The sequence below is a fragment of the Wyeomyia smithii genome, chromosome 2 (assembly GCF_029784165.1).
Source record: "Wyeomyia smithii strain HCP4-BCI-WySm-NY-G18 chromosome 2, ASM2978416v1, whole genome shotgun sequence".
NCBI classification, from domain to species: domain Eukaryota; kingdom Metazoa; phylum Arthropoda; class Insecta; order Diptera; family Culicidae; genus Wyeomyia; species Wyeomyia smithii.
In genome coordinates this window covers 55,150,999-55,406,370 of record NC_073695.1, presented here as the reverse complement: position 1 = coordinate 55,406,370, position 255,372 = coordinate 55,150,999, and the positions used below count along the sequence as shown (strand labels likewise).

The 255,372-nt window shown below is 39.2% G+C and overlaps 5 protein-coding genes across 9 annotated transcripts; 1 reads left to right on the top strand and 4 right to left on the bottom strand.

The window, feature by feature from the left end:
• Positions 1 to 8,927: 8,927 nt before the first annotated feature.
• LOC129722136 (protein odr-4 homolog) lies at positions 8,928 to 10,613 on the bottom strand. Its single transcript, XM_055675387.1, has 3 exons — positions 10,341 to 10,613; positions 9,617 to 10,282; positions 8,928 to 9,563 (listed from the first exon to the last, which is right to left on the bottom strand). The coding sequence occupies exons 1-3, from the start codon at positions 10,434 to 10,436 to the stop codon at positions 9,009 to 9,011; spliced, it is 1,317 nt and encodes a 438-aa protein (XP_055531362.1). The 5' UTR covers positions 10,437 to 10,613; the 3' UTR covers positions 8,928 to 9,008.
• A 3,232-nt stretch (positions 10,614 to 13,845) lies between these two features.
• Positions 13,846 to 167,194, bottom strand: LOC129724307 (uncharacterized). 2 transcript variants are annotated; one of them, XM_055679064.1, is made up of 7 exons: positions 167,092 to 167,194; positions 166,392 to 166,631; positions 103,813 to 104,041; positions 25,132 to 25,538; positions 15,319 to 16,302; positions 14,801 to 15,257; positions 13,846 to 14,737 (listed from the first exon to the last, which is right to left on the bottom strand). In XM_055679064.1, exons 3-7 carry the CDS (start codon positions 103,885 to 103,887, stop codon positions 14,081 to 14,083), a joined length of 2,580 nt encoding a protein of 859 aa, XP_055535039.1. In that variant the 5' UTR covers positions 103,888 to 104,041; positions 166,392 to 166,631; positions 167,092 to 167,194; the 3' UTR covers positions 13,846 to 14,080. The 2 variants fall into 2 exon arrangements, with proteins under 2 accessions (XP_055535039.1, XP_055535038.1); XM_055679063.1 differs by having other exon boundaries at positions 166,392 to 166,766; positions 167,092 to 167,110.
• Positions 167,195 to 182,860: 15,666 nt separating this feature from the next.
• LOC129723990 (uncharacterized) lies at positions 182,861 to 203,413 on the bottom strand. Of its 3 annotated transcripts, none has more exons than XM_055678535.1 (5): positions 203,141 to 203,413; positions 184,320 to 184,851; positions 184,140 to 184,263; positions 183,758 to 184,072; positions 182,861 to 183,701 (listed from the first exon to the last, which is right to left on the bottom strand). In XM_055678535.1, the coding sequence occupies exons 2-5, from the start codon at positions 184,733 to 184,735 to the stop codon at positions 182,997 to 182,999; spliced, it is 1,560 nt and encodes a 519-aa protein (XP_055534510.1). In that variant the 5' UTR covers positions 184,736 to 184,851; positions 203,141 to 203,413; the 3' UTR covers positions 182,861 to 182,996. The 3 variants fall into 3 exon arrangements, with proteins under 3 accessions (XP_055534510.1, XP_055534508.1, XP_055534511.1); XM_055678533.1 differs by lacking the exon at positions 203,141 to 203,413 and adding an exon at positions 190,950 to 191,106; XM_055678536.1 differs by lacking the exon at positions 203,141 to 203,413 and adding an exon at positions 190,014 to 190,547.
• Positions 203,414 to 214,173: 10,760 nt separating this feature from the next.
• On the top strand, positions 214,174 to 217,311 carry LOC129724008 (protocadherin Fat 1-like). Of its 2 annotated transcripts, XM_055678587.1 has the most exons (5): positions 214,174 to 214,335; positions 214,401 to 216,285; positions 216,341 to 216,654; positions 216,713 to 216,870; positions 216,939 to 217,311. In XM_055678587.1, exons 1-5 carry the CDS (start codon positions 214,260 to 214,262, stop codon positions 216,945 to 216,947), a joined length of 2,442 nt encoding a protein of 813 aa, XP_055534562.1. In that variant the 5' UTR covers positions 214,174 to 214,259; the 3' UTR covers positions 216,948 to 217,311. The 2 variants fall into 2 exon arrangements, with proteins under 2 accessions (XP_055534562.1, XP_055534561.1); XM_055678586.1 differs by having other exon boundaries at positions 216,713 to 217,311.
• LOC129724007 (uncharacterized) lies at positions 216,891 to 254,800 on the bottom strand. Its single transcript, XM_055678585.1, has 8 exons — positions 254,532 to 254,800; positions 231,678 to 232,087; positions 231,432 to 231,617; positions 227,533 to 231,373; positions 227,268 to 227,474; positions 226,085 to 227,213; positions 225,647 to 226,026; positions 216,891 to 217,177 (listed from the first exon to the last, which is right to left on the bottom strand). Exons 1-8 carry the CDS (start codon positions 254,644 to 254,646, stop codon positions 216,948 to 216,950), a joined length of 6,498 nt encoding a protein of 2,165 aa, XP_055534560.1. The 5' UTR covers positions 254,647 to 254,800; the 3' UTR covers positions 216,891 to 216,947.
• Between the last annotated feature and the right edge of the window lie 572 nt (positions 254,801 to 255,372).

Below are 255,372 nucleotides of genomic sequence, written 5' to 3'. Positions count from 1 at the left end.
GAATTGAAAAAAGTGCAAAAGAGCGAGTTTGTAGCTTAAAAAAGTAATTTTTTCATAAATCACGTTTGGGCAACCGGAATTCAATTTTTTAGAAAGTCGAAATGTTCTACAAAAATGTTATAAATAACATTATCTTTCAATTTAGGGCTGAGCACCTTGACTTTTTCAACATCGATTTTTTTGGGACACTCTAGTGACCAAGGGTCACTGGAAATGTTTCGGATTTCCGGAGTGTATGCCAAAGTGTACGTTTTTGCAACGCGTAGAACTTTTTATGACATCTTGTTTCACTTAGGTTCATATATTGTCAAAAAATCAGAATTTATTTCGAGTTCATTAGTAGCCAAAGATTGGAAATTCGCCAAGGAATCATCGAGGTATGAATTTATTAAGTATGGGTGTTGATTTTGGCTGTTTTTTCCCTGTGGGGTACTAATTTTCTTTGTGCTTGCAGCACTCTAGCAGAATTCAATCGAACATTGTGGGTGTGTAGGTCTTATTAAACCAAGCAACCTTGCGTTTGAAAATTTATCTGGATTAACATTTTTTTTTATTCTCGCTTATTTTCCGTCGGTCTAGCTCCGCCACTGTTGTGGCCAATCACCGACGCCCAAGGAAGCGACTCCACACCCAGGACCCTAACTCACGACACGTTTATTAACGGACCGGCGCCAACGGCTTTACTTCCTCATGCGATGGAGAGATTTTTCGCCTCAGAAAATCTCCCGGTGTCGGCTAGGATTGAATCTAGACCAGTTGGGTTGGTTGTGAGTGGATCACGCCACCTCACAACCATCGACACCTATGTCGGCGGTGGGATTTGAACCCAGGCGTCGAGCGTGGTTGGCGGAGACGTTACCAACCACACTAGGCTGGATTAACATTTGGAAAGGTCGGATTATTTTCACGCGAATTTTCTTTGAACCGTTATTTATGCAGATTTTCAAATGAACGTGGTTTTTTACGCGAATTTTTGAACTAAAGCGGTTTATTAAACGGATTTCTGTATTAACATAGTTTTTTTACGAGGCATGTATCCCCCACGTAAGAAAACCTAATTGTATTTGAACCTTTTTCTTATAAATCAATATATCTCAGTAAAAATTATCTGAACTTTCCTTCAAAAATATAGAAACATGAGCTTAAGATCCTACTCTGAAGAAAATATAATTTTAAAAACAAAAAATGCTTTTAGAAAATATCGGTGATCTCAGATTTTTTTAAATGAAGTATTTTAGATAGGCAATTTAGTTGCCTAAAACGTTCTATGCGTTGCAAAAATGTACACATTGACACATACTCTTGAAATCCGAAACATTTTCGGTGTAGGTTGGTCACGCCAAGTACTCAAGTAACACTAGGAAACCAGGATAGTTTTTCCAGTGAAATAAAACCGGTCATCAAAATTGATTCATTTTTCGTAAAGTTCTGGCCATTCAAAATTTGAGAGAATTTTATTTATCCCAATTATTTTGTCTACCCCCTGTATAAATCAGGACACTTTTTTTTGTTTGTTGGGTAACAGATATACTTTAAACTTAAACAGTTTCAAGTTAAACTAAACAATTACCAGAGAATTACCAATAGACTGCCGCTATGCATGTCCATCATATTATAAGAATTGGCAAGTCAAAGAAAACGCATTTTATTACAATTCCGTATCATTGCTTTTTATGAGATGGTGCAAAAAGTTTGGATATTTTTTTAAAGTTCTCCAGTACTAAGTTGCCGATTTCATCTGTTCTTAGGAAACTAAAAACTGTGAATACCTTATTAGCTACCATATTTTCTCAGAAACTCAGTGACATCCGGGGGGAACTTTTACACCAGCCCCAACAATGCTAAATCTTGTCGAATAGCAGCACCCAACAAACATCTAGCGGCAACAACAACTCCTGGGGTAGGGTAGGTGAGGTCCCCTTCTTTTGGGTCTCCTCCAGTAACCAGCCGCACTGACTTGTGCTCACCCTTATGATATCGATAATTATCGTTAACGTCAAAAAATTAGCGATAATATCGATGTTCCGCATTTATCGATTTTATCGATAAGTTTCCCATCACTAGTAACGAGGAGCTAGAGATATTATATCCCCTCCAAGTATGATGACAGTTCTACAAGGTATGCTACATTTTTGTCTATCCACGCACACAAACAAATCTCGTTATGAAAAATTTCGTATTCCCCACAAATAAAACATGTTTCAACATCATTTCTATAACTTTTCAGGAAAGTATGTTTTATATCCTGCACGGCTGCAGCTCCCACGGAACCGCTGGGTCAGCAGAGTAGCATGTTCAAGTCCACTTACTGCAAGCGAGAAGTAACACCTGTTAAAGGTAGCTCCGATTTGTTTGATTCATACAATTAGCTCACCACGCAAACGCAGCAGAATGACCCTACCTGCGTTTAAGTATTAAAATTGGTTTCACAAAGCACCCCGCACTAATAACTCTACTGATTGGGTGCCGCATCAGTTTTACGGATTTTGTTTATCCGAAACTGATAGCTTAAAAGGGGGCTTGAAATTAGCTTGTTAGATTGAATGTGATACTTGAATGGATACGCCATCATCATTTGGGCTACCGCCGGGTTTCGGTGATTATACAAATTGGTTTAGATCATACCATCTGCGAAGATATAGGGTAAGGGACCCATAATTCGCCCTGACCCCATAATTCGCCCACCCACTAATCAACGAATTGTTTACGGGGTTTGTCATTGAATTATGCCAAATAATAATTTATTTTCAATCTCAGCTGTTTCTTTTTTATGTTTAAACACGGTTCTAAGAGTTGACACTATATTGCGAACAATGAAAAAAAATAGGTGGGCGAATTTTGGGTACTCAAATAAAGTGGGCGAATTATGGGGTCGTTACCCTATAATTGAGTTATAGATGTCTGGCACTGTTTCAAAAGCGAACGGGTTTAATTCTTTTGATACATTTTCGTCGATACGTAAAAAGCACCCTATTTTTCAGCCTTTTGTTTTGCCGAAAATATTAAAGTCAATCAATCAAATATAAAATAAAGTTATAGTTGTCGTGAATCTTTGGTTTATTTATATAGCGACAGACAGACAGACAGACAGACAGACAGACAGACAGACAGACAGACAGACAGACAGACAGACAGACAGACAGACAGACAGACAGACAGACAGACAGACAGACAGACAGACAGACAGACAGACAGACAGACAGACAGACAGACAGACAGACAGACAGACAGACAGACAGACAGACAGACAGACAGACAGACAGACAGACAGACAGACAGACAGACAGACAGACAGACAGACAGACAGACAGACAGACAGACAGACAGACAGACAGACAGACAGACAGACAGACAGACAGACAGACAGACAGACAGACAGACAGACAGACAGACAGACAGACAGACAGACAGACAGACAGACAGACAGACAGACAGACAGACAGACAGACAGACAGACAGACAGACAGACAGACAGACAGACAGACAGACAGACAGACAGACAGACAGACAGACAGACAGACAGACAGACAGACAGACAGACAGACAGACAGACAGACAGACAGACAGACAGACAGACAGACAGACAGACAGACAGACAGACAGACAGACAGACAGACAGACAGACAGACAGACAGACAGACAGACAGACAGACAGACAGACAGACAGACAGACAGACAGACAGACAGACAGACAGACAGACAGACAGACAGACAGACAGACAGACAGACAGACAGACAGACAGACAGACAGACAGACAGACAGACAGACAGACAGACAGACAGACAGACAGACAGACAGACAGACAGACAGACAGACAGACAGACAGACAGACAGACAGACAGACAGACAGACAGACAGACAGACAGACAGACAGACAGACAGACAGACAGACAGACAGACAGACAGACAGACAGACAGACAGACAGACAGACAGACAGACAGACAGACAGACAGACAGACAGACAGACAGACAGACAGACAGACAGACAGACAGACAGACAGACAGACAGACAGACAGACAGACAGACAGACAGACAGACAGACAGACAGACAGACAGACAGACAGACAGACAGACAGACAGACAGACAGACAGACAGACAGACAGACAGACAGACAGACAGACAGACAGACAGACAGACAGACAGACAGACAGACAGACAGACAGACAGACAGACAGACAGACAGACAGACAGACAGACAGACAGACAGACAGACAGACAGACAGACAGACAGACAGACAGACAGACAGACAGACAGACAGACAGACAGACAGACAGACAGACAGACAGACAGACAGACAGACAGACAGACAGACAGACAGACAGACAGACAGACAGACAGACAGACAGACAGACAGACAGACAGACAGACAGACAGACAGACAGACAGACAGACAGACAGACAGACAGACAGACAGACAGACAGACAGACAGACAGACAGACAGACAGACAGACAGACAGACAGACAGACAGACAGACAGACAGACAGACAGACAGACAGACAGACAGACAGACAGACAGACAGACAGACAGACAGACAGACAGACAGACAGACAGACAGACAGACAGACAGACAGACAGACAGACAGACAGACAGACAGACAGACAGACAGACAGACAGACAGACAGACAGACAGACAGACAGACAGACAGACAGACAGACAGACAGACAGACAGACAGACAGACAGACAGACAGACAGACAGACAGACAGACAGACAGACAGACAGACAGACAGACAGACAGACAGACAGACAGACAGACAGACAGACAGACAGACAGACAGACAGACAGACAGACAGACAGACAGACAGACAGACAGACAGACAGACAGACAGACAGACAGACAGACAGACAGACAGACAGACAGACAGACAGACAGACAGACAGACAGACAGACAGACAGACAGACAGACAGACAGACAGACAGACAGACAGACAGACAGACAGACAGACAGACAGACAGACAGACAGACAGACAGACAGACAGACAGACAGACAGACAGACAGACAGACAGACAGACAGACAGACAGACAGACAGACAGACAGACAGACAGACAGACAGACAGACAGACAGACAGACAGACAGACAGACAGACAGACAGACAGACAGACAGACAGACAGACAGACAGACAGACAGACAGACAGACAGACAGACAGACAGACAGACAGACAGACAGACAGACAGACAGACAGACAGACAGACAGACAGACAGACAGACAGACAGACAGACAGACAGACAGACAGACAGACAGACAGACAGACAGACAGACAGACAGACAGACAGACAGACAGACAGACAGACAGACAGACAGACAGACAGACAGACAGACAGACAGACAGACAGACAGACAAGATGGCAAATTTGCGATGAAATACACTGGGGTCGCTTTTTACGCGGGTGGTTGAACCGCATTTACAAGATTAGATATATTTATACTAAAGTTATTTGATACCGGCTACACGTAATCTTACGAATCAAGTAAAAATAATCCGTTATTGTAAAAATATCCCGTTCAAAAAAACGAATAACTAACCCGCGTAAAAAGCGACCCCAGTGTACAATAGCCTCCACTTCCGCTGAGGGAGATAGCCTGAGAATAAAAATCCATGAGTTGAAGTCTGACGCCGAACGATCTGAGTCTACTAAAACCAAGGATGGTTGAAATCGTATCAGAGAATTATCATGAGAGAATCCTATTGGATTCTGATCACGCATAATACGCGATGTTTTGTATCGTCTCTCGAGAAGAGAACTTGTGTGACAAATAAACTGCCGAAAGAATACTCCGTGAACTGTATAGCCTGTTAACTGTATGCGAGTTTATCGTCGCTTGTTCATACGCTTTCTCGATTCTCTCATCGGTCATTATCAATCGGTAATTCATTATCGTCTCCCGATCCGATCGAGCCGTGGAACGAAAATCTTTGGTTTGAATCACCTTGTGAGTGAGAGTGTCCCGATAATCGTAAAATTGTATCGCAGACCAAAAACCCAGAGAGGGAAAAACTGGAAGCGTTAGACCAACTTAAAGGCAGCACAAAACAGGAATACCAGATTTACAGAATTGTCTGTGAAATGCAGATTTTCAGAGTCCGTGACCGATTTTGTTTTTTCAAATGGCAAATATTTTTGCATAGCTTGCAAACTTTTTTTGAATCTATTCATATTTGCAGATTTGTGCAGGTTTTTGCTCGTTTTAAAAAAAAAAATTCGATATCAGCCAACATACATGAGCGAACAAACCTTCGTACAAATAAAACCGACGAACAAAGGAACATTGAGTTGACAATGACAACAACAAGCAACATTTTGTTAAACGATGGAAAACCTATTTTACTGTCAACCAGAGTTACCGTTTTTACAGATTTCTCTGTATAATCACAGATTTTTTTCCTTTTTCAAATCACAGAAGACAGATATTCTTGAAAAATCACAGATTTTCACAGATTTTTCCCATAAATGCCGGAATTAACAAATAACCCATTTTTTCTACAGCTCAGACTCATTTACCCGAGGGTACGATTTTCCAGAGGCTCGATTAATTATCTGGAGAAAATGGTTTGACTATCCGGAGTAATTTTTTTCTTGAACTTCGAATTTGCCTTTTATTCGATTCTCACTGGGAATGCCAGTTTTTCGCGCTATATGCTCCTTAGATAACTCAGTGAAGTATGGAGAGAGGGGACCTGATTGTATCACCTCATTATGATTGAGTTTTCGATATTTAAAAGTTAACCGTGTCCAATTTATGGACGAGTTTCTTCTGACTAAATCATAACCATTTTCTTTGATCCACAGCTTATCTGGTTTGTTTCAGTGAGGTCGCAAACAAAGCAGATTGTATAATTACCTTTTAAGTTTCTTCGAAGATCATTCGTTTCTTACTTTTATGATAATCAGGGATGTTACGGATGTGATTTTTTAAATATCTGCAGATGCGGATGTCAATTTTCATGTTTCGCATTTACGTGTGCGGATGCGGATATCCGTAACATCTCGCTTATTTTGCTCATTTTGCATGACAAATCGCATTCCAGTGCGAAATCTATCGAAGCGAGCAGCAAATACGCTAAAGAAAATTTTTCTACAAAAATTTAGAAAGCGATATTTTTTTCAACATACGCATGATGTCAATTTTCATGCAGATGTTCTGCATTTATGGATGCAGATGCGGATTTCCGTAACTTCCCTAATTACAATGCCTCTTTCAACAGCAGTTGGAGAGAAAATTTTGTCCAATGCCAACCTGAGCAAAACTACGTTGAGGATGAAGTTGACTGTTTCAATGCAATTTTGAAAACTAAATAGTAATTCAACCGTTTGGAGGAAAATTTAATGTTTGTTTATTGTTTTATTTAATGTTTAGTCCAAGTTCAAATATTGATAGAGCGACTCATTAACAAACTATCAAACTATATTCAGCAATTCAATCAATGTCGTTTTCTGTTTAAACAAATATCCATGTCACAGATGTGATCACAGATTTTTTTCTCTGGTCACAGATTTTCACAGATTTTTATTGTCAAAACACAGATTTCGGAATGGCAACTCTGCTGTCAACACTTGCGACTCAGAAAGAAAGAGGGATAATTGTTCAAGCGATCGCAATCACTTCTCTTTTCCGATAATTATCGTCTCGCGATTCTTTTCTTTTGTTTTGACACTTGGATTCTATCAGCAAAGAGTGAATCATCGGTATGTAGAGCTATTGGAAATTACATTTCTGAGAGAGAATGAATTATCTCAGCGAATCTCCGAATTGGTTCACTCGGACTGGCATATCGTACGATAAATGTTAGAACCGACTGAGAGACGAAGTTGACTCAGACGCCGAAATAGATCGAATGTTTATCGCCGATCACCATCATTGCTAAAACCACTAAACCTAAATCATGACCAATCGCTGTCAAAGCGGACTCTGTAAACTTGAGGCTGCGAGCTGCCGTTGTTTACAAAACCACAAAAAGTCGCGTAAAAAATGACTTAAGTGTACCCTACTGCGTCAAATTACGAACACTGTGATGTAACTTCTTGCACTAAAAAATCAACGAAACATGAACTTTCTCATCGACCTTAATGGTTTACCATATTGTTTATTTTATTGTTGTTGCAATTAAGTTTTATTTATATAGGTTTGAACAGTCACTTTTTTCAACACCTGCTCATTCCCCGGAAGTGATCCTACAGTAAAGAACTATACATCACTGGGTGAAGGACATTCTAAGGAACGAAATGGTATATAATAATCAGTCTTTTTATTACACCAGCTATGATAATTCGATTTTCATTGTAAAGTGTTCGGAGTTTGAGACTGTTCGAAGTTTGAATCAAAACGGTATATCTCTCATCATTTCACACTAATTCGTCTCAGCGACTTGAATATTTCTTTGGGTAAACAGAAAGTAACCAGAAAACTAGTGTTATCTAAAATGAAAAAGGAGTGTTTTATTCAACATTTTCGAATTCTTCGAAATATTGTGATCGATAATAAATTGAACATGTTTCCATGTGATTAACTATAGTATTTTGGTATAAATTTTAAATATGCTTTAACAAAAATCACATAACTTGCAGGGTATTTTTAAACCAGCGGAAGGTTATGTGCGTTAAGAATTTGTTGAACAAACAATGATTTTAACTAAATAATTGTTGAAATCTTCCTGCGCCAATAGGACAGGCCTTAGACACGCATTGCACTGGCTTTGTATGTGACTTTTTTCGTGGTCCCATGTCACGTTATTTTTGAGTCTTTTCATTGGGCTGCTATTGAGATATATAATATTATTATAAAAAATATGTACACTGCATAAGTATGCGGCATATATTCTTTGCTCGTTTCATTACCATAGTTTCCAGCGCTGTCACCACTCCAAGCGTACGTAAAGGATATTCGAATATAGTTTGAGTAAAACGAGAAAATAATATCAAAATATTGTATAACATCGATCTTATCCCATAAGTTGCATTTAAGGAGAACCCATGAAACCTCGTCACAACATTTCACTTTGTCAAATAGAACACAATAATAGCAATTACAAGCACTGTGATGGTCGCCAAGGTACCGATCAAAGACATGTTGAGCTTTCCTTCGACCCTGTCCGCGCTACCCGTGTCGCATTCCTTCGCATCGTGCGGTTCTTCCTCCTTCACTTCCGGGACAATTTCAACCGTGGCACACAGCTCCTTGGGCGTTAGATGCAAATCCAGCGTTTCCTGAGTATGTGGAATAGCAATTTCCTTCGTTTCTTCGCTTAAAAGATACTCGCTAAACAGAATCTGGTTCGATTTAGCTCGTATCGGGTAGTAAATTCGGCGGGGCAGCTCATTCAGCACGATGGTGTCTTGCGTCAGAGATTCCTCCGACTGGACCAAGGAATCACAGTGGATCTGTACACGTGACATGAGCGAACGAATCACGTCCGCTTTAATGAAAGCGGTCGCTTCGGCAATGGTGTTTTTGGGATGCACAAACACCTTGGAACTGACGATACCGTCAAATTTTAAAATACCGGGGAGGGATTCGAGTTTGCGCAAGCTTATATCCTTTGTCGATAGCTGAAATGAGGTGAGTTAAAGTTTTTCTTATTTTACCAAAAAATCACGCTTACCGATGGCGAATAAATGTGCACTAGGAGCGGATCATCTTTTTTATCTCTGATCACATCCTCAACCAGCTGCTTCCCATCAACTGGTGCTCCGTCAAAAAATACTATACTTTTCTCTAACTGTTGCTTTATCTTCTCAACGCAATCAGTTAAATTTCCTTCTGTGTCGTACTGATCCTCATTTTTATTTTTCTTCAGAACAAATACTTCATCGGTTTCAAAGAACGTGCTTAGAATGTGCCATTTGGCAGGTTGCTCCTGAAATTTCCAATCGCAGGGCCTAACTGAAAGGTTGTCCGACTTCAAGGCAACGGATTTGCAGCCGAAAACGTTACTGCTTGAAGAGTAATAAAAAACAAGTTTTTCCCCGCCGTCCAACTCGTCACAGTTCCCCTTGATAAGTGGGTTGGAATTGAAAGTGTGCCGCATATCGACTAGCATTGTTTTCACTTTTTTAAGTAAAGTTGCATCTTCGAACACGTTCTTGGGGTAGATTACGAAGATACCCATAATGTAGAAACCACCCGGCAGGATACGCGTCTCAACGAGAGCATGTTGGGAAATCTGCTGATTATCGAACTCCAACAATCCTTTGTTCTCTTGGTCTGCAACGCCATCGTCTTTGATTTTGTTTAAATAAATTATATGGTCTTTACTCTGACTGGATGGCTGCAAACATTGTGATAAAAATAATCAAGGCGTTAAAAAGATAGATAGGAAAAAATACCTGTCCAACGAGTAATCCAATGCTGGAGCCTTGCTTTTGGGAGAGCGCCTTGAGGTACTCTTCCAAGTACGTTTCACAAACCACTGACCTCACCATTCTAAGAGCTTACTTATGTGCGCAGTGAAGAATATACACACCCGGTAATCAATACGGAAAATGTAGTAATCGTCAAACATTCGGAAAGGGCAAACCGGTGATGTCGTCAAGCTGCATTTCACTTCTTACACGATTATTATCTGGTTATATTTACGTGTCAATTTATCCGCTTTGACAGATGCTGTACGCTGTTTATGTTTTTAAGTTCTGTACAAGTGTATGTGTTGCATGCTAGATTGTCGGGTCTGCCCTGGCGGCGAGTGGCACAACCATAAAACTTTTTATTCGCCACAGACAAAGAGACAACTTTTTTGCGGTTTAATGGTTTACTTGGAGTTTTCGGTCTCACCCTTTGCAAATTACTTAAGCCTGTAGTACACTCTTTGTCTAATGGTCAAATATTTGACCTTCTGACACATTGGTCAAATTTATTTGACATCATGGTTGTTGTTTGCCCGTGTTTGCCCCATGTTAAAATTGGAGAGTGACAAACAATTATCTTTGACCAAATTTTTATCTGTCAAAAAGTGCCAAATATTTGACGCTTGATCAAAGAGTGTAATACAGGCTTTAGAGGTTGCGTTAGTTTTCAGTTAGCGAGCTATATTTTTCGTAAAATTATAAGTTTTTTTTTAATAAAAAATCGTCTTATAAAACGTTAATCAAATTGGTAAATTTACTGAGGAGCAAAGAAAATTTATTTACAAAACTGTGTGCGTGATTTTACTGTAGAATTGACAGCAACGTTGCCAATATGCCAGATAAATGCCAGATTTTGTCAGATTTCTGTTTGCACGCCAGACAAACAGATGACCCCAGGCCTATGAAAAGACGCCATCTTTTTATGACCGAAAAAATGGAGCCAAAAAAGTCACATACAACTAGCGAACCTATACATTAGAGAAATGACAAGACACTCACCGTTAAGGCAACTGTCAACATCAAAACGGATAACGGCAATGCAAAATTATACAGATCGCCCGTTTTGATGTTGACAGCTGCCTTAACGGTGAGTGTCTCGGCGTCTCTCTGGTGTATAGGCTGACTACATACAACCCAGTGCAAAAACATAGGCGTGTCTAAGGCCTGGATAAACCTCAGAATCTGGCAAATATTTGAAAATGAGCCAAATATATGTCAAATTTTATCCGCCTCGAAGTTGGAGTTCAAATAAATTATTATGGTTGTATTTATTTGAACTCCAACTATTAGTTTATTGCAACATTTTGTTTTCTCTGAGCTATCTCATATTGACCTTTTTACGTACGAATGTGTTAGTGCCACTAGTTGGGGAAAATATTTATAAATAGCTGTTTTGTTTACAATGCTATGTTTTTAGCAGCTGGACAAAAATTTAGTTGAACACTCATTATATGTTTCAAACTTGTTTCTGAATAAATTTTCTCATTCGTGATCAGAATTCGGAAGAAGGCGCTAAATATAATCGACCAAAAATGGTGGAAAGTGATAAAAGTCGAAGCAACGAGATGCGATGATTTACAGGTTGGAAGAAACAAAAGCAACTTTACACGGGCTTACACGTTTACTAGTGTGCGTAGGTGAAAAGTCACTTATCTCTATAGGTCATTATTGAAAATGGGCCGGGGCTGGCCTTCACCTACCTACACCCGGCGAGAGCATAAAAAAGGTCATCACTTTAAATTCTGTCAGGAATGAGTGCCAGATTTTTGGCAGACTTTTTATTTTTGTTTTATTTAAAACATAGTGGCAACCCTGGTTGTGAGCAGAGTTTTAGACGATAACCTCGACATTAACAATCTAAAATTTAAAATTTAAAATTTAACTAGGTCAAATATTTTTCCAAGGCGCGAAGCGTAGTTAAGTATGGTAACTTTGGTTCAATTCTTTAGATATTATTGATTAAATTTTTTAAAAACTTTTTGATAATATGTATTACGGTGCGGCAAAGTGATCGATTTTCCAGAACCATGTTTTTTTTGGTTCTATTTGGGGCCCCAAACAACCCTAAACTTACCGGAAGTCGATTGGTTTTGTCTCCGCTTGGTGCATTGCATTTCAAATTTGTATGAAAATTTATATGGGAAAACCTACTTTTTGCATTTCTCTTTCTAGAGAGCTCAATAATACACTAATAATGCAGTACATTATGTTAAAGTATAGTATTTCAGATGCCTAACAACTTTGCAGAAGACACTGAAGAGCTGGAATGTCCCTTCAAAGAGCTTTAGCTGTTCAAAGTTGAGTATGTCGATTTAAATGCAGAAAATCTCGTTTTCTGCCAACATTACCAATGTACCAGCGTCAGTAGGATTCCCATCAAAAGTAACCTGTCGTAACGAGTTTATATACTCAGCTGGATCAAGCAAACAAATTTAGGTCAATATTCTAGGTGTAGGTAGAACCTACAACGTGTTTCAGAGGTTACTTCTGATGGAAAGCAGACTGACGGCGGTACACTGGCAGTGTTGGCAGAAAACATGATTTGCAACATAAATTTCGACATAATCAACTTTGAACAGCTCTAGTATTTTTTTGGGACACCTTAGCTCTTTAGTGTGTTTGGTCAAGTTGTTAGGCATCAAAAAAGCTACCATTTGAAATCATGAAACCTATGGCTTGAGCCATTTTGAGCTCTTTAGGATGTAAAATGCAAAAAAGTTAGTTTTTCCATACAAATCGCCATATAAATTTGAAATGTAATGCGCCAAGCAGAGACAAAATTAATCGACTTCTGATGAATTTAGGATTGTTTAGGGCCCCAAATTGAACAAAAAAAAAACTTGGTTCTGGCTCTCTGCTATCACGTTTCGTTTTTTTCATATAACGATTCCCCACCCTAATATGCATAGACTAGGGAAAAATGTAAACTGGAAAAATATGTTTTTTTCCCCAATAGTGATTACATATTTTAAACTAAATTTGCAAAAACAAGTTCTTTTGATTTTTTTTTAAATTCCCACTATAGAAAATAGATGTCGTTAAAAAGCTTTTAACACTTCTCGTAAAAGGAGGTAAAATTTATGAAAAATTATATAAATTTCAACTACAAACAACGATTTTTTATGTTATTTAAATTAGAAATGCTCTTAGAAGATATATTTCTAAGTGTGATAATTTTTGAGGTTTCAAGAAAACATTTCATTTACTTAATTTTTGTTGTTGGAAATTGAATTCTCTTTTCAACAGTTTCAAGATCTTTGTGGTTCGATACCAAAAACATATACAAGAAACTCAAAACAATCTTGATCGTCAAATTACCTGGCGAAACCCGAATATCCAAAACGATACGCTCGATAGATTCATACTTTGTTTCTTACACGTACTTCATTAGTTCTAGTTTTAGTCGTAAGTCCGATTGAAATTGAGAAGACACTTTCGGATTAGGTGTTCCAGAGATTGACAAACTCCTTTTTTATAATTATCACCTATATTTGTTCGTAAAAATACTATACACAGTAATTAGAATAAATACCTACATTCAAATTTAAGCTTTGTGCGTTTCTTCTCAACAAATCCGGAAGCTCAATAAATACGCGATTGGAAGATTGGTTTGCGGAAGCACCTTATTTATACAGATAATCGATTGAAATCGTTTCACCAGGCCCCACACGCGCCCTCAACAACGGGATCATTCGCTCCCCCATCAGCATTCGGCCTCGCGCTCATGTCCGACAGTTTCCGTCGCAATTTATCACTGACCAGACCCAGTCTACGTAGTTCGGCAGCTTGGTGTAGATACCGAACTTATTCTTTTTCCCACAACCATCGCCGAAACTGGTGATACCGAAGATCGTCCACGGACTGTTTACCTTTGTGGTGTCCCGGCAGAGCAACGGTCCACCGGAGTCACCGGCGCAGGTATCTACCCGACCCCGTTTGTGACCGGCACAGAACATGTTCTTCGTGATGGTGTAGTCGTGATACACTGCCCGGCACTTGTCGTTGGTGATTATCGGCACCTCCGCCTCGTGTAGGACGTCCGTCCCGGCATCGTCACTGTGGCGTTTCTTACCCCAACCGATAATGGTGCAGGTATGTCCAATCGGGAGCGACTGGTATCGTTCCGGTAAACAAGCGTACCCCACGAAGTTGGACCGTTCGACATCCCGTGGTAGCCGAAGAAGAGCTACATCGTTATCCACCGTTTTTTTGTCGTACCGCGGATGTTTAATGCTAGACTCAACACGAAACTCCATCTCGGTGCCGTCCGACTGTTGCAGATTGTGTTCCCCAAGGCGTACATAGAGGCGCTTTCGGACACAGTGAGCTGCCGTCAGAATCCAGCGAGGGGCAACCAATGTTCCACCGCAAAACGCTTCCTAAATAGAGAAGTTAAAGTGAATATCACGGATGATGGTTTGAATCGGACTCACGCAACTTACCTTGAATCTATTAAGAATGGCCACCTGCCAGGGCCACTGCCCCCGCCGTGACGCTTTTCCACCAATGATCCTCAGCATATTGTAGAGATACTTTTTCGGTTTGTTTCGAACCATCGGAAGTCCACAGGCCATTTCTTGGGGCATATATTCCGATTGCAAAACTCCCCTGCGACTGCCAAAAGATTGTTGGGCTATCGAGTTATCCTGAACATCGCTACGACTGCGAGCCGATTGATGATGCTGTGATAGTAGGTGATTCCGTGAAGGCTTAGTGGTTTTCGGTGTTGGGGTGGTGGTGGTGGTCGTTGTTGTTGTGATAGTTGTCGTTGAAGGTGGTCCCTTGTTGTTCTGGTACAGCTGATTGCCAATCCATTCTTCGCAGAAGCTACCCTCGGTGTAGCAGTAAGCCACTTCTCGGATGATGTCGTTGCCGCAAATCGCTGGTACCTTACATCGTCTGTAATTTAAAACTGCGTTGATCATTCCATTACATCAGTAAAACCAAATCGAATACTTACTTGAATCGTCGGGTTGTACACTTAGCGGTGCACTTAGACCATCGACTCCACTTGGAATAGGGATTGTCTACCTTTCGGGGCATTTCAAAGACAGCCTTTTCCCGAGCTTTTTTCTGGGTAGTCACTCCTAATTTCAATAAATTTCGTCCAGGGTACTTTTTACCATCAACATCCCTGTCGAGCAGTGTGTTATTAGCGGCTAAATCCTCTTCTGATGAGTCATCTAACTCATCATCGAAATCGTCTAAATCATTGCTTACTTCACGTTTTGCATGATGGATGGTATTACCCTCCTTCAGTGGATTCTCAGTTGGGAATGATTCCATCAATCGATCGAAATTAGCCGTCGAGGATTCATTGCTAGTGGAAGTGCTATTGTCACTGTTAGCTACCAATCCTTCACTAATGGGGTAGAACCCATTCGAATCGTACAGATTGTTCCTACGATTACCGAAACCCGTTCCATCTCGGTACAAACCGTCGTAGTAATCTTCGAAGTAATCCATCAACCTGGTGGGTTTTCGTTTGGCCACGGCCGTATATGGCTTTCGGTGGAAGTTCTGCACCGTATTGGGTGTATATTGATCATAGTGCGGACTTGGGCTGAAAATTTTCTTATCATCGAAGTCATCCAGAACTACCTTCAGTGGTTTTCGCTGGTTTTGCACTCTCTGCTCGGACAGATTCTCGAGCTTTTCCGGCTCTGGCTCGTACTGTGGACGATGGTTTTTCGGGAGGTTTTCCTCTCGGCGCTGGTAAATGATGCGGGTGCGTTTCCGTTTGTGTTTCGGTTTCTTCTTTATGATCACGTACTCGGTGTCATCGTCGTCCTCGTCCCAATAATCATCATCAAAATCGTCATCGGCCACAATTATTCCCTTTTTCTTCTTGGGCCAGAGGGAATCTACACCCACCACCGAGTATTTGTGCAGTGGGATATGCTGGTAGCTGGTGTAGGAAGCGGGGATCCTCAGCGGTGCGCACCTGTGAAAGTTGGTTGAGTTAGTTTTCAATAGTTTACAGTAGTTGTATTAGTTTTTTTCAGTTTTGAGATAAATACTTTTTGAAAAAATTAATTTTCCATGCTTCGGATTAAACAAAACATTGGTATCAATCATGGTATGATTTCAAAGATCGCCAAACATTCTCTGCATATGCAAAATATTAAACCGTCAAGACAAAAACCACATACGGATAGAACACAGTTGCGTGGTACATCTCTATTGAACCGTTGAACGGTTAAAAGATCGTTGGAATATTTTATCAATTTTTGTTATTTAGTATTCAAATTTCGTTTAATTGATTTTCAGTTTTATTTTGTCTATTGGTAATTTAATGCGCTTAGGCAGTTATTTGTCCTACAACCTTTTTCTTGGTCAGGAACATCATTTCTTATGTTTATTCTTTATTTTGCTGAATTTTTGCAAAGATGTTCTTATGGGTTAAGGACATCCATTTGTGCTTTTGTTTTTTGACGTTGGCTAACGTCTATATCGAAGTTAGGCGCCTGAAATTGAAAATCTAGTAATTCAACCAGGGAAAACCAGAGAAAAGTGGTCAGGTTTTGAGCGCTTATTTTTCAGTCATTTATAATCAGGTTTTCGAGGTTTTGGCGTCAATCGATCAGAAATTCTTTTACGGTTAAATTTATGTAACAAAAACAAACTATTGTTTGAAAGACACTATTGAAAAATTGGTAATTAATATCGATTGTCTAATACCGCGCAGCCAAGCACTGCCTCTCTTCCCAAGCACAGTCGACACTATCGGATACAATCGATCTGACTTTGTTGTTATTGTTGTTGTCACTTTCTTATTTACGTTCCTTGTCGTTCCATTTTTTACTTAGCCCCACCTTCTTTCTAACTAACTAACGAAGTCTTGGTATAAAAGGTACCGTTCGAACATTTCACCCCATCAGTTTCATTACTAAACCGTACCGGTTACATACGAACGCTAGGTGTTAGCAGCTGAAAGGAGGAAAGACAATATAGTACCGGTCATCTCGTGCCGGTTTCACCCGTAATGCTGGTGGCTGTTAGTAGTATATGGCTACTGCAAAATGTCTGGAATTCTGGACGGACTAACCAGTAAACAAGAATAATCGGCAACTGGCACCTTTTGGTGCCTCGAAGTTTTGTAAAAGAAGCGTTGCAATTCCCTCTACTATTTGTTTTAATGGAATATAAGAATACGGTAGTCAACGTCATGCGGTCGTGTCTTGAATACCACCTTCTTGTTGTTTAAATCCCGACAAGGTTTTGAAAAGGGTTTGCGTAAAAATGGTATTAATTATGCCCATGTTTTTAAAACCTAACTTGTTTTTTTTATACTTAAATGATAGAATAAACTGTAGTGTGTATTTTGACGTAGATGGCAAGCTGTAGAAAGTGTAACGAAAATGTGTCCTTTTAAAATATATTATCTTACTACCACTTAACGGTTTTTAAACGATCAGTCTATCGATCGAAAGGAGAAAATTGTCCCAAACTTGTGTTCTAAAAGTTGTTACATCTTTTCAAAAGTAAATTATTGCAAAGTTGAATTGAATTTATTTTTGGCTTAGTTTGGCAGCATTCAACCAATCACCAGCTCGCTTCTATAGCTTAGAACAGGACAGAATAGTAAAGAATCGCACGCAAACCCCACAAACAATTTTGTTGGATAACGGCTGGATAATAGCTTATTAGGCTGTAGATCAACAAAATTGTTTGTTGAGATATGCCGTTTTGAATGCATTTGTTACTTTCTCTAAACAGTGTGAATTATTACCGAAGTTTCCGGGGATACGGAAGCAATCATTTATGTTCCCTATTTACAAAATAAGGGACGAGTGTGATATTAACAACTACCGAGGGTTTACACATCATTAGATGTTCTATTTGCTGCACTCAGATTATACATTTCACCTTCACAGCATGGTTTCGTGAAAAACGGTCAGTTGACATTAACCTTCGAATTTTCTTCGCTTTGTATCATCAATGCAACGGAAATGGAACCGACACAATCTATAAAGGTCTAAAGTGTTTACCATAAATTATTGCTAGCTAAAGTTGTGCGTTTGTGTACCTCATTCGCTGAATGGCTCCTGTTTAGTTAACATAAATTTTGGGTCTACTCTCTTCTACAGCTTCACAAACAGCTCTGGAGTGCCCCAGGGAAGCAACCTGGGATTTTTACTGTACTAGATCTTCTTCAACGATGGTTATCTATTCCTACCTGCTGACTGTAAACTTGCGTATGCTAATGATCTTAAATCGTCGTCATCGTCGAATCAGTAGAAGACTGCATTGAACTCCAACGACTAATTAAAATATGCAATACATGGTGTGTGTGGAAACGACTAGACATTAGCGTACAGAAATGCTGAAATGCTGTTTCATATCCTTCTCAAGAAAGAAATCTGCCATTGTGGTTGAAATAAGGTTTAATGTTCGGTCGCCGCCGAACAGTCGAAGAGACCTTGAAATTTTATAAGACTCGCAACTTTCAAATATTATTGCTGAAGCAAACAGTAACTTAGGATTCATCATTAGAACTGCCAAAGGTTTCCTTGTTCTCTACTGCTTGCGATCGCTGTTTAACGTCATTGTTCGCTGCGTATTGGGGACCACTTCAGTCATTTGGAGCCCAACCTTCAAGAGCAAATCAATTTGAATGTATTGATAATATCCTTAAGATATGGAGGCTTTCTACGGTTCAACGTTAGACGAACTGATTATGGAAAAAAACGAACTTGTCTTTGCGATTTGCAAATAATTTAACCCATTATGGATTGGACCTTGATTCTTATTTTTCTCCTACGTGATTTTCATGACGCGAGATTGTGTTGTTCTAATCGAGAAAATGATTGAAAATTTTCTATTTGGTAAGCTGAAGCGTGAAAATGAACATGCTTGCAGAATATTAATAAAAGTTACAAAAACAATGTCATCTGTTAGCTTTCAGAATATATTATTGTCAATAGTTTCCATTATTGTGTTCAAGTTGTTGGAAAATTGTTATTTGAAACACATTTGTGCGAAACGTCCTCCTCTGTCCTTGATGCCACAACTCTCCTCCCGAATGATCTTACAACACACTGTTGATGTCACAAAACGTTTCTCAAGTCCATTGCTGGAGACACGAGCGACTTCCATGGGTATTTCGTTCCATACACGAGGGATTAAGGTGCCTCAAGCTCAAAACAGTTTAAGAGCTTGTTTATAAGACACGACCGCAAGGTTAAGTTTTGGGAGCGAAGCGGTAAATTTCAGTAATAATTCTCTTTGAATTTTTTTTGTTTAATTGGTAATCTTAAAGAGAAACGTTGTTTTTGGATTACAATTTACCGATGACACGGGGTGATCCTAACTCTCTTGTTATTCACCGCACCGCAATGAACCGCACTCACTGCAAGCAAGTCAACAAGATATAATGATCATACTCACCCACTACCGGCACACTCACAACTATTAGCAATGGCAAAATGACTGAAAGTAAACGCGACACAACATATCCGGATAAAATTACTAACGTTCGGACATGTTTAGTATGCAGTGCTGCAGTCCACTGGTTGGTCCGTCTAGAACGTAGCGATCGAATGAGTCGCCTACTCAGGTTTGCTGAGCAAAAATCAGCTGCCACATTGCCGGCTTCGGGTCGAGAAAGTTTCCGGTAAGAAGTTAGTTTTCGGTTCGTGTTGCAGTAATTGGTTATACAATGAAGACTAAATTTCTGCCTGTTAGCTTTTATACTTGACTATTGAGAGTTTAACTTTCGGTAGGCGTGTCTTTGTGGACTGGGACAAGTAAAACAACAACAAAAACAACAACAAATCAGTTATTAAGTTGAATACTTTAGCGTTGGCTGTGATGACCTTGTTTCAGTTCTGAGTAGTCGAAACATGTGTGTAACAAGGCTCTACATTGTTCAATAGTACAATAGTTGACATAATAAAATCACAATGTTCGGATTTTGGTGGACGCATAGCTAATTTTCCAATTCATTGCTGTAAGAATGGAAGAAATCAGTTGGAAACTGACGGAGTTTTAAGGATGTGGAAATAGACGATTTTTGTGACGTTCTCGTTTTTTTATTCAATTTGTTCCCTATATATGTTGCCATTACCTCCCAGATGGTCTAGAGGTGCGATACTGGTCTAACCAACCAGTCATCGCAGGTTCGAGTTTCGGCTCGGGAGAGACTGTTAGTGTCAGTAGGATCGCAGCGAGCTCCTGTATACTAAACAGTTGGCTGCGGAGTCTGTGTATAACAAACAGAAGGTCAAGTTCCAAATTGGAATGTAGCACCAAGGCTTTGCTTTTTGCTTTACTATATGTGGGTGTAAGACGTGATTTTACGTCAAAAGTTGTCCTAAAAGGATTATAGCTTTTTAACCATTCCTATGAATTATGATGCCTTCAGTAGGGGCAGAAGTGTGTCAAAGTAATTTCTCGCCTTCTGAAAAAGATATCTTCAATAGGGGCACCGAAATTCGCAGTAATAGATGAAAACCTCTTAACTTTCATTTTTCCCAGGTTGAGCTCTAGGACAAAACTTTCGTTTACCGGAGGCTCTGGTAGCACGGCTTTCGCGGGCACGTGTGAATTGTCTACTTAGTAAAAGTTTACATTTCAAGTGTTTTTTCATCAGTTTTTTTTTGCTGCCGTTTTCTTGGTTGCTGCAGGCTGCAGAGGCGCTCGAATATGCAACGATTTCAATGGATTAAGTAAGATAAGTACAAATTATATAAGATAAGATAAGTATAAGAAGTGATCAAAATATGGCCACGTGGTTTAGGAACGGCCCCTAATGTTGATGTTGCTTTTACGTGCGTTATGCCAGCGCTTCCATGTTTTCTGTTAAAATTTTATTAATGAATCTAGTTCTGAACCATCTCGTAAAATGGTCTATATTCGTGTAAGGTTGTTTTCGTTTCCCTCGACCTGTGAATCGTCGCATCTCAATGCTCCGAATTTTCCACTTTTTGCCTAGTTTGAAGTTTGTGGTTGTGGTACGTGTGGATGATCTATTTGGAGGACTTTATGCGGTGAATGGTTGTAGGAAAGAGCGACACGTTTGTGCAAGCGCTGCAATGTTGTTGTAATAACTTATTTCTATTCATGTTTACAGCCACACAAAGGAGCACAACAACTATTGATATGACATTAATAAGTTTCATAAAAGTTCATCACTTTTTTTTGGGAACACAATAAAACGGACACTTTTGGTTTTCGAATCCGTATTTTTATTATTTTTTTTAGCACAACATAACGGACACTTTTCAGATGTTTCACGAAGCTATTATTTTTTTTGCGTTTTCTGCGTTAAAAATTTTAAGATTTTAGCGATGGAAGGCAGTCCGAGATCTTCTTTACATGCTCTTACATTCTTATTGTATTTTATAATCCATTTTTATTAATCCCACATTATGTGTACGTGATCATATTTATGTTGTTACATCAATCCAATTACCAAAGTGAATTTTGATCAAAAACCCACTCACTCTTCTGTGGTCTTTGTAGGGATGCAGAGGTATACTCGGTATCTATCGAAGCAAAAACTACACTCTGGAAAAATTAGCGTTTAAAATTTCCTTTCATCAGAAGGACTGAATTCAGGGCTAAATTAAAAACTCCTGATCGTTGCCTCCTAGATGAATGATGTCTTATCGAATGTTGATCCTGAAACTATTGGCCATCTTTTGATAATGGCTATGTAGTTTAAAACTTCACCCCTAGGGCGGCGCTGTCGCTAATTTTTTTTTTTTTATTCTCGCTTATTTTCCGTCGCTAATTTCTCTAGGAAGCAAAACCGAAGGATAATGTCTGAAGGTAGTTGGTAGAGAATAGTATTTTAAGAAACTCTTTCTTGGATATGAAGTTAAGGAAATGAAGATAATTCAGTATTTAATCTTAAAAAACATGATATGCGGCTATCTATAGCATGTCGAAATAGAAAACCGCCACAATCTCGAATTTCACGAGCCAGATATATCAAACAAAGCTTAGGAATGCGTAACGGATATTAAGGTTTGGGTAGTTTGAATTTTAATTTCATGAGTGGCGCTCTAAGCTAACAATGCTTGCTAAAAAAATGGCCGCTTGCGCGTCGCACACTCGTTTCTGTTTTTGATATTGTAAATGTTAAGGCGAAAATTGTCCAGAAAATTTTTATGTTCCTGGTGCTGTGGACACGAGGGAACATTCTAGTCTTTGAATGAGCGCGGGTATCGGCTCTATATACGGTAAGAGTGCCATGGTATGATAAAATACCTATTTTGTGAAGGGCTTATTTCCATAAAACAATTCTAAATAGGATACCTGAAGATGCTAGGATGCTAGAATAAGGTCATATAATCGATTCGACATCATTGTAACATGCATTACTACTTCTGCATTCTGTAATAAATCACCTAGGATAACAACGTGAAAATAGAGAAGTTGTAAGTAAACAAGAAGGCTACTTTTTCAACTAAGATAGTTGTATGACAACATTGATAATCTGAACATTCTGATGCATTTTTACATAGTTTAAACTTTGCAGAAATGATGCTCGATGAGTTAAGTTGAAAAATTGACTTTTTCCGATTATTTGCAGTTCCAGACCACTGTGCGGAGTAGCAACCTTGATATGTGCAGTCAGAACTAAGCTAAGCTAAGCTAAGACAAAACTTTCGTTTACTAGTGTAATCCAAGAGATTTTGATCTGGTGAACCGGGAGATCATTTATCTTTGGCTAATAAGTCGGGTAAATTTAAATTAATTTCTACGGTGTACCGCGAAGAATCTTGAATCAACTGATACTTCGTAAACTTTACGTTTCTTGAAAGTAGATGGCAGGACCATACAAGGATATTGAAAAAAATGCTTCATCTTTCACCACCTTGCCGTCATCATCGAATTATCAGCATACAAGTTAAGCAGGTATTACACGAAGCAAATATTTGCTATTTTTGGTACGGATTTTATTTTGTGCAAATAAAAATCGTACCAAAAATAGCAAATATTCGCTTCGTCTAATACCTGCCTTAGTTCGACTTTCGTTTGGGCGCAGTGACAATCGTGTCTGCTGGATACTGCAAAAGTCAGGAATTTTGCTATGGTCATCTTTGTTTAGTCCGAACTTTATCCTACGAGGAAGTATCACGGTACTTTTCAATGATCCGATAGACATAATCGCGTTTCAATCCCAGATTATTCAACCACAGACTGATATAATAACTTTTTTACCATTCCTGTGAATTTTGGTGCACCTATAACGGAAAACTTTTTCAGAGACTTAAATGAGTTATCTCGTAAATATTATGCGACGAACCCGGCGAGTAATTAATCAGAAGTAACCAGATTAAAACAATATTGGGTTCGAACAAAGTCACTACTGACAAACTACATAAGCCAAAGGGTTATAAAATTGTATGCCCACATTGTGATAAATTTGCTTTTGGCCAAACAAAAAAAATAGAATCTCGTTTTAAGGAACATACTGCAGGACAGGCTTAAAAGTCTCGGAAAGGGCATAATTCACCGTTTCAGATCCAAAATAACCGAAGGTTCACGCTATGACTACCAACAATATATTGTTAAATGCATACCATTCCCTTAAAAATCAAATGTCGTAGAAGGCTTGAAAATTTTCAAACGAATAGATGGGTTTTGTTAATAGAGATCTAGATAATCATTACTCATGGTTTTTTGAATTTCTATCTAAATTTTTCCGACAAGGCATGGATACCTAGGCCGCAAGTTCGCCTACCCAAATCAATTTGTGTACGTTCATAGAGAAAACAAATGATTCAATTCGTATATATTTTATATTTAGATATAAATATGGAGAGGCCTCGCAATGTTCTAATATTTATTCTATTTTCGTACAAGTTTTTTCAAGTTTTGTCTGATTAATAGTTACTTGGTTCAATGCAAGCGTTCAAACCCAGTGATATTCGTACCAAACCCCATTACCATAACTTTATAGCTTGTTTAATGCACTTTCCCTCATCAAATGACATGCTTAGTATTTTGCAAACAAAACCTTAGTTTTGACATTTTTGTTTCTAACAAAAAGTTATTCTGTATTGCTTCAAATTATAATTATTTTAACACTTTGTTAGCATGTTATTTTGGTTGGCATAAGTGATTGATTGAATGTATTCAGAAGAGATCAAATCTTTTGATAAATTTCATGATGTCACAAAAATTCTACAAGGTGACGTAGGATATGTAGTAAAGTAGATATGAAGTATGAAAAATTGAAATTAATAAAAAATATTTAAAATAATAATAATAATTAAAATATTGGAAACCGATGGAAACAACTGATGAAAGTCACGGAATACAATAATTTTCTAATTCATTAAATTTATACGATGAATCCCGAAACTCTAGAGCAATTTGTTTCATCGAAAATAAATTCAATCAATGGTTTAACAATATACTCAAACTTTTTCAATAGTTTTGAAATGTCAACTCAGATTTTTATGTTTTAATGACTGCTCTTGCAGATTCTAAAACATGTACTTTAAGAAAACCTTAAATTGTTGAACACTAATTCAACAGAACTTAACCTGTATTGTGCCGTGTCGAATTAATGTTATGTGAACAAAAAAAAGAACTTAAACCAATTATTGTTTAAAAGCTTCCCCAATATAAACCGTATCCACAAACTTTAAAAAATGGCACATAGGTATTAAAAACTAAATTCTCGAAAAAAATTTGTTGTCAGTTTTTGTAAACTGTGAAAAAGTGGTTTTTATACTTTTCTACGAAAGTGATGAAACAAAACTGTGCTTAAACCACAGTTTACAAACGGAGCGTTCCCATGCGTTATACTTACAATTTGGGATGACAAGGCCGTTCCTCGGTGTGGACGTGCAGCCCACACTTGGAGTGCACTAGGCAGTACCGTTCCCGGCGTTGTTTGCAAAACGGATCACAGTGGGACCAGGCCGTGTACTCGCTGTATAGTTTGGGATATTTTGGATGACGCCTTCTGCTCGGATAGTGATACCGCACGGGATATTTGTGGATGACCTTGCGTGCTTTGTGATATCGGCGATCTATTCGATCCATGGCAGCGACGGTCGACGAGTTGATAGGACTGGGGGGAACGAGAAACTGGGCTGGAGGAGGTGCTGGTCGGACACCTACCGGTATTTGGTGACCTGAAGGCAGCGGAGGTACCGCCAGTAAGTTACTTAGTGTTTGAACCCCCGTAGTCGTCGTAACCGGAATGTGGAAGGCCTGTTGGGGAGATAACGAAAGCTTTGATCAGTTTTCAAATTAGCCAAACCTAACTTACGTTATTTGAGGTGGAAAAAATTTGTTATGCTCGACCAGTAGAAATATTTCATGCAGAAAGCCGTTCGTTGCATTACACCATATTTCATTGAGAAATACCCAACAGCAAACGATTGGGAACATGATTTCCACTTAATTGAAATGCCACAAACTTATCACCCCAGGTAGCATTCTTCAGTTCCCAGTGTATATATCAGAGCACTCCAACGGACGGCAAGGAACGGTTAACCTAATGCAGTCGCTTGAGAAGCGTTATTCAAATATCTCAACGCGGCAAATGGCATGTCTCACGACTTGGTTACGAACCTGTAGCCTGGAAACCACCAGTTTACCGTTCAGCTTCAAGATCCTCCGTCGATGTGTGCAGATTCGACGCGGTTCGGTTTGACCTTAGCGACCTATTTGGCGGTAAACACGCTGGTCCTCCGTCATTAGAATTCCGCTCGTGAAGAACCCATTAAGATATACAAACTTGCTACAGTCGCTGGGATAAAGCAGCTTGGACTTGAATTGGAGTAATTAGTCAAGGTTCCGCTGGTGGTTCGGTTTGTATCAGTGTAATTCCAAAAGTGATGGAATGCTTTTCTACCGTAAAAAAAAACAGTCCGATGTTCTGCATAAGAGGTTGCACCTCATGAATATGGAACTACCGCCTATGTTGAATGCGAGCCGGCTAGGAAAGCGACCAAAATGACAATGATTAGTGACTGAATTAATCAAACTTTTCTGAACAAACGATGGTGCTTCCCTATTTGGCAGTTTCATAGTCGTTTCACGAACTGTCGGCGCAGATTTGTGGAAATTGAGTTCGCCTTCCTTCCTGCTAAGATCGACGCGTGATGAGGCAGCCTTCAAAGGGCCCAACAGGCGTTTGTCGTTCGTTCGTTCGTTCGTGATACCATGATAGATTGCGAAAAGTGGACCACGCTAGCTGGGGGTTGCACCCACGAAAACGGTGTCCGACGATGCGAAATGAGCAGAAAAAAACAAGTCAACCAGTCAAGAGATATGCCTGGGGAATGTAATGGGCTGTTGAGATAGTGATCTTCTACACGTGCGAGATGCAAACGCAAAGTAATTTATATATCGGCTGGGACTGTTTGTTAAACGATCGGAAAAACAAGTCTCACGCTGGGTGAATATTTTTACCCGGTTGCTTTCTATCAGCGTTTGGTGTGCCATTCGGAATGAGTTTTTCACTGATGATCTGAGAAGCGACTGCACCTAGAGACGTTCGCAACCTTTTCTCCAGTTCCAACTGATACGATGGTAGTTTTGAGCAGAGTTCCGGACAGCGGTTGTGTCAGTGAATTTGCAATATGTGACATGTTTTATATGCAACTCTCCATTGCGCATTCGTAACTATCGATGAAAGTAGTTCTTTCATACTTCAATTTTTAAGAAACCATATTTTCAAGTATTTTCAGTTTCAGCTAACATTTTTAAGCTACTGATATAAAAATCTTGGAGCTATCATTTTGGTTTATTCACTCTAAAAAAGTAACAATAGTCGAAGTCAGAGTTCCCTGGAAAAATCAAGATTATTTCCAGGGTTAAGAACGAATCAGTAAAAACGTCATCCACAAAGTTCATTGCAAATAATATGAATTCTTTTAAATATTGAACAGAACGAATTTAGAGAAACTTTTCAAAAAGTCCTATCTGCGTTTTCTTGCTCGACTTTTTATTTTGGTAATGATTCCTTTATTGAATTGTATAAAGAATCGCTCGTGAAACATGTGTAACAAACAATTGTGGGGGCTAAAAAAGATCGATATAAGCAGATAGGACAAACAATGAATCTCGAACAAAAAACATAGAACTATGTTGCCTCGTTTCAAGCTAGAAAACGGCAGAAGGACATAGTCGTAGCCCTTATTGTTCGGGGAAAAAGTGGTTCAATTCTGTCTAGTCTTATGCAAACAGCTCTTAACATCACTCCCCTTCTCATGGTAAAGGCCCATGCGAAGCAATTGGTGGCATATTAAAACGAATGGCAGGAAATGCAAGTTTAGCTAAAGAACATGAACATCCCATTACAAGCGCAAAAGAATTGTATGATTGGTCTAATCAGAAAAGTAATAAAAATTTCATCAAAAATGTCATTTAGTTGGGTATCATATGAAGAATATGAACAAGGAGTAACAGAATGGCGCAATATTTTCAAAAAATCTATAATAATAGCTGCCACACAAAAGTATTACTCTTTTGTTCCGATTTCAGAAAATAAGATACAAACGAAGCTGTTTTCAAAAGATGACGAATCATTTACTTATGATGTATATAAAATATAAGGTGAAACTAGTTCTGCAAAGTATCTATGTCATAAAGAAATATGTTCCTAAGATAATAAAACTCGAAAATAAATATTTGATTTTTATATATATTTATATCACCTAGAATATTTAACTCTTTTCTTGAGAACCGTTCGCCCAACCGTTTTGTTGTCAAAGAATGAATTGTATATTTTTGATCAAGCATTCCAATGAACGTATGGTTTTTGCTGGAGAACCATGGACAAATTAAGAAAAACGTGTATTTTCCAAAATAGTTATAATTTTCCGAGCTTAAATTAGAAATAACTCGAAAACCAATGCCTTTAGAATGTTTACTACCAAGAAATTTTTGATTCAAAATGACTCTTTGCATCTTTTAAAATCATCAGAATACAAATATTTCGAAAAATGTTTGAATTAGAATTTTCATAAAAAAATTAATCTACCATAAAAAAATTATTTTTCATTTCTACATCCTGGACTTTTTTTTTAGAGTTACGTATCAACGTCAAGTTTCTTAAAAAAAAATAAAAAAAATTCAACTCTTTCTTTTTAAATTGAAATTTAATGTTTATTTTTAAATTTTTTTGGTCAAAAAAAATTTTTTGTACAGTGTATATTTTTTTTAAGGTGCATTTTTAATTCCCTACAACTCATTCTCAGACAGTTTTTCTATACAACCAACGGTTTCTGGGCTACAATGCTTCGAATAAAACCTATGCCAAAAGACATACGCCCTTTTAGAATGTAACTCATTGGTGTAAAAAATCTCTCCACCTGTGAAAAATGCTCAGTTTGCTAAGCCAAATACGTGTGCAAAGTTTCATTCAAATCAAAAATGGTCGATTAAATTTTCGCGTATTTCCAGGCGATTTGAAATGATTTTTCTCAACTGCATTTTGAAAACTCTCTTTGAAGATATTAAAACTGTATTAAAAATGAACACAAAAATGAAGATGAAAGTAGAAGTGAATGAAAAGAAGAATGCGATAAAGAGACGCATTGTAATATAGCCACTTTGAAAAAAAAAACAAGTCATAAGTAATTTTCAACACAAAGCATATTTTTTAATTGATTTTTTTTACTTTCTCAATAGCTGAATAATATTTTTATGTTTTTTATGACATGTAAAAGTCTTTCAAGCATCATGCATTTTGTTTTTCCAAAATATTGAAACCGACGTGAAGTTTTCCTTATATAATATATATAAAAAACATGAAAATTTCCCTGGCGTCAAAAATACGCATTTTCATGCAAAAATAACTTCAAATTCGGACTCAGCGTCCCAAAATTATATGAAAACCATGTATTTTATATAATTTTAAGACATTTTTTTGCTTGGCCAGCATTTGAATGGAGTCGCCCCACTGTGCAGTATGTTCACGGCCTAACATGTACCACATATTCGACGCTGTTGTTTCTTGACTGGAGATGAAAAGGGAGCATTTTTTGACAGAAACAATTTTGCATGGAGTTGAAACGTCCACTTTTAGATAGTCGTACTCCCGTAACATGTGCTAAATATGTGACAGTATGTGTTGTTCCTCGACTGGGTTGCTTATTGAATTTAAAGTAACATATTTGTTTCCTAAAGGGCCATTTCACGTTATTGCTGTTTAACCCTATTCCCGCGGACATAAATCAGTTTTTATATCGAAAAATGACATTCAAACTTTTATTACTTAGCAACTGCATGCATAATTGGAACAAACTATATTGCATGTTGAAGATCAATCTGTTCTCTAACTGCTCAGAATATTTTCATTGTTAGAAATTTCAAGTATAGTTGTGAAACTGTTATCAAAGTTTATATGTCAGGTGATGCCATATGGCATCACCCGCGGGAAATGGGTTAAGTAATGCGGAACAATTTTGCGTGCAGTAGTCTCAACCGTGAGCGTTGGTGAGACTCCTTGAACAATGCCTTAGGGTCGGTACGCTTAACCTTAATTTTAGCGGGTTACCTGGGAAATGCTTGAAATGCCGATGTAAAAACGTATTTCCTTTTCCTTCAGCTTTTGTTCATTTGTCGCTTTAAGACTGCTACTCTCGATGTTCTCCAGCTTTGCTATCACCAATCTCCATCTGTTTGTGACCTTTGACGAGGAGTCAGCACGGGTTATTCCGGAGTAATCACTGCGGGTTTTCCAAATCCAAACTTCAGGGTCCTGTTGTCCACCAATTTACTTTTGTTCATTGCTACTGCTCACAGTTTTATTTCGCTCGCCAAGTAAATAAGTGTCTCTCTCCTGCCAGATCCTATTCAATCATTTCACGCGGCTCCATTTCCCCCGTCTCCTGGTGGCAGGATACACCAACCTGATGGGTGGTTGGCTGCGTTCGTACGGTGAACCGCTGAATCACTGGGTGGCATGGGCGTCGGGAGGGTAACACCAACACAAAGAAGCACGAAACGAACTACATCTACACTAACAAACTCATAAACCTTTCAGGCTGAGGCCACCAACGCTTACAGGTTACTTGCTAAACCGTTTACATCTTCCGTGTACTTTACCAGTCGGTTGAGGATAATCTTCTCAATCAGCTTTATACCGGCGAAGGGTCCCCTGGCGATTTCCCAGCCTTCGGCAGTAGAACCAATCTATATGGTGCCCCCGTCTTGCACGGGGCTCGCATTGCGGAGGTCCTTTATCGTGTCAGTCAACCAATAAATCGGTGGCTTTCCATTCCTTGGTTGGCGAGTCCTAGGCAGGCATCCCAACAGTACATCCTTTTTTTACTGTCTTCTCAGTGCACTTTTTCTGTTGCCGTTTATTCGTGATACCTATCCGCACTAGCAGTCAGGTACCGTAAACTGGGGTGACTTTGATCACCGGGGTTGATCACTGTACCTCTTTTTTGAAAATGTGGTAAAAAAGCGCTCGTAGTGCTTGGGATTTGTCGTAATCTTCACTGATTGTGTGGATATATGTCTGCATTGCTATTATTCATGCATTTCCTGCTATTTAAAGAGTGTTTTTCATGCTAAAATATTATTCGAAAATAAAGTGTATTTTTGGCGATTTTTGTTGCATACAAACAATCGGTTCAAGCAGATTCAAAACAACAAGTTGCAATACGTAAAGTGTTTTTATTTTGTTCCCAGATTAGTTCCTTAAGATGAACAAATATTATAACAATACATTTTATTGTTATTTTTGCAAGTTTTTCCTCGAAGGCAATGTTGAGTCTTAATAATCTTCACAGTGTATTACATATTTCTTCTTAACAAAAACCCAAGACGTGAAGTAACATGCAAATTTGGACAATTGCATAAGTCACATTCCACGTGGACTAGTTTTTGATGATTTTAGACCACCTTCCCTCTCTGTGGACAATCATACATATATATTCTAAAAATTTTGTATGAATCTTGGACATTCTCTAACATAAACTGTTCACGTAGAATGTAAATGGCCCCAAATTACTTTCCAGATTTATAAACTCGTTTAAGTCGTTTTGGGCAGTTCAATCTAGTGAAAGTAACAAAGTGTTACTCCAAATTCATCAAAATAATGAAGTGATCAAAGTCACCCCGGAATGATGATTGGTGTAAAGTTTTTAGAGCATATTCAAAAACATCAAAACTGTTGCTAAACTTTTGAAGTAGTGACTGAATGTTTCTAAATGCATGCCAGTACTTATTCTAAAAATACCTCTATACTCTCTCGCATGAGTTCCTCTATACTCTCTCGGATGTCACCAAAAAACTATCATCGCTTGGTACATTATCCCCCTGGTCTTGATCCTAGTTGTGACGGCGTCGCACTCTCGCGACAGTGTGGCTGCTAATTGGTCAGCACTCGGACGGAGCCACTGCCCCCTTCGAGCTCTCTTTTTATTGCCTCCTCAAATACCACGGCATTGAAATGCGATGTCTTTCACCCGTGGAAGGTTGGGGGTTGGGGCCTTCGTGATCAGTCCTGGAATGGAGAACGTCACGTCGATGATCGACTCCTCACGATTTTTGCAGAATGTACTTTTGGTCCCATAGTTGGTCAGATCTTTGGCAAAGCTTGGTTTGTACAGCAACTTCTCCGTCTTAACAGCCTAAGCGTTGAAGTCAGCTGCCACCACTAACGGGGCAAGGATCGCCCGCTCCATAGTTACGAGGTCGACCATGTGAACGAACCTTTCGATAGACCAACGTAGAACACTCCATTCACCTTGACAAAAGCGTCTCTTTCGTTTTAGGTTGCCACAATCTTATGAACCGGAAACCTGGTAGTCGTACATATGGCTGCCTTACTGGACCTTTTCGCGATCCAGTTACCGTAGGGGTCCGATACGATTGCGATGTCCGACAACGATTCAGAGGTTGCTTGGTATAGCAGTTATAATTACCGGAAATGTTATGTGAATATTTTCCACTGTCATTTTCACGTAGATATAAAACGTATAATTTTCGATTGTGATTTCCCAAATTCTTAAGAGAGAGAGAAAATAGTTTTAAGATTTTATCGAAATTTGTTGCTTCACGCGGGCATCGCACGGGCACGAAAATCGCCAATTCGAAAATGGGTCGAACGACATAGAAACTGACAAATATTAAGACATTCGACGTTGATAATTACTGTTAGCTGCAACTGTTTATGTTCAGGTAACTCCTAGATCTTTGCATTAATCCGAGTAAAACCTGCAAGCTGAAGATTCGATGTCGAATTCTTATGGTTTTTCTTAATCTCACTCATTGGCAAGCCATAGAAAAATCCTTTCCATGTTCGCCATTTAGTAACCTGTATACAGCCATACCATGTCAAAAGGTCGTATGTGCTAACGAGAAACAAAACGAGAAATGCTTTTCACCGTTCCTTTGGTAAAGCGAAAATGAAAATCAAATAGCAAGCCCCATCGAAATTAAACGCCGAAATCGATCCAAGAGCTCACTTTTTGCTCGAGATTTGGTGAGATTTTCAGCAAATTTTATTTGTCACTGGTAACGTTGGGCGTGAAATATTTCATCAAAGTACGACAGCTCGTTAGAAAGATAAAAATAAATTGGAAGTGAAAATTGAAAAAGAATGGTTGTAATTTTCGAAGAATTGTACTAGTGACAATGATTTTTATCAGCACTGGACTGCGGAGATCTGCTTTGTCTTCAAATAATATTTTGTTCTGTTAGAATATTTATTTTCATAAGGAAATAGTTAGTGACAATTATCAGTATATGTGAGCAATTAAAACAATAGCACTCAATGAAAAAAGTACACTTAGGAAGGCTCAAAAATCAAATCGTCTGCGAACAAAATTGAAAATTGAATAACACCGCCACACTCATGCCATTTGATATGTTTTTTTTTATGTGCGCGAAAGTTATTCTACCATTCTTTCTACATTCACGATCAAAAGCCAACTGTCACGCATATTAACGCATCGAATCAAACGAAAAGTGATGACTATTTACAAGCCTGTAAATAGGTTCTGTGCTCTTCGCATGTTCAGAAAGTTTCTCATAAACCCGGAACAATTTTTATAGTTGAAACACTTTTTTTTCTTCGGTATAAAATGATGATGTTTACCAAAATGCTTCACTCCAGAGCTTTCATACGAGAAAAACAGCAGTTTGGCGATATCTTTAAACCAAATTTTCACTTAGTTGTTTTGGAAAAAGTTTACTCATTTTATACGCGGCGTTCTGATCTAGATAAGTCTGCGTAAGGCTATTAAATTATCAATACAAAACTCATGGAAAAATCATGTAGAAACATCACGGTTTAAAAGCAGTACTGTGCTGCCAGCTTTTCTAATTGTCTGAAAGTCTGTATTGAATAGATTACATAAGCGTAATCAGCATTTAAAATAGATTAGAAAACTGTCCAAAACTAAAAAACATTCAAAAAGCAAAATTAAAAGAAATTTTAGAAAAAAAACGAAATTTATTATTCATAATTTTTAATGAAACAGATGACTGTAAATTAGATAATATTTCAACAATATTAAAGATAGATAGGTTATTGAATCAAATTAAAATTTGATTGAACTAAGTTTCGTCAAATTAGCACTAAATTTCGCCAAATTTAGCTGAGTTTCGCTAAATACCTTCCAAAATTACGTGAAATTTCGAACCCAATTTCTGATCCATATTCAAAGGCACTCATGGCTACCAATAGATTTAAAAGAAAGCAAAAAATGTGAAATTTCGTGTAGAACTTCACGTGGATTTCTACTTTTTAGAATTTTTTTTGGAATCTCTAAACTTCGAAAAATTAGGTTATAGCAAATATCGATAAGATACTAATTTCCCGTTGGATTAGGGATAATGAAAGTTCTATGAAAGAATGATCATTATTTGCTACACCATATTCGTTTTAGTTTATTGTTTCAAGAATTATTAGATAAAAATATTGAATGAAAATGAATGGATAAGAATATAAGATGAAATATTATTATTGCAATGTTTTGGAAAAGTTTATTCTTTTTTATTCGAAATTCCGCAAATTTTCGAACAATTCCGATCGAAATTGGAGACTTCGAAATTCACCTTGATGCCGTTTCAACTAAACTGTGACCGAAAGAGCTGATTTTGTGACATCACACACCCCAAGTTTTTATAGAATATCAGAAAACCGATTCCACTCGAGGAAAGAGGCTCTTGATTAAAAATAATGCGTCGATTCAATATAATTTGGTTAACAATTTATTGTTATTTGGCTGCGCTACTTCGCGAATCGCTCCAGACCGGTCAATGCGTGTGGAATGAGAAAAGCTTGAAACAAATTTTTAACAGAAACTCTTATAAAACCACCATCGAATTTACAGTTAATTCTTTGCAAAACCAAGAGCTTGTGCAAAGTTCAATTCAGATCGAAGACGGTTGGCTCAATTCTGATGGCATTATTCTGCGAAAGCAATGCGTTGAATTTTTTTTCATCTCATCATCATTGAAATACAATAACTGATGTACCTTGAAAATACAGCGAAGTTCCCAATATTACGAGTGTTGTTTATCTGAATTTTAAATTTATTGAAACACGCTTGAAAATGACCAAATGGAGAGAAACCAGCAGAAATAAATCACTTTTCAGCATACAACTTATAGTTAAACTTTCCCGATCATCTCACTTCTACAGAGTGGAGAGAATCCTCTATTGCTTTGCTGCATTCGTGAATTCAGTAGATGCTACTGTATGTGTCGTGTCGGCAAAGGAATGAATCTGAGATCAGATCAGATTACCTGTACGATGTTGCAATTCAACCCTAACGGAGTCGTTGCTTATGATCGCGAACTGCGTTCCGTAGGACAATAAGGTCAGTGGGTAGCTTGTCTAGCGGCGTAGGTGGACGGCCCAATCCGTTATTTGTGTGCAGCCCTCCGGATTGTTGTGAGGGGTTCCGTCGGACGCATCTGCGTTTATGTGGACAGTTTGTTGACGGCCAATAAAGTCGTTAGACGACTGGCCGACTCTATAAAGCGAATAAACATATCTAGGGTTCGACGAATGAAGTGCTCAACGCTTTCTACGATCGTGAAGGCGGCTATAATCCGATCAAATTACCGTTCGGTTTGCTGCCGTTTAGCCACGGTTGGTAGTGGCTTTGTGCCGGTTGATTTGAAGGGATTAACTAATGAGCTGGGCATAATAAAACAAAGCGTTTGGTTTTGTTTTAGTAAATGCTGCGCTGTTATAAATTTTTGGCTCCACATGAACAACACACAAATATAACCAAAGCATTATGCGATATAAAAACTTGTTCATAGAAACCAGAAAGCAAACCGAAACATTCCTCAAGTACCGGAGAACTAATCGGGCACTGTTTGTCGGTGCTTCAAACCGACTGTTAAGTTAAAAAGGTATTGAGGGATTGCACGCAAAACCGTCTATGGAAGAGACATCGTCTCTGTGATCAGTAAAACATTTATTACTAATCAGCCAGCCGTTGACTTGGCAATCCCTCAATGTGAAATTAAGGTAAAGCACTGTAGTTACCATCTAAGACATCCATTAGAGCTGTTGGAACAAGAAGTCATAAATATTGATGACAAGCACCGTGTTGGTGTGATCGTATCGTACTCGTGCCCACCTACTGTCGGCTGGTAAAGATAGAACGGCCTTCCCACAAAAGTAAACGGGCCGATTTTAGGGCGACAGAAGCAGTTGAGCACAGAAACAACCGCTTTTTGAATAAAGATCAGTGACCGGCACATTTTACCAGCGGAACGATTTCAACACACCGCTATCAGATGGCTGCAATTAGAATATAGACTCGATGACACAATCTGAAAACTCCATAAAAGTCGTAGACTGTCCTGTAGGCGTGAGGTATTTCACGGCAACAAGTTGTTTTCCCACATCAGTTCTGTTCGTTCGTTGTTTCTGCCATCGTTTTGAGAGCCAAGGTGTGTTGGGAGCTTGAAACACATTCTCTGCTCACAGAAGTGTACACGACCGGTAGCAACAAGGCCAATTTAAATAAATTGAACGCACTATGAGAAAAGTCGTAACTAGCATCGAATTGCTGCGGAATCAACGCATTCCAAACATAACTAAAATCAATTATTACCTGCTGGAAAACGCACGTGACACCAGTATTCACCACCAGAATAACATCTGCCAACGTTGGAGATCCTACGAAAGCCATGAACCACGATTATGCCATCAAACCTGGACACGAATGAATCGAATTGTTCACCGGCAACGAAAATGCCGCGAAGCCACCGTTCGCTGTCCTTTTTTCGATTCGAGTCACTTTTGATTTAAGAACTGTATATGCTCGTAAATAAATCACGACTCCAACCGGTCTGCGAGAGCGTTGAGCACTTTCGAGAGACCTGGATTGTACGTGTACATTGCGCGTTCGGCTGAATGCCCGATCGGTACCTACTAGCTTTCTGCTGTCTGTAAGGACGTGTCATAAGAGGTGCATACTGTAAGAGTAAAATATTGAACAACTGAGTGCGGTTGACCATGTGCGTGGATTAAGCAAAATGGAAGTGATTGTAATGGCGTAAGTAATTTGTAAATACATCTTGCATGACACCCTTATCACCAATTAACTGTTCTTTCGTGTTGACAGGTTTGGAAGACCTGTTTTGTGTTTGTCCAACAACAGCATTGGCGATCGTAATGGGTAGTGTCATGTTTGTATGTGAAAAAAATATCAGTTGAATTTATTTCTCATTCAATTCAGTATTTTTCAAGATTGAATATGATTATCATGCCAAGAAAAGTTGCTCTTCACTATGCCTCTTTAATTAGGTCATTTTATGTTATGTTAAATAAAAATTCTCATGGGACAATTGATCACCTTAATAAAAAATTAAATGATCACTCTATTTTCGAGACTTGATTTTGTGTTGGTGTTATATATATATATATATATATTGCTTAGCTTAGCTTAGCTTAGCTTGACTGACTGCACATATCAATGGTTGCACTCCGTGATTGATCCGAATCAGTAAAATTGTACAGTGAATCAACTGAATGGGGTTGGAATTGACCGACCATTCTCATTGTACAAGTTTTAGTGACTCAATACTTTAAAGGATCAATAACGAGACCGTGTTTACCTCTGCATCTCCACAAAGGTCACAGGAAGGAGGTTTTTGTTAGTAGGGAAGGGCTCGTTGGATCAGGATTCACTTTGATAAGTGATGCGATCATACATATAACTCCTATCCGTCTATTAAGCTATTTTCGGTTTATTCTATAGTCAGCCGGCTGACTAGAGAAACACAATTAGCTTATTTATATCTGGTACCGGTTTAGACCAAGAGACATTACTACATTACCGCGCACAGGTGTGCATGGTTTATTTCAATAGAGCACAAAATTGACCGATTTTTACAATATAATGTTATTGGACCCACGCATATACGACTACACGATGTGAATCTGATTTAAACCAATAAACCACAAGAAGGCCAATCACGAGTATCAGAAACGCAGAAACGCACGTCGATAAACGCGGCCCTTTCAAAGGTATACTTTGCGTAGCCATTAGATTATTCAAGATATTCATAAACCGAACGAAACCTACTCCGATTGGCGACACGCTTATATCAAAGCAATTGGTGAGCAATCTCCGGCTAAACGGACAGCCCGAGACCGAGTTTATTTCTGAACCTCTACTACCGCGGCGGAAACAAAGGTTTGTGTTGTCATGTCTCCACGATATTTGACGGAATCGAACACCGCTGCGCGCGGTTCTCGCTCATTACGAGAATATCTTTCTTGTCAAACACCGCGACCCTATGTGAATGACGCGCGCGAAAATCATATACAACCCGAAGCATCTCAGTATTAATATAAGTGACTGATAATCCTGAATAGCTTCAAGAAAGCAAGCGCACTTCCGCAGAGGCGGTCCTTTATAAGATTTACATCGCGTAGCTATTGAATTAATCTCTATATTTATCGACCAGACGAAACCTATTCCGGTTTGCAACGTGATTAAATAAAACCGACGAACGAGCAGTCTCCGACTAAACGGTCAACGTGAGACATGAATAAATAAGACACATCGGGAAGTCACTACACTCTGAAAACCCTTAGATGTGCTTAGATGAACTAACCCGAACCGAAGACGCGTTATGCACGGCAGCACTATTCCCTTCTACCGACGGAGACGCACAGGGACACGATGTTTCGCACCGGTTCTCCCTTTTAATAAATAAACTAAGATACCTACTGAGTTTAGAAACTGGCAAAGTTTCATGCCTCCAAAGCCTAAAAACTAGGGAAAATGCAAATATGCATATCAAACAAAACAAAGTGCTAAGATTATTAACAAAATGCCAAAACAATCGCAATCAAAATCAAAAAATTAGTTGTCGTGGACTATCGTCAGCCCGACCAAAACGGTTACAGTATAATTAAATAAAAATTGTTTATGTGTATTACAATTCCCCAAAAGCTAGGAAAGTCATAAAATAAAAGCATAGAACTAAGTGAAATGTCTGTAAACGACCAGTTAGGGCATGGTAGGCGATAGGATCAAATATTTGTCGAACCCGATATTAAATTTTCAAACTATTTTTAAACTATATTGTAAAACTGCCTATTTTGTCTTGTGAGAGTGTCATGCATTTATAGCTCATTTTTCAAAAGCCAAACTAATCATAAAACGAGCCCAACAAAAATCATCAGATTGAATTCAAGATCGTAGTCTTTTTATTAATCAATTTGCATAGCTGGCAACCCCGGGTCACTGGTCTACACCAAATAAAAACAAAAAAAGATTTTTGTTGCTATGTTTCTAGCCCCCCGTGGTACTTAGAGGAAGAACTATTCATGTACTAGGTTCTCTGCCGACATGAATAAACCACGTACCAGAGACATGGAAACAAGCAGCCAACGTATTATATATGATATATCTTATTCACCGAAAAACACTCGAACAACGCCAACTATCGAACAATTGAACCAAGCAATCGAACGAAGAAAGGCTCTGGCAAACTGGCAGGAAAAGTGGGATTCTGGCGATTTGGGGCGATGGATGCACTCCATCTCGCCCAAGGTGTCTACGAAATCATGGTTTAAAGGGCACGATTTAACTCGGGATTTTATACGAGTTATTTCACGCCTAATGTCAAACCATTACATTGCAAATACCCACCTCTATCGAATAGGGATAGTCGATAGCAACCTTTGCGAATGTGGAGGGTACGAGGATATAGAACACGTAGTTTTCGTATGTCCTAAATACCACAGAGCAAGGAATAAACTTTTCGATTCCCTCCGGGAACGCAATGCACCATCTGCAATGCAAGTTCGGGATGCACTTGCCAGTCATGATATCAGTTTGCTCACCCATATTTACCAATTTATTAAAGATATAAATTATCGTATTTGAATCCTCTTCCCTTCTTCGCTTCTCTCTGCCCCCCCCCCCCCCTCTCTATGCAGATCTTTAAGGATAATACTAATCTTTATCTTTCTTTCTCCGTCTTTCATCTTAGGTTATGATTTCCAAGAGACAAGGACTCATCATCCCTCAATTTTATACTTATTCATATAGATAGATCGTTTTACATATAGATAGATATAGATAGATGTACATATTAGTTTTAGGTTGAATTAATTTTGTATTTTTAATTTGTATTTTAAAGAGAAAAGATGAGAGGGTTTTTATGCCTGTTTGAGGAGGAGCAGTCGGGATACAAGTTCTACTCAAGCTGGCTTTTCCCTACTCCAAAAAGACATTCGGCCCCATTATGCTTCGCGGTTGGGCCTAAATAAATATTAGAGTTACAAAAAAAAAAAAATCGAACGAAGAAAGAAAACAGCATCAATAACATCAGATTTGCACACATAAGCAAACGAAAGCTGCAGAGTGTTTAACTGATAGACTTCGGCTAAACTGCATGTATTAATTATAAGTCTTGTGCGAGTCAACATGTTCAATGATTTATGGCACAATTCGGCATCACTGATTATAGCAAAACAAATTCCAATAAGATTTCGTTCAGTTGGAATATTTTCACATTGTGATAGGAAATGACAAGACGAATATGAGTGTATGTAAACAACATTGAATGGATAAAAAGGAATACTTAGCTTTTGGGCTTTTCAGATGTTCAGCTGAGAATACTATTTCTCAAGATGAGAAACACTTGTGAAATATTTTTTCTTTGGTATAGAACGGTTTATTTTTTTTGCCAAATACGTCACTGTTAGTTTCTTACTCTCGCTCGCACACTAATACCTCACACCGTCACCGTCACTGAGGTAACGAAAAAAAGAGTAGAAAACAAGCCGAAAGAAACACATTTTCAAATTCAATTTTCGCTCGTTAGACAGCTTGTTTTGGACGAACTTTACACATTTCACACGCGGCGACCCGAACTAGAGAACCCTACATATATTTAACGATATATTAACACCAAAATCACTGAAAAATCACTAGTTATCGGAACGATTGAAAAGCACGTTGCAGCCGGCCAGTACTGTGCTGCCAGTCTCTTCTTTGTGTTGGTGTTATATATATTGAGCTTAAAACTCAGCAACTTTTTAAAAATAGTTTAAGGTATCACAAAATTTTATGGAAATATGCATTAAAGTTTAGTAGAACGAATGCAATGATAAACTCGGTATTACCGATGATCTAATCAGTTGGTTTAGGTCCTTTCTCACGGACAGACGGCTTAAGGCACATCTGTTCAACTGAAGAACCAAAAACGAGACAAAATCTCTTTATTTTAAGTATCGACATCTAGCGGTGGAGAGAACGCGTTTTACACTCGAAATTTCATTACGCTTATATTCCATTCATTAAACAAAAGGACTGTATGAGCTCTCGCCGCTTTTTCGTCGAGAGAATGCTTTGTTCTTCCCGGTACTGGTATAGCGAGGGTGCCTTTTCATGATAAACGTACAGTACCACCCGCAAACGTGCAACGGTTTTTATGTAGATATATTTTTAATGAATTTCATTGTTGCCCAAGTTGAAAACTGAATATCTTGACTAAAGACAATCATTTTTTTACATTGTACCTAATGTCGTAAGCAGTGCTGGTACAGCGCGTTTGATATGCATTTCTAGCAATGTTAGGTATAAAAAACGGTACGTGAAAAAAAATATTGTCATTGGTCGAGAAATTCCGTTTCCAAGTCAAAGAACATATTTAAGTAAATCAACTAATAGGTTAAAATAGTTTCAACAGTCGTGAGGTGTACGATCCAACAAAATTTATTAGGCAATGTTTGAATGGTTGAAAGATTTTTAGTTTAATTTGTTCTATTGACGTTGATTGTGAATTGTTACTGAATTTCCACTTTAAAGATCTCTTGAATGCGGTTCTGTCTTAAGGCGTCGTACACAAATTACGTAACGCTAAAAATCCAGATTTCAGCCCCCCCCCCCTATGTAACGATAAGTAACGTTCGACATGACTCCCTCCCCTAAAATTACGTAACGCTGATCAGCCTGACCACCCTCCAAAATTTTCAATTTTGAGCAAACATCACAGTTATGTAACTGCCTCTACTCTTGCATATCTGTTCTGTGCTTAAGGTCAAGATCGGATCCATATCATTTGAAAGCTTACCCAACATTTCAGGTGTACAACAAGGAAGCAGCCTCGGTCCACTTCTGTTTCCATATTTATCAACAAGCTGTCTATTCTACTAACGTCAGAATGTCTGTTCCTGACGCAGATGACGTTGAGGTGCTCCATGGATCAATGTTTTCGAAGAATAGTGTTCGAGAAATAAATAAGCTATACGCATCAATGAATGCAATACAATAACATTCCATCGGAAACTGAACACAATTACTTACAACTACGGCATTTCTAACCAGCCCTTAATAGAAGTTAATTACGTTCGAGACATAGGAGTCACACTTGATTCTCTACTCTCATTTCACCTGCACTACGACAAAATAATTAGTAAAGCTAATAGTCATCTTGAATTTATGTTTAAAGTATTCAACGTATTTTGAGATCCTTTGTTTTTCTGTGTGGACTCATCACTGCGACCAGACCTATCGTGGTGTTGCTCAGGTGTTTTCTGTACTCCGCACTTCATATAATTGGCAGTATCACTATTGAAGTAAGTGATACGCTTATCAATAATATCCGTGCTTTTGTGTAAGATTTACCTATCCGTTTCAAGCTTACTGCTCTACTACACCGAGCCTCTGTCCATCCTAACAACACGCCCAGTTACAATTTCTTGGATAAAACTTTCATACGTTACTCACATCAGTTTTATTAAAATAGGGACTTATTTTTGCTAAAAGGAGAGCCAACAGAGGTACTGAAGAATTCAGATTGAAGGAAGGGTACGTGGTGGGTAGCATGAGAATAAACCCATGCTAAAATCCTTCGACAACCAAATGGCCTGATTTTACTAAGTTTCGAACCCGCGACCACCCGCTTACCAAAGCGGACTCTGCAACCTTGCGGCTACGGAGCTTCCCTCCCTTGCGGTCATTATAGTGTGCCTTAGTGAGCTCGATTTTTAAAGTCCAATGTAGCTGTATGATACCAATATCAGCTCACTTGGAAAAACAGATTCGAACTCGTAAAGAAGTAGTTAGTAAAATATACTCTTTGACGTTTGCCATAGCGAAACGCAGTGAACTTGCCACCGTTCGAACACTGATGCAACCTAATAGGTTCCAATAGAATAAAGTATGGAAGATTCATTGCTTATGCTGTTTTCGCAGAAAACAAAAAAAAAAAAAAAACGGGGAGGAGACGATGATTCTGCAGAAATTCTGACAAAATTCAATCTTTACGCATAACTTCTTAAAAAGACTTAAGTAACAATAAGAGATTCTTTCTTCTCCGTTCTCTGACTCTGTTTCGTAAAATACAGCGTCAATATAAAATCTTTCAAAGATTGCTTTCTACAAGTCGAAAGATTATACACTGGGGTCTTTTTTTGCGGGGTTGGTTGTACCGCGTTGAAAAAATCCGCGTATAAAAAAACCGCGTAATTTTAAAAAAATCGCGTAAAAAAACTCCATTCAATAATAAGTTCTGATTAAAAATAATGGCACGTAAGTAAATATAAACTTGAAAAATGATATAAAAATGGTAATAAAACACAAAAAAATGAGTTTATAATGCTTCTAAAATGAAAATTCATTTAAGAATATGACAATAACTTTTTTATAATAATTTTGCCACATGTTTAAGTATTCGTTCCTTAAACGGAAGTAAATCGCAACGACCCTGACTCGTATCGTTGTTTAATTATTAGTGTATTTTTGTTCCTTCTTCCCGAATAAACATAAATTGCCTATTTTTTTGAAAATAACAGCAAATATATTAAAAATATACATTATCTAGATTAATAAAAAAGAATATCTTATTGTCATGAACCATAAGATTGATTTCTATTATATTGGATTTACTTATACTAAACTTTTTCAATACCGCGTAAAAATAATCTTCCAAATCGCGTAAAAATAATCCGCGTTATTTCAAAAAACCGCGTAAAAATAATCTGCGTTATTGTAAAAAATCGCGTAAAAATTAAAAAAAATAACCCGCCTAAAAAAAGACCCCAGTGTAATATTACCTAGCTTACTATTCAATGATTATCATGAAAAATGGAAAAATAACTCAAAAATTATTAATCGAAGAGAAACTAAACAAAGAGAGTAGGCCAATTAGTTTAACTTCAATCTTTTTGAAAATTATGGAAAAACTTATCGATCATCATATTAAAACAGTATACACTAAGATCGCTTTTTACGCGGCTTCTTTTTCGCGGATTCCGGAATTTACGCGTTTTTTTACGCGGATTCCAGAATTTACGCGGTTTTTTTCACGCGGCACGTATCCCCCGCGTAAAAAGCGACTTTAGTGTAAATGAAATCCCATCCATTAAGTAAACTTCAATTTAAAAAAAAATTCAATTTCAAAAATTACAAAAACATCGTATCAACTACTGACGCGGGGGAAAAAGCGAAAAATTCATCCATGCCAAGGAAATTTTCCTAGCAGCCTTTCTTGATATTGAGGGAGCATTTGATAATGCGTCTCACTACTCAATGCAAATAGCCATGGAAAGGCATGGCATAGACAGGGACACAATAAAATGGACTCATGCCATGCTAATAAGTCGCGAAAAAACTGCTAAACTCGGTAGCAAGTCCCTAACAAGAAAAACCACAAAAAAGCCCTCAAGATATGGTTATTAATCATAGACGATCTTTTTCTGAGCCTATCGGAAAAAACTTCGAAGTGATTGGTTTTGCAGACGACTAGGGGGAAGCACAACTGCGTTATTTCTAATAGAATGCAAACTGCACTTAATCTAACAGCTCAATGGTGTAGGTGAGAGGGGTTGAGTGTAAATCTCTCCAGAACAACTACTGTTTCTTTCACTCGGAAAAGGAAATACATTATTCCTGAACTGCAATTGGGAGGCACCGATATAAAACTTTCAACTGAAGTAAAATATTTGGGAATCATACTTGACCAGAAACTAAGCTGGAACACTCAAATCGAACAAACAGTTACCAAGGCCACAAACGCCTTATGGGTATGCAGCAAAGCCATTGGAAAAAGCTGAAGTCTCAAACCCAGCATGATACAATGGATATATAAAACAATGACATACACAGAATAACCTAGGCCTCGTTAGTTTGGTGGCCCGAAACCACTGAAACATCCACTCAAGCTAAGCTAGGCAAAATCCAAAGATTGGCCTGTGCATCGATTTGTGGAGCTGTGAGAAGCACTCCATCAAAAGCCCTAGGTGCAATACTTCACCTTCTTCCACAAAAAAGTGCTCTAAGGCTAAATCGACAGTACAACCTAAAAGAAGGAGATCTAACAGGACACCTGCGAATACTGAAAGATTTCCAAATAAATTATCTAATTATCTAATTATCTTACAGGGCATTATCTGAGTAAGTATCATTCAAGAAGATAGGCAAACTTGATGATGGTAATGTCGCCTTTGTGGCATCGGAAGCGCAACATCAGAACATCTACTCTGCGAATGCCGAGTATTTATACAACGCAAACTGCGAATCTTCGGTAAGGGACACATAGAACCTACCGAAATTTGAAGGGAAAGTCCCGGTGAGGTAAAACTTCATACGAAGTGCGTTGCCCAACTGGGATAAATGTGCAATGTAGCAAGGACATCAACTCGCCAAATAGTGATGAACCTGACCGTATCAGCTTAATCAGTTTGGAAACCATATTCAACTTGTGCCACAACTCGTTGCGTTTCACTGAACCGTACGTTGCCTTGAAGTTTATAAACAGACGATGTGTCTGCAAGTTGTGTTCTCGAAATCGTCCCGGTATTCATCAATAAAGGCTTGTTGTAATGGCCTCAGTCTATGAAATAGAATGCGGGAGAGAATTTGATATGCGCAAACTTTGACCGTTGAACCGTACTTCCCAATGGCTTTGGAGTTCTTTAGCTCTCTGTAACCTTTTTTCACCTCGTCCAAGGTTGACGGATCCACAGATTGTATATCCTCTCCAATTTCTCTCCTGTTCTCCTCGATGACTTTCTTACCTTCCTCACCGTTCAACTGTGACTCATCGGTAATCAGGTAATGACAGGAACGGGCAGGGTCCGGTTTCTGATTCCGTTGACCGTTCTGTGGAGGCTTCTATGTCGAACCTGGTGAACTAATTCTCAACGTTGTTTCCACTAATCGCGTCGTGGATGTGCAATAACTGTCGATCGTCGTCGTCGATCAGCATGTGGTCGATCTGGGAGCAGGCTTCTTCATTGGGGTGTATCCTGAAGTTCACTAGGCTCAAGCCGTTGTTGTTGGTGGAAGAGTCAAGGCTTCTTCTACCACGTGACGAAAGAATTCCTTCTGTCTCACTTGTGCGTTCATATCTCCGATAACGATCATTATGTCATGTAGTGGGCATATGTCCCCGAGCAGGAGAAAATATCATTAAAATATCACAACCAGATATTGGAAATACACCTCATTTGGATCTTAATATGGTTTACATAGATGGTAAAATAGCGAAAAGTAATACCAAAATATTGTTCCTCCAAGACTATAAGAAAAACAAAGCTTGATATTTCAACAACCTACCAATAATTTGCATTATCTGCATTATGCATATCTGAATTTATTATAAATAATCAACAACGAATAATTTTCACTTAAAAACTTATTTTTAATGAGATATTTCAAAATCAACTGAAATATTTTATTGAAGGCATAGCAAGATATGCTATTAGAATTTTATGATATTTTCATATGCATGTTTGAAACGTGAATATCTTTCGAATAACACGATAAGTCCTTATAGCTCCATAGCAAATGGAAAAATGAGAAAATCACTTTGTTCAGTTCAAATTGATGGATCCCTCGGGCACCAAGGGATCAAAAGGTTTTCAAAAATTGTATTGTATTGTATTTCGAGTAATTCTTGATCTTTTTATTGATCTATTTCTATCTCCAAGGTTTATCATTAAAAACCTCTAAAACGGTACGTCGTTTTAAGGAAGAATGATTTCATTTGATTCGCATTATTCCCTGGATTGGCCGTACAGTATTTTTTTAGCATGCTGCCTTACAAGGTCCGTGATGCCTAGTCTCGCGACGGAGCTTCTCACTGGTTCACCGATCTGCAATTGTTTGTTCGTGTCTCAGTCGGTACCGAGATAGGGACCTAGAAGTTGCTGGGCAGTTTGCTCTGGAACACATCATTTTTTTGATATTTTGTGACACACTTACTTACTTATGCGTTCCCGCAGTGGTTTTAGGGCCGACTTGTAAAATTTCCATCCTAGATAACAACAAACAATATCGCACGCTTAGCCTTGGGGCTAATAGCGGTCTCGATCAACTAGATTAGTTTAGAGAATTCGTTATCGATATTGTTTTTGGCACATTTTGTATGTGTAGGATAAGTACAACGATACACCGTGCCCCAGTGCTGAGTAGAGAAAATTTCCAGCTCGAAAAGATCCTCGACTCGATCGGGAATCGAACCCGATATCACAACCGTGTGGGAGAGCTAGCCGACCGACATCGCAAACCACAGAGCCACGGGAACCTAGATGGCTGCTCGATTTAGCCTTGATCTGGGCCCAGGTCAGATTCCTATCGACCTCTTTGATTTCCTTGTTGAGACTGCATTGTCACGAGCCACTTAGCCTGTTTTTGCTGTGATGTCCTGCTGAATGCCAGCCCAGTGCTTGCTAGCAGATTTCGTTTTCACTCTAAGGAAGTGTGTGACCGATCTACTCCAACGATAATAGATTGACAGGTTAGGAGAACGAAGGAGTTTGATTGTCTTGGTAACGAAAACATAGTAAACAAACCTGATGCTAGAAGCTTTTATGTCACAAAGTCTCAAGATTCATCACAACGCACTGCTAGATATTGATAAAACAGAACCATAAGCAACAAATACAACTTTAGAGAAAAGACTTTTCTTCGTGCTTTGGACATCAATCTATTAACATATGGTGAAGAGGAACTGTTATAAGTGAAAATAGTTCCGGTAAAACGGGTAAAACACGGGTTATTCACAACATCAAGAGACTTAATTTTAAATTTCCATCCGGCATTTAAAAAAATCAACTTTTTTAATTTATTAGTTAAATTCAATAAATCAAGAATCAAAATCAATTTTTATTCTACAGTGTCTAGTTTTTTTTGCTAATTTTTCCTGTAATAGTACAACGATTTCGAAAATTATCATTTTGTCTTATCTTAACTATCTCTTTCCGATAATTCAACTGCGGACGCCAGAACATCCAGGCCACATTTTCAATCGACTTGGCAATCGAGTTTTAATACAACATTAGTTTCTTCGATGAAATTTTTATCTTGATTCTTTTGAACACAGTTTGTTGCTTCCTCGGTTTCCTGATGTACTGTGCGTTGTTGTGGTGAAACGATGTCCAACACTTGACTCACTCGTTGGGCAAATAAACGATTTTATCCGTTGGTACTACAGCATCTTCTATAAAGTCAACTTCCAATGTTTTTGGTTTTTTCATCGTTACGGTTGTTATATTCAGTGTCCACTACTGGTGAATGTGAAGTCAGCGTATCGCCTCTTTTGTGTTTCGTGGTATAATAACGAAAAGTTGAAACAGCTGAAATTCTTTTTGACAGTAAGGCCAGAATAAGCACATATTTAAAATGATTATTGCCTTACCACTTTTGACGAGACACGGTCGATGGTCGACAAGACACCGGCAATCGAAGTCCTCCTATTTGAAGTACTGGAAACTGGAAACACACAAACTTTGCATCAGCTGACAACGGAGACCCACAAAATTGAGTCTACTTTTTTCGGGTTGGATTATGCCGCGGAAAACTCTGCATGCTAACTGGTTGTTTTTCTTTCTGTATCTGGTATGATGAAATTTCACATGGTTTTGCTGAGCAAAACGGCATTTCAAGACCTATGCACTCCATCAACTTCACAGAAATGAACGCACTCCAATTTTCAAAACAAACTTTGTGACGTAATATCCCCGAGTGCTTTGATCGGATTTACGGTTGGCGTGTACATATAGGAAGCATGCAACATTTTCACCAATACGGCTGTCGGTATCTGCCTAACCTCTGCTCTATTAATATTGCTACTCACCATGGTAAAATAACTAGGTACGTTGTTTCACGCAGAGAAAAAAAAGTGATTATAATCTTCAGACCTGTATGCAAAAAATAAAGTAACTTTTTTCTGCAATTTATGAATGAACAAATTAGTTGTCGCTTATGTCAAAGCGGATAACTCGAACCGCAAGCCGATTACCACGCAGGATAAGTCTTTAAACTAAAATCAAAATTTACAACACCCCTCAGGCTACATCGAGACAGTTCAACGAAAACAACAGCTCAAGTGGAAGCCATGCTGCTGCTAATCAAGCGCGATATGAGTCCATTCTGAAATTGAATGCGTTGATCAGGTGTGAAAAATCGATTACAACCGACCGCTTAAATAACGATCCTGTTCGTTAGTTTCGCTTCATCGGGCGATGGGCGGCTAAAAGAAGCTTGAAATTCGAGATATAGCAACACCTTCCCACACAGCTTTCAGCCGGCTTTCGCTTTAACTAACTGCAGAGCAATTTCAATGTGGAGAGCGTGGAACAAACTGTTCCTGATCAATATGTTGCAGTGGATGAGATTTTTTTCACCAAGATCATAAGATCATAAGTTTGTTAATATAATCATCGGTGTGTAAGCCAGCTATTTGATGTTGACACGAGCCGACTCGATTTGCCTGCCTACGCTTCAAAACCAAGCTTTGCTCATTCATGTCTTAACGTTTTCTTCCCTTCACTACGGCTCCATTCATGAAGGAGTTTGAGCTATTTGTTGCTATGAATGAATGTCACACTTTTTATGAATGAACTCGTAGTTAGTTCATTGAACTGATATTGCGTATGCACGTGAGCATGGGTGTACCGGCGCGGAGGAGTGTTGAGCGATACATTCTTTTTGCAATATGCAAAGTGAATTAGCTGTAGTTGAGGCGTAGTGTAGACTTTCATACATACGCATAATTTTCGGTTTGGTTTGACTCAACACATTGTGCACACTTCTGAACAGCTGATTTATTTTATTTTGCACCAGCTCTTGTTTACAACCAGTAATTTGCTATTTCTTATCAAACACGATTCGGTCAAGCCGCAACAATACCGCATTAATCTGGTTATGGAGAGTTCACCGTATCAACTGTTGACAATTTCAAATTGTCAACGATAGTATATAACGAAAAAAATAAATTTTGTATTAAGATTTTTAACAGAATATATTTGACCTTGTCATCCTACAGTCAACCTTTAAACAATAGTTCCATCGAACTCAATGCACCCAATCTGGACGTCATCGTCTGTCAAACCGACCCGGATCATGACGGTGATACCGCTGACATCCACATCGATACTGTCGTCCTGGAACGTGTAATCGAACGACTGACCGACTACGAGGGGACAAGAATCGATTCCGTTGGCGCATGCATCGACGATCTCCGGTGGAGTCGGAATTCCCAAATCCAGTCCACCGTAGAAGAAATCGATGTACGCTTTCACGGAGCTGGTGGATGCCGGACTGATAATGTTTCGTCCCACCGCACGCATCGGCTGTCCCCGCGTGATGGTACACGGAAGTGCGCTGCAACCGTCCACTTCGAAGGTCTCTGGGGTCGGTGCTCCGTTTGGACCTATTAAATTAAAGCGCGATTCATGATCAACATAAGCGCAATTATGGAACAGGGTTTTGTTCTTTACAGGAGCGGAATGGCGTTGGGCGATTTCGATTTGGATGACGACTTGGCACTTTAGGTGTACCATCAATTGCAGTGGTTTATATAGGAGACTAAACAGATGTTTGTGTAAAATCAGCTGATGCTGACGCATGTTTCAAGGTTGATTACTGATTACGGATCTCGTTCCGTTTTTATTAGCCACATATTATCGCAGTCTTCGACATAAACCGGGTTTTGGGTGAATTGCATTTGATAAAGTTATTCGCGTGTTCAATTTGACTGGTTAGCAACATGTGCAAATCGTAAAATACTTGATTTTCCCGAGCGGTAGAGCTGTTGAAGATTGCTGGTTGTCTTTCACTACCACCAGAATTTGGGTGGGTGGATGAAAGAATGAGATAAACGTGAGAATGATACAGCCACGAGCACATGCTTCATCATCGTTTAGCTTCGAGTTGAATTTTAATGCCTAGTTTATGATCACACTGGTCGTAAAGTGCAACGGCTGAGATTTATCAAGCCATCAATAAGAAAAGGCGTGTGTGGCCAAGTTTGTTTCTGGTAATTGATTTTCTATTTTCGCCTATTAGATAGGGTTAGAGAATAGTTAACAGCTGTTGAAATGTGGCGACAGCATGCGTTATTTATAATTCCTTAATCGTGTGTATTTTGTTAGTTTGTTGATGTGACACAAGGGCTTCCCCTATCCGCTCCGGAAATACAGAAAACGCTGCAGTAGAGCTTCAAATCGACATTATCATTCATCACCCGAAATTCAAAGTTCAGCAAACCGTACGCTTGTTTGACCAACCCGCGCATTCCCACCGAATGGAGCAAACACGTAGGTGTTGCGTTACGCAACATTGCGTGGTTCAAATTATTTACCTGTTCGTTACTGGTACTCTGATATCCGACCCAAGAGGCACCCCGCAGGTAACAGATTCCAACAGCAGCCGAAACACGCTAACCGATGTGATTGTTTAATTGATATAGTCAACTTCGTAGACCGTCCGCGTGTTTTTTATGCTGTACAAAACAAAATACCATCTTCGTTGTGACCATGAATATAACGGCAAAATTAATCAACCGTTTAGGGCCGAAAAGGTTTGTGTGGTGTAACGCACGATTTCCGATATCTGTGTCGGAGACTAATTGTAATTAGAATTTGGTCATGGTAGATTCGTATCACGCTGGTTTATCAGGCTTCACCTTCAAATATCATCGAAGGGTTGACAACATTCTACACAACGTTTTACAACAGTTGTTTTTCTTGTTAGTTTAACTACTAACTGGAAAAGTGAAGAATAGAATTAAAAGGTCGTTTTAAGCGAGAGAAGTAAACTATATTTTTTCGAAGTCGTTTGTTTATTTTTTAAGTCGCAAATTCCAAACTTGAAGAATACCGAACGACACATTAGGTGTTTAGAGTGTTTAGGGCTAGCAAACTAAGGGCTTGAAGCAAACAGACAAGCATGTAATATAACTACCGATGGAAAATATGACAATATAATTTTTAAATATCGGATACCACATAGTGGCTAGTTTACCAAAGTTATCACGCGCTATTATAGTTCTGTCCATTATAATTATTGAATATGTGCGAGTCTCGTCTGGATGAGATATATTTTTTCTAGACTTTCGGTTTCCGTTAGTTTTTCGTATTTTCGTAAAATAACATATATTATTTGCTTTGCAATAACCTAAAAAGCAATCGTAAAACACAATATGAAATTAGATTAGTAGAGTGAATTTCAGCATAATGGAGCTTCGTCAGACACATTGTAGGTGGGTTTTAAATGACTTTTAAAACTAATGTAATTGATATTTCGAACTGCGAAACTGTAAAATACGGTTATATATCAGATTGATCTTTAACATGCTATACAGTTTGGGCAAATTGCTCATCCATGTTTTGTAGTTTAGATTCACTTTATAGTTTCGAATCAGTTTCCCTGATGTTTCTCACAAACGTTATAAACAGTCGTTCGGTTTGCGAATTGTGGATTAATGAAATAGGCGTATTTTCGTCAATAATTCATTCATTCAAATTTAAATTATATTCAATCGCTAAGCTTCATGATTTAACATTACCACTAGAATCATATAGTTTTATCGGAATACATTTAATCTCAAAGGAGTTGATTTTTTTACGTAGGACTTTCTTCTCCATACTGGGGTACAAGTTAATTTCAGTTTTCACAGTATGTACGTTTTTGGTTGGCGAAATGGATGTTTTCAAATGCTTATAGCTCTTAAATAACAGTACCGATTTTAATAATCAATAATAAACAATTTACCGTTGGATCGCTAATATATGCAAGATTTCTGTAACATATTTATCCCCACCTTTTTCTTATTATACGGTGAAAAAACATACATACATTATGGAAAACAGCGATTGGCTTGTTTCCCTAACGCAGACATCAAAAAGTTATACGAATTTATTTCACGCATACAGTCATTGGCTAGAAATGCCAGCTAATAGGCATCGTGTTTATCACTCGACGTAAACGACGTGGAAAGGAAGCAAAGATGCTTCCACGTAGGTAGGTCTTTCCTCAGTCACTTATTTGCTCTACTCTGAGTGACGCTATATGAGGAAATTCAGCATATAGAGAACCTTGTCATTTTCTCTCAGAGTGTTAAGCATAAGGGTTAAAATATTAAACGCTCGGTTTGTTAAGTGGATGTTTATTTGTGCGATAGTTCGTCAAAAAAGTCGCCCACGTCGGTTAGTGATGTCGAAGAAGAAGAGGAAAACGAGCTCGAAACCAGAAACGGCTCTCCTGTTCAATTTCTCCCGCACCACGTTTCGAAGCATTGAAGTGACGAATATTTATAAGCCAGCAGCTGACCGGCGTAAATCATATCTTCTAGATGACTTACGGCTTGTGAGTGGGAGGAGATGAACAGGCCTTCCCAGAATTAGGAAACATTTCATTCCCATAAACTTTTTACATTCCGTTCCCATGGACATGAGTATCTTTTTCTTCGCACTTGGTGCACGAGCTTCTTTCTTCGAATTATAAGAAAATTCGCGACATTCCATTCTCACAGCCATATTCCGAAACAGTAGCTGCGTGCTTGCGTGCTTGATATAGTGCTTTTAACGCATTTAGCAAATTTAGTTTTCTATGAGAACATTAACGAAGTTTGACGCTCTATTTCTCATGGGAAAGAAACAGTGACGGCTACATGGTCTAATAAGTAAATAACTAACGTTTGGCCGCGATTATGTTGAATGAGTAAGAGAATGTCAAAGCACATATCTAAGTTATTGGGAGCATCAAGGACGGGAAGAAGAATCGGATAGGAGAATTGTCTCTCCCCGATTCTCTAGATAGGGTAGAATTAGGTTGGATTATTTTAATAAAATTAATCTTGTTTCATCAAGCGTTCCGCTTGGTCGAATGACCGTGCGTACAGGACTTCGGTGTTTTATCGAAAAAAAAAAACTATCAGAAGTCCTTGCGGAGTTTACACGGGTAGACAATGATATAAAGCCGATGCTATGCTGGAAACGATGCTGCGCGAACTGCGTTATTTCTCACGGTGAGGAATAATATCAACATTGATATCTGACGCACGTCAAAACAGATTTCGAACTGTTTGGACGTAGTTGGCACCGCATCGCTCCAGTATAACGTTGAAGAAGGCAATAAAAAAAGAAGGAGCAAGGCCCAACGGATGATGGAAGCGGTTACACTTCGAAAAGAGTTGCTGACTACGACACGGTTTCGAATGTACGCGAGGTTGGCGATTTTGGCGGGTCGACTGAAACCTTTTTTCCCTGTGTGGACTCATCACTGCGACAAGAGATTCGATCTATCGTGATATTGCCCAGATGTTTTTTGTACTCCGCACTTGATATTATTGGCAGTATCACTATTGAAATAAGTAATACGCTTATCATTCATATCCGTGCTTGTGTGTAAGTTTTACCTTTCCGTTTCAAGCTTACTACTCTACTATACCAAGCCTCTGTCCATCCTCACAACATCGCCTAGCTACAATTCCCTGGAGAGAACTTTCATACGTTACTCACACCAGTTATATCATAGCAGAAACTTATTTTTTGTTAGAAGGAGAGTCAACAGAGGTACTGTAGAATTCAGATTGAAGGAAGGGTACTTGGTGGGAAGCCTGAGAATAAACCCATGCTGAAGTTCTTTGGCAACCAAATGGCCTGGTTCTACTAAGATACGAACCCACGACTACCCGTTTACCAAGGCGGACTCTGTAACCTTGCGGCTACGGAGCTCCCCACTAAAACTTTGGATGTTGCCAGCCAGAATGTGGCGCAAGTGGTATTTCCTCCGCTGGTGGTTAAGAATGTACCACTTATTAAGCTCATCAGATATTTTGCATTGTCAACTGTGCGGCATCGGCACAAAGGTCATCCTTCCCACGAAGGGGGATTTCGACGTTCATTAATAATCCAAGGTTTGCCAGGTTTTGATCCCAAGCTGATCAACGCCGCAATCAAGGATCGGTACGAATTGGCCCCAATTACTGTCTACCAGATGAAACGCAAGAACGAATACGTAAGGCAATACCCAAATTTTCTATTTCTGGTCCATTTTCCAAAAGAGACAGTAATACTGAGCCCGTTGCTAGCTATCGGCTCTTTGTTTTCTATTATTATCCGTTGGGAGCCCTATTGAGGTGGCAATCGGGACGTAACAAGGTGTCAGAGGTGCCTCAATTTCGTTCATCAAACCCGCAATTGCAACATCAAACCGCTTTGCAACATCTGCGCCAAGGACCCCCCTACGTTGGATTGCCCCGTGGACGGTGCCGAAGTCCTTAGTGTGGAGGTCAAATCAACAACTGGGCTTATACGGTTCATCACCGTCTGCTGACCTCGGCAGTGCAAACTCAGTAACGTACCAGTAGGGTGGTCGGTATTACCGACTTTTCGAAAAACCGGTATTTCGGTATTCATAAAAATAAAAACTGGTAAAACCGGTATTTTTATTTTTTCGAATTTATACAAACCAGGGGCGACTCGTGTTCTTTTAACCTACTTGTTCAACTACAAAATTCTGAAAATCATTGTTTGGGGAAGTAATTCTCACTGTATTATTCAAAATAAAACTAAAAAATTTACATGATTTTGATTTTAAATTTATTTTTTGCTCAGCGTCTCCGGTTGCATCTATGGACGTGTCGCTGCACAATTATGGTTTTGCATTTATGAGTACCTATGCTTCATTACGATCCAGATTTTTTTTGTAAGATTTGGACCACTGCGACCATTGTTTTGATCTCATGTGGTATACGATCCAGATATAACACTGGATAAATTTAACAGAGTTTGGAAAACTTCAATGAATGAATCCTGTGATATGATTACGAAGAACATAATTTCGAAACTCATAGGAACAAAATAAACATGCAGATTTTTATTTCAATTTTCTTTCACATCGCCAAACTTAGTTTTGAATTTGTGAATGACTTCAAAATTCTTAGAGAAACAATATCTGAGACTGTTGAGAAGAGTAAATGAATAAAGAAGAAAATAAAATGATGATTAGACAAGAATCCGAAGGAACTGAAGGTAAATACTTCCCTATTCTGTTCTGTTCTTTGAACAGTTCGTCCAAAGTCAGTTGAACCTAAGAAAGCATTTTTCTCAGCTAGAAATATTGCTAATAAAATCCGCTGCGGTATGGGCGACGAAGCTTTGGCTATGCTGTAGCTATTTAAATGTAACTTTTTCAAGGGGCAGTAATTTTTAGGATGAAATTCTTAATTGATTGATTATTTCATTCTGTAAACACTTTGTATCAGGAGCATCTTGTCCATAACTAGCTTCAATCGAAAACGAATAATGACTTGTGTTTTCTCGCGACCATGATTGTGATTACTGCCTCAAACTATGATTTTCAGAATTTGTAGTTGAACTAGTAGGTTCGAAACTCACTAGTTGCCCCTGTAAGTATGAGTGTGTAAAGAGATTAGCTGTTTAATTTAGAAAATAAATTTATATTCAATGTTGCTTCTCTCTAAATGTATTTATTATATATACCGTCATGTAACGCCTACCTAAGTTGGTAGCATTCATTAGCTCTATAATGATTTATGAATATTGTGACAAGTTTTTTTTTTCAATTTTAAGAAAAATACCGATAATACCGGTTTTCGGTAAACCACCCTACGTACCAGCAACGCAGTTCAAGAACAACCTGACAACTCCCGTTTCGTTGTTGAAAAAGACCAGAATGACCTGAAGAATGCCTGCCACGAAGCCTAGGGAAACTACCAACAAAACCAAAAGGTCGCCTACTCTTCGACCACGCGCAGCATGGCTTGTACACGATGTAGTTTCCGGACGAGCTGACCCATATTTCCCCGGCCCCGAACCCATCTACTCTGGATTTCTTCCTGGCTAGCATTGAGCTGTGCAAACCAGTGGCGCACAACGATCTGAGTTCAGACCACCAACCTGCGGAAGCTGAGGTGGGGATCAGTGTAGCTCCTGCGGAAAGATTACCTCCATGTCGACTGGGAGAGCTTTGCTCGAATGGTGGACAACAACATAGACGAGGCGCCACCGCTTGACAACGTAGAAGACATAGACTAGGCGTGTTAGAGGGTCTCCAATGAGCCATAAACATGTCCGATGAAACGTCTATCCGACCTGTTCCTGTGAGGGGTAAGTTCCTTGCTATTGATTCCCATACCCGGTTGCTAAATCGATTGCGGAATGTGTGTAGATGCCAGTTCCAGAGGACCCGTGATCTGGACATAAAACTCGAGGTGGCCGATCTGAACAGGCAGATTGCTGCCAGGAAGGTCTCATTTCAGAATGCAAAGTTCCGACGTGTAGTTCACAGTTTGCATGGCCCTGTTAGGCCATTTGGACAGTAGCCAAGGTGCTGAAATCGCTCCTCAAACCAGTTCCTCCCCTCAGGGTTGGAGACAGTCTCCTTGTTTCGTCAGTCGAGAGAGCAAATACGGTAGGTGACCATATTGCATCATCGTCGGCTAGTCCAATGGAAGACCAGGTTGAGCATTGCATCAGCAACCTCGAAAACTCCTCTTGTACCGTTCCTCAAGAAGATGAAATCACAGCAAAACAGGTTTGCTCGTCGCTGAATCGCTGGGATCTTCAATATATTTAAGACCACCTGCTGTTGAGCTCTATCTTAACAGATGCTTGGAATTGTACTACTATTCAAGCATTCTTACAAAGCCAAGATCATCTCTATGCTCAAACCCGGGTTGGCATAAAGCTACCGATCGATCAGCCTACTCTCACCGTTGGGCAAACTGTTTGAAAAACTGATCCTCAAACTGATGATGGAGGTTGCTGAAGAAAACAACATCTTTCCTCGGAACAGTTTGGGGTTAGAAAGGGACATTCTACCACGCACCAGCTGGCGTGGGTGTTGAATAACATCAGAAGTGACAGGGCTGTATCCAAGTCCACAGCCATGGCATTGTTGAATGTCGAAAAATTGTTTAAAAAGGTCTGGCATGACGGGCTTGTATACAAGGTCTGTGTCTTCAATTTTCACCATATCATACAAAAATTATCGGCAATATAGTCGCTTAACTGTCGCAGACCCCACTCAATAATCACAGACCTCTACCAAGAGGCGACAGTTCCAAAAGTACACACAAAATTGCTCGACACTAAAACTAAATTTGCGCAAAAATACCAAATGTCAGATTACGCGGCTTGTATATACTAGATTATGTTATATAGTAGATTCAGTTAGATTCAAGTTGTACGTATATATTAGCATCTTTCAAATTTCTACAGTGACTATTGCAACAAGGGTGCTAAGTCTACAGCAATTACTCTATTAATCTGCAGTAAAAAAATTTGAAGAGCAACCCAAACGCAATTACCAAAGATAAAAACATTTATTTTATTCGCTTGAACCACCAAAAATTTGTAGAACAAAACACAACACAGCAAAGCTTTCGCTGAGAAGCTCTTTCCCTGGTACCATCAAGGCGATCAGTTCAACTTACCTTCGATCTGAGTTGGATCTCAACAGTATTCAGATATTGTTGTGATACAGACCGGAATTGAACAAGACCAGCAATTGTAAGACTTGGCAGGTGCGTGTGTGTGTTTATAGCGTGTGTGCAAAACCGGCGTCACACTATTTTCCCGAGTGGGTAGTGAGGAATAGGAAAGGTTCAAAAGTGGCCTTCCAGTAGTTCACCGGAACAATCACCATGGCGGACGAAAACATGCGTGTGGGCATGTTTCTGAGTTCTTTCTTCCTTGTATTTATCAATTTTCGCGTTAAAATTATTGGAGTAGATCTTACGCTTCAGTTTTGCCCAAAAACTCTCGATGGGGTCAGCTAGAGGACGCTCCATCTCCTCCAACGATTGCTTCCAGTAGTGGGCCAACGGTAAATCCAGCCAGTGTACGGCGTTTTCGCCCTTATGGTATTTCTTGATGACGCAACTTTCGTTAGGCACTTCTTATTATAAATTTCCCCTTTCACGGCCAGTCCGGAGCGAAAAAAGAGCGGCTTTGACATCTCCTTCTCGTCGATTGTCAGCAACAGCAGCACCATCTTGGGGAACTTGGTGTGTCAAATGAACTTCACCTCGGAGCTCATTTCCTCCGCGGAGGAAGTAAAATACGAAGGGCCCTGCCAGTCGTTGTCATCCATGTTCGCCAGATAATTTTCACAATTTGGCTGGTGGCACCAATCTCCAGACCAAGCACACGCAGCGATGTAGCCACTTTCCCCTCGGTCTTTCTCTTCAGCATCCTTTTAAGCTTCTTTTCGTTTAGGGTCATCGGGCGTTTGGAACCGGTTTTTTTTTCGATGCTTTGATTCTTGTCCAATAGTGCCAAGATATTGTAGATGCCGAAACGGGCGTATCCGGCGTCCACAAAGTGGCGTACGATATTCGTTGTTGACGCAACGGGGTACCGTTCTTTGAACGCATACACTTCTGAATGAAGTAGTTCCACTGTTTTCGCCATCACGGTTTGAGTTCGAATTAATTTTATCAGATGACTCATAGGTTACTATGATTGATGCTGCTTGGGATGTTTTGTTAGTGTGTGTGAAGGTAAACCCATGAAAAATAGACAATTTTTGTGCATTTTAAATGCAAACTCAAGGATCAATAATTTTGTCTTCTCGAAAAAAGTCTCCATCCAAAATTTAATCTTAAGCAGACTTCTGGTAAGGCCTCATGAACTCTCGCTCAACGATATCCATTAAAAAGCGGTCGCTCGTACATGTGCGCGGCAACTTTAAGTTTCGGACATAGAAATCATAACATTTTTTGGTTTTGTCCGATAATTCCGTCTGAGTAAGTACCCATAAGGATATTTTCCGAGTGGGTACTACTACCCATACTACCCACATCACCCGCCGGCCCTGCGTGTGTGTGTATAGCGTGTGTGTGTGAGTGTTTGTATACAAAGTGTGTGTGTGTGTGTGGTATGGGTATGGCAGAATCAAACTACACTCTAGATTTGTTACCAAAATGTTTGTTATACCTCCAAGCTTTCGTACAAAAAAACAATAGCAAGTTTCAACTTGCTTTTTGATGTTGGAAGTTGGGCGCCTAAATTTGGAGTTCTAGCAATTCAACCATGGAAAAAGTGGTTTGGGCTCGGGCGCTTATATATTAGAAATTCTTTTACGAACTTATTCGTTATTGTAACAAAAACAACAAATTGATCAAGAAATTTGAATCACTAACTTTTGGTTGACTCTTACTGGAAACTGGAGCAATCCGCAACCGGAAGAGCAGCAACTGATTCTAGCCCAGCAAGGCTGAGCAGGCAACTCATTCGATCAAAGCGTTCCACAGCAGATGGACCAACCGGTAGACTGCACAGCATTGCTGAACATGTCCGAACATGTTAGTAGTATTTTCAGGATTTATCGCGTTACGTTTGGTTTGTGTTCGTTATTGTTATTGTTCGCGGAGAATAACAAAAAGATTATGCCAAGCCAAACTTACTTGTCATTATTGTGAGAAAAACCAAAGCTTTTTGAAGTGCTCCAAATCATAATCTAAGAATTAAATATATTTTTCTGTCACTCGTCAAAACCTTTATGACAACGATGAATCACTCTGGTTTCCATTTTCAAATAGTTTCGTTTAATTTGCTGTTTGCTGAAAAAAGAAATTCGCTAAATTAAATGTTTGTCTAGACGATAAAGATACGAACAAAGGTTTTTTTCTGATTCGAATATGTATAAAGTGGAGGCACTAATATAGAAGAGTTCCATTCATTCATTTAGTATAGATTATTGTTTATTTCAGTTTACCGACTCAGCATTTAGAAATGCACTGTTCGAGCAAATTGCAGAAAATACTAGGGTAACAATTCCGTCCACTATTTATTTTGATGGAATATGAAAAAATACCGTAGTCCAACCTTATCATGCGGTCGTGTATTGGATACCACCCTCCTACTTATTTCTCAGTGAATATTTTTTGACGTAGAATTACATCGTAAGGCAACATTCTGGGCTAGGAGTGCAAATTGAAAAAACGAAAACATCGAGTGCGTCACGACAATTGTCCAATTTTAAATGCTAATAACTCAATTAGTTTTAAACAAATTTCCTTAATTCTTGCAGCAGTCTATTGAGAAATTAGATACACGGCCACTAAAACGTGAACAATGGTGATTTTATGATGCTTATAAAGATTTCGACTAATAAAAACAGAAAACAAGGCCAGACGCCATGCGGTATTTTCGGAATCAAAATAATATCTAGGAGGCCGGAAATAAACTCCTGACGGCATTTTGAAGTTCAAGCTGGTGTCTTCTGTTTTATGGAGAATAGCCAAAAATTATTCCGTAAATCGGGATAAATCTGCGTAATCAGGATAATACACAGGGGCATCATTGACCTAAGATGTTATCTTAAAATTCTAGATGGTGACTTATGGCTTTTAGAACACTACCAACAGTAAACAAATACAGCCAGAATCAGTATTTCCGGAACCGGGGTGATAACCAAACACTGTGAATCGACATCAGTTACAATTTTGAATCTTTTGAGTGCCGCCGCGTTTATTAGTGTTGAATAAAAATTATTTTTATTGCTACAAGAAAGTCTTTTGTAATCCCTATGTTGGAGGGATTTAAAAGAGAGTTATTACTGAAATTTACCGCATCAGACCATCAAATTAATTGACCTCAATCGATTATATTTCCTAATCTACTGTAACATTTAATCAGTTGTCGTAATTCTACGTTAACTTGCGGTCGTGTTTTATGCACAACATCTTGAACTTTTACAAATCATTCTTAGATCCCACCAACTTTTTGTATGATAGTCGAAGATTGTTGAGTTACAATGTTTGAAATTAAGTGTATGCTGAAATGCTTCCGCCACTTAAGAAATTGAAAACTTCACGCATAAAAAAGTTCAGTTTTCTATGCCGAAGAAGTATGCAAAATTTCATCCAAATCTAAAACTTTCGATTAAAGTTTTTGCCTATTTTCACGCTTTACTGCTTGTTATTCTGTTTGGAAACAATCAGTAACCTAATCCGAATGGTTTCTTTTAATATAATTTAATGTTGCTAAAGAAAAGTCCAATTTATCTAGCGAATTGTCATCGCTGAAATCCATCACCGTCCATGTTTTGAGAACAATTGAGAAAGAATAATAGACATGAATTTAAGAGAACTACAGAGAACTTTACGTACCCTCACAAATATCAAGTGAGAAGAAAAAAGTTTGTAAGAAAAAGGAGATTTAGCAAAGAGCTTCATTCACCGGCTTATTTATTCAGATCTTATTCTGTTGGCTGATGAATTGATATCCATATTTCTAATTTACTATTTTTCATGGCAGATCTCTTGAATTTTATGTGGATTCGCCCCTTTTACAGTACGATGATAGGAGTTAAAATCTTCAACAAGAATAGTTCATTACGAAAAGTTTTTTTGTCGATACACTCTGCAGCCTTTGTGTAGCTGACAGTTGCAGGGTCAGTGACTTTCTCCATGTTTCACAATTGAGACTCCAACCGTTGTATAACCGATCAAATGCATGAGAACACTGTAAAATGACTTATTGATCAAACGAATAATTTTATGAATGCCTGGATAACGATCAGCTACCAAATTCGCTCCCACCAATATTCGATGCAGTGTCATTCGCACGTTTCGAGATATTCTCGAATTAGCATAAACCATCAGTCAAAAAGAAGCTTAGCCACATAAGCTACACCTCAACACGTATTTGCTAATCCAATATTTTGTCATACCGCCGCGCGCACCGCCGGAATTGATAAGCACACACACACACACCCTGGGAGCCGTCGGACAAATAAAATATCGACGAAACACTGTCGGAATTAATTGAATGATCCGACGACGGTCTGCAGCTTGCGGACAATTTATTGCATGTGGCTCCAGGTTAGATTTCCCTCTCGCGTATTCCTGCGCACCCAACCAAACTGCTCGAAAACCCCGCCGAGTGATGTCGAAGTGTCCTCGGCTACAGCTGGTTGAGGATGAGTGTGTGGCCTCTTGAAATTTGATATAGATTTATTCGGTTATCTGCTGAGCATATTAATTCATTAACGTATCGTTCGAGCATTGCATCCCTCACGCCAAAATATCTACAAATATGGTCACTGAACGATTGGAGATCAGTTTTGTTTAAGGTTTTGTGCAAGGTGAGGTCTTATAAGGATTTATTTTACGGGGAAGCTATGGACAGTGATTTTACAAAGGCTATCAACCTCTACACAAATCATGTGTGATGTTATTCCGCCGTGCAACCACAAATTAGCATAACATTAGCTTGCTTCGCTACGGTACTTTGCAATAATGATCGTAATTTTAGCACCGTATTAAGCAAGTTTTCATGTACAAATAAGTCCACTGTTGTCACTTAAGAGCACACTATGACAAAAATGTTCACATTGTTCCATGAATGTATGCCACAAAAGAAGTAATAACTACACCAAGATCGTCGTCCTCATCGCCATTATGCTGTGTGGGTGTTACACATTTAGCAATGCAATAATTTATTCTAATGAACGACAACACCGAATACGCCGCTCGCGATTTTGCGGTTTGGGGTTTGAATGTGCTGTTGATGTGTTTTTTTTTTCTTCATTTCCAGACAGATCCGGAATATGCCAATTTGGAGAGTCCATAACATGTCTCCGTGGAATGGTTCATAGATCAGACTTTATTGTGTTTATGAATTAAATGAAGTGAGTAAACTCACATTAAATTATGATTATCAATAAGCTAACGATTCGTGCGACTTATTTGGTTTTTACTTTACTTATTGAATAAAGTTACTTTAACCACAATGAATGAAGATACAATACTATTGCTTGTTTACTTTGTGTATCTGAGGCGAGCTAAGGATGTGTTTTAAGAGATTAACCTTCTACCATCACGACCAAAAGATGACCGGTATGGCTATGTTTACCATAGGATTTTTTTTCGTTTGGAGGAGAGGAAAAGTAAAGTAGTGTTGCTACCGTCTCAGTTTTAGTTATATAATTGGTGACCATGTAATACCTAATTTCCAAATGCGTATCACCGAATGTATTTTCTGCCGCCTCTGGAATAGGGTGGGAATTTTGAACCCTCAAACTATTCCTCACGCACGACCATGTCGATAAGAAATACAGCCTCAATTCCAATGTTTTGAACTGGATCATTGAACTCATTCTACCGGTAGATTTACGATTTAACAAACCGCATAAGGCCGCTGGACGTGGCCCCACAAAAGCAAATAAATGGCAGCAGTTTTGTGCGGTTTGCGGTTTGCTGCACCAATCCTTCATAACGACCGAAATCATTGGCGATGCTTTGGATCACTTTCTTTACTATGAAATTCCAAATGGATTCCACCCCGAGGGAATCCAAAGTTGAAAAGTAGCACACCCCAGAAATTCAAAATGATAGATCGTTGATCTTGATTGCATCGACATACCGATGTGGTAAACTCCCAAATAGATTGCCGTGTGTGCTGCCGTTTCTGCTATTGCAAGTAGCCTGGTCAACTGGGTTTATGATGAGCATTAATCTTTATTTCAACCAACAAACTCACGCTTCAATGACGATTGGCTCATTGCAGCCACATGAGTACTATTAGTTATAAAATTAATGACCCCATCGTCACATATTTTATTAAATATACAATTCTGCAATATCACACCGTTAAAAAGAAGAACTTTGCTAATCAAGTAAACCGTAAAAATTGTGGTTAAAGCAGCGAAATACTGACTAGTTAGCGTTACGTTCAACGCAACTGGCCTGTTGATAAATTTCAATTTATTAAACTTCAATAAATTACTATCAGTCGTTTGCGATTTAACCAGATGCTTGATTCGGAACGTATTAGAAACCCGCCGCCAGGGTAGGACTGCACAATCCTTTGGGCCCAACGAGGAGAACCATGAGGGGCGTAATTTATGAGTGCTGGAATCAATCACCGCTTTACCGAAGCTGACGCGATAGGACGGCATTTGTCGTGGCTCGCCTTGAAATCCGCTGCAAGGAAAATGTGGTGCATAATAAGCCCCGTAACGTTTATTGACCGATTCGGGGGAAATGATAATTAAATGTTACGATTTTAGAACGGCGGACGCTGCGGGGCGTTAATTGGTAACGACAACAGCCGTGTGAAAAATTCAGGTTGTTGCTTCTTGTTGGTTCGGAACTGGTTTGGGTGAATTGCATAACATTCTGTCTGTTGACGATCGGTGGAATTTCGTTCTTCACGTGAGATGCCTAATTGGATCGTTCTAGCTGTTTGCTGTCCGTGATATGAAAATTTTTTATGGTAGCATTTTAGGAAATTAAGAGATATTGATAAAATCAAGATATTCAAGATGCATCATCAAGATTTTATTTTACATGAGATTCCGTATAACACCAAATATTTTTAAATAGAGTTAAAACATAAAAACTGCATAATAAGTTGAGTAGAACTAAACTTTTGAATATATAGCTATTAAAATGGTTTCGTGATCAGGGGAGGAGTTTTGGATTTGACATTATGCAATCCTACAATTTCGGAAAAAAAATCAGAGCTGGCGTGTTTCGGGCGAGACTTCTTTATCTGGCGGCAATAAATCATTGGCAGCATATCGCGATCCTAGGAAAACTAACTGGAATCGATATGCTTGTCACTTGAACTCTACTGCTCCCACAAATGAAAATAGAATCGGTTTGATAGAGCAGCTTGTAACCTTCTCTCAAACGCTAAACAAAATTATCTTAAATGCCTACAACAGTAGTTGCCCGGTCAAAGTCTCGTCTTCCAACAGGGATGTGCCGTGGTGAAACGCGAAGTTGGAGCGTCTGAGGAAAACATCCCGGAAAAGTCTTTACGAAGCGAAACGTACCTCGGATTGAGCACAGTACAGGAAAGCAAATAAGAAAATCCATGAGGAGAACTTAAATTCAAATGTGTGAATTTGACAGCCTGAATCATCAAAACGGAACCTTTACGAAGACTCCCGCTCCCGCTGACACGCTGGTCTGATGATGGAAACCCATTTCCCGGGCCCGGCTGTATGCAAGGTTTCCGAAAGTGGTGAGGTGAGAGACGACCCCCTGGAGATTCTGTCGGTATCTGAAAGAGAAGATGTTTCAACTTCTATCATATTTGACGGAATTTTCAGGTCGACCAGTGTAGAAAATGCTGTGAGATCTTTCCGGCGTTGCTTCAAAAAGCTGAGGCAACCCCGATATCGTTAGTAACTAAGATTTTTATGGCTAGTATAAGATTTAACCACCTTTTTCCGTCGAAATGGAGGGCAGTACGGGTTATCTTTATACCAAAAAACGGGCACTAGAGATAGAAATAACCCCAAATCTTTTAGACCCATAAGATTGTCTTCGATCCTGCTGAAGACAAAGGGAAAAGTACGAAAGGAATATCTAAATACAACTTACATGCTTGGATACCCTTTATCTAGATTTCAGTTTGCATATCAAACAGGTACCTCTACAGTTAAAGCGCTTCACACGCTGGTAACAAAAATTGAAACATCTCTTTCAGTAAAAGAAATAGCATTATGGTCTTTCATGGATATCGAAGGTGCTTTCGATAGCATGTCCTACTCTTCCATGGCGAATGCAATGAAGAAGAGGATGTTTCACACACGCATAGGCAACTGGATGCATACCATGCTTGCACAAAGAATAATCTCTTCGGAGCTGGGGGGATCATCGATAACTGTAAGAGCTACGAAAGGATGCCCTTAAGGCGGAGTACTTTCACCACTCCTATAGTCTTTAGTTGGGGGTGACCTACTTAGAAGATCAGAAGATAATGGTTTTGAAGTTGTAGATTTCGCAGGAGACATTGTCATTATGGTAAGAGGAAAGTTTGACAATGTAACTTGAAGTTTCAACACCCCGTTATACATGACATTCCACAACACCGGTCCCAGGATAGAACCTTGCGGAACTGCTGCGGTGATTAAGACGCACTTCTGACCCTCCTCCGTGTTGTAAACAAGTACTCGATTCTGGAAGGAATTTTCCAGAATTTGTACAGCGCAGTGGATGCTCCTGAGCGCAAGCGTTATGGAGTCCCTACTGGCGTTATCGAACGCATTCTTCACGCCGAGCGTGACGATTGCGTCATTCCCCTTTCATTCCTTTTCCCTTCTTTATTCTCCTTCTCTTGCGCTGGAGTGTTACCTCCGCCGTCTTTGTGGGTGACGGAGGAGATGGTATCCAGTGTGGACCGGCCTTTCCGGGGACCGAACTGATCCTTGCTTGACCGTGCACACTGCACACCCTCCGTGTACCTCACCAGTCTGTTAAAGATAATCCTCACAAGCACCTTGCATACGGTGTCCAGCTGGCAGATGGGCCTATATGCCGATGTTTCCTAGCCTTCGGCCGCTTCCACCTATCATCCAGGCACCACTGCATGACTGCCCTGAACAGCCCGGTGGTCGTTTTTACCGCCAGCCAGATTGCCAGGATAGATATACCAACCGGTCCCGGTGCCTTGCTCACCTTTAGGCATTTGGCGATCAGGATGAGTTCCTCATTCGTAACCCTTGTCTCCTCCTAAACCTCGACACGGCTGTCATCGCTCACGGATTGGATGTTCGGTAGGCTCGCCGACCATCCTTGGTCTATGTCTGCGATACTGGAACGTCGGACGTGAGACTTGACCGCCGGAGGCCAAGAGCTTGGCTCGTGGCGCGGAAAGAGTCCCTCGATGCTACGCTCCAGGCCATTACGATCTAAGAGGCGTCACCCCACTGGTTAGTATTGACACTCGCACAGAGCCTATCGAAGCAGGCCTTCTTGCTAGCCTTAATCGCACTCTTTAGCATCATCTTGCAGAATCGAATGCTGCGCGGTGCTCTGTCATCTCTTCTTCGTTTCACACACGCTGCATCCCTTCGTCTTGCGCGAAGGCACGCACTGCGAAGGTCGGCTATCGCGTCCGTCCACCAGTAAATCGGTTGGCCAGTCCTAGGCATGATAGCGTCTACTTTAGGTGTTTATTATCTGATAACTAGTTGATTTTTTAATTTCCTATTACTTATCTTTCCGAATCTAGACTGTTTGACATTTTCATTTTTAGGGTTGTTACCTTTTTGGTTTCATAACATATTGACTTTCAGACTTTTTAAATTCTTGACATTTTGATTTTTTACTTTTACTTTTCGATTTTTAACTTTGCAAAGTTGTGAGAGAGTGAATGCATACTCTGTACGTCGCGTCAGCTAGCGGTGGGGTATGAACGAACAATGGACTGCATTAAGATGTGAGTGAACAGGACAGCAAAGCATGGAGAACGAAGTTTCTCGGTAGTGAGAAGGGCATTTTAATTTTTTTCTATTTCATGCGGCGAATGATTATATAAATTAAACGGCCACGTCTAAACAAACGCTACAATGTTGTTTCTCATAAGCATCGAGTAAATCTGATGTTTCAAGTAAAGCACGAGTTTTGCTTTAGTGAACGACACTCGTAATTTTGCGGTAATTCGTGCATATTTTGTGAGTTTCTATTTCATTTTATGTTTCCCCTCCTCCTCCCCTTCTACAAAAATGTTGCAAATTTGAAAAAAAAAACATCAAGCGGTTTTTTAATGTATTTTTTGACGCTCAATTTAGCAACAAACAAGTTCAGTGATAGTGAGCATGTCGTCAAAAGGTAAGCTTTATTATTGATAATAATATTAATATGTTATTTTTCAACGTCCATTTGCAAGCAAGTTACACACGTTGTAACTTGCATATGAATTTTTATTAGGGATATTCCACTTTTTTCTTCTCGGTGCTAGGCATTTTTGAACCTCCTTGGCTAACTTTGATAACCTTGGACATAAAAACAATTTAAAATTAAACTTGATGAAAATTTAAAATTTAACTTGATGGAGGAGAAATTCAATTCAATTCAATTGATCGCTGACTCAACACTGAAATAACCAGATGAATTTATTTCTGTAAGCCCTTTTTTTGACTACTTACGTTATTTGTATTGAATGTTTTAAAAAGTCTGTGCAAATGAGCAGTTAAAGTACTACCGAATTTCCGAGTTTTTATAAATAAGACCCAACTGATCAGGAAAAGCACAAACACTTTGCGCCGCAAACAAGTTTTAACAGTCAGAGTGTGCGAGAAAATACTAAATCTTCAATTCATTTGTTTGGTTGACTGTGCTTCACAGGACCATGGGCGGCTTCGGCTGAAACAGGCTCTCATATAGGCCAAATAGCACATTTCAAATTGCAAGGTCTATGATTCTGTCGACCGTGCTTGGGAAGCAATCATATTAACGACCAATCAGATCAATCAAATTTCGCGCTTCAACAAGGATTGACCATTTTCAATAATATAGTTGCTTTTCCTAATTGGGGCTTATAATTTTCAAGGTTTGATTATGCGAAAACTTAATTTTCTTGCAGATAATAAGATCTGTTCGGGTGTTATGCTTATTACTGAAGGAAACGGTAATTCAGTACGTACAGAGGCATGGAGATTAGGTCAACTTTATAACTGTTCCAAATTCGATATATCATATTTTCATATGCGTAACAGGAAAATCATGCGTCAAATTGACTTCAGACTTTCAAATGATTGAAAATGCAACCTTTTTGACGTGGGACTACGTCTTTGTTTACTATACTGGGATGCATTCTGTAAAATTGGAAATGAAACTGGCAAATGTTACGTCAGATTTCAAACGTTGATAACAGCATAACCACATGATGGATAACAATAACCAATATGTTGTTGGATGGATAAAAAGTATAACAATTTTGTAATACGCTAGTTATCACTCTAATTTCATTGTTAAGCGGTAAAATCGATAAAAAGCTTCAATGACAAATTTACGCGAATAATTAACCAATTACATGCGAACATTCCTAGCACAGACGACGTGAATGGACACCATCCGTTCCCTGTGATTTTCTCTGTATCAATAACCAAATAAAAATTGACAGAGTCTTCCCGTCCTAATGGATCAATTTATTTTTGCTTCCATGAACTTAAACTAATATGATGTCTCGAAGGTAAAAGTTTTCCGAAAAGTTTGAAACAATCCCCATTCTTGGACAATTTTTTAACCTGCTGTCAGAACCTAATAAAAACTTATGTCTTGAAAGAAAACATGCCGGTAACAGCAACAGTACCAGTAAAGTAAAGAACCGCAAGTCTCTCATCGTTTTTGATTGCAGCGGTACTCTTCTATTCGTACATTTCAGCGATACACTTCTATTCGTATTGCAGCGGTACTGTTCGTACTGCAGCGGTACTATTTCCAGGCTGAAAATAAAACACGTACAGTCGCTGAGCAAACACATTGATTCTGTCTGCAGGCTCTGTATATTTTGTAACAAAAAATCCCCTAATTACAGTGTTTAGTCCCACGTCACCATTTCATATAACCCTAAGGCTGTAAACCTTGTAGTATTTTAAACTATCGATGAATGGTCATTACGGTGTTGAACATCGATAAATAACAAAAACTGGAATTTAGGTTATAATATTTCTTTATTGACTAAGAAAAAACTGACGCACTGTTAGACGAAAAGAGCGCAACATTGCTGAAAGCGAGGAGTCAAATTGACGCAGACTATCTTGCCAGGGTTAAGAGAAAATATTAACTCTTCAATTAGCTATTTATTTCATCCTAAAAAGGACAATTTGCTGTTTAACTCAATATCGGATAAAATGCCGATCGCCTTTCTGCGTTAGAAGGTAAGGCTTGTGATAGAATAACACAGTGAAAAGCTATTTTAATACTCGAAACTAGACGGATCACGGATCGGATATTTTGGACGCTAGCTTTTCAGAACGTTGGTGTGTTGTCAAAATGAGGCAACTTTTCATTAGATGCATTTACTAGTGCCCGCTATCGCACAGAGACAGCATTTCACTAGAGAAGGTGCCCCATTGCATCAGCTGGCCGTGCTACTATCGATGATGATATACCCGCTGCAACTGCTGCCGCTATTCCTCGCACAGCTGTGGCCGCTATACGCTGCTATTGGTATCCGTTGCCCCTGCAACCATGTTCCTGCATCTGCTGACCATGCTACTATCGTTGCTGATTACCAATTGCAACTTGCAACTGCTGCGCTATCCGTTGCCATGCCACAGCTGTGGCCGCTATCCGCTGCTATTGGTATCCGCTGATGCTAAGGGCGTACTGCTGCTGTCGCTGTCTAGAAATAATATGAGCAGCTTTAGGCTCTTATGTAGGCCAAATAGCACATTTCAAATTACTAGGTCTATAATTCTGTCGACCGTGCTTGGGAAGCAATCATATAACGACCAATCAGAGGTCGAATTTTTCGTTTTGACAGTGCTTGACTGTTTTCAATAGTACAACAGTTTGAATAATAGAATGACAATTTTCTGCATTTGCGGAAGGTAAAGGACGAAGATTGATTATAACGGTTAAATCGTGTTTCACTTCGAAATTCTTAGCTTTCACAAATCTTCATTTGGAAATTGTAGAAATGAACGGACAAACGCTGCAATGATGTTTCTCATAAGCACCGAACAAATTTGATGTTCCAAGCACAGTGCGCATTTGGCGTCAGCAAACTTCACGTAACACGGTGGTAATGCGTTAATATCTTCTACTTTATATTTTTTACTATACAAAAAAGGAATTTCATAACGCAATTGATTTAATTGATATTATTCCGTCCGTTTCTGAGTTGTACAGTAATTACCATCATTTTGAATCGTTTTAAGTCAACTTGTAGTACACTAATCACCATCATTTTGAATCGTTTGACTTGTTGACTTTTGGACTTTGAAAGTTTTGAAGTTAGGCTGTTCAAAAATCCAAAAAATCATTGTGATTTTTTGGATTTTTAAACAGCTTAACTTTTCGACTGCCTAAATTTGGGCATTTTAACTCCAGTATTTTGACATATATTGATCTTTAGATTTTCCGAATTTTTGGTTTTTCGACTTTTTGACTGTGCGAATTCGATGGTTATTACACATTAATTCGCCACTCTATGATATTAGGACTGAAACCCATTTGTTTATGTTTTAAATTTTCCAGACCTCGAGAAAAAAACTTAAGTAAACCAAAATAGAAACAGAAATATCGCCTTTAATTATAAATCAAAAACAAGCACATAAACTCATTGCATCTTGCACTATTATGACTGCGATTGGCAGAGCATTTGCGCTATTCCATAGAAAAAAAGGCGCTTTATCTAGACTCGCCACCTTGAACAAGCTTTTGAAGTTGCAAGCGTCTTTTATGAGCGACTCGTCATAAAAACGTATTCTTATTTCTATTATCAGAGAAGATTACTACTGGTTATTTGGTGCCTTTGAAGAGAAGACTCTTTCTTCAGGTATTGAAGCATAGTTAGTTTGCTATTCGACCAGAGTTTGTTACGTAACAATTGGCAAGCATGTTAGCTTAAGTATTGAAACAAGTTTTTGATAGCTGCTTTTTCAATTTTATCGTTTGTAATGAGAAGATTTTACTCAACTTAATTATTATACAATCACCATTGTTGGAAAATTTAACAGTTGGTAAGTTCATGAATTGTACTTCCACAATTGCATGCATAAGAAATTCGATGATCGACCTCCGAGGGACCTCTGCTATAAGAAAGAAAAAATGAAAAAAATATTCCCTAGCGCAGTAGCTCATGCGCATTTGATGCACGCCGACTGTCAGACAATTAGTGCGAAAATCGATGTTCCAAAGCTCTTGTTTACTTGCTTGGCGGACTTAATTATGCTTCTGCAGCCGCCGCAGCTGCTTCCAGTAATGGAGGAAAACACCAATTTGCTTCTGCATATTCGTGCTGGTGAACGCTGCTGTTTACCGCCTGTAAAGATCGACTGCGACACAATATTTCAATTTAGAAACCACTGTCCTTCGGCAGTAACTCGCGGGTACCCTTTTACGATTTGCAAGCTTTCGCAAGGCTAGTGGTCAGCCAGGAGGATGCAGAAGGCGAAGATCGTGATCGGAACAATCGCTCGCCACCAGCAGCAGTACAATACCAAGCTATTAAGAACATGTTTTCGGATTCACGGCTGTGCAACACAAAACAACAAAACGAATGGCTAATTTATTATCTGCTTACCCTTGCTGGGTCGAGTTGGCCCGAATTCCACCCATTCTCCTGCACGGACGGGGATCTTCTCTTGAACTGTGAAACTAAAAGAGTTCACATAAATCTCACTCTTCTGATACGATAATCTTGTTGAGATTGCTGCACTCGCTTCGGATCAAGCGCGTTCTGCTCTGGTACTACAACTGAAAGTTTTTTTCTTCTTCCCGGATAAAAGGGAAATCGTTTACTGCCTCTGTGCCTTGATTCGCTTGCAGCTTGCGGTCTGACGGCAAAGCCAGCTCTCGGTTGTATGGTATATAAGAGCATGCTGATTTATTGCTAGCTATGTGCCGTGCCAAGGCAAAATTGGTGAAGTCTGCATCTGGTCCCACTGCGACTGCACCCGTGTTCAACACACTCGATTCGATGTCGTCAAACACCGGCCCGAAACACGGCACCGATTTCGCCGGTGACCCGCAGAGAGTGCATAACCTCGTGGGGATACACCAAAAGCTGCTACGGTGTTGCACCGTTGCACTCTTCTCCGGTGATGGATGGATGAAGTTATGATGGGATCGTTAAACGATGCCGAAGCCGAACGCGTCCAGTAATTAGCTGCTTTTGGGAAATCTTTTTCGTTGCACACGAGCGGACTGAGACTGGATTTAGCGCGACGGGAGAGTCAATCCCAGCGGACTCTGGTGTGGCCGTAACACTCCGCGCATGTGCAGCACAACCGAAACCCGGCCTGGAGGACAATGATTTACGACCTGATTTCATTGAGTAAAATTTCACGTGCTAGTCTGTATACGGTAACTGCACATCTGGACGTTGGAACTGGTTTTTATAGTTCTGTGTTGCTTACTGAAGGATGAATAAATTCGTGTGTAGATAACTCGTTCGGTACTATCACTTCCGGAGAATCGTGTTTTTTTTGTTTTCGTTGTTCTCTTGTGCCTGACGTTTTCACCGTGACCGCCGAAATGTATTAAATTTAGTTTAATTGATGCTGTATGGGACTCCAGGTGTTTACTGATGGTTATGAAGGTGATCGACCGGATCGTATTTTGGAGTTCGTTTGAAATGTGTGTCGCGTGATTTTCCAACCTTTCTATAGCAGTTCAATAGTACGATACATTTTCGGCCCTAAAATAATCTTCAGCTTTGGTGTTTACTTTCTCAACAGAGCTGGATATTTTGCCAGTGAGCATTGTGTTCATCAACTCAGAATATGGCGGATGGAGAAACAATTTGAAACTGTATTTTTGCCATCTTTTATACCGAGCACTTTCTTCATTGGTGATGGTTTTACTTTCCGAGAAAACCGAGGAATGTTATTCCGTGCACATTCCAGAATACAGATGCCATAACCTTTTACTCGTTTATTCATATTTTGTTGGTGTTTTATGTATATAAAAAACAACAAATTGCACAGCTGTTATTCTGGATTTTAGTGTATAAACTGAAATATTTAGAAAAAACGTTTTATCTCATTCATATCACTATTCTACCCTATCGCTACTAAGAGTAAACAAATTGACACAACCGCTCTCAGAAAAACGGTTGTTGAAAACGTTTACACCGGTGATGATAATTTTTTCAAGCTGATAAAAGCACAACTTCATCGGATTTTTACTTTCCAAGCTCGCCAATTTGTGTTTTATGACCCCCATAAAAAAATAACGCTAACAAAACATTTTTGCAGCCAGTTGAAAAACTGGATTCGAATCTGGTTTTTTCGCCGGTTTTTCAAACCTCCCGCGGGAATATGTGCGTGATAAATTTACCCGATCGGCAAATATTTCAACGGATTCGTACTAATAACGTGTGATTTTTCATCCGCAAAACCGCGTGTGGAATCTCGCCCGAACATTAAGCTTAACACGGTAAGCCGGTGTCCATTCAGGTTTTTTCGTTTCTTTCTCTCTCTCTCTCTCTCTCTCTCTCTCACACCTGCATGTATATGTCCAGCATGGTAGAAAGGCTCTGGACCGTGAATTACCCTGCGCTGCAGGCGTAGCATGCGAATCGCGAATTTATTGCCACAATTTGCGACCATAAATGACAATTACATGCTCAATTTAAAAATGTTTTATCGGTGGCATTAATCCTGCCTCCGATGTTTGAGGTGCGGAAGTTGCGAATGAGTGGTAAGTATTCTAAAAAATAGTTTTTATATGAGTTATATTAACACGAACACCAGCTGTAAAATCTGAATTAAAGTTGATGGATTTTTAAAACGAATACGTTTAGATTTGATTCATCTGAGTTCGGCAGTTCCAAAGACTTTCCAAACCTGGAATAGTTTGTTACTTCTGGCTAATAAGCATTTTCCCACACTAAACCTCGGAGCGATGCAGTAATAATTTCTATCTACCAGTGTAAAGAATATATCTTTTATGGTGCGATAAAACCTAAATTAAGTGCCACAGATAAAGTGCATATATTTCTCGTCTATCAGTTTGTTGAGGAAAAGTGAAATTGTTTTCCTTTCCTGAACGAAACACCTACTCTAGTAATGTTTATCATTTTTTTAATTATACAAACAGCACTTGCAACATCTTTTAAACATCCGATCAATATCTGTTGCTCTGAAGCAAAAAACAATTTTTAAATCTAAAAATAATTTAAAATATCTTGCGAAGTAAACAAACTTTGCTGTTAGAGGAAGAAGCTACAACAAAATTCTGTAATGTGATAAAATATTTTCGAATATAAATTGAATTAGTTTTAAACGGCAGAGTTAAGTCACCAAAACCAAAACGCAAAAAACAGAATCGAGTTCTGCTTGAGAATCCAAAGTAAATAGTTAAAAATAGGTCTTTGTAGCCAATTTAAAATTTTGTGCTACGGAATCTCAATTTGAACTTTAGATTCTGTATTGAATATCCTACACTTTGAAATATGGATTGTTGACCTGGTCTCTGGTCTCAGGATTCCGTAGCATCTAATCCTTCGAACTTGGATTTTAAGTTCCAGATTCTTTTCGAACTTTTGGATCTGAGTTGTATGAAAAGAGCTCTATTGTTGTAAATTTAAACTTAAAAACCCGAGTTAAAATTTTCGAATCAAGAGTTCAATACCGCGAGAAGACAGCAGAAATTCTAGTCCAAACTGCAGAGCCCAGATTTTAAAGTTAGGAGTCCAAGGCTAACTGAAATTCTGTGTAAATTCCGAAATCCGAGCAAAAACCGCGTGATGTTCTAAAGGGTTGCAAAAAAAATTACGTGAGTTTTGAAATCAGCGTGAAAAAAATCATTCGTGAATAGTTTTTAATCATGTCAAATAAATATTTTCGGAAAAACTAAAGCGCAGTTCCACCTTCGAATCAAATTGAAAAAAAAAAACCTAAATTAATCCACCTAGCGGTCAGACCCAGCCTTTCTCATTCAATTTTTTATTTGTAAAAACAGATTTACATGAACGCTTCAATCCAATAAATGTATATTCACTCTTCAGGTTCTAAAATATTGATGTTGTCTATACATATCTATATCTATACATATAAAAAAGAAGTCCGGTCTGTCTGTCTGTCTGATCCATATAGGCTCGTAAACTACCGAACCGATCGACGTGAAAATTTGTATATAGGGGTTTTTGGTGCCGATAAAGGTTCCTATGATAGTTTGAGACCCCTCCCTCTTCTGGAATGGAGGGGTCCCATACAAATGAAACATAAATTTCTGCACAACTCAAGAACAAACCAAGCAAATGAAACCGAATTTGGCATGTGGATGTTTTAAGGGGTAACTAATATGTCCATAATAGTTAGATGAAACACAAATTTGTGCACATCTCGAGAACTAATCAATCAAATGGAACAAAATTTGGCAGGTAAATGTTTTTAGTTGTAACAAATATGTACATAATGGTTTGACACCCGAATCCCTCTTCTATAAGGGAGGGGTCCCATAAAAATGAAACACATATTTCGCACAGTTCAAGAACCAATCAAGAAAATACAACCAAATTTGGTATGTGAATGTTTTTAGAGGTGACAAATTTGTCCATAATGGTTCGACGCCCCTCCCTCTTCTGTAAGTACATGTTTCTTCACAAATTTCTGCACATCTCGCGAACTAATCAACTAAATGGAACCATATTGGCAGGTGAATGTTTTTAGTGGTAATGTTCCATAATCGACCTCAGAAAACATTTTGGATTGTAAGATGGCAACTTCCGGTTTCTGGAAAACAGCCAAAAATGGCCGCTTTCCACCCAATATAATAATATCCGGATCTAGAATAATACACAGGAGCTAAAATCGACCACAGATATCATTTTAAATTCTAAGATGGCGACTTCCGGTTACTGAAAACAGCAGAAAACGACCAAATACCACCCAATATGAGTTTTTCTTTAACCAGTGTGCCGTTCAAAATCCAGAAATTGTCTCCAAATGCCATTATGAAATCCAAAATGGCGACTTCCGGTGTCGGGAAAACAGCGGCAAATGACCAAATATCACCCAATATGGGTATTTCCGGAACCGTAATGATGCATTGGAGCCACAAATCGACTTCAGACAACATTTTGAATTGTAAGATGGCAACTTCCGGTTTCTGGAAATCAGCCTGAAATGGACGATTCCCATTGAATATGAGTATTTCTGGAACCAGAAAGATGCACATAAACTAAAAATTGATCACAGACACAATCTTGAATTTTAAGATGGTGACTTCCGGTGTCTGGCAAACAGCCGGAAATGACCAAATACCATTCAATATGAATGTTTTCGGAACCAGTATAACGCCCAGATGACAGAAATTGATTTCACAGGCAATTTTAAAGTCCAAAATGACGACTTTCGGCTTCAGAAAAACAGTCCAAAGTGACCCTATATCACCCAATATGAGTTTTTTTTTAACCAGTATCCTAAATACCATTTTGAAATACAAGATGGCGACTACCGGTTTGTGAAAAACAGCCTAGAATACTATCCAGTATGAGTATCTCTGGAACCAGAATGATGCAAGGAGCTAACAATTGTCCTCAGGCACCATTTTGAATTGCTAAATGGACAACTTCTAGGCAACGGTGGGAAATGACCGAATAATACTCAATATGGATATTTCCGTAAACGTGATGATGCATAGAAACCAAACATTTACCCTGGACACCATTTTGAATTTGAAGACGACCACTTTAATTTTTGGAAAACAACCTAAATAACTAAATGCCTCCCAATATGGGTATTTCCGGAGTCAGATTGATGAAAATCTGAAATCTGCTGAAAATTACCGAATACCACTCAATATAAATATATTTAGAGTTGAAGCGATGTACACAAGCCAACAGTCGAGGATGTTGTCATTTCGATTAAAACCAATCATTTCAAACGAGTTGTTATTTGGCTTTGATCATATCCTATGGCCGATTGGATAAGCATTTTCAGACTTCAAACACATCGCAAGGAATCAATGAATTTGAAACGTTCAAATAGTACGATACCACAAAGCAGTTATAGTTTTAAATAGTCAGGTATAGTTTTAAATAGTCTTTGAATTTCTTTTCTTTCCATAACTTTTGAGCCACATATCAAATTGTTATAAAGTTTGTTATTTGTGAGTTCGAGAGATGACTCGTTCGTATGACACTAGTAATGTTCAAATAAGTCATGTACTCTTTGAGATAATAGACTTTCGTTGTATTGGTAACAATTTAATACATAACAGTTGCTTAAGTTCGATTATAATCAAATGAAATGGGAACGAGTAGGGCAGCCAAACTTCGAAACCACGTGTTCAATCATAATTCATCAGTTAACCCTTAACTAGCCCGCTCATCTGATATCAATATTCATCAAATCGGTTGTGTAGTTTCTGAGATAATGAAGTTTCGTGATTTTCACAAGTCGGTACATTACAGATGAAGTTACAGTTCGATTACAGTAAAATTCAATAGGGTCTTCTGAGGCAGCTAGACCATTCGTTTGACACTAATTTTGTGAAATCGAGTTAGCCATCTCTGTGAAAAGTGAGTGAGTCCAAGTAGTCATCGGAATATGTTCCTTTGCATAGCTGGATTTCACATTTTTAAACATAACAGGCAAACTAATAGTCCGATTGCAAAACAAATCAATAGGGTCTTATGAGGCAACTAGACCTTCCATTTGACACTAATTTTATGAAAATCGGTTCTGCCATCTCTGAGAAACATGAGTGAGATTAAACAGTCTTCAGAACACGTTTCTTTTCATAACTTTTGAACCACATGTTCAATCTGTATAAAATTCAAAACTTGAAGGTTTTCTAGGTAGCCCGTTCTTTTAAAACCAATTTTGTTTAAATCGGTTGTGTAGCTTCTGAGATAATGATGTTTTATGATTTTTACTATTTGATACATAACCTCGAAACTAAAAATCCGATTACAATGAAATTTTATAGGGTCTTATGGGACAACAAGACCTTTCATTTGCAATTGATTTCATGAAAATCGGTCCAGCCATCTCTGAGAAAAGTGAGTGAGAAAAAAAATCTGCACATACACACACACACACACACACACACACACACATACAGAAAATGCTCAGCTCGTCGAGCTGAGTCGAGTGATATATGCCATTCGGCTCTTTGGATCACTTTTATATTTTCGGTTTTGCAAGTGATTGTTATACCTTTCTAGGAGAAAGGCAAAAACATTGAATAAACAGATATTGGATTCAGGGAATTTATCACTCTGAATAAATGATTTGAAAATAAAAAACTTCCGAAAACCTAGCACGTTATAACGTTATCAACCAAATGCAGTTTCTTCACTCATTCAACATGGGCTTTCAAAAAAACCTAACTTGAATCGTTTTCAATACCGTCATGTAAATGGTGGGCCGGTCTCAGCGGGAAATGCTCACTGTTAAGGTTTTGCCTTTCTCCTAGAAAGGTATAGCAATAACTTGCAAAACCGAAAGTATAAAAGTGCTCCGAAGGGCCGAATGGCATATATCACTCGACTCAGCTCGACGAGCTGAGCATTTTTTGTATGTGTGTGTGTGTGTGTGTGTATGTGTGTGTGTGTGTGTGTGTGTGTGTGTGTGTGTGTATGTGCAGATTTTTATTCTCACTCACTTTTCTCAGAGATGGCTGGACCGATTTTCATGAAATTAATTGAAATGAAAGGTCTTGTTGCCCCATAAGACCCTATTGAATTTCATTGTAATCGGATTTTTAGTTTAGAGGTTATGTTTAAAAATGTGAAAATCATGAAACATCAATATCTCAAAAACTACACAACCGATTTTCACAAAATTGGTCTCAAAAGAACGAGCTACCTAGAAAACCCTTAAGTTTTGAATTTCATAAAGATTGAACTTGTGGTTCAAAAGTTATGAAAAGAAACTGTAATCGAACTGTAACTTCGTTTGTAATGTGCCGACTTGTGAAAATCACGAAACTTCATTATCTCAGAAACTACACTACCGATTTGATTATTATTATCAGATGAGTGGGCTAGTTAAGGGTTAACTGATAAATTATGATTGAACACGTGGTTTCAAAGTTTGGCTGCCCTATACGTTCCCATTTCATTTGATTATAATCGAACTTAAGCAACTGTTATGTATTAAATTGTTAATAAAACAACGAAAGTCTATTATCTCAAAGATTACATGACTTATTTGAACATAACTAGTGTCATACGAACGAGTCATCTCTCAAACTGACAAATAACAAACTTCATAACAATTTGATATGTGTCTCAAAAGTTATGGAAAGAAGAGAAATTCAAAGACTATTCAAAACTATACCTGCTTTGATCGATATATGTGGCCTCAACATAATTTAAATGTGGTGTCGTACTATTTGAACGTTCCAAGTTCATTCATTCCTTGCGGGTTGTTTGAAGTCTGCAAATGCACGACGAATCGGCCATAGGATATGATCGAAGTCAAACAACAAATCGTTTGAAATGATTGGTTTTATCGAAATGACGACATCCTCGTCTTTTGGCTTCTGTACATCGCCTTAATTCTGAATATATTCATATTGGGTGGTATTCTGTCATTATCAGCAGACTTTCTGGCATCAATCTGACACCGGAAATACCCATATTGGGAGGTATTTTTGGTTGTTTTCCAGAAACTAAAAGTGGTCGTCTTCAAATTCAAAATAGTGTCCAGGGTCAATGTTTGGTTTCTATGCATCATCACGTTTACGGAAATATCCATATTGAGTATTATTCGGTCATTTCCGGCTGTTGCCTATAAGTTGCCATTTAGCAATTCAAAATGGTGCCTGAGGTCAATTGTTAGCTCCTTGCATCATTCTGGTTCCAGAGATACTCATATTGGATAGTATTTGTTCATTTTAGGCTGTTTTTCACAAACCGGTAGTCGCCATCTTGGATTTCAAAATGGTATTTAGGATACTGGTTAAAGAAAAACTCATATTGGGTGATATTTGGTCACTTTGGACTGTTTTTCAGGAGCCGAAAGTCGTCATTTTGGACTTTAAAATTGCCTGTGAAATCAATTTCTGTCATCTGGGCGTAATTCTGGTTCCGAAAACATTCATATTGAATAGTGTTTGGTCATTTCCGGCTGTTTGCCAGACACCGGAAGTCACCATCTTGGAATTCAAGATTGTGTATGTGATCAATTTTTAGCTTCTGTGCATCTTTCTGGTTCCATAAATACTAATATTTAATGGGAATCGTCCATTTCAGGCTGTTTTCCAGAAACCGGAAGTGGCCATCTTACAATTCAAAATGTTGTCTGAAGTCGATTTGTGGCTCCAGTGCATCATTACGGTTCCGGAAATACCCATATTGGGTGGTATTTGGTCATTGGCCGCTGTTTTTCAGACACCGGAAGTCGCTATTTTAGATCTCGAGATGGTATTTTGAGATATGCTAGAAGAAGGAAGGGTGTCGAAACATTATGGACATGTTTCACATTCACTTGCCAAATTTGGTTATATTTGCTTGATTGGTTCTCGAGCTGTGCAAAATTTGAGTTTCATTTGTATGGGACCCCTCCCTCACAGAAGAGGGAGGGGAGTCAAACCATTATGGACATATTTGTTACCTCCAAAAACATCCACATACCAAATTTGGTTATATTTGGTTGATTGGTTCTCGAGCTGTGCGAAATTCGTGTTTCATTTGTATGGGACCCCTCCCTTGTAGAAGAGGGAGGGGTGTCAAATCATTATGGATATATTTGTTACCCCAAAAAACATCCACCTACCAAATTTGGTTCTATGTGCTTGGTTAGTTCTCGAGATGTGGAGGAAATTCTGTTTCATTGGACATATTTGTTACTCCTAAAAGAATCCACCTGCCAAATTTGGTTCCATTTGCTTGGTTAGTTTTTGAGATGTGCAGAAATTTGTATTTCGTTTGTATGGGACCCCTCCCTTCCGGAAGAGGGAGGGGTCTCAAACCATCATAGGAATCTCTCTCGGATCCTAAAACCCCTACATACAAATTTTCACGTCGATCGGTTAGGTAGTTTCCGAGCCTATATGGATCAGACAGACAGACAGACAGACAGACAGACAGACAGACAGACAGACAGACAGACAGACAGACAGACAGACAGACAGACAGACAGACAGACAGACAGACAGACAGACAGACAGACAGACAGACAGACAGACAGACAGACAGACAGACAGACAGACAGACAGACAGACAGACAGACAGACAGACAGACAGACAGACAGACAGACAGACAGACAGACAGACAGACAGACAGACAGACAGACAGACAGACAGACAGACAGACAGACAGACAGACAGACAGACAGACAGACAGACAGACAGACAGACAGACAGACAGACAGACAGACAGACAGACAGACAGACAGACAGACAGACAGACAGACAGACAGACAGACAGACAGACAGACAGACAGACAGACAGACAGACAGACAGACAGACAGACAGACAGACAGACAGACAGACAGACAGACAGACAGACAGACAGACAGACAGACAGACAGACAGACAGACAGACAGACAGACAGACAGACAGACAGACAGACAGACAGACAGACAGACAGACAGACAGACAGACAGACAGACAGACAGACAGACAGACAGACAGACAGACAGACAGACAGACAGACAGACAGACAGACAGACAGACAGACAGACAGACAGACAGACAGACAGACAGACAGACAGACAGACAGACAGACAGACAGACAGACAGACAGACAGACAGACAGACAGACAGACAGACAGACAGACAGACAGACAGACAGACAGACAGACAGACAGACAGACAGACAGACAGACAGACAGACAGACAGACAGACAGACAGACAGACAGACAGACAGACAGACAGACAGACAGACAGACAGACAGACAGACAGACAGACAGACAGACAGACAGACAGACAGACAGACAGACAGACAGACAGACAGACAGACAGACAGACAGACAGACAGACAGACAGACAGACAGACAGACAGACAGACAGACAGACAGACAGACAGACAGACAGACAGACAGACAGACAGACAGACAGACAGACAGACAGACAGACAGACAGACAGACAGACAGACAGACAGACAGACAGACAGACAGACAGACAGACAGACAGACAGACAGACAGACAGACAGACAGACAGACAGACAGACAGACAGACAGACAGACAGACAGACAGACAGACAGACAGACAGACAGACAGACAGACAGACAGACAGACAGACAGACAGACAGACAGACAGACAGACAGACAGACAGACAGACAGACAGACAGACAGACAGACAGACAGACAGACAGACAGACAGACAGACAGACAGACAGACAGACAGACAGACAGACAGACAGACAGACAGACAGACAGACAGACAGACAGACAGACAGACAGACAGACAGACAGACAGACAGACAGACAGACAGACAGACAGACAGACAGACAGACAGACAGACAGACAGACAGACCGACAGACCGACAGACAGACAGACAGACCGGACTGCATTTTTATAGATATAGTTTACAACATCAATATTTTAGAACCTAAAGAGTGAATATTCATTTATTGGATTGAAGCGTTCATGTAAATCTATTTTTACAAATAAAAAATTGAATGAGAAAGGCTGGGTCTGACCGCTAGGTGGATTAATTTAGGTTTTTACAATCCTTTCTCCCTTACCGCTTTTTGCATGGAAGTGAACTGTCAAAACACCTCATTATATTTCATGCGATGAAAGCAAGACAACAAAATCAGTTTATCAGTTAACGAAGATTGTCAAGGCATCGGTTAGTGTCAGTGAAAAAGTGTTTCGGTGAGGTTCATTTTGGTTGAGTGGACTGTTTGTTTTTCTTTCTCGCTTTGAAGTGAAGATTATTTGGTTGGATTTGTCGTCAAATTTTATTCCGTAACCGTGAACGATGCGCGCGATCTACTTCATCTGATTATAACAGCATGTTACTAGGACGAAAATCTAGTGTATCTGAAAGAGTGCTGCGATCATTGGAAGTGAATATTGAGAATGATTGGCTGTAATTTTCGAAGAATTTTGCTGGGGAAAATGACTTTTATCAGCTATGCTAGCGATATTTGGCAGGAGGAACGAAACCGTGTATAGTAGAGCAGTAAGCGTGAAAGAAAGAGTAAAAACCTAGTACACATAAACACGTATAAATAATAAGCATACCACTTCTAGCAGTATTGATAATAACAGAAGTGCGGAATGCAGCAGAATGTTTTACAATAGATCGATTCTGGTCGCAGTGAAAAAGGTCATAAGAAAAAAATAGCCCAGAATCAATGATTTGAAGATCGGAGTCAAAACCTCACCATATGACAAAATTTAAGCATCCAAACCTCAGAGGCCCTTACTCAAAAGCCAAGGTCGAAATTTTAAAGCGCTGACAGTCTCGAGGCCAAAGATCAGGGTAGGAATCCATGTTTTAAAATTAAAAACATTAAGTACAAGATCTAGATTCCAAACACGTAATTTACACTCAATATTGATATTGCTGATAATGAAAGCGCGCAAAGTTCACAGATCAGTCTTCAAAGTAGCAAATTGGATTTTAGAATACAAATCTTAGAATCTGAAAGCCAGAAACCAAATTCAGAACTTAGATTTAGAAGTTCAGAAACCCACGTCTTGAATATAAAGTTAAGAATTTTGAATCAGGAACCTCGATTATACGTACCCTCGACATTTTTAATTCTAATGTTTTTGATTAAATTGTGCATAATGCAGGATTACACACATTAGACATTGTTCACAAAAAAAGAGCTGTCCAAATAGATTTGCGAATCTGCCAGAAACCTCCGGCTATTTCCAGTGGAGGTCGGCGTTAGTTTGTGGGTAAACAGAATGTGTGGGTCACACACATACTCAAACACACACGTACATACACGCACATACACACACATACACACTAGGGTGGGGAATCGTTGTATGGAAAAAATTAAATTTGATAGTAGAAAAGTTCTTTTTGTTCTATTTGGGGCCCCAAACAATCCTAAATTTATCGGGAGTCGATTGGTTTTGTCTTCGCTTGGCGCATTGCATTTCAAATTTATATGGAGATTTGTATGGAAAAACCAACTTTTTTGCATTCTCCATTCTAAAGAGCTCAAAATGGCTCAAACCATAGGTTTCATGACTTCAAATGGAAGGATTTTTGATGCCTAACAACTTGGCCGAAGACACTAAAGAGCTCCCAAAAAAATACTAGAGTTGTTCAAAGTTGAGTATGTCGAAATTTATGTTGCAAATCATTTTTTCTGCCAACACTGCCAGTGTACCGGCGTCAGTCAGATTTCCATCAGAAGTAACCTCTGGAACACGTTGTACATTTTACCATCGTCTAGAATATTGACCTAAATTTGTTTGCTTGATCCAGCTGAGTGTATAAACTCGTTACGACAGGTTACTTCTGATGGGAATCCTACTGACGCCGGTACATTGGTAATGTTGGCAGAAAACATGATTTTCTGCATTTGAATCGACATACTCAACTTCGAACAACTCTAGCTCTTCTTAGAGACATCCTAGCTCTTCAGTGTCTTTTGCAAAGTTGTTAGGCATCTAAAATACTATACTTTAACATAATGTAGTGCCTCATTAGATCATTATTGAGCTCTCTAGAAAGGTAAATGCAAAAGCGTAGGTTTTCCCATATAAATTTTCATACAAATTTGAAATGCAATGCGCCAAGCGGAGACAAAACCAATCGACTTCCGGTAAGTTTAGGGTTGTTTGAAGCCCCAAAAGGAACCAAAAAAACTTGGCTCTGGAAAATCGATCACTTTTCCCCACTCTAATACACACATATACATCCACATACACGTACATGTACACATTCACACACATACATGCACACATACATGCACACATACATACACATATACATACACACAATACACTTACATATACACACATACGCCCATACTCATTGTGTTGAGTGATTCCTTTCAAGTATTTTCTGGGTGTTCTGGGTAAATGCTCTGCCTCACATGGTCCATTAGAGAATGTCTATTAGTTACGTAACGCAAGTAATTACTTTTTTTGTAAGATTTGGACCACTGCGACCATTATTTTGATCTTTTGTGGTAAAGTAATCAGGCTTCTTCCGTTCTCTTGATTTTTGCCCAAATTTCCTTTTCTACCTGCCAAACCCCTTGGAGAACTAGACTTTCTCTCACACAGAGTGAGTAATTATCCACATTAAGGCGTAGAGTATTTCAGTCGCAGAGTTCCTTTTCACTCTTTATCATCACGTGTTAGGGATAAACATTTGCTCTCTCAGTTTAACAGGGAGTAGTTTTCGTTCTCCTTTACTAAAAGAGAAGTTGGCCAAATATCAAAACATTTAGGTTCACATTGAAGCCACATCCTCACCGTTTTCGAATTTAATATTATAGGAAGATTAACAACTCACCATGGGTGCGTATTCTGCAGAAAGTTCGATTTTATACTGTTTTTGCCGCACCCCAGAGCGATGAGAACGGTAACGCAATGCTCAGTTGGTCGCCGAGTAATTTATTTCATTTTTCTTGCGTGCGCGGATGCTCTGTCAAATTAGGAGCGTTTTTTCGTCAGAGAAACTATTACTCTGCGCTCTCTCTACAGCAGATGGTGTGATGCACATTGAATGTAAGCTCGCAGTTGTTAAGAGGGAAGAAAACTCTTTCTCTTTAAGATGAAGATGAGCAAAACAAAGCCTGAAAGTAATTACTTACTCTTCGAACCCTTTCTTTATTATGTCACTCTCCTTGGAAATTTTTGTATATGTTGTCAAACTTTCCAACCTCTTTTTCGAGCGTTACGTAATAATCAAACGTATCCTTGGATGTTTTTTGCAAATTTACGATTACGGAAAATAGTTTTGATTTATAAAACAAACTTAAATTTTTGCTTCGGTTTTGCGCACATTTCAAAGCCGTGAATGTGTATATGGCTGTGATCGGGAACCTTCACATGTCGTAAAAATTCCAAATCTATCTACCTATTCTAAGTATGCAATATTCCAAATCATCACTGCAAAGAACCGCGCTGCTGCTGAGACATGCGACCAAGCGGGCAAGTGACTTGTTTAAGCCGTAAGCAAATCTGAAAAGCCAGCTGATACCGCCATAACCCGCTACAATACTATTAATATTGGACCGTCCGTCCGTCTCACCTTCCGCCTAAAGAATATAGCTAATGACTGGGAGAGGACAAAATTCTGTTCATGTTGATTGATGGATCGAGTTTAAATTATTGCTGTAAAGTCGAATTGACCGCCTTTGTTAAGGCGTCCCACATTTAGAATTAAGTGAAATATATGCGAATTTCTGTGCAAACGAGCAGCTGTTGCAAGGCCATCGGCTTTTGATTTTCACATAAAAATAATGACACTGACTGAACAAAAAAAGCGTTTACTTTCAAAGTCTAGCGCTGGAGACCTCTTCGAATAAATGAATTATCTTTAATTACTTGTTTATTTGCCTTGAGAAAGCCAGTTTGCTGTTCAATGTTTGATATGTTGATCGAAACCTTTGTACTGCCTCAACAGTGGGGGAATAAAGGCACTCTAACAACACACACGGAAAAATACCGCGCTGCTGCCAATAGATGTGACCGACCGGGCAAGAGATTTGTTTAAGCGGAAAACAAATTCTGAAAGCCAGCTGACACTGGCGCAACTCGCTGGTGCTACTACCGCAGCCAAATGGCTGAAACCAAACGCGACGCGACAGACCCGGACAACATTACTAACATGTCCGGACATGTTCAGCAATTTTATGCAGTGCTACGGTTCGCCGGTTGGTTTGTCTGCTGTGGAACGCTGCGACCGAATGAGTCGCCTGCTTCGCCTTGCAGCGCTAAAACCAGCTACTGCTCTGCCGGGCGGAGACAACCGTTTTCCTACTGCAGTATTCTATTATACAGTGAAGACTAAATTTCTGAATGCTAGCTTTTATATGGGCGTGCCTCTGTGGACTAGAACGAGTGAAACAACAACAACAACAGCAATAAATCGGCTATAAAGTCAAATCGTTTGTATACTCTGGCGTCAACTATGCTGAGAAGAAGGCCTTATTTCAGCTCTGAAAGTAAAAGTGGATTATTTTCGTGATGCTTCCGATGTTGCCGTGTATAAAAAAATATATATCGTTGTACAATCAAAAATTCATAGCCTAGGTTAGTAATATCAGATTGCCAAACCAAATCTAAATTCAAGAGATGAGAGATGAGTATGTTAAACCAATAACTGGGAATGTAAATACTAAGCTCTAAGGCCCTTAGTTTATTTTGTGCTTGGAACTCAAAGTTCAGTATACGAAAGTTTAGAACCAAGTGCAACAATAAATATTGTAAATTATAGGTTTATGAAGAGCTTTGTAGCCGCAAGATTATAGAGTCCACTTTGAAAAGCAGATGATGATAGGTTTGAATCTTACTAGAACTAGATCGAAAACACTTTTAGTGTTGTTTTGTTTTGATTGCATACAAATTGCTTTCGAACGCGGATTGTTAAAAATTACCGCATCGTTAATCTATTTAAATATTAACAGTTTTTTCCTTAGTACAAAGAATTACAGGTCCAATAAATGTGAAAATTGGTATGGTCGCATTTAACCAAAACCTTGAGAATTTAAAAAAATATAGGTACACCTATACTGAATCAAAAAATCGTACTTACAGCACAAATATTCGCTTTAAAAAACTGTAAATAGGTGCTTTTATTAATCGCATTAATATGGGTCATTCCATCTCAAGTGTGCACACCTCATGCGACCTTCTCAGATTTGGCTCAAATTTTGTGGAATGGTTGATTTAAGGTCATTATGCAAAATTCCCAATTTTGGTGCCGATCGGTTCACCCCCCGCTCCGTGAGCCCTCCCCTTTTTTGAAAAAAGTACAATTTTTCGTCAAAAAGTCATGTTTTCTTTTAATTATAGCTACAAAAGCATGATGTCTAAAAGAAAATTGATACATGAATTTTGAAGAAAAATTAGTTGAGGATTACAAAAAAAAATCAATTTTGAGCGATAGTGTTGCCAGATATGTTGTTTATACATTTGAAAATGAAATTGCAATTTTCGGCAAATGCGTATATTTTGATTTCAAATAAAACAATTCCATTGTGTTCCTGAGAAAATTTTACATAAAAAACACTTATCACCCCGAGGTATTATCTTCCCAGGTATAACGGATATGTCTTCAATACATACCGCCTTTCATTTATCCTAATTTAGGTATTCACAACAATAATTTTTAACGAAACTCTGTCACCGGAAAAGACTTCCGACAAAGAAGCTTCTATATGTTCTAATTTTATTCGCATCAGAAAAGGTCAGAATCGCGCGATGTTATATTCCAAAGAAAACAACAAGCAAAAATCCTGTTTTATTGATCTTCTTTAAGCACACGATTCGAAGGCTGAAAACAAATTATGTCCACGGCATGGATCTAAATTTATCAACAAACGGCGGCGGGTTGCCTTCTGCTGAATCCCATCTGCAGAAACGGTTAGCGCATTTACCCATCGCCGATCATTTCGTTTTTCGGTCCTGTTCGGCTCGGTGTAGGCCAACTCCTCCCCCGCGAAGCGTTGAACCATTGCATGGGCCTATAAAGTGCAATATGGTAATATGTTTCACCAGCGAACCAGCAAACGACGAACGACCAGAAAGCCTCACGGTGACATGGTCAATCGAGCAGAAGAATATTTTATTACTTCCATCCGGTCTGGGCATCCGAGTCGCAATTTTGCGTGGGACCCGCTGCTGTTGCTTGCATGGGTTCGAAAGCAGAAATGAAACAAAATCTAAAACCATAGCGAAAATCAACAAGAATTCGATGCTAATGCTACATGCATCACGGTTTATTGAACATATCCCGTTTGTTGTTAAAGTTACATTTCGCTCACAGCCTAGATCAGCAAATGTGATCTATATTTTCTGGTTTTCTACTTTGCAGTCATATCCGCAATAGAACTTATAGGGAGATAGCGGGTGTACGATGTGAAAGTGGGACCACACGCGATTCATTTTTCACCGGACCGGATGACTGCGGCTCGATGCTAATCAATAATAATTTCTCGGGCCATTAGAAGCCAGAAGAAGCGATTTAATGCGGGCTGGGCGGGCTTCTCCAGAAGATATCAGCTCGTGACGGAAGAAGGCTGCAGCGTAGGTAATGAGGGCGCGGTGGAAACCAGAAACTAGCGATCCGTTTCGGTAAATAAAAGCCAACTCATTTGCTTTGAACCGTGGCCGCACTCACCTTGACCAGCTAGGTAGGAACGGAGTAAAGTAATTCCTTCTCGACCAATTAATTACTCACTGGTACCTCCAAATCTATGACTTTCGGATTTGGGCTTAATCATACCCAGCTATGGGACAGTTTCTATTTAAACCACTCTCATTTAGGCCCCTGAATATGGCTTTATTATAAGCCGCTCTATTTCTCCTGTGCCGTGCCGATATGGCAAACAGGTTGCTGGAGAAGAGTTTCTACACGAACAGGTTTCGCGAACTATCGGAATGGAGAACTGTTCAAGCGAATTTCACCGACGGCCGTGTTTTCCTGTATCAGATTAAATGCAGCTGTCGGTGGTTCAATCATCGGATGCTGCAGTGGAAGATAACCCGGAGGTGGACAGTGGTTGTCCAGTCTGCGCCGGGGATTGCCAAGATTTATGGCTTTAATCATTTAGCTTGTTATGTGATTTCTTCGTAAGTTCTACGACTCAATGGATGAAACGTGCGCTGGAGGTAGCAATTATGTAATTTTCTTCTTCATGTTATCGAGTTTATTTTACTTCATCGCTTCGGAGGGCATGAATGGAGCTTAATAGCAACATCAGTTTATGGGTACTCCATAGGCACACTACCCTCTATCGTCGGCTCGGCAAATAATTAATCCACTTGGAAGGCGTGTGCGATGCGCATAAATAACACTCATCAAACGGTACGGTATTAAGTTATTAGCGAACGTTTCATTAGCAACCAGATCACAGCATATCTTGATCTATTGTACAGATCTGGGCCGCCTTTAAGGTTTAGATTTTTTCCACTAAAGAGAGGAACTGTGAAAAAACTCATGAGAGCAATTTTATCTTTTGGCTTTCCGACTCAAAACTTTGTATTTTACCATAAGACTTTTGGGTTTTTGATTTTAAAATTGTAACTTTTAATATTTACTATATATTTTATTTTGATAATCCGTACTCAGCATTAAACTACAGACTAATGAATCTTTTATACTCGAATTTTAAACTATGTTTGAGGTCATAATTCAGAATTTTTTACTTAATTCTGTTCTTTTGGAATTTCGGTTTTTAGAATTTAGGCGTTGGTCTAGGATATTTGAATTCTGCGCTTTTTATTCTGGAATGAAAATCCAGTTTCTACTGTAAGTAATAGTATCTGATTTTTGTATACCGACGGAGCTAGATTCTGGACTATGAAATAAGAGTACGTAATTTGAAATATTGATACTTATACTAGGTCTTAAATTCTGGTATCTGGTACTTAGACTATGAAATCTGGTCCTCGGATTTTCGAACAAGTTGACCATAAGTCTGATGCAAACTTACACTGAGCTCTGAGTTCTCGGCTTTGAGCAATGTTTTATGATGAATTTTATCATCCTAACACCGAATCGTGGATTTGGAATATTGAAATGTGACTTCCGAAAATGAACTTAGAACATTACACTTTAGGATTTAGATACTGAATTCTGGATTTTTGATTCTGTAATCTGAACCCCGGGTTTTGAACTTCTGAACACTGTCTCCAAATTCTGGATTCTAGGCTTTAAATTTCAAAATTCAGATTCTGGATTAGGTAATCTGAAAGTAGGGAAAATTTTCCTTACCTTTTCACAGGATATTTTTTGTCTTGATTCAGAACTAGATTCACGAGTCCCAAATTGAAAAGCCCACAACTTGAAATGTTATAAATCTGGAGTCTGTTACCGTTATACGAAGACACGAAGATACGAAGCCATTTACTGTAATAATAATGACTGTACTTTTGGGACTTTGAGATTTTCTTTACTTGTGGTCAGTGTTGGAATAATCATGATAAAAAAAAAGTTCACTCACCGCTCAATGCACAAAAAAATCCCCGGAGAACTTCGCACAAGAAGATCATCAACGATATTTGATCTACAAGTTCATGAAAACACCATACGAGAATCAGTTTCAGCTGGTATTGTAGAGGATATTTTTGTCTCCATCTCACATGCGAGCGAAACTCATATTGATATTCGGTTTTGAAATTTTTCGTTTCACTCAATCGCTTGGGCGGGAATTTTGTTAGTAGTTGTTTGGAAGTCTTACAGACTCGACGCGCGACAGCAATTGGATGCGAGCTTTTAAGCAATGGATAATAACCGAAACCAAACAGCGAATTTCTTTATTCCACTGTGTCAGGGCAAATCGACCGAGGAATAAAGAAACGACAGCACGGTTTACGACGAAAGTAAGGAAGAAATGCCAGATAATTGTTTACGAACTAAGCACGTGTGGTGGTGAGTTAGAGCTGACAAATTTTACAGTGCGCTTCTGGCAGCACGCCACTGGGTCAAAATCAAGCGAATAAAGAAGGGTTTTGACAGCAGTTAGGTTGCTACCAGGTCAAAACGAGGTGAGCTGGTGGAATAAGGAAATTCGCTAAAAGTAAACTGTTTAAAATCGGAAAAGCTTCAGAACAGAATGATAACTCATCCTATTGAATTGCCGTGCGTTATTGTGATTATGCACAAAGCAATAAACTGGCACTTATTTACCATTTGAATTTGACCCTAAATAAAACTCAAATTTTGTCCTTTTTCATTAAACTTTTTTAGTTGCTGTTATTATAGTACATGTCTGTATTTATAAACATAAGGTCGAGTTCCGAATCGTAATATAGTACCAAGACTTTGTTTTGCGTTGTTGTAGCGTATGAATGCTGTTCTATAAAAACACTTATCCTTTTCATCTGTTTGATATATAATTAACCCTATCCCAGCGAAGTGAAATGACTTTCCAATTCTTATTACTCATAAACTCAGTTTGTACTGTCATCTGCAACGACTATAAAGCTTTACATTAGAACCACCCATCAGCCCCTTCAGTGCACTTGACGTCAATGAAATGTATACAATCAGCCATCTGGTTGAAGAGCGGGTAAAGAACGGGATATTTTGTCGAACAATATCACGAATCATTTCATGATATTCCATCTACGATATTTGCTCTTGATGTATCATGAGCGAATGTGATGTAAAGAGATAGAGAGAAAGAAAAATTTGATTCTTTTCATATCGTGGCATCGGTGAGTTGCGCCGAATCAAGTTCATGGTGTTTCATTTTCCCGCACCTCGAAGCTCAATCGGGATATATCAGCGTGTGAAATGAGCGACAGAAAGTTCGGGAGCGAAAAAGTATCACATTTGAAAATGATATTTCGCTGATAATTCCAACACTGCTTGTGACAAAATTGACGATAGTCTTGAGTTTCTTTAGCCAGCCGGTAAGACGAACTGGAGTAGACCAGTCGCTGCGGAATGCTAATTAATGATTGATCCTTTATTGAAAAATATATGCTTTTATAGGCAAATGCAATTGCCGAAATGCTTAATTCTATGTGTGTAATTGTCTGGCCAAATTAACTCCTGCTGGAAACGGTTGGAGAAATTGAGCATAAAAACTCCAACGCAGCATATCGCGTGCTATGTGGTTGAATCGAGCACTCGCCTGGTGTTCGCGCCACAACAGTTAGTGCGTACACCGGTGAGGACTGGCTAAGGGAGTCTAATAACAAAACAGCTGTGCGGCGTGTAACGGAACTTACTTGCTTGGTTCAATACTTTTAAATAATTGTTTGTTTATATTATACAGTGTCGTATGAAGGAGTTTGTATACGACAGTCTGGAACAAATTGTTCAGATAGCTGCTCTTCAATTAAAAAAACACGATCGTGTGTGATGTGTGTTGGAAGATACTGTTGTAGTTCAGTATATATTTGTGACAAAATTCATCTCCCACCACTTGACGAAAACCTGTTGTAATTGTTTTTGTCCTGATGACGAGGAAATATATTTTCGAAACGTTGGCCTAGACAAGAAATAAACTTGTTTGAAAATAACCCGTGACCAAAATTGCCATCATTGAACCGACTTACCAATTGGTCAAAACACCGCTAGATTCTAACATGAACTCAATTGCTGACCTCTGGGTATCATCCAGGTTTCCAAAATACTCAATTTGGTCTATTTTCCAGAAACCAGAATCGTAAAAAGGTGTCCGGGGTCGGGTTTTTGGATTCTGTGTAAAAAACAGTTGGAATATGTGTTTCATGTGTGTGGGATCACCTCCCCTCTTGAGTAGGAAGGAGTGTCAAACCATTATTGAAACGTATCTTGTACTCCAAAATCTTCACTTTCCAAATTTGGTTCCATTTGCTAGATTAGTTCTTGAGTTATGTAGAAATTTGTGCTTCATACAAATGCAGCATGAAATTTGTATGAAACCCTTCCTTGGAAGAGGGAGGCGTGTAGAACGCCCATAGAAATATTTCTTGCTCCCAAATATCTTCACATGCCAAATTTGATTTTATTTGCTTGATTAATACTCAAGTTATACAAAGTATTTCTTGCTCCCAAAAACCCCTACATGCCAAATTTTGTTCCATTTGCTTGATTAGTTCTGAAGTTACGCCGAAATTTGCATAGACCCCCTTTTTCAGAGTAGGGAGGGGTGTCATATTATCATAGAAACAAATCCCATTCCTAAAAACAGCTTTATGGCAAATTAGGTTTCATTTATTTGATTAGTTGTCGAGTTATGCAACAGTTTGTCTTTCATTCGTATGAGAACCCTCCCTTCCAGAAGAGCGGAGTGTTGTCGAAACACCATTGGAATATTTCTTGCTCTCAAAAACCTTTAAATGCCAAATTTGGTTTCATTTACTTGATTAGTTCTCGAGTTATGTTAAAAATTATATTTTATTTGTTTGGAAACGCTCCCTTCTAACAAAAGGAGAAGTATCAGTCAACCATAAAAATATTTCTTGCTCTTTTAAACCATAACATGCCAAATTCGAATCAAATTGCTTGAATAAATCTTGAGCTATACAGATATTTGAATTTTGTTTGTGTGGGAGTCCTCCCTTCTAGAGCAGAGAGGGATTTCAAACTGCTATAGAAATATTTCTTGTTTCTTAACCCTTTTACGGGCCGAGGCTAAAAAAAATGTGATTAAATTTTATTGTTTATTTCTGATCACTGATCATAGCTCGTAATTATGAAGCAGAAAAAAACGAAAGTTGTTGGTGGCAATATAGTTGCCACTGCCTTATAAAGGGTTAAGACATTCACATACAAAATTTTGGATTTTTGGATCTATATTTTATGACTAGCTGACCCAGCAAACTTCGTCCCGCCCATTTTTTATTTATTTTGATAACTTCAAACATTTTCAATTGATCCTACATACATCCAAAGATTGACCTTGCGATTTGTTTATAGTCTGCAAATGCATGAGAAATCAGTTATTGAATACGTTATTTTGGGCTGTATTCCAGAAGTTGGAAATACCCATCTTAGAATTGAAAATGGTATCCAGAACCGATTCTTGGCTTCTATGCATCACCCATCATTAATTTGTATGGGCTCACTATGGGCTGTTACAGAAACCGAATTTCTGGTGTCTGTGCTGGATGTGAAGGAATGTATGAGAGCGAGTATTGCGATGTCGTGTGTTTATGTCAAGAAGACCCAGTAGAGCATAGCAGTCAAAGTTTCCTTGCAGCAGATCGCTTACAAAGCAAGCTTTAGCCACATATCGCCTCGCTTCTAGCAACTCTAAATTGATAAGTTTACACCGATCGGCATACCCAGGTAAGTTGAGGGGTCACGCCGGGGCAAAGCGAACAAACTTCCGCTGAACTACTTCAAACCTCTGTGTGTCATTTTGATAAATAGGAGAGCAAATTACTGCAGCATATTCCAGTATTGAACGTACCAGAGCACAGAATAGAGCCTTCAGGCAATAAATGTCGCGGAATTTCTCGGAAACTCTCAAGATGAAACCTAACTGGGAAGAAGCCTTGGAAAGATTAATGAAACGTGTTCTTTAAAGTTTAGCTTCGAATCAAGTAGCTATCCTAGATTTTTTACTGTCGTTTCACTCTTCAACTCAGTACCAAAAAGCAAGTAGTTGTGATGGTATAGAGCGCGCTTACGGCCAAACGAGATTGCTGAGCATTGAGACACGTTCAGGGACATCCGTTTGATGCAGCACCAAGTTCCAAACAGCTCCAGTTGCTGTTGTAGGAAGGAAGCATCAGCGTGGTCCTTTCTGACGAAGTATAGCTTAAGGTCGTCAGCGTACGATAGCTTGAAGCGTTTGATGGTGCTGTGAACATCGTTCATATATAGCAGGAAAAGGAATGAACCGAGATGGCTCCCTTGAGGGACTCCAGACGAGACAACAATTGGCGATGCGACAAAATCACCGATCTCCACCGACATATTCCGGCCGATGAGGTAAGAACGTAGCCAGGCCAACATGTTATTGTCGATGCCCATACGGTCAAACTTCGTCAGTGCAATTTCGTGGTATATCTTATCAAATGCTGCAGAGAGATCAGTATAGATAGCGCGTACCTGATGTCCATTTTCTATCTCTCGTTTGATAAACGACGTGAAGGTGGCTAAATTTGTCGTAGTTGACCTCTTAGGCATAAAGCCATGCTGTTCCGACGAAATGCAATGTGACTACGGTACGATGCTCGCTATGTAGTCGGAGTGCGGATCTTTTGCTTCTCTTCAGTAACCTTAATTGTCAATTAGACCAGGCAGGTTTTGCAGGTTTCCGGCAATGTTTACGTGGCAGACAAAGCAGATGCCGCGCAATCAGCATCAAGATCACGGAATGTCTCCTCCCAATCGATACTTGCAAGAAACGCGTTCATGTCGTCGAAATTATCTTTGCCTAAATCGTACAACACACTCTCAATCACGTCATTGAAACAATTTTCCAAATTCACTGGCATAGTTTATATGAGAGGGGGATGATATCTGCAATCTTTTACGAGGGATGCAGGAGCGCGAGAGACTGAACAATCCAAGCCTGTTTTCTCGCTAACGAAACAGAGATCAAGCGTACGTCTGTTACTACTTCATATCTCATTGACCTGTTTGAGTACTGCTGTACAATAACCATTCAACAAATTGATTAAAGCCAGTCTAAGCGAAGAGCGACCAGGATCCGGAAAGAGGAAGCCACGGGAGTCTTGCACCCAGGAAATTTCACGCAGGTTAAAATCGCCGAGAATCGCGATATTGTCTCTTACACCCATCTGGGAGACACTCCATTCAAGCGAACGTAAATGCTGCTCAAGGAGATAGTTGCCTCCTTGAGCAGCATTTACGTGATCTGGCGGAATGTACACGATACAAATAAAATGTGTAACTCTAGTCTGCTAGTCTATTAAGCTAGAGTTGATACCACTAACATTTTGATAATATATCAAAAGTTGATAAGGTGTAACCGGATTCCTAGGAATGGAGAGTGTGTCAGATCGAGAAACACTGTCAAACCACGAATACTTGCCAAGACTGGCAGTTTGAAAGCCCATAAAACCAACACTAGAGCCAGGGCCGGGACGACTTTGAAGACGGGAACTCATAGTTGGAGATTGACGCGAACCAGTGGTTGACACGACTGGGCTAGGCGGATCTAGGGCTTCCATACTGCGGTATGATGTGCGTCCCGGGGATGATGACATGTCGGCTGAGTAGCATAAAAGATGACGGCTTGAGCGAGATGCTGGTTTTGAACGTGGATGTAGATCAGTAGCAGGGTGGATGGCACCAGCGGCCGATAGAAGACTGGAAGCGGGTGAGTGATCAGGAAGTGCATGTTCAAAGAAGTAGGAATGCTTGCCTGGAGGAGCAGGCTGGAGAACCACTTCTGCGGAATTGATCACAGGGCCGCGACGACTCCGATGAACGCTGGCAGCATATGGCACGACTGTGACGAAGCGAGAAGAGGTCTCCATAGTGCTTTCTACGGTGCGTCGCGCAAACTTTCTGTATATATGCGTCTTGGGGTACAGTTTATTCGTTCATTGCTGCTACGTCTGGATCCAGTAAAATGTGAGGTGGGTCGTTCGTAGTAGGTTTCGGTTGCCAAAAATTTTCACTAGATCTGTTATCAGAGAACTCGCGGTAAACAATTCCCCTAGGCCAAGTGGAAGTTGATAGAGCTTTTTTTCCTTTAACTCAACGTTCATGAGTATTTAGAAAGAAATAAAAGAAAGAGTGTTGAAATCTCTTCCTTTCGCTACTAGCCGAGCCACAAGAGTATCCTCCGTTCCAAGACGTTTCCTGGCAAGGGCGGTAATTTGTTCCACAGAAACCTAGCAAGCGATCCGCGAAAGGTATAGGCAAAATTTTGGTCTAGCTGCAGGGACAACTGTAAATTCGGTGGAGGAAGAAGACGTAGTGCCCGTGCCGTGCAATAAAGCTGGTTTATTGGACTGGTTGTTATCGGCATTGAACAGTCGACGAGGTTTGGGAAATCGGGAATTCGTAGCGGTGCGTCTGATCGATCGTGGCGTAAACGAATTCGAATCCATCAACGTGGCGAAGTTGGTTCTGATCTCATTCTTCAGTTCAGTTGAGATTCTCCATAATGCCACTATGGTTATTTAATGCTCCTTCCAAACCCGTTTCGTGAGCAGAGCAAGCAGCATTCCTAACCCGAATGTCCTTTATCAACGATGTACAGGATTTGCACAATCAAAATAGTTGTGCATTTCTCATCACATCCTCGAATGCAACGGCAGCAATACCAGTCGTACACCAGTAACAATAAAATGCCACCGTAAGCTAGTTTTCGCATGAAACTGCACTGTTTGCAAATAGCTGGTACTAACTTCACTACTTCACTTTGGCACGAAATAAGCCTAAGCCGCAAATAATGACTTGTCCACTAGTAGTTTGATCATATAAATGGAGCGAAAACGCGGTGGTGTAAACAAACTTGAGCAGAGTTGCCAATGTATATTGGATGGCATTTGACACCGGAAGTCACCATCTTAGAATTAAAAATGGTGACTGTGGTCGATTTTTCACTTTTGTGTATAATTCTGGTTCCAAAAAACGCAAATGAGGTGGAATTTGGTCATTTTGGGCTGTTTTTTTAATTTTTTAAACGGAAGTCGCCATCTTAGAATTCAAACTGATGTCCGAGGTCGATGTGTGGCCTCTGTGAATCATTATGATTCCGGAAATAATCATATTGGGTGGTATTTGGACACTTTCAGCTGTTTTCCAGAAAACGGAAGTCGCATGTGGTGTCCATTTCTGGCATCTGGGAATTATTCTGAATCCGGAAATGGTATTGGTATTAGACCATTTTTTCTATTTGTTTCATTTGCATGGGACCGCTTTCTTCCAGACGACCAGCATTTAGAAATTTATTAATCCTATAAACATCCGCATGTCATATTTGGTTTTATTTACTTGATTAGTTCCTGAGTTATGCAGGAATTTGTGTTTCGTTTGTATGGGCCCTCCCACCCCTTTGGATCACGCCATGTTTCAAGGGCTAACATCTCCACGCATGTGTAAACGAGATAGCATATCACCGCTTCTTTTCATACATCTTTATCTTACTGCTGACAGCGGGCACAAATTAATTTGAGCCCAGGACATGAGTTAATTGTCATTCACTGTTACTCAGTATAGGGATGCCAAAGGCTCGGGCCCTCCCTTGCAGAGGAGAGAAGAGTGTCAAACTACCACAGGCAATAACTTTTGCTCCCAAAACATCCATACGCTTATATTGGTTATGCAGAAATTTATGTTTCATTTGTATAGGATCCTCTCTTCCAGAGAAGGAAGGGGTATCGAACCTTTATTTAACAGTTTACTACCAAAAAAAAAAAGATCCGCATGCCGAATTTGGTTCCATTTGCTTCATTAGTTTTGGAGTTATGCAGGAATTTGTGTTTTATTCGTATGAGAGCCCTCCCTTTTAGAGGATGGAGGGGTGTCAAACTACTACAGAATTATGTTTTGTTCTCAACAACCTCTAGAAACCTCTATTCAAGTCGTTATTTTGAATTTCGGATTGGATTTCGAATAGAACTACTACCTATCATATTCTTCAGTTAATTTAATTTTCTATCTTCATTGTTACATTTGCTCCTCAAAAACCAAAATCCAATCCATGTGACAGAAAAAAATCGAAAACATCAAGTTAGTTCAGTTTCACACGTGGACGCAGTAGCTATCCGAAGTTGATAAAAAAACATTCACGGGGAATTCTAGGCTGATTCGGGTTAAACTTTCGATTGTAAAAACATGGAAACTTTGAGAGATTTGAGACATTTTTTAAATATGTCCGATCGAGCTTAGGTTTTTGAAAGTTAAAACAATATTTGCGTTCCCCTTGGCTGCTGAATCAAGTTACCGATAATCATGAGAAACAACACAAAAATGTTTATTTTATTAATTAGCGGTAAACTATCAACATTGGATAATAGAAACTCTTAATTGAGGTAATCAATTATCGACATTTTGCTTGGATACAGAATACAGAAAATATGTTTTTCGTGCTTGGTGGTCTACAATCTAAAACAAGAAAAATGCGATTATTACCGCAAAGTATGAGAAACATAGAATATTATCTATTTTTAGATAAGAAAACTCAAACTCATCCAAATAACGGGAATAATTTTTCATCATATTTTCAACCAGAAGAAAGTTTAGGCAGTCATTTAGCAGTGCTTAGTTAAACAGTGTATAATAAATCATCTCACTCGATTGAATATCCGATTAATCGATGTTTACACTAGACAGAATAAAAAACCTCCAAACACACATCCAAAACCGGAGGATCGGAAAACTCGGATAAGCATTGCCCACAATTTTTTTCCTCTAACAATCCGCTTAATTGCAGTGAATGATGACGAGCTCCAACGAAAAAAAAAAACAAGGAAGGAAACCTCAGACGAATGCTCTAATTGGTTGTTTTCTTTTCTAATCTCATACCGTTTTATGTACGTCGTTAATCGTTTAGAGCTCGGGCCCCATCTTCCTCCCACCATGAGCATACTTTTGACAAAGCACACTGCGCATAATGGGACATTGATGGGAAGCCAAACATTCCCGGTTTTCTTCCATCCACTATCCGCTTGCTGCCTTCGAGCTCAGCCAAAAGAACCACAAGAAAGATGACCGGATTCTTCGAATATCGTGAACTTTCGTTCTATTATTTAGATTTATAAACTCCACTCTGAGGGGTGTCTGATTTATGGTGACTCCTGAAATGATGTTTTGACACACCAAGTGCTACTGCTTGTCGTGCTACTGCATTCTAAGCAGAGCATAATTTGTCTTGTCAATCGCGATTTGATTGCTGTAACGGTGTTAATTATTTTCTTGAACCGCTGATTAACTGTTGAGTTCTGACGTTGATTGGGGCAAGGGTTAGAGCTGATATAATGAATGGACATCTAGAACCAATTTTTCTTTGCTCCATGGTGAATATCGGTGTCGAAGTCCGCTTGACCCGGCAATGTGTCAACGGCATCCATCAAGTTGTTGCTGATCGGAGACATTTGACTGAGCTTGACTTCGGTTTTTGCTGTTTACGCCAGTTTGACACCAAATCAGGCAGCCAGTGTGAACCATACTTTGAGCACTTTGAGGGAGATATGCAAACGGTTAGGCCCATAGAGTTTTTGTTTTCAAGTCAATATTAATAGATTCGTTCACGGAAGAGTACCTACGAAAATAACGAACAGAAAACATATGGACGTTAGCAGCGTAATGAAGAGTCGGTTGTGGCATCTCACGTATTAAATTGGTTCATGCCTTTCCTGGAATTTTCGCTCATTTAATTGTTCCAATTGGTATAAAATAACCCTATTTTTTTCAAGCTCATTAATTTTACACTTTCTCACCGATTGCAATTTAGAGAAGACTTCCCATCCAAATATTTTTACATTGTAATATGTGACAAGACTAGACCAAAAATATCAGAATAGATAAACGCTGATTAACCAACAGTGTTTCATCGCACCCCGGGAGGACAATGATCTAGAGCTAAACATCACCCGAGCCAGTCAGGGTTTGCATGCCTCAACAGTTTCCCGTTGAGGCAAAGTTGATGAACTTTTAATTATTCTACGACTGCCTGGTTCCAGTCGCCACGTCGCCGCGTCGATCCGGCTGCATTTGTGCATCTCACGCGAATCATTGCTAGTAAATATAACCAATTCCCGGCGTACACTGTGTTCCTGCCCCTGCCTCGAGAGAGTGTAAAAAATTAAATATAGGCACGACAGTTTTCCTCCGCATTCCACCCACAGCAAGGAGGAGACATGATGCGACGCGGTTTGATGCGCATAAATTGAGCAAATCAGTTCCACGTTTTCATGCCAAAGTGCGAAGCTAGATGAAAGGAGTGCATTCTTCGGGGAGACACAAACTCCAAAGGTGGCATCTGCGAGGGAGAAACTAATTGAAGATCTTGATGGTGCAGTTCTGGGGAAAATGTGATAGTCCGAATGGAAGTGTCTTATGCACTGCGCGAGGATGTTCGGTGCGGTTTATCGAGTTTATTGTTTATGTGATCATACGTCTATGTTAAATAACGTCAAGTGATTGTTAGCAGAACATGCCTTACAGTTTCAACCTCTGTAACCCGGTATCGTAAGTATTTATAGCATAATTTTGTTTCCAAATCGTTTGCTAACACGGCGTAATTTCGCACTGCCTAAGGTGTGGAGGATCGACATAATAAACGAGAACGGTTGATGGGGTTCGGGTCATAAGTTTTATCCACGCCATAGACAAAGATATTTAAAGACAATCGCTCCTTATTCGTTCTCCGGTGAATCTTGACGGGTTGTTGCGACAGACTGACGCTGAGAGTCTTCTTTGAGCGTGAAACTTGTCGGAATTATAAAAGTGCAAATTATGGTGTCGATTGACTTCAGACTAACGAAGCTTTTATTGGCGCCACAAATGCGGTTCTATAAAAGTGAAGGTCCAAAGACGAATTAATATACAAGTGATTGTTCGTAGTTGCTGTTCTTTGAACTTAATTTAGTTCTAATGCAATATAGCATTGAAAACAACATTTTCAATGTACTTTGCTTACACACAACAATCCAAACCTATGTAGGTTAAACAGAGCAATATGTTGCAGCATCCTATTCAATTGTTTAGCAAAGCTTAACGCTATAAGAGTCTGGAAGCCATACTCTCAAAGCTAATATCAAATGTTTTATCTTTATTTACCGTACAAAAAAAAAACTAATCCTCGCTAGATTTGCTGCCACATTGCATAATACTAGTAGTCGTTTGTTTGTTTGTTCATTACTTACCGTCAGACACGGTAGCCATCGCAGTGCTGCCAACGTGCGCAAAACGTACAAAACTAGTCGCACATTCGCATTCATTTTTCGATGCTGTGGTGTGGCTGGGAAAAAACTGCGACACAGAATTCACTGCTATCCGGTGTCACTGACACTTACACCGTCCGGTGGCATTGGATAGACATGTGGTCCGTTTAGGTCCCGGGAATCGTCGGCAGCGTACAGCGAAATTCAGAATCTGCAAAAGAGAGTAAAAATAACCACCATCACTATCAGAATCAATTAGTTCCAATTCGTTCCGCCATCTCCCGGGCGGGTTAAGCTTAATGGTTTCGTTAACAGCTGGAGTAATTACCCGAAGAAGCGAATCGCTTCGGGGTGTAACGCAGGCACAGCGATCATGATTTGGAATGTTAAATGAAAAATTATTTATTAATCCTCGCAAAGAAGAAGACAGCAGTTAGAAGATGGAAACATTTAAGAGGTTTATTGGAGAGCTTGTTTTGAGTTAAAAATTATTCTCAGTTCTACATTTTTGATACATTTTACCATAATACTTGTGGAAACCGACACAAAAATCATCTAGAATCATCACCGGTCATCGAAATAAATACGTTAAATAAAACGTAATGGAGCATGTCGGTCGTTCAAAGGTGTTTACTCTATTTGAACAAATAATAAAAAAAAAGATAATCTTATGTGCCCATTTAAAGATTTCGAAAATACGGCTTCGTTAACTTTGGGCACCTCATTACAAAATATCAAAGCAGGAATAATAGAACCTTGTCATTTGAATTTGAGAATTGTCTGACAGTAATAGGAAACAAATTGTGTCAAAGGCTAGAAATTTTCCTTTGAAAGCATTAAAACGTAAAAGATGCTTTTAGGAAGCTTGCTGATCCATTTCCTATAGTATGTTTCTTTACAGAAGATCAACATACTGCGAACTTAGATGTAGTACTAAGATCCATAGTTTATTTCAATGAAAAAGCACTACACGGAAATTTTCCGCGATAGTTCGCTCGATTACAACTGCTTTTCCTCTGTCGGAAATAAATGTAGTTGTTGATATGTTCAATATGATGGCACTAGTTCAATATCTTCACCAATGTGCAGATTGGTTACAAGATATGCAGCAAAACAAGCCTACAACATACGTTGTAGCTCGCACATAACAAAAAATAGCTACATAGATGTTGCTAATTTTATAACAAATATGAGGATTTCAACAAAAATAACGTATAACTCTTGCATACCTAATAGGTTTCACCTATTCTATGTGAAGGAAATTAATCGAGTTTAAAAAATGATGAGTCTTCTGTTTTATTATTTATTGCAGATATTCAACCAGAAAAAAAAAGTTAAAGGGTATGTGCTTGAGTGCCCAAACGTAGGCTTGACGTGGGACTATTGTGAGTGTAAATATTTAATTCTGCCATGCCATAGTATATAACACACACCAAACGTACAAATACCATACACAACAATCCATGAACAAAAAAAAACATATACACCTGTCATGAACCAAAGCATACAAACTGATAGGAAAAATATTTTTTTTGTTTGTGTCCATCGTCCATGTCCATCGGACGGCTAAGACCAATGTTGGTTCATCTCGCCAAGGGAAAAATAATTAACTTGTTGCCTACAAAAGTATTCTATCATAAATAAATTTACCTCGGATGAATGCATTTTTGCACACACATGTTATACACACATCCACGTTTTACACACACGTTATATACACACACACACACTACTCACAAGCACACGCTCCTCAGACACACCCACGCTACTTACACACACACATTAACACACACACACACACACACATTCACACAAAAACACACATTCACACAAACACACATTCGCGCACACACACACACACTACTCACACACGCTACTCACACACACACACACGCTACTCACACACACACACACACACACACGCTACTCACACACACACACACACGCACGCTACTCACACACACACGCTACTCACACACACACGCTACTCACACACACGCTACTCACACATAGGGACGTTGCGATACCACCGATACTAATACAGAATCGATCCTTCTGCTTCCGATACTCGGATATTTGGTATCGATGTTTTACCAGCGATACTTCATCAATATCGATACACACCTCTAAGTATCGAAAAGACTCAAAACAACCCTGTAAAGAAGAACGAACGAAGCAGAAAACTTGCTGTTTCCTGTGCCATTTTGATGCATCGTATGCATGCATGCCATCTCATCGGCAATGCCAATTTAACAGAAATTTCTATAGAATAACCTACGGGAACGATCCTTTTCTACGGTCATGCAGATCCGAAGGTGAATTCTACAGAGCCATGCAAGCGGCTCTTTTCGAAAACAGGATCAATTATTAAGGAAAAGCGTAATCGACTTTCGACTAAGTTTCTGCAGAAGCTTGTGTTTTTAGATTCAGTAGATTTATAGACCATTTTCCGAACTGACAGGTGTCACGTATTCTGCTGTTAATGATGTTGCTTTTACGTGCGTTATGTCAGCGACTCAGAGCTTTCTGTCAAAATTCCATTCATAGATTGAGTTCAGAAACGTCTCGTAAAGTGGTCTATATAAATGGTTTAATTGAATGAACTGGTATCGCACAACGATACAATCCGGTATCGATACATTAGCCTCGATACAATCGAAATATCAGTACATGCTTTCGATACAGGTATCGATCCTAAGTATCGATGTTTAATGGTATCGCAACGTCCCTACTCACACACACTACTCACACACACACGCTACTCACACACACGCACACACACACACATGCACACGCTAACGCTACTCAGACACACACACTTGGTATACGAAACACTATACCTACACAAATTACTATCGGCAGCATCCAAACGGCTTCCAAGTCTTCCAATGGTCCCTTTCAACGGCTTCCAATGGTCCCCAGTGCCGTTCACGTCCAGTTTCGGACTGTATTCCAACAACGATATCTGAATTAGATTACCACTGGTGGGGTCCAACTCAGATCGAAGGGAAGCCGAACTGTTCGCTTTGACGGTCGACCAGGGAATGATCTTCTCTCAACACGGAATGTCCTTTTATAGCGTCACTCAGTGTGGGGAACTTGGGTGATTGGGGGAAGAACCAATCACGTGGAATCTCTGCTTTCTTCGTCGCTTGCGTTTGGTGATGAATGCGATGCCATTTGGCTGGCATTGCTAGCCAATGACTGAATGCGTGAAATCATTTCGTCTATGTTTTTGAAGTCTGCGTTAGGGAAATATACCAATCGTATGAGAAATGTATGTGGATAATCGACCTTCAAACTTTCCCGCAATTTTCACGGAGTAATGAGAAAATGGCAACTAAAATTATCATGTTATACAAATCTTGTATGTTTTAGCTTTCCAACGGTATATCAACTATTGGAATCGGAACAGTTGTTTGAGCGGTATTAGCATCCAAAATCTTCCATTCCGCCAACCAAAAACGTTACATGTTCAATCCAGTTTTCCCAGAATGTACCTTAGTATAGTGAAGAAAGACGTAGTCCCACGTCAAAAGTTACTCGAACACTCTTTTGACAACTGAAATTGAAATATATATTATACTAGATAGATTTTCACGACACAGGTGTGTATGGTTCTATCGAGCAAAATTTACAAAAAAAATTACCGACTTTCTACAACCGAGGTTCGGTTTACTGAACAGTGGGCCAATGTGTGATAAAATTTTTTTTGTGAAGAATCCTGGAAAATATGATTTTGTTTGAAATTTGCACAGAAGCTTCGAAACATTCAGAATATACATGAACATTACATTTTTTATAGATGAATAGTGAGGGTTTGTGACAATGTCTGAATTACGATCCCAATGGAATGTATGTAAAAGGAAAATTTGATCTTCGAATTTCGTTTAGCGGTAGGGCTCAGAAGTCTCGTCTTCTCGAAAGGAGTCCCTATGTAGTATTTCAGCTCAATCGGACTTCGGAAAGTCGTGTTTCTTAGCACCCTTGTGAACACGTGTTGGACCACTGTTCGGTAAACGCGCGCATTGTAATGCTTGTAAAATATTGATATATAGTACAAAAATAATTTCATTTATAAGCTACTAGAATATATCAATATTTAGAGTTTCAACTATTTTTTCTAGTTTAAAAAAATTATTGAAAAATTGTGTTTTTGAAAACATTTGCGCGAAACGCTCCCCTCCCTACGGGGTGGGAGGGGAGGTATGCCAGGTAGGTTTTTTTGTACCTAATACTCCCAGCTATCAAATATAGAAAACGGAATATGTTTATCACATCTCAGGTATGCATAAATAAATTCTAAAATACTGTTCTATGAATCGAAAACCTAGGCCAACATGGGTTAATGATTCAGTGTTCGAAAGATACATAGACGCTGAAAATTGAAGGGGGTCACGGTGTCTCTGGTTGAAGATGTTATTTGAAAAAAAAAAAAAATAGTATCGCTCTAATACTCACCATTCGAAAGCTTAAGGTGTCTCCTTCTATATGACAGCAAATTTGAAATGTTCTATCGGCGGGTCTAGAACAATTTTTTCAAGTTTCATTGATTTGAATCTCGTTTAATTAAAATTTTTTGGACTTCTTTACAAAAATTGGACACAACTATTCATGGAAAGGATCCAAGTAGGCCATTTATTATCTCTTGTTCTGATTCGGGATCAACACGTGGTATCGTAAACCTAGCAGTGTTTGTGTTTTTTATAGTGGAAATATTGCAATGGAATGGTCTAGGATCACAAAGCAAATTGCCTAAGGATTTTTTCAATTGCATCGATTAACCATTGATATATGGAAAACAAAGCGATACAATAGTTGGCATTTGCCCACCGCCAGCACTCCACACAACACTTGGGATTGTAAATACCATTTACAAAAGAGCCACAGTAAATATGGATTTACGGGACGAAATTGCCACAATAAAGAACTGACATGTTATAGAAAACGGTGGAGCATTGGGATTGCTCAAAACGGTAAGGGCTCGAAAATATTTTATTTTTTTTCTGTTTGTTATCATTACCCACATTTCGGGCGCTCGATCAATTTACTGACGTCTTCAAGAGTTGTTTTTAGGAAAAGCTATGCAATGATTATAAAACGAAGATTGAGAATTTCTCGAAAGCGTGGGAGGTAGCAAGTTTGCCGGGAACCTCTAAGCTCCATATTCTAAAATATCATATTGAAGACTTTTGCGAGCCAACAGAATCAGGATTGAGTAAATACGGTGAGCAAGCTAGTGAGAGTGTTCATTTTGATTTCAACACAACCTGGAATCGAGTGAAGGCTCCCGGAACGTCAGATAGCTATGATCAACAACTCCTTCGAGCCGTAATTTTGTATAATAGCGGACATCTCTAAATTATTGCTTTTTGTCATACTTTTTGTCATACTTTTTGTTTGTTAATTAGTTAAGTATCCAGCTGAATCACTTGATAAAAAACAATCTGCAGCTAAGAAACTTTTTCTTCGTCTTGTTTTGCCTTTCTCCTAGAAAGGTATAGCAATCACTGAAAAAACTAAAGGTATAAAAGTACTCAAAAGGGCCGAATGTCATATATCACTCGACTCAGTTCGGCGAGCTGAGCATTTTCTGTATGTGTGTGTGTGTGTGTATGTGTGTGTGTAACGCTCTTCCAATCTCACTCGATTTTCTCAGAGATGGCTAAACCGATTTCAATGAAATTGATTGCGAAAGAAAGGTCTTATTGCCCCATAAGACCCTATTGAATTTTTTTGTAATCGGATTTTTAGTTTAGAGGTTAAGTATCAAATTGTGAAAATCACGAAACATCAATATCTCAGAAACTACGAAACCGATTTGAACAAAATTAATTTCAAATGAACGGGCTACCTAAAAAACCCTTAACTTTTGAATTTTATTAAGATTGGACATGTGATTCAAAAGTTATGCAAAGAAACGTGTTCTCGAGACTATTTAATCTCACTCATGTTTCTCAGAGATGGCTGGACCGATTTTCACAAAATCGGTGTCAAATGGAAGATCTAGTTGCCCCATAAGACCCTATTGATTTTTTTTAACTTTGCCTGTTATGTTTAAAAATGTGAAATCCAGCTATGAAAAGTAAAATATTCACAAGACTACTTAAACTCACTCACTTTTCTCAGAGATGGCTGAACCGATTTTCACTAAATTAGTGTCAAATGAGAGGTCCAGCTGCCTCATAACACCCTATTGAATTTAACTGTAATCGGACCGTAACTTCGTCTGTAATGTATCGAAATGTGGAAATCGCGAAACTTCATTATCTCAGAAACTACACAATCGATTTGAACAATATTGATATCAGATGAACGGGCTATTTAAGGGTTAACTGATGAATTATGATTGAACAAGTGGTTTCAATGTTTGGCTGCCCTATATGTTTCCATTCCATTTGATTATAGTCGAACTTAAGCAACCGTTATATATTAAATTGTTAAAACAACGAGTCTTTTATCTCAAAGATTACACGACTTATTCAACATAACTAGCGTCATACGAACGAGAAACTTACAAATAACTAACTTCATAACAACTTGATATGTGGTTCAAAAGTTATGGAACGAAGAGAAATTCAAAGACGATTTAAAACTATACCTGCTTTGATCAATATACGTGGCCTCAACATAATTTAAATGTGGTTTCGTACTATTTGAACATACCCGGTATCGCCCGTGATGAAATTGTTCGAAATTAAGAGTCATTTCTTTTATTTCGCTATTTCTTAAGCACTGACATTACGTCAAATTTCATATTTTATACATCAATTACAACATCAATATTTTAGAACACAAAGAGTGAATATACTTTTAATGGATTGAAACGTCCATGTAAATCTATTTTTACAAATAATAAGTTTGAATGAGAAAGGCTGGGTCTGACCGCTAGGTGGATTAACTTAGGTTTTTCTTTTAAATTTCGGAAAGTCCCAGCTATGATCTGACTCTAGATATAACCATAATAGCCCGGAACCATGTTCTCCATATCTTTTTCACTAGCATTTCAATTAAAACTAAGTTTAAAAAAAATTGTTCTAGACCCGCCGATAGAACATTTCAATTTTAGTGATGTATGAATGGGAACACCTTAAGCTTTCGAATGGCGAGTGTTGAAGGGATACTAATTTTTTTCGGATAAGTTTCTTCTACCAGAAACACCGTGGGGTGTATATGTACTGATAGAACTTACAGGACGAAAATAAATATGGAGCAAGTTTACAAGAATACAACGAAATGTTGGCCTAAACCTTTACTCTATATTTCTGATGTTTGTGTTAGAGAAGTAACGCTGCTGTACAAATGAAAGCAAACGCAGCTTGCTATGAGGGTTTTAGAAAAACAACTAAGTAAGGCCAGATGGAAGATGCGGGCTGACAAAAATGCCACAGAACGAAGACATTATACATTGTTGACCGATGTGAAATTGGCTTTCATGCCATTAGGGAGAAATCGGAAAACTAAAACAACAGAAGGGTTGTGAGCCTTTACTGCAAGGTTGAAGTAGAACTACATAAGGCTGCTGCTACAGCTGTTGTTACGCGCTGCTGCTGAATTTTGTCCGACGGTTGCACCAGCCGAAAGTAAAATGATTGTTTGAGCAAAAGTAGACTCTTTTATTGTTTATGTTAATGTTGTGAGAGACCATGTCTGGTTTGTTAAGTATTGTCTTCTCCTAGTTTTCGGCCAATGGGTGTTGCTGACAGACATAATGATGAAGTTCTAATTGCCGCACGCAAAATTTTTCCTTGTTACTTCAAAAGCAAGAATTAAAAATTCTTCTTCTGGTAACAAATTTCGCACACACTCATCGCTTTATGAGTACTCATTCAGACCTGTTTGATGATACAAAATTCGTGCCTTTATTCGCTTCTCGGGTAACTCTGGTTACATGTTTTTCATCTTGAAGTAAACAGTGGGGAACGAAACAAAAGTGTTTCTAATCAGATATTTGAAGCTGACCGGTGAGATTATGCTCATGAATGAATGTAGGGTATAGAAATAATGCTAGTTATTGCATCAATACAAATGTAGTGAGTTTTGTTTCGCTATCACATACATTGAGGCTCTTGGTTGTATGTTCTCCTGCAGGAAGCCGTCATATATTTTGTTACTTTTGAGTTATTAATCTCTTTGCTCAAAAGTGACAAAATCTTCTCCGTTTGTTTTGGGTGTGCTCTAATCGAATTTACAACCGTCTTTGTTAAAGCGTTTCAAAATTTTGAATGAAATGTATTGAATATTTTTGAAAATTTATGCAAATGAGGAGTCGTAGTACACAATAAACACTGCGCGGTGCAAACAAGTTTTGACAGTCAGAGTGCATACAGACTAAAAAAGCATTTCACTTTTGATTCTAGCGCAACATTAGAAAATATTAAATCGACAATCATAGGTTTTATTGGTCCTTGACAATTTTTTGTTCAACTTAGAATCAGATATGATGATATGATAGTGGGGATTAAGATACAACACAGTGGAAAACTTGTTTTCACACTAAATACGAAACACGAAATAGTGTATATTCAAAACAAGTACTGGTATGTGATCAAGAAAGCCTCTATGGCTATTGGTGAAACTTCTATTCTTCGATTCTTCTCAGGGTGAAATTGATCGCCCTTGATATCCATACATTCTATTGCAAATATGCTATTATTCAATATGTTCATGATTATGAAAAAATAACGATAGGGTAGGGAACGGTCTAAGCAGTGGCGCCTATTTTAATCAGTTGAAGAAAGCAGGCCTTGAACTCCTGAATTTTGATCAATATCGACAATTTCAATGATGGAATCGAAAACTTTGATTGTTTAGTCTGTTGATATACTTCTGTTTGAATTTCACCCAACACATTTCGAGTATTTCGTCTCAATACACAGGCGGTTCCTAAAGCTGCTTAGAATATGTTCCCTACCCTATATCAGGTAAAAATTTATTTATTTTGGTCAACGAAATGCAGTTTACTAAATTTGCTTCATTTAAATATCGTTAGACGGATTTCAAATCGGATTGTTGCGAAAGTTCAAAAAAAAAATTATCAGTATTACAATAATGGTACGGAATAATAATTGAGGAAAATTATATTTTTGAACCTTTATCAAACTTTACTCACTTAACTTAATTTAAAGTAATTTACCCTTAATTAAGATTATTTTAGGTAAATTCAATACTTTTTTGTTATTTTGAAGCTTATTTGTTTAAATTTGATTGAGTTTCGACTGCGTTACAGTGTTTTTTCGAAAATTACAGGATTTTTTCGGAAATATGTAATATTGCACCGGGCTTAACTTCGACAGGTTCGTGGTTCTTGCAAAAGTTGCATTTTAGGACACGTAAATTGCATTGCCTATATAGTATCATAAGATCAGTATCTTTCGATCAACATCTTTAATCGCGCATTTGTAGGTGATCAACTTCACCCTAGTGATCAATTTCACCACATTCCACGGTACCTATTATAGGTATTATAGGTATTCTGTCAATATTGTTAGAAAAAACAAGCATTAAGTGATCTTAGTAATATTATTCCCTCCATTTCTAAGGTGTACATAAATAGTTTTAAATCAAGAAATAATTATAGAAATCATACATAGTTTTGAAATTTTTATGGCCAATGATATATTTGTTGCAAAATCGCCAGTTTCGAATACGGAATGCCTGTTGGTTCGGTTTGGTTTATTCGAGTTTAAATAATTTAGCCTTTTTCGCGAAAAGTTGTTTACTGAATGATGTTAGTGATATGTTTATTTATGTATTAGAACAAATTATATTAATATATGCGATTATGCAGTCTTTTGGAATAAAATAGTATGTCAAGTTCTCCTCATGAAGTTTTTTTTTTGAATTTTTAAATTCAATCCCGATCATGGCGAGGATGCACCTGAAGTATCACTAAAAATCTAAGGAAGATAGAAACTAGAGACGCAACATGTACGGACCAGTAACACCTAATCGGAAAAAAGCCATAATAATCATAGAAATGGAAAGGTCAAAATCGCTTGCGTCGAAAAAGTAGCGCTTGATCAGACAAGCCCCAGGCTTTCGAAGATTAACAAAAGGAATACAGGAAGCTCTCAATTGTCAAACTAATCGTTCGAACATTGTTTTTTGGACGAATGAAGACTCAACAATTTTACGAACTAAAATGTAGAGAACGAAAACATTTAGCACCGAGGGATGGTTGGCATGACCAATCTTCGCACAGCCGTCAACATATTATACGAATTATTATTGGTATTGGCGGCATATAATGTTGAAACCTATCAAGTGTGTTCGTGGTCAAACGACAATGCAGCAAATATATTGAACGCAGCAGATGTGTAAATACAAAAGGAAAACCATACAATTGCACAAGATGACGCCGAACTTCTTGAGAAGTCCGGTGAGATCAATTGTACCTATATTTAGCATTATATATGGTGAAACTCTAGTAAATAGTCCTCTACGGCCATGAAACTATGCTTGTGGGGAATCAACGCGCCCTTGCGGTCTTCGAGCGGAAGGTGTTGCGTACCATCTTCGGTACAATGCAGATGGAGAACGGACCGTGGAATAGGCGAATAAACCAGGAGATGCTTGGGGAGCCATTTATCGTTCACACCACGAACATTCGTATTGCGACCATAGAAATGAAGGCTCAGAGGGATGTGATATATACCGACTTGAAAACAGCTTTCGACAAGATTGGTTATCGGATATTGCTCTGTAAACTCTCTCGACTTGGCGCCTCAAGTAAACTAGTTTCGTGATTTAGATGAGAAAAAAAAAACTAGTTTCGTGGTTCAAATCGTACCTTTCGGATAGAGCACTGGGAGTTAAAATTAATCCATGTACTTCGAAACCTTTTACTAACGCGTCAGAGGTTCCTCAAGGAAGCAACCTGAGTCCACTGCTTTTTATTGTATTTTTTAAACGATGCCGCCCTATTGCTTGAGATTAACTGTAGGCTGATTTATGCGGATGACCTGAAACTTAATTTCGTTGTACGTTCCTCGAAGGATTGTGAACGTCTGCAATAATTACTTAATATTTTTGCCAGTGAGTGTAAAAAAATAAGCTGACTCTAAGTATTGGCAAACGTGTAGTAATTACATTTCATCGCATCTCCCAGCCTATTAAGTTTGCGTACAAAATTGATGGCGTTACACTCACGAGAGTTGATCAGGTAAACGACCTCGGCATCCTGCTAGATACGAAAATGACGTATGACCTTCATCGTTAAGCGGTTATATCCAAAGCGAGTCGTCAACTGGGATTTATCTCGAAAATAGCTAAAGATTTTTCCGATCCCCACTGTTTTAAGGCGCTATATTGTGCTCTGGTTCATCCTCTTTTGGAAACTGCTGCTGTAGTATGGTGTCCACATCAAACCTCGTGGAGAATCGAACGCATAAAGAAACGTTTCCTCAGACCGGACCCAAAGGATTTACCATGGCACAATCCATCAGAACTTCCTCCGTATCCTGACCTATGTCTGCTCCTGGGTTTAAATACGCTGCAACGACGACGATCAATTCAGCAAGCGATACTAATTGGATAGTTTCTCAACGGTGAAATCGACTCACCTTGGCTGCTTTCGCTTCTTGATGTGCGAGCACCGCATTTTATTTAACGAACCTATCCATTGATTCAAAAAAAGGCTAATTAGTTCGACTTTGTTGTAGTTTAGTTGAGGTTTTCAATTCTTTAAGATCAAGTGTCAGATGAATTTAATTACAAATAAACAATAAACAATGAACATTGGCAGGTTGCGGTGGGCTGGGCATATCGTAAGGATGTCGGACGACAGCCCGTTAAAGATGGTTCTTGAAATCAATCCATCAGAGACGAGACGTAGAGGTGCATAGCGGGCAAGCTGGATTGATTAGGTGGAAGACGACCTACAGACCCTACGCAGACTGCAGAGCTGGTGAACTGTAGTCTTGACCCAAGTGGAATGAAGATGACTCTTGCGTAGAGCAAGGGCCAAACCACGGCTTGGGACTGTTTGTCAAGTTAGGCTAAGAGCTTTTTGTTTATTTTTTTCGGCTCACTTAGTATCCTACTTCTATTTGTTCTAGAATACAAAATTTTTACCATTGTTTAAAAGTATTCCACAGTCGTCAATTTTTTTAAATCTCCTTTTTAATATTTTCGAATTGAAAATACTTTTGCTGAGTAATAATTAAAGTCAAAAATATAAAGACAATTTCATTCGGGAAAAAAAGAATACAAAATTATAACTTTTTGTATCTACTTTTAACCTAAGATTTTTGATTCGGAACTTGACCTTTATACACAGACTTCGCAGCCGACGGTTTAGTGTACAGGACAATTGAGGGGCTAGCGCTACGATCCTACTGACACTAACAGCAAAAACATCATATCAAGAAGACTGAGAACTCTGCCTGAGATTGAGCGACAGTTTTGGCAGCGCAGTCTTTTGAGTAAAAGTGGAACTGACGCATGCTAGTGTGTGTGCTGTCGATGCGAATGCAAGCCGAACGCACAGGCTGGACCAGCACATACGCACACTCTGTCGTCGCAGCAATGTAATTACCAGCACATTCATAGCAAACTTCCACCTTTAATAGATGGAGTGCGCTGTTTGATTTGAGTCTTCTTGATATGATGTTTTTGCTAACAGTCTCTCCCGAGCCGAGACCTGAACCTACGACGACTGGCTTGTTGGGCCAGCATCATACCTCGAGACCATCTGGGAGATGATACATATTTTTGAAAGTGATTGTAACTTACACTTTCTTTTAATTATAGAATCAGAGAAAAATCATACATACACAATTATAATCGGTGTAAAATAAAATTTGTCTCAAAAGAAAAACAACAGCGGCAGTGGCGTAGTAACAGTGCCGGCGGTGCCGGTAATAGCAGCTTCAAACTAACTTTCGAAACAAACCGAAAGAATTAAAAAGCTTCATAACAGCTTTATACCATAAAGTGTTAGTTCCAGACGAACGCATAACTATCCCATAACATAGAAGAGAATTGACATTGAACGCTGACAAGGCTGGACTTGAGTAATTTGTTAGTATATCAGCAGTAAGTGAAAAATAAATCATTTTTATGCATACGAATTCCACACGTGACAGGACTGACTTTCCGTTGCCTTGCAAAATTGCATTCAGACAGGAGGCGCGTGATATTTAGGTGGTACAATCTCTGCCAGTATTTCCCAGGAACTCATTAGGTAATGCCATTGCTATGCGCTGGAACTGACTCATTTGGCCAGTCACCCTTGAAAGTAGTTTTCGCTTGCACTCCCACCGCGAAGTTACGTACGCACCAATCTGGTTCAAACTTTGCTACGCTTTTGACATGCATGCATGCATTACTAATAAAAGAAAAATTATATAAACAGTGATTTCAACAGGCTTTTTGTTGCAAAAAACTTTTTCTCAGTCAGAATAAATCGAATTTCATGACTTAGATTTTTTAACACAAGTTTCATAAGTTACCTCACATTAGATAAAATTTCTATTTTGAGTAATTCTACTCACATAACCATGAACCAGTCTAATGCTATGTTTACCCGCAGAGATCGAAAATTGCCGTCGAAAATTGCGCTCTAAATGACAGCTTTACTGTGGTGACTTAGTGTAGCGGTAGATAGGCTCAAACTCTGACATGTTTGCTGCTACTTGTGAGCCTAGTTTGTGTATAGTAAGTACCTAGTAATTATCGCACCGTGTTGCAGCTTAACAACCGTTTTAGTATCGATCGATATCGAACGCCAAAGCCGTGTGCCGTTCGTTGTCACCTCTTAAACCGCTGGCATTATCAACGGTTCCCTTCAGCTGTGACAAGGTTGACCTTAACGATGATTGATCTTTTTGTACTCTTTAATCCCGTGCACGATAATAATCTGTACAGGGCAATTACATTCCCTACTGATTGTCGAAGCAATTTGATTTTCATGGGAAATACTTTGTATGCTAATTTGAAAGCTATTACATGTAATCAAACATAGCATACTAATACAAGAAGTTAATTGAAATTGACTAAAATAAACAAGAAAATAATAATTTGTCATGTTTATGATAATGTCATGCTACGCGATTAACTCTCACTGTAGCCGCTCACATTCCAGCCCATTCTGTAATAAATAAAACAGTGTGCCAGCCCATTGCCCACAAGTTTATAATTTTTAAACGGGTGCAAAACTTCGTTCCAGCTTAACACCTCAGCCTAACACAGCATCCTAATAATAATCTCCGGTGGAAAAATAGATCAGAGCAAGAGACAAAACATCACACAATAAATTACTATGCCGGAGCGCCCAAGAGCCGCATGTCATAAAACGACACTCATTTTGCTTCCAACTCCCTGTGGAAAAAATTAAAGCCACAACCAGGCGGGCTGGCAGCGTGGCAGCTCCGCTGGGATATTCCGGAACGATGCAAGAACATAAAAACACATGTTACAGTTACGACGGCGATGACGACGACGACAACGACGACGTTGAGCCGCCATGTAGTCCACGGAAGGGGTTTTAAATCAAAACAGTCGCACTCGAGTTGTGCTTATTCATACTGCGTAGTCTTCCCGTCCGTCTCTGTTTTTCTCCTTCTTTTGCTCTTCTTTCGGTCTTTATCTGGTTTTGTTTCGGTTGTTGTTTGTCAATTTTCAGGTTAAACAAACATTACCTACTGAAAGATTTGCTGCTGCTCTCACAGTTTGTTTTATTTTGACTGTTGACAATGTTTCAGACATTTCGGGCTCTATTAGGCAAGTGAGACCTATGATGATCTGGTTTGTAAGTGAACTGGGTGCTTTTGGATTTACGTAAAAATGTTTAATCGTATCACATGTCATATTAATTTTTTAGTTAATCCTAGCAAAGATGCTGTATAACGTGGATAACATGCTCAGCTCTTATGAAATTCGTTCGAAAAATTGTTTTTTTGAACATTTGAGAACCTCAATCAAACCATTTGCTCTTTCAAACGAAGTGTTTTTGGTCACTTCCAATTCCTATATTCAGGCCAAAAAAAAAAAAAAAAAAAACTAACGAATCCGAAAAGTTGAATATTTGACGGGGTAAGAGAGAAGCCGTTTCTAAAAATTTATCAAACCAGTTGAATTCAATGAAGTTTGCTTCTAGTCAACACGAAAAATTGCCAGTGGTTCGTCCCTCTTCCTTCCCATTTCATACTAATATGGGTCAAATTTAACTAACACAGTTTTTCTGAGGTGAAATATCTTTGTCTTCCATCGTTCCATCGTTCCAAGTGAACCCGAAACATCGCTTATTGATTCAAGCTGGGCGTGAGTCAAAGTCTGCGTTTCGTCTTCCCGAGTGTTGATGATTGAAACAAGAGTAACGGAAATAGAACGATTAAAAAACGATAAAACGTAATAGAGGAATGAGTTTAATAAAAACTTATATGTGGAAAAAGACCACCTTATTTCTTCTATTTGTGAAACTACCTAGGTATATGCAATAATGGATGAATAAAACATCAATATAACCTATCATGCTCAGGTACCTTAACCCTCTAGTATCCAAATTAATTTTTAGACGGACTTCGAAAAAATCACTATAAAGCCTTATAAACATTTTTTAAGTCCTTATCGAAGCTTTTTAGAGGTTTGACTGAAGACCGTCTAAAGGCGGCACTGGGCACTAGAGGGTTAATGGACTCTTTCAGAGGCTTCCAAGATGCTTTGATTTGCGACGGATATCAACAATTATCACCTAGTGTTGGAAACAGCTCCACGCAGTTTTATTACTCTTTGTTACATTGCCGTAAAGAAAACTTCATGGTACAACATTTCATTAAAAAAAGCCTAATATTTTTATTATTTCTATTCCTTTAGTGAAAGCGATTTCGAATTAAAAAAATAACAGGAGGGTTGTGTGCAAAGCCACGACCGCAAGGTTGAAGCAGAATACTTTTACAAGAAAGATAACCCGGTTGCTTGCGTGTCAGTCATTTTTTCTAGTAAATAAACGTTGCCTAATCAGATCAATCGAGTTTTGCGCTTCAACAAGGATTGACCATTTCCAATAATATAGTAAGTTGCTTGTCATGGTTGGGGCTTGACAATTTTTAAACTTTGAGATGAAATTTTTTCGGTGCTCATGACTGAAGGAAAAGACAATTCAGTACGTTTTGAGACACGGAGATGAGGTAAAATTATTAACTTTCACACATTTTAAAATGTGAAATAACTCACTAGAAAATATTAACTCTTTAATCAAGTTTTTATTTCATCATGAAAAGGACAATTTGTTGTTCATTTTAGTATCGGATTAGATGCCGATCACATCTTTGCGTTATTACTGACAGGGCGAATAAAGTATTCCTTGTGATAAAGTAAACAATGAAATGCTGATATAACACTCAAAACTAGACGGCTCACGTGTTGTCAAAATGAGTCAACTTTTCATTGAATGCATTTACTAGTGCCCACTATCGCACAGAAGCTGCATTTCACTAAAGTGCCTCACTGCATCAGCCGCTATCGTTGCTTGAATCCGCTGCAACTAGTGCGCTATCCATTGCTACGCAACAGCTGTGTCCGCTTTCTGCCATCGCTGGTATCCACTGCACTGCTAGTGCTGCTGCTAAGGGAGGACGACTGCTGTTGTCGCTGTCTAGAGCTATTATGAGCGGCTTCGGCTGAAACAGGCTCTTATATAGGCCAAATAGCAAGTTTTAAATTGCAAGGTATATGATTCTGTCGACCGTGCTTGGGAAGCAATCATATAACGACCAATCAGAGGTCGAATTTTTCGTTTTGACAAGGCTTGACTATTTTCAATAGTACAATAGTATGAATAATAAAATTACAATTATCTTCTTTTGGGAAGAATCTTAGAAGATTTTCCAATCTATTGCTGCAAGAATGGAGGAAATCCATCGAATACTAACCGATTTATTAGCATTTGACATTGGACATATTTTTCACTTTTTTCGGTTTTAGATTTTCATTTCACATCCCTATGTAGCCGAACTTCCTGAGAGAAGTATTCTACTTCAAAACTAGGCTCTTTATGAGCATCATTGCCCGTCGTAAGCACGAAACACTGTTAGATAATTTATTTATTACCAAGGTTCATCTACATAAAGTGCTATCCAATAGAAGCAAATGATTCAATTTTGTTCGTCTTGCTCACTTTCTGTTCGCAAATAACAGCGGTAATAGACGTTATAAGATCTCTGAAGAAAGTTAATAATAATGTTACCACTAAGCGGATGTTGAAAATCAATGTTTTGATTGACAGGTAAAGCGTTCCCCAAGCTTCCGGTATAATACTTAAGAAATTTTTTTAATTGGTAACTAATGAAAAATTGATCACGCATACTCAACCAATCACACATCACACTTTCCTTTTGCTCGCTTACCATTGTTCATCTCATTAAGTTGCCGTTCGCGTAGAATACACAGATAGTATAAGACACGAGCGCATGCTCAACGTAGAATTGTGACAGCCTGTCTCATGTCAATGTAAATTTTGCAATAAATTTGGGAATACGCTCGATTGGGGCCAATCGATTTCATGGCCTGCAGCGTTAAATGTCAGGACTAATTCTCTTTCGACTCTCTTTTTTAAATAAATGATTGCAAACCTTGAAGTACTTTCATCGTTAAAAACAAACAGCCTGGATAAAACTGCATGCTACCCGATGAAAATGTTATGTCAAATTTTAAATTTCAATGAAAGGCAAAAATTTCTTTTTACTGCTTCAATTGAAAATATGTGGTCGTCCTTTAAAGAACAGTTGGTTTTAATTATTGCAAAGCTTTAATTTAATAAAATTGAGCATTCTTCCTAATTTTTTTTCGGAAGCCAAACACGCATTTGGCAGAATTCCTTGGAAATAGAGACGCCGGATAAAAGCTTGATCAATTCCTCGTCAATGCGGATTGCTTACTGCAGCTGACGCAAGATGATTCTCTGACATGATCTCTGACAGTGTTCCCTACAATTACGACATTTCTGCAGTAAGGTATTCCGCCAGATACTCCAGAACCAACACGCATAATTTCCATTTCGCAGAAGACAATGAATATGACCTATTGGGAAGAGAAACCTAGCACAAGATGAATGGGACTTTTTCTTTCCCTTGACTGTGTCCCCTTAGCAGGACCAGATATTGTAACCTGCAAACTCGATTCAACGAAACAACGAAGTGACAATGAACAAAACTGCTACCTGTATGATGGAAAATCCCGTGTAATTGACTAAAATACCTACAGAGAGAAATAACGCAATAAACAGGGCGGCGTAGCGTATATGATAATATGAAGGAATATGAAAAAAAGGGTGGACGGCGTTGCACACTCTTTGTGGGTATACAGATGAGTACGCGTTTACGTCAGTTTTAAGTCAACTGTAAAACCATCAACAAGCATATCGTTAAGATGGCACCAAAGACAAGCGACGAAGCAGCCAAGTTTAGACCTCGCTGCGGTTGTTGTTGGCTGCAGAGTTAGCTAAGCACGCTGGGTCCTGAGCTAAACCTAAGTTAGAACTTTTACGAAATACACTTGCTCAATGTAATTTTTTTCTTCTTTCTGCCCAAAACAAATTATATTCGGCAATTCTCAGCAACACAAACACGTTCTTGAAGCAATGTTGAATGTTGTTCTTACCATGCAAATTATGAAATATGAGTGTAAAAAATGAATGGTGCTGGAAGTCCTTGCAATTGTTTCTCAATAATTGCGATCATAATTTATATATTAATTAAAAATCTGTGATTAGTAATATGTAATACAGATTAAACAGCCAATCTCATGCAACGACACAACTGGAGGGCTCTCATAAACAGGGTGACAAAAAAGTCCGGTCACACAGGAAAATCTCAATATTTCAAAGAATGAGAAGAAAATCTGAATCTGGCTTTCATAGCTTTATGCAGTAACTCAGTAAGTAAGATACTTCACAGACGATATCTCGGAATTACACCACCTTTCTCTGATCGAACCAGCTTCAGACGTCTCGGAAACTCGCGCGCACGTGCTCCATCGGCATCTCGTCCCAGATTTCCGTGATAACTCGCTTGAATTGCTCCAAATTTGTTATTTTATAGTCGTTCAGGTTCGACATCATGTATCCCTACACGAAATAATTCAGTGGATTCAGATCTGGAGACGACGGAGGCCATTCATTCTTCGAAATGAAATCTGTCAAGTTTTCCTCACACCACGCCTGAACAACCTTTGCGGTGTGGGATGGGGCGTCATCTTGCTGGAAGCAGTAGTAATCATCTTCAAACAATAGTTCAGCTTGAGGCAGAACATTTTTATTCAAAACCGTGTCCAGGTAGTAAGCTGCGTTGATTTTGACCCCATTATCGATAAAAATAAGAGGCAGTTTACCTCTCTTGAAAATGGCTCGCCAAACCATCACTGACGTCTTATTTTGGAACTGGGAAACGTTCAGCTTGTCCGCAGAAGCTTGCTGGAGGCTCACACTCCAAACTCGATCATTTTGGCGATTGACTGTTTGCTCCAAAACGAACAGCTTCACGTCCGAAAAAATAATCTCATCATCTGCGCGCCAACCGAGCAACTCCCGCGACCGTTGGTACCTCTTGTCCTTTGTAGCTTTGGTAACCCCATGAACCACCTGTTTTTTTGTACGGTGTAAGTTTTAAATCCTTGCGCAGAAGCAGGCGGATTGATTCTCGGTTCATTTTAAGGTTCCTGGCCAGCTTCCGTGCAGATTGGGCGGGATTCCGGCGAATCCGGTCTCGTATAATCTTTTTCAGCCTTGGAGTTCTCACTGACCTAGGCCGTCCAGATCGTGCCTTGTCCTCGGTGCCTCCGGTCTCTAAGTACCGATTTATGGTCCGGTTCACGAATTTCCCGTTGATTCCGAGCGGTTTAAGGTGTTTGAATATGTGTCCGGGTTTGTACCCTTTCACATATTCAGCGATAACAGCTGCTCTTAACTCTGCCATGGCTCACAACTCACATATATCAAGATGGCTTGACAAAGTAATTTTTTTCAATTCTTTTATCACCAATATTTAGTGGTTAATTTGTGAGTTCGAAATCCAATTTGTGGTAATTTGTGGTTAAATGATTTCCGAGAAATTTTCAAAAAACTGAGTCAAGCCATCTTGAAACATGATTTTTCTTCAAATGAATCGGACAACGATGATATACACATCAATCGAAAGCTCATAATTTGTGGTTCACGAGAATGTAATTTTGAAGTCATAATTGCTAGTGTTTGTACCGAAATTTGTGTTTTATTGTTCACGTAGTTCTACGTTTTGTTTATTTGTTGATGACGCTGCTGGCGTTGGCTGTTTGCGATGTTTGTCACTGCTATACTGAGCGTGCGTGTGGGGAATATGGTAAATACACTAAATTCGCTTTTTACGTGGGGGATACGTGCCGCGTAAAAAAACGCGCAAATTCCGGAATCCGCGTAAAAAAAACCGCGTAAATTCCGGAATCAGTGTAAAAACCGCGTAAATTCCGGAATCCGCGTGTAAAAAGCCGCGTAAAAAAACCGCGTAAAAGGCGACCTTAGTGTATCGAGATTCGGGGAACTCAGCCAACAGACTTGCTATTACAGGTAGCCCAACAGACGCAGAATGAATATGTGAAAATTTGTTGTCAAAAAGGATGCCGGTAACCAAAATGTACTTTCAAATCAAAGCGATCCAAATTCGACGATTTTTTTTCAGTACCAGTAGGTATTGCAAACAATAATTATCACCTTTTCAACTCTTAGATTCTGAGAAATGTTTCGGAAATATTTAAACAAATGCTCAAATAAGCTGCCGGGATCCAACATAATGTTGTTCTTCTGTTATTTTTCCATGCATATGTGCTAACTTATAAGCAAAGTAATAAAGAAGATGTCTGCTGTCCGCGGGTCTGTTAAGCTACTAGTGGCACCGTCGCACAGAGGAGTACCTAGAACAACAATCTGGCTGAAATGAGAAAAAAGTTTTTTGTCGCTTTTTGGTGCCACTATATGTTTTTCTGCAGCAATACCTACTGGTTCTGAAAAATATCCGTCGAATTTGGATTACTTTCGTTTGAAAGTACATTTTCGTTACCGGTATCCTTTTTGACAGCAAATTTACACATATCAATTCTGCGCCTGTTGGGCTACCTTTAATAGCAAGTGTGTTGGCCAGGGATACCAGATGTGCAGATATGTCTGCAAAACGCAGATTTTTAGAGTCCGTGTGCAGATTTTTATTGATTTGCAGATATTCACAGATTTTCCATAGTTTCTGCAGATTTTTGTCAGAGTCTCCTGATATTTGCGCAGTTTTTCTCAAAATGTGTGCAGATTTTCACAGACTTTTACCAGCGCGAGCGAAATTTTTTCGAATACCAATAGATTTTTTCAGATTTCAAGCAGATTTTTTCAGTTTTTCGAGCAGTTGCAGACATTTTTCAAAAACATCTGGCATCTCTGGTGTTGGCTAAGTTCCCCGAATCTCGATATTTACCATATTCCCCACACGCACGCTCAGTATAGCAGTGACAAACACCGCAAACAGCCAACGCGACTAGCGGCCAGCAGCGTCATCAACAAATAAACAAATCGTAGAACTACGTGAACAATAAAACACAAATTTCGGTACAAACACCAGTAATTATGACTTCAAAAATTACATTTTCGTGAACCACAAATTATGAGCTTTCGATTGATGTGTATATCATCGTTGTCTGATTCATTTGGAGAAAAATCATGTTTCAAGATGGCTTGACTCAGTTTTTTGAAAATTTCTCGGAAATCATTTAACCACAAATTACCACAAATTAGATTTCGAACTCACAAATTAACCACTAAATATTGGTGATAAAAGAATTGAAAAAAATTACTTTGTCAAGCCATCTTGATATATGCTCACAACTCAATGTAAACGAACTGCACAGAAACGAAACTCTGCCACTTTGGGCAGCAAAGTTAACCCTTTCATTTGACATATAGATGGCACCAGAGAGATGCAACGTGTAGGCTACAGGCGACCCCAAAAAAGTGTGACCGGACTTTTTTGTCACCGTGTAAATGAAACACAAATTTCACTACTAGGTCGTGGGTTAGGTACTAGTGTTTTCATAAAGCTGTGGAGTTGTGCTGTTAGCGTCATACATTTCTCAAGCAGCTCTAAAAATAATTTCTCATGATTTTCGGCTATTGTATAAGGTAACGGAAAAGGGACCAGAAATAACCCTAAATGTGTATACGTAGTATACGGATATCACTTTCACAAAATATCTCCTTAATTCATTTCAAAATACATGAAAATAGAGACTTTTTTTACATTTTCCTACATCATTCTAGCATTACCAAAATTACCCGCAAGCAGAAAACAGTAATACAGATTAAACAGCCAGTCCCATGCAACGACACAACTTGAGAAAATTGTTTGATAATTCAGGTAAAAGAAATGTTGTCAGAAATAACAAAATAAAAATATGAATAAAAAGGTTCCGAAATAACTTTTCCGTTCGCTATGGAAGGCTACAATTAGAGATACCAAACTATTTCGTGTTATTCCGTAGACTCGATGGATTTCTCTGAACTTTTCTTTTGGGTATAATTTCGAATAAAAAGTGAAAATTGGTGTATAAAATCCAAAGACGGAAGAACATAATTTTATTGTCACTAACAACCATATTTCTAAAACATAATTTCGGGCTCTGAAAACCGTGTGGTTTATTTTGTCGAGAATTTCGTTGGATTTTTCGTACTATTTAAAACAAATTTGTCGACGTTTCGGTCCACTCGTTCTTCGTTTCGATAATCTTCAGAAAACAAATTTTCTATTGTGATCCCTTAGGTAGGTTTTCTTACTCTTAAAAACCCATTGAAATTCGATTAAAACTCTATAAAATATTTTTAGAATGGGATTGAATTTCAGGAGAGAGCTCTTTGAATTTATTGAATACATTCACACCGAGAAAGCATTTTCAAAAATCCGTAGATATTTCCAAAAATCCCTTGATTTTGTCTACGAAACCGTATATACGTTGAATCAAAACAAATCCGTAAATCTATGAAGAAAACCTTAGATCTGACTACAATCGAACGAGTGAATGTTGCAGCAATTTGAAATCGCCGTCTGCTGCGCTGCGACTTGCAGCAGCTCTGCTTGCTAGCTTTTATACGTGACTACTGAGAGTTATACTTCTGCTGAGCGTTTCGTTGTGCACTTGAGCAAATCGTTTGTATGCTTTAGTGACGGTTGTGCTGGGCAAGAAAGGGAGTTATTGGTTGGTTACTTTGTTTTAGACTGACTCTACATTTTCTAGCAGTACAATAGTTAGCATCATAAAATCACAAATTTCTGCATTTTGGTGGCGCACGGCTAATTTTTCTATCAATTGCTGTAAGAATGGAAAAAACCCGTTGGAAACTAACTTTGAACAAATTTCGTGTCGCTCTCGATGTTTTGATTTAACAGGGGTTTATTACAGAAGAGGAGGCGAGCGGCGAGTTCTCGCCTGATCAACTTTAGTATTACAGTTGGCGCATCAGCTGGTTTGTGGACGAGTAGTTCGCCTGTGAAATTGCTCGTCACCAGCCAAGTTTCACTCGCGTTTCCTCATACAACATTTTGCTAGCCCGTCAGTGACTGGAAGCGAGGTGAGTTGCTCGCCTCATCATCTGTAATAGGCTCCTCAATTTTTCACTACTATGTTGACACCTACTCGCAATTGAATGAAAAACTATGATCGATGGTCGAACAAATCCTTTAGTAGCTGTGTGAACCAGTGCGACGAATATATTTTCTGAGGTAGGTGATTAAAAACCTAAATTAATCCACCTTGCGGTCAGACCCAGCCTTTCTCAATTGAACTTATTATTTGTAAAAATAAATTTACATGAACGTTTCAATCCAATAAATGTATTTTCACTCTTTGGGTTCTAAAATATTGATGTTGTAATTGAAGTATAAAATAAGAAATTTGACGTAATGTTAGTGCTTATAAAAAAAAACGAAATAAAAGAAATGAAAATGACTCTTAATTTCGAACAATTTAATCACGAGCGATACAGGGAACGTTCAAATAGTACGAAACCACATTTAAATTATGTATTGATCAAAGCAGGCATAGTTTTAAATAGTCTTTGAATTTCTTTTCTTTCCATAACTTTTGAACCACATATCAAATTGTTATGAAGTTTGTCGCTTGTAAGTTTGAGAGATGACTTGTTCGTGTGACACTAGTTATGTTCAAATAAGTCGTGTAATCCTTGAGATAATAGACTTTCGTTGTTTTAACTATTTAATATATAACGGTTGCTTAAGTTCAATCATAATCAAATGAAATGGGAACGTATAGGGCAGCCAAACTTTGAAACCACGTGTTCAATCATAATTCGTCAGTTAACCCTTAACTAGTCCGTTCATCTTTTATCAATTTTGTTCAAATCTGTTGTGTAGTTCCTGAGATAATGAAGTTTTGTGATTTTCACATTTCGAAACATTACAGACGAAGTTATAGTCCGAATACAGTAAAATTCAATAGGGAGTTATAAGGCAGCTTTTCATTTGACACAAATTTTGTGGAAATCGGATCAGCCATTTCTGAGCAAAGTGAGTGAGTTTAGGAATTCTCCGGAATAAGTTTCTTTTCATAGCTAGATTTTACATTTTTAAACATAACAGGCAAAGTAAGAGTCCGATTGCAAAACAAATGAATTGGGGTTTATGGGGCAACTAGACCTTCGATTTGACACTGATTTTATGAAAATCGGTCCAGCCATCTCTGAGAAACATGAGTGAGAATAAACAATCTCCAAAACAAGTTTCTTGTTATAACTTTTGAACGACATCTTCAATCTTTATAAGGTTCAAAAGTTAAGGGTTTTCTGGATAGCCCGTTCATTTGAGACTAATTTTGTTTAAATCGGTTGTGTAGTTTCTGAGATAATGATGTTTCGAGATTTTTACATTTCGATACATAACTTCTAAACTAAAATTCCGAGTACAATGAAAATTTATAGGGTCCTATGGGGCAACTAGACCTTTCATTTGAGAATAATTTTATAAAAATCGGTCCAGCCGTCTCTAAAGAAAGTGAGTGAGAATAAAAATCTGCAATACACACACACACACACACACACACACACATACAGAAAATGCTCAGCTCGCCGAACTGAGTCGAGTGGCCATTCGGCCCTTTGGAGCACTTTTATATTTTCGGTTTTACAAGTGATTGCTATACCTTCCTAGGAGAAAGGCAAAAAGATGAATTTTTGAGTGTAAATGTTTGAGAATTCTATCAAATTTAGACTCATCAAGACTATTGACTTCGAATTAGCGTCTCATTATTTTTCATACCATAACGTTTGCTTTACCTTTGTATGGGAAAAATTTTTACAAGCGTTCGAATATTTTCACTGAAAATATTCAGACGCTTCACACTGTTTCCAAAGCTGCAAAAATGTGATCGAAATTTGTTTGATCCAAAAAATTTTGTTGAGAGTCATAGTGTTTTCAGGAAAGTGGATTCGGTAATTATTCTCCATTTTATAGAAGTTGCAATTTTGTGATTAATCCACTTAACAGTGAGAAACGAATTTTACTTTTTTCATTCTTGCATATAAAAAATCACTTTGTTCGGCAAAGTTGTAGCTCATTTCAGTAATTTTCTGTAGCTGTAGTTGTAGTTCACACAGTATTTTTTTACAATTTTTCAATGTTCTACAATATTGTTAGCTGTAATGAAACTATAACTTTGCCGAACAAAGATGATTTGTATATTCCATAATGAGAGCAAATTCGTTTCTCACTGTTAAGTGGATTAATCACAAAATTGCAACTTCTATAACATGGAGTGTAATAAATGGAACAATTTTACTGAATACACTCTGGCTCTTAAATTATTTTTTTGGGTCAAAATGATTTCGATCATGTTTTTGCAGCTTTGGAAACAGTGTGCGCTTATTTTGTATTTTTTGATTGAAAAGTTCGTAACACTCCACGTGACAAAGAAATCGTCATTTTACATTTCCCCGTCCTCCCTCGCGGACAACCATCTCCCTCTGTTTTATCCACGTGGACGTTTTTTTATAAAGAAAAATTGGGAAAAGTCTGTGTTTTACTTACTATTTACTAAAAATGGCAGCAAAACAATAACAATAATAGATTAATTCAACCTTGGGTTGAGGAACGTACGGAAAGATCAGAAAAGGGAAAAGCAGACAATGATTCTAGATTTTGATGAAAAAAAAAAAACAATAATAATTTCAAATGTTGTTGGAAATTTTTGTTAAAAAAATCTGATATGTTGATCTCATATTGTTTGCTGAAATAAAATATGATAGCTTTTCTTCAAGCCAGCGAAATAATCTGAATACAGTCAAGCATGTTTTTGTACGACGTTTTTTCGTGCGTAATTTTTTTTGTGCGACTTTTTCATGCGGATATTTTATTCGTGCGACCGTTTTTGTGTTCTTCGGTATATGAAAAAGGACCACATCCGTCAAGATTTCCAGCCATTTAGTTTTTCCAATCCTAGGAATGAATGTCAACACATTATATAAGTGTTGCGTCAAAAAATTACTATTTGATCCAGTTTAACGTAGGAATAGTCACGTATTGCTAGCCTACGAAGAATAGCGGTTGCACTGGTATGTTCAAAACCTAAATTAATCTACCTAGCGGTCAGACCCAGCCTTTCTCATTCAAACTTTTATTTGTTTAAATAGATTTACATGAACGCTTCAATCTAATAAATGTATATTCACTCATTTGGTTCTTTAATATTGATGTTGTAATCTATACATATAAAAATGCAGTCCGGTCTGTCTGTCTGTCTGATCCATATAGGCTCGAAAACTACCGAACCGATCAACGTGAAAATTTGTATGTAGGGATTTTTGATGCCGATAAAGGTTTCTATGATAGTTTGAGACTCCTCCCTCTTCTGGAAGGGAGGGGTCCCATACAAATGAAACATAAATTTCTGCACAACTCAAGAACAAACCAAGCAAATGAAACCGAATTTGGCATGTGGATGTTTTAAGGGGTAATAAAAATGTCCATAATAGTTGGACGCCCCTCACTTTTCTGGAAGGGAGGGGTTTCATACAAATGAAACACAAATTTCTGCATATCTCAGGAACTAATCAACTAAATGGAACCAAATTTGGCAGGTAAATGTTTTTAGTAGTAAAAATATGTCCATAATATTGTGACTCCCCTCCTTCTTTTGAAAGGAAGGGGTGCCATACAAATGAAACACAAATTTCTGCACATCTCGAAAACCAACCGAGTAAATGGAACCAAATTTGGCATGTGAATGTTTTTGGGGGTAACAAATTTGTTCCATAATCGACCTCAGGCAACATTTTGGATTGTAAGATGGCAACTTCCGGTTTCTGGAAAACAGCCAAAAATGGCCGATTTCCACCCAATATAATAATATCCGGATCTAGAATGATACACAGGAGCTAAAATCGATCGAAATTGTCTTCAAATGTCATTATAAAATTCAAAATGGCGACTTCTGGTTTCGGAAAAACAGCGGCAAACGACCAAATACCACCCAATATGGGTATTTTCGAAAAGACACAAATCGACTTCAGACAACATTTTGAATTATAAGATGGCAACTTCCGGTTTCTGGAAAACGGCCCGAAATGGAAGATTCCCATTAAATATGAGTATCTCCGGAATCAGAAAGATGGACAGAAGCTAAACATTGATCACAGACACCATCTTGAATTTTAACATGGTGACTTCCGGTGTCTGGCAAATAGCCGGAAATGACCAAATACCATTCAATATGAATGTTTTCGGAACCAGAATAACGCCCAGATGACAGAAATTGATTTGCCACATCATTCAGCTGGCCTGCATCGTTCTCGAAAAGGTCCTGGTAGCGGTTAAACAACAACGTCCGAACGTAACTCCGTTTTCTTCGTCGAAGACAAACTCAATGATTTTCGAAGAGAGGGACTCCAAAATCTGCTCCGGGGTTTGATACTGACGCTGCTGCTGCTGGACCGCTATCCACTGTAAAATTTGGGCCATCTTGTGAATCATATCTTGAATTCCCGGATGCGGCTTGGACAAAGAATAATCAAATTTTCCACTCTGATGTCAAGGATAACTTTTCACTGGTTGCCTTGATATAACAATAACTAAAGACTAGTATTTATTTCTTTTTCTCAAAACACACTAAAGTCGCTTTTTACGCGGGGGATACGTGCCGCGTAAAAAACGCGTAAATTCCGGAATCCGTGTAAAAAAACGCTTAAATTTCGAAATCCGTGTAGAAAAACCGCGTAAATTCCGGAATCCACGTAAAAAAACCCGCGTGAAAACAACCGCGTAAAAAGCGACCTTAGTGTACCATTTTTTACTTCTAAAATTTTGAAGAGCTTGCCCCCCCTATTTGAAATTCTGGCTACGCCCATGATTCTATGTTGTACATATTTATCGTAATTGAAATCAACAAATATATTTGTCAGTTAATACAAAGTCAGACATGTACTCTTGGTTAAGATTTCACTTTCCGCACGTTTCGATTTTTTTTTATTTGTTTGTAGGAGAGCTTCAAGTTCATCCCATTACATGGAGTTGATGTGAACTATTTGCCATAAAAACTATAAAAGGACATGGATGTCGAAAACCACCCACAAAGTATAGTTAAGCAACAAAGTATACACCACAGCATGTCCGTCACTGCACGCCCCAGATTGACCACATTTTCCAGCCCAATGATATGTACATGTGAATTTATTATGCCAGATACCGTGAACCTTACCGATAGGTGACAGACAGCAAGTCTGTGGTTGACGCGTTCGCGTTCGTGTCCACTCTGCGGTAGCCGTTGCAATCGAAACCGGTTCGGCGGAGTCCTCCTCGTGCTGATAGAAAAAGCACTAAAAATCAACCTCAACCGGATCGCCCTGCCATCGTGTCGTGGACCGAGCGATAAAAACTTATTTCCATCGACAGCATCGATGACTTTTATGAAGTGATAATCAGATTAGCATCTTCGCTACACTGTGTGCAAAAGCGGTGTGTAATTATAGAGAAAAAAATGACAACAGTATGTGACTGCTAAATGGGGTCTGGCACGATTGTCCTAACGCAACAATGTCACAAAATATAAAGCAAATAGATACGTAATTTGTGATTGCCATTAAACAGCGAAAAAATGGATATTTTGCCTTAAATATAGGCGTTTGAACGATAGAGCATTAACAATTAAGCGAGTAAGGAAGTACATTAGCATTAATCCGGTGCACTGGCTTAATAGGCGAGAATAAAATTTAAACGGCAATAAGTTAGATTAATGCATTCCCATACGAAAACGGCAGCAGATCTGCGTCCACTCGGCTGAGCCGTGCAATTGAGTCATCCATCTGTGAACGGGAAGCTCGGCTCGATAAAAGCGGGCGGCCCCTGGAAACAAGGCGTCTGAGCCGATCGCGTGGCACCCGTAGCCGTAGACGTCCGATTTGGTTTTTATCTGGACGTTAGCTCGGATTGGGGTTACTTACGGGTTACCGGCTTGTGCGAGCTGATGGAAGTGGGAGTCAAGTGCTATAAACATATATCATGTGGTTATTAATGACCTGCGCGCTCTCTCTCTGTCTCTCAAAAGATTGAACGGAAGGTGTTTAGTAAATGATTGGTTTTTTTTGGTAACGGTCGTAAGAGTGTTAAGTGTGTATTTTTAGTATGGAAACTGTTTGCTAAAACAAGAACGCATTTTCTATTAATCGATCAAAACAAGGTTATTTTAAATTCGTGGAAAAGATTATTTTGAAACAATCCTATTTTAAATTCTCCATAACTCAAACGATCTTGTCACCGCAATTAGATCAGACAGCTGTGAGAAGTTATTTACTTATGACGCGTAACAAAAAAAGCTATTAATCAATTAGAAAATGTCCCTCCAACTTCGTATGGATGTGATCACATGTCCGTACAAACTTCGGAATCCGAAAAGCGACTGTAGTTATTAGGCTCGTCAATTACTCTGCAATCGATGTGCCTACTCTGCAAATGGTCAAAGAATTTTAAGTACAGAGCTTTAAATTATCATCATTAACGAGTGACCTTTTCAAGCAACTCGATGGTCGCCATGCAGTCGCATACGTAAATGCAGCCCGCTTTGACGCAGACTTATACAAACCAAAATCGGCCTGATCGGTTCTGTGAGTGGATTTTCATTGACACAGTATCAATAATTCGTATAATTATGGAGCAATTTAGTGACACTCTCTTCGTCGGTGTATTCAGTAATGGGTTCAATCAATGCACAGTGGGGCGACTCCACACAAATGCTGGTCAAGACAAGCACTTAAAAACACAGACCCAGTATACTTAAAAAATCACAAAAAAAAAATCAAATTTAATCGTATTGTGTTGATGCGTTTCAGATTTTGCTTGATGACTAGCGATGCTCCACTGACTGTACGGATGATACGGAGATAAGAATCTGTGATCTGCCTATTTATGATACATTTGCTAATGAAAATACGGTACAGTAATCGAAATACTTTATTTGACAACTGTCATTGTCACAACTCTCTTCTCTCTCGTTGCAAACACAACTGTCCCCTTCAAACCGTCCAGTTCACCTTGAGATGTGAAAACAGACTGACAGAAACGTCAACACTCGACCCACACTTGCCGGAACAACAACACTGCTGCAGCATTCGACTTAACTTATTTATGTCTTGGTCAGCATAAGCAACGATAAAAATTCAAGTGTTTCCTCTTGCTGTCCAGACCCGGTCACGCATAGACCACCTTTTCGTACCCACATCAAACCAACATCAAGTGCATTCGTTCAAGAAATGATCGATTGTTCTTCCGAAGTTGTCGTTGAAGTGCCCGCGCACACTTCCTTTTGGCTCTTGAAAACCGTTCACGACTGGGATGAGTTGCAGGACTGGTAAAGAAAGGAAACACAGTGCTGTTGTATAAATTCATCCGCTGTCGATGATTGTGATGAAGACGATGATGGCTTACCTTTTCAGCGGTTTCGCACAATAGTGGCTGCGCTCCTTGATACAGAAATGCACAATTTATGGATTTATTCTTTCAATGCTGTTCGACTTCTTTGCACGGTGACTGGTTTCTTTTTTCTCTCTCTGTTTTTTTTCGAGTGTATCCTGACTGAATAAACCATTGAATTGATTGCATTTCAATGCGTGTCTCCTCTGACCGATCGATGACCGGTTTCGATCCGGCTTCTTCAGTGCTTTTTTAAGTAATTTAACACCGTCAATATCTTTTCGTTAGAGTTGTGAAGAGAGATTGATCAAAGTAAACATCTAGAACTGATCTTTTTTGTGATGAAAAGACGTTTGCATCTCAATTGCGTTTTCTAGTTTTATGGCCCTTTTCTTTCTTTTTTTTCAATTGATGGGATAAAAACCATGAATGGAAAGCTATCGCAGTTACATTCATTCATATACAAGACCTGTAGGATGAATGAACATTCCGCAGCACGTCGCCGTGTCGATTTTGCAGCTTTTTATTCACTTCTTTCTACTTCTCGTTTGCTTCGCGATTAAAAAGGCATTATATGTATTACTTGTTGCGTGTGTGTAGGGGCGAGCGCACATTCGTTCTGATCTCCGCACTTTGTCGTATGAGGTGAGGAGGGTTTCGCACTGCACTGGGGGACTCGCCGGGAGTTTTGTGGAGTTCACGTCCAAGCATAAACGAATCATGGTGGGCACTTGCGTCCCGTGCTGCGCACGATCGTGAACATCTGGTTTTTTCCAATGTTCGGATTCTCCACAAGATACGTGCGATTTATTTTCGGTAGCCTGGGTCTGGGTTAGCCTCAAGTGGTTTGTACATTGAACGTGGTTTTTCAACTGCAATTACCATGTAGGCAGAAGGTACGTCATCCGCGGCCTGATTCATGTCTGTATTTTGGAGTTTTTTTTTTCTTCGAGAACGTTAATGCAGTTGATCGATGCTTTCGCAGAACTCATAAAACTTTGTTTGGTTTAAACTCGATTAGGTTTGATCACGTTCGATGTAATAATTGAATTATGATCAATTGGTTTGCTCGTAGCGTTATTAAACCGAACTTATTATTATTTTGCTGAATCACCATGTGATTTAGGTAATGCCATAAAATGCAGTATCTGTAATTCGTTATTCGTTCAATTGTGTTTGTGTACTTGAACAGCTCTTCTTGATGATCGTTGCCAACAAATCGTAATTGAATATTTTCATTCGAAGCAAATTTCAAACGAATACTAGGGAGCTAACATCACCAGTGTTTCCGTCCTAAAATGTTTAATTTGACGCAATATTTCATTGGAATAAACTATGCTATTCTCGAATCACGACCCCTTATTGCAACAAGCAAAATTCCCTCGTATTTGAAAAAAAAAAAAAACCTTTATGACACCCGTGTTCAAAAGTGAAGATCAATATCATGCGACTGATTATCGTGGCTTTAAAAGTCTGTCGGCAGTCTCTACATCGTTTGAGATAAAAATGTGCAATTCTCAATGCGACAAATGCATATCCTGACAGATATCGGCTACTGGCTCTCGAATTGGTTGGACTTCACCAGCACTTGTATTACTGCAATGGAGAATAAAACTCAGGTTGATGTCATCTACACAGATTTGAAGGCGGCTTTCGACAAAATCAATCACTATATACTGTTGGCCAAACTGTCTCGTCCTTCGAGGCTGGTATCGTGGATTAGGTCTTACCGGACTGTTCGTGAACTTCGTGTTAAAGTTGACTTATGTTTATCTTCAAGATTTTGCAATGCAATCGGAGTGCCCCAAGGTAGCAACTTAAATTCGCTGTTGTTTGCGCTATTTTTCAACGACGTTGCTTCGAAACTGCGTCTGGGTTGCAAACTCACTTATATTTGGTGATTCAGACTGTCACTGTTCACAAAACCAGCTGAATCTGTTCACGGATTGGTACTCCCGCAACAAACTAATCGTGAGCGTACCAAAATGCACCGTCATGACATTCCATCGGAGCAATTCTCGCTGAAACCGTCCCACTGGTGACATGAGGTCTTTCAAAAAGGATATTTTTATGTCTAAATGATTGGAAGTAGCGAAAAAATGAGAACACCACCTTGGTTAGTTCATATTAAGTGACCCCTCTGGCACAAATCGGTTAAACGGTTTTTACAAAAATTGATTTTTGAGAAATTCTTGACATTTTTATTGATTTATTTCTCTTGAATTTGTCATTGAACCCCCTGCAACCAACACATCGTTTTCAAGAGGAATGATAAAGCTTTCATTTGAAGTAGAAAAAAATTGGCCGCCATCTTGGATCTCGCCGCCATCTTGTATTTCATCAGAAAAACGTGTTTTTGAGCAAGTTTGCAACCACCGATTTTGAATTTGACATCACCATTGGAAAGCTGAGAAAAAATACTTTCCTTTTTAAAAGACCTCATGTCACTAGTGGGACGGTTTCAGCGAGAATTGCTCATCGCTAAAAAAACGATTTTATTTGATTGTTTCATTAACGGGACTTCACTCTGAAGGGTTGAGAATATGAATGACTTCGGAGTCGTCCTGGAGCCAATACTATCATTCAACAACAAATACATCTCCATTCCGCGTCGAACACTCGACAGAAACGGACGTGCAAAGTGGTCGTTCTATTACAATCCGGTCCGTGTGTACGAATAGCCAAACAAAAGAGTGTATTATTCGCGCTAAAGGCCAACTAGATTGTGAGTTGTGTCGCTACGTTCTGTACCCGGCTCGCAACTTTGGCTGTATTGGTGCAAAATACCAGCTGCAGATCTGATCTGTGCACAGTGAATAGATCTTTCTAATTCAAGGCCAGCAGTTGACAGTCGAGTCGTGTCGCTGTGCTGAGTGATCTCACACCCGGCTCACTGCTGGTGGCTGTATTGGTGCTGCTGTACTGGTGCTGCTGGCTGCTTTGGGTGCAGCTTCGAACGATCGGACAACCACTGCTGGAAGGAAGAAGTAAATAGGTACGTGTTCTTGTCGGCGCTAGTGCGCTAGTGCGCTACATTTAGCGCGATGGATATAGATCCCTCGCCTCCCGTGCCACCATCCCCGAACCCCCTGACCCTGACCCTTCTGTTACCCCCTCCCCTGTTCATTCTCCAGTCCCCCCTCGCCCCAGGCTTTACCCGGACGGATCTCAACAGGGCAGCTATACTGTTTATTTTCAGCCAAAGGCAGGAGTGAATTCAAAGCGATTAAACATACTGCAAATTTCTAAAGACCTGACGAAGGGATACAAGGCCGTGACCGAAATTTTCAAGGTCCGACCTAACAAGCTCCGTGTCGTGGTCAGTGATCTGGCACAGGCCAATGCTATCGCTTGCTCTGGACTCTTCACACGCGAGTATCGCGTTTACATACCCGCACGAGACGTGGAGATCGACGGTGTCATAACCGATTCGAGTCTGTCTGTCGAGTGTATCCTAAAAAGCGCAACCGGTTGCTTCAAAAATACCGAAACACAGGCGAAGATTTTGGATTGTAAGCAATTGCGGTTCATGTCTCTCGTCGGCGGTAAAAAAGTTTACACTCCGTCAGACTCGTTTCGCGTTGCCGGATTTGCACTCCCTAGCCACGTCTGGATCGACCGGGTTCGTCTGCCTGTGCGATTGTATGTACCCCGTGTTATGAATTGCACCAATTACAAGCAGTTAGGCCCCACAGCCGCCTACTGCTGCAATAAGGCACGATGTAGCAAGTGTGGGGAGACTCATGCGGAAGATTCTTGCAGTGTTAATGCTGAAAAATGTATTCACTGTGGGGAAAACCAGCATGAGCTCTCCACATGCCCGGTGTACATGCAGCGCAGAGATAAAATCAAGCGGTCACTTAAGGAGCGTTCAAAACGTTCTTACGCTGAGATGCTGAAGAAGACCGTGACCACTTCTACCATAACATCGAACCCCTTTGATCTGTTGTCCTCTGATGAAACCGATTCTGACGATTCATCAGCGGGAACATCTTATGCCAATCCTGGGGAGTCTAGGAAGAGGAAAAATGTTTCTTCTCCTAAACTTCCCCGTAAAGGTCCTAAGATTTCCCAAAGTGTAATGAAAAGTACGAACAAACCAAACAGTGCTGCGGAAAAACCGAAGCAAACTCCTCCTGGGCTTGCAAATTTAAAGTCCCAGAAGGAGTTCCCAGCACTGCCAGGAACATCTAAAACCCCAGTTGTTCCTTTTGCACATCCAGTTGATGAAACAAACTCTGGATTAGTGAAATTTTCTGACATTGTGGACTGGATTTTTGAAAATTTCAATGTACCCGATCCAATTAAAATTTTTCTTACAGCATTCCTCCCAACAGTTAGAACATTTTTGAAGCAGTTGACTGCCCAATGGCCCCTGCTTGCAGCGATTGTATCCTTCGATGCCTAATTCAACTGCGTATATGAAGGATTCTATCTCTGTCTTACAGTGGAATTGTAGAAGTATTTTACCAAAAATTGATTCGTTTAAAGTTTTGATAAATAAAAACAAATGCGATGCATTTTCCCTTTGTGAAACTTGGCTTACTTCAAATATTGATCTCAACTTCCATGATTTTAATATCATTCGCCTTGATCGAGACACCCCATATGGAGGAGTACTTTTAGGGATTAAAAAGTGCTATTCTTTCTATCGTATTAACCTCCCCTCGATTCCAGGCATCGAAGTTGTCGCATGTCAAATGACAATACAAGGTAAATAGCTTTGTATTGCCCCAATATATATTCTTCCCAGAGCACAGGTTGGGCAACGGCTGCTCTTTGATTTAATAGAACTTCTTCCCTCGCCACGCTTGATTTTGGGAGACTTTAACTCTCATGGCGTGGCTTGGGGTTCCCCTTCTAATGATAACCGCTCCTCTTTAATTTATAACCTTTGCGATAACTTCGACATGACTATTCTAAACAACGGTGAAATGACACGTGTCCCGAAACCTCCAGCGCGCCAAAGCGCTTTGGATCTCTCTTTATGTTCGACGTCACTACGGTTGGATTGCACATGGAAGGTAATCCTCGATCCTCACGGTAGCGACCTTTTGCCTATTCTTATTTCAATTACTAACGGTTCAACTCGCATGCGACCAATTGATATTCCGTATGACCTCACACGGAATGTCGATTGGAAGTTATACGAGCAAATGGTTTCAGAAGCTGTCGAGTCGATTCAACATCATCCACCACTTTAAGAATACAACCTCTTCGCGGGCTTGATTCTCGACGCCGCGTGGCAAGCCCAAACGAAGAAATATCCCGGCGTAACGATCAAAGAACGGCCCCCACTCCGTGGTGGGACCAAGAGTGCTCCGATGTCTACACGCAAAGATCCGACGCGTTTTTGGCCTATCAGAAGAAAGGTATACCTGGCGACTATATACGGTATTCGGAGCTCGATACTAAGCTTAAAAGCTTGGCTAAAGCAAAGAAACGCGGATATTGGCGTCGGTTCGTGAACGAGACGTCGAGGGAGACATCGACGAGCACTCTTTGGAACACAGCCCGAAGAATGCGGAATCGCGTAACGGTCAACAAAAGCGAACAGTCTTCAAGTAGGTGGATATTTGATTTTGTCAGGAAAGTATGTCCGGACTCTGTTCCTGCGCAAAACTTTGTTCGCGATGCGTCTCCGGGCCACGACGCGATAGAATCACCTTTTACGATGGCAGAATTTTCAATTGCCCTCCTGTCCTGTAACAATAACGCGCCTGGGTTAGATAGAATCAAATTCAACTTGTTGAAGAATCTACCCGGCAATGCCAAGAGGTGCTTGTTGAACTTGTTCAATACTTCCACATGCCCGTTCCTGGAGCAAAATATTGTACCGCAGGATTGGAGGCAAGTGAAGGTGATCGCCATCCAAAAACCAGGGAAACCAGCTTCTGATCACAACTCTTATAGGCCGATTGCAATGCTATTCTGTATCCGGAAATTGATGGAGAAAATGATACTCCGTCGTTTAGACCACTGGGTCGAGTCAAATGGTCTACTGTCAGATACTCAATTTGGTTTCCGCCGTGCCAAAGGGACGAATGATTGTCTTGCGTTGCTTTCAACAGATATTCAGCTGGCGTATGCTCGCAAAGAACAAATGGCGTCTGCGTTCTTGGACATTAAGTGGGCTTTTGATTCCGTTTCTATTGACATTCTTTCGGGCAAACTTCACCGACAACGATTTTCTCCAATTTTGAACAATTTTTTGCACAATTTGTTGTTCGAAAAGCACATGCATTTTACGCATGGCGATTTGGCAACTTTTCGAATTAGCTACATGGGTCTTCCCCAGGGCTCATGTTTAGGCCCCCTTCTTTACAATTTTTATGTAAATGACATCGACGAATGGCTGGCAAATTCATGCACGATAAGACAACTTGCAGACGACAGTGTGGTTTCTGTTACAGGAGCCAAAGCTGCCGATTTGCAAGGACCATTGCAAGATACCTTGGACAATTTGTCTGCTTGGGCTCTACAGCTAGGTATCGAATTCTCTCCGGAGAAGACTGAGATAGTAGTTTTTTCTAGGAAGCATGAACCTGCTCCAGCCACAATTAATGGGTAAAACGATTTCTCAGGTTTTGGTACACAAGTATCTTGGTGTCTGGTTCGACTCTAAAGGCACCTGGGGTTGTCACGTGAGGTATCTGATGAAAAAAAGCCAACAAAGAGTGAATTTTCTTCGTACAATAACCGGATCATGGTGGGGAGCACACCCGAGAGACCTTATAAGGCTTTACCAAACTACCATATTGTCGGTAATTGAGTACGGGTGTTCCTGCTTCCGCTCCGCAGCAAACACACAGTTGATCAAACTGGAGCGAATACATAATCGTTGTTTGCGTATCGCCTTAGGTTGCATGCAATCGACCCATACGATGCGTTTGGAGGTCTTAGCTGGAGTTCTACCATTGAAAAACCGCTTCTGGAGCCTGTCTTCTCGTATTCTTATCAAATGTGATGTCCTGAACCGTCCTGTGATTGAAAATTTTGAAAGGTTAATCGAACTTAATTCTCAAGCCCGTTTTATGACATTGTATTTCAATCACATGTCCCAAAATATTAACCCTTCTCCGAATATTCCAAATCGTGTTAACTTATTAAATACTTCTGATTCTACTGTGTTTTTCGATACAACCATGATAGAAGAAACTCGTTTGTCAAATTTTGCAGAGACAATAATAGGGCATTCATCATAGGCTGTGATGCCAACGCTCACCATACAGTTTGGGGGAGCAAGGGCGTTAATGGTCGTGGTGAGTGCCTATTGGAGTTTCTCTCGTCAAATAATTTAGATATATGCAATAAAGGTAACAAACCAACATTTACAAAGCTATCAGAGGTGAAGTTTTGGATCTGACGCTATGCAGTCCAGCAATTTCTGAAAAAATTGCTAACTGGCATGTATCGGATGAAACCTCACTATCTGATCACAAGCACATTTTGTTTGAATGGATTGGTGGAGATCCTAAAAAACAGACTGGGATCAATATGCACAATATTTGCGAAAAGATTCACCTTTAAATTGTAGCAGAATTGAAACAGTTTCAGAATTGGAATCTATGACAATTCAGCTAAATGAAATGGTGATAAATGCATAGAATAAAAGTTGTCCCGCCAAACAATCGTCCTCAAGTAGGGACGTGCCATGGTGGAACAAGAAGCTTGAAAGTCTTCGAAAAAATAGTCGGAAACTTTTTAATAAAGCAAAACGTACTTGAGACTGGGCTCAATATAGAAGAGCCTTAACTGAATATAGCAATGAAATCCGGAAATCTAAAAGGAGGTCTTGGGTTCAATTTTGTGAATCTATAGAAAAAACTCCAGTTGTTTCTAGATTACAAAAGACTCTTGCCAAAGATCATACCGTTGAGCTTGGCAATCTAAAGCGTCACGACGGAATCTATACTAGTGGTCCTCGGGATACCTTAAATCTAATGATGGAAACGCATTTTCTCGGTTCTATTGAAAAGACGGATTCAGCCATCTCTGATTTAGTTGAAATTTGTTCTACGCAGACTAGCTCTTGGTCTGCTAGAACGGAAAATACTGTATCAGATGTGGCGGATGAAATTTTTACGAGAACCAGGGTGGAAAGTGCTATGAGATCCTTTGAGCCTTTTAAGTCTGCAAGTGTAGATGGAATATTTCCAGCATTGCTTCAAAAAGGTGAAGCAATACTAATTCCTTCTCTCATTGAGATTTTCAAGGCCAGTTTAAGGTTGAATCATATTCCATCAAAATGGAGGGTAGTAAGAGTAATCTGTATACCTAAAACTGGGAAGCGTGATGAGACGCATCCTAAATCATTCAGACCCATTAGTCTTTCTTCGGTTTTGTTGAAGACAATGGAAAATGTGCTGAATGAAATCATTCATACATCCTTCATGCAAACAAAACCGCTTTCAAAGTTCCAGTTTGCCTATCAAACTGGAAAATCCACTATAACAGCGCTTCATACGCTGGTCATGAAAATTGAGAAGTCACTTTCAGCTAAAGAAATTGCTCTGTGCTCTTTCTTGGATATTGAAGGTGCTTTTGATAATGCGTCCTATTCTTCAATGTCTAGTGCAATGAAGAACAAAGGATTTCACACGAGCATTGTTAATTGGATTCATACCATGCTTGCAAAAAGAGAAATCACTTCTGAGTTGGGAGGTTCGTCTATTACGGTAAGGGCAACGAAAGGATGTCCGCAAGGAGGTGTTCTTTCGCCACTTATGTGGTCTTTGGTGGTGGACGATCTTCTCAAAAGCTTAGAAGCAAAAGGTTTCGAAGTTGTGGGCTTTGCAGATGACATAGTCATCTTGGTAAGTTCGACAACATAGTTTCGGAAAGAATGCAGGAGGCTCTGGAGTATACCCAGTCTTGGTGTATAAAGGAGGGTCTCAGCATTAATCCGACAAAAGCTGTAATCGTACCTTTCACTAGAAAGAGGAAATTCAATCTAAAAACTCTCAAGCTTGGAGGAGTAGAAATTCCATTCAATGAACAGGTTAAATACTTAGGAGTTATCCTTGATGCCAAGCTAAACTGGAATGCACATCTTGACTATGCAATCAACAGGGCGGTCAGTGCATTATGGTTGTGCTCCAAAACCGTTGGGAGAAAGTGGGGCTTGAGACCGAAAATGGTGATGTGGATATTCACATTAGTGTGGTGGCCAAAAACCAAAGAGTCCACCGCTAGAACAAAGCTAGATCAAGTTCAACGACTTGCGTGCATTGCTATAACAGGAGCAATGAAAAGCACCCCGTCAAAAGCTCTTGATGCAATTCTTCATCTGCTGCCGTTGTACGAATACGTGCAACTAGAAGCAGAAAAGAGTGCCTTGAAGCTAAAAAGAACAAAAACTATCTTGTCAGGTGATCTTGTGGGTCACCTGACAATACTGGACATTTTCAAAAGAGGGCCAGTGATGAGTATGAATGGAGACTGGAAGGCACCTCAGGATATCCATGATATTCCCTACAAGGTATGCGAAACGTCGCGTGCAGACTGGGAAGTCGGAATTCCTGATGTCCGTCCCGGTTCAACGATATTTTTCACAGATGGCTCAAAAATAGGTACCAAAACTGGTGCAGGAATCTTTGGCCCTGGAATTAATATTTCAGTGGCAATGGGACACTGGCCAACAGTGTTTCAAGCAGAGATTTTTGCAATCCTTGAATGTGCGAATGAATGTCTGACTAGGAAATACATACATGCAAATATTTGTATTTTCTCTGACAGTCAAGCAGCACTGAAAGCACTTGATGCTTATAAATGTACATCCAAGATTGTCTGGGAATGTATTCTCACATTGCGACAGCTATGTCAAACAAACTCGGTAAATTTGTATTGGGTTCCAGGACATTGTGGCATTGGTGGGAATGAAAAGGCAGACGAACTTGCAAAACAAGGATCTAACTCACAGTTTATCGGCCCAGAACCTTTCTGCGGTATATCAAACTGTGCAGTGAAAATGGAGCTTAAACGCTGGGAGGAACAAAAGGTAATAACCAATTGGTTTGATGTCAAAAAGTGTTCCCAATCTAAAAGATTTATCACACCAAACGAGAATCATTCGAAAAAAGCTCCTAGAGCTCAACAAAAGAGCTCTTTGTACATACGTCGGCCTAGTAACGGGGCACTGTCCGAGTAGATATCATTTAAAGAACATAGGCCGGGTTCAGGATGATATCTGTCGCTTTTGTAATATAGAAAGCGAGACATCGGAACATCTGCTGTGCAGTTGTGGTGCATTATTTAAACGCAGATCAAGGTTTCTTGGCAGTGGCTTACAGCCCAAAGAGATTTGGTCTTTGAATCCTGGGAAGGTGATTGGCTTCATAAACCATATTTCACCTGACTGGGAGCGTGTCGGTGCAGGTACCTGATCACTCAACAATAGTGGTCATTGTATTTTGCAAGAGGACACTTATAGCAATTGACTGGGATATATATTACAAAAGTTCACATCAATGGACAACGTAATTCTAATTCCCTAACAAAAAAAAAAAAAAAATCTCGTGGAATCCCGGATCATTTACGCGTGCAGCAGATCCCCAAAATTTTTTCCAATAAATATCGAAACATCAACTGCGACAATATGTTCTACACTGACGGATCACTTATCGATGGGTCCACTGGCTTCGGTATCTTCAATAACAATTTAACCGTCTCCCATAAGCTCGATAATCCTGCTTCTGTTTACGTCGCAGAATTAGCTGCAATTCAGTACACCCTAGGGATCATCGAAAAAATGCCCACGGACCATTATTTCATATTTACGGATAGTCTCAGTTCCATTGAGGCTCTCCGATCGATGAAAGATGTTAAGCACTCTCCGTATTTCCTGGGGAAAATACGGGAACATCTGAGTGCTTTATCCGAAAAATATTTTCAGATTACTTTAGTGTGGGTCCCTTCTCACTGCTCGATACCGGGCGATGAGAAAGCGGACTCTTTGGCTAAGGTGGGCGCTAAAAAACGGTGAAATTTATGAAAGACCAATTGCTTTTAATGAATTTTTTGCATTTGTACGTCAGAATACGATCATCAGTTGGCAAAATTCTTGGACCAAAGGGGAACTGGGAAGGTGGTTACATTCCATTATACCCAAGGTATCGATGAATCCGTGGTTCAAGGGGTTGGATGTAGGTCGAGATTTCATTTGCGTGATGTCTCGGCTTATGTCCAATCACTATAGATTTGATGCGCATCGCCGTCGTATTGGGCTCGGAGAAAGCGGTATCTGTGCCTGTGGTGAAGGTTATCACGACATAGAGCACGTTGTTTGGTCATGCCCTGTCCACCGTGACGCCAGGTCTAAATTAGTAGCTTCCCTTCAGGCCGGAGGTAGACGGCCAGCTGTTCCTGTTCGTGATGTCTTGGCGAGCCGTGACATACCCTACATGACCCTTATGTACATTTTCCTAAAATCCATCCATGCCCCAGTCTAGTCCCGTTCCCCTCCGTCTACACCCAACAAAACGACAAGAACACGTTTGAACCTTAAGCAGAGGTTTTGGAATCAACAACTGCACCCCACACGAATTCACCAGGACCTGAGAACCCGAGGCCTTCAGTGATATCTTGGCTCAGCGGCACATACCATAGGCCACTCGAACACCAGCGAACAACAACAACGAACCATAACCAGCAACTAGCCCCCGCAAAATACCTTCAGGACCCGAGATTTACAAGCCCCTCTTCCAGCTCATGACATCGTGGCTCAGCAGAACAAATCCATACATGCTGCATATTCATGGCCATTCGAAGAGCATCAGACGACCATCAAACTACGAAACAGTGATTGAAAAATACATCCTAGTTTTAAGATAGACTTAATTTCAGCTCGTAGTCGGCAGCGAGGATAAAAAAATTGCTTTAAGATTTTAAGTCTTCAGATATAATTGGCGCCGTTAAACATTAAATTGTATTTGTGCCGTGTCAAATAAATGATATGAGAAAAAAAAGTCCAATTTCAATAATGAATGAAATGAATTTGAAAGATAGTTTTCAGAGAGTTAACCAAAGACGATCATTGAATTAAAGCTTGACGTGGTTTTTGCAAATAATATGAATGTTAGCCTCCCCACCTGGTCTCGAGGTACGATGGTGGCCTAACAAGCCAGTTGTCGTAGGTTCGCGTCTCGGCTCAGGAGAGACTGTTAGTGTCAGTAGGATCGTAGCGCTAGCCCCGCAATTGTCCTGTACACTCAACAGCTGGCTGCGAAGTCTGTGTATAGTAAACAGAAGGTCAAGTTCCGAATCGGGATGTAGCACCAAGGCTTGGCTTTGCTTTGCTTTATGAATGTTATCACTGGAGTACATGAGTCTCATTTTTTCGACCACAAACCAATTTTTAAATGCTGGCTAGAAGTAATTGAATTTTTTTTGAGATAATCGAACGTGGGGAAACAGTAACAGATAACAATGATGCTGATTTCACACTAGAATAGCAACCATGTATGTTAGTTTAATGCGGTTCTACTTATTCGCTTTATTTTCAAAAATCGCAGGACCTAGACTTATGAATCAGCATCAAGTTTTTTTTACGAATTGAAGCAAACTTCTACAAACCTGCTCTATAGTTTAGAATTATACAGGAAAAAAAATAGGTAGCTATTGATGAAAGTTGTCAATTTATTTCTATCTCCAATGCGTTATCTGAAAATGAAGGTTCTCCACGATCTTTGAGAATTTTGGATTTTCAGAGTGTAGGCGAGAACATTATTGTTTTTGAAGGCCTAGAATGTATGAAAAAATCCGAAATAAAGACTTTTTAAATCTTGCTGCGATAACGGGAAGTGGAATAACATGGATACTCTGTTTGCACTTAGTCTTAAATTAAAAAGCAATATTTATATCTTACATGAGCATATTGTATCATTCATAGAGATAAGTGACTTTTCACCTACGCACACTAGTAAACGTGTATAGCCATGTAGAGTTGCTTCAACACTTTTTCCTAATTTTGCCGATTACGTTCACCAGCTACTTTAGATTCCTGGTCACAAATTTAATCCATAAAAAAAAATAAGTATTCAAATGAAAAATTTTCCAGCTGTTTAAGACGTAGCATTGCAAACAAAACAGCGATTTATTTGTGTTTTTCTCAACGGGTAACACATTCGTACGTAAATAGGTCTATACATCTTTGGTAAAGCTTTTCGAAATATCTGCATCGCTGATTGTGTTACATGTGCAAACTGTGGGATCAGATTTGGCTACAACCCTTGGCTCCCGAATGTTTCTTACTCTTCGCAATCTAGGTTCAACGTACAATTTAGCGGGAGCTTCGAAAGAAAAGGAGCTAAGTAAGCATTGCAGTTTCTTCTAAAATCTGGTTCAAATTTCTGAGATAAAGCTTAAGGGTAATTTATTTACACTAGTTAAGACGCACTACGAAGAGTGTAAAGATTATGAAAAGTTGTCCATGATTGCTGATTTCCTTTGAGAATAAAATAGCGATACGAAAAAAGAGGGATAGAGAAGAGGAAAGAGCAGTGAGAGAGAAAAATTATCTAGGAAGTAAAATATCCCATGTCTAAAATATACTTTGGTCAAAAATCTACAGTTCAAGCAACCAATAAAAGATCACACTCAGTATGATTTTCAAAGATCTCTGGGGCTTTCATTTGAGCATGCGAACATCAAAATCGGAATAAGCGTTCTGTAAAGAGTGTTTTTTTGTTATTTTTCTTTTTTGGGTCGATTTTGACATAAAAAATACTCTTTGAACAATATTTTAAAATCTAAGCCACTAATCAAAAATCCACTCGGTAGCATTCTGGGGGTGCACAGTAGCTTTCGTTTGCGTATAAGATCATTAAAATCGGATATTGCGTTCTGTAAGAAAGGTGCGTTAGTATTTTGCGGCACATACATACAGACAACATACATACACACACACACATACACACACATACACACGAACAGACATTGCTCAGTTCGTCGAGCTGAGTCGAATGGTATATACGATTCGGCCCTCCGGATCATGGATCTATTTTGCGTTTTTCGACCGATTTTATAACCTTTGTTCAGTATAACAAAGGTAAAACGGGCAACCAATTCAATCGACCATTTTTGATTTGGCTGAAACTTTGCAAAGACGTTTCTATAGACAAAAAATAGGTAATATATGCCATTTTGTGCTATTGTTTTAATTTCTTGGAACACGACCCAAACGGCCATAACGGTTTGTTTGATCGGTATGACGTCTTCGGCAAAGTTGTAGATAATAATTTTGTCTTTCCGAAAAAAGTATAAACACTAAAAATTTTTGTTATTTTTTTTTAAAAAAGTTGAAAGAAAAATTAATAATAAAAAGCTCAATTTTTAAAAATCTAAAATTTCTTTTCCATAAAACTCAAATCAAGAAAATCAAGAAAAAAAACATGATATTTCGAAAATGAATTTTTATTTTTTATTTTTTTTTTTGAGAGGCATATTTTTTTGGAAGGACAAAATTGCTATCTACAACTTTGCCGAAGACACTATGCCAATCATTCAAACCGTTTTGGCTAGAGTTATTTTTTATTTCCAAAAAAGTTCTCTTTGCTCTATGGCGTATTAAAAATATGTTTACAGTCAAAACGGTTTATTTGATTGGCATAGTCTCTTTGGCAAAGTTGTAGATAATAGTTCCATACAAAATGTACCCTGTGAAAAAAATAATTAATTCTAAAAATCACAATTTCTTTTTCTTGATTTCTCCATTTCCAACCGCTTGCATTATTAAGGGCAGTTAACTAAAACAAACTTTTCTCGTGGAAATTGATGAAATTGAATGCCACCATTACAAACGGGCTTTGTTTGGCCAAAAGGAACCGATTTCAGCATGTATTCAGGCGTTTGCTGCTGCGGAAAAGAGTTTGACCTCAAAGAGACAATTGTACGATTCACAGATAGGATTACATCTGTGATAAATTAGACTAATTTTATTGATTAAGATTTTATTTGTCAAATGAATTGTACCAAATACAAATACAAATACAATATGAAGTTTAGCGCTTAAAAATAACGTTGTTTGACGTCGATGCTATTTTTAAAATATGATTATGAAGCAAACAATATGTATATATTTTAGTTTATCTGACATTTTCGTTTCGTTTTCGTTTTGCAATTTTTGACATTTTTGAATTTTTTGATATTTTTGACAATTTAAACGTCGTTTTTTACCATTTGGCCTGCTCCTGGTATATTTGCGAACAAATAGAGAAATTTTCTTTGTAGATGTTTGGACAAGAAATAAAGTGCAATTTCAATTGCATGTTATTTAGAATCATAATTTGTTGGTAATGTTAAGATATTGGCTGAATTGAAAATGATGGCATAAAAATGGTTGTAAATCGGTTAGCGTTGATTTTCATTATGTCCTTCCCAATTCTAATTTTATTTTTAATTTATTTAATTATTATTTAATCTAATTTTATTTTTAAAATGTTGGAAAAATTGAACTTGATATCATACACTGGAAATAATTCATTTTAAAAACAGAAGGTGAAAAATGGAGTCTTCTCATATTTTTTTTTATTAGGTTGTTTATGTAGATAATTGATTGCCCAAAACTCTTCTGAACAAACTAAAGTGGGCACTCATTATAAAATAAGTAAAAACATATTTAAGACTATGGAACATTTTCAATGTGGAACGGCGTGGTACACGAAAAGGTTTTGTTAGAAAAACTTTTTTCTTCAAGAGTACCCACTTTGATTTGTTCAACGCAACGAACTTCTCTATCTGAAAGAAAATATTTCGAAACATCCGGGATCACCAATTAATAAAACCACGTTTTGTTATAAACTGATTCCATGTAAGCTCACTCTTTCTTTCTGTCTCTCTATTTTTCTCTATTTTTCCCTTCTCGTTCTCTCTTTCTTTTTCTTTTTCTCCTTCTCCTTCATTTTTTCTTCTCTCTCTCTCTGCCTCTCTCTCTTTCTCTTGCTCTTTCTCTTTTTCATTCTCTTTCTCTTTTTTTTCTTTTTCTTTTTCTTTCTCTTTCTCTTTCTCATTCTTTTTTTCTCTCTCTCTCTATCTTTCTCTTTCTTTTCCTCTTTCTTTTTCTCTTTCCCTCTCTCATTTTTTCTCTTTCTCTTTTTCTCTTTCTCTTTCTTTTTCTCTTTCTCTTTTTCTCTCTTCCTCTTTTACTTTCGATTTTATCTTTTTCCCTATTTTCCTTTCTCTCTCTCTGATTCTCTGTCCAGCACTAGCTCTTTCTCTTTCTTTTTTCCTTTATCTCTTATTTTTTCTCTCTCTCCCTTTTGTCTTCCTCTCTATCTTTCCCTTACGCTCTCTCTCTTTTTCTTTATCTTTTCATTACCTACCTCTACCTCTCTACCTGTTAATCTCTACCTAACTACCTCTCTCTCTACCGCTCTCTCTTTCTCTACCTCTCTACTTCTCTCTCTACCTCTTTCTCTCTCTCTCTCTACCTCTTTCACTCTCTCACCCTCTCTCTCTCTACCTCTCACTACATCTCTCTCTTTCTCTACATCTCACTCTTTCTCACTCTACCTCTTTCCCTCTTTCTCTCTCTAACTCTCTCTCTTTCTCTATCTCTCTACATCTCTCTCTACATCTCTCTCTTCATATTTCTACCTGTCTCCATTTCTCTCTCTCTCTCTCTCTGTTTCTTTCTCTCTCTTCCGCTTTTGCTCTCTCTCTGTATCGCTCTCTCTCTCTAGCTCTCTTTATCTTTCTCTCACTCTTGTATTTAAGCCTGTATTTTTTGGTTTTGTTTATGTTGTTCAAGTTCTATTGTCCAAAATGGCGTTGAAACAAAAAGTCTTGCTCATAAACTTGGACCTAACTTTAAAACAAGCTTAGCTTATCGTTGTAAATGAGAATCGCAACGATTTTTGCAGAACCTAATTAGGGTAGGGAACATATTCTAAGCAGTTTTAGGAACCGCCTGTGTATTCAGACGAAATACTCGAAATGTGTTGGGTGAAATTCAAACAGTAGTATATCAATCTGTTCTCTATCGTTTTCTCTGTCAGAACTTGTTTTCAGATTGTAAAACTAAGTTAGTAAAATCAATTAAAGTTACCAATCGAGGGACACTATTCCAATCAGCCCGAACCTTTTTTTAAGCAGTTTTCATCTGTTTTGCAGGCGTTTTTTCCTCAGCACCCGAAGTGGCTCCGCAATATAGGTCGATTTATTACGAATAATGTTTGTTAACAGATTTCTTTGTGATTAACGGTATTTCTTATATACATAAGACAGCTAGACAATCAACGTTTTTGTTTCCATCATTGAAATTGTCGATATTGATCAAAATGCAGGAATTTGAGGCCTGTTTTCTTCGATTGATAAAAATAGGCGCTACTGGTTAAGCCGTTCCTTACCCTATAATTTGGTTTGGCATATTTTTCAATATTTCCATATTAGTAAATTAGTAAATCATTTCTCAATGAAGCTCTAGGTTTATGAAGAAAAAAATTAGTTGTATTTTTGATGCACTAGGAGAATCTTTTCATATCTGCAAGTATGAAGAAAATATATCCAAATTTTTATGCAGACGACTGCATTGGTTACGAAAGCATTTTTCTTTTATGGAAATGCTTGTATAGTCACAAAACCAGGAAGATCAGAAGTATAAATTTTATATAACATTGCAACGTACTGGGCCTCATATACTTCCTTGAGGTACACCAACTCTGACACGCGATCTATTAGTATTTTTGTTACCCACATGAATAGTAATTTTCATATTTGAAACTACTAGCAGTATTCCTCACGGGAGAGATGTCCTTTTTGTGTGAAGAGCAGTTGCGTCGTGTGGAGCTTTTAGACTCAATGGAGCTGTGTGTGGTTGCACCCCCTCCCCTTTTGTATTTTCTTCATGCAGAAACTATGAAAAAAATAAAACTAAAACAAATAAATAACTAATTCAATTTGATTCAAAAAAATTAAAAGCGTTTCAAAGATGTAAAGATATATTGTGCGATTAAAATAAATACACTTTATTTGAAATATTTCATTTGCTTCCTTCTGTCATCCGCAAAGCTTTTAGCTAAGTGCGGTCAAGCCTTAAACAGTCTCTCGTTTTTGGTAATATAAATAGTAGGAGGGTGGTATTCAAGACACGACCGCATGACGTTAACTACCGTATCCCTATATTCCATTAAAACAAATAGTAGAGGGAATTGCAACGCTTCTGTTACAAAACTTCGAGGCACCAAAAGGTGCCATTTGCCGATTATTCTTGTTTTCTGGATAGTTTGTCCAGAATTCCACCCATTTTAGTATTTTGCAGTAGTCATGTACTACTAACAGCCACCAGCATTACGGGTGAAACCGGCACGAGATGACCAGTACTCTTTTGTCTTTCCTCTTTTCAACTGCTAACATTTAGCGTCCGTATATCGGTACGGTTAAGTAATGAAACGGATGGGGTGAAATTCTACTTCTACTTTATGGGGTGAAATGTTCGAACGGTACCTTTTATACCAAGGCTTCGTCAGTTATTTAGAAAGAAGGAGGGGCTAAGTAGAAAATGGAATGACAAGGAACGCAAATAAGCATCGGAAACAGAAAGTGACAACAACAATAACAACAAAGTCAGATCAATTGTATCCGTTAGTGTCGACTGTGCTTGGGAAGGGAGGTAGTGATTGGCTGCGCGGTATGATTCAGACAATCGATATTAATTACCAATTTTTCAATAGTTTATCTCAAACAATAGTTTGTTTTTGCTACATAAATTTAACCGTAAAAGAATTTCTGATCGATTGATGCCGAAACCTCGAAAACCTGATTATAAATGACTGAAAAATAAGCGCTCAAAACCTGACCACTTTTCCCTGGTTTTTCCTGGTTGAATTACTAGATTTTTAAATTCAGGCGTCTAACTTCGATATAGACGTTTTTTTGTAAGATTTGGACTACTGCGACCGTTGTGTTGATCTTTTGTGGTATGCCTCTTCTTTAGTCTAGGTACTTGTGGCAGACGACATATCACTATTGATAGGAGTGATCGTCCTTGTCATATCGCACCCTTTCTCCCAATTTGGCATTGAATTTCGTATGAAATGTATTACCTCATCAGGATTTGCAGACCAGACCTCGAAAGGCTCCATAGTTCCTTTTCTAAAGGCTCTTATTCTGCGCTGTATTAATGCACTGCATTGGCAGAGCAAATGTTCTGCGGTTTCACATTCGAACCCACAGAGGCGACAAATCTCGTCATCAGACTGACCAATTTGTTTAAGGTGATGCTTACTCGGACAATGTCCGGTGAACAGACCTGTTATTGTGCTTAATTCCTTTTTGTTTAAACTAAGCAGTTGCTGGCTTTTTTTCACGTTTGGTGTTATGAAGCGTTTCGACTGGCGTAGCCCTTCAGAGCATATCCAGTTCTCTTGTATTGTCCGATGTTCCCAGGTTTTCAATTCTGCTTGATGACGCTTGATGACACCCCACAGAACGGTTCTGGGCCAATAAAATCGGTACATGACCCCTGTAGAGCTAACGTATCGGCTTTTTCATTGCCTTCCACTCCGCAGTGACCAGGAACCCAGAATAACTTAACTTGGTTCCTTTCTACCAGTTGTTTTAGTGAAAGGATGCACTCCCATACTAGCTTAGAGGTACATGTGAAGGCTTTCAATGCGTTTAGTGATGCTTGGCTATCAGAGAAAATGCATATACTATTGGCATATATAGACGTTAGTCAACGTCAAAATAAAATTTGTACATCTTTTCAGTCTGCGTTCAGACTGCGAAAGATGTTTATGGTCATCAGAAAATTCGCCCAAAATACGAATTACGCGTCTGCGACCAATTTTAAAATTAATTTTCTTATCTGTAAGAAATGTTGAAAGTTCTTAACTAAAAGCTTCAACATTTGCAACGATTACCGCAGTAACTGGAACTTAACCTTTCTTTATAACTGCATTATGAATGTCATAATGGGAAAAATCCACACGTTTTCTTGTAGCCGCATCAAAGCTTGTTTGGTTTATCCTGGCATTTCAGGAAAAATTCACTTCACTTTTACTTCACTAGAGATGTCACTCAAATTTTAATGGAAATATGTCAAAAAAAATTTACACATAAAATACTCTTCTTTATACTTTCGTACCCCTTCTCAAACAAATAAATGGTAAAACTTTTATCGTGATTATATTTCAGGCTTATTTGCAAGATTAGTTCGATTAAGATGTATTTTGAAAGCACTGACTTATTTGATCAAAACATCAATAGTCCAACAGAGTACAAAAAATGCCGACTGACCCAGAAATATAAACCATATGGATTTCAATAAATAAATCGATTCCTACACATCTAGATTACATCACAAAAAAACACTACCTAGCGCTTCTTCAGTATTCATTTTTTATTTTTCATTTTTTCCAATAAACAATCAGCAGCAACTCCAGTAAACAGGAAAGCATCGGAACCGTAAGCGTAACTCATCGTCACTCGGGAACGTATTGCCATATGATTAGCAAACGGAATTCCTAACCTATAAACAATGTTGCACTTATTCCCCATATGATTCATTGTCAGGTCCGGTGGTGGTGCGCTGCCAGAACACAGATTTGTTTGCACATGTATATTAATAAACAAGGGTACCAATTATAAACCAGTGAATTGCGATATTTACTTCATCCGAGACAATTTGTTCGTTCCGAATCGATGTTCAATCAAAGTTTGATTCTTGCTGCAGCATTAATAAATTTTAATCGCTGATTGGCCGATTAATTAGTAGCTAATGAATCTATTTGCAAGATGAGATGTTTTTCTTTGCGTTTCCATTCATGTTCTTGACCTGAAAGCTTATGTGCAGTGATTTGCTCCGGCATTAACCACAAATCATGATTCTGCTGTTCACCAGACAATGCAAGTACCTATGTAAGTGTAAGTCGTTAGCTGTGGAAACAACTTTCCTGTCCATCCTGGTTATAAAATATGATCAGCTAAAATACGTGTCAAAACGAATCTACAATCTCCAGCAGGCGAGGAGTACTTACAAGATCGAATCAAGATCGCTAACCGCTTCGCAATCGTCAATCATTGTAAGTACCTACTCCGGTTAAAGCTGACAAAAAGCAGCAAACACTCCGTCAACCGGAACAGCAGCGTATAAATTATGTTATTATATTCGTACGCTAACTAGTCGGCAGGTATGGGAATTCGATTACCATCCTCGCCTTTGATTGCATCGGGAGGGCTGATCGACGACGCATCGATAAGGAACGGCGTCGGCGGCGGGGCTCTTTCGGATGAGCATGTACACTGTGCTACGCAGGTCGCGGGTTTGTTGTGTCTGTTGGCGAGGCTATGAAAATATGTAGAGCACACAATTTGGCCATTGTCGTTTGTCTGTCAGCTTATGTACTGTGACGATCGCGTTGACATATGACGTTCAATGGCGATTTGCGAAACCACCTTCGGGATCGGTACAGGCTGTACATTTGTTCAGATTTCAAATCAAGCAGATGACATGGCAGTGAGATGAAATCAGAAACATGCGAATATATATGAATGCCAATATTTTTCGAAGTAAACAAAATTAAGCCAGGTATATTCTTTCGTTGCTAAATGTACATTACACATAAATTTTGGTACAAAGCCAATATAAATAAATGCAAACTTAGCCGTACGCACGAGGGTGATTATTGGAGTTAGAACCCGCCCGGAAGCGATACAGTAAAAATACGACTTTAGCGTTTTTAAGTTTTCGTCTTGGTATTAAGCCTGTCAATTGTATTATTTCACACTTTCCAACGCAATAACAAATAGTGTCATAGATAAAATTTCAGTTGCTGGTAATTCTGCAATAACGCAAGAATCCCACGGCGGGAAAATAAACGAAACCCCGATCACAGTCGCACTTATCTCGATGATTCGCATCGATCTACACAGTTGCAATAACTAATCTGATTTATTTACACTAAACACTCGTAATCGCCCATCAGGAGAGCCTGTACAGTGCACATTCGAAATGCCATTACCGCGAACATAATCGCTTACAGTAAATCAAGCCCTTCCGATTTCGAGCGGATTTATTGGTTTGCAATTGCGTTCGCTGGCCGGTACCTCACGTATAAATAAAACGCAATAACGGGTTGCAGTGCATTGAATTGCAGTGTAGCCAGCACCTCGGCCGGTGGGGGTGCTTGGCATCCCGTGTCGCGTTGGGAGTGAGTTACAATCATACTAAAAAGCGGGATACGTACTTTGGAATATCGCGCTAAAAATGTATATTGCATTCTTAGAATCACAACTTTTTACTGAATTAATTTTCCTGTGATTTATTGGAAGTAATCTGCGATATAAATAGCAATTCAAGATTAGATTTGAAAAAAATCAAAAATTTTAGTTCAATTTAAGTTTCCAAATAAATTGGCAATTAGTTAACCTGATAATTAATTAAAATAAAATATGTTGCATGTGATGTGTGACAAGAAATGTTCAATGCCGGTAGTGTAGTATCTTGAACACATAACAAGCTGCATAAACTAATGATCGAGTGCTAATGTGGTTCAAGCATTGTGATTGCTTGTTTTTAATTGGAGGCTACTAGTTACGCACATATTATCGAAATTATTTACTTAACAACACAGACACCAGTTTCCATCTTCGTTAATAGGAAACTGTGCTCAACTAGGGATGTTTACCGTGGCTCTCCGTCATCGGCTGAATTGACACTCACCAGTTGACAAATTATGTAGCCAGTCGTAAACTGATCTTCACAGTAGCTAACGCCGGAGAAACGTAACTCGCAATAGGTGCTGTATTAATAATGCAATTCAAACTGCGTACCGAAACGAATTGCTTAATAGCTTGTTAGTTTGCAGCATACGTTGTCCGTACGAGGTGATCACTTTCCAAACACAGAAAGCTACTCCGAGTAGTTGATGTTTGACAAGATTTTATCACCTGTGCTGACAACAATTGTTGTCAGTAACTCAATACGCATTTGAGAACCAATCGGTGTTACAAAGAAAATTTTCAAATAAATTGATTTTCACTTCAAGATCTATATTATAGAAGAGACGAACATTACTTTGAATAATATTTTGCCAACAGCAGATTTATTGAAATAGTGTGACCTTTTCTATTATTAGTTATTCATTTGTGAAGTCATCTGACACAGAAATAATTTTGAAGATATGTTAAATCTAAATTATATTCCTTTTAAACATGTTAGAATGGTGATCGTCTACAAGAGAGTTGTCCTTTAAGGCAAATTTCGAAATCGAAAGGTTCATAGCTCAAAAGCTGTCATAAATCGAACTGGATTAAACAGCCCATAGTTCATTCTTCTTGGCTCGAGGTACAGGAAGACTCGTGAGCGGAGTGGTCTGCTGTAGTATTGTAGGGAAATCAATTTGTTCGGATAAACGTTTAACAAAGACGTGAGCTGTAGTTTGTCGCTAAAGCATTTCAAGTCCCAGTAGCTCACATCGAGCTTCATATGAGGGCAGGTATTACGGGTTGACGGGAAAGCATAGGACTAAATAGGAATATATCGAGGAAACTTTTACTGGACGGATTCCATTCTAGCGATCCAGTTTGGTTGAGACGGACACCAGACTGTCTAACAAAACTCAAGGATAAAGCGCACCAGCGAACAGTAGAGTGACCGAAAACAGTAAAGATTGAGGAACTCAGTATCTATTAGCCTTCTACATCATTTTATTAAAGTGTGGACGGAATGTAAGCGCGCCATCAAAGTTTACACCAAGGTCGTGGATGTGAGCTACCCGTTAAAATGTATGATTTAGAACGGTGTAATAAAATATGATTGGATTCAGCTTGCGATGAAAGGTAATTACGTTGCACTTCATAGATTTTTGGTGCACCATGCTTCGAACCCGTTGATCAAATGTTGTAGTTTCAGACAGCCGGTAAATCTTTGATTATATTACATATAGTCATGGAGAAAATAATAAATACACTTGTAGTTTTGGTTAATTTTCCATATTTGCGCGCTGATTTAAGTTGTTATATGATGTTATGTTCCGTCATTACGATCTGCAGACACTCTCTTTCTTTCTTATTTGTCAACAGATAAAATTCTTACCCTAGTTACAATTGGTCGGCGCGCGACCAGACCGACTAGACCGACCAGACCGACCAGACCGAACCATTTCGAGTAATCGGCGATCAAAGTTTAACCACCCCGTATGTTTCCTGCAAACTGCTGCAAACAATTTTTGTTATAATACCATTATAAACTGTTCAAATGATTTCGTTTTTTCATGAAAGATAGGTTATCAAATTTAACATCCACTGGTGTTAAAAACTCAATTTTTGGAAAAATGACGCTTGGTTCGGTCTGGTCGTACGCCGACCAATTACCTAATGAACATCTAAACTAAAGCAGGTATTAGACGAAGCAAATATTTGCTATTTTTGGTATGATTTTTATTTGCACAAAATTAAATCTGTATGAAAAAATAGCAAATATTTGCTTCGTCTAATACGTGCTTAACACAGAAAGTTTCTCAAGCAACGCTTGTTTTTATCGTGGAAAGCTTTGAAATGAAATACATCGTAGCAGCTGTTGAAAACACGGCACTACTGGACACTAGAGATGGTTGGGTTTTGGGTTTTCGAAGAAGGAAAATACATGGCATGTTTCCGTCATGTTGCGTGACATCCTTTCAAGGGGTTATATACTATTTCAGTTTTCAAAAAACCGAAAGAAATTTTATTGCATTATCTTCAAATACAACATCTTGAAACATTTTCACAAATTTTCATAAAGATCTGAGCAATCGGAAGAAAGTTAGAGCGATTTGCAGCGCGCCTCACCACGACCGCATAAGCTATACTTGAAATTTTACACGCGATTATCTCGGAATAGTGTTTTCCGAAAAATGACTCTGCCGTGATCCTGATTGCGGGAAAACTACTGAACCGATTTCCTTCATCTTTTTTTTTTAAATTTTCGTTATTAAATTCGCCGGTCCTTGATTGATCGCTTTTTGAAACATACAGTAACATTTTGCCGCAAAAAAAATTTTAATGCCATTTTTTGCGCTCGAAACGTGCATTTTTTGGGAAAAACGTTCCCGTTTGCATTGAAAACTAAATACTCATAAAAGCGATCGTTCAAGGACCAGCACACTTCTAAACTAATGAAATAATATGAGTTTTTTGATTTCGTTTGACCCGCTTGGTCTCTATCAGGATCACCGCAAGCCTCTGCAAAAAAATAGCGTTTCGGGGAAACGGCCATTACTCCAGTAATAATTGGTATATCTCAAAATCAAACGTATTTTGTTGTTGTTGATAAACTGTACTTTAAGAAAAATACCACTTTGATGTAATGAAAATGGTGCTATGCACTTAAAAATAAATTCAGACTTCCCTCATTTTTCTCGACCAAAATGGTATATAACTCCTTAATTCAGCACCAATCATCGAAGGCCTCCCAATCATGTTGCAGCAGCATTGTGTTGTATGGTTTTAAATTGTCAGCGTAAGATAATTTCATAATTTAAAAACCGAATTTACATCGTTCATAAACAGTAGGGAAAAGAATGGTCCGAAGTGACTGCCTTGAGGAACGCCGGATGTAACGCAGAAGGGGGACGAGGTGTAATCAGCGAGTTTAACAGACATCCTAGCTTTGTCAATCAAGTAGGAGCGAAGCCAAAATAGCAGGTTGCCATTAATTCCCATTTTGTCGTATTTTGTCAAAGCAATCTCGTGGTTTACCTTGTCGAAGGCAGCGGAGAGGTCGATATATATAGCGTCTACTTGATGACCGCTTTGAATCTCTCAAGTAAGAAACGATGTTAAAGTAATCAGATTTGTCGTCGTCGAGCGCTTCTACAAGAAATTTTTTTTATAGTCTTAATATTACTCGTGGCACTTGCGATATCCTGAGCAGTTAGATTTTTCACAGAAAACACACTGCAGAACTGTGTGCAAAATAAGTCAGCAATACCCTCGATAGTATCTACTTCAATGCTCCCAATAGTCATGTTAGATGGCAGACCAGATTCTTTGCGTTTTTCGTTCACATAGCTCCAGAACTTTTTGGGATTCACTTTAAGATGATTCTAGTATTACAGTCTCTCAGTATCGGCATTGATTATTGCGAATATTTTCACATCATCTCTACCCAATAAGCGGCATCCAGTGGACAGTACAGTGGAGACTTCGTTGAAGGAAATTGTGAAAAGTGGGGGACCTAAATTGCTCCCTTGTGGAACGCCGGAGAGGTTGGTAAAATATTCCGGCTCTTCCGCACCACGCAGAAACCTAGGTCTCTCAGGTATAATCTTATCCATTTTATTTAATCGCCAGAAATTCCAAGTTTCCCGATCCTGCTCAGGTCGACTCGATCAAAAGCAGTTTTCAGGTCTCTAAACAGTGTCAGTGTTCCGCGAAATGAACGCTTCAAACGTCGCAAATATGCATCACCCCAAGGCGGAAACCGAGTCAGATATCAGTTATTTCAGAGCTGCACTGAGAGAAATGAAGTTAGCTCTACGATAGTCCAAAGCTGCTCGAGAGTGTTACAAATAGGAATAGGGTCGATATACGTATTCAATCTTGCTGGAAAGTACGCCTCCGTCACGTGATTTGCTACATTTTTATAAATAACGGACAATACTGTACGATTACAATTAAATTCAATAGCAACCTATGAGGTAACTAGACCTTTCATTTACAATTACTTTCATAAATATCGGTCCAGCTATCTCTGAGAAAATTGAGTGTTAGTAAAAAGTTGCACATGCACACACATACAAACATACACACATATATACAGAAAATGCTCGGGTCGTCAAACAGAGTCGAGTCCGGGGGGTACTTCAAGGCGAAAAGTCTGAAAACTTGTGAAAAAATCTTGAAAAAAAGTACCCAATATTGTCAATGTCAACAAACAAAGGTGCCTTTTAAACGCTCCGCTGCGCTTCCGTACCTACTTAGATTCCATTGGAACAATCTGACAGTGTGACATTTTTACATTACGATTAATAAACATTCTGATATCCTGGCAGTCTGACAATCTGGTCGTCTATCACCTGGACATTGTTATAGGCTGGCTGTCTGATATTCTAGCTGTCTTATAGTATTATTGCAATATCTATTGACATTATTACAGTTTACATTTTGATACTATATCATTTGGAAAGTTTTTGCTTTTTTACATATTAACATTTTGGCACTCTAGCTCGTGAATTCAAACATTTTCAAAAGGCTGCGGGAGTTTGTGGGATTACATCTAGCAATGAAACTATGGAAAAACTGGTCAGGGTTTATTCGCTTATGTTTCAGTTATTTCTCATCAGATTCACGAGTTTTGACATGAATCGAAATTTTTTTTACGATTAAGTTTTTGTAACCAAAAACAAACGATAGATTGAGATTCACTATTGGAAAATTAGTAAATAACATGGATTGCCCAAAATAAACCGAGCAGCTAATCTCTACCTTTCTTTCCCAGCACAGCCGACATAAAAGTATACAAACGATTTGATTTTGGAAGCGATTTGTTGTTGTTGGTATTTTTGTTGTTCGAGTGCCCACCGGAAGTACAACTGTCAGTAGTAATAGTTGTAAACGTGTTGGAAATGACAGAGAATTCAGAAATAACAAGAGAACTAAAATTATTGGAAAAACCAATTTGAAATGACGATGAATTGAACAAATTTGTCGGTGTTATTACTATTGTGAAACACAATGGCAGTTTTTGGCGCCCCAAAATTATGTAATTGAAGTAGTTGAGATGTTTCCATTCGCAAAAACCAAAGTTGAGTCGAGAACCAATCATTTTGGTCTAGTTTCGCAGCATTCCACCAATCACAAATTCGCTTTTAAAGTTGAGAATAGGAGCATGTGCCGCTTTAAATGCGAAGCATTTTCACAAAATGTTTGTATAATGATTGATTTATCTTTCCAACTGCAAACCAGTGAAAAAACTAACTAAAAGTCATTTAGAAAAGCAGTCAAGAGCTAGCCAATCAGAAGCTCGCTTTCTGTTCTTGATTCGTATTTCAGAGCTATCTTCTAACAATCCCCGCCTCTATTTCAAATTCTTACAGTTTGTCTCAGTTTCGCGATACAAAAGTACGAAAAATGAATCTCGTTTCGTATTGGTATTCAGCGGAATCGGACCGATCACTGAATCACGCAAGCAATACTATAACACGTGTCATTACGTATTGCGGGTCGGAAGGAAGACAATCATATTGTTCTCGTGTCGGATGGCTGCGTGTTGGATATTGCCTATGTGCGACTAGGGGAAAATTCTGTTCGTGCTAACACGTGCAGACACCAGTATGAAATTTAAACTTCTGCTGTGATGACAAACTGTAATGTGATGACACACTATACTGGCCTAAAATTGCATGATGTTGGATGGAGATTTACTAAACAAAATACTAGCACTTCAAATTTCAATTGAATTTTATGTCTCAAAATTTCCAATAGGGTCCTTCAGGGTTTGAACCATAAGCCATTCAATCGTTTAAAGTGTGTACCATATGTTGAGCCATAAAAGGTAGGATACCATTGAAAATGGGATTTTTATGGGGAAAAACTTTGCCTAAAATAGAATAGAGCTATCTTGAACCCCGCCAAAATTATTCGTGATTTACTGCGATGGAAAAAATGCGCTATTTTCATATTCAACAAAATTTATTTGTAATAACCAATAATAAAAATTAAATGAAATTTAGTCATACATTATGAATTTGTATAATCAAAAACTGACTTTTTCGATGAATTGTTTTGCTTTTACGTTGTTTTTTACAACCGTCAGTAGTGCATTTTCAGCGGTCTTTAAATCGACATATTTATTTTCTAGAATGCAATATGACAAAAATTAAAAAATTAGTGACTGCAATAAAATCCAGATTCTCCCTCTTTGTAATTGAGTAATCTCAGGCTTGATAAAATAACGAAACATTGAATCTCATTTAAACATTCTCTCTTCTATCATTTTGAGCAAACAATTATGAATATGATAAACTATTACTGGAGTACATTACTATGAACAGAATTTCACTTTGAGCGAAAAAATTCAACTTTGCTACCATAAGTGAACTCCGACAACATTCATCTTAACCACCTGCCAGCAGCGTTAAAACGACTCACAAAGCGGCCATTCTCGCTCCGCATGAATATAAAAAAAACTCACAGGTTCAGCGCAAAAACCACACAAAATCCGTGCTTAATTAGCATCATCTAGTGTGAACGGATAGCACAGAAATAGCAAGCGAAGAAGCTTTATGCACATGTTCGAAGAAAAGCGGTTTTCCGATTTGATAAATGTCTAGCAAGGTCGACGGGATCGCGTCTACACTTCCTACACTAGAGAGTTGATGAATTTCCCTTCAACGTTTCTAAACTCTTTCACCCGCGCTCTGCTGTAGTGAGCAGCTTCGATCGTCTACTTAACCCTTAACTGTGAAATTTTGGGAATTTGTGATTGTTTTAAGGAGGAAATAGAAATATTCATAGCAACATATTCCAATTTTTCGTTGCAGTGGCACTATTAATTTTGATAACAAATGAAATAAAATAAGTCCGCCATTGGAGGGTTGTCACAATCATATGATGAGATTCCTGATTAAGACGAAGCGTTGTATAAACAGTGACATACGGCAAATTTCACTTTCGGACTTGGCTGGTAGATTCAGTCGAGTGAAAAAAAAGCTAGCGCTCATCCGCAAATGATTCACCACTGCCGGGACACAGTCAGTCAGCCAGTCGGTGGTGAAAAGTGAATGTTGATCTCGTTTAGCCGGTGCAATCGCCGGTGTCCATGTTAATATAGGCGTCACCGTGCCGCCGACGTTCTACTGAAACTAGATAATTAATGTTCGGCCGCTAATTGCTTACTGGTGCGCGTCTCGCGGAAAGTGAACGGACTGATTCTTAATCTCACATGTGCTTATCAAACTTTAACTGATAGGATTAAGAAAAAGCAAAGACTATTTCAACCGGCATGTCTGCGTCTAAATCTGATAAATACAGCCCGATTCAAGAGACATTCTTGTTTAGTAGGAAATGGTCCTATAGAATTTCTTAACCCTTTCCCGCTCATGGTGACTCTAGAGCACCAAGAATTATAATCATCATATCTTGACATAAATAGCGGGGGCCTAGTGTGGTTGGTAACGTCTCCGCCAACCACGCTCGACGCCTGGGTTCGAATCCCACCGCCGACATAGGTGTCGATGGTTGTGAGGTGGTGTGATCCACTCACAACCAACCCAAACTGGTCTAGTTTCAATCCTAGCCGACACCGGGAGATTTTCTGAGGCGAAAAATCTCTGGGATCACGCCTTCCATCGCATGAGGAAGTAAAGCCGTTGGCGCCGGTCCGTTAAAAAACGGGTCGTGAAGTCGCCTCCCTGGGCGTCGGTGATTGGCAACAACAGTGGCGGAACTAGACCGACGGAAAATAAGCGAGAATAAAAAAAAATATCTTGACATAAAATAGTTTGTTGTGCTTACGATTGTTCTATAAACTTTTATATGCTGCCTCAGAGCATCACTGGACATTTTCTTCAAAATACTACAGTTGACAGTAATTTTAGTTAGTCTACAAAGTGTTCAGCTTGAATTTTCTCGTGAAGCTATAAATTTAAATGATAAACCTTGTGAGCGGGAGGGGGTAAATGTTTCACTTCAACAGTGTAAACCGCGTGATAAATACTCTTCGTGTAACTAACAAGAGAAGTATCTACAATTATTCCCGTTACCTAACGTAATTTGTTGCACCACCTTCGAGCCGTCTGTGAAGAGATGCATAACATTCGTCAAAACGTAGAATTAGGTTTGGAACTTAGATTCGTGTTCGCTTGGTGTTAGGTTGAAACTCTATATAAATCACCAACATAAATTCACATATGTTCTCAATCCCGAACATTACTCTGGTAGTAACATCCAGACGTACAGACACCTACAAAACGAGCGTTTTATTGCTTATGACCATTCTATCGAAACCATATGGTACAACATTCGAGCGTCCCGGTGGCGGTTCGAACTCGGCTCTGCTACTCCTGTGGGAATCACTTCATCGTGTTCCAATAACGAGAAGCACTCAACACTTGTGTGACATGCGAAGCGATTGAAACTGTAACTGTTCTTCACGAGAACCTTGAAATAAGGCTAAAACATAAAAATGAACGACTGAATGAAGTTTTCAACATGTGCAGTCCGAAAATGTAGCGTTTCTTTTCATCACCAACGATAATTACGGGATATTTGTAAAACTTGCCAATCACATCGAATTTATCTACCTTCTGGGCAAATGATTGATTTGTTTCTTCCACCCCGTTAACGGAAGCAATTATGATAGAAGCGCTGGACGAGCCCATTCATTCATATCACGTGCGCTCAGAACGGTTTTGTTTACCATGCCAGATGAAGTAACGTTAAAAAATTGATTATTTTTTTTTGCATTTTGAGTTGATAGTACACGAGTTCGCGCAGAAAAAAATGTAGTAGTTTCATATTTCATGACTCTCTAGTACAACTTTAACTAATTGTTTTATTTGTAATTTAAATGTGCTTTATCAACAACTAAAATAAAATCGTAAAAATTTTTAAAGCGCAGGAAAAATTCTCTCGGGATGAATAAAAATTTTCTAATGTTTTATAGGTTGCTTTCATGTTTTATAGGTTGCGTGAATACTAGGTAAATGGGAACTTCTTACTCACCAATATGAAGAAGCAATAAATCGATATCCTTTTTATTATGCTATTAAAAATTCTCCACGTTTCCTTCACTTACAGAAAATCTAATTATTTTCTGCTCTTCTTGTAATTCGCCTAGAATCGTTTCAATAATTTACTTCACACTCGTCTATAGCGACTTCTTTTCAGCAAGTTGTCCCGTTCACTGTCTTCTTTAAACTCTAACGGGACCTGGTGTCCTAATCCTATTTATTCCGACCGGAGCTAAAATTAAATCGACTCCAAATTCACTTGTATACAGAATGCTGGCCGCAAACGTGATCCCCTTTTCGAATGTTGCTTGTTCGGTTCCATTCAGCCAACGCCAAAAACCGCCCCCGTTGGTCCGGATTAATGGAGCTAGCCCAACCAAACAAAAAAAAAATTTCAAAACTGCTTAACCTAGAACAGGCATAAAAACTGCCCCACCGGTTGCACTAATTTTCCACAGCATCCCGTTTTTTTTGGTCTAGTTGCTGCTCCTATTTTTTTACCACTCCTCTCGTAAAATTTATTTGCACGATCACACGCGTTATCTGACCCACAAAAAATTTTGGCGTACGTTGTTATTGTTGTTTCCTAGACCAAAAACACAGCCGCATATACGAAAATATCTGTTATAAATAAATTCCCTGCACCAACTGCGGAGGCACAACACTACAACAACACAACACCGCGAACCTACTCGAGATCCTCGCGAGTAGCGCGCAGCCTGAAGCAATGAACCACCGATCAACCCGCAAGCGCACACTGTATCCGTCAAACGAAGCACGTCCGTTGCTCTCGGAAGTTACCGACCGACTGATTGATTCTCGGCTCAGACTGAACAAGTGATACTCTTCTTGCTCGCGCATCTTACGTCCGCATGTGACGGCGGCGGTGCCGCGCAGATCGCGGACATGGGAAATTTCGAAAATGCATTCTCATGCTCCGCGAGATCGCTTCCGATCAGTCGCTGCTGCTACTGCTGCTGTCTGTCTGTCTGTTTGGGAGTTCGAATTTTTATCATCGACAACGAAACGTAAACAGAGAGCGATCGGTGAGAGATTCAAGTTTCGAACATTCTCTACAGTGAGCTTGGTTCAAATCGAGATTGGAGCCGGGCAACCAGTTTCTGTATAAGGTGAGAAAAGTAATCGTGTTGACATCGATGCGATTTCAATATGTATTTATCGTGATCTTGAGAATGTGCACGCAATGGCGTGAATGCCAGCAGCCGGTAGGTAGCAGAAATCAAAATGCATAAAAATAGAGTACTTAATCGGGGTGGTGGAAATATGTTTGCTATTATGATTATGATTAGGAATATAATATAGTGTGATCAATTATTATATCAAAATCGCTTTGAATTTCATGAAATATTTATGGTTATGGACATCAGATCATATGGCTATCATATGTTGAATAGGCTTTGCTGAATGAATAGAATCTTAGATCATTTTGAATTGTTCGCAGTATTCAGTTGTTTTGTCTTTTAAATTTATCTACGACTTTACTGAAAGCAGTAATCGGTATATTGAAAATTAGAAGAAAATTATATCTTATTGATCGAAAAACTGAAGACGTCAAAAGTGAGGTTTAATTTTATAAAACAAACTTGCTGAAGACATTGGGTACATTAATCAATTTTGTACAGTCAAATCCCATACTAGTGTACGGAAGCGGAAAGTGCTGGCAGATGACGACCCTAAAAAAAATTTCGGGTTCGGGTTCAACCGGAAAAAAATTGGGTCCGGGTCGGGCACGGGCTTGAAAAACATCAAACCCGACCATCTCTACAAGCCGCCTCGGAAAACAACATGTTATAGATCATGGAACGGATAATACGAATTGGTACAATCGGCATGGGCCTAGACAACGTAAAGAATACATTTGGAAAGTTAGGACATGAAACTGCAAATCGTTCTGCCATACAGGATGCGAGAGGATAATTTACGGATTCCACGCAACTTTGATATCGGAGCACTGCAGAAACTTTGTTGGATGGGACAGAAGGTATGGAAAAGCGGCGGGCGACCGAGCGGATGGAAACCAGCTTCATAATACAGGTCGGACTCGATTATCAGGAGTTTTGAAAAATATTTCGCTCCGGATAATCGAAAACAGAAAAAAATACTCCGGAAATTCGAACCATTTACTTCGGATATCTACGCGATCTACGCGAGGATGTGCATGTCGAGGGTGAAGGGCCGGTTCTTCAACTACAGCATCATTAACGTGCACTGGCTACATGAAGGACACCCGAGGACGAGAAGGAGGTGTTTTGCGCACAGTTGGAGCAGGTATGACATGAGGCACATGGGAGAACATGGTAGACACTGCGGGCAAGGTGCTTGAGAGGATTATCCTCAAAAGTACACGGAGGGTGTAAACGGTCTAAAAAGCAACCAGTTAGGTTTCCGGAAGGGTAGGTCCATTTTGGATAGCGGTTGCGTTCAGGAGCATTCATGTACCGGCGTCGCGAGGCCAGTATGGCAATTAATCTTGGTGCATAAGCAAATGACAGCAAGATGCCAGTCTCTGATCTCCTCTATGTGGAGATTGGCCGGTTGGAAAACAAAAAAGCTGCGGGAGTGGACCAACTTGCGAGACAGCTGCTGAAATATGGTGGAGAAACATTGGTTAAAGCCGTGCACTGGGTCATTGCCAAGGATTAGGAGGAAGAACGAGTACCGGGGGAGTGACGCCGCCTATGAAGTACTTTTCCAAATACTCTGCCGTCGATCACCATTTGCGAAGCAGTTTGCTCGACAAACTAGTACGAAGCGGGATTTATGGATGCCCGCGCCGCGCCAGATATTCGCGGTTTGACAGGCTATGTAGAAATGCCGCGAATACAACGTGGCCTCACATCATTGTTCATCGATTTCAATTCGGCATAAGACATAATCGATCGAGACCAGTTTTGAATAATTATGCACGACTAGGGGATTTGCAGGCAACATCCCGGGAAGTTCATTGGTGCATAGGAAATTGAACATACTTTGGTCTCCGAAGGACGCTCCGAATCAGTAAAATTCGCCGCCGCACCAAGTTGAGCATCTACAAGACATTGATCAGACTGGTAGGCCTCTACGACCATGGTATATGGACCAAGGTACCTTTGTGGTCTTCGAACGGAAGAGAGAGAGAGAGTATTATTGAACAAGTTTTAACAAATGAACTATTTTCGAGCACAATTTGCCCTAACAATGTTATCAAGTTTTGTTTTCAAGCAGTGATTTTAGAATCAAATATTGAAGGATTGCAATATATTTTCATGCTCCTGTAACCTTTAAATTTAGTGTAGGTATCTTTTTATATGAAATATTCGTTTTAAAGGTACTGGAAATGCTTATATGTCCTAAAATGCAACTTTTGAAAGATTCACATTCCTGTCAAAGGTAACCCTTGCATGCCCGGTGCAATTTCACATAAAACTTAATTAAATTTGATCAAACAATTTTCTAAGTAACAAAAAAAGTATTGAATTTACTCAAAGTAATCTTAATTGAGGGTTAATTCCGTCAATTTAGAGATGTAAGTATTGATTGATAAAGCTCAAAAAATATAATTTTCAACAATGACTATTCCATACCATCAAAATAATACTGATGAATTCGCATGAAACCACAAAGATTTTAATCTCGGAGCTAGTTGTTGAGCTTTTGCAAAAAACCGAATTAAAATAGAACTAACGATGATCAAATGAGAGCAAATCTAGCAAACTGCAGCTCGTGAACCAAAATGAATAAATTTTAACCTAAAGTAACGTTAATTTCGTTTCCGAACTAGCTGTGAATGATATTTTTCAGTTCAGAAATCTTCATTTATCATGAACATATCGAGAAAAAGCACATTTTTAATAGAATGTATGGATTTCGAGGGTGATTAATTTCACCCCATGTATCTCATAGTACCTTATAAAATTCTAGAATTTATTTCATGAAGTAGGCGATAGAAATTTCACCAACAACCATAGAGGTTTTCTAGAGCACATACCAGTACTTGTTTTGAATATTTACTATTTCGGGGAAAATGTAAATGAAGCTAGTTAATTGGAAAATGTTATGAAAATTGATCAATTTCACCCCGTTCCATCCTAGTCCGCATAAATGACATGTTGGTGACCCTTAAGAGAAAATTCATATTCGTATGAAGAATATTTTTTGTAAATGGTCAGGAATGCTGAAAAAGCGTCAAAAAGGCGGGGCTTAGGGCCTTATACAAACTTTTGGTAATTGTCACAAAGCGGTTTGTTAGAAATATTCTGCTTTTTCGTATTAACAACTTGGTGATATTTATAGGAGAAACCAGAAACGTTTCTTATTTTTCAAATTGTCACCGCGAGTCGTATTATCATCAATCCATTCATAAATGTCTTTCGTGATAAAGTTCTAGAATAAACTATTTCATTCGTGACCAACTCCTGGACATCACTTTTAAGTTTTTATTTTATTTCGCCGATGGAAATGAGAAATGACTGAATGTGTATCTATAAAGTAATAGCTTTATAGTTGAAATTGCGATAAAAACCAAAGGTTTTTTAAATATAATCCCATTTTCTTTGTGAAAGTATATCGTCTACCCCTTAAAATTTTCACTCACCTTCAGAAAAATTAGGATTTAAATAATATTGGGAAATCTTTGAACATTTCTGAAACACAAAAAAAAATCATTTCTTGTTTTTAAACATATGTCTGTTCTAATGCAACCTCTGTTCAATATTATTACAAACTATATGAAAATTTTCCTGGAGAATTTAAAAATAATATCATGTTATAATTTTGTAATATATACATCTATCGCTTTATTATTCAACACCCCCATTTTGACGAACCGAAAAACTATAGGTATTCGTCACCAATTATTTTTGGTGACTTCGGTAAAAAGATTCATTCTTCTCGATAATGATCATAGATCATTTCTAGATTCTTAAATGGACATTAATTGATACGGGGACTCTTGTGACAATACTAATCGAACGTTAAACTGAAGGAATATGTGATATTGAACTAATGTTTTCTTTGTTGCTTGATTGAAAAACGATGATTACTCAAACACATGTGACAACATTCATTTTTCACAAAAGTCACGGTGGCCAAGCAGTGGCATTTGTCGGTCAAAGCCCGATGTTTACTTTTCGTGATATTTACTCAAACCAAAAGAGATGATTATCAAAATCACTGTGATAATGCTATAAAACTTATCATTTTTTTAAAAGGTCACATAGTCTCCCAAACAAAACTCTTGATGTATATTTTCACACAAAAGTCACATGGAACAACTGGAAAAAACTATTTCTATGGTATGTCATCATGAATTTATCAGAAAAATTCTACCGTATCTCTTAACGATTTGGTGACTATTCTATGATAAAATGACTTTTTTTCTTGAAATTATTGCCGTGACTACCTAATGAAAAATATCTTTGCTTCCAAAGTGAAATAATTTGGTTTGTGACTCTTTAGAGAAAAACTAATAAATTTTAATTCAATTGTCACAGAGACATAAATAAGAAATATTTATTTTTCAATCGTAGCTCTAGTGTCTTTTGTGAGAAAATTCACACAAGTTTTTTCATAAAAAGTAACAGTTACTGGATTACAAAAACTTTTTCCACATTTTTTCTAAAACGTTGGGGGGACAATATTGACAAAAGCCTTGTTTCATTTGTGATTCTCGTGCGGATTGGGATGGTACTATTGGTGAAACACGAAAGCTTGTTTTGTATCATGATCCAACCAGAGCAGTTCCACAAAAAATGTCCCAGTTTTAATATATTTTTGCCTTTCTCCTAGAAAGGTATAGCAATAACTTGCAAAACCGAAGATATAAAAGTGCTCCAAAGGGCCGAATGGCATATATCACTCGACTCAGCTCGACGAGCTGAGCATTTTCTGTATGTGTGTGTGTGTATGTGTGAGTGTGTGTGTGTATGTGCAGATTTTTATTTTCACTCACTTTTCTCAGAGATGGCTGGACCGATTTTCATGAAATCAATTGCAAATGAAAGGTCTCATTGTCCCATAAAACTCCATTAAATTTCATTGTAATCGGATTTTTAGTTTAGAGGTTTGGTATCAATATGTAAAAATCATGAAACATCATTATCTCTAAAACCACACAACCGATTTGAACAAAATTGATTTCAAATGAACGGGCTCCTGAAAAACCCTTAACTTTTGAATTTTATAAAGATTAAACTTGTGGTTCAAAAGTTACGAAAAGAAACGTGTTCTGAAGACTTTTTAATCTCACTCATGTTTATCAGAGATGGCTGGACCGATTTTCATAAAATCAGTGTCAAATGGAAGGTCTTGTTGCCCCATAAGACCCTATTGATTTGTTTTGCAATCGGACTATTACTTCGACTGTTATGTTTAAAAATGTGAAATCCAGCTATGAAAAGGAACATATTCCGACGACTACTAGGACTCACTCACTTTTCTCAGAGATGGCTGAAGCGATTTCCACAAAATTAGTGTCAATTGATAAGTCTAGCTGCCTCATAACACCCTATTGAATTTTATTGTAATAGAACTGTAACTTCGTCTGTAATGTACCGAAATGTGAGAATCACGAAACTTTATTATCTCAGAAACTACACAACCGAATTGATCAACATTATTATCAGTTGAGCGGACTAGTTAAGCGTTAACTGATGAATTATGATTGAACTCGCGGTTCCAAAGTTTGGCTGCGCTATACGTTCCCATTTCATTTGATTATTATCGAACTTAAGTAATCGTTTTTAAATTGTTAATAAAACAACGAAAGTCTATTATCTCAAAGATTACATGACTTATTCGAACATAACTAGTGTCATACGAACGAGTCATCTCTCAAACTTACAAATAACAAATTTCATAACAATTTGATATGTGGCTCAAAAGTTATGGAAAGAAAAGAAATTCAAAGACTATTTGAAACGATACCTGCTTTGATCGATGTTTGTGACCTCAATATAATTTGAATGTGGTATCGTACTATTTGAACGTTCCAAATTCGTTGATTCCTTGCGATGTGTTTAAAGTCTGCAAATGCACGGAGAATCGGCCATAGGATATGATCAAAGTCAGATAACAAATCGTTTGAAATGATTGGTTTTATTGAAATGACAACATCCTCGACTTTTGGCTTCTGTACATCGCCTTAATTCTGAATATATTCATATTGGGTGGTATTCGGTCATTTTCAGCAGATTTTCTGGCATTAATCTGACACCGGAAATACCCATATTGAGAGGTATTTAGTTATTTTGGTTGTTTTCCAGAAACTAAAAGTGGTCGTCTTTGAATTCAAAATGGTGTCAAGGGTCAATGTTTGGTTTCTATGCATCATCTCGATTACGGAAATATCCATGTTGAATATTATTTGGTCATTTTCGACTGTTTTCTATAAGTTGCCATTTAGCGATTCAAAATGGAGCCTGAGGTCAATTGTTAGCTCATTGCATCATTCTGGTACCAGAGATACTCATATTGGATGGTATTTGGTTATTTTAGGCTGTTTTTCACAAACCGGAAGTCGCCATCTTGGATTTCAAAATGGTATTTAAGATAATTTCTGGCCGCTGTTCTTCCGAAACCGGAAGTCTTAGAATCTTGGAATTCAAAATGGCATCTGTGGTCGAATTTAGCTCCTGTGTATCTTTCTCTATCCGGATATTATTATATTGGGTGGAAATCATCCATTTTTGGCCTTTTTCCAGAAACCGGAAGTTGCTATCTTACAATCCAAAATGTTGCCTGAGGTCGATTATGGAACATATTTGTTACCACTAAAAACATTTACCTGCCAAATATGGTTCCATTTAGTTAATTAGTTCGCGAGATGTGCAGAAATTTGTGCAGAAACATGTGCTTCCATAAGAGGGAGGAGCTTCGAACTATTATGGACATATTTGTTACCCTTTAAAACATCCACATGCCAAATTCGGTTTCATTTGCTTGGTTTGTTCTTGAGTTGTGCAGAAATGTATGTTTCATTTGTATTGGACCCCTCCTTTCCAGAAGAGGGAGGGGTTTCAAACTATCATATTAACCTTTATCGGGACCAAAAACCCCTACATACAAATTTTCACGTCGATCGGTTCGGTAGTTTTCGAGCCAATATGGATCAAACAGACAGACAGAACGGACTGCATTTTTGTATGTATAGATTACAACATCAATATTTTAGAACCTAAAGAGTGAGTATACATTTATTGGAATGAAGCGTTCATGTGAATCTATTTTTACAAAAAAAAGTTTGAATGAGAAAGGCTTGGTCTGACCGCTAGGTGGATTAATTTAGGTTTTTAGTTTTACTTTTAAATAGAACAAAATGAATAATGATTTGCGTTTTTTTGCTGACATGATTGTGATTACTGCCTAGCTTGATTTTCATAAATTGTATTTAAACTGGTAGGTTCAAAACCCACAAGTTGCCTCTGTGAGTATGAGTGTGTAGAGAGATTAGCTGTTCTATTAAAAAATAAATGTTTTGCTTTATTGATATGAGGTTGTTTGACATAAATAAACCCGTGACCGAAATTGCCATCATTGAACCCATTATAAATATTGAGATAGGTATGTTTTTTTTTTTTTATTTAAAGAAAAATACCGAAAATACCGATTTTTTCGCCTCTCCAATACCGGTATTTTGGTATTGAAAAAAATAGCGGTTTTACCGGTTTTACCGGTTTCTGTTTTACCGGTAAACCACCCTAGCTACAACCCACACTAAGTCACATCAAAAGTTCTTGCATTTTTTCATCATTTATAGCACCGTGAAATAATTGTGCGACAGAAGCCAAAAAGTCGGGTTTTCTTAAAAAATATATAACTTTACCAAATATCAACCGATTTCCACAAAACTACTTTCAATTGATTCGGAATTGAATATCCTTTAAAAATTATAGTGTATTTGTGGTATGTTTCTTACAAAAATAGTCGAATTTAAAATTAAATTGAAAAATTGCGTGAAAAAGTCTAAAAAATTAGATATAAACTCAAATAACTCAACATGTTTAATTGATATTAGTAAAAACCTGTATATATTTTGAAAGCTCTATTTGTCTTCTTCCTAAAACTGTTTAAATACTAAAAATCGGTTCATGAATGACTGAGTTAAAAAATAACATATGCGCTGAGGTCCAAAAAACCGTATTTCGACCATAACTTCAGATTTTGGGGGTGTTTGGAAAATTTCTAGTATGAGCGAATGTTACTCTCAACAAGACCTACAACCTACACTAGGTCACTTCAGAAGTTCTAAATCGCTGTAGCACAGTGTTATGGAACATATTTGTTACCACTGAAAACTTTCAATCACCAAATATGGTTCCATTTAGTTGATCAGTTCGCGAGATGTGCAGAAATTTGTGCAGAAACATGTGCTTCCAGAAGAGGGACATATTTGTTACCTCTCAAAACATTCTCATACCAAATTTGGTTGTACTTTCTTAATTGGTTCTTGAGCTGTGCAAAAATTGTGTTTCATTTGTATGGTACCTCTCCCTCATACAAAAGAGAGGGGTGTCAAACCATTATGCACATATTTGTTACCTTAAAAAATATTCACCTGCCAAATTTGGTTCCATTCAGTTGGTTAGTTCTCAGGATGTGCAGAAATATGTGTGTCATTTGTTTGGCACCCCCCCCCCCCCCTTCCAAAAGAAGGAGGGGTGTCAAAACATTATGAACATATTTTTTACCACTAAAAACATTTATCTGCCAAATTTGGTTCCATTTAGTTAATTAGTTTTCGAGATGGGCAGTAATTTGCGTTTCATTTGTATGGGACCCCACCCTTCCTGAAGAAGGAGGGGTCTCGAACTATCATAGGAACCTTTATCGGCACCAGAAACTCCTACTTACAAAGTTTTACGCCGATCGGTTTGGTAGTTTTCGAGCCTATATGGATCAGACAGACAGACAGACGGACAGACCGGACTGAATTTTTATATGTATTGATTACAACATAAATTTTTTAGAACCTTAAGAGTGAATATACATTTATTGGATTGAAGCGTTCATGTAAATCTATTTTTACAAATAATAAGTTTGAATGAGAAAGGCTGGGTCTGACCGCTAGGTGGATTAATTTAGGTTTTTTAAATTGTCATTATTGATTTCGCTGAAAATTTGCATAGACGTTTCTTTAGGCAATAAATGCCATTTTGTGCTATTTTTTTAATTGTTGTAGATAACAATTTTATCTTCTCGAAAAAAATATACATTCTCTAAAAAATATTGTTTTTGTGAAAAAAAGGTAAAATGAAAATTTAAAATAAAATAAAATTGATTATTTAAAAAAGCTCATTTTTCGAAAATCTAATTTTATAACGTTTTAAAGTCGCTTTTTACGCGGGGGATACCGCGTTAATTCAGGAATCCGCGTAAAAACCGCGTAAATTCCGAAATCCGAGTGAAGAAATTACGGAATCCTTGTGAGAAAAAAATACTGGGTAAATTCCGGATCCGCGTAAAAAGCGTCCTTAATGTAATATGAAAAGTGATCGAAAATATTTTTAGAATCGCGAAAAAAAAATCTGAAATATTTATATTTGAAACCTCAAATCAAACAACATGCAAGCTCAGCACGCGAAGTGGAAAATTGCTTGAAGTCTCAGAAGTACAATGGTCCGATTATGATACAAAATTTATGATCAGAGAAAACGATACATTTGAATAAATTTACGTCGGATTCGGTATAAAATATTAATGGTGAAAATGTGACATGAAAAGCGATGTACATTAAGGTCGCTTTTTACACAGTTTTTTTTGCGGGTTTTTTTATGCGGATTCTGGAATTAACGCTGTTTTTTTTACGTGGATTCCGGAATTTACGCGGTATTTTTTTGCGCGGATTTCGGTTTCTCTTCACTCGGATTGCAGAATTAACGCTGGTTTTTTACGCGGATTCCAGAATTTACGTGGTTTTTTTTACGCGGCACGTATCCCCCGCGTAAAAAGCGACTTTAGTGTACCTTGAAAAGAGTTTGAATTGCTCCTATCATGATACCTTACCCTAAATAGTTTTGAAGCTTCGTACTCTGTACTCGTCATACCGTTTTAAACACGTGTTACTTTTGTTCAATCAAAGTAAATACTATTTAACTATGAGTATTTTATGGCAGTAAAATTTACGCAATATTGTTCGGAAATATTCTGATAATATCTAACACCCGTACAAGAGTTATCATCGGTTCAGTGGCCAAACATGCATTTTTATGACTGAAAACTTCCGTTCCCAAATTTTGAAACAGAGTCGTTTTTTCCACGAAGCAACACTGTAACAGAGAAATTTTTTTTTAGTAAGAAAAATTGTTTTCTCAAGGCTAACCAGCAAATATTTTTGGTTCAAACAATAATAAGTATTGTTGTCTTTAAAGTCTTTAAAGTGGCGTTAGCTATTGTTTCGAGATTTGTAATCTTCTCCTGTTATAGTGTTTTATAAAACTTTAATACTCGCAGTTGTAATCTGTACGGTAAAATCCTAAATTAATCCACCTAGCGGGCAGACACAGCCTTTCTCATTCAACCTTATTATTTGTTTAGATAGATTTACACGAACACTTCAATTTTCGGAAAAATACACCTTGATAATATTTGCTTGATTTATTTATCACAATCTTTTGATAACAAAAAAAACAATAACAAACTTTTGATAGCCAACAGTGTAACTATACCGAACATTTGAAACATAACATTCAAACAGATATGAACATACATTAACACATGCAAATAACATGAATTGAATATGTTTTAGATTTATGACTCGAATTTGTTTTTTGATCGTGGTAGAATTGAAACGTCCCTGACGGTCTCGAGGTACGACGCTGGCCTAACAAGCCAGTCGTCGTGAGTTCGAGTCTCGGCTCGGAAGAAACTGTTAGTGTCAGTAGGATCGTAGCGCTAGCCCCGCAATTGTCCTGTACACTGAACGGTTGGCCGCGAAGTCTGTGTATAAATAAACAGAAGGTCGAGTTCCGAATCGGAATGTAGCACCAAGGCTTTACTTTGCTATAATCGTAACGTCGCTGTACTCATATTTAGGTTGGACTTTGAATTGATGATTGAATAAATGTACACGTGGTTCAAAAGTTGTGAAAAGCAACACAACTTTTGAACCACGTATTCATTTATTCAATCATAATAAGTCATCAGTTCACTCTCAACTAGCCCGATCATTTGATAATAGTATTATTCAAATCGGTTGTGTAGTCAAATTTAAATTTTAGTGCAACGTAAGAACTATTGAATAAATATTAAACGGAACACAAACACTTACGGTTCTTACAATTTAAAAATTACCTTTTTACCGACCGGTTTCGGGTAAGCTGTTACTTATCTGCAGGGCGATGTCCAACTATTAGTAGGACATATAAGTGTTTGTGTCCCGGTTGTGTAGTTTCTGTGATATTGAAGTTTCGTAATTTTCACAGTTTGATACATTACAGACAAAGTTACAGTTCGATTACAATAAAATTCAAAAAAGTGATATGGGGCAGCTAGACCTTTCATTTGACACTAATTTTGTGGAAATCGGTTCAGCTATTTCTAAGAAAAGTGAGTGAGTTTAAATAGTCTTCGGAATATGTTTCTTCTCAAGGCTGGATTTCACATTTTTAAACATAACAGACAAAGTAAAACTCCGATTGCAAAACAAATCAATAGGGTCTTATGGGGCAACAAGACCTTCCATATGGAATTAATTTTATGAAAATCGATTCAGCCATCTCTGAGAAACATGAGTGAGATTAAAGAGTCTCCAGAACATGTTTTTGTTCATAACTTTTGAACCATACGTGCAATCTTTATAAAATTCAAAAGTTAAGGGTTTTCCAGGTAGCCCGTTCTTTTGAAACCAATTTTGTTCAAATCGGTTGATTGGTTTTTGAGATAATGATTTTTCGTGATGTTACATTTTTAAACATAACCTCTAAACTAAAAATCCGATTACAATAAAATGCAATAGAGTCTTATGGGGCAATTAGACCTTTCATTTGCAATTAATTTTATGGAAATCGGTCCAGCCATCTCTGAGAAAATCGAGTGAGATTGGGAGAGCGTTACACACACACACACACACACACACACACACACACACACATACAGACACACATACAGAAAATGCTCGGCTCGTCGAACTGAGTCGAGTGATATACGACATTCGGCCCTTTGGAGCACTTCTATACCTTTGGTTTTTTCAGTGATTGCTATACCTTTCTAGGAGAAAGGCAAAAATTCAGCTGTCAGAAACTTTTAACCTCTTGAAAATGATTTTTTTTTCACAATGCTACTGTAAGCTGTAGCATTGTGAAAAAATTCATGCGCCACGTCGCATCTACCAGCTGAATCTTAAACGCAACCCAAAAAGGTTTTGAAATTTTATAAAATCGAAGCGCAAAGAGTCTGGGCTACCATCGTCTATATTCCTGGATCAACATACAGCTAGCACCATGGCTGATAAATGCAACCTGTTTGCAACATTTTTCAGCTCAGTGTATGGAGTCAACTCTGGGAAAGTTGAGGATGCTCTGGAACTCACACCTGCGGTACCTGTTAACGTAAGTTTGCCCGAAATTATCTCTGAAATTATGCACAAGGCGATGAAAAAAATAAACATGTCTAACCAACCGGGTCCGAATGAAATCACAGCATGCATGTTGAAAAAATATTTTTTTACAATTGAAGTCACCCCTGATGTACCTGTTTAATTTGTCGCTCAGAACCGCTACCTTTACCAAACTAAAAGCTACATCTCCACATACCAACACGGTTTTTTTTTCTGGACGATGCGTCACAACGAATCTGTGTGAATTTACATCCTACTGTATTCGTCAGATAGGAAAGGGACGACAAGTGGATGCCGTTTATACTGATCTTAAGACGGCATTTGACAAAGTGATCCATTCTATATTGCTGGCTAAGCTGAGCAAAATCGGATGCTCTTCTGACTTCGTTGAATGGCTCCGGTCGTATATATGTGAGAGAAAGTTGGCTATAAAAATAGATGGATCGTCTTTACGCTGGTTCACTAATAGTTCGGGTGTGCCTAAAGGTAGTAACTTGAGTCCTCTTCTGTTTTCGCTATTCATAAACGACGCATTTGCATATCTTGGAGCTGGTTGTTGCCTTGTCTATGCCGAGAACGGAGGATGCAAAAAGTTCGGGACTTTGGCGATATATTAGACACGGCCCTTACGTTTGAGAATCACCATGAGGACATCTTCGACTTCTACTTGGCTTCGTAAGTAAGTTTCTAAGGACTTTAAGGATCCGCACACACAGAAATCCTTATACGTCAGCCTCGTGCGGCCTATACTAGAAACTGCTTCGGTAATTTGGGACCCTTATCACAATTCTCCTGAGGCTCGGATTGAATCTGTCCAAAAAAGGTTAATAAGATTTGCTCTACGCAACCTACCATGAAACGATCCGCAAAACCTGCCACCATACGAGAACCGTTGTAAGCTGATTGGCTTAGAAACTCTGCAGCAAAGAAGAAAACGTGCTGAGGCGTTGTTCATTGCTAAGCTTTTAACCGAAGACACTGATGCGCCAAATCTTCTCAGACAAATATGCCAAAAAATTTAGGGATACTCCCTCCGCAGAGCTCTATTTCTACGATTGCCATTAAGTCGACAAGACTACACCCTACACAAACCGATTCGATCGATGATGGACGTTTTCAACAATGTGTCACAATTTTATGATTTTAATCTGACTTTTAACGAGTTTAAAACTAGAATATCGCAATTTATGTTTAGATAACTGTTTTTACAATTATATTTATATTCATTGAGACTATAATGTCGGATGGAATAAAGACAAATAATAAAAATAAGGTGGTACCTAACAAGTTACGTTGACATTATCATTACACAATAAACCACCACAAACTTTCCCTCGCAGTTTTCGGTAAACTTTGCTATATTACTCAATTCAACGTTTTTACCTTAGCGCCGTAACTCAGCAAGTCCGTCACTAGGCAAGCATTTAATTAAATTATAAAGCTGCAATTAAATATACCCCGAAAGTTTGACCTTAAATAATGAAACTGCATTTTGTTTTGGCCTCTCTCGGTTAGCAATAAACCTCCCATTCCAACCGTAAGCGACATCGTTACTTACCAATTTCTCCAACGTAGCCAACTACCGGAAGAATCCATCAAGCTGAAAGAAAATCGGTTGTATAATGCGGGAGTCCCCACCACCCGAACTGACCGGTTTAGGAAGATTGGTGACACCTCTCTACACAAAACCCCATAGACCACGTTTTGTCAAGCTCACCGAAATCAGCGAAATTTGTGGCATATCTTATGCGTCAACTTGTTTTTTATGTACTTTTACTTTCGATTCATTTCGAGACAACGGTTTTCATTTTCAATTCCCCAGACATTGGACAAAAATCTGTTTTATTGATGAATCAGGTTGGCCGTTTTAATTGTGACTACCAAGCCAGCGGAACTAAACCACAGCCAAAGGTTTAACTAATGGGTGGGACTTTGTTTTTCAGAGTCAGACAGAGCGTCTGTCGCTGCGTGAAAGCAACGTGAGCAACGCAAATAGTGCTGCAGCTAACATATCAAGGCCGAAATTGATTGGATCAGAGCAAATTGCTAGCAATTGAATGGAGATGTCACTCCTGCCCATAAAGCACCGCAAACGGTTGATCGTTTGTGTTGATTGCATAATAATTTAATTAGTTTCAGATATCGGTACAAGGTAATTAAAAGGAAATAAAAGAAACTCGAACTTTAAAGGGGCTTTATGGACTGTCTGTTTCAACGAGAGCGAATAAGCTTTTATTTCTGAGGAAATACATCGTAGGAAATTAGTTTCATAATTTTATCACATTGAATATAAACGTTTTTCTCGCTTTCTCGTTTTCTTGAAGATTTATTTAAAAAAACTTATTCTAGACGAAAAGGAAGCTGTTTAAAGAAAAATGAAACCTTAACAAAAATAGTCGCGAAAATTCGATTCGCCAATTGACTGGAAATGCTTTATAGCAAATAAGTAGTAAATTGAGTCACTGCCGCCTAATATCATCAATACACTAGGTAGAGAAGAATATGGTTAAATTGATAACAGTTACTTTGTTACCGTTTTGTCATTAGATTAGTTGAAAATCTTGATGCTCAAGAATCTTGGCGCAAAAAGAAGAAACAAATTTGCTCATATTGCTTCAAGGATTCATTGCTAGATAATAGTGTGATTAAAGCAACAAATCGAAAAAAAATCTAGTTGAATTATTTAAGTCAGTATAGAAATGCAAAACATTAAAATACAATTATTAATCGCATTATGACAAAACTGAAAAAAATGGCTTCTTTAGAATTTTCTCTTATTTACGTGTAGTTATGTTTTACAGTCTACGTTCAAAGTACCATCGCTTTATTCGTTGCACATTAAAAATTTTAGGGCAAAACTGAAACTGAATTCATTGTGATATTTAATAATGAATATTTTTAATTCAGAATATTATTTAAGTGTTTTATTATTTGAAAACAGATAATTAAATAATACTATATGACACAGTAATATACAACAACTTTTCGCCAGTGCGACGTGTGTAAAACAGCAGACAATTATAACATTAATTAACGATAATAAAATTACTCAAAACTATGCCACGCCGATATGGGTGATCCCTTGTAGGCCACCATTTTTTTCCATTGGTCCTGCTTGATCGAGTTGGTGTTGGCTGCGTTTGGACCCAGAAACAGTTGCCCCAAGTATACTTTTTTACCCAACTTGTTTTTCGCGGCCAAAGCAACCCGGATTGAGACGTGATCCAAACTGCGCTCGCTGCTTAGCGGCAACACAATGGTGCACTCATCTGGATTCCAACGGGTGGACAGCGTCGGTCGGAAGGGTTCTGACTTCCACGTTGCCGATAGTATCTCGTGCTCAAGCACGGTCGTCTTCATGTAGATTTTCTCGTTAACTGCCTCGAACTCTTCCTTGACCTTTATTCCACAGCGAATCTTAGCGGTGGAAATTTTCAAACACAACCCGTTTTGATTTCTGTCTCGGTTCTTAACGCTCTTCACCATCCGTTTAAAACTGAATCGACTCTTGCGGGAAGAGCCCGAGTTTGGAACTGGAGAACCACAGGTAGGAGACGCGGGACTGGTAGGACTGGTGGGACTCATAGGACTATAAACACTAGGTGAAGAACACCCAGATGAGGTAGATGAGTACGGACCGTCAACATTGAATGATAGATCCTCCGCGGATTGTTTTCGGTCGAAGTTGACATCCGTATAATCGGACAGCTGCAATGTTACTTCCACCTGTCCTTTGGGGCTTTGGAATACCTAAAAGTTTGAAATTGGTTAGTCTATGATAAACTTAGAAGTACTGAAAAACATACCGTAACTCGAGACTCGGCCGGTTGCGTCACTGTGATGTCTTTTATCGGAAGCCACATCTCCTGGGTGGAGAATAGGCGACCCTTACATACTTCTTTGAATGCCTTCGGTTCCAGGAAGTACGTCACTGATCCAATGTTCCGTTGGCTTTCACTGGTTGTGAGCTTCTTCAGGTTTTGCTTCTGATCAAAGTTGGCACTCTTCGAATCCGGTGGTTCAACGTCTTTGACTAGTTTACCGATGACCGGTTTGTCCTTCAAACGTTGGCTGCCCTGCCGTATGAAAGTCATCGTTTTGTGCTTGAATGTTGCTGTGTACTGGTTAAAAATCAAAAATAATCAATTAGTTTGCATGGTTCAAACTTAAAGGAAAGCAGTTGCTTACCCCAGGAGGTAACTCCAAGAGAGCAAATACTGTAAAAACGACAAAATTTCCGTTAAATACTTTTTCCGGGATCGTTAAATCCGGTTTTTCTTTTGGCTGATTTTTCTTGACACGAAAAGAAGATCTGTAAAACAAATGTGATTTTGAGGGTTCACTTTTTAATCAATTTTTTAAACTAACTTGAGACTAGCAGCCAGTGGGAAATGGAAAGTTTCACCGAACATCGGCCACGAGGCCGTCTGAATGGATGAATCAAACTTGGCAGCGCCGGGAAACAGCTTGATTTTAACCATGTACCCCTCGACGTTTTTTAGTCCGAAGCTGCTCGGTAGGTGGCGCGCACCAACTAAATGAACTTGTAGCTCAGGAACGGTCGCGTTTGACTCGTTCGCTGCTGTCGTTTGGTTGCTGCTGTTTATGGTGCCGCTTGCATCGCCATTACCGTTATCACAGCCGGTACTCAAACCGGGGTCTAGTACTAGCTTAAAACCTACTACTGGCTCGAGTCGATCGTTATTATTCGCCCGGTTCGATTTGTGCGAGGCGGCAGCACCGTCAAGCGATGTGGAATGGAACAGTGTCTTAACTTTGTTCATTGTGATTTGAATAAATCGCCTTTGGTGGGACTACGTACAGGTGTTTTAGAATGATTGCTGATCTCACCGTGTTGCGCATGGGTCAGAGATGATTCATCTTTTCTTGATGGGATTATCTGAAATGAAATATTTACGGCATATTAAATTGTTTGCTGTAAGTTCGCGACAAGTACTCGTGCATGTTATGAAAGTATTGTGGTAGTAATCGAAAAAATAAGCTTAAACATGCTATAACTTTGTAAGGAAAAGTCCTGGAGATGTGTGGTCTTCGACAAAAACGTGTGTTTTGTATGCCCAAATGCTTCTTTAGAGCAACGTTTTCTTGTACAATGTAGCTAACAGAAGTTAAGTGCAAAAAATTAACTTTTAAGTAATTTTCACAGAAAATACTCCGTAACTCTGTACCCAATGAAGATAGGAATTTTGTTTGTTCAGCAAAAATTCATATTTTTGCACGTTCTAAAACTTTGCCAAATTAACCATTCCACTATCTCTTAACACAAAAAAGTTAGTATTCCACTTGCCCCTTTTTAACCAATACGTTCTTGAAGTTATCGAAAAAGTTAGCTAAAATATGATATAACTTTGTAAGGAAAAGTCCTGGAGATATATGACCTTTGACAAAAATGTGTGTTTTGTGTGCCCTTACAATTCTTTCGAACAATAATTTCGTGTAAAACGCAACCAACAAAAGTAAAGTACAAAAAACTAACTTTTAAGTAAGTTCCATGTAATATACTTTATGACTTTGTACCGAAAGAAGATAGGATTTTCATTTGTTCAACAAAGTTTCATAATTTTGAATCTACTACAACTTTGCTGAACAAACTATTCTTCTATCTTTTAACACAAAAAAATTAATTTTTTTATTTTTAGTATAGTAAACTATAATACTTTTTGACAATTTGCGATTATGCGGGTCATTCTTACAAACAATTGTTCCGAAGACACTTTTAAGTTAGGATGAAGGTAAAAGGCGCTATGAAATTAAGTTCCACTTTTTGCCTTATTGGACCACTGTGCATTGGAAGTATACAAGCAAAGTGTATCAAATATACGAGATGTTTATATCCTCTTATTAATAGAAATTCCAAACTATGTTTAAAGAATAAACTTTTGATTTACAAACAAATTTTTAGACCAGCAATGTTTTATGCTGTACCGATCTGGTCAAGTTGTTGTTTAACAAGGAAGAAAACGCTTCAAAGGATTCAGAATAAAATTCTGGAAATGATTTTTAAGAGTCCTCTTTGATCTGGTACCCTCGAATAACATAGACTTTCTGGTGTTGAAACATTAGAAGCTATGTCAAATAAAATTATTAACAATTTTCGACAAAAATCGTTGCAATCCTCAATTGCTACGATAAGCTCTCTATATAGCCAATAAGATAGCTATTAATTAGTAGTAAGTTTACTTCCCTTTCTTGACAAGTGGGTTTTAATCCCTACGAATGATAAGTCCTAATTGCGAAAGCAAAAATCCCAACGATTAAAATTACAATTTTTCTAACAGTGTTGAGAAGTCACTATTTGTGATTGAACACACATACTCATTATTTACTAATATTTATCATAAATAAATAAACTACTAACAACCCCCTCTTATTAAAAAAAATTGAGAATCAAAGGCGATTTCAAAATTGAAATTGAATTCCTAAACAATAGTTTCGACTATGTCAAATCAAAATCAGGGAAGTATATAATGTTTATTATTAAATAGCAACACTTTTTATGGACATAAAAAATTATAATGTACGGAAATTACAGATGAGCAAGGTTCACGTAAAACCACTTCAGACTGTATGTTTTTACTTGAAATCATTTTGGGTCATTTTCGGCCTCTGGGCGATTGGGTTCCTAAAATAACCTTATTGGATAGTATTAAGTCATTTCCCAGCTCTATTTGGTCAAAAAGCTATGACAGGTCGGACTCCATCCGGGACACGATTATCCGGAATTTTAGACTCGATTATCCGGAATTTTATTTATTTTTGTTTTTGTTTTTGATTTTTATTTCGAAATTTCACCTTTACTTTCCCTTCTGGCAGATTTGTTACCATTTATTTCTCTTCATGTTAGGGACGTGTCCGAATTCAGTGTCCACTTTTTTTGCTTCTCGAAATTTTACCCTCTCATCTTCAGAAATAATTTTTGGCTACACCACTGCATCATACAAGTGAAATAAGTTAAGGTAATATTTATTTTATGTTCGTTAATCGTAAATTTGAATTATTTTTTAATTGTGATTCGATTATCCGGAAATTTTGATTATCCGGAGTGATAAAATTTTTGATACTCCGAATAATTGAGTCCGACCTGCATCTTAAAACTACATCTTTTGACGTGTGATGAATTTTTCCTCCGATTGCTGCAAGAATTAAAGATAATGCGTTGAAGACTGACCGAATTTGAAATTGGATAGTTTTAAAAGAACATTCAACCATTCGCCGTGCAAATTTGTACACCCCCTCGATGGATGCGAATATTACTTTTTCACTAACTTTGGGGTTTAAAAAAATATAATTTACACCTACGATACTGCGCCGGTCATGATTGAGCCAAGGAACATCACAACATTGATCAATAATTCTGTGTAAATTTGCAAAAAGAATTGCGTTATAAATCACTTGTGAACTAGCGCCGCCTGGTGACCTTATCGCTACAATACATTTTTTTCGCTAGTTTACGAGGCTGGCGTTACTGGTAGCGCTATCTGGTTACGAATTGCTAATACAAAAAACTTTACACAAGTTTGGTACTCAGCATGAACGTCTGTCTGCGGTAGAAGTTTTCCTTTTCACCGATGTGCACATTTCTAACTTCCGTTGAATAATTTATGGTTCCTAAAACAAAATATTTTCGATGATTTGGATTAACCAAAACCATCTAGTTGAAATAATTGGCTGGTCGTTGGCAGCATTCAAAGATGACTAGAACAAGATACCTGACTCTTGCAGAATTAATCGGACATGATTGTCGCTGCGCGTGAGCAAAAATTGAACTAATTTATACACTGGTAATATGATGTATACTTAACGTCAAAATCAACTGACGACAACGCCAAGACATAACTGCTGAAAGGTGAAACAATTTTCCAGTATCCATGTGGACGACTGTAAGAGCAACCAAGGGAAGATCAGGTAACTAACCCCAGGGCGAACTTGGTCGTGTGTTGTTAGGGAAGAAGGGCTCTTTTGAGTTTCCAAGCGTCGGTCCTCCATGTTAGGAGCGGCTCAAAACGGCGTCTGCACTCCAGGTAAGGGACGGCCGATTACCGTTCTCGTGACAATGTGGGACTCTAAACAGTGTTGTGCACGATGGTCCTCTGGCAAGACAGGGGATCAATGCGCAGACCCTACAAGCTGCCACCGTGAAACACTCACAAGTAGTAAACAAAGAACGAAGAATTTCGAACTGAAGAAATCGGCACAGACCCACACGACGAAAACGGACTAACGATTGAAAACTCGGGACGTGGAGCTGCCAATCTCACAATTTCCAAGGAAACACACGAGTTATCTCCGAAGTATTAAAGTCCCGCAGGTACGATGTCGTAGCACTGCAGGAGGTGTGCTCTATCTAGTCCTAATGATTGTGTCTTTATATACTTAAAAAATTTCTCCTAATCCAAGTGCAAGGGAAGTGATAGTCGAACCGGTAGAGCCAATGTTGGAAACTACAATAGTCCGATGAGAGCTCCGTTTGCCCCGTAGGTTGTGCGACGAAAAGGAACTCGTAGAAAAGGGCTGTTTCGAACAATTCGGGAATTTGCGTTTATGTCGATATTACCCAGAAGTACAGTACAATCAGTTCGCGCCATGAGGGTGTCGGCAATTACCATAGCGCGTGAAAGATCACGTCTTACTTGCAAAGAGTCGAGACCGATGAGCTGCGCGCGGTGTTCGTATTCGGGCAACTGGTGGGGATCTTCGTTGAATTGCCCCGACTCTATTAACACCATTGAGGTAATGAGGGTACCACATTGCCGAACAGTATTCTAGCGTCGAGCGGACTAATGAGCAATACAAGCTTTTTAAACAGGACACGTCTTTGAATCTCTTGGCCATTCTCATAATCAGTCCAAAATTTCGAGAAGCTTTAGCAACAAGTGTAGCATGTATGCTCCTTGAAAGTGAGTTGACCATTGATCCAGACTCCCAAAATCCTTCACGCATCCTTCTCGTTTAATTGGTACTGCACCCAAGTGATACTTGAACATTATGGGCTGCTTTTTCCTGGTCAGCGAAATCACAGAACATTTATCAGAGTTAAAGTCATCCTATTTATATCACACCTTTTAGCAAAATTTTCAAATTCATGTTGTAAATTGAGAGCATCTTCTGAGCATCTGACTTCGGCATATATTTTCATGTCGTCTGCAAATATAATCTGGAACCGTTAAGAACGCAATTGACATCATTAAAGCATAAAAGAAAAATTAACGGCCCGAGGTGACTACCTTGTGGAATTCCGGAAGCAGCATGAGATTGTTTCGATCGGTTGTCTCCGATTTTAACCGTTATGTACTCGGCAGGTACCTTTTCAGGCTTTTTTGCTTTAAAAAACAAGGATAACCTCAACTCAGCCAGCTGAAACTTATGGAATGCTCCTAACTAGTGAAAATAAACCATTTTTCATCATCAGACTGTTTATAGCAGCAGAGTAGGTCAGGGGGGGGGGGGGGAGGGGAGGTTTCGAATTTTTTTACCACAAATGAAATGCTTCTTGCTTTTTTATTTCTTGGCCGATTTTCGATCATGGTCTGTCAAAAGATTGGAAAATCTGTGAATGGCGATTATTCGAAACAAAGTTTTAGGCGTTTGGTTTGGTCTGGTCGCACACCGACCATATGTTCTGAAATTTTGCCAAATGAACCATTCCTCTATCTTTAAACACAAAAAGTTGTTTTTACAATTTTTGTCACAGTAGGAGCTTTCTTTTTGATTGTTGAAATTATGCGGGGCATTCATAAGAACAGTTATTCCAAACAAACCATCAAGCTTGCAAAATTACAGAAGTACTGCGAACACGAACTCTGCACTCAAATTCACCAATAAGATTAAGGTCCACCCCCGATACACGCTTTTAAATCTATATTCATTGAGTAGATTTGAATTAATTTCCATTTTTTTTTAATGAACGCAAAAAATGAATTTTAGAATGACGCAAATCAGACTAGAATATCTGGTCATTATTTTATCTGAGCTCTAGAATGTTTAGCTTCTAATCATTTTTCGAACACAGCTGATTACAGGTATGGAAGTTATTTCACTCACAAATTCACTTTTCTAATTCTGCGATGAGTGCTGTGATGCATTTGCAAGATCGAATAATATTCAACACTCCTCTCACGTCTGTCCCAACAACCGGTTGAGTTCGCATATCTCTCTCGTAGTTATGACAAAAAAAAAACTTCATCCGTGTGAACTAATTCAAGGCCAATAGTGGCATGAAGTATTATTTCTATGAGATGATTGAAAAGCACGAACAACTCAAGTTGCATCGGGCTGCCACAGTTAAGCTTGCCCATCCTATTTGCATAACTCACACTGCTGCTTCCAACCGCCAGCGAGCGTACAATTAAAATGTTTTACTAATAATTGATAGCAATTAACAAACAAACAAGTGATCCGCATAATCGGTTCGTATTCTTTCGCGTGAGCACCGGAGATTTATTTCCACGATGGCTTTTACACATTTAAAATCACTCACTGCACCCTATGTGCTGTTGTTTACTAGCAAGCATAAGGTAGCATCTCTGTGCGATGGAATCAATCCACGTGCTGTCTTCTCATGCGTAAATGCGGCAAACGTTGATCTCTGGTCTGCTTATGAACACATATACAACGCTTCAACAGCCTCTTGTAGATAGCTGAACACGAACTCTTTCTAGCACACATACGAGCACTGGCTGGGCAAACAATTTAATTCTTCCTCACTACGAACTGTGAACGAGCAACGGAGCGAAGCAGAAGGAACGCTTATTGTATTTTATATTTCGCAATTCTCTCAAGGTAGACAATGAATTGATATTTAAATTCCTTTCCTTTTACGGGAGCAGCTGACGGACGTGGTGACGTACAGGAAGTGTTTTGTAAAGTTAGGAAACGAAACAACTTTGAGACCACTCAGGTAGTGGCGTTCGAGAGAAAAAAAATTAATTCTAGTTTCCTTCATATATAGTATCACTTATTTTTAAGGGGAGCACTCACTTAGACTTGTTATCTTTCATTTATTTTCACAGACAACATCGGCTGGCGCACCCGTCGTACGTGTTTGTGACCCGTCCATTGAGGCGCGCGCGCTTATTGAAGACAGCAAGGTTTCACATCGAACGTCGGAATTAAACTGAAGCTGGCTGTCAGCGACAAGTCACGAGGCTGCTGAGCGAATATTGTGTTCTAACTTGTTTGGAGAACTTTTCAGTGTGCTGTGGTTGTGTTGAGAGTACCTACCCATAAGGCTACCTTTGCACGTATTAGGGCTGTTCATCTCGGCTGTGGTTGTTTGCCGGTATTTTCGGTCTATTGCAGCGTGCTTGTTATCTCTCATTGAAAACAGCCTGAATTGATGCATTTCTACTAGCTATAATTTTTTTTTTCTCGATTATCTATTTGGTGTGTTTGGACAACGATAAGTACCTGCTCCTAACTATAATAACAAGCGAATATGACGCTATATCTAAACATGTTCACATTGGCAATGAAAGATACTCGTTCACATGTAGTAACTTTTGTTATTTATGTAATGACTTCGTGGAATAACGATAAAATAACCCATCGAGCAATCTAGTCGAAACACTGGTTCACAAAATTCCCCAAGGTAGTAAAATGGACTGGCCGCCACCGCCATCGATGATTTTGAGTCGGCGCGCGTTCCTAACCTTAGAAAGATAGTCTGCGTCAAGTTGATTCCTCGCTTTTAGTGATATTGTTCTTTCCTTTTTCAAATAAGGCAAAACTGCCGCATATGCCGAAGAAAAAAATGCTCTTTCACCAAGACAACACTTCCGCTCATTTTGCTCTGAAAGAGTGGTGGTTCGATCAGATTGAGCTCCGAGGGATTATTTCTTGTGTCTCCGTTCAAAAATTTAGTTCTCTGGCAAGCGATTCGCTTGAATGAGGAGGTACCGAATATCATAAAAATTTGAAAAAGCGCACAGCAAAGATTTCAGTGAATGGTTATTTTATCGAAATGAACATTTTAAACGAATCAATCTTCTCCAAACCCCAAACTGAATATCCACACCACATCACGCGTCACTAACGCTAATGCAAAAAATGAAAGATATTTGAGATGAGTGTTTCTCTTATAAAAACATATGTTGAAATTCGATTTTGAATTGAAAAGTAACGATTCAAGCATATTTCTAGAACATGATTTCCAATTCTCTTATTCTTAAAAGAAGTTTCGGGTTGGCATCTTATTTGAATGCGAACGATTTTGTACCCAGCGAAATACAATTATTATATTTCACCTTCAATTTGGTAGTATTCTGATGTCTGATGCCGTTGATTTTCATTGATCATTGGGATTTTAATGCATTACCAGCTTAACGCGTACTTTTGCTCACGTTATTTTCCCTTGTGGGAGACTGAACCACTGCGACCATTATTTGATCTGTTGTTTTATTGCTTACGCTGCTCGGGATAAAAGGTTCGAAAATTTGAGATCATATTTTATACTCCACTGCTTATTTACACAGCTTCACGCAAAAGTTCAGGCTTCGATCATCCAATGGGTTCTCTCAAAACGCACATTAAAGCGCTATTCCCACTGCCTCCGGGCCGGATCCTGGCCGTGTCCGTGTTCTCCCTGGATTCTTATGCTTTCACATTACTTCGTGTTTGAACGGTGCGTGCGCCGTGCTCTGGTTGAGAAATATTGATGTGTGTATGTGAAAGAACGTCTTCGACTTTCTTTTATACCGCAGCGCACTCCGCGCGAAATATTACAACATTACAACATGCACATATCTACCCGAGTGCCTTCCGTGCACTTTCCGGGCAACACAAAATATCTTGGGCAACGATATTTTTTCTCTCGCACGGCAACAACTCGGCGCTGCCCCGGTCTGGGCACGGTGCGTTGGTGTGAATGCGTTCGTAAGAACGCATGCAATCAATCTCAAACAAGCACGGACGACACACGGTACAGACACGGAAATACATTGACAGAGATCGAAATCAGAATATGTATAATACACACAAAACCGTGATATTTCGGTAGACTTCGGGTCAGGGTCGATTCGTGGTTTCATAGGATTATTAGAATCTCAAGCAGGCTGCAATCTAGTAAAAACAAAATTCAGAACAAATTTTTGTGCCAAATATAACTGCTACGTGAGAACCCTCAGAACTAGGTTTTCAAAAAGTATTACAACAAAGAGGTAAATAGGGCTGCTGTCACAGGGAAAACCACATCTACAAAATCAGATCAAGACACGAAATCAGCATGAGTGAAGCACTAGTATGACCACGACAAGGAAGGAGAACTGATAAAACCAGAGTCTATCTGTAAAAGTCGCGCAAAGAGAAAATCTATCGTTGCGGCAACACAGTTTTTGTGCCGTTTGTCGCCAAGAACTATACAATTTTGTTTTTCACCATGCATAAGCGAATTTAATTTTTTGAAATTCTTCACAAGGTACACAGTTTTGAAAGGTTCCACCGGTGATGCTTTGTTAAATTTAACTGAACCAGTGTACAGGTTGAATGTTGGATTTGAAATGTGTAGTAAAACTTCGGAAAAACACACATTCTTATCACGCTTAATTACAACACTTTTCATCCACTCCTAACATTATCACCTTGTTTATTTACATTGCTCGATTGGTACCCTCGTTTGACACTGATTTGGTTCCTTTGGTTTCATCTTTGCGCGACTCTATATTATAAACATAGACTCCGGATAAAACTAGTCCTCGAGGTGGTGAATGCTTAGTGCGGCCCGGATTAAGGCTTGTGGGGGCCCGGGGGCCAAGTAACATGTGAAGGCCCTTTTCAGTTGTCAAACTTTCAATAAAGGAACATGTCATACAGAAATCTGAGTTGAAGAAAGGTTATAGAAGGACTGAGTTAGATTTGTTGATATTTAAGTTTTTTTTAAAGTTTTTTGTGTCGTTAGTCATTAGAAGTGAACTATTGTGGGGGCCCGGGGGAATCGAAACGTGTCAGCCCCTGTCATGTGCAACGATAGGGAGGGGAACCTGATAACCGATAAAACAGAGGTGGCCAGGCGTTGGAAGGAACACTTCAGTGTGCTGTTGAACGGTGAGGGAAACAGTGGAGTCGAAAGGAGTAGGATGACTATTGAGAATGATGGTCAAGCTGTGGATCCACCATCCATGGACGAAGTGAAGAAATCAGTGAAAGTGCTGAGAAACTGCAAGGCAGCCGGGAAGGACGGCATTTCCGCCGAACTCTTCAAAGTCGGGAGCGAACAGCTGTATCGTGCATCCATCGGATCATGCTGAGTGTGTGGTCTGATGAAGAATTGCCCTCGTACTGGTTGGAGGGTCTCATATGCCCGATCTACAAAAAAGGCCATCGCCTGGACTGTAGCAATTATCGGGGCATAACTCTTCTCAATACCGTGTACAAAATTCTCTCCCGCATCCTGTTCCACAGACTGAGGCCGTTGCAGGAGACCTTTGTTGGCGAGTACCAATGCGGTTTTCGAGGGGGACGCTCCACGACGGACCAAATGTTTACCTTGCGACAAATCCTCGATAAATTTCGAAAATACAACTTGCAGACGCACCATCTGTTCATAGACTTCAGGGCAGCGTACGATTCAGTCAAGAGAAAGGAGTTATGGCAGATTATGATTGAACATGGCTTCCCAACAAAGCTGATTAGGCTGATACGTGCCACCCTTGAAGGTTCTACATCAAGCGTCAGGATAGCCGGTGAGATATCGCACTCGTTCGTGACGTTAGATGGTTTGAAGCAGGGTGACGGGCTGTCGAACTTATTGTTCAACATCGCATTGGAAGGTGCTATACGGAGGGCTGGTGTGCAGAGAAGCGGCACCATCATTACGAAGTCGCACATGCTTCTCGGTTTTGCGGACGATATCGACATCATTGGTATCAACTTTAGAGCTGTGGAAGAGGCCTTCGGACCTCTCAGGAGGGAAGCTGCGAGATTAGGGCTTGTCATAAACTCTGCCAAAACGAAATACATGGTGGCTGGCAGAGTGCGTGGTAGTCCGTTGGAGGCTGGTGCTGCGGTGGTGCTAGATGGGGAAACATTTGAAGTAGTCGACGAATTTATTTACCTGGGAACATTAGTGACATGTGACAACGAGGTTAGCCGTGAGATAAAGAGGCGGATAGCAGCCGCAAACAGGGCCTTTTACGGACTACGTAACCAGCTAAGGTCCCGCAGTCTGCAAATCCGTACTAAACTTGCTCTCTATAAAACACTGATTCTTCCGGTGGCTCTCTACGGCCATGAATCATGGACGCTGAAAGAGGCTGATCGGCGAGCTCTTGGTGTTTTTGAGCGTAGGACTTTGCGCTCAATCCTTGGCGGCAAACTAGAAAATGGTGTTTGGTGCAGACGCATGAACCATGAAGTGTACCAGGCATACAGAGCGAGAATGCCGGATGAGCGTCAAGCGAAGGCTATATTTAGCAGGAATCCCGATAGAGGTCCGCACTCGTTGGATGTGTGCTGTCGACGAGGATGCACGCGAAATAGGTGTTAGGGGCAATTGGAGGATAGCAGCCCAAGCAACGAGGGACATGGCGACGTATTCTGGATTCGGCACTGGATCGATAATCGGTCCGTCGCCTTAAAAGTAAAGTAAAGTAAGTAATAAGATAAATGAAGAACACACTTCTTCCGTCTCAAGCAGTACGAAAGACATTTCTTTTAGATGCTTTCGTCTCATTAGGTAGGGGAAGATGCAGCGCCACAGGTGCAGCTGATTTTAAACCTGCCGTTGACTTTCGGCGGTATAAACAATAGTAAGTATGTAATATTAGGTATGTCAGTACGAAATAAGCTAAGTAAGCAGTGGACGCCGGTGCTGTGGAGCCGGTTGTCGTCTAGGATTCGTATTTTAATAAAAGGAGTCGTCAGTAGGCACTTTTATGGAACAAGCGTCGTTCAATTCAATAGTCGTTCGTTTTCCATTCTACTTGTTACAAAAGTTTATATTTATTTTATGCTTCGAGCTCTAATAAATTTCAAGTCTCTCAAATTTAATAATTGGGGGTATTATGTTTTTTTTTTGACATTATAATGTATTGACCAACCTCAATAAATTAATTTCGCTTAGTTCTTGAAACCATCAATTACTCTTTTGAATAGTCTGAAGAGAATTCTCACGTTGAATTCTGATCTCTTCTATTGAATTAGGTTTTCATTAACTCACAGACAAACAGACGTGCCTCTTTGAAGAAAAATCCTGAAAAATCTTCGTCCTTATTCGAACGTTGCAGGCTTGCTTTAGTCAACACCAGCGGAAATACGGGCGGTTTTTGTCTGTTTGTCTGTGATTAACTTATTAATACACTACACTAGTGTGTTATTTCACAAAAATCTCCTATGACTATAGAAACTCTCCTATACATTACGTTCATCCTACACGGGCGGCGCAGGGGAGCTCGTAGCCTCAAGGTTACAGAGTCTGATTGACAAGCGAAAGGGCATTTGCGTTAAATTCATCAGTTTTTAAGATTTTCGCCATTTCAGTGTACACTCTTGCAATCTCGGGGTTTGTGATTGAAAGGAAACACAAGAGGATCCTGTATGAGTGAACAAGTCATGTCCTTGAGTTTATTCTTGCAATAGACATCATTATTCCTCTGAAAAGAGGTCAAAGGAGAAAAAAGAGAATGGATAAGATGAAACGTCAAATTAATAATTTACGATATTTCATGCGGTATCCATGAGAAATATCCATAGGTCCTGCCTTACTTGGATTCGGTCTCGTTTTACCCCAAACAATAAATTTAAGTTGGACTCAACAGCATTCTTTGGTCTTTGAACCAACCGTTAGCAAGAACTGCCTGTGGAACATGCCGATACTGGTTCCTTGACCGCAGAAATTGACCATAAATAGGGTAGGAAATAGTTTTTTTTACTAATCGTTTTAAAAACTTTCTTCCAAACCACTTTCTCGGTAACCTGGCAGCAGGTATGGCAACGAAGCTACTTCAAATTAAATTTGTTGTCTATTGCTTGTATCCCAATATCATAGTAATCTGATTAACTTTGTAAGTTAATTTCCATATTTTTATGGCATATAAACCAGAGACAGGATAATGAAACTGAAGGCACAGGGAGTCATTCAAATCCATTAATCCGTTTTCCTAGTCAACCCCTGACATACGGAGACGAACTTATTTTTGAATGAGGTTAATGAGGGAGGAGTCTGATAGCAACACTCGGATTTGTTCATTTCTAGTGTATACCACGAAACATGAAACATTCACATAAAAAATTCGAGTCGCGGTTATTGTTAACAATCAAAATCAGTATTGCGATTTAATGAAAATGCTGCAAAATATGGAATGCTACAACTTCCTTCAAAGGGCCAGACAACTACATTCTCAAGCAAATAAAGTAATTACACTTGACCTGTGGGACCTTGTGGATACTTGGAACTGTCTTAACTAAACGTCTCACAAAACACTGAAACTACGTCATTCCACGACTTCACTCATTTCGAGCATCCCTATCATCAATCGGAAGCGGAGAAACGTTGTTCTGCTCTCGCATCGCTTCTGACAGGTGAAATAAACAGCCCGCAAGTCTTTATCAGCCGTAACTCAAACACGTTCCTTGATTGACAACGACACTGCTGGAGCGAACACTCATATACCTATCTATGACGTTCCTGGTTGGTTGCTCGTTTGTTTGTTGTTCGCTTACTCACTAAATCACATCGGTTCGGTGATCTCAGCAACCCGATGCGATCGATGATGGAATGATAAAACTCGTTGCCTACTCTGTTGCTTGCGGTGCCATTAGAGGCGAGCTTATCAAAATGACAAGATATGTTGGATCGATATTCACAACCCCAAAGGGTTTTGCCAGTGTTCGTGTTGTTGTGCAGTGGGTTTGTTTTGAATGCACTTAGTCAGCTTTAGATATACGTTGGAGCATATTATAAATAAACCAGTGAAGTCTTTCATCTCCGCATGCAATGATAATTGAGGCCAATCTTAAATATATTGCATGTTTGTCAATGTTATCGTGATACCAGTAAGATAGTTATTCCTCTCGACGACATTGGGATAAAATCTGACCCGTTGAGGTGAAATGATAAGTTATATTTTAATTCATAGGAGTCTCAACTCTCATCTTTTTGACGTAGGACTACGTCTAACCGCACTATACCAAGATACATTCCGCGAAAACTAAAACCAAGATGTAACGACGGAATGAAAGATTTCAAACGGTTATACTGATGTAACCACATGATGGACCACAATAATCGATATGTCGTTGGATTGATAAAATGATGGACAATTTTGTGATTCTTCAATATTCATTATCACTTCATTGTTAAACAGTGAAAATTGAATAAAAGTTTCAAGGTCGAATTCTCACCAACAATGTACCAATCATATGCGAGCACGCCTAGCACAGACTTCATGAATAAACACCAACTGCCTGCAGTGATATCCTGTATAGCAGTGGCAAAAAAAAATTTTACAGAGTCTCCCCGTCCCAATAGGTCAACTAATGTTAGCTTCCATCAGCCTAGACTAAATTGATGTCTCGAAGGTAAAGCTTTTTCGGAAAGTTCGTAACCACCTCCACTACCAGACAGTTTTACGTTCTGCTGTTAACAAATATGTTAATGTTAATAAAACTGATGTCTTGAAGGAGAATATGATGGCACAGGCAACAGTACTGCACCAAGTAATGTATGAACAGAGCGCTGGTTACTCGTCGTCTATCAGTGCAGGAAAACTTGATATTCATTTTTGTGCAGTCAAGCCAAGTGAAAACTACATTGCCACTGTTGACGCACAGTGGGGCGTGGAACACAATCGAATTGCCGTTTGAATTGTCTTCTTCTTCTTCTTGTTTCGTATAGCAGCAAATATCAGAATTCAATATGATTTTTCGGATGTCGCAAAATAGGCTGCGCCGCCGGGGACAACAAAATGCGTTGTTTATTTTTGAACTCTACTTTAGATTTATTCAAATAACTAAATATAAGGTATTTAAAAGACAATAGAAAACCAAAATGCTCCGTACAGATCTTTGAATAGGTAGTTAAACGAGCTGTACTGATGATTATATTTTACTAGCTAAATGAATTTAGTCCAATATGACAATACTAGTTGCATCACGCGGTGGCGGTTTAGAGAAAAACCAAATTCATTTCATCTTGATATTAGAGTTCCGACGTTAGTGTTTGTATTTTTCAATTGAAATTTTTTTGAATTAGCATTTGCAAGAAAATTTTACTTTCCATAACCTTACTTGTAATTGAACAACGCTATGCAAACATTAATTGCTGAGGCTAATGTTGTGCATCACTCTAGCCCAGTTTATTTTCGCAGATAACGGACATATAACTTTCAAATATGGTATCTTCGTTGTTCTTTGGTATCTTGAAACTGATCAAATTTTTTTCTGATTGATTCTGTATACTGATGAAATGTTTAAATTGACCTGAATTGAATGTTAACATGTTCATAAAATTCTATGTCAATTTCAAATTTTCTGTGAATATACATTTTCTACTAAAACTGTAATTCGTTATCGATATTTTTTCCACGAGCTTGTAATTACAGGAAAAAAACTTATGTGACATCTTTGCCGCTTTGTGATCGGTGAGTGAGCCAACTTCAACAAGACAAATAGATATAGGATGAAGTTTAATTTCTACTAAATCGTACTCAATTAAATATTTTATAGAAGGTTGCCTTTTCGCGCATTAAAGAAAATTCGCTGTATTAGAATGAAAGGTATTCATCAATGGTCCAGAAACCAAATTTAGGGGAAAATCAAGTATCTAACTTTTTTATTTTTGTAGATAGAAAACCTTGTTTTACAATTTTATAGCTCCAATAATTTTAAGTAACTTTGTAAAAAAAAGTTTTTTTCTAAAACATTGTTATAGAGCTGTAGACCCAAATTTTCTCCTAAATTTAGTTTCTGGACCATTGTGAATGTTAAAGAGAATATTTTCTCTTCTAAGATAGAGTGCTGCAAAGAAATAATCAAAATACAGACCCCGTTCGATTCTGGCAACACCTCAGAATTTTTTCTGTTGCCAAAATCGAACCATGCCAATAATGAACGGTTTTTTTCATGACTTTTTTGACTTTTTAAATGGTCAAAGACGACCTTAACAGTAGAAATGGCCACCAATGAACTAGTTTTAGTTCCAAGTCGTTTGAGGTGTCGCTTGATGAATTAGGGCTGACGACCTAGATACTTGATATTACCACCGGAACCAAAACACCTTCCTTTTGGAAGATGTTGAGCTTAAGTTGGTTAAAATAAATCAAGCAAACTACAAAAGTAAAACGAGCTCAAATCAAACATAGCTTCAAAATAAAATTATAAAATTATTGTAGTCCTACGTCAACTATGCGGTCGTGTCTTGGTTACCACCCTCCTACTATTTTTTTACCTCAAACTTACAACTATGTAAGTCAATCAAACGAATCAATAAATAACTCGAAATCTACTTTATCTTGGAGTTAGTAAGACCCAATAACCCCATGTGGTATCCAATTCATACAACCCAACGCTGCTTGATGTAAAGTCATATTGGCTCCAGCAGCAGGAATAAGGACTCAAACATTCCTTTATATGTTAAATATAACTTTTATCACTATATCGACTCCTATATGATAATTATTGCTTTACCCTTACTGGAAGAGCAGTTTGTGGAACAATGCGCCGTTCCGTATGGATGTTTGGCTAAACTGAACCAATAGCTAGATAACAATATTTGATTTATATCATTAAAGTTCCATTGTACTCAAAACTATGCAATCTTATTTATTGTAGCGCATAGTACACAAATATCTTTTATATAACAATTCATCATATTCAACAACTAACAAAATGTTCGATTTTCACTCATTTTCTAACCAAGCAAAAATCACTGTCCTTCATTGTTGCTGACGTCAATTTCACTGCATATGCCGTTGATTGAAATATCCAAGTTGCTGATGTGCACATCAAACGGTAGAGCAGTTTATTTTTACTACACCCAACGCAAACGGGGAACATTTTATTACTTTAGGGCAATTTTTAATTACTAATTGTGTCTTATGACTGCGCATTATACACAATTAGTAACAACTAAAGAGTAACAAAAATTATGACGGCCACACGCTTGTATGTGTTTCTGCAGGAGAACATACAGCCAAGCACCGCACTGCATGTGTTAGCAAGACTTCACTCGCTACATTTGTATTGATGCAAAGATCTGGTTTATGTTTGTCCCTTTCATCCATTCATAATCAGAATCTATACCGTCAACCTCAATTGTCTAATTAGAAACACTTTCGTTTCGTCCCCCAGTGTTTACTTGAAATGGAAATATGTAATACTGTCTGACCAGAGTTGCCGAAGTTGCGAATATTGTTCTGGATGGGCACAAGTTTTGAATTTTCAAACAGGTCCAAATAAGTTTCCATGAACCAACGATTATGTGCTGTAGATAGCTTGCAAGAAAGCGAATGTTTTTGTTTTTCTCTAACGCAGTTTACAGGTCGTGATGTCATTTTAAGGCGCATTTCAAGTCTTTAAAATCATCAACGTTTGCTCGATCTATGACGGGGAAAATGCTGCTTGGCAGCTCTTGTCATATTTTTTCGCTACTCCGTATGCATACAACGAGCGAACTAATACACGCACACCGGATAAATTGGAGATAGAAGAAACTTGAAAGGCCTCTGCCAGGCTGAACGCCAACACGAGCGATGGGGCGAGATTTCTGCCGAAGGTTAATGAACAGTTTTACTTACGGCTGTTTATTTACCGACGGCAAGAATCTCGCCCGATCGCTCGCGTTGGCATTCAGCCTGGCAGAGGCCTAACATGTGCAACATATGCGACGGTGTGTGGTTTTTTTTTACTTGAGATGGAAAGGGAGCATTTTGCGATAGAAAAAAATTTGCATGTGGTTGAAACGACCATTATTAGATAGTCGTTCTCCCGTAACACGTGCTAAATATATGATAGTATGTGTTGTTACTCGACTAGGGAAGAATTTTATTGCCTTTTAAGTAATAGGTTTGTTACCCAAAAGGCAATTTTGCGCTATTGCTTCTAAAGTAATAAGGAAAAGTTTTGCGTGTACAGTTTGATTACGTTAGAACTAGGAAGGTGTTTATTATATTCATAGTTATACAATGAATGCTGGATAGGCATAAATTGCAACCAAACTAGTCGTAATTCATGACTGTTGAGCGAATATTACAGCAGTTTTGACATAATGTAAAAATTGGAACGTGGAACGTTCTAATGAATTTCATTTCCTTGTGAAGGAAATGTTTGGATGCCTAGTAGTAAGTGACTCTTGAGTTGTTCACATTATTCTAACAGAAAAGTAGAACTTAATAAGTGCTAACGGAAATTTAATTCGCTTATCTGATTCTCTTAATAAGTCGATGCTAATTGAGAATTATTAAAACGCAGCCCAGAATTCCCGATTGAGTCAATTTCTGAATCAATATGACATCAATATTTCCAGTGACTTTCAACACATCAATGTATATCCAAATGTAGTAACTTTTGTAATAGTCTGGCGAACTAAATTTATGGAATCTATTTTTTTCCTAGAGTCATGTGTCATGTAAAATATTTCCCAATAGTGTAAGTTCATTTTATTAAAAGATAAATATTACTAGTTCCGCAGTCTTGCAGCCCGCCAGACTTGCAGCATATTGATTATTCTCAACATTTCTAGAAGTGGAAAGGTTTCAAAAAAATCACGTCAACGTTGACTAACGATGAGCGATAGAATATGCAAATTACCGCCACTGGCACTGGCGATTCCGAATTGTCAATTTGTTGCGGCAGGCTGGCACGTGACACCATCCTCCTTGGATTCGATCACGACCTAGGTAGAATTCATTGACGCTGCGTACCAACCGGCTTGACATAACACATTTGTTTGCGAATTCCGTCACCCGGTGAGTAATTTAGCTGCCAGTAAAGATTGTCGTTGCATCGACAACCTTGCTGTTGCCTGGTGCGAAACAGCGCGCGCGACAGCTAGGCTCGAGGGTGCTGCAAGCTGAATGACACTATACCTAGTGGACGAAACGTTCCAAAAAACTTGGTCGAAAAAGCATAAAGAGCCATTATCATCAGACGAGTAATTATATTAACCGTAATTTGTTTGAAATTACGTATACACTACGCCGTCAAACACACCGTCGTTTCGTTTTTCGTCAAATACTTACGTGTGCGTTTCGAAGTTTCGAATGACGTTCATTAATGTGTACGTATGTTATCACTTCTTATCAAACACTGCACTTTGTGGTACTGTTATTTTCTCAAGAAACAAGCCTTTTTTGATAGAATGCTGCTGACGCGTAATTAAAAATAATCATCACTTGTACCATTTAGTTCCCTTCACTAGTGAGTAACTGTTTAATACTCAACAGTGTTTACCGATATCACTAAAATCCCAGCTTTATGCAAAAAAGCAACTGGTACTCAGAATGTTTCCAACAAAATGTCATACTTACTGGATGTCCGTACGTTAGTAAGTTTGCTTGCAAGCGAACTGATATCATCGCCGCTCGTGCCGTTTGGTACTTTGCCACAGTGGTAAAAAGTGTGCAATAAACCAACCACATAAACACCAGTGTGCCATCACACCTTGAATATCAGATATTAAGATGATTCATTGACCCGCCAAATATGGAATGCCATTTTGTTTCGGAAATGTTTGTGTCAAGGTAGTACTGTGTACTGTCTAGAGTCTCGTGTTTTCAAATAAACAAGACTCGGAAATAAACTAGTTGATGCGTCCTAAGCAAAACACTACTTAATGTTTGAATTTCAAAGTTTAAAATATGACAAGGGAAAGACAATTATTATTTCAATGAGCTTAGTGTTGATTTGAACAACTAGAGAGTATTAATTCAGCTAGAACGCATAATTTTGGAAACACTAACGTGAATTCATAACACTTACTATACAATAATTTTTGCATTCAGTATTCCAAATTTTTCGCGCCTTTTCGATGCAATAATCGTTAAAAGTTATCGAAGAACATTTAAGCTTACAGCGCTTATGTTGTCTAGACAACACATATTTCAACGTCATGTTTAAGTAGTACTTATTGCCACTATTAAGCTTTTATTTCACATTTTCTTATTAAGCGCGTGCTGTTGAATTGTTTTTTGGATTGATTTATGCTATGTTTATGAATTTTTTTTAGTTACATTAGGTGCGCAAACAAATTCTCGCTGTTCTTAAAAAAAACTGCAACTTTATAACAAGAAAATAGTTACAGGTACTGCCCATCGCTAGCTACTACTTTGTCCCATCTTTTTGGCAGAACTCGAATACCGTTACGATAACAGTGCTCATTTTTTAAGGTTATCCACGAATCAAGCCATTTTTCGATTTCTCCATATGACCAGACCTACTCATTAGCCAGATCATGTGTCATTTAGGCATTTCTATGTAAGTTAAAACAACTTTGGAAGTATGAGACCGAACGTTGTCTTGCAGTAGAATCACTTTTTCGTGCCTCTGATCGTATTGTGGCCGTTTCCACACAGTGCTGGATCAAATCGCTTCGATTGAAGTCGATATGTTTCCCCAATGATGGTTTCATTCGGTTTCAAAAGCTCGCAATTAACAACAGCAAGCTAGCTCCACCGAATACACAGTATAACCTTCGCAGCGTGTATATTCGGCCGAGTCGACGACCTTCTAACAAAAAATAAGTTCCTATCATAATGAAAACTGGTGTGAGTAACGCATGAAAGTTCTCTCCAGGGAATTGTAATTAGGCGATATTGTTAGGATGGACGGTGGTTCGGTATAGTAGAGCAGTAAGCTTGAAACGGAAAGGTAAAACTTACACACAAGCACGGATATGAATGATAAGCGTATCACTTACTACAATAGTGATACTGCAAATATAGACTGTTCCGAAAATTATAGATACATCTTCTTTCTTGAATAAAACAAAAAATACAGGATTTTTCGGGTCATTTTATTCTGAAATATAGATAATAAGTGTTTTCTTTCCAGTTTCAATTCAAGTTGGGATTATTTTTCCTAGGATACGCGAGTGCTCTAACTATTCTCTAAACACTACTCATAAACTTTTGTACAGTGTGTTCTCCGACCATTTTCACCACTTTAAGCCAATCTTTTTTAAATTTTTCAACATTGTCCGCTGGTTTGACATATTTCCTCAGCTTTGCCTTGGTCAAAGCCCAAAAAGTTTCAATAGGGCGAATTTCGGGGCAGTTTGGAAGATTAATCTCCTTTGGGACACATGTGACATTATTTGTGTCTAATGCATCCTTAGAGTAATGGCAGAAAGCAAGATCGGGCCAAAAGATTGGAGGATTGTTATGCTGCTTAACCATGGGTAACAACCTTTTCTGCAAACACTCTTTCACGTAAATTTTACCATCCATTGTGTCATTCGTAATGAATGGACGAGATATTTTCCCACATTCACAAATGGCCTGCCAAACCATTACCTTCTTGCCGAATTTTTCGGTGTAAATGGCTTTCACTGGTCCAGGGACATCCTTTCTCTTCGGTGATGTATAAAATTGCGGTCCTGGCAGAGTCTTATAGTCCAGATTTATGCAGGTTTCGTCATCCATGATAACACACCCCATTTTTTTGGTCAGAAGTTTGTCATAAAGCTTCCGAGCTCTCGGTTTCACAGATTCAGCTTGTTTTGGATTTCGTTTTGGCTGCTTCTGCTTCCGACGGGTCTGCAGACCCATTCTTCCCTTGGCACGCATAACGTTACTCGCCGAGGTTCCAAGCTTTCTCGCCATATCTCGTACTGATACTGAAGGATGCCGCTTGTAGTATTCCTTAACCTTTTTGTCCATTGTGGGATTAACAGGCCCGGGTTTTCTACCACGTCTTGGGGCATCAGTAAATGTGCACTCTTCACAATACTTCAGCAATGCGGTTTGAACTGCTCCGACACTTATACCTTCTTCTCTGGCTAATTTTTTTATAGAAAGACCACTCACGGTGCCCCATTTGTGCACAATTCGCTTTCTTTGCTCGGGAGAAAGGCCACGTATTTTCAAAATTTCGCACTAAATGTTAGAAAAAATGACAGCATCTGCTTCTTTTGGATGCAAACAATAGGACGCAGCCAACGTTTGGTTGAATACTGCACGTTATTTGAAATGACGGTTGATCGTAAGTGTAATTATAATTATCGGAACGGTCTATACTGATGGTGATGAATATGATTACCATAAAAATCATAAATTACTCAACGAGAATTGAACATTTTTGCAACGGTTATAAGTTATTTCTATTTATTTCTTTATCTTCGATATTCACTAAATAATCGTGACCGACATAATATTGAACGAGTAAGTTCCTAAGAATGCTAATTTATAGAAGAGTAAGAGCCTGCGAGTGCTTTTGAATTTTTTGTCCATTTACTAGGATCTACTCAGAATCTTTTTTTTTACATTTCAACATTGTTAGATTTTTTTTATTTAAACTTTACAAATATAGTAATACATTTATATTAGCTGTTATCGTAGTACAGTGAATGTAATTTTTGGCAAATGAAACAAACTTGTGAAGCAAAAAAAAAATGAATCTTTTTAAATTTTACCTTCGTTGTAATTGTTAAATGTTGTTTGCACAAAAAAAAACACTACAAGGCACAACATCATCAAGTGTAAATGAAGTTCTTTCTAGTGTAATTAAATATAGTTCTGAACAAATGAAGGGGGGGTCTAAGAATTAAAATACGTAAATCACTGAACAAACGAGTTTATTGTGTCTGTAATTACAGTAATTAGTCCCACGTCACCATTTCATACAACCATGCTTGGTTTTGCTCTTTTGCTCTTTGAATGCTCATTAGGCTGTATTTTGTCAAGGAGGCAGAATTCGAACTACTCATATATGAAGCACTTGTAGAGATACTCCATCTTTACAGTTTTTCTAAACATCGTATTGTTGAAATTGCCATAGGTGCAGCGTAAAAGTCAAGCTTAGCTTGTAAAACTAAAAAAATTTCCCCTACGGTACCTACAAAAATAAAACAACTCTGGCTATGGAACTATAGCAATTTCAACATTACAATGTTCAGACAAATTGTAAAGATAGAGTGTCTCTACAAGTGCTTTATATATGACTTGTTCGAATTCTGCCTCCTGGACAAAATATAGCCTAATGAGCATTCAAAGAGCAAAAGAGCGAAACCAAGCATGCATACAACCCTAGGGCTGTATACCTTGTAGTATTCAATGAAAAAATGAAAAAAAAGCGTACTTACCTAACCTTTTCAATTGGCCCTGACACAAGTAAAAGAGATTTTTAAGGCTGTTCGCACCTACGCGAATTCTCATATGCAATTGTCAATTGATAGGTGGAAACAAAAGCAAAAATATTTCCATCCCTCACTTTCGCAAGTAAAAACCAAACCAATATCAACAGAGTCGTCAGGGCCAATCGGATATGAATCGTTGTGTTTGTGGCTCGTGCTGTGTCAAGAAGTTGTTACCATGTTGCTCAGTGTTGTACTGTGTTTCACTGGGTTGTCGTTCAGCATCCTCACTACGTGACCAACACACCTATCGACTATCGACTTTCGCCAGGTGAGCAATAGAGCTCCCTTCAAGCAGCGCTTGCAGCTCATACGTCTTAGCCATTCTCTGCCGTCCGTCTGTATTCCACCGTGGATAGTCCGCAGTCCCTTCTGTTCGGAAACTCCAAGGGCGCTAAATGTCTTCGCGACAAACGTTATTGTCTCTATTCCGTAGAGGACTACCGGTCTTATTAGGATTTTGGTGCGTCGTCGCGCTCAATTCGATCGAAGTGTCTTCCGAAGTGCAAAGAGGCACGATTTCAAGCCTGGATGCGTCTCTGGATTTCCTTGCTGGTGTTATTGTCGGTGGTCACCATTGAACCCAATTACACGAACGCATCGAACACGACCACATCAAGTTCATCGCCGTCTAAAGGGACTCAAGTTGGGAGGCTGATACTGTTATCCTTGGAGCCTCTTGCTCGCATATATTTCATCCGCAAAGCCCACTAGTTGAAGCGACCTTGCTCGTCTGGAAGCTTTTCCTTCACTCAAATCCTAGAAATGACCCAGTGCAGCACCATAACCAGTGCCTCTCTACCATACTTAAACAACTCGCTCGGCAGTTCGTCGTCGGCTGTGTAGATCTTCAGTTTTACGATCTCACATAGAACATCATGATCGTCGGGGGCTGGTACACGGTCATCCGGTCTAGGTTAGTTTTCTAGGTTGAAATACTCTTTCCACCTGGCGACCACCTCGTTTGTGAGAAGGTTCTCATCCGCGTCGTTGCACAGGTCGGCTTGTGACACATAGCCTCTTGGAGACTGGTTACCTTCTCGCTGGCTGCACTGGATAGCTACACAAGCTCCTCTTGCATGTTCACGATTCTCTTCCTGGTGTTTTGTTTTTCGTCTGAGAATGCCTGAGAATTGCCTAGGTATATCACCTAGTTCCAGTTTTTCTTATTCATAGCTGCCTCCCATTCCCCGTCATAACAGTCGTTGCTGTCGATCGATGCCTCCACTCTTGGTGTCACCGTTGCGGTCTCTCTGATACCTGTGCAATTCTTGCATCATCCGTCCTAGAGTGACGATGCGCCAAGTGCACCACGCAGTGTTGGAAAAATCATGATAAAAAAAAGTTCACTCACCGCTCAATGCAATGAAAAATCGCCAGAGAACTTCGCACAAAAAGATCATCAAGGATATTCGATCTAAAAGTTCATGAAAACACCATACGAGAATCATTTTCAGCTGGCATCGTAGAGGATATTTTTGTCTCCATCTCACATGCGAGCGAAACGTACTCGGGATTCGAATCATTCGAACATCGTGTAGCCTTCGTGCTTTTTCTACGTTGAGAATAGGTAGCCTATATCAACGAACGCGCGAACTCATATTGATATTCGGTTTTGATATTTTTCGTTTCACTCAACCGCCCGGCCCGAGCGGCTCGGGTGAGGATTTTGTTAGTAGTTGTTTGGAAGTCTTGCAGATTCGAAGTGAATTTACGGCTGTGACAGCAATTGGATGCGAGTTTTTGAGGAATGGATAATAATCGAGACCAATGTAAACGGTTTAAAATCGAAAAAGCTGTAGAAAAGAAAGATAACTCATGCCATTGAATTGCCGTGCGTTTCATTAACCTTTTTAAGCTGCTGTTGTTATAGTATATAAATTCTTTGCTAGAAAAAAAAATTCTTTTCATCTGTTTGATAGATAATTAACCCTATTCCAGCGGACAGAAATGATTTTCGTACTTTTATTACTATATGCACATTTGACACTATTGATTAAGTAATTCCCAGAATAGCATTTTGAAAATAGCTTCTTGAAAATGAGTCGTGTTTATTCTACCAGCTCACCTCGTTTTGACCTGAAAACAACCTAACTGCTTTCAAAACCCTTCTTTTTTCGCTCGATTTTGACCCAGTATTGATCTAGCGTGCTGCCCGTAGTGCATTGTGAAATTTGTCAGCTTCAAGCTAGCACCGCACGTGCTTAATTCGTAAACGTGCTTAATTCGACCAGACCGAACCAAGCGCCATTTTTTGAAAATTGAGTTTTTAACACTAGTGGATGTTAAAATTGATAATCTATCTTTCATGAAAGAACGAAATCATTTGAACAGTTCATAATGGTATTATAACAAAATTTCTCTGCAGCAGCTTGCAGGAAGTATACGGGGTGAGTAAACTTTGATCGCCGATTACTCGAAATAATGTTTTTGGCGCTTGGTTCGGTCTGGTCGCACGCCGACCACTTGCGTCGTAAATCGCGATGTAGTTTCTTTATTCCTCGACAGATTTGCCCTGATGCAATGGAATAAAGAAATTCGCTATCGGCTTAGGCTGTCATATGCAACCAAAGTATTTTGAAGTTAGAAGGTATGATCCACCGTATTATATTTCACTAACACCAATGAAATAGTTTCGCCAAGCCATACAATTTTCTATGGAAACTATTTTTTGCTCCCATCACAATACATACATCATGACCCTATAATCATACCTTCTAATTTCAAAATACTTTGATATGCAACTACTAGAAAGCCCTACATTAGAACCACCCATCAGCACCTTCATTGCACTTGTCGTAAATGAAATGTATAATCAGTTATCTGGCTGAAGAGTGGGTAAAGATCGATATTTCGTCGAACAATATCCCGAATCATTTCATGCTATTTCATTTACGATATGTGTTTAGTGATATGAAATCGATTATCACTTACTGCTGGCGCCATCTATTGACAAATAGCGAGAACTTATTTGCGTTGTGAAACTAAATCGTTAACAAGTGCGAACAAAGCAATTTCAAGTGTTTCTATATTAATAAACATGCAACACGATTCATTAGATGGAAGAGGTAATGAATTCCAATCTAGTTTCCTAAGTACGTATAAGAAAATCTGTTTCTGTACGGATTCGATTATGTTTGTCGATGCAGCCAAAAAAATTGGTAGGAAACTGATTTTGACAGCTTTCATTGTCTGCAAGTGTGCTTCAAATCTATAAATTATTACGATTAGTATAATACATTTATTTATTCTTTTCAAGCTTACATTCAGTGTTCCTCCTAATCTGACTTCTGGCTGCTGGGCACGTTTAAAAGTGCGCCACGTGTGGCTTGTTTTAGGTTAAGCTGAAGTAGGGAATATTTTTATTATTTCTAATTTATGCTACAAATAGTAAGTACCTCTTATTTAAAAACTCCTACCTAACTTCACTGACATTAATCAAACACTTTTAACAATTTATTTTTTACTTTTAAATTCATTCACTTTTATTAGATAAGACACGTCTTGCTGCTATCGTCTAGGGACTTAGAAAGAAAGACCGATCACCTGACAGCTCAAACACTTTCGCTGCAGATCGTTGTCATTTGAGGCGCCGCTTTCAGGGTTGTCCCTTCGGGATCAGTATCAGCCAGGGTGGCTAGTTCAATGGTTTCTCCGCTAACAATGTTGGAATGGACATCTTGATATGACGACCAAAAGGCGTTCTAAACAGATCTAACATATGCAACAAAGATAGTTTTTGCAATGTACGAGTCATTGAAATGGTAACTGAACTTTCAATACAATTCAGCATACTTTTGGCTTTATTGATAGTTCTATTGTAGTGACCAATAAATTTGAACTCAGAATCCATGATCATTCTTTGATATATTTTTGATAATACCTTCCTACAATTTGCTGTCCAACCAAATGCAGAAAACGTCAACCCATTTGCTAGAGCTGTTGAATATCTGATTTGGCACTTATTTCCATGTACAATTCCATGTCGTCGGCACAAGCGTAACATCATTAACAAAAAAATAAAAGGCAAAGGGCCTAAATGGGAGCCTTGTGGAACTCCAGATGTCACTTTAACTGGTATGAAAAGGTGTCTTTCAAACTCTCAAATATGGAAAAAAAAAGAATTATGACTGCCAGGGATGGTTTCTCTTCAGAGGAATGAAGAGAAAAGCAAGATTCTGACTCTTCGTGAATAACTACCTAGTAGTTAAAACGTCTCTAATAAGAAAAAAGAAGGTTCTGACTCTGCTCTGTTTTCCATTTCAATTTGTTGTTTTGACATAGCTTTTGCGCTGAGAGCAGAAGTGATTGTGAAGGCAACACGAAAAAAGTTGCTCTTTCTGAAACTTTGTGAAGCTTGTTTTGGTTTCTACGATGCACCAGTTATTAGTTGTACAAAATTACTATCACGATCAACATTCTTGTACTTGCGCCAGTGTGCTGCGTGTTCGTTTGTTTTATTGGTGTAATATTTTCGGCAAAAATTGTAGATAATACTTTTGTCCCTCAAAAAATATACAGAGTGATAGGGTAACGGACCCATAAATCGCCACTTTTAGTCAAGACAAGCAAGTTGAACGTGATACATTTTAATGTGTTACTTCGACAATGTACAGTATTTACTGTATACTGCTCAATAAACATTGTGTTACATATTCGGGTTGCATCACAGCCAAAATAACTTATCTAGTTATGTTAAATAGAAATTTCCTGATGGGTGCCCAAGCCCCTAAATTCGCCACCCGAAATTCTAATTTCACCAACCCAAAGACCCATTTTTCGCCACCTTCGAAACAGGACGGAAATGCAAATAATACTCGATCGTTAAGCTATTTGAAAAAATTCTGTTGCTGCCTAAATGTTAGAAGACAGCTGTAAAATGAAACAAACCAACACATGCAAAAAATAGAATCAAATTGATGATTCTATGCAATTGACTGGTCAGCAATGGGAAGCATTTATTTTTTTTACATTAGCTAAGTATCCAGCCTTACTCGGAATTCGGTTTTCTTTTGTTCCTTCTTCTTCACTTGCTCCTCTTTCTTCAAATCCTTTTCGAGTTTGCGTTCCTCTCGAATACGCTTCCTGTCTTTCTTCTCTTCTTCGAGGCGTCTCTTCTCCTCCTCCTTCTGAGAATATTCACGAACAAATTTATCTGATGTTAAATCGTGATACCGTTTGGACCTGTATTCCCTTTTGTTTTCTCTTTGAAGAGTGGTTGGCATCTTCAAGTAATCCTTGAATGCCTGATTGAGTGGGTCAGGGGCGCTGTTTTGGGGCATTTTGGAATCAACCACTCATTCCTTATAAAAAAGGGTAACTAATAGCAGTTTTTCCGGTCACTAAGCAAAATGCTCGTGGGAATTTCGATTTCACTACCACTACCACTACAGCGCCATCTCTTAGCATTGAACATTTTTTCGAGCGTCCCATTTTCAGCATTTCGTGACATAAAATGAAAATAAAATTTGTAACGGCCTTACTATGAAATACAAACCTGGGCGATTATCAATAAATGGATTTTCCCTGGGATTTTCATCAAGGAACTGTTTAACGTTATTTTGCAACATGTCTTTTGTGACGGGAAAACCTCTACGCTGCATGTCATAAATCCACTGTTCTAAATCATCCTCCTCTTGCTGCGTCAATACTGACATTCAGTCAGAACGGCCGATTTCTCGTTGCTGCATTTTCAAACGAGACCGGATCAACGATCTAAGCACTCCATAATGTTTGGCAGCTTTACTTGCTACCATCTGCTTACCACGTACTTTGAGAACAGCGGTGGAAATCTCAGTCTCGGAGTAATTACACCGATATTTCTTAGTTCTTTGCTGCAAATAGAATGAGAAAAACTAATAGAACCAATGATTGTTAAGAACTTCAGCAGATTCTTACCATCTTTCAATTCGAAATCCTTCAAAACACTCTTATATGTTTTCAATTTAACCACGAGTCGAAAATTGAATTCACTTGTGAAATCAAAACACTGTATGACAGTTCATCTGGCGAATTTAGGGTCGAGCGCATAATATGGGATCCAAGTTTCGCCAGTTATATTTAGGTTTGAAATTACAGTAGTTTCATGAAATTTGAATTATATGAACATGAAAACCAAGCAATAACAGTGTAATTAAAAGTACTTTCACAAAGTTTTCTATAAACTTAATGTTTTATGCCAACTTTTCCACTAAGTTTTTTTTGCCATCTGTTATGGTTTGGCAGAAAATTTTGCTCTTTACATGACAACGTTATTTCGATCATAATTTTAAAAGACATTTTGTAATAATAAAATATTTTTGTGAGTGCGTTCAAGCACAGAACACATTGCCAATTTTTATAGTATTAACTATAATCATGAGCCGTAACTACATCAAGTTTAAATTTAACAAGATTCACTGATTGGCGAAAAATGGGGTGGCGATTTTTGGGGTTCTTACCCTATTTCTTTTTCTTTTTTTTTTTGATAAAAAATGTCAAAACAATAATTACAAATTGAATATCTCAAAAGCCCACTTTCTGTTGTATATCGTATATCGTGTCATCGTAATCCGATAGGTTTGCACCCAAAACACGCATTGCATGCTCCGTAGCTCAATTTTTCGGAGAATTACCTACCAATCAAATTTTCTGGATATGATCTAAGCTTGTAACGCGTCATTTAATTAACAGGTTTTTAGCACATTTTATTGGTTTGGGCTTCTCCGGCTGTCGATGATGGACATAACAGTTGTGGTAGTTTTGTTTTTCACGCTTCTCCATACTTACAAATATTTTTACATACAATAGTTCAATGCTTTCCGCAATTCAAACATTACTTACCGCCACTCGAGCTGAGTATATGATATGATTAAAAATTAAACAACACTTGAACCATTTACTTTCGCCTGAGAGTTATGATAAGGGAAAAGTTACCCGTAGACAATGCTCTGTCCCTTGTTAGTCGGAGTTAAGTTTTCAATGGAAATAATACGCACTAAAACAGTGAAGTTATTAGGCAGCTTTAGAAAATGGCACTCAGTCAAAATCATATTCTGATTTCGGTTATTCTCACCATTTTATCAATCTCTCCACTAGCAGCACATAGTAAACAGCAAAACTGAAATCTTTCTTTACGCTGCAGCTGAAAACTAACTTCCTAAATCTTTCAGATTGTGAATCGGATACGTATGACTTTTGGCAGTACTATAATCCGAGTCACAAGCTAGACTTGAAGGCCCCCACCGGTTTCACGATTGCCGAGTTTGAGGTTCGGAACCTGCAGAGTGTAGACTATTCTAACAAGTACTTAGACATAAAGGTCGAAAACGATCGACTTGTTTTTCGCACCACAGCAGAATTTGAAAAGTACGATAAACAGGAAAGCTCAACACGGATCGCGCTGCAAATTGAGTACAAATGTTCCGTCGGTAAAACAGTCGGAGCGTACTTTCAGGACATACTGGAAGCGAACAACTACGATCCGGAGTTCACACGGTCAGTATACGAGGTGACGGTTCCGCTACCGCTACCGAAGAACTTCGATCTTACTCCGTACATTGACGGTGGACAGGGTATTGTTGCGACCGATTACGACCTGGTGGGAAACACGGTGACGTTCAGCTTGGAGAGTAATAAATATCTTAGGATCGAGTCGGTGCCCGTTAGTAATAGCCTCAAGCAGTTTCGAGGTGTTGTACGACTGCAGGATCAAATTCTGAAGCTGGCCGACAACATCGAGTTGGAGGTTCGTGCGGAAGATAAAGGCGTTCCGCCCAGATCGAGTACAGCTCGACTGGTTATTCGACCGGATGCGACTGTGGTTTACAATGATCCACCCACGTTCAAGCGATCCTTCATTCGTGAAGATTATGAGCCGAATTCGGAGAACTCAATAGTGTTGGAGTTGATCCAGGGCACAGAACACGAGGATCTGGAGTATGTATTGATGGGCGACGATAAGGAATACTTCGAGTTGAGTGTGGGTGTTGCTAAAAATAATGCAACACTGTCGATGAAATCTGAACCGAAACCACCGAAAGGGAAATTTTTCATGAATGTGATTGTTGAGGTAAAACGATCGGAGCTCCTATCGGATGAGTGCGTTGTGTTGATTGATCTCAAAGAGTCATCGCAGGAGGGTTCGAAGGTAACGGTTGAGAAAACGTTTGTCGTTATTCATCTGGAGGAGGAGCGAGTACACAGTCAGGTGTTTCCGGCAAAAATCGGTGACTGTACGTATCGAATAGTTAGTCAACATCCTAAAAAGGAGGTTGATATTTTTACAGTCAACGAAGCTACCGGTTGGATAGAATCAGTACGTTTCGATCGGGAAGATCGTGAGCTGTTTACGGACATGGAGCGTCCTCAGTTTAAAATCGTACTACGCCTAGTATGTCAAGCACAATCAATTGAAACAGTTGACAATCGTCAAATAAAAGAATTCGAAGACATTCCTTTTACTACTGATACCACCTATCTTACTGTTATTGTTGACGATATCAACGATAATGCTCCAACATTCACGTTTCCAAAGGAGGGAGATTTATTCGCTTATCCAGTAGCTCGAATATCGGAGCGATTGATGATTTCAAGCCTACTACAGGTTTCGGCGTACGACTTAGATGCTGATTTAAATGGTAGTATCCGTTTCAGTGTAACTCCGAATGGTAACTTCGATATTGATCCTAAAACTGGCAGAATTTTTCCGCTCAAAAGTGCTCTGAAAGACGAAAACACGATTCAGCTGGACATAATGGCAACCGATCGAGACGGTGCTGTGGACGGTAACGAATCCCGGCTGCGAATTTACGTTGTCCCTGTACTCCCTTATCAATTGTCTCTGCTACAGTTGAACGCAATGCGTGAGGAAGCTTTGCAGGATTATTTGGATATGCTGCTAGCAGCAACTGGGCTTAGAGTTGTGGCACTCCCAGGTGGTTATACGTCGCTTTCGGAGTCATCCACCAGGCAGCAAAACTTTGAAACCGCCCTCAGGTATGCGGTAGCTGCGTTCGACGGGCAGAATGCGATTGTATCAAGTGATAGTTTGGCTAAGTATGATTGAAAAAAGTACATATTTAGAATAATATCATTATCCTAAATTTTTCAGTTCTCTAATGAACAACGATGATGCAAAACTGTCCTCCTGGAATGATCTATTCATCGATGAACTTCCTGCAGAGGACTGCACCGTTTATCCATACATAGTTATTATGGCTGTGTTTATTGTATTGTTTATAGCCGTTACAGCGTTGGCTATTTTTTGGTGGGCGAAAAGTCGTTCAACTCTAGAGGATTCATCTACTGCTAGTACGGAGGAGCCATGTGCAGACTCCGGTAGTGTTTTTGTTGAGAACTCTCTCGCCAATGCCAAATCAACACCACCAATGGTCAGAAAACATATCGAGGATGTTACAGTTGATGGTGGGTAGTTTCGAAACAGAAAGTTTACGGGTAAATCAACTTGTTGATTTTTTTTTAGATTCTACTGATGGTTTTGTCAGAAGTAACAGGCTGGCGAAATCACTTTCCGACCTGTTGATCGTCGATGAGAGTGAGGAAGTGAGCTGCAACGAAGCTAACAGTGGTACCCAGAGAAGAAAATCGATTCGATTCAACGAAAATGTAGAGAAGATAGAGGTGCTTGAGAGCTGAAAAAGCTGAAACTTTATTAATAATTTGTATAACTTTTTCTCTAACAAAATAAGATTGTTTAGCTAAAAACGCTCGCTGTAGATCGAATCGTCGTCACCATCGGGAGCCGATGCGTTGTGATGTTCGACAACTTCTATTCTTTCGACAAGTTCGTTGAATTTGACGTTCTTCGGTTCCTGCGTCGATTCATCAAGTGTTGCCCTCGAAGAGACCGTATTATTTTCGTTCACTCTCTCGAGTTGACTCTCTAGCGAGCGCACCAGTCGATCGGGGATTTTCGAGTCCTCGGATTCTGGAAGAATAGACAAAATGTAATATACAGTTAACGATTCGGTATTAGATGTATTATTATCTGTTCAATTTGTGTTACATTTCTGAAATCGTGCAAAATCCTAATCTAATTTTAATTATAACCCTAAAAAGATAGTCTGAGTCAATTTGTCTTTTCGCTTTTGATAACATTGCCATTTATTCTCTAAATAGTGGGGGTTCGTTCTTGTTTTTTTTTTCAAATTATGGTATTTAGTATTTATTGCCACTCATTAATAATTTATGAACAAAAACTGGCATTTTTAATAATTTGAAAATAATGCGTCAATTGTACATCGAAATATGATTATCACCCAAGCAACAATTGAAACATAATAAAAAAATAAATTGTGATCATTCGTTGCACTAATGAAATTCCGAGGTTTTAAGAAACATTTTTTGTTACTACGATGAAATTGTGAAGATACAAGCAACAACTAAAGTTGCATCGCTGCTTCAAAAATTTGCACACCAACAACGTAATTCGCGAGGTTGGATTTGTTGCTGAAACGTGTATACGGCATTTGAAAACCTAGCCTTCACTGAATAGATCTAGTGGGTGGAGCATATAAGTTGCGTGATGCTTGCGAGATACACAAAACAAACACACAACAATGCTTCTAAAAGTTACTGTCATGTTCTCAACAGCAACTTTTTTTCCGATCGTTCGCCTTAACTTAACCGTAACTTTTGGATACTTGGATTAGAAGTCGTCCAAAAATATTGGTCTCTGAAACGAAATGAAATAAATTGCTTTGAATTTCATCATCACGCAGAGATGCTGATAAATTAAAGAAGCAAGATTAAAAACTGAGAATGAGCATGAGCATAATAAGGGAAGCAAAATTAAAAACTGAGCCATAAACCTGCAGGTGTTTCTACAGCAAATGACGTAAAGAGTATAAACGAGAAAATTGAATAGAAATTAATAACTACATTTAAATCCTCATCAAATTTGTGGAAATAATCAAAGATAAATCGCCATACAAACAATCTTTTGCCATTCTGACCATTTGCCATTTGACAATCTTACCATAACGCCATGTAGTTGCTATTGCGCCCTAGTTGCTGCTACGATACATCTCCGTTGCTGAAATTTGACCATGCAGCATATACCATGTTGTTAGCAAATTAAACGCATAAGATCATACACATTGCTGTTTCATTCTTGAAACTTGTGTCGAAACAACGAAAACGTTGCAATTGGCTCTGCCTCCTGCGCTTTTTTGGTCATTGTATAAGAAACTTAGATTTTGCTGCAACTTAGTTTCGCATGAGAATTTGTTGCTGTGATGCACAAAGTTCATAATCGGAACAAATTTTGCTGCTTAGGCATACCAGAGTGTTAAGTTAGTTACTCAAGAGAAAACTGGTTGGAGAGTAATATTTATATAATGACGGCGATAAATATTCTAACATGTTTTCCATTATCAACAAAAAATTAACTGTTATTGTTTTAAATAGATTATTATTAACTATATATTTTTTGACTTAGAATTACGTCTTTCAGGAAGTTCGGCTCGTCGTACTGATCCTCACAGGACTCAACAGGCTTTTCACATCCTCAAAGTGAGTTTCAATACGCACATCCTAGCTGCGACTCAACGCCGCTATCAGTGTCTTAGCCCAAAAACCCGGTGCGGCTCTCCCCCAGGAGAAGCGGCCCAAACAGCGTCTGTACACCCAACAACAAACACTTTACTAAATCGGCAACGACCTAGGCGACGAATAAAACACACCGATTAGAAACTCGGAACATGGAACTGTAGATCGCCAAATATCCCGGGCGGTGATAGGATCCTACTGGAACCCCGTCACTTCGGCATCGCAGCGCTGCAGGAATTTTGCTGGAAAGGAGAAATTGTACGGAGGATGTGTGCCCGCAGGGCCTAGTACTACCAGAGCGGCGGCACAACAAATGAGCGGGGTACCGGCTTTATTGTGTTGTGCATGATGCAAAGTCGTGTGCTGCTCGCGGCGGGACATCAAGATCGTTATCGAGGATATAAACGCTCAAATTGGAAGGGAAGACCTGTAAAAACCGGTGATCGAACACGAAAGTATGCAAACCGAGACGAACAATAAGGGCCTAAGAGGCGTAAACATTGCAGCTTCCCAAGGATTGGTATTCCGAAGAACATTCTTCCTCCGAAAAGACATCTACAGAGCCATTCGGAAATCACCTTACCAACGAACAACAAGCCAAATTGACCTTGTGCTCATCGAATGTAGGTTATAAAGTAGGTTGCGACATGCGCACCTACTGAGGTGCGGACATTGACTCGAACCACTACTTAGGTATGCGCTCAAAACTGTCGACTTTCTATCTGTCATGACAGAGCCGATCCCCGCGGTTTAACATCAAGCTGATGAAGTTTACGCACAACAGTTTGAAGCGGCACTACCCACGGAAGAGGTGTTCGGCGCAGCGAGGATTGCTGGATCATGATCCACCATCAGGGAATCCGCGACGACTCTAGAAACAGAGGCGCCGAGTGGCAGAAATGACTGGTATGATAAGGAATGCGAGGCAGTGGTGCTGGTGATAGAGAAAAGCCGGACCTGGGTAATTTTCCTGAGGGTGAGGACGAAAGAGAACCTGGTCAAGTACAGACGGGCAAGGATATGGAAGGTAAATTCTTCAAACATGGTAAATCTCTTCAAACATGGTAAAGAAACACTTGCTAGATCACTGCACTGGGTCATTTCCAAGATCTGGGATGAAGAAAAACTGCCCGGAGAATAGATGGAGGTAATCGTTTACCCCATCTTTAAGAAGGGCGACATTCTGGAGTGCTACAACTATTGTGGCATTACACTCATCAACGCTGCTTATAAAATACTCTCTTAAGTTCTATTTCAACGTCTGACAAATTTAACCAGGAGGTTCGTGATGTAGTACCAGGCGGGATTTATGAGAGCCCGCGCAACCATAGATCAGATATTTTCAATCCGATAGATTTTTGTCGTCCAGGCATTACATTTTTATCGACTTCAAGGTAGCCTATGATACAGTTGATGGTAGATCATACACGACAACGAGCATATTTTCCCGGATAAACTGACGCGGCTGATTAAGGCTACCAGGAATCGTAAGAAGTGTTACATGCGTGTTTCGGGGATGCTCTCGATATCCTTCGAGTCATGCCGAGGAATGGAACAAGGTGATGGACTTTCCTGTTAGCTTTTTAACTTCGCCCTCGAAGGTGTTATACGAAGAGCGGGCATCAACACGAGTGATAAGATTCTCATGAAGGAAGTTCAGCTTAAAGGTGGTGGAAACCTACACCAGACTAAAAACGGACACTAAGCGTGTTGGACTGCTAATCAATGCGTCGAAAATATTCTTTGTTTTAAGAGACTAGGCTCCAAGGACGAACAACGTTTGCCTCCTACCCCGGATCATCGCAGACGGCGATGAGCTTGAGGTGGTAGACGAGTTCGTTTTCGTTCGTTTGATTGTTTAGTTTTATTTTTGTAACTGAGAGAGTGGTCTCTTCACTCCCACAGGGCAGTGTGTGCAGTTCATCGTGGCGTGCTGGGATACGGGAACACAATAGAAGAGGGTGATTCGACTTTGGCTTAGAATGAGTTATACCTTTCCCAGTAGTTTAATTGGCCAAAACACCTTGCCGGAGACAACGGAGATAGCGGGTTCGAGTCCCGTCTGGACGAGGGAAAATTTTGTCTAAGCCTGAAAGTCATACCTTCTATTCCCGTTCATTTTCACATTCTCGAAAAACTACATACATTGCCCACTTTACTAAACTTAAAATGTAAGCCATATGACGAAAATGAAATTAGTTCGTAAAGTAAACTTTATGTAGTTCTACGTGCGGTCGTAGCTTTGCGTACAACGTGTGCTTTTTATGTAGACAAAATGATAGAAACCCAAATATTATCAAATCAATGGATGGCTTGTTATTTCTCTTCCGAGAATCACTAGTGTGTAGGAGAATATCTTTCACTGCGCAAACAATTACTCTCACACTGGTGGGCAAAGCGACGCACTTTCCTAAAGAGAGCTTGCAAAAAACACCCCAGTGGAATCTGAAACATCTCTCCTGAAAGATAACAAACTGGAGTGATCTTTTCCACACGAAAGGGCAATACGCACAATAACTACACAACAGGACTCACTGCAGTGCTTTTACTGAGTGTCTCTTAAGCAAACATCAAATGAGGGGAAAATGTAGGTTATAAAGTAGGTTGCGTTGTTTGCATTGTATCTCAAAACGAAAAAAATATCCGGGCGCCCGTCACGTATGTTTTCATAAAAGCTATCGAATTTTCTTTGCAGTGAACACCGTGGTGTACTTCTGAGCATTCTTAGTAGAGTGATTCACCACTTTTGTTTCGCTCCGCTGTGGTGTAAGCAGCAAATGTATTATTTTTCTACGAGTGGCAGAAACACAGCACAAAGCAGAATGAGGGGGCTTGTTGCAAAATATTGGTATACGCAGCACTCATGCTGGGTAGGAAGTGAACGGTGAATATTCAATTTGCATATTGAGGAGAATAACAAACCTGATCAATCGTATTTTAAAAACTTACGGAGAGTAGTATAGCGTTATTTGAAAAGATATATTGAAGAATATTATATTATAAATATTATAATATCAATATATTTAAAAATAATTAGGTAGCTCCGTAAGACTGACAAATACGTTCCTATTGTTTTCAGCAATGTTTTTTGTTATGTTGTTTTGAAGAAGCTTGTAAGAGACGGTGGTAAAAAATATTGAATTTTCGAGTTTTTTTTTAATTTCACTCGTAGGGGGATTGATCTTGGGCCCGTTAATGTAAAAATAAGGGTCTCTGTTCGCTCTAAAACTTCCTTGAAAACACCATTACTTTAAAATGTAACATTCACTGTAAAATAACTATTGACCTCTCTCTCCACTAGCTCTCCTGGCAACTGCAAATGTACGGAAGCCTGAACCTGACTGCTATGCCTGTCTATCCTCGGTGCTATTTTAATGATATGCTAGTTGATGGTCAGATGGATGACAAAAAACCTAAGTTCTTCGGGTACAACTTTCGTCTGCATACCTACAAACAGTGGAAAGTCCGTCTCCTTTTTAAAAATTTTCCATTCTACAACTTATGCGGCGCCGCGTAGTTGTAGCGTAAGTTCTCTCAGATAGCAGTTTCATTTATCGTCACATCGCTATTTCGGTCAATCGAATTAATAATTCAACATGAGCCAAATTCGGTTATTTTTATCATATGGCCGAATTTAAATTCAATTCAATTTGTTTTGACGGTAAAGTCTCTTCAAAATCATTTTCGAATGACCTCAATGACCAATCATTTAATAAAAAGACGGTTAATATTATTGGAATTTACCGCTTCACACCATCAAATTAATTAATCCCAATCGAGTGTATTCCCAAACCTATTGCAAAAAATACTTTAAAATAAGACAGACTGCCCTAGCTTACATTATATTTTTCAAATGTGTCTTGCAGAGTATTTAAAATGGAGCAGTGAAAACGAAAATTCATGGGTGAATAAATTTTCGTCTGTAAAAAACTTAGTGGACTCACAGAGAAGTCACTAAAGTTTTTTCGATAGACTGCGGCTTGATATCAAGTTTTTTTATTCAGGAAGATTCAAAGGCCTGGATAGAAAGAAATTATTATCTTGATGCCAAATCGAAATGTTGAGGCTTAACAGTTACCCTGCAGAACGAGCCCTTCGAGTAACAGGAGATTTAGTTGTAGTTATAATACTATATGATACGGCAAATGAACATTTTAGTATTGGAAAACATCAAAATGTTACTTTCCATTCCACAGTAAATCACGAATAACTCAAAATCAAGCTATTTTAGAGCCATATAGTTTTTGGAAATGTTCTTCCACATAAAACTTCCCAACTTTTAAAGGCATTCAGTTGGTGAGAGCATTAGGTTTAATACCCACTGTTATTGATTGAATGTCAAAGTATACTTAAAAATCTCTAGATTTTTTTTAGGAAAATAAATTGACGATAATCAACCCGAAACAAATTTTTCCCTTACAATTTGGACCCTAAGGAACCTGTAAAAAATATAAAAGGATTAGGTTTCGTGGAAAATTGCATAACTGGACATGTTTTTTGGATTTAACATAAGAAAAACCGATTTTTTCAAAAAAATCATCGGGGCCAGTTGAAAACATCATTTTCTAGAGCTGCCGCCGAACAAAAGTTTGTTCGTAACACCGTTTTCTATCATCTGGAGGGTGAGCACCAGACTTGTGCAATTTTGGAACACCCTAATGTCCATGTTACAAACTTTTGAATTTAAAAAGTTTTGAAGACCTTTTCAATTATTCAACAACGAGCGCTCGACATTCAATTTTAGTTCATTTCCGGTTTAAGTTTCAGTTTAGTTAATTTAAGGTTTAGTTCAGTCCAATTCCAGCTCCTGATCCGTTTGAGTTTAGTTTTAAATTGGTTTCAACTTGAATGTAGTTCAGCCCCAGTTCGTTTTCAATTCAATATCAGTTCAGCTTATGTTCAATATCATTACTGTACTCAGCACGGTTTCAGTTCAATTTCTGCTAAGTTATAATTTTGTTTCCGTTCAATTTGAGCTCACTTACAGTTAAGTTTCAGTTCAGTTTTAGTTCAGCTTCATTCAGTTTTAGTTCTGTTTAAGTTCAGTGTCAGTTGAGTTTCAATTAAGTTTCACTTCAGTTTTAGCCTAGTTACAACTCAGTTTCAGTTTAGTTACAGCTAAGTTTCAGCTCGATTTCAGTTCAACATTAGCTAAGTTACAACACAGTTTCAATTCAGTTTTAGTTCTGTCTCAGTTCAGTTTCAGTTAAGTTCAAGTTCAGTTTCAATTCAGTTTTAGTTCTGTTTCAGTTTAACTTCAGTTCATTTTCAGTTCAGTTTCAGTTTCAGTTTAGTAACAGTTCAATTAAGGTTCAAATTCAGTACATTTTTATTCCAGTTTTAGTTCTGTTGCAGTTCAGTTTCAATACTGGTCGCGCATAATGCTCCGGTGCAAACGCGTCTTCGGCCCTGATGAGCTCATCTAAGGATTTTCGGTGTGTTGTGACTTCCGAGGTGTACCAAATCATTTATTTGAAGACTGCTCGCCCGTTGGTTCTATTCCAGCACGTTGCGATTCAGAGTAGGTTGCGTTCGTTCGATAAATATCGTAATAAATTAATTATTCGCGATAAAATAAAAATTAAAATAATCGCGACAAATTATCGTAATTATTCGCAATAAATATCGGGATTATATTGTTTAGTGTGATACAAATTGTTACGATTTGTAGGTTTCCGAAGATAACTAAAAACTTCGATCCTCCTGTATGCAGCGATCGTGGCGCGGTTTCATTTATATCGTCTCCTGGTGGCCGGTTACTCAGAGACCGAGAAGTAACCATATCGGGCGTGAATGTGTGTAGAAAAGATCGCACCATCAACCTCTATGGATCTAGAAAAATTCCTTTCCACTAACACTAATTCCTTCCTTTGATATTTGTGGATGATGCAAAGGACTCCTGGGTCTCTAGTAGCAACAAGTATTGAACTAACATTCCCGATATCCCTTCCTATATTGATCTGCATTGGGCGTGGCCAGCTACGTTTTTGACCAGTGAAAAGAAAGATCACTAGGAATTGTACACTGAGAATGGCTTGCTACTCCTAGGCACCATTTTGACGGTTCTTTGTGCAGTTTCAGCTAATTCTGGTCAATCGCGGGCAACACACGTGCGATCAAATATGCTATGCTATGCTATGCTATGCTATGTTGCAGTTCAGTTTTAATACAGTTTCTATTATGTTTCAGTTCAGCTGTAGTTTAGCCTCAGCAAGTTCAAATTCTACTAAGTTATAGTTCAGTTTCATTTTATTTTTAGCTAAGTTATAGTTCGATTTACTAACATCTTTAGTTTAGTTGAAGTTCAGCTCCAGAATGGTTCGAGGTCAGTTTCAGTTCAATTTCTGTTAAGTTTCAGTTCAGTTTTAGTTCTGTTTCAGTTCAGTGTCAGTTCAGTTTCAATTAAGTTTTAGTTCAGTTACAACTCAGTTTCGGTTCAGCTTTAATTCAGTTACAATACAGTTTTAGCTCAGTTACAGATCGATTTCGTCTCGGTTTCATTTCATTACCTTTTCTAGTTTCAGCTTAACAGTTGGCTGCGAAGTCTGTGTATAATAAGCAGAAGGTCGAGTCCAGAATCGGAATGTAGCACCAAGGCTTTGCTTTGTTTAGTTTAGCCCCATCATAGTTCGAATTCGGGTCAGTTTCAGTTTAATTTCTGTTTAGTTTCAGTTCAGTTTTAATTCAGCTCCAGTTGATATTTAGTTGAAGTTCAGTGTCAGTTTAGTTTAGCTTCAGTTTCAATACGATCTGATTTCAGTTTCAAATAACTTTCAATTCAGCTTCAGTTCCGTCTTAAGCCCTTGAAGTTTACCAGTTTTAATTCTAGGAAGCAAATCAAACTAACCTTGATCGGTGATTCCGGAAATTTGGATTGAAATTTTTCGATCATCATCCGACAGAGAATCGTCGGCTGCCTTTTTCAATCCCAGCGTCGGAGGTGACGGCGGTGGCGATATGTCAAAGTCATTCTCGAGTTGAACAATATCAGATGGATTCGCTGGGGTGCTTCGAGTGGGACGCACAAATCGAAGGTATAGAAACACTATAAATCCTGTGCTTAGAAGAAGGAGAGCCCCTAGGACTGAGGTGGCCGCTATTAGACCTGTGTTAGCGTCATCAGATCCATAGAGCGGACTGCAGTTGCCGCCACTGGAACCGGAACAACCGGCCTCCTGATAGGATTCAGACGTGATGCTTTCGGATAGCGCTGACGATTGTATGATTCTGCGAATTTGTTTTAAACAGGTTTAATTAAAAAAAAAATAAAGTAAAATTAACTTACCGTTTAATGGTGTCAGAATCTTGTAGATTATTCTCCCTATCAAACGCATAAACAATTGCGCGAATGATTGTATTCTCTTGCTGTTTCGAGGATGTTGATCGACTATCTGCGAACTGATCGATCGCTGGGACTCTAGCTTCCATTAGTGATTTCAGCTGAATGTTACCGGCATTTTGATTGATTCCACTAATCATACTATCGACATCTGCTAATCCTGTTGCTGTTAGCAGCACCAAATTATCCTCCTGCAAACGATGGATAAATAGTATTACCCGTGTGCTTCTACCATCGGATGCCCCATCGCGATCGGTGGCTATGGCTTCCAGTGAAACCAACTCGTCTGAGTTCATAGCGTTTTGCAGAGGAAAAATCGTTCCCTTCTCGGGATCGATTCCGAAGTCGTCTTCTGTATTTAGGCTGTATCGAATTTTGGCATTGAGGTTCTCATCCGGATCCGTCGCTTCCACGATAAACAAGTGCGGAACCAACAATCCAGCGGCTATGGATGGCACTGGGAATCCTAGGTGAAGGTTTTGACCCCCCGGTGGTGTTACGAAGCTGGGATCATTATCGTTGATATCTACCACGATGATATTGATCACGGTAATATCTCGGGCGAAATTCAGCCCATCGGTTTCAATTAATGATCGTTTTATGGAGGATTTCACCGAATGAGTTTCCTGGAGAGGACATATCAGACGCAACCGTAGCTGGAACTGTGGTGCAGACATGTCTTGGAACAGAGTTGTGTTTTCACGATCAAATGGTTTTGCCACCAGCCAATGGGTTGTGGAATCGATGGAGAAGTAGTTGAACCCAAGGAAGGGTTTCTCATCGATCAGTTCGTAGTCGCAATCGGCTAGCTGCGATGGGAAGATGCTGGAATGAGTAGTTTCCTCCGCTAGGGACTCGATTAGGAGGATTTTATCTACGGTAACAACTTTGGGGGCTTCCGGATCGGCTGGACATTCTTGGTCTTGGGTGACGTCCAGATTAACATTGACGGTGGTTTGTTTCTGGGAGTTCGGGCTAATGGCAACCACTAGGAAGTTGTACTGGTTGGGAAGCAATGGCTCCATAATATGAAGAATTCCGTCCGTTGAAAGTGTTATTCTCGGTTGAAGGTAGGCTGAAAAAATAAGTATTTAATTATACAACAAGGAAAAAAGTTGAGAAGTTTTACCATCACTGATTTCGACTTTGTGCTCCAAAGTTATTGAAGGATCTTTAACGGAGGCTTTAACCACTCCGATCATACCAGAGCTATCGGATTTGACATGGAAGTGGTAGTTTCCGTATGGGAAGTGAGGGGCGTCATCCAGAGGCTCCCCAGTCGAGCAATCATAGCAGTCCGTGCAATCGATTACTGGTGGCGATGGGGTGCAAATTTCTGTGTTGAAAGCAAAAAAGTCGTTAAAATGATTTTACTATCTGACAGAAAAACCTACCATTTTCGCCTGCTGGAAGTGATACGTAGAGGAAGCAGTTGCTCCAAGCCACCTCACTGACAGCCTGTATGGTAAGGTGCAAACTTTCTAGACCTTCTAAATCTTCTGCGGTTACTTCCTTTGCAAGCTGAATGTCGGCTTGTCTAGAGTTTTGAACGATTTTAAACAAGTTGCTGTTCGACTCCACAATCCGCAGCAGAACATCATCAGTGTACGTCCCCTCCGTAACGAAAATAGAGTCCACCAGACTCAAACTGTAATCGGTATTAATTGTAGCCTCATAGATTGTCTTCTCGAACATCGGGATTTTGGCCGGAATGGTGTCTCGTTTCAGGTCAACAACAACCGCAGCAACCGTTTTTTCACTTCCTGGATTACTGATGGCAACACTGAATTGTAGGTAAAGTTTGTTTTCCAAATCTTCCGCATTTATTCCGTCTTTCAGAGATACAACTACCCGATTGTCTTCCACTACGTGATCGAAAAGTTGGTAATCATTGTCAAGCAGTTCGGAGGTATATCCCAACACTAAACTGCCTTCCTCCAGCTCAATTGCCTTGCCCTCAGGAAAACTAACCTGCTTCTGGCCATCCTCTAAATAGCCTTGGAAAGATAAAGCTTTAAACTTAGGACTTACGATAGCCGTACGATAGATGCTTAGAACCACGAATGCATCAACAACCGTGCTGCCGGGACTCGAAGCTTGCACGACAAAACTAAGGTAATTTCTAGTGACAATTTGCTCCCATTCGATTGTAGCAGCGCTCTTTACTGAAACCGTTACCGATGAATCCGATCTGAGCACGGTAAACCAATCGGAATCTCCATCGACTAGGCCTACTTGCGTTGCCGAGCTAAATGTTCCTTCCCGAAGAGTAATCTCTTCGCTTAAACTTATCGTTGTACTTCCTTCTGCAATCGAACCTTCGTAGATGGCCTTTACGAATTGTGGCGAAATGATTTCATCAAGTTGTATGTCGATTATGACGGTGGTGCTGTCCGTTGAGCCGAACTCGTTATTGGCCTCAATTTGAAAGCTTAACAAATCGCGCCCTTCGTAGTCCTGCTCGCTCACTGACTCCTTCAGTGCAACTCGAAATTTATTTCCATCGCGAGTGACATTGAATAATTCGGCATCACCCTCAATCACACGGAACGACAGGCTGTCAGTTATGCTGTCATCCTCCAAGGTGATGATTTCTGACGCAGCGAAAGTGATTTCGTTGGTGGTCTTCTGAAGTGATCCCCGGTACAGGACTTTGGTAAACTCAGGCGTTGCAACGAGTTTGTTCTCGATGGTTATGAAAATTGTTGCGTACGCTTTGGCACTTCCCGGATTCGAGGCTTCCAGGCGGAAGCTAAGGAAAGGTCGATTGCGGATTTGGTTCCAGTTTACAGTGCTCTTCAGCGATACTTGGATCTCTGTCTGACGGGTCACCTGGAATAGCTCGTAATCATCTTCGGTTGGAATGAGCAAAATGTCTTCCTGTATCGTTCCGTCCTTGAGCTTAATTTCATTCTGTGCAAAGTTTACTATCAGCTGACCCTCTAGTAGAACCCCTGCAAATGAGGGCATCGAGAAAACTGGCACAACAGGACGAATTATTTCCACTGTTACGCTAGCCAACGCATCCGGACTGCCGGGATTGTTCGCCTGAACTACGAAGTTTAGCTGATATTTTTCCTGTAAATTTTCCGCTGTGATTTCTTCCTTCAGAGATAATTTTAGACTTCCATCCTCATTGATCACTCGATCAATCATACCAGCATCCGCGCCCAACAATTGATAAGCAACTGCTTCCGTTGCGGTCCCATCCTTTAGGATAATCCTCTCAGGAAAGCTCATTTCCATTGAAACCTCCAAAAGCGATCCGGTGTAGGAAACGGCTGTAAACTCGGGAACAACAATCACATCACGTTCGATATCAACAAGAATCGTTGTAAACCCGGAACCAACGGCAGCATTCGAAACCTGCACAACAAACTCGAACCTTGCCAGTCCATTCAAGTCATCCGCTGTTACTTCCCGGACTAAACTAACCGCCAAGATTTGTTCATTCAACACTACTTGGAATAAATCTGTGCTATTCAGTATAATCTCCACCTGTAGCCCTTCGGCAAAAGAGTCATCGGTAATTTTTATCTTTTCAAACGGCACCAATTGAAGGTTTGTACCGATGCGGGACTTGTAGAGAGCTTTCTCGAACATAGGGGGCTTCACATCTGCGCTCTGAATAATTACCACTACTGGAACGGAGCCCTCTAGTGAGTCCCCCATCTTCGCGTAGACATTGAACTGCAGACTAGCACGATTGGCGAGGTCATCTTCGCTGACTGTTTCGTTGAGTGTGATCGACAATTTGTTAGTTTCTAGCTTTCGGGGCACAAACAGATCTGCATCGTGATCTGATAGTGTGAATACGACCGTGCTGTCAAAGGTTCCCGCTTTGAGACCTAAGACAAGCTCCTCCAACTGATGGTTAGTATTGATTTGACCTTGGTACAAAAGCTGCTCGAATTCTGGGGTAACCAGAAGTGGATGGATTACTTCGACTAGCACTAAACAGCTGACGGTTAATGATTTCGGGTTGGTTGCCTCCAAAAGTATGGTTAGATGAGAATCGTCAGGAATTGATACTCCTTCTTTTAAAACAACCAGGAACTCATTGAAAAGGTCCGTGGCTTTCAACTCAAACAGATTTCTTGAGTCCTGTACAGTGATTATGGTATGCTGCGTGAAAGATTCTGGTACCAGAACCACTTTTATTTCTGTTAGTTCTTCTGTTGCGGCCGTGAGTTGACCTTGTAGAAAGTTATGCTCGAAAGCTGGTATGACCACCGTCGACCTTACGACTCTTATAATCAATATCGTTTCTGCCACGACCTCCTCCTCCAAGGTGACTGTTATTCTCACTAGAACATACACCTTTCCTGTTAGTTTCTCTTCGGTTATGTCATTAGGAGTAATCAACACTTTATTCCGATCCTCCCCAATCGAAAACAAACTCATGTCACCTGTATACGCAAAGCTCAACGTTTCCACATAGGTACTTTCAACAATTTGTATTTCTGCCAAATCCAGCTCCCCCATTTCCGTAACCGTTCCTTCATAATACAATTGTTCAAACTTTGGAATAATCTGATCCTGCCTCGAGACTTCCAGAACTACGAAAGCAACCCCAGTACCAACATCCTCCTTGCGTGCTTCCACAGTGAAATGAAAGTAAAACTTTTCCTTCAACACCGCATCGGTAAGCTCATCGGACACAAGCAAAGCGACCGAAGTATCAGTTCTACTCGTTCTAAAATATTTCGCATCCTCTCCAACCAACGCAATGGTAACATCTCCTGCTGCAGTGTCAGCCTTCAACCGAATGCCGTTTTCCAAGGTGATGACTTTTTTGTCGTCCACGGTACCACCGTACACGGTTTGCTCGAACGACGGTTCGACCGGTATCGAACGTTGCAATTCTACAATTATGGCCGCTCGGCCCTCCAGCTCGGCTCCGGTTCGACTCGCCGTTATCACCATACTCAGGAAGGTTTTTTCGTCGGGTATCGTAGCGCCCGATCGCAAGGATATGCTTGCCCCACCGGAACCTGTAGCAGCAGTTATCGTAAACAGTTGAGCATCATCACCATCATCAAGCGCATATTTGGTCGTGTCGTCGAACGTGTTTGGAATTAGATTGACTTGAATAGCGGGAAAAGTTCCCAATTGTACCTCATAGCTACTCCGGTAGAGAGATTGCTGAAACTGAGGAGGTTCGATGTATGGTATCTCTGGATTTCCCAATATCCGTAATTCCGCTGTGTCCGTTTTCGGGTCCTCTCCGTTGTCCTACAAACTCAAAAGGTAAATTAAATTTAGCCCATCAAGCTACGCCAAAGCAACTTACTGTCGCTGTAATTCTCAGCGTAATATTCTCGTCTAATTTCGTGACAGTAGTCTTAGTTTTTATCTTCGCAACAAAGTGCTTTGGAGTTTCACCTGGGAATGTTTCGATATAGAAGTTGGGGTTATCCTCGATCCCAAATACCACATTATTGAAAACCAAATCGTAATCGACTGCAACGATCGGTTCCTGAAATCAACTGAAGTTAGCAAAGATTAATCACACCACTTACGGAAAGCTGGGACTAACACCGTCGGATCCACAGGAAATATCGAAATCTTTCGGCAGAGGCAGCGGAAGCTGGAACTCGTACAGTGGTTGCGAAAAAGATGGTTCATATAGATTCTCCTCTACAATGGGAACTCGCACCGGCAGTTCTCGGGAGGTTCCATCCGAGCATTTGAATTCCATGATCCCAAACAACATTGGAATGGTTTCCTTCAGTGCGTAGTTCTCGAAGTCAGCAGTCGTGCTGATGGCTAACTGAGACCCGCCGACGATGCGGGCACTGAGATACAATTTAGAACCCGTGAATTCACTGACCTCGACACTTTCGATTCCAGCGACATCATCATATGTGGCTATCACTTTATCGACGTCTGCAGATAATATCGGAGCAGTTATAAGGAAAAAGGCGTCGAAGTCGAGTCCTGAGCATTCTGTAAAGAGAAATTGAGGTAGTTTATTTCAATTTGAATGTATATGCGAAGAATATTCCTAATGAAGCTCAAAAATCGCGATATACCAGACGACTCAACGGCGAGCTGGCAGTGGAAGAAAAGCGAAGACAGCCGACCCGGTGCAAGGCAAGAAAGAGAAGAAATACTTCCTTTCAATTCGAAACGTAGCTTAAAAGGTCAATTCTTTCGTCTAGTTCGTCTAGCAAGCAATGAAGTGGACCAGACTTCATGTCTTCAAGAAAAGGAAAACACCTAACCGAACCGTTAAACAGAATACGGTAGTCAAATCCCGAAGCAGGAAGCTGTGCCGCGAGTGGTTGGTGCAGCCGAAATGCACCGTAACGGACGACGAGACGTTCCCAGCCCTCGGCGGAAGAAGCAGGTCGACATATTTCAGCAAACCGTATGTAACGACCAGCACCATATACGTTCAAATATATAAAGAAAAAAGCCTTCAGAATCGCCTGCCGCCCTTTTTTCTGGTCCTAATCTGTTTTTGGTCGGCGGTGGAGTGGTACAGGGCCAACGATGTTGTTTTTGCGCCGAAGGAGGCAAATCTGCCAAACGCGCCAGAACTTCACCCAATAGATGAATTCTAGGCGATTATAATGTTAAAGCTCCAGAAAATAGATTTTCAAAAACGACCAGGATTTGAAGAAAGGAAGAATGGATGAAGTTGTGTAAGAAAGATGGTGAAAATGAGTTAAATGCGACCCCCTCCCCGCAAAGGGGAGAGGATTGCATAAGGACGGATTGTAGTTGTGTCTTTGAGTATTGCTTACATTCGTGATATTACATTGAGCAGATTTCAAATAAGTTAATATAACGTCGAGATGAATCTATTTCACTATTGTAGGGGAATTAGGACAAAATTGAAATGTTGCTGACATTTTACGTTGATCAGACACCTACCAATCGATTTATGAGACTTTTTTACTCAATTTAAAACATAATTTTACAACCACTTTTAGAAATTAGCGCATTACCATTAATGTTAATTGCTCATACATACTCGATATTATTTCGCTCTGTGAAATATACTAAAACCATGCCAAAACCGTTTTCGTAGAATCACCGTTTTGAGCTCAGTTTTTGTCCGATTTATGATCTGTTTTTTAAAAATCGATAAGAAAATGCTAATAATGAACAAACTCTTAGAATTTCGATTTTTGGCTTCAAAACAAAATGGCGTCGAAAAAACAGGGGATATTTGCGATTTCTCAAAAATTCAAAACGGCGCACAGTGCGTTGACCCATAGACAAAAGTCGAAAATTTGCTGATATTTTTCGTCATTTTAAACTATGTAAACCTTCTACCATCGTATGAGTGTATTTGTGCAAGTTTCTGACGTCTCTGACACGCGTAGTAAGTGGAAACAGAAACAAAGACTAGCGAGTGAAGAAGCACGTGTTTCAAAAGACTGAAATTGGCGCTTTCTCTCTGATACACAAAAACTAAGTGACTTCTAATCGAAACTTGGCATGGATTACATGAAAAATGATTTGTATAATCGATTTATATACAATTTAGAGTGATTGTTATTGAGAAACATCGTGAATCAGTTCGTAAACATAAAGTTATTCACAAAAAAAAAACTAGAAAACATCAAAATTTTCAAACAAGTCGTGAAAAAATCTACCAAATTTTACCAATCTGAGATTTATGTTTATTTAAAGTTACTATGAAAGGCAAAGAAACAATAGACATTAACTTCAACTGCTAATTTGTGCGAATTTTAGACTTTTCTGCATTTTTGTAGGTCAACTTGCGCGCCAGACATACAAAACCTTGTTTGAGAAGTGGCCCCAGCAAACCAGAAGTCGTATAAGGATGTTAGTTTTAAGTCGCTCAAATGTGCATGTCAGGTTTGTAATTACATAAAATGCAAAATTAAATTTGTTTATATCGTATAAAACTTAAATCCTTTAAAACGCAATATCAGGTTAAATATGAAGCCATTTAACGTGTCATACAAAATTGTAAAATGCGTCAATCCTCTAAGTCGTAGAGAATGCAATTTAAAGTTTCGAATGAGGCCATTTAAGAGAGCATGCGAAGTTATAAAAAATCGTAACCAATTTTTTCTTACAATGTACGTATATGGCCTCCAGATTTGTACACATAGGCGCATTTTATGCATCTTATATGGTCATTTTTTACTAAATAAGGGTTCACTTAACAGAGTTGAGCGCGAGTTATATGAATCAATCTGTTTGCTGGGGCGTCAGCAATCAATTGGCAGTAAAAATGATGCAGTTTTCTCGACAACGGTGGAAGTATTTGGATTGAAAGATGCTTTTAAAGCCAGTGAGCCAGTTGTGAATCTACAGGGTGCTGCGTAGTCGCAAGGTTAGAGAGTCCGCTTTGTCAAGCGGATGGTCGTGGGTTCGAATCTTAGTAGAATCAGGCCATTCGATGTCAAAAAGGACTTTTGAGCATGGGTTTATTCTCAGGCTCCCCACTAGTTACGCTTCCTTTACGCTGAAATCTTCAATACCTTTGCGTGACTTCCTCTTATATTAGTTTCTGTATGGACTAATCACTGCGACCAGAGCTTAGATCTATTGTGATATTGCCAGGTGTTTTCTGTACTCCGCACTTCATATTATTGGCAGTATCACTATTGAAGTAAGTGATACGCTTATCATTCATATCCGTGCTTGTGTGTAAGTTGTACCTTCCCGTTTCAAGCTTACTGCTCTACTATACCGAGCCTCTGTCCATCCTAACAATATCGCCTATTTACAATTCCCTGTAGAGAACTTTCATACGTTACTCACACCAGTTTTATTATAACAAGGACTTATTTTTATTAGAAGGAGAGTCAACAAGAGTACTGTAGAATTCAGATTGAAGGAAAGGTACGTGGTGGGAAGCCTGAGAATAAACCCATGCTAAAGTCTTTTGACAACCGAATGGCCTGATTCTACTAAGATTCGATCCCACGACCACCTGCTTACCAAAGCGGACTCTGTAACCTTGCAGCTACGGAGCTCCCTTAACAAAAATAGGTGCCTTTTATCGATAAAACTGGCCAGAAGGACGCACGACGAAACTTCTCCAGGGAATTTTTTTTTATTCTCGCTTATTTTCCGTCGGTCTAGTTCCGCCACTGTTGTGGCCAATCACCGACGCCCAGGGAGGCGACTCCACACCCAGGACCCTAACTCACGACCCGTTTATTAACGGACCGGCGCCAACGGCTTTACTTCCTCATGCGATGGAAGGCGTAATCCCAGAGATTTTTCGCCTCAGAGAATCTCCCGGTGTTGGCTAGGATTAAATCTAGACCAGTTGGGTTGGTTGTGATTGGATCAGGCCACCTCACAACCATCGACACCTATGTCGGCGGTGGGATTCGAACCCAGGCGTCGAGCGTGGTTGGCGGAGACGTTACCAACCACACTAGGCCCCCGCTCTCCAGGGAATTATTATTGGTGATATTTGGCAGAATGAACGAGGCTCGGTATAGGAGAAACAGTAAGCGTGTAGAAGAAAAAGTATCACATTACACACAAGCACTGATAAAAAATAATAATAAGCATGTCACTTCTCAATAGCGGTATTGCTAAAAATAGAAGTGCGGGATACAGCAGACACCCGGGCATATCTCACAATAGATCAACGATTCTGGTCGCAGTGGGGAAGTCTATACAGAAAAAAAATCGATCGAATCAACACAATGATAGCAGTTTGGTACTAACACTGTAATACTCTTCAAACTCTCTAGTCCATAATATTATCAAACTATATCACACATTTAAATTTTTCACTAGTACCATCATTGGTTCACTTACCCTAGGAGATAAATCAAGTTTTGGTCTTTTGTATATTATTTTTCATAAAATAATCGTTTGAATAGATATTGTGCTGAAATAAAGCCTTATACGAAGGATTTTGACTTTTGTCCAAGCTTTCCATATGTTCAACGCACTGTGCGGTGTCACTGTTGCCCCTCAAGGGGAAATTTGTTCAAACTCGGAGAAATTTGTTTGTGCGTCAAAATACCTGAAAAAATCATACATAGGAGCCAAGGCAAGCAAATTGTTGCACTGTGTTATCAATGTCAACAAAACCAAATCGTTTGTTGTAAACGTAGTCAATCCTTCCAACTTTACAGTATAAGCGGAGAAAGTCGGAAGCTTCCAATATCTCGGCAGCCAGATATTAGCAGACGGCGGTACGAAGATTTACATAGGTGCAAGAATGATAAATACTAGGGCTGCTTTTGCGAATCAACGAAACGTATGGAGATTGAACCAGATTAGTTTGCGTACCAAAACCTGAATTTTCAACTCTAATGTAAGACCTGTGCTGTTATACGCCAGCGAGACGTGGTGTGTGTCAGCGAAGAACACCCAGAAGCTGCAGGTATTCGTTACCAGATGTGGTGTTTAATTCGTGCCTGGTGGCCCCACAATTGGATCTCAATTGCCGAGCTTCAACGCCGGCGCCTTCAGACTGAAATGCAACCGGACATCGCAGCGAGACAGGTATAGCCTGAACAAAGAAATCAAAAAAGCCGATTGGAATCAAGAGGTTTAAGGCTAAAGCGAACAGCCGCCCGGGATGGAAAGCTAAGGACGCATAAGTAAGTAAGTAAAGTGTTCATGCACTTAAAACTTTCAACTGTATATCAGACACAACGCAACCGAGCCTCACGGCTTTGGGGGCACGGCACTGAAAGCAGAGGCACCGATCAGATCACCATGAACGTCAGGTATGATGGAGAATACGCAGGAGCGGATGAAGATTGATTTGAGCTGCAGGCGATAACTTGTTTTAGCGCCCCCTTCTTTTTGTATACAGTCAGGTTTTTTTTACGCTGGGGATACGTACATCGTAAAAAACCGTGTAAAAAACCGCGTTAATTCAAAAATCCGCGTAAAGTGAACCACCAAGAAAGGTTTTAGAAAAAAAAACCCGAGACGCTCTACGACCAGTATATAAAATTGTCCTCTTTGACTGTTATTTCGGATCTTTCGAAAGGCGGAGGGTTTTTTTTTCGACTAAGTCTTTTACTCAGAAGTTTCTGGTTCCCAACCCGCGTTAACTCAAAAACCCGTGAAAATTTTTTTTGAGTTAGTGCGGTATCGCGGAAAAAAACGCGTTAATTCGAAAATCCGCGTTATAAAACCTCGTAAAAATCCGCGTTAAAAAACCGCGGAAAAAAACCTGACTGTATATCAATAGTTATGTTCGACATCGGGCCTGGATTCGCAAGAAAAATGGCGTGTTAAATGAAAATGAGCCACACTTCCATGTAAAATTTTATCGAAAAGGACCTTGGATATTCAGCTTTTAAGAAGCAAAATATTCGTGGATTAATTCGAAAAAACATTGCCGACAGGGATGCTATAGACCGTTCCGATAATTATAAATATACTTACGATCAACCGTCATTTCAAATAACGTGCAGTATTCAACCAAACGTTGGCTGCGTCCTGTTGTTTACATCCAAAAGAAACAGATGCTGTCATTTTTTCTAACGATTAGTGCGAAAATTTGAAAATGCGTGGCCTTTCTCCCGAGCAAAGAAAGCGAATTGTGCACAAATGGGGTACCGTGAGTGGTCTTTCTATAAGAAAATTAGCCAGAGAAGAAGGTATAAGTGTCGGAGCAGTTCAAACCGCATTGCGGAAGTATTGTGAAGAGTGCACATTTACTGATGCCCCAAGACGTGGTAGAAAACCCGGACCTGTTGATCCCACAATGGACAAAAAGGTTAAGGAATACTACAAGCGGCATCCTTCGGTATCAGTACGAGATATGGCGAGAAAGCTTGGAACCTCGGCGAGTAACGTTATGCGTGCCAAGGGAAGAATGGGTCTGCAGACCCGTCGGAAGCAGAAGCAGCCAAAACGAAATCCAAAACAAGCTGAATCTGTGAAACCGAGAGCTCGGAAGCTTTATGACAAACTTCTGACCAAAAAAATGGGGTGTGTTATCATGGATGACGAAACCTACATATAACTGGACTATAAGACTCTGCCAGGACCGCAATTTTATACATCACCGAAGGGAAAGGATGCCCCTGGACCAGTGAAAGCCATTTACACCGAAAAATCCGGCAAGAAGGTAATGGTTTGGCAGGCCATTTGTGAATGTGGGAAAATATCTCGTCCATTCATTACAAATGACACAATGAATGGAAAAATTTACGTGAAAGAGTGTTTTCAGAAGAGGTGGTTACCCATGGTTAAGCAGCATAACAATCCTCCAATCTTTTGTCCCGATCATGCTTCCTGCCATTACTCTAACTGCACTAGACTGGTATAAAACAAATAATGTCACATGTGTCCCAAAGGAGATTAATCCTCCAAACTGCCCCGAAATTCACCCTATTGAAACTTTTTGGGCTTTGACCAAGGCAAAGCTGAGGAATTATGTCAAACCAGCGGACAATGTTGAAAAATTTAAAAAAGATTGGCTTAAAGTGGTAAAAATGGTCGGAGAACACTGTGCAAAAGCTTATGAGTAGTGTTAAGAGAAAAGTTAGAGAGCTCGCGTATCCTACGAAAAATAATCCCAACTTGAATTGAAAATGGAAAGAATACACTTATTATCTATATTTAAGAATTAAATGACCCGAAAAATCCTGTATTTTTTGTTTTATTCAAGAAAGATGATGTATTTGTTATTTTCGGAACAGTCCACTTAATATAGGAGTTTCTTTAACAAGAATGAGGCTCAGAGGACTGAAATTTTCCCCAAATGCCATTTTGAAATCCAAGATGGCGACTTCCGGTTTCTGGAAATTAGTCGAAAATGACCAAATACCATCCAACATGGGTGTTCCTTTAACCAGAATTACGCTAAGGGGCCGGAAATTGTCTCTGTTGCACAAGAAACCAGCCGTGAATCCACTTTTAGTTCTAAGTAGATCAAAGCTACAATTTTATTAATAATTTTAGTAACTTAACAAACAAAAATATTTTACAAACTCACATTTAGTTTCTTCCTTCCTCCTGCGGATTTCTTCGCCTTATCTTTCCCTAGCCGACTCTCTGTCTCAAATCAACTCCAGATTTTCTATATTTTAAATTTTAAGATTTCAATGTTTTATTTTACTTTAGGTTAACGTTTTAGCTATCGACTTACTTTTACTCGTCAATCCTTCAAATTCTCCCCCGCAAGGTTTTTAACTCGGTTTGTCCTGTCGTGCTGTTTTATGTAACGTTATTTCAGTATTATATTTTAATTTGTTTTAATTTTAATACCTGATTAAGTCCCACTTAATTTTCGCAACTAACACCGATCCGAAATCCAAGAACTTGTAGAAAAACTTTTTTTTCAACTTTATTTGACTTTCACCTTTTAACCTCTAACTATTACCTTCCTTCGTGATTAAGCAATTTTATCTAATTGACGTTTTTGATTGCCATCTCACTTGCTATCTGTCTGATCCCGTGACGCTTCGCTACCAACCTTGATCCCGTGACGCTTCGCTACCAACCCGTGACGCTATCATCCCTGTGGTAAACCCTACGGGTGGTCCAACGGTGTTGTCCCGAACATCCCCCGGCCCGTAACTCTGGTCCGGTCTATATCCGGCCCAGTGTTGCTGTCACTAATTTCCAACACCGCCAATGTTGTGGTTCCTCTTTTTATCAATCCCGTCTTGGTGCGAACCCACGCTTGTCGAATCCTTCCATCACTCGAGACAATTGGCTCCTCTACAATCCCCCTAACCCATGATTTCCTTGCGTTTCCGTCGGTAACATATACCAAATCTCCTGCCTTGAGAGGTCGTGATTCTTCGAACCATTTCGTTCTCTGGTTTACTGATGGGATATATTCTTTTATCCAACGTGTCCACATTTCGTCCGCTATTTGTTGCGTTCGTTTATATGAGTCGCGCAGAGCTTCTGCTGGACGCGGGGAAGGGGGAACGCTACATGGTTCGTTGGGTGAAACCCCTCGCAAAAAATGATTCGGTGTCAACGCATACGTTTCTCCAGATTGTTGCGACACATACGTGAGCGGGCGGGAGTTTATTATATCCTCTGCCTCAACGATACTGGTCTGCAAAATTTCGTCCGTGAGCCGCTTCCCTTCGTTAAGTACCGTCAACGCCTCCTTGACCGAACGCACCAGCCGCTCCCAAACACCACCCATATGTGGGGTCGCGGGTGGATTGAACGACCATCTGGTTTGTGCGTTCGTTAGCTCCTCTGCGCAATCTTTTGCGACATCATGAATGGTCTTTACCACTTCCTTACTAGCTCCTCGCAGATTTGTCCCGTTGTCCGAAAAGAACTCGGTTGGTGGACCTCGTCTACCCATAAATCGCCTAATCGCCATCAAGCAAGACTGGGTCGTCAGCCCATACGTGACTTCCACGTGTACAGCCCGCATCACTAGGCAAGTGAACAACGCGATCCATCTTTTTTCCACGTGGCGATTTACTGTCACCTCGAATGGACCCAGATAGTCGACGCCGACGTGGCTAAACGGCCGAAGATACGGCGTAAGTCTCTGCACCGGTAGCGATGCCATTCTGGGACATTGTGGTTTGTTTCGCTGAACTTTACACCACATGCATGACGAAGACACTCTTCGGACCAATGCATCAACCTTCGGTATTAAATATTTTTGCTTCAACTCATTTTTTACCGTTTCACGGTATCCATGGCCAAATTTTGAGTGATAATGATGGGCCAGCAATTTCGTTACTGCATTTTTAGCCGGCAAAATGATTGGGAACCGCAAATCAAATGGTAGATATTCCGCTCGTTCTGTTCGTCCCTCCATTCGGACCACATTGGTTTCATCCAAAAACGGCGATAACTTATATAGACAGCTCGATTTTTCCAGGAAAAGCCACTCGGTGACTGGGCGGTCTTTGTTATGCATTAGCACCTTTAATTCAGGTCCGTATGAGTCCGCCTGTGCCATTCTAAGCAAATGCGATTCAGCTCTCTTGTACTCTTCTTGCTGGAAAGGAACACGTACACTCAAAACGCTTGCCATCCGTTCCAATATTTTCTTCTGACGATCTGTGGCTCTTAAAGTTTCGATCGGCTGCTTTCTCACCTTTCGTCTACAATTAGACGCAAATCTAATCACTGAAGCAACGGTTCTCACCAGCACGGTCCATTTCGAGAATCGTAAAGGATCTATGATCTGGCCTGGCAAACATATGTCATGTAACAAAAGATGAACGCGTAGTTCCTCCGTAGTATTCGCTGGTGGCATGCATTTTCGTGGCCACTTTTCTTCCGATTGATACAAAAATGCGGGCCCTCGAACCCACGAGCTGTTTGAGCTTAAATCCAACTCATTTCCCCACTTTGTCAATTGATCCGCTATATTAAGCTTTGTCGGTACCCAATACCAATCGGTCAGCTTGGTTAAGCTGAGTATTTCTCCAATCCGAAATCCGACATATTGCTTATAGTTCCGCTGATCGGATCGAATCCAGGACAAAACTGTTTGCGCATCTGTCCAAATACATTGCTTGCCGATTGTGAGACTGTGATTTTCGCGTACTGTGCGTGTTAAACGTGCTCCCAGAACTGCTGCCTGGAGTTCCAATCGAGGAATAGATACCAGCTTCAAAGGTGCAACTTTAGCTCTACTCATTATTAGTGTGCACATAATTTCGCCTCGAACTACCGCACGTAAAAACGCCACGCATCCATAAGCCGTTTCGCTAGCATCCGTGAACACGTGGAGCTGGATATCATGTACCTCATCAGACCGCGCGTTTCCAAAGTAACTTCGGGAGATACGGAACGTCTCAACTTCTGGCAGCAGCTTTGCCCATTTAATCCATTTTCTGACAGATTCCCTATCTATCTTCTCATCCCAATCACAGCCCATCCGCCATATATCTTGGAGTAACATCCGCCCAAGAACTGTAAACGGTGACAAGAGACCCAGTGGATCAAACAACGACATGACAAAGCTAAGAACCATTCTTTTTGTCGGGCATAATTCATCTTGAAGGATCTTGCGAAACTCTGCTCTCGACGAGGTGGAAAATGAAAATTGATCCCGAAGAGGTTCCCAAACTATTCCCAAAACACGCTCAAACTCTGTGTTTTTATTTTTGTTGAAATGCACTGCTGCATTCTCACTTCGCTCTCCCATTTCCTCCAAAATGGTGTTAGAATTCGACACCCAGTTTCTAATGTTGAATCCTCCCTTAGAATGAATAAATTTCACCGCCTTAGCCCGAGCGATCGCTTCAGCTACGGTGTCCGCACTATCATAATAGTCATCAACATAATGTCGATCGACAATAGCTGCTGCTGCTTCCGGAAATTGTTCTGCGAACCGCCCTGCGTTCACATTTTTGACGTATTACGCTGAGCTCGGGGAGCACGTTGCGCCGAACGTGAGTACGTCCATCACGTACACTTGCAGCTCGTCATCGCTTGTCGAACGAAAAAGAAAACGTTGTGCAGATTTATCTTCATTTCTAACGCGAACCTGGTGATACATCTCCTCGATGTCTCCTCCAAACGCAACCGGCTTCTCTCTAAAGCGGCAAATTACTTTCGGGAGGGATACAAGCATGTCTGGCCCTTTGAGGAGCTGTGTATTCAATGACCCTCCCCGTACGCACGCTGCAGCATCCCAAACTAGGCGTACCTTTCCCGGTTTTCGCGGATTAACTACCACATTTAGTGGCAAATACCAAACTGCTGACGATGGCGTTCCGGACAGTTCTTCCTTTGTGGCTTTGTGGGCATACCCTTTCGCCTGATAATCGTCTATCTGCTTGCATACGATGTTTTTTAACACCTCATCTTGCTCCAACCTTCTTTCAAGAGCCTTTGCCCTTCGCACAGCCATTGGATAGCTGTCTGGAAACCGTCGTTCGTCCTTTCGCCAAAGTAACCCCGTTACGAAACGATCTCCCACTTGTTTTGTAGTTTTTAGTTGTATCGCTTTTGCTCTTTGGTCTTCCAGTGATTCTGGAACAGCGAAGGTTGCAACTCCCGCCTCATCAAGGACATATTGCGCTCGCATCATATCGTGCAGTTCCTGATTGCTAACCGATTCTGTGACATGTAAATTGAGGAAAGTGGCCGCATTTTCCTTTTGCCTTTTTTCTGGCCCGTAGACCGTCCATCCCAGTCTAGACCGTACTGCGATTGGTTCACCAGGTTGACCAATCCTTGACTCCTGCGGCGCGAACAAATGCAGATTATCCAGCCCTATTAAGATGGCTGGCTCTTCTCCTACGTGGTCGGCTACTGGCAAACCTGCTAAAAGCGGAAATCGTGTCGCTATTTCAGCAAACCGGAGACTCTGTTTCGGCAAAACCAGCTTGGAGACTGTGCGGACATTTTCTAAAGCAAACTTATCGCTCGATCCCTGTGCAGAGAGCATTAAAGTAATTCTGCGCGAATCGTTCTCATACCGCTTAATGTCTCCCGTCCAGGTGACGATCAATGGTTCTGGTGCACCTCTTACCTTCAACTGATTGGCTACTGATTGTTCTATCAGCGTACTAGAGGATCCTTCATCCAAGAAAGCCAATGTTTTGACAACTATATTTCCTGCGTAGAGGGTCACAGGAACCATCCGAAAAATCACTGATCGACGAAAATTTTCGTGTGCGTTACAGTTGACTTCCATTAGTCGAACCGATTCTTCCCTTCGATGCAGCAGCGTGTGGTGATTACCGTTGCACCCACCGACTGTACAGCGTAGCTTAAAATTGCATCGACTGGTTACATGATTATTTAAACAGAGAACGCAGAGCTTCAGCCTTTCCACAGCCCTCATCCGGTCTGTCAGGTTCATTCGTTTGAATTCATCACAAAACCTGAGTTTATGGTCGGTTCGTTTGCAAATCCAACACGGCTTGCCACCACAATCCGTTTGTGGTTGAGCCAGTGCCTTCTGCGCCGCCCCATGCATATGCACGAATTCATTTTTCTTTGCACCCGCGCTCCTACTGAGTTTAACTGGTTGAGCTTGTGGTAAATCCATGCAGTCGGAAACCTCTGATACATCCGATACCACTTCAGTCATAAAGTCGGTGAACAACCTTAACGGAGTACCGTGTCGTCCCCGCTTATACCGGACCCAATCCAGTTTGTAGTTAGTCGGTAGTTTTTCTACCAATTCCTGCACTAACATGGGGTTGTTTAAATGATCCGTTAATTGAGCAGCTTCTAAATGATCGCAAAGTTGCTTAACATTGATTCCAAAATGGATAAATGTTTTCAAATTGTCCGAGTCAGGGGCTTGTGTTTTCCGTACTTTCAATAACAATGCCCTCAGCAACTTTTCCGGCCTTCCGAAAAGTTTACGAAGGTCTTCTACGACATCTGGGACCGAGTCCGGGAGCACTAATCTACTTCTAACCGCTTCTAACGCATCCCCTTGCAGGCTGTCCTGCAACCTTTTAAGGTTATCTAAATTTGTAAACCCGCACGCTCTTGTTGTATGTTCAAAACTACTAATGAACAAGGGCCAAACTTCAGGCTCACCCCTAAATGTTGGCAAATGTTTCGACACCACCTGCCGTGCCGCTAACTGATCTTCCGTTACTCTCGACTGCCCCGGCCCGTCTTGCCTTCTGCTCTGGGATCTCGGATCACTCAGCTCAGAACCACTCTCAAGTGAATCATGTTCCAATTTAGCATCTGGCCTATCCTTGTAACTCACCGTCGATCGCTTTTCTTCATCTTGGCGAATCGAATTTAAATCTTCATATTTATTTATTTCTTGTCTATCTACCCAACTTCTTATTCTATCTCTTTTAGCTTTATCGGATCCCGCTTTCGATCCACCAGCTGCGCCTTCATTCATCAGCTGTTGTAGATGTGCAGCGCTGGCATTCATACGCTCCCGTAATAGATCCCTCTTTCTCAGAAACTCTTCTTCGGCTGCTAGCTGGCGGTCCATTAATTCCCGCTCCTGCATCAGCTGAAGATCTTGCAACTCTCTTTCTTGCTGTAGTTCCTGCTCACGCATTTCTCTTTCGCGTTGTATCTGTTTTCTCTTCCAGGCTCTCTCTAACTCCAATCGTTTCGCCCGAAGTATCATCTCTTTCTCCCATGCTCGCTCTTTATCTCTCTGCTCTTCTTCGAGTTGCAATAGTTCAGTGTCTAGAATAGAACTGGCACTGCGAGCAGATTCCGCATCGCTACGAGCACTACCAGTCTTCTTACCGGGTTTCTTATTTCCTTTCGGAACCTTCAGCTGGCTGTCGGACTTTTTACACTTGGGGCAGAACCAATCTACATCACGTATATCTTCACCGACACCAGCGCAGGAAAAATGCGCCCATAAGTTGCAATGATTACAGCTTACCATATGGTAGTCGTCCTCTTCCGGACCGTTGCACATCAAACAATAGGCAGGAGCCTCGTCCATACCTTTTAGAGAACCGGTTGCCATCCTTTGAGGTTATTCCTGATAAATCTTTGATTTTGTTGCACAAGAAACCAGCCGTGAATCCACTTTTAGTTCTAAGTAGATCAAAGCTACAATTTTATTAATAATTTTAGTAACTTAACAAACAAAAATATTTTACAAACTCACATTTAGTTTCTTCCTTCCTCCTGCGGATTTCTTCGCCTTATCTTTCCCTAGCCGACTCTCTGTCTCAAATCAACTCCAGATTTTCTATATTTTAAATTTTAAGATTTCAATGTTTTATTTTACTTTAGGTTAACGTTTTAGCTATCGACTTACTTTTACTCGTCAATCCTTCAAATTCTCCCCCGCAAGGTTTTTAACTCGGTTTGTCCTGTCGTGCTGTTTTATGTAACGTTATTTCAGTATTATATTTTAATTTGTTTTAATTTTAATACCTGATTAAGTCCCACTTAATTTTCGCAACTAACACCGATCCGAAATCCAAGAACTTGTAGAAAAACTTTTTTTTCAACTTTATTTGACTTTCACCTTTTAACCTCTAACTATTACCTTCCTTCGTGATTAAGCAATTTTATCTAATTGACGTTTTTGATTGCCATCTCACTTGCTATCTGTCTGATCCCGTGACGCTTCGCTACCAACCTTGATCCCGTGACGCTTCGCTACCAACCCGTGACGCTATCATCCCTGTGGTAAACCCTACGGGTGGTCCAACGGTGTTGTCCCGAACAGTCTCCAAATGCCATTTTTAAATTAAAGATAACAACTTCCGGTTTCTAAAGAACAGCGGAAAATGACCAAATATCCCCTAATATGGGTATTTCCAGAATCGTAATGATGCACTGAAGTCACAAATCGACTTCAGAAAACATTTTGAATTGTGAGATGGCAACTTCCGGTTTCTGGAAAACAGCCGAAAATGACCAAATACCACCAAATATGGGAGTTTCTTTAACCAGAATGACGCTCAGAGGCTAGAAATTGTCTTCAAATGCCATTTTAAAATCCAAGATGGCGACTTCCGGTTCTGGAAAATATCCAAATATGACCAAATACCACCCAATATGTGTGTTCCTTTAGCCAGAATGACACTCAGAGGCCAGAAATTGTCTCCAAATTCCGTTTTGTTATTGAAGATGGCGACTTCCGGTGTCTGGAAAACAGCCGAAAATGACCAAATACCACCCAATATGGGTGTTCTTTTAACCAAAATGGCACTCAGAGGTCAAAATTGTCTCCAAATGCCATTTTGAAATCCAAGATGGCGACTTTCGGTGTCGGGAAAACAGCCGAAGGTGACCAAATACCATCCAACATGGGTGTTTCTTTAACTAGAAAGCTTTCAAGCTTTCAGACGCCAGAAATTGTCTCCAAATGCCATTTTTAAATCTAAGATGACGACTTCCGGTTTCTAAAGAACAGCGGAAAATGACCAAATACCACCCAATATGAGTATTTTTGGAATAGCAATGATGCACTGAAGTCGCAAATCGACTGCAGACAACATTTTGAATTGTAAGATGGCAACTTCCAGTTTCTGGAACACAGCCGAAAATGACCAAATAACACCCAACAAGGATGTTTCTTAAACCAGAATTACACTCAGGGGCCAGATATTGTCTCTAAATGCCATTTCAATATTCAAGATGGCGACTTGCGGTTTCTGAAAAATAGCTTAAAGTGACTAAATACCACCCAACATGAGTATCACCGGAACCAGAATGATGCAAGGAACTAAAACTTGACCTCAGACACCATTTTGAATTGTAAGATTGCAACTTCTGGGAAACAGCCGAAAATAACCGAATACTACTACATATGGATATTTCGTAATCTAAATGATGTATAGAAGCCAAGCAGTGACCCAGTTCCTGAAAAACAAGGAAAATAATTGATTACCACCCATTGTGGGTATTTCCGGAATAGAGGTGATGTACAAAAGCCAAATGTCGAGAATGTTGTCATTCCGATAAAACCAATCATTTCAAACGATGTAAACAAATGGCAAAGAACCAATGAATTTGGAATGTTTAAATTATTAAATTAAGTACAAAAATAGGCGGGACGAAGTTTGCCGGGTCAGCTAGTAATAAATATTTATCGGAAAAGTCTATCTGTCTAGTTTACAAAAATAATTTATAGCAAATCTGGCGTAAATTCATTTAAATATATCGTTTTTCCTGACCACAGAGTGTGTATCATGATCGGACCAGGGTGAATCATGATCGGACCAAAAAATGTATCATAATCGGACCAGTGTGCTTCTGAGACATCAAGCGATTTTCCGCTTCGCGCGCTGGGCTTTACATGCACGGTGGTTGGTTTGGGCTTAATAAATTAGATATTTTTTCGTGATTCTAAAATTATTTTCAATCATTTTTCATATTATTACGAAAAACTTAATGAATTATATCTAAGCTTTCAATACGGCAAATTTGCTTATTCAATTTGTGGGTGTTTTTTCGGTTGCAGTTTCGTTTTACCGATAGCTCACTCCACCAGCACAGTTTTGAGAAACGATGTATGACCAACTTGTAGTCCCCAAGTAGTACTACAAATTTCCGAATATTGCAATGCTCTAACTTTTATGCCTGAAGTGCGATATCCAGCCAATGGTACTTGTTACGGGAGTTTCCTCACGGTGAAATATATATTTCACTCTCACGCTCACTTCATTTTTTGAGACATATTTCCGATTCCATCTAAAGTGAATTGATTGAGTGAATTGAATCTAAAGTGAAGTGAATTTCTGGCTTCATGAATTGAGATTGACAGTGAAGTTAAAATGAGAATGTGACAAGTGAAATGAGTTTCCCAGCACAAAAATTTCCCAGAAAGTCGAGTTTTTCCGATTTTTTTTTTTTTAGAAAGCACCAAATTTCGGCGTTATACGCAAGTCTAAGATACTTGGTATCAACAAAAACTTCCATATCGACAATTGCATGAACTGTGCCTTTCGCCTTCAATCGAAAAAGTGAGAATCAAAGCGGTCAATTTGAGACACTACTTCCTTAACCCGTAAAGACCCGGGACGGAACTTGTTTTTTGAAAATGCTCGTTCTCAGCACTGGAACGGCCGATTTGGGGAAACTTGGAATTTTATTCAAGGGGAATAGTTGCTCTAAGTTTTGGTAAAGGTGTCACCCCTCTGGACCCCTCCCCGTTTTCGTGAGATGCAAATATGTCTGTGTTTTTTTCTAATTTTTCAAACAAATTGAGCTAACACTGGGAATTTTCATACGTATTAATTGCTCCATGTATCAAATCATGCCAGGTAGATGAAATATGGTATGTAAGAGTGAATTTTGGAGTTTCCAAATTATTTCAGTACAAAATCACAAAACTACGTATTTTTATAAAAATTCAAACAACAGAACCGTTCTTAAAATTTTAGGCTCTACATTTTTGCGATAAGGTCTCTTGAATCCATACGCGATGAAATATTTATTTTAGCATGCAAACATTTTGAGAAAAACCAGTTTAAATGCACCAAAGTACGTATGTTCATGGAAACCTGATTTTCTCAGTCTCCCACAGTAGGTTTCAATTTAGCTCTTCAATTTTCAAGCTCTATATTTCTAGAGTAACATCTTCTGAATTCGAAGAATTCGATTATGTCAAAAATTCATGAATTGTTTCTATCCTAGACAGCTTAAAAAAATCGAAAAAATATAACCCATTTTTTTCTCTGTGAGGACTCATCACTGCGACCAGAGATATTTGATCTATTGTGATATTGCCCAGGAGTTTTCTGCATTCTGCACTTCATATTATTGGCCAGTATCACTATTGAAGTAAATGATACGCTTTTTTATTTATATCCGTGCTTGTGTGTGAGATTTTACCCTTACGTTTCAAGCTTACTGCTCTACAATACCGAGCCTCTTTCTATCCTACCAATATCGCTAAATTATAATTCCCTGGAGTGAGACTTCACCTAACGTTCCTCGGGCCGGGTTTATTATAAGAAGGACTTATTTTAACAAGAGGAAGGAGTCTTATCGAAACCTCGTTCCTCCTACCAACACTTACCTCTGGTCAGTTTTATTATAAGTAAAACTTTTTTTCAAGAAGAAGGAGTTCTATCGAACCTCGTTCCTCCAGCCAAGATCGCCAACGCAATCGGGGAACATTTTATTACTTTAGGGCAATTTTTTATTACTTATTGTGTCTTATGACTGCGCATTATACACAAAAAGTAACAAACAAAAAGTAATAAAAATTGTGACGGCCACACGCTTGTATGTGTTTCTGCAGGAGAACATACAGCCAAGCACCGCAATGCATGTGTTAGCAAGACTTCACTCGCTGCATTTGTATTGATGCTACGATCAGATTCATTTTTGTCCCCTTCATCCACACATAATGAGAATCTGACCCGTCAACCTCAAATGTCTAATTAGAAACACTTTCGTTTCGTCCCCCAGTGTTTACTTGAAATGAAAATATGTTATACTGTGTGAACAGAGTTGCCGAAGTTGCGAATATTGTTCTGGATGGGCACGAGTTTTGTATTTTCAAACAGGTGCAAATGAATTTCTACGTACTAATGAGTATGTGTTTTGAATATCTTGCAAGAAAGCGAATGTTTTTGTTTTTCTCTAACGCAGTTTACAGATCGTGATGTCATTTAAAGACGCATTTCAAGTCTTTGAAATCATCAACGTTTGCATACTCTATGACGGGGAAAATGCTGCTTTGCAGCTCTTGTCATATTCTTTCTCTACTCCGTATGCATACAACGAGCGAATTAATACACGCTCACCGGATGAATTGGAGATTGAAGAAACTTGTAACATGTGCAACATATGCGACGGTGTGTGATTTTTTTTTACTTGAGATGGAAAGGGAGCAGTTTTTGACAGAAAAAAACTTGCATGTGGTTGAAACGACCATTTTTAGATAATCGTACTCCCGTAACACGTGCTAAATATATGACAGTATGTGTTGTTACTTGGACGAGGAAGAATTTTATTGCCTTTTAAATAATAGGTTTGTTACCTAAAAGGCAGTTTTGCGCTATTGCTTCTAAAGTAATAAGGAAAAGTTTTGCGTGTTCCCTGAAGAGATTTTTTATACGTTACTCAGACCAGTTTTATTATAGGAGGGACTTATTTTTGTTAGGATGAAAGTGAGCAGGATATTACAAAATTCAGCTTCAAGGAAGGGTATGTAGTGGGGAGCCTTGGAATCAACCCATGTTAAAGTCCTCTGACAACCAAATGGCCTGATCCTACTAAGATTTGAACCCACGACCATCCGCTTATCAAAGCGGACTCTGTAACCTTGTGGCTACGAAGCTCCCCCTTAAATATAACCCATACTCCAGTAATGGCGTTCACAATATTTGTGAAAATCACGTTGATCACGTTGCAAAGAGGTCCAGGAATGCAATCTAGCGGAACAAAATTAATAACTCCGGATCGTGTTGATTTTTTGAGATAGTGATTTCGGCAATGTTTATTAGAATAATCAAAGAATATTTTTGCATGAAAATATTTGTACTAAACGTGTACTAATTTAGTACAATTTTTTTTGTCTTTTTTTTCAATTTAGAAGGATGGTTTCTTCTACAAAGTTGTTCATTAGCCAATAATATGAAAGTCTTCCAAAGTCACAACTATTCAAGAATGCATCGTGTATGAGATATTGAATTTTTTGGACAAAATGAACAAAAAACTGTTGTGTCAAAGTTTAAAGGATTAATGATTAGAAACTCATGAAAGTTGGTAATACACCTAGAAAAAATAAAAATAAAATGAAAACAACAGTTTTTTGTCCAAAAAAATCAATATCTCATACACGATGCATTCTTGAATAGTTGTGACTCTGGAAGATTTTCATATTATTGGCTAATGAACAACTTTGTAGAGGAAACCATCCTTCTTAATTGAAAAAATGAAGACAAAAAAAAATTAGTACTTATTTAGTACACGTTTAGTACAAATATTTTCATGCAAAAATATTCCTTTTTTATTCTAATAAACATTGCCGAAATCACTATCTCAAAAAACCAACACGATCCGGAGTTATTAATGTTGTTCCACTAGATTGGATTCCTGGACCACTGTGCGTTGGTTTGATTCAGTGATCGTATTTGGTTCATTCTCTGGAAAAGTATCTTTTAAATTTAATTTTAAACGATTGATGGTTCACTGGCATAATAATTCTCGGCTTCCGCGAAATCGCGATTTACCACTGTCCCTAATCATCATATTTGATACAGTTTCTTATTCAATAGTTGAGAAACCTCGCACATGGGCGTAGCCAGAATTTCAAATAGGGGAGGGCAAGCTCTTTAAAATTTTAGAAGTAGAAAAATGGTACACTAAGGTCGCTTTTTACGCGGGTTTTTTTTACGTGGATTCCGGAATTTACGCGTTTTTTACGCGGATTTCGAAATTTACGCGGTTTTTACGCGGATTCCGGAATTCACCCGTTTTTTACGCGGATTTCGAAATTTACGCGGATTCCGGAATTCACACGTTTTTTTTACGCAGCACGTATCCCCGCGTGAAAAGCGACTTTAGTGTGTTTTGTAAATTAGAAATAAATACTAGTCCTTAGTGATTGTTACATCAAGGCAACCAGTGAAAAGTTGTCCTTGACATCAGAGTGGAAAATTTGATTTTTCTTTGTCCAACCTCGAATATAAATAGATGTTCTTTACTAAAAACTCTTAAGTTCATTTAAACCTTTGGACATATTATATTGGCGACGAGGATCTCAAGAATCCACGAACATGGCAGAAGATAAAGTTGATCAGCAGCCGCAACCGGGAATTCAAGATATGATTCACAAGATGGCCAAAATTTTACAGCGGATAGCGGTCCAGTACGCAAGCATTTCAATCAATTATTTTTGATCTGGCTGTTACTTTACACAGATGTTTCTATGGGCTAAAGATGTCGTTTTATGCTATTAGAAATATTGAAAACAAAATTCTGCACCAATGTCAACATTTGCGGGGGGGGGAGGTAACGCCCCCCTGCCCTCCTCTGGCTACGCCTATGACCTCGCATATAAAAAAATGGTCCGATGATGGTACATTTTCTGACTGGTCCGATCATGATACAACATCCTACCCGGTAGCTAGCCGACCCTGCGATACAATCAATATGGCTTGCTCTACCGCAGAATTCACCAGCCGTCAAGAGTTGGGAAGTCAGTCGGTTTCAACTTTAAAGTTAGCTTATACAGCCGTGACGTGATGCGCTTCTAATCGTTCTAACTCTCTTCCTCGAAAATTCGGAAAAATGTTGTCAAGAAATTGGATCCTATATAGAGCTGTGAAAATTTTTTCCTCCGAACACGAAAAAGGTATAACAGTCTAATCATTGTGTATGCACCGAGCAATGATTACCGCGTTGACGAAGAAGTGCAGTTTTATTAGGTCCTTCACAAGACGTACAGAGAGTGCTCAAGACACGGTCTCCATCGGGGATGCAAATGCGCAGGTTGGAAGGAAGACTCACTCACACACTCTACAACGAGCGACAATGACCTGATGAACAAGCTGTGTGACCACCATTTATTCACTTCGTCAATAGTAAATAAGTAATCAGTGAAAGAGCTAAGAAATGGCATGGCAGTTGGGAAGAAAGATTTGCAAAATCGGAAGCAAATGGCTGTATCGTGCCAAGAATTGCACTCGGACTTTTTGAAAGGTCTCATGGGCCAGACCAAAAAAAAGGCCACCGCCTGGACTCTAGCAATTATGGAGGCATAACTCTTCTCAATACAGTGTACAAAATTCTCTCCCGGATTCTTTTCCGCGGACTGAGCTCGTTATAGGAAACCTTTGTTAGCGAATATCAATGTAGGGAGACGCTTCACTACGGCCCAAATATTTAAAATCCGCGATTTATAGCGGATTATGCTCGAACGAGGATTTCAAAAAAAATTAATTAGACTGATACGTGCCACCCTTGACAGTTCCACGTTAAGCGTTAGGGTAGCCAGTGAGATATCGGACGCTTAGTTGATTTGAAGCAGGGCTACGGGCTGTCAAACTTATTGTTCATTATTACAGCTTGCAAACCTGTACGAAACTTGCACTCTAGAAAACATTGATCCTCCGGCGTTGATTTACTATGGACATACTACACGGCAAGCTCTTGGTGCTTTTAAGCGTAGGCGCAAAATCTTGCGTTAAATTCTTGGTAGAAAACTGGAAAATGGAGTTTGGCGCAGACACATGAACTATACAAATCGGCGGATACAGTCAAGCGGATAAAACACAGCAGGATTCAGTTGTCTGGGACGAAGGAACGAACAGCAAAAACTATATTTAGCAGGAGTCCCGGTAAAGACCATCGACTTTGAAGTAAAACTCGCAATCGTTGGATGTGAGCTGTCGACGCGTAATAGGTGTTCGAGGCGACTGGAGGATAGCGACCCAAAACTGAGTTATATGACGACTTATTCTAGATATGGCACTGCTTTAATGTCTATTCTTTTATTTCTCTACAAATAAACTATGTTTGTGAAGCCATTAGAAATGCACAGGATTGTAGTTTAATGTTATTACATTGTGCGCAAAAAATACCAGTAGGTAGGTAGTATTGAACACGAAAATTAAATTTGATGATGAACGAGGTCACTAATGCCAAACGAAACAGACTAATTGTAGTTAATAAGATAAGAATCGTAAGAACATTGAAGAACGCAAAATTCACGAAATTTTCTGCGAAAGAATTTTAACAAAAAATTGTAGAAAAGTGCTGTATTTTTACTTTTTGTACATTTCAATCATAACCTATTCGTTCAATCCATTAGATTTGTTTCGAAAAACGTCATCACAGAGTGAATACTGCGTATTTCACGGTCCCGGTACTTTTGTCACTTTTTTTTTTTTGCAGCAAACTTTCGGTACAGATGAGTAACGTCCAATCAAGCAAAGTGTTCGACCATTGTCTCTACTGCGCGATAAGATCCCGCGGTCCCGATTTGATAGCATAATTGATTTTTTGACGAAAGTGGCACACTGTCGTGTAATACGCGACAGTTGCATCAATTGCTGGCATTGCTCAACAAGTTATTCTTAACGTTCGTAACATCTGGAATGATTATTACCTTGCGCCGCTACTAAGGCATTCTGACATTGGCACAGAAGAAGCGCCACTGTTAATATTTTCCGTTTTGTTCGCCATATCCAACTCGTTTCTAGGTTGCTATTTGATTTCGGCATTTTTTTTGTTGACGATTATAACCAATCACTAGTATCACATATTCCAGATCACTTCCGTTTTTAATTGCTTCCTTTCGAAACAATACCCTCTATTACGTTCAAGTCTAACACCAACTTCAGTTTAGTCCCACTGCTTTCAACCATTCACTTTCGATAGCTGCAATCAACTAAATTCGATTACCGTTCGGAGCATGGCCAATTGGAAGCAATTCGCGCTCAGATTAAAGATAGGGCAACCACCAATATTATCGATATTGAACCTGTCTCACGCTATCAGTGCATTCCGATAAGCGACACTGTTGGCGATTCAGGGTGGTACGGTCTGGCGATTCAGGGTGGTACGGCTCTCCGATTGGTTCTTGTGGAGGAAATCATTGATCTTCAGTTTTAGTATTAAACCTGTTTTGAAGGCTGTGAATCATTTATGTACAGTTCAAATAGTATCATTTTCACAAAAAATTTCATGATCAGCTACCACCCTTATTTCCCAAAGCTATCATGCACTTGGTAGATCAAATCAGTGCTTGGATTTTCATTAGTTGATTGGAGCAGCAGGATATTACGCTCGATGGCGTTACGGATTTACGGGAATGACAGAATAACGGGGACAATTCTCAAACAATGGTTGAAAAGGCACTATAAAAATGGACTTTCTGAGCGTCTGTCTGAGAATGTTGTATACAGCAAAACTACGCAGATTAAATGTTGAGTAAAAATAGCTAATGA

Excerpts from the sequence above, each read along its gene's own strand:
- LOC129722136 (XM_055675387.1), bottom strand. The coding sequence starts at position 10,436 with ATGGTGAGGTCAGTGGTTTGTGAAACGTACTTGGAAGAGTACCTCAAG. Across the intron at positions 10,283-10,340 it reads TTGGATTACTCGTTGGACAG|CCATCCAGTCAGAGTAAAGA; the intron begins GTATTTTTTCCT and ends CAATGTTTGCAG. Across the intron at positions 9,564-9,616 it reads TGCACATTTATTCGCCATCG|CTATCGACAAAGGATATAAG; the intron begins GTAAGCGTGATT and ends ACCTCATTTCAG.
- LOC129724307 (XM_055679064.1), bottom strand. The coding sequence starts at position 103,887 with ATGAATGCGAATGTGCGACTAGTTTTGTACGTTTTGCGCACGTTGGCA. Across the intron at positions 16,303-25,131 it reads CGGCCTTGTCATCCCAAATT|GTGCGCACCGCTGAGGATCC; the intron begins GTAAGTATAACG and ends CAACTTTCACAG. Across the intron at positions 14,738-14,800 it reads CCATTCTTAATAGATTCAAG|GAAGCGTTTTGCGGTGGAAC; the intron begins GTAAGTTGCGTG and ends TTCTCTATTTAG.
- LOC129723990 (XM_055678535.1), bottom strand. The coding sequence starts at position 184,735 with ATGAACAAAGTTAAGACACTGTTCCATTCCACATCGCTTGACGGTGCT. Across the intron at positions 184,073-184,139 it reads TCTTGGAGTTACCTCCTGGG|TACACAGCAACATTCAAGCA; the intron begins GTAAGCAACTGC and ends ATTTTTAACCAG. Across the intron at positions 183,702-183,757 it reads CGGCCGAGTCTCGAGTTACG|GTATTCCAAAGCCCCAAAGG; the intron begins GTATGTTTTTCA and ends TCAAACTTTTAG.
- LOC129724008 (XM_055678586.1), top strand. The coding sequence starts at position 214,260 with ATGGCACTCAGTCAAAATCATATTCTGATTTCGGTTATTCTCACCATT. Across the intron at positions 216,286-216,340 it reads TCAAGTGATAGTTTGGCTAA|TTCTCTAATGAACAACGATG; the intron begins GTATGATTGAAA and ends TAAATTTTTCAG. Across the intron at positions 216,655-216,712 it reads CGAGGATGTTACAGTTGATG|ATTCTACTGATGGTTTTGTC; the intron begins GTGGGTAGTTTC and ends ATTTTTTTTTAG.
- LOC129724007 (XM_055678585.1), bottom strand. The coding sequence starts at position 254,646 with ATGCCGAAATCAAATAGCAACCTAGAAACGAGTTGGATATGGCGAACA. Across the intron at positions 231,374-231,431 it reads CGCTGAGAATTACAGCGACA|GACAACGGAGAGGACCCGAA; the intron begins GTAAGTTGCTTT and ends TTGAGTTTGTAG. Across the intron at positions 227,214-227,267 it reads CAAAGTCGAAATCAGTGATG|CCTACCTTCAACCGAGAATA; the intron begins GTAAAACTTCTC and ends TTATTTTTTCAG.